At 39.3% G+C, this 288358-nt stretch overlaps 1 protein-coding gene across 3 annotated transcripts; it reads right to left on the bottom strand.

Moving 5' to 3' along the window:
* Positions 1-91776: 91776 nt before the first annotated feature.
* TPRG1 (tumor protein p63 regulated 1) lies at positions 91777-286670 on the bottom strand. 3 transcript variants are annotated; one of them, XM_010337715.2, is made up of 6 exons: positions 286394-286670; positions 207759-207989; positions 197794-197885; positions 173993-174169; positions 112391-112544; positions 91777-102338 (listed from the first exon to the last, which is right to left on the bottom strand). In XM_010337715.2, the coding sequence occupies exons 2-6, from the start codon at positions 207978-207980 to the stop codon at positions 102144-102146; spliced, it is 840 nt and encodes a 279-aa protein (XP_010336017.1). In that variant the 5' UTR covers positions 207981-207989; positions 286394-286670; the 3' UTR covers positions 91777-102143. The 3 variants fall into 3 exon arrangements, with proteins under 3 accessions (XP_010336017.1, XP_003927056.1, XP_074260798.1); XM_003927007.4 differs by lacking the exon at positions 286394-286670 and adding an exon at positions 245107-245332; XM_074404697.1 differs by lacking the exon at positions 91777-102338 and having other exon boundaries at positions 111585-112544.
* Between the last annotated feature and the right edge of the window lie 1688 nt (positions 286671-288358).

Genomic DNA, 288358 nt, shown 5'->3' with positions numbered 1-288358 from the left:
GGAATTAATTTTCTGTTTTTTTTTTTCTCATTTGCATAGACTATTACTTCTAATTATTTTTGAATTTATTTTTTATTCATCATTTTTTAAATTTTAATGCCTCCCCCATGCCCCTGAGGATGTAAATTTATAGTTCATTGTAACCTAATTTAGCTCTGGGTACTTTCAATGGTGAAGACTCTGTATGGGTTCCTCTGCTATACAAACTCTTTATATGATGGTTTTCTTAAATGTCAGTTGTAGTAGCAATGTGCTTCATGTGTGAGCAGGCTCCCTGTCTCCTGGGGGGTTAGAATTGAAGAGTTTCACAAAGTTTATTTCATTCCCCAGTGGTGTGCACATTTATTTATTTATTTTCCCCAGTATTTTATTAACTGAGTTAAACAGCTCAGGCTTAGGTCACTAGTAGATTTCCACGGGTAAAAATGGTTGTGGCCAAAGCAGGTAGGTAAATACAATATTCAACGGCAGGCAGAGGTCCCACTGGGAGAGCTCTAATGGGAGAGCTCTCAGTGAAACACTATGAAGTATGTTCAGGGATAAGGGAGGAATCCACTGCAGCTCGCCTACCAGGCCATGAAAGTGATATTCCTCCCAGTCACACTCGTGATCCAGTGTTTCAGCTGTTCATATCAGAAAGGCAGCTCTTTTTATCTGCAAGAATGCTAATGTTCCATGTATAGAGGGGTTGGTTGTGACTCTACCCTTTGTGCAAGCCTGGACTTGGAAGGCACTCCCTCTGTGGGGATTCAGTCATCCTAAAGTATTCCAGAAAGGCTGTAGACAGGTTCACCCATGCTAAGCTCCCATGTGAGAAGGCCCAACTCTGTCTTCAGTGGTGAATGTGGGGAAGAAAAAGTCCCCTTCTCAGAGGCCCTTCATGAGCTCCAAGAATGCCTGACTGTTGAGGTAGAACTGCAGACTTTTCCCCCTGAGCCCAGCACTGCCATTGTGCCTCTGCTGAAAAAAACATCCCACAGCAGAAAGTCCTGGGACTCAAGGCCACCATCTGAATTATTTTGTCCCATGGGGTGCTCTTGTGATGTCCTGTACTCCCCCTTTTCCTAAGAGTATGAGTCCCTGAGGGACAGACTAAGGTGAATCCAGCTGTTTCTCTAGGTCTAGCTACCCAGTAGAGCAGCCACACTCCAGGCCGGTGCTGGGAAATGTCCATGGATTCTGGTGATATGACCCGTCCTCAAGTCTCCCAGCAGCAGGTACCAACAACTCCCTCTGATGGGGATGACAGGGAAGTGACATGGACTGTCTGAGATTTCCTTAGTTAGAAATAGCCTCAGTGTGTTGGTTTTCTCAAATGCCAGTTGTAGTAGTAATGAACTGGTCATGTGGACAGACTCGAGATCTTCTGGTTAGCTAGGGTGTTGTAGGCAATGGTGATGCCTGAGGTCATAAAAAAGTTTTCTCCTTCTTGGACATTGCGTTATCCTGCCTGCAGATGCTACAGTGAACTGTGTCAATTAGCCTTCAGCCAGGAGGTGGTGCTTGCAAAGGAGCACCAGCTTTGGTGGTAGCAATAGGATTTGTGCTTGCCTTATGTTACCCAAGGGAGGGGCTCTGGTGTCTCAGGCAATGAGTGGGGCCATGGGGCTCCCAAAAGTTTCTGTTCTTTGAGTTAAGCTACAAGGGAGGATGGTTGGGCAAAGTCAGGAGAGAACTGGGTCAGGCAAGTCTTCAGTTTGGTTCCTCATGTGCAGGAGCAAGCAGCAGCCCCAATCGCAATCAGAGGGCAGTTCTGTGACCATGGGGTAACATTCTAGGTAAGAGCACAGCTACCTTTGTAGCACAGAAAATGCACAGGGATCAGGGAATGGCAGGCAGCAGTAAGCTCCATTCGGCTCCCACATACTTGGCAAGGCAGGTCTCAACCCCACAGTGTTTCACTAGCAAAAGCTAGCTGAGTTCAGGCAATCTGCGCTCAGAACTCAAAACTGCCTGAGGCAATGATCCTTCCCAGGGAGACAGAAAGGATGGCTTTCAGGCCACACCCTTTCCAGTCTGCCTGTGAAACAGGGGTGTCCAGCTTTTGTGCCTATGACTATTACACTCTTCACCCTTGCCCCTTAGTTCTGGCCAAGGGGATTCAAACTGACCCAACAGTATATTGCAAAGCTCAGTTGGGAGCTTCTCTCAACCCGTGACCAATGCTTGAGTTATCTGGCAGACTTCTGCAAGGTCCCCTATGAGGTGGGATCAGGAATGACGTCCCCCTACCACTGCTGGAGTCTGAGAGTGCAAACAAAGTATGTCTCAGTGCCTCTCCTTCTCATGTAGTCCCCAGTGATCACTAAATTAGCTCCAGTGCTGGGTAGAGTTAAGGTTGTACCCCATGACCTGGATTGCCAGGTTCACCACTAGGACAGTATATCCTGGAGGCAATCCTTTCCCCCCTCACACTCCGGGAACTCAGTTTTTATCTGGTTCATGCTGTAGGTTTTAGCCCACCACTTCTTTCAAAGGTCTGTGATTTCTTTTTGTTATCCTGTTAAGATCCTGTGTTGCTTCTCGGAGAAAGGTTCACAGCTTGAGTCTCTACACACTATTTTGTCTTTCCAAGTGGGAGAGACATGCTAATAATGCCTCCAGTCTGCCATCTTAGAGACAGAAACAAAAACACTACAAGATATCTTGAAAGCACAGAGAAGAGGCTCCTAAAACAAATATATGTGTTTTGTTTGTTTGTTTATTTTCTTTTGGTTGCCAGGAAGGGAAGGAGGAAATGCATTAGAAAGGGCGGGTAAGACACTGAAGAAGAGATGACTGGATTTTGTAGAAAAGAAAGTAGTTAACTATGTAGATGTGGAAGTGAATATAGTGAATATAGGTGATGGGGAGGAAGGCAGCAAATCACACTGCCATGTATGTACCTATGCAACAATCTTGCATGTCCTTCACTTGTACCCCAAAACCTAAAATGCAATAAAAAATAAAAAATAAAATAAAAAGAAATTCACTCCAGCAAAAGGCAGAGAAACTTCTGTAAAGACCAGGAGGCGTAGAGATTTCAGTTAAGTGGCATGGAGTTTGAGAGGGAGAGGAATGTGTCAGAAGGTTAGGCTGCAGAGACTTACAGAAGACAAAGCAGAAGCTTTCTTGTCCAAGATGCCTGGGGCCAATAGGAAGTCATCACAGGTTTTAATCAGGAGAATGAGGTGATTCCATGTGCTCTAAGCAAATTGAACTGAAATACCCATTCTTACACGTCTTGTCCTTCCCAATTCAGGCACACAAAACAAATCTTTTGGGCAACAAACTCATTTCTTCAAAAGATTTACGGGCTTCTGGAAAAAATCCAGTATAATACATAAAGTTCAGAACTAACTGTTCTTATGAGAGAGGAAGATTTAAGATTTAAACACACACACACACACACACACACACACACATACACACTTCATTTTTGAGAGCATTTTCCCCTTTTTTTGGAGAGGGGTGAAGATAACTTTAGATTTATGGAAAATCAAGCTGCTTACAGAGGCAGAGGACATAACTACTTCAATCATAAGTTGTCTTAAAAACCAGAATTTCCATTAGGAAAAGAGGGTAAGAGAATGTACAAGAAAATACTCTTGACCTGGGTTACTGAAATTCTGTTCTGCAAATCATTTCAAATTAGTTAAAGCAAGAATAACCCTTTGCTAAGAGTGTCCTCTCAGAAAATAAATGAATAAGTACATAGAATTATGAATACGCACTTGCTCCTAGTTAAAAGGGACTTTATTTTGGGGTCCCATAAAAGAACATTAGCCCATGGACATCACTTTCTCATTGTCTTTGAGAATTTCGATTTTAAGCCCAGGATGTATTAGAGATCTTGTTTCAACGAAAATGTATAGTCTCCTCTATGTACTCCAGCTTCCCTTTAAACATTTTATGACGAGTATCATTAATTAATCCTTTTTCTATGCAAACCTATCAGTTTTTCACAACTGATTATTGTATCTCTCTTAACTCACAGGACTGTGAATGATCTAGTTGGTGAGACTTTCTGTGGATTGCAAGAAACATGATATTTTAGTCAGAGGGACTTTGATTTCCAGTCCTGCTACTTGCTGGTTAGTGGGCAGTGGAACCTCACTGTGTTGCCATGTGCTCATCCATGATGGAGAGACCTAGGCCTCCAATGAAATTATCTTACTGTGTTCCTTTATCAAATGGTTTACAGCCCAGACAAGACATTAGAATCACCTTGAGAAGCTTTTGTCTTTTTATATAAATAATTTTAACTGTTATTTTAGATTCAGGGAGAACATGTGTATGTTTGTTACTTGGGTATATTGCATGATGCTGAGGTTTGGGGTATGGATCTCATCACGCAAGTAGTGAGCATAGTATCCAATGAGTATAACCCATGTCTCCCCATACTTACCTGCTTGAGTAGTACATACTGTCTATTTTCATCATTATGTTCATGTGTACTCAATGTTTAGCACCCACTTATACGTGAGAACATGCAGTATTGGATTGTATATAGCTGAGTTAATTCACTTAGGATCATGGCCTCCAGCTGCATCTATGTTGCTGGAAAGGACCTGATTTTCTTCTTTTATTGGCTGTGTAGTATTCCATGATGTAAATGAACTGTATTTTCTTTATCCAATCCATTGTTCAAGGACATCTAGGTTGATTTTTTTTTTTGCTATTATGAATAATAATGTAATAAACATATGAGTGCATGAGCTTTCTGGTAGAATGATTCGTTTCCTTTTGGATACATACCCAGTAATGGGACTTCTGGGTTAAATGGTAGCTCTGTCTTAGGTTCTTTGAAAAATCTCCAAACTGCTTTCGACAGCAGCTGAATTAATTTAACCTCCCACCAACAGCATATAAGCATTCTCTTTTCTCCACAGGTTTGCCAACATCTGTTATTATTTGACATTTTAATATTAGCCATTCTAAATGGTGTGAGATGATATCTCATTGTGGTTTTGATTTGTATTTCTGTGATATTAGTGATATTGCACATTTTTTTCATATATTCATTGGCCATTTGTATGTCTTCTTTTGAGAAATGTCTTTTCATGTCTTTTGCCCACTTTTTAATAAGATTATTGAGTTTTGCTTGTTGATATGTTAAGTTCCTTGTAGATTCTGGACATTAGGTCTTTGTCAGATGCATAGTTTGTGAATCTGTTCTCCCATTTTGTAGGCTGTTTGTTTACTCTGCTGATAGCTTCTTTTGCTATACAGAAGCTTTTTAGTTTAATTAGGTCTCGTCAATTTTTATTTTTATTGCAATCATGTTTGAGGACTTAGCCAGAAATTATTTGCCAAGGTCAATGTCAAGAAGGGTTCTTCCTAGGTTTTCTTCTAGGGTTTTTATAGTTTGTGAAATTATGTTTAAATTTTTAATCCATCTTGAGGTAATGTGCTAATAAAGCTTTATTTCTGGGTTCTTCATTCTGTTCCATTGGTCTATGTGCCTGCTTTTGTACTATGCTGTTTTGGTTACTGTAGCAGTATAGCATAGTTTGCAGTCAGGTAATGTGATGCCTTTGGCTTTGTTATTTTTGCTTAGGATTTCTTTGGCTTTTGGAGCTCTTCTTTGGTTCCATATGAATTTTAGAATTATAATTAGTTTTTTTTCTAATTCTGTGGAAAATTACAATGGTAGTTCGATAGGAATACCTTTGAATCTGTAAATCGCTTTGGATCATGTAATAGTCATTTTAGTGATATTGATTTTTCCAATCCATAAGCATAGAATGATTTCCCTTTCATTTTTGTTGTCTCTGATTTCTTTCAGCAGTGTCTTGAAGTTCTCCATATAGAGATCTTTAATCTCTTCAGTTATGTGGATTCCTAGATAGTTCTCTTTTTTGTGGCTATTATAAATGGAATTGCATTCATAAAATGACTGTTAGCTTGAACATCATTGGTGTATAGAAATGCTGCTGATTTTTGTGCAATGATTTTGTATTCTGAAACATTACTAAAGCAATTTATCAGTGCTAGCAGTCTTTTGGCAGACACTTTAGGGTTTTCTATGTACATAAATTAAGATCTCTAGAGGAAATGGGTAAATTCCTGAAAACATAAAGCCTCCCGTGATTTAATCAGGAAGAAAGTGAAAACTTGAACAGACCAATGACAAGTTCTGAAATTGAATTAGTAATAAACTTCTTACCAAACAAGGAAAGCATTGCACCAGATGAATTTGCAGCCAAATTATACCAAATATCCAGTGAAGAACTGATACCAATCCCATTGAACCTATTCCTAAAAATTTGAGAAGGGGCTCCTCCCTTACTCATTCTATAAAGCTAGCACCAGCCGGATACCAAAATCTTGCAGAAAAATAATGGAAAATGAAAACTTCAGGCCAATATCCATGGTGAACATAGATACAAAAATCCTCAAGAAAATAGTAGTAAATCAAATCTAGAAGCACATCAAAAAGTTAATACACCATGATCAAGTAAGTTTTATTCCTAAGATGCAAATCTGGCCCAATATACACAAACCAATAAATAGAGTTTATCACATAAACAGAATTAAAAGAAAACACATATAATTATTTCAATAGATACAGAACTAACTTTTAATAATATCCAACATCCCTTCATTGATAAAAGCTCTCAACAGACTAGGCATTGAAGGAACAAAATAATAAAAGCCATCTATGACAAACTCACAGCCCATATCATGCTGAATGGGCAAAAGCTAGAACCATTTCCCTTGATAATTGGAACAAGATTTGGATGTCCACTTTTCCCACTCCTACTCTACATAGTACTGGCAGCCCTCACCAGAGAAATCAGGCAAAAGAAGTAAATAAAAGGCATTTGAATAGGAAAATGAGTCAAACTATCTCTCTTTACTATAAAAGAAAAAAAGAACCTTTGCCAAGATGTCATCCTCAGAGAAACTGATTTAATGTATCAAGACATTAGTATTTTTTAAAAGCTCCTCAACTGATTCTCATGTACAGCCATAGTGAACAACCAATGCCTTAAACCCAAGTATCCCAGCCCAGACCACAAAACAAGTGCAGAATAAAATGGACGTCAGGTCAGAGTGCTTTGCTCTCCACAGTGACCTGGTTAACAGATCACAAGGAAGGTTAGAGGTATCTCAGCAGAAAGAACAGGCTCTTCCTCATCTTTATTGGTGTCACTGAAGTGACCCAGCTACAGAGGGGAGAAGGGAACCCCTGCTTCAGACTAGAAATGCTTTATTAACCTGAGAAGGAAGAGCATTTATTAATGAAATAGCGTATGGAAGGAACTTGATCCTTGAAATTCCGTATGTAGTGGTGGCATCCTGGAGAAAGCCTATAGAAACCGAGAACTGCTAGCTTTGAAACGTCATCCCCTTCCTTCTGCAAACAATGACCGCTGGAAGGAAGCTTTCTCTCTTGCCTAGAGGCTTGGAAAAGTATCTCATGTTAAGAACGTGAACTAACGTTTTGTGAGTGTTTGCTAGGAGTTGAGAACTCTGCTATAAGCTTATGCGTAAATACCATCCAGCCCTCCAGTCCCAAGGAGGAGTCTGCCAGCTTTCAAGGGGATTGAAAGTAAGTCAACGTAAAGCCATATCTCTCCCAGGAACTATAGAACAGACATTTTCCTGCCTGCCTCACACTTGAGATCTCTCAACTACTACACACTCCAGGCCAACTGGTTTTTCAATCTTTAGCATTCATCAGCAATGCCTATGAGGCTTTCAATTGACCATTTACAATGTACTGAACCACAAAGATGAGCTCAATATATTTTATAAAGCATAAATCATGTAGATTATATGAAACAAATATAAAATATAAGAACATAGAAATGTAAAAATGTTCACCTAATTTAATATAGACTTCTGGGTCTTACCCAAGCATTTTTGAATCAGTAAGTTTGTGGAGAGGCTCTATCGTGTGAGCTACTGATGAGCTCTTTGGTGATGCTGATGTTGCTGGACTAGGGACCACCCTCTAATACCCTTCTTTCAAGGGCACTTGCACAATGGAGCTCTCTTCAATGGGTTATCAAGAATCATGTATATTTGCTTCCCAACTTTGTTATGAATTTCATCTTCTATATGTAGGTTGATTAAATATTATGTTAACAAGTAAATACAAATATAAATAAGAGGGCTTGTTTTGGATCTCTCTGAAAGTTAAAAATAATACTTTGGAAGTCTCTCATAAGAAATGTTGCTTTAAAAAAAATGCTGTCAGTTGAGTTTGCTGTCAGGTGAGAAGAGTGGGGGACTAGGGGATGGGGGGTGGGAGAGAGAACTATAAAACTCTTTAACTTCTGCATTCGTGATGCTTCAGGGGTGTTTTCTATTTGTTTTTTCTTTTGCTCTTTAAATACACTGAACCTGGAAAAGGGCTTGGCACTACATCAAAGTATTTTCAATTCATTGTATATGTACATATTTTAATTTTTAAAAATGTTTTCAAAAACCCTTCTGAAAAGGTATGTATCATTTCTCATTCTCTTTAATTCATATAGTTTCTTATTCTTTATATTTATATTTAATTCATAAGTCAACTAATTATGAATATTTGTAAATACAGAAATTAGAACATACTAATCATTTGCTTACATAGGAACAATGAAAATTTCTTTTTACTTTAAGTACTAGCAAATAAAATTAATGTGGGTGGTATGAAAGTATTTCGAGGCAAAAGAGAAAATGAAGCCTTGTTCTGAGAACTTGGAAGAAAAAAACTTAACTATGTGCACATGTGTGTGTACACATGCACATACAAACACACACAGGTATAGTGTATCTGTATCTGGATACATCACAAATATTGTTATGTAAATTTTAAAAAATTGCTTCTGCCTCCTTTACTCAATATTTAATTAGGTGAGGATTTAAAAAATTTCTAGATGCTATAATTTTGTATTTGTTTAGTATAGTAAATTCTCTTAAAAGTTTTATTATTATTATTGTCCTTGAAGTCTTCAGAAAACATTTTCTCTCTTGTATTCAGAGTCAGAAATATGTCTGACAGTCAATTATTTGGTGCCTAATTGATTAAATAATGTGATTAATTTGACATCATTGCCTGTTATAGACTCATAATGTGTTTTACTCTTCCATTGCCATTGTTTCCTTTGCTACTTGAAAAATTCCTTGTAATTCTTAAAGCACCAGCTGAAACATTTCTTCTTCTTCAGAACCTTCTTCTAGAACTTCTAATTTAGCAGTAATTTATGTGATATTACAAATATTTATATTGCACATATATGTTTATAGCTATGGAAAATCAAGCCCTATATTATTTTGGCAATTTTAAAAAAGTTTATTTAGACAAAAAAGAGAGTCAAGAGAAAACTTTAAAAACTATAAATGATAGTTTCATAGTTATTATTACATAACTATAGAAAAAACTTTACTATTAATTAGAGCATATTAGAAAATCAAAATGTGATATTAACACAATAAAAATATTTCAGTAGAATAGAATACTAGGAGGCTAGATATAGACTCCTTTATAGATAGAAATATTTTCTTTAAAAAGGAGGCATTAAAGTCACAAGTCAGAAGTATTTTTATTAATGCATAAAGTAGTAAATAATGTTTGTCATTTGGATAAATATGTTAGATTTGCATCGAATACTGTATATTTTTCATTTATAAACTTAAATCATTAAAAATTTATAATCATGTCAAGATGTAATCATGTTTAACATATAGACAGGAGAGCATTGTTTCAAACTTACTAAAAGTAAAGACCTGTGGCTAGAAATTGAAATTGAAATAGGAAGATAGCTAAGACACAACCTTAAATAAACATTTCTGTTGTCCTGGATGGATATTTGACTTGAAGTAATCCATATATTTTTTAAATTATTTATTTAACCACCACTTATACAGAACTTACTATGCAAAAGTTATAGTTCTAAGAATTCTGCAAACATTAACCCACTTAATCTTCATAACAAAAAAATAAGAGATATTCTATTATCCACATTTTACTGATGAGCTTAGGTAGCTTTCTCAAGATCACGCAAGTAGTACATGGTAAAACCAGAATTCAAACCCACATAATATGACTCCCTGGTCTGTTCTCCAAGCTGCTAAGCTTTGCTGCTTCTCTCACAAACCAAGGGAGAGATGCCCATCAATGTTATTTTTAATTCTGCCTCATATTAGTATAGCATAATTTTAATTTTACCTACAGCAGTCACAGTGATTAAAAATAGGTTCTCCCCATAGTCACAGGAGACAAATAAAAGGTTATTTACTCCAATATTACAAAAGAAATTGAGACTCAGAGAATCCAAGTAACATTCACATAGTTGAAATTCAGGCTGTGGTTGTCTGACTACTGATCCTCTATTCTTTCCTTCCTACACTGGCTTTCTCAATTCTCTATTTTCCTTTAAGGAAAATTTAAAATAAGAATTTTTTTCTTCATCCTTTCCAACATTGGCGGCATGATTAAATCAAAGAGATGATCTTTTTTTTTCTTTAAAACAGAATGTTAAGCAAGTCTCAAAATTACTAAGAATGTTTGATTTCAATCTTTCAAGTAACCTATTTACTTATTAAGAGTCATGAGAGCTTTTGAAGCTTGATACAATTGTACAGCATGACTGAGTAGAACATGGCAGTCTCTTCCTCCTTCATCTTCAGCCAGGACATTGGATTGCTCCTTTGCCAGCTAGTGAGACAGGCATGTTGCAACATTGAATAGGCAGGAATCAAAAATCTGGTAGAGCAAACCCTGGGGCTGCAAGAAGGGGACCCGGGTTCAAGTCCCATATGAGCTCACAACTCACTGGGGATCCTCAAACAATCTCCCCAGCAGGCCTCGGTTTTCTCATTTGCTGAGTATATGTATTAGACTAGGTGGTTGCTGAAGTCTGTCTCAACTTCTCTTTTAGTGGTCTGAGCTCTTCCTCTGTGTGTGCATGTGACTTTGCACAAGTTACATCTAAGTTCCTTCCTCAGTAAACAAGGACTAATAATATTTGTCATTATCAGTTATAATCCCAACCAGATTATCTCTCCAGATTGATGAATACAACAAAGAGGATAATAAATACAATTTTTTTTTTTTTTGAGACAGAGTTTCGCTCTTGTTACCCAGGCTGGAGTGCAGTGGCGTGACCTCGGCTCACCGCAACCTTCGCCTCCTGGGTTCAGGCAATTCTTCTGCCTCAGCCTCCCGAGTAGCTGGGATTACAGGCACGCGCCACCATGCCCAGCTAATGTTTTGTATTTTTAGTAGAGACGGGGTTTCACCATGTTGACCAGGATGGTCTCGATCTCTTGACCTCGTGATCCACCCGCCTCGGCCTCCCAAAGTGCTGGGATTACAGGCGTGAGCCACCGTGCCCGGCCCAATATAAATGTTTTAAAATATAAAATATGTTCTATAATTTGCAAATACTTGCTACCATTAACTAATTAGAAAAATCAGTAATTAAGATTTCAGCAAATTAAAAAAATGCTACTCATCTTCATAGAGCTCTCAGTGGGTTAAATGCTTCGAAATCTGGTGAAATACTAGCCTCAGCTGTTTAAGCGACATCTTCTTGGGTCAAATTTCTCTCCTCCCTTCAGTCCATCTGCTCACAGCTTATCCTGTTAAACACTTCTGAGAAAGAGAACAAAGAGTACACAGCAATGAGAGAGGGCAGCATCTTGGATATTGACTAGACAGTAATATCAGAGCAACAACACCACCCAGCCAACCCTTCATTCCTCCGGCCCCATTCCACATTGCCTATTCACCCCTTCCCTGGCCCTTCCCTGTCCTGTGTGTGGCAGCCATATGCCAGACAGAAGATAAGCTGAAGGTAAGAAATCAAAGCTGCCTGTAAATGACTGAAGAGAAGACATAAGCCTAATGGTAAGAATAATGCCAGGTGGAAAATCTACAGATAGTGTTGTCCAAGCCAGGAAAAGAGGAAGAAATGATGGTAGCAAGATTCAGGGCATAAAATGGAAATTGACTCAGCAATAACCACATTAGGTGCAAAAAAATGTAATTTTTTAAAATAGTACCTTCTTTATCAGTGAAATCACCTGTCTCCTCCCATTGGAAAAACAAAACGTTCATTTTATAATAATGTCTAAAAGAACCTACATCTTCTTTCTCTCATTTTGTTTAAGCATCACATCTTATTCCGTCATCTGACCAAAAAATACCATAGAATATTCCCCATATGCCAAGTACTGTGTGGACACATAATAAATAAGATGGCCTTTGCTTTCAAGGACTGAAGTAATTGAAATTTTCACACACTTCTGGTAGAAGAATATATTGGCAAACCCACATTTAAAAAAGCAGTTTGATTAGCTGTTACCCAAACATCTGATTACATAGTCTAGGACACAGCATTTCTATAAAAGATCAAGCTCTTGCATCTATGCAAAAGTTCAATGTGTGCAACTAGCAGTAACATATAAACATATTTAGAGTAGCATTATTTTTAATAGAAATAACCAGAAATAACCTAAACTACATATGAATGAACCCCAGCTACATGGATTAATATTAATAAATTTCAAAAACATAGTGCTGAATACAAAACAAGTCGGAAAAGATAACATCTATTATGGTTTCATTTATATAAAGGTCGAAACAATCAAAAGTAAACAATATATTGATTAGGGGCACCATATCTGTGGTAAACTACAAAATATGCAAGAGATGAAGGTTAATTAACATGCCAGATAGTGATTAGATTGGGAGTGGGGAAGTGAGATAATAGAAAAGATGAAGGGCACTTGGAGAACTTCAAAGGTGATGGGAATATGATGGGTATAGGAATAATAATTGTATTGTTATTTTTTTTTATTTTTTATTTTTTGAGACAGAGTTTCGCTCTTGTTACCCAGGCTGGAGTGCAATGGCGCGATCTCGGCTCACCGCAACCTCCGCCTCCTGGGCTCAGGCAATTCTCCTGCCTCAGCCTCCTGAGAAGCTGGGATTATAGGCACGCACCACCATGCCCAGCTAATTTTTTTTTTATTTTTTTTTTTTATTTTTTTATTTTTAGTAGAGACGGGGTTTCACCATGTTGACCAGGTTGGTCTCGATCTCTCGACCTTGTGATCCACCCGCCTCGGCCTCCCAAAGTGCTGGGATTACAGGCTTGAGCCACCGTGCCCGGCCTATTTTTTAAATAATATAAAAACAGAGGAATGCTGGGAAGATGGCCGCCTAAGAACAGCTCAGGACTTCAGCTCCCAGTGAAGGTGCAGAGGGTGAGTGGACGCCGCATTTCCAGACGAACTCTTATTGCCCACAGACCAGGAGATACCCAGGCAGAGGGGTCGCCAGCGTCGCAGTCCCAGCCGGTGCGGCTGTTTTGGCCCCTGTGGGGCTGATTCCACCCGCGCGGCTGCTGTGACCACGCCCTGTTGCTGCGGTTCTCTGTACAAAAGCCACTGGTCTGGGAGCCCTCTTAGCTGGCGAGCAGAGCCCTGAGACGGCAGAATAGCCCATTCATCTGAAATAGCGAGTCAGGCCAGGAGATTCCTAGGCAAAAAATCCGCCAGGAGCCGGCGCCACAGTTCGAGCCGACTCTGTGAGTCACAACACGGGAGATCCTGGCACCTTTTCAGCAGGCAACCGGAACGCGGGGTCGTTCAACTTAAAAGACTCTGAGTCAGGGAGCCAGGTGATCAGGCTCGGTTGGTCCCACCCCTCCACCCTCAACAACAACGAAAACAAAAACAGTAATTGGAAACCCTCTGGGTTGAGCCCTCCAAACCAAGCACAGCTGAACTGGGACGGTCCGGCTCCGTGGGGGAGGGGCTTCCGCCATTACTGAGACTCTCCACCGCTACGGAGGCAGGCTGCCGTTGCCGAGGCAACCCGCCGTTGCCAAGGCAACCCGCCGTTGCCGAGGCAACCTGCCACAACAGAGAGAGTCCGCCATAACAGAGGCAGGGCCACCATTGCCGAGACAGTTCTAACTACGCCCATATGAAAAGGACTACAGGGAAGAGCTCAGGGCAGCTGGGCGGAGCCCACAGCAGCTCAGCAAAGCCCCTGCGGGCAGGCAGTGGCTAGGACTGCTGCTAGCTGGGTGGGTCAGACCTGAAAAAAAAAATCAAAAAAGGCAGTAGTGCAACAGAAACTCATAAAGCTCCAACTCCCTGGGACAGAGACAGACAACAGGTGGATAAACCCACAAAAATGGGAAGAAACCAGCGCAAAAAGGATGAAAACTCCCGGAACCAGAACACCTCTCCTCCTAAAAGGGATCACAACTCCTCACCAGCAAGGGAACCAGACCGGATGGAGAAGGAGGGTGATGAAATGACAGAATCAGACTTCAGAAGATGGGTAGTAAGAAACTACAATGAGCTAAAAGAACATGTTCTAACCCCACGCAAAGAAAATAGGAACCTTGAAAAAAGATTGGACGAACTGCTGACGAGAATGGACAGCATAGAGAGGAGTATAAGTGAATTGATGGAGCTGAAAAACGCAACACGAGAACTTCATGAAGCATGCACAAGCTTCAACAGCCGAATTGACCAAGCAGAAGAAAGGATATCAGAGGTCGAAGATCAACTCAATGAAATAAAAAGAGAAGGCAAGAACAGAGAAAAAAGCACAAAAAGGAATGAACAAAATCTTCAAGAAATGTGGGACTATGTGAAAAGACCTAATCTACGTCTGATAGGTGTACCTGAATGTGATGAAGAGAATGAATCCAAGCTGGAAAATACTCTTCAGGATATTATCCAGGAACACTTCCCCAACCTAGCAAGGCAGACCAATATTCAAATCCAGGAAATACAGAGAACACCACAAAGATATTCCTCAAGAAGAGCAACACCAAGGCACATAATCGTCAGATTCACCAGGGTTGAAATGAAAGAGAAAATGCTAAGGGCAGCCAGAGAGAAAGGTCGGGTTACCCACAAAGGGAAGCCCATTAGACTCACAGCAGATCTCTCAGCAGAAACCCTACAAGCCAGAAGAGATTGGGGGCCAATATGCAACATCCTTAAAGAAAAGAACTTTCAACCCAGAATCTCCTATCCAGCCAAACAAAGCTTCATAAGTGAAGGAAAAATAAAATCCTTTGTGAACAATCAAGCACTCAGAGATTTCATCACCACCAAACCTGCTCTACAAGAACTCCTGAAAGAGGCTCTACACATATAAAGGAACAACCAGTACCAGCCACTCCAAAAACACACCAAATGGTAAAAGAGCATCAACACAATCAAGAAGCTGCATCAACTAACCAACAAAACAGCCAGGTAGCATCAAAATGGCAGTATCAAATTCACACATAACAATACTATCCCTAAATGTCAATGGACTAAATGCCCCAATCAAAAGATACAGACTGGCAAATTGGATAAAAAGCCAAAACCCATCAGTGTGCTGTATCCAGGAAACCCATCTTACATGCAAGGATACACAAAGGCTCAAAATAAAGGGATGGAGGAAGATCTACCAAGCAAATGGAGAGCAAAAAAAGGCAGGAGTTGCAATTCTCATCTCTGATAAAATAGACTTTAAAGCAACAAAGATCAAAAGAGACAAAGAAGGACATTACATAATGGTAAAAGGATCACTGCAACAAGAAGAGCTAACGATCCTAAATGTATACGCACCCAATACAGGAGCGCCCAGATACATAAGGCAAGTTCTTAATGACTTACAAAGAGACTTAGACTCCCACACAATAATAGTGGGAGACTTTAACACCCCATTGTCAATATTAGACAGATCATCCAGACAGAAAATCAACAGGGATATCCAGGACCTGAATACAGACCTGGAACAAGCAAACCTAATAGACATTTACAGAACTCTCCACCCCAAATCCACAGAATATACATTCTTCTCAGCACCACATCACACCTACTCTAAAATTGACCACATAATTGGCAATAAATCACTCCTCAGCAAATGCAAAAGAACAGAAATCATAACAAACAGTCTCTCAGAACACAGTGCAATCGAGTTAGAACTCAGAATGCAGAAACTAACTCAGAACCGCACAGCTTCATGGAAACTGAACAACTTGCTCTTGAATGTTGACTGGATAAACAATGAAATGAAGGCAGAAATAAAGATGTTCTTCGAAACCAATGAGAACGAAGACACAACATACCAGAATCTCTGGGACACATTTAAAGCAGTCTCTAGAGGAAAATATATAGCAATGAGTGCCCACATGAGAAGAAAGGAGAGATCTAAAATTGACACCCTATCATCAAAATTGAAAGAGCTAGAGGAGCAAGATCAAAAAAACTCAAAACCTAGCAGAAGACAGGAAATAACTAAGATCAGAGCAGAACTGAAGGAAATAGAGACACAAAAAACTCTTCAAAAAATCAATAAATCCAGGAGCTGGTTCTTTGAAAAGATCAACAAAATATACAGACCACTAGCCAGATTAATAAAAAAGAAAAGAGAGAATAACCAAATTGATGCAATAAAAAACGATAAAGGGGATATCACCACAGATTCCACAGAAATCCAAACCATCATCAGAAATTATTACAAACAACTCTATGCACATAAACTAGTAAACCTGGAAGAAATGGATAAATTCCTGGACACCTGCATCCTCCCAAGCCTAAACCTAGAAGAAGCCGAAACCCTGAATAGACCAATAACATGGTCTGAAGTCGAGGCAGCAATAAAGAGCCTACCACCCAAAAAAAGCCCAGGTTCAGATGGGTTCACAGCTGAATTCTACCAGACATACAAAGAGGAGCTGATACCATTCCTTCTGAAACTATTCCAGACAATCCAAAAAGAGGGAATTCTTCCCAAATCATTTTACGAGACAAACATCATCCTGATACCAAAACCCGGCAGAGACTCAACAAGAAAAGAAAATTTCAGGCCAATATCCATGATGAACATAGATGCAAAAATCTTCAATAAAATACTGGCAAACCGATTGCAACAGCATATCAAAAAGCTCATCCACCATGATCAAGTAGGATTCATCCCGGGGATGCAAGGCTGGTTCAACATACGCAAGTCCATAAACGTAATTCACCACATAAACAGAACCAAAGACAAAAACCACGTGATTATCTCAATTGATGCAGAGAAGGCTTTTGACAAAATTCAACAACCCTTTATGCTAAAAACCCTCAATAAACTAGGTATTGACGGAACGTATCTCAAAACAATAAAAGCTATTTACGACAAACCAACAGCCAATATCATACTGAATGGGCAAAAACTGGAAGCATTCCCTTTGAAATCTGGCACTAGACAAGGGTGCCCTCTCTCACCACTCCTATTCAATATAGTACTGGAAGTTCTAGCCAGAGCAATCAGGCAAGAAAAAGAAATAAAGGGTATCCAAATTGGAAAGGAGGAAATCAAATTGTCTCTATTTGCAGATGACATGATTGTATATCTGGAAGACCCCATCATCTCAGCCCCAAATCTCCTGAAACTGATAAACAACTTCAGCAAAGTCTCAGGATACAAAATCAACGTGCAAAAATCACAAGCATTCCTATACACCAGTAATAGACTTCAAGAGAGCCAAATCAAGAACGAACTGCCATTCACAATTGCTACAAAGAGAATAAAGTACCTAGGAATACAACTAACAAGGAACGTAAAGGACCTCTTCAAGGAGAACTACAAGCCATTGCTCAACGAAATAAGAGAGGATACAAACAGATGGAGAAACATTCCATGTTCATGGTTAGGAAGAATCAACATCGTGAAAATGGCCATACTACCCAAAGTAATTTACAGATTCAACGCTATTCCCATCAAGCTACCAATGACCTTCACAGAACTGGAAAAAAACACCTTAAACTTCATATGGAACCAAAAGAGAGCCTGCATAGCCAAGTCAATTCTAAGCAAAAAGAACAAAGCAGGAGGCATCACACTACCGGACTTCAAACTATACTACAAGGCTACAGTAATCAAAACAGCATGGTACCTGTACCAAAACAGAGATACAGACCAATGGAACAGAACAGAGGTCTCAGAGGAAATACAACATACCCACAACCATCTGATCTTCGACAAACCTGACAAAAACAAGCAATGGGGAAAGGACTCCCTGTTTAATAAATGGTGTTGGGAAAACCGGCTAGCCATGTGCAGAAAGCAGAAACAGGAACCCTTCCTGACACCTTACACCAAAATTAACTCCAGATGGATTAAAGACTTAAACATCAGACCTATTACCATAAAAACCTTAGAAGAAAATCTAGGCAAAACCATTCAGGACATAGGTGTAGGCAAGGACTTCATGACCAAAATGCCAAAAGCAATGGCAACAAAAGCCAAAATAGACAAATGGGACCTAATCAAACTCCACAGCTTCTGCACGGCAAAAGAAACAGTCAGTAGAGTGAATCGGCAACCAACAGAATGGGAAAAAATTTTTGCAGCCTACCCATCTGACAAGGGGCTGATATCCAGAATTTACAAAGAACTAAAGCAGATCTACAAGAAAAAAACAAACAAGCCTATTCAAAAATGGGCGAAGGATATGAACAGATACTTTACAAAAGAAGACATACAGGAGGCCAACAAACATATGAAAAAATGCTCATCATCACTGGTCATCAGAGAAATGAAAATCAAAACCACATTGAGATACCATCTCACACCAATTAGAATGGCGATCATTAAAAAATCGGGAAACAACAGATGCCGGAGAGGATGTGGAGAAATAGGAACACTTTTACACGTTGGTGGGAATGTAAATTAATTCAACCATTGTGGAAGACAGGGTGGCGATTCCTCAAGGACCTAAAAATAGAAATCCCATTTGACCCAGCAATCCCATTACTGGGTATATATCCAAAGGATTATAAATCATTCTACTACAAGGACACGTGCACACGAATGTTCATTGCAGCACTGTTTACAATAGCAAAGACCTGGAACCAACCCAAATGCCCAACGATGATAGACTGGAGAGGGAAAATGTGGTACATATACACCATGGAATATTACGCAGCCATCAAAAACGATGAGTTCACGTCCTTTGTAGGGACATGGATGAACCTGGAAACCATCATTCTCAGCAAACTGACACAAGAGGAGAAAATCAAACACTGTATATTCTCACTCATAGGTGGGTGTTGAACAATGAGAACACATGGACACAGGGAGGGGAGCACTACACACTGGGGTCCGTTGGGGGGAAATGGGGGAGGGGCGGGGGGTGGGGAGGTGGGAAGAGAAAGCAGGGGGAGAAATGACAGATACAGGTGAGGGGACGGAAGGCAGCAAACCACACTGCCAAGTGTGTACCTATGCAACAATCTTGCATGTTCATCACATGTACCCCAAAACCTAAAATGCAATTTAAAAAAAAGAAAAAAGAAAAAAAAAAACAAATACAGTGTTTATATGTAAAAGAATACTTCAAGCAAAAGAAATAAAATAATATGCACAAAAATGGAATAAATACACACCCCCCAAACCCATCTTTTTTTCCAAAGCCCAAGTCAAATACTTTCTGCAATATAGAGTCTCTCCTTATCTCACTGATATTTTTTTCTTTTGTTTTTTCTATTTTGTTTGTTTGTTTGTTTGTTTCGTTTACTTTTCTTATGATAATCTTTCATTTCTACTTTATGTGAGTACAGTTCAGGTAAAGATTCTGGAGACTACACACATCTTAAGTGTAGGATCTGTGACTCATTATCTCTGCTTCAACCACAGCAACTATCTGGTAAACAGTTGTAATGTACTTCATGATTATTGGAACTTACCCTCGAGAGTTTTGAGTTCAAATTCTTATGAGTTAAAACACCTGAGACCTTGAAAATAAGCATTTACTTCTATGAAATGCTAATAACTTCTAATATTTTTCTGAGTATTTATTGATACAGTGTTTTAAATCACATTATGAAGTATTATATGAGTGTATATTTGAGCCCTTGTACATAGTAGATGCTCAAGAAGTATTCATTGATACAAATAATCATTGATACAAATATTCATTTGATACAGTCTTACCTATGTAAGGACCCCAGCCAATACACAGGACCAAGACAACTTGTTCCAGGGGAGGAAGACTCTGAAACACACTGGAAGGACTCATCCAGGGATATCGACGTCACTGAAAAAGATGGGTGGGAATTTTTCAACCTTGAACCTTCGGAGCTACAAGAGTCTACTGCAGGTGTCCCCAAACTTTTTACACAGGGGGCCAGTTCACTGTCCCTCAGACCGTTGGAGGGCCGCCACATACTGTGCTCTTCTCTCTGACCACCAATGAAAGAGGTGCCCCTTCCTGAAGTGCGGCGGGGGGCCGGATAAATGGCCTCAGGGGGCCGCACGCGGCCTGCAGGCCAAAGTTTGGGGATGCCTGGTCTACTGAGTCCTTAGCTTCCCAACCTCTTGTAAGAAAGAGCTGTGAATGGTCCCAAACTTTGAGGCCACAAGGCAATGTAAAGTATATCCTCAGACATAGAAGAGAATAATTATGAAGCCAATGAATGATGCATGACATTAATAGAAATAAAAATAAATAGAACCTGCTTTTACTTTGAAATGAAGTCATTATTTGTTGACTTTTTCCTGAAAATATAACATTAGTTATTTTAGATTCACTATTCTAGATGGTGTTAGAAAACCTTGGAAATTTACTTCCATTTTTGTTAAAATCTTAAAATATGTTCTGATTTTTTGTCAAAAAATGTTTAAAGAGGATATCTGCAGCAAATTGGGTTTACTTTATTTTGTATATATGTACTTTAAAATGCATACTTGATTAGTGTTATCTTATTTCTAAAGTGCTTTAGGAAACATTGTTTTATTTAAACATCTGTGAAGTGAAGTGAGCATTATAAATTCCACTCTACACAATACAGATGAGAGGTGTAGATAGTAAGTGACAGAGTGAATATCAACCTGAGTTTACTGACTCTAGATCCATACTATCTATCACAATTGCCACTCATTACCTCCAGCATCTACCTTGGATAGATTACCTCTTCTTATTAAGACTCAGACATTCTCTTTGAATGTGGAAACTATGCCTAGTGTATAGTGGGCATTAGTACATAATTACTTAATACTTGAACTCATTTATTCACTCAATATCTTCAAGGACTTACTTCTGCTAATTTTTAAGGAAGAATCACAGACTGTCCCTACCTTCACAGACATACCACAATTAAATTAGCAGATATGAACTAAAAATTAAAAATGGCATTCATGTCCTTTAAAAAAAAAACCCTAAATGCAAACTGAAATGTCTTATTCATCTTTATATCCTCAAAGTTTCTACCATCATATCTGACACATAGTAGGTGGTTTATAAAGATTTGCCAAAGAAGCTGGAGTCTTACAATCCTCTTATAATGGCCGAGACCAGTAAGTAAGAAAAGAAACAGGTGTGTGTGTGTGTGTGTGTGTGTGTTTGTGTGTGTGTGTGTGTGTGTGTTTAGTAAATTTTTTATTTTGTAGTAATTTTATATTTTAAAAAAGTTGCAAAAATACTATAGTTTCCATATACCTCTCACCCAAGTTTCCCTGATGTTAATATCATACATATTTGTGAAAACTAAAGAAGAAAACATTAATTTGTTACTATCAATGAAACTTCAGACTTTGTTGGATTTTATTAGTTTTTCCATTAATATCCTTGTTCTGCTCCAGAATCCAACTTAAGGTACATTGGATTTAGGATTTCTTACTTATAGAAATAATTTTATAATGTGGGGGAGAGATTTGCATTATATTAGGTCTGTCGAGCACTGAGGAAAGTTTATGAACCCAAAATAGCAGTAGTAGATATACACCAAAAGGAGCTTTGTCAAGATAAGGAAAGAGGACAGTGAACTATTCTCAGCTATGCCTGACAAAGTTTGAAAAAATAAAAGTCTTTGTATGATATATTCTGAACCATATTTGTATGGTCTATCTCAGTAAATCTACATGTAACCAAAAAAAGTAAACTATAGTTATTTAAATAACAAACAGTTCCTTTCATCAACTAATTTTTGACAAAGGTCTCAAGAAAACACAATGGGGAATGGACAGTCTTTTCAATAAATGGTGTTGAAAAAACTGTATATCTATATGGAGAAGACTAAATTAGACCCTTATCTTAGACCATACACATAAAAATAACTCAAAATGAATTACAGACTTAAATAGACCTAAAAATGTAAAACTACTAGAAGAAAACATAGAGGAAAAGCTCCATGACATTGATCTTGGCAACAATATTTTGAATATGACTCCAAAGAGTGATGAGAACAGACACTTTTCAAAAGAAACCCTACAAAAGTTTTTCTAAGTGCATTGAGTGTCCCGTTAGCCTTCCATTCAGAAAGAAGTCTTGCAGGAGAAGAACTCACATGTACAAAAGCAGGAGAGATCCACACAGCCAAATTGCCAGATGAACCTCTGATTTTTCCATATGAATAGAAATAAAGCATCATAAGATAGTGGAAAATACCATCATAATAAAAGATAAGAAAAAAATAATGGATCCCTGAAACACATATTTGACATAAGAAATAGTAATAATTTTTATTATACTGTCAGAGAGTATAGAGAAGTTATTCCATTTATGAAATTTGGAAAAAGGTAAAAATAAATCATCAATCAATGAATTCAAAAGAGGTATTGGGAATTAAAAATACATCCTTTGGAATAAAAGTCAAATAAGAGTTTTTGAAGAAAAGTTTGAACAAAAATTCCCAGAATGTAAAGATAAAGAAAAATCAATTTAAAATATGAAAAAAAAATGAAAGAGATATAACAAAATAGTCAAGAACTATGGTATCTGTCAAAAGTTTCAGAAAGAGAAAATTATAGAAAAAATTATCAAAAGATTAATAGAACCTTTTACACAGGATCTTAGCCAAAAAGTTGAGAAGCAATAATATAATATCTTATAAAGATAACGGTAAATACCAGTCTTCATATTTAGAAGGTTCATAAAGTATATAGAGAGCAAAAATGAACAAATATATCGACTTCCTATGCCTCCCTTACTTGGGAAAATGAAGAATAAAGGGAAAAAATCTTAAAATTTCCAAATAGAAAGAAAAGAAATAAAAATATGTCCACAGAAGAATGAGCATGAGACTGACAGCAAACTTCTTAACATCAGCTTTGTAAGTTAGAAGGCAGGGGAAAAATATCTTCAAAGTTGTGAGGAAAGATTATATGTAACAGAGTTTTAAAACCTTCCAAATTGTTAGACCAGTGTTACTATAAAATAAAGTGATTTTCAGATAAGCAACAGCCTCAAAATTGTGTCTCTAATATACTTTATATGAGCAAATCAATTGATAACATACACCAGAAAAACAAGCAAAAAAAAAAAAAAAGAAAAGAAAATAAGGAATCCAGGAAAAGAGGTTTTAATCAGGAGCACAGTGAAGCTTCAGGGTGATACCGTTGAAAGTAGACATAAAAGATATACAGTTTCAACTATGATAGAATGTCATAGGACATGGGAGAGAGTGTTTCAAGAAAAAGAAAGAGTAATGGAATCCCATGCAATTGACTGTGTGACCAAAAGCCTGAAAAATGTGGGAATGGGGGAAGTCATGTTAGTTAGTTTTTAAGAATGACAAGATGTTAATTTTAAAAAATATTATACATAGAAAAGTTATGGTATAACTATAAAGGAGACAAGAATGGAACAAAATTTTGAGCAATTGACGAAATGTAAGAAAGAAAAGTGAATGCAGTTAACACAGATTCTAGGAAAAGTATCCACCAAATAACACAAAGGAATCATAACATTCTATCTTTAGAAAAGGAAACAAATCTTAGAAAATGTTACTATGCTTATCCCTGACTGAAATGAGCAAGATTTATAGAATCATAGTAGTATTATATATTTTTTGATATTCAAGTTTTAACGTCAACTTATATAAGAATATAAAAAGGAGTTTCCGAAGATAATGCAAATGTTAACTTTAGTTCACGTATAAAAGCATGGCTGACAGGAGTTGGGTGTTGGAAGAGGGAAGTGGTGTGAACATAAGGATAGGAATACAATTTTCTCATTTTACATAGTAAAGAGCTATGTCTGAAGTTGCCGAAACAAGAAACAGAGGTATAGGAATTATATTTTTATGATCTTCGGTAGCATAACTTACATTTAAAGTTACAAATATAATCAATGAAAGAATTAAAAATAATAAAACTATTTAAATTTGGGAAAGAAATGGAAAATTGTGTAACAATGCTAAATGGTGAGCCAACAGGTATCATATAACATCTATAAATTTGAAGAAAATAGGGATGGGATGTAAGTGCATTTTTTAGTGTTTTGGAAATAACTTGTAGATGAACTAAGACTCATAAATAGTTAAATGTCCTGCCAGTATAAAGCGATTGTCCAGAGAACTGCTGACTTTCATTGGAATACTTTTCATATTTTACTTCTCATTATATGCATATATTTTGCAATTATAACTGTACATATATATTAATTGTAGACAATTTAATCTTTATTGGTTAAAAATAATTAAAAAGATACCTTTTTAACTATTAAAAGACAACCTATATCTTTTATATCTATAAACTATAAATTTATAGTTTACATTAAAAGATATAGCTTATAGATCTATATAAACTATCTTTTAATGTAAACTATAAATTTTAGTTTATAGTTTATAGATATATAAACTATATCTTTTAATAGTTAAAAATATATGCTTGTGTATATACATTTACACAAGGATTTTAGTTACAATATATTTCACAAAGTTTCAAATTGGATTAACAAATACACCCATCCATCAATCAAGAGGATATGGGACATTCTTGTATGAAGTTTAATGCCGCCTTAAAAATAATTACGTAGAAAAAGTATGCTGACATAAGTGGATGTCTGACAAATGCTGTTTATGGCAGTGGGGAAGGGAAGCTACAGAACACATCCAATATGATAACACTCATAAAAAAAAATACACTTCCATTTCTACAGGTATTAATGCATACAGAACTTCAGAGAACAGATCTGTAAATGCCAATGGTGTTGATGGAAATGGTGAAGAAGAATGCAAACTGCACTGTAATTTTTTTTTCTATGACTTGCTTTTCTAAAAACACAATATTTATTTTCCACTTTTTATTGTGGGAAAATAGAGACCAGTATGACGAACCTTATTATCTGCATCTCTCAGCCTCAAAAATTAATTCAAAGCCTATCTTATTTCATCTATGCTCCCTCCCATTTATATTCTTTATAGATAATAATGAAGAAAGTTTCAGACACCATTTTGTCATTTTTGGGGTGAAATAAATATCACCTTATAAAACAATTATTTCATATAATCAAATATCTGCTTTTTAGTATCCCAATAGATTCATAAATGCATTTATTCACACTTTGTTAAATATTCAATATGTCCTGATTTTTAATTTGTTAATGTTTATCATTAAATATTTCAAATATACAAATATAAAAATTGTCATGCATAAATATCACTCAGATTTATGTAATATTGCTATATTCCATATTGACTTCAGAATTTTAAAGAAATAAAAACATTCTTTTAGAATAAAAGATACATTCTTTTAAAAATTAAATATGGTTTTAAAGACATAACACTGAGGAATAAAAAGTTAATGATACAAAATTATCCTACACACCACTGAAATTCTATTACCCTCCTCAATGATCATATGTGCCCTAATGTTAATTTTACCCTTTATGCTATATACGTGATATTTATATTTTGTACTAATTTTGAAAATTTTTGACATTAAATTTCATGCATCCAATTTTATTGTATTTTTATATTCAACATTATGTGGTCTGATATTTATCTATCTTGACACATGAAGATCAAATTTATTTATTTTAGTTGTTTCCTAGAATTTCACTGTGTTTTCATATTCTTTTTCCTTTGAAGGACATTTAAATTATCCCAACTTTAGTGTTATAAACTGTCATAACGATCATTCTTATAGACATTTATTCATGTAGATATGTGAGAGTTCCTCTAAGGAATATTCCTAGAAATTAAATTTCTGAATCATAAGATATGGCATTTTCAAATTTACTTGATATTGTCAAATTGTGCTCCCAAGTGATCTAATTTACTCTTCCACTAGCAGTATATGAGCCTGTTGGCTCTATCCTCAACAGTCCCTGATATTTGTCAAGTTTTAAATTTGCATGTATAATAGATGTTAATAGTATTTCTTTGTGATTTCAATAAACATTTATCTGATTGCTATTGGGATTTCATACGTTTTTCATGTATAATCTCTCAGATTTGCTGTTCTTTGAAATTATGTAACATTGTTTATATTTATATTAGATTATTTGATAGTTTCTCATTCTTTTTAGAAGCTCAATATAAATTTTAGACATAACTTTTATTATTGATTATTAATTTGAGCAGCAAGAATCTTCTTCCATTCTTTGACTTAATTTTAGATTCACAGTGTCCTTTCATAAATAAGCTTTAAATTTTAATGAAGTCAAAATTGTCAATAATATTATTTTGTGGTTTATGATTTGGGGAACTTGTTGAAATCCTTTCTAATTCCTAATTTCACTAATATACAATTCTATGTTTTTTCCTAAAATTTTTTAAAGTTTTGAGTTTTAAATCTTAATTTTATAATAGAAACATATATTTATATATTACTTTTATGATTAACAATCAATCTCATTTTAAAAGGACCAAAAATATTCATAATGGTTTTAGCCCTCAGAAAACATTTATTTATTTTTATACCTATGTCTTATTATTATATAATAAGTGAGAGATAATCTACATTTTTACACACTGTTTTCATTGAATAGCACTTAATATTTTTAAAAACTCATAATAATTCACAGAAGGAGTGGATGAGGCTGGAGAATTCAGACATGTAAGGTTTGGAGAGGGAACTTTCACGAAAATTCTCTTTTACCCTATAAATTTGGGTTGCATGCAATCCAAACCAAGAGCACCTGTTAGCTCTTTTGCTTCTATGTACTTTTTATATGTGCCTCCACTGTGGAAGCTTATATGGCCTTCCTAATATTTGTGATTAACATCTCTCCCTCCTCTATTAAGCCATGAGCTCCTTTAAATCAGAGATACATTTTAGTACTCTTTCTCTCACTAATTTGAAGTAGCAAGTAATAGGTGTTTGGAAAATGTGAAAAGGAAGATTGTGAAGTGGACATTTAACTAGGAGTAAGGAGACCTAAATTCTACATCAGCAAGTAGTTAAGTGTGTGTCTTTCGGCAAATATTCTCTCTCTCTCTCTCTCTCTCTCTCTCTGTCTCTCTCTCTCTCTCTGTCTCTCTCTCTCTCTCTCTGTCTCTCTCTCTCTCTCTCTGTCTCTCTCTCTCTCTCTCTCTCTCTCTCTCTCTCTCTCTCTCTCTCTCTCTCCCTCCCTCCCTCTCTCCCTCTCTCCTCTCCTCTCCTCCTCCTCCTCCCTTTTTTAAGAGACAGGATTCACTCTGCCATCAAGGCTGAAGTGCAGTGGCATGATCATAGTTCACTGCAGCCTTGAACTCCTGGGCTCAAGACATCTTCTAGTTTCATCCCCCTGAGTAGCTAGGACTACAGATGCGTGCCATCATATCTGGCTAACTTTTTAATTTTAATTTAATTTAATTTTATTTTATTTTTGAGACAGAGATCTCACTATGCTGCCAAGGCTCAAATTGAACTCCTGGCCTCAAGCAGTCCTCCCTTTTCAGCCTCCCAAAGTGCTGGTATTACAGGTATGAGCCACTACACCTGGCCTAAATTTCTCTTAAGACTCAGTGTTTTTAACTACAAGTAGAGGGGAAGAGACTAGATGATCTGTAAGTTTTTCTACCTTTTCTGACATTCCAGACTCTGATTCTTTAACAGATATTTAATGGAACCCATAAATATTCTTTAAAATATTTATATTTCATGATCCTATTAAGTAGCTCAGTCTTTCAGCAACCTATGACATCTAACACTAACAGGTGTTTACTTAAATACAAACGGAACTTATGGTCCCTTAAGACTGCCAGTTTTTCAGTAGAGATGTCCCTGCAGGTTTGGATGGATGAGCTGTTTTCTGGTAAGTAGCCATCAGAATACCAGAGAGTGAACTTAATATGAGATATCCATTGGAGCTCTCTTAACTACTGCAATTTCTGGCAGGACATGGGGCCATGTCATTTGCTGGCTAGTTTGTCTTTTCATCTGTCCCAGGGACTACAACTTGATAAAGAGAGGCTGTGATTACATCTCTCTCTAATGACTAAAGCCTTCTTGTACTGCAAAGTCTCCCATTGACACATGAGCAAGAATATTTGTTTTGAAAAATATTCTTAAAAGATAATTTATTAAACCTTTGATTATTCACCACTGCTTTTTGAGAAAGAAAAAGTATATCATGTGTTCCACTTTGCATTGAGAGAACTAAACCTCAAAAGGCACTTTTAAGGTGTCCAGGAACCATAGAGTCAAGAGTCTACCCCATTACTGTAATGCACCAGACCAAACATCTGTCAAAGTCTCCTATCAACATATCATAGAATAATCTCCAGTGCACATATACAAGAAAATAACTCCTCATCTATTCAGTCTAGGTATAATTGTCCTCAAAACTGGTTCTGGTTAAAACAGTCATGACATTTTTTTAAGCCAAGTAAAGAAAAAGCAGAAATTCAAACTTTCAACCCAATAATCTACGTTCATAAAAGAAATTAATAATAATTGTTAACCAAGATCAACTCAACAATAAATCCCACTTAATGTTGATGACAACTTGTTGGATATTGCAACTTTAAGTGAAGCAACATACAGCATTTCCTTGAATAATGCCATTTTGTTAAACAGAGTTTTGATAATATTGATAAGGAAGAAAACCGGTTGTATTATATGTCCTTTTGCTTAATGTCACAGTTTGTTAGAACCTATCAATGACATGAAGTGAAAACTTAGTATACTTGGAAAGTAAGAGAGGCCAGAGAGAAGACATTCACTTCTTAGGCCTATGACTTCCCCTAAAAAAAGAGGTAGAGGCTGGGTGCAGTGATTCACGTCTATAATCCCAGCACTTTGGGAGGCCAAGGCAGGTAGATCACCTGACGTCAGGAGTTTGAGACCAGCCTGACCAACATGGTGAAACCCCATCTCTATTAAAAATACAAAAATTAGCTGAGCATGGTGGCAGGCACCTGTAATCCCAGCTACTCGGGAGGTTGCAGTGAGCCAAGATTACACCATGGCACTCCAGCCTGGATGACAGGGCAAGACTCGGTCTCAAAAAAAAAAAAAAAAATGTGGTAGAAATGGCAGCATTCCTTTTCTTGGTACTTTCACTATTCTTTCTTCAGCAATAGCCCAATGTGTTTCAAGGGACAATATGAGGCAAACAAATCATTATTTGTCCAGGACTTCTGACAAACAAAATAAGAAGAAAATTCCCATTACATTGGCATAGAACCTGCCTGACATCTCATAAGCAAGGAGCCAAGCAAGTGATATCATTTTAAGACTATAACCTCAGGATGTCTCACCTCTCACATCAAATACCCTAATTATACAACTTCAGGTCAAGGTATTAGTGTGTCCTGGACCTTAAAGAAAGTATTTGTAGCCACTAATAGCTTCATTTAAGCAGGTTTGCTTTCATTAAAACTCTCACATTTCAAATGGAAGCTAGTAACTAGACTTTGGAGAAGGGATTTTCACCAGCTCACTGGGAAGTCCCTATGGTTTCTAAGTTCCATTTCTTATTTCATTTCATGAAGGTATTAATACAGTTGGCCCTGTCATTTCAAACCAGCAGAGTCCGTTTTTTTTTTACCATTGACCTTGCAACTGAAGAAGTCACGTCTGCGATTTCTGTACAGTTGTACAATAACGGATTGGCCCAGATGTTATAGACTAATTTGTCAATATTAATTTTACAGTACAGAAAATTAAGGCCCAGAGTGGGTAAGAGAATACCCAAGGTCGATAAAGAAAGTATACAACTAGAAGCTAGACCTCAAGGTTCCAAGTGCAACGTCTTTTGCACCACGCGATACTGTGCACGTGTGGGTATATTTAAAGACCAGACCAGACCAGAGACAACAAATCCAAATAAATGTAGATTCGTTTTTATCAATTCAAAATAATCCCCTTAGAAGTTTACAACGATTTCAATAATACTGCTATTGTTCAAAACATATTTGGGGTCCTTTGGGGGCATTATCTCTAGCTTATGGTACAATATACATAGCTAATGGTACATTATTAAGTGATTGCCTTCACTGTCAAACTGTCAGCTCATTAAGGGTCCAGCCTATATTTAATTTCGCCTGTATCTCCAGTACATAACATATTACATGGCACAAAACATATCACTAAAAATATTTTTTGAATAAAATTAGTAAATGTTTATCTTTTATGGAAGATTTAATTATTGGAGATGGTCAATATCACAAAAAAGTTCAAGCTCATAAAATCAGTGGCTGGTTTGGATAATGTTGCACGTGATTCTTAGAGGAGAATACTTGTCTCTCTCCCACACACCCAGAGTAATTTGAGCTCAGAGACTGTGTCTTACTCACCTTAGAGTCCCAGAGCACCACTCCCAATTTTTGCAAGAAAGCAAACTCTCAAACATATTTAATGAATGTTTGATGAATAATGGAGCAGGGGGTAGTAATTTAGATGAAGGTACAGACCACTTGTTTACAGGTTGCTGAAACGAGAATGCAATGATAATATTTCTTAAGTTGGCAAATAAAAATTAACATAGGCTATTGCCAAAATTATAATCCTCAACTAGCAACTTTGAACTATGATCTAAAATGAAAATGTATTGTATGGACTGAGAGCTGATGTCCAAATACATTTCGCTGCCAATATCCTAATTGCATAATGTTCTTAAAGAGAGGGAGTTTTCTATTGCAAAGATCTCTCATCACGCTCTTTTCAGGATGTGATATATATTTAATGTCACTGACCCCTCACCAGCAGGAATTAAATGTTAATTAAGAAGTGTTTATGACTATAGTAAGTTCTCTGATACTTGTTGGTGCTGGTTGTGCTTGGTGTTTGGAATTGCATATGTCTGTGTTTGAATGTCAGTCTTTTAACAAATGCCATCTAGGAATACTGTACCATAGGAGATGTTCTAAAATACACACACACACACACACACACACACACACACACACAGCCCATGCACACACACTGCACACCCCACACACTTAAGTCATAAAAGCCTGTTTGTATTAGTCTTTCATGCTGCTGATAAAGCCATACCCACGACTGCATAATTTATTTAAAAAAAAAAGTTGTTTAATTGACTCACAGTTCCACATGGCTGGAGAGATCTCACAATCAAGATGAAAGGTGAAGGAGAAGCAAAGGAAAATCTTACATGGTGGCTGGCAAAGAAAGAATGAGAGCCAAGAGAAAGAGGAAACTCCTTATAAAACCATTAGATCTTGTGGTACTTACTAACATGAGAACAGTATGGGGGAAACTGCCCCATGATTCAATTGTCTCCTACTGAGTCGCTCCCACAACACATGGGAATTGTGGGAGCTACAGTGCAAGATGAGATTTGGCTGGGGACTCAGCCAAACCATAACACTGTTTAATAAATGTGCTTTGGCAAAACCGGTGAGACCTAGCTTCCCAGGAGATATACCCCAATTTTTTTTTTTTTTTTTTTTTGAGACAGAGTTTCACTCTTGTTACCCAGGCTGGAGTGCAATGGCATGATCTCTGCTCACCGCAACCTCTGCCTCCTGGGTTCAGGCAATTCTCCTGCCTCAGCCTCCCAAGTAGCTGGGATTACAGGTATGCACCACCATGCCCAGCTAATTTTTTGTATTTTTTTTTTAGTAGAGACGGGGTTTCACCATGTTGACCAGGATGGTCTCGATCTCTTGACCTCGTGATCCACCCACCTCGGCCTCCCAAAATGCTGGAATTACAGGTGTGAGCCACCACGCCCGGCCCTGAGGTATCCCTTTTCAAATCACTGGTACAATAATGAGATTCAGACCCACATTCCCATGTGATCCTGTATTCCTTTTGGAATGGGAATTAATAGGCTCTACATTTTGTCACACATTGTTCATGGCAGAGTTGGAGGTAAAGTATATAAACTTCAGGGCTTTGAAATCCCATGAGCTTAATAAAAAGTATACAAAATAACTTCAGTCTTGGGGATAACTACCAGGAATAGTCAACAGTGTCTTGAAAGTTTTCTTATCTAAAATGATTTTTTTTTCCATGAGAAAATATTCCCAAAACATTACATTTTATTCCATAAGGAGAATATCCTCTTTTTGAAATTCTTACTATATTCTAATTTAACATACAGGACTTATTTTTTTATAAGGTATGTTTTACTGCTGAACTTATTTTTGTAGGAAATTAAGATCTGGTTGCATTCAGTCCTGCTCATATACAAACATGGATTTTCAATGGGAAAAGGGAGGAAATTGGTTTTCCACACTGCTTCTATCCTTCTAGTTACCCCGATGTAACTCTCCATCTAGAGGGCTTGTCATTAGTGTGGAACATTAAAATGAGTCCTTCCGTAAGGCAAGTCAGTTGAGGACTGGGCAGGATACATAACACTGTCACTGAACAGCCAGTGGGTCCACTTGCTGGCTCCTGTCTTGTCGGCTAGATGGCAACATGAAAGCTAACCAAACCCCTCACTCTAGGTTATTTAACTTTCTCTTTCCAGTGGAAACTGAGTGGGTGGCTATGACTCTGATGCTACTCTCACGTGGCTTTTAAGCCCTAGCCAGCAATAACCCAACTTGAGAGGGAGCACAAATGAGAGGTAGGGGAGAAGGGTCATCAGCTGCTAACAGTGCCACTGTCTGTATCACTCAAGATCAAGTCTTCTCTTCCTAGCATCTGGTGAACTCTCCATTCATCACATCAACACAGCCTTTCTTTCCCCACAATCCGAAGGATCCTTTCAAATTTTCAGAATGGAGAATATCTCCCTCTCCTCCCATCACATATGCTCTCAGATCTGTGACTTTAAGCACATGAATCCTATTTAGCCCCATGATAAAGACTTTAAAAATTTTAAACCCTTTAAAAAATTTTAAGGACCACCTCTCTCCTTCTTTTTTTATTTTTCTTTGTCATCTCTCGTTTTGGGGCAACATAAAGAATGCCTACCTGCTTAAATGGAGGAGGAGTCAAGGAGAAAACAGCAGAAGTAAAAGTTACATCTATAATGCTTCAAAAATATTATCCAACAAGAACTTGTACATGTACTAGAAAGAGAAAAAGGGGATGTGAGCTCAAATAAGTGTATTCACAGTTTAAGACTATAGAAATAAATAGAGATCACCTGGTTTAATTCTATTACAGTGAGGAAAACCAGGATTGAGAGGAAGAAAGTATGTTTGGGGAAAAGAATGGAATTCTGAGCCTGCAACAGATGTCTTCTCAACTTGATTTAAGGAAGAGTATAGACTTTAATTTAATAAAATTCATATTTAAGTTCCTATCTGAAAATATTTTTAATTAGAATTTGAAATTGATAGATTCTGCCATTTGCTAGAATGTGTGACCATAGACAGCTACTAAACATTCTAAGGGATGTGTTTAGTATATAAGTGCAAAGTAATATTATACTTGTTGACTTGTTATAATAAAACTTTATGTGAAGTATCTAAATAGCTGGCACAAAGTAGATGCTCCATAATTCTTTGGTGTGATTTATGGTATGTTGCTGTACTGTAACTCTGTATTATAAATGTATTATAAATGTAATTATAGATTGTCACATGAATTTGTATATGAAAGATACTAGTTAGATGCTGTAATAAATAAATATTGTTACTTTGACACATAAATCTTATTTAACCCCATAAAGTTAAAGGCTTTCAAAATTTAAAAACTACTAGCTAGATACTAGTATATCTCTTAAGAGTCAAGGTTTTCAATTTCAATTATTCACATCTTCCAAAATTTTAAGTTTCTAACACCAAAACATGTATAATTAGAACTTACTGACATTTTTAGTTAGGATAGTTTAGACAATCAGAATAGTTGTCAGTTGAAAAAGGACAGAATAAGACAGATTAAATAGCCAGTGTACTTTTTTCACACAAGAAACCTGACCTCTACAGAGGAAAATTACTTTTCCATGGTGGCAGAGGTAGTTCCTTGTAGCACTGGGTTTAGAATTTCAACATCCAGGTATCTAGGCTAGTTCATGTCACTCTCTCTGCCTATTTGTAACATTAGAGTTGGGAGACATAAACATCAAACTTCAAAGTAATCCAGACTCTTTCTCTGCCTTCATACTACACTTTATAACATCCATCAGATGTATTATATATTACCTTATAGAACTCTTTAGACTCACTTGATGCCAATAAAACATAGATTGTAAGACACAGATCTGGTTGCATTAAACTTTTTGTTGATAGATCTCGTTTTTCCATAAGTTACTTTCTCTTATCTCCAATGTCTTCTAAAATGTGCTATTTATATTATTAAGACCATTGTTATGCTTTGTTGAATTCTCATGATTCTACTTTCTTGACATTTGCTCATTTTTACTTGCTCAGATCCTCATTTAAGGTTTTTTTTTTTTTTAAATTGTTGCTTTACCAGAGTCTCAACTTATTTCTAAAATAAAGGAGAAATACATTTTCTCATTGCTTTCTTTAGTTAAACACTTGAAAAAATAAATAAATGCAAGCGTGATTCAGAAAAACAAATAACTCTTACCTAAACACTTCCTATCATAAAGACAGAAAAATACTAGTTAAACATGAAGGACAATGTGAAGGACAGTGAAAACTACCTTTAACACAGACACAACTAAAATATTTTCTCAGTCCAGTCATGTTCAATTTGACAATAGCTAATGTAAGCTGATGTTAAAGAGTATTTTTATAAAGATTTTTCTTTTATGAAACCTCACCCACTTATAATCCATGTAAACAGACTTAAAGAAAAAACACAAAACACTCAGTATCAGTATCTTAGCAAAGGCACAGTAAAAGAATAAGTGAAAACAGCAACAGTGAAACGCACAAACAGGTTCAAACACCATAAACTCAATTCATTGAGATCACGAGCTGTGTCCCATGGTGAGAAAAAAGGGATCATTTTAATAAATAAGGAAATAAATTCATTGAATGAAGCACAAATGCTTTATAACAAATGTTTTTGATACGGCACAACAGAAAAGAATTTGCAGGGTAAGGAGGAATGTGTGGCTAATTATTTTTCTTTTCTTTTTTTTTTTTTGAGACGGAGTTTTGCTTTTGTTACCCAGGCTGGAGTGCAATGGCGCGATCTCGGCTCACTGCAACCTCTGCTTCCTGGGTTCAGGCAATTCTCCTGCCTCAGCCTCCTGAGTAGCTGGGATTACAGGCACGCACCACCATGCCCAGCTAATTTTTTGTATTTTTAGTAGAGACGGGGTTTCACCATGTTGGCCAGGATGGTCTCGATCTCTTGACCTCACGATCCACCCGCCTCGGCCTCCCAAAGTGCTGGGATTACAGGTGTGAGCCACCGCGCCTGGCGGCTAATTATTTTTCTATTTCCATTTCCTGATTTTTTTGAAATATGTTTTTTTGCTGTGTGTATTTGATCTTATCACTTAACCTGCTTGAGTCTCTGCAGTCTCAAAAATAAAAATGAAACCATAATATCTACTCACCTGTCATCTAATATAAATTTTTAATACAGATCAAATATAATTTCTTTCTATCTTTCATGTTTCTAAGATGGAGTCTCTCTCTGTTGCCAGGCTGGAGTGTAGTGGCGTGATCTCGGCTCACTGCAACCTCTGCCTCGCGGGTTAAAGCACTTCTCCTGCCTCAGCTTCCCAAGTAGCAGAGGCTACATGTGCACACCATCACACCCAGCTAACTTTTGTACTTTTAGTAGAGACACGGTTTCACCATGTTGACCAGGATGGTCTCTATCTTTTGACCTTGTGATCTGCCCACCTTGGCCTCCCAAAGTGCTGGGATTACAGGTGTGAGCCACCACACCGAGCCAAGAGCAAATATAATTTCTTAAAGTATAAGATGTAGAGACAAGAGAAAGAGTGGCATTAGGAATAACTTCAAGGTATTTGTCCTGAGGGACAGAAATAATAGAGTTCCCATCAACTAAATTGGGAAAGTCTGTGGAGGAAAAAGGTCTGAGATACATACTCCTCCAAAAGACAGTGCCCTGGCTCACTGAACACACCGAACTGTGAAAATCTAGAAATTTGAAGGAGTCAGAGCTCTATGAATTCAATTTTTAGCCACAGCTTAGCAAATCTGAACTACGATTTACTGGATTCCATGGCAACATATTTCTATGTGTGGCTGTTCAAGATATTTCAATATCAAAAGAAACTATTTCCAGTTATTTACCTCCAAATAAAATTACCTGCAGAAAGGTGGTCACAATCATCTAATTGATAGACTTTGTTCCATGTGGTACTTGCATTTCCCGATACATTTCATGTTTGCAGAGGAAAAATTTTATATGTGTTAGATGTCATACCAAAAAATACTATTTTTTTAATGAAATAGATTTTTATATAGAAAAGTTATAAAATTCTGGCTGGAATGCAATATACACTGATTGAAGATCAAAAACAGTTTTGACACAATGTTTTTCTATTAATAATTGTGAGCATGCACAGCCCTTTCTCTCCGGCTGCTAAATTTCTTCCCTTAGTCACAGTAGGGTTGCTAAATTATTCATCTTTCCTACTGGGAAGCCAATGAATACCTGAAATGTATAAATGAAAAAAAAAAAAAAAGGAATTGCAGTCTATTATTTAGAATTATAAAGGTATCTAGCCGGGCAATTAAAAAATTAAGATCTATAAATGTATGAGTAGATGTTGAAAGGAAGTATAATTTGTGTAGATGGGAATCATTAAGCATTATGTCAGTTGGAATATTAGCAGAAAACAGATGGCACACTATTGTCGAAGACAGTTTAATGAAAAACAATTTACAAAGCTGTGGACAATGTTTAGGTAAAACAATGAGGGATGATGAAGTACCCAGATTTTACCAAGGGGCACAGGAAAGAGGCAATTACCAGCACTTGGCATGATACATCTATGGAGAAATGCCATACCAAGGATTTGGAGATGAAACAGATTGTAGCCATAGAGCGAAGTCATTGCCCATCCATGGCCCGAGAAAAAGCCATTGAGGGGGACAAATTTTCTCCCTCTGATCTCTTGAAGATGCCTCCCTTTGGCAAACCCATTTGGGAGACATAGCATGGGAGCATGAACAGTGAAATTCATAGGTCAGCCTCTTAGGTCACAGCACAGGGTAGAGAATGATGGAGAATGGATTTGGAGAAGCACAAAGAATATCCAGCATAGATACTATCTAGGATGGCAAGCTTAAATAGATTAAAATTGACTGGGAAAACACACAGATGTCTATAAAGAAATAATTTTTTAAAACTGTATCTTGTGAATATATACACTAATAAAGTTTGCGGTAAAGAAATTGTTATAAATCTCTATCAGCAAATCCTTAAATTTCAAATACTATGTTGATATTTAACATTTACATTTAAACATCTTAAATTTATCTTCGATTATATTTACGTAGTATTCTATAAAAATTGTGATGTAATATCATCATTATTCTGTCCGTTTATATTTATATTTTGGTTATCTCTGTAGTGAGATCTGGAATGACATGTAAAGAATGTATAAGCAATAGTTATTTCTGAGTGGTAAGGATTCTTTTTAAACTTTATTCTTTGAACTCTTCTGTATTGCTTGAGTCATAAAGAATAAAATTTTAATGAAATTATAAATGGTAAAAACTAAAAAAATTGTAATTCTATGTGGAGAGAAAATGCACCTACTAATTTGGGGGTGACTTCTTGAAATGCTGTGTTTTCTATGAGGCCTTTGCAGGCCATATGGTCATAATAACTTTCCATCTCTTCTGATGTTCCCATTATTGACAGGATCAAAACAAGAAAACTATGATAAATGATGTCAGCTCATTTCGCATGTGTTTCAAGACAGAAAAATCAAGAATGATAGTAGAAGTAAAAACCAATTACTGAGAAGAGGTCATGGGGAGACTCTATGAAATAAGATTCTGTACCAAAACACAACGTGATAAACTTGAGTTAAGGAGCAAGCGGCACAAAAGAGCTAAAGTAACGGAAAAACAAGAGCATAGGAAATATTCATCAAAAGAATCCAGCAAGTTCTGGTGGATGGCAGGCAGTCCTCTCCTTTTGGAATAATTTCTATGGGCCCCTATCTGTGCTTCTCGGTTTTTCTTTGCACTGCCATAAAGTTCCTGCCTGTTTCCCAGTGCACGCTGATCTTTTAGAGCATTTGATTTGGACTTCCGTTATGTGCCTTAGCATATTTTGCTTTGTTTTAAAATGTACACTTTATGTGACTCATTAAATTTTCCATTGAATCATTTATTTATATCTGTATATATTTGCGAATTTTTGTATTATACTATGACTATAAATCCGATCTTATTATTTATATGAATGCTTAAATTGCCACAGATTTGGCCAGTGGGGGCCCCTCGAGGCTGGCCTCTCTGTCCTTTTCACATGTCTCTGCCTTTCTTTGAGCACCTCCTTACTTTCTGACATGATAGAATGGTCCAGGATCATTTTGTGCTTTCCCTGCCCAAGACCTGGAAGTAGACATTTCTTCGAGGATCCCTGATTCCTGTTAGTGGAATGAATATTTAACAATATATTCTTAGTCTTTTCCTGGTGCAAGTAGAAACATTATTCTTACTTTTTTTAAATTTTTGCTGAATAATCTGAAAAAGTCTTACTTTTTCTATTATTTAAGACAAGTTTGCATAATAATAACTTTTTTTCTCAAATTTCTTTATTTCAGGGCCCCACACTGATGCAATGAAAAGGAGTCGCAGAATGCCCATGTCTATCCTCTTTACTGTGTAACTGCTGAGTATAATCACTTGGAATTCATAACATCTCTCAGTATTATTCTCACATTTAAATTCTCATTTAATCTTCACATCAAGCTATTGGTCATTCAATCATTTTCGATAATTTTGGGACGAGATATTTTTAATCAATGTTATGAAAAGCAAGATTTCACTTTATAATGAAACATCAGCCCTTAATTGATATTGAGATAGATATTAAAAAGATAACATATTGATAGAGATATTGATATTGAATTGGAAAGGTAACATGAGATATTCATATTAAATTCGAATACTATTAGAATAGATATTTAACAATATGTTTTTAATTTTTCCCAGGTACAAGTAGAAAAGGTACTTATTTTTTTTCTTTTGTGCTGAATAATCTAAAAAAGTCTCCACTCCAAACGGTCTCTCTTCTTGCCCCACTCTGGGATCTTTCTCTGTGCTGCTGAAAATGAGCTAAAGACAGATAGGACAGTGTGCTTGCTGTTGGCATCATTTGCATACGGTACAGGATGCTATCACAACATGATCTTTTTTCCTTGTCTTCCTTCCTCCTCTACATTTGTTCCAATTTAATATCAATATTCATTATAATAATATATGTTGCATTTATAGGAATAGAAAAATAGGAAAGCACAATTATAGTATTTGATAATTGTGTTCACAGTTTAATGAACAAACACATAAATATGCCAGTAACTGCAATTACAGTGAAACCAGAACTATGAGAAGATTGTACAAATTGCCAAAGGGTAAATGGATTGTGGAAGCCGGGGGAAGGGCACAGTCAGAGATGGCGAAAGGAGAAGAAAGTTATGAAGAAAAGGTGATCAATCAATAGCAGGGCAAGGAGAGAAAATGCATTCCAAATAAGGGATCACCATAAGCCAAGACACAGTGACTTAAAAGAGCATAGGGTGTTCAGGGAACTGCAGGTAATTTAGTACAGCTAAATAAACATAGGGTGGACAAACACGGAATGAGACTCAGGCGGCAAAATGTGCAGGATTTGGATTTTATCCTGAGGTTACAGAACCACGGAAGGTTTTATACATTGGGTTAATTTATTGGTATTGCATCACTAATCCAGCCCATGTTAGGGTCAGGATGAGAATTAAAAGGCTATTGCAGCCCTTCACAGAAAAGATAATGTGGGCCAAATCGAAGGGCCCAAAATTGAGATAGAAGAGACAATTTAAGGATATTGAACAGACAGAATCAATAGAAATTAGCAAACATTTGGATGTGGAGAGGCTGATGAAGAAGAGAATTGAGGTTCACTCAGAAACTTTTGAGAGAGACGGCTTGATGAACAAAAGTCTTGCTAAAGGATAACTTGGATTTGATCATCCTTGAAATTGTAGAATCATATAATTAAATTAAGGAATATCAATGCATAAAAGAAGTGGAACTCAAGTTTCATTATGAAAATTTTATCTACACTGCCTTTGCGAATTACGCTTTGACAAAATAAGAGCAACTCTGAATTTTCTAAACGTTGACTTTCCCCAAATAACCACTGTCAACTTTGACAATCTTAGTTTGACTCAGAGCCTGATATGTCAATTTTCCCTGCCACGAAGACTCAGATATGTAATTTCTTTCTAAACATTGTGAATAATTCATTTTGTCTAACAACCCAAATTTGGTAAAAGAGAAGAAGAGGACCGGGTAGGGTGGCTCACACCTGTAATCCCAGCACTTTGGGAAGCTGAGGCGGGTAGATCACCTGAGGTCAGGAGTTCAAGACCGGCCTGGCCAACATGAGGAAACCCCATCTCTACTAAAAATACAAAAAATTAGCCAGGCGTGTTAGTGGGCACCTGTAATCCCAGCTACTTGGGAGGCTGAGGCAGAAGAATTGCATGAACCCAGGAGGTGGAGGTTACAGTAAGCTGAGATTGTGCCATTGCACTCCAGCCTGGCCAACAAGAGCAAAACACCAACTCAGAGAGAGAGAGAGAGAGAGAGAGAGAGAGAGAGAGAGAGAGAGAGAGAGAGAGAAGAAGAGAATTTAGAGAATTTACCATGGAGTAGATGAAGTGAGGTCAAGCAAATATGTTAAATGTGAACACCTGCTATTCCACACATAATGAGTTATTTTAGAAGTTTCAAGTTGAATGGGCACAAAAGCCCCTACAGAAACAGAAATACCTCCACCCAAAATGGTCTCTCTAGGATCCTGCTCTGTGCTGCTGAAAATGAGCTAAACACAGATACAACATTGTGCTGTTGGCATTATTTACATACAGTACAGAACACTATCACAATATGATCTTTCCTCACGTCTTCCTTCTTTCTCTCTATTTGTTCATATTCTGACCTATCTTCTGTTTCATCCACAGTTTCAACCAAGCTCCAGAAATGCAGCTTTCTTGCCTTTGTTTGACCTGAAGACACTGTTTTTCGGAAAGCTTCTTATCCTGGGCTATGCTTTGCCTGTGAGGAGTGTCAGCACAGATTGCTGGGTTTCTAGGAAGGCCCAGGACTGAGGATCAAGGGACGTGAACTACAATTGTTCCATCTCACCTCATCTCAAATTTTCATTTCTTAAACTGGAAATAGTCATCACTTAGCTGCTACATCATAGTAAAGACTAAATAGAATTATATTTTAAGATGTACTTTGTAAGCTTAAAATGCTATACAAATGAGAGAGATTATAATTGCCATCCAATCTTAGCCAGTTTATATACTTTTCTTCATTATATTAAAGTTAACTTCAGTGTCTTCATTTGTATTATGGGGATAAAAATATTGCATTACCAGCATGGTTGTAAGAGCAAAATGAATGTTGCACAAGTCTTCGATGTATTAAATGTTAAGTAAAAGGTGGTACTCTCTGTAGAGTATTGCTATAATATCATTCTTACTGATCCATTGGAAAGCAATTGGTGTTTGATCCTAGACTATCTACAGCATACAAATGCCCTGGTCACTGGGAACTCTGCAGAATATACTCTGCAGAGGAGACGGTGCAATTGCACAATATATGTAGAGTAATACGTTGTTCATTTAAATAAGTGCAGCTCAGGTCGTGGACCTTTGCTTTGTTCTAATACGGCATTACCCACTGCTAATACATAGAGCTTTATGAGACAGCAAGGCTAGTCTTTCTTCGGATCTGAGCCTAAATGAAATGAGGGCTAAGACGTATCCTGTGTGCATTTTAAGCCATCACTGTCCGTGAGCTTGAGCTGTTACATTTGTCCCTTCCTCTGGAGATGAGGTTGCTGTAGGTACATAAGTACCATTACTATTCAAGAATGAGAAATGCTTAGCCTGCCTTTGGTTTTAGAACCTAGAACCTAAGAATTGAATAAAACTCTTGAGGTCATTTGGCTCAACCCATTAACCGTCAGATGATGAAAACAGGCCTAGAGGAAAAGTGACTTGCCAAAGGTTAAACAGCTTACCAATGTAGAAACCAGGCAGGGTTTCCTGACTCCCATCTAGGGCATGCTGGCTCCTTTATTTTTCACTAATTTAATTTGATTTCCATTGGCCAAGACCACCTCGTTGTTGGCTTTCTGAGGTCGAGCACCTGGGTGGTTTCTTATCTGAGTATTGGACTACAGCCAGGCATGTAAATGGACAGGGATGGCTGACTCACACTTTGGAACACTTTGTGCCTAAGGGGCAAGGTACAGTCTAAAAGAAGGGTGTGAGCTCTGGGCGCTTCCCCATAGCTCTGAAGTTGTGTCAGCATGACTGGCTGAGTAAGGGGGAAGGTGCATGGTCTCACCCTGCAGGGCTCCTGCTAATGGATTCTGGGAAGTGGAGCAGTTTTGATTACTTAGCCAACTTGGGATATGTTTAGCACAGGTAAGCAGAGCAGTGGACTAGCAGAGAGTGAGTGTAGAAAGAGTGAAAAAGCTTTCTTATTATTCATGCATTTATTCACTTATGAAAGAGGTATTTATTACACAAATATTTCAGCATACACAGCCAAGTAATATGACCCATATTCTCAATAATTTCACAATAAAATATGAGAGATGACAACTAAAGAGCCAGATTTTGGCCGGGGGTGGTGGCTTGTGCCTGTGATCCCAGCACTTTGGGAGGCTGAGGCAGGTGAATCACCTGAGGTCAGGAGTTCGAGACCAGCCTGTCCAACATGGTGAAACCCTGTCTCTACAAAGAATACAAAAATTAGCCGGGCGTGGCTGTGCATGCCTACAATCCTAGCTACTCAGGAGGCTGAGACAGAAGAATCGCTGGAACACAGGAGGCAGAGGCTGTAGTGAGCCGAGACTGTGCCATGGCACTCCAGCCTGGATGACAGAGGGAAATTCCATCTCAAAAGAAAAAAAAAGCCAGATTGTATGCAGTGAGATATGTGCTGTAACAGTGGCAAGCACAAAGCATTATAGAAACACCAAGGAAGGCTTTATTGGGTGTGTTTGTGTTGTGCATGTGTGTGGTGTTTAAAAAGAGTTTTCTGGAAGTGCTGTCTGAGCTGAATCTTTAAAAATGCAGAGAGGTTATAATGTCAGAGGTGTCAGAAAGCATTGTTGTTCTGTAAAATGAGTAATTCAATATAGCCAGATAATGGGAAAAAAGTTAGGATTATTACAAGATGCTTGACATGTCACTATTAACTCATAAAAATGGTCCACTTCCCCTTGCTACTGAGCAAACAGAACTTTAGGGAGATTAAACCATTCTGCCAAGACTGCCAAAGATATCCAGTACCAAACCATGATTAGCTCAGATCTTCATTTTTCAAATGCCTTTTATGCTATAAACCCTGAAGAAACAAATCAAAGCAAATTATTTCCAAGCCTTCCTTAACTTAGAGGAGAAGCAATAGTTTGGAACTGAAGTTCCATTTTCTTAAGGACAGCATGGCATATATGTTGGTTTAGGACCCAGGTTTGTCCTGCACAAAGCGACTCAGTCCATCATGTACCTGTAATACTTTACAAAAATAATGACAGTAACTGGCTGTCAAATATAACCAAGTTTGTAGGAGAAGATGTGCTTCAATGTGGAATGCTTGAAAAATTCCACCCTCCCGAAGTGGGAGACAGATACTTGCAGATCCTGAATGGCAGGGCCCAGGAGGCAAGGGAGGATGGATATGAAGGAAGAACATGACCGTGGGGTCTTGAGGACCTGAAAAGTGTGGGGCAGAACATCTAATTCCCCAGAAGGACTAATTCCAGAGTGACACCTTGCAGCCTGTAGTTTTTGTTGTTGTTGTTGTTTGTTTGTTTTTAATCTTTTTATCCTTTCTTTTCTTTTTATCCTAGACATGCCAAGCATCTTGTAATAATCCTCACTTTTATTTCCATTCTCTGGCCATATTGAATTACCCATTTTCCAGAACAACCATGCTTTCTCAGATCCTTGTTCTGGAAGATGGGTAATTCAATATGGCCATCCGTGAGGCCACCCAAGATGTATGACTATGTTTTTCTCCACTCTGATGTCCCATAGATCCTTTTTGCCTGCCTGACACAAACATCAAAAAATTTGGAAGTTTCATGAAGGACTAGAAACTATGAAAAGTTAAGGAATTCAAAGATATCCAGTGAGGTGTGGTGGCTCACGTCTATAATCCCAGCACTTCGGGAGGTTAAGGTGGGGGGATCAGCTGAGGACAGGAGTTCGAGATCAGTCTAGCCAACATGGTGAAACTCATCCCTACTAAAAATACAAAAATTAGGCGGGCATGGTGGCACATGCCTGTAGTCCCAGCTACTTGTGAGTCTGAGGCAGGAGAATTGCCTGAACGTGGAAAGCAGAGGTTGCAATGAGCCAAGATCGCACCACTGGACTACAGCCTGGGCAATAGAGCAAGACTCTCTCTCAAGAAAAAAAAAAAAAAAAAAAAAAAAGATATCCACTACCCATTACATTTCCTATTGGCAAGTAGATCCTTGAAGAAAGTCAAAAGTGTATAATCAGATCCACCTTTATTGCAAAGAGGCCCAGCAATCTTTGTTTAGCTGATGATCTTGGGCCAGTGTAAGCTTAGTACCCAGTACAGAAGTGCTTGGTAGGTTTTGTCTCACCTTTGCTTTGAACTTACTAATAATAAAATAAAAAAAAAATAAAAAAATAAAAAGAGTGAGGGAATGTTGGTATGCTGGTGCTTTTCAGTGTCTGAATCGCTGAGGCCTCCTGTAACCATACTCTTGGGTGCTCAGGAGCAGAAAAAGGGACAGTGAGGAGAAAGCATAATTAAAAAACACACAGCAGACCCTGCTGTTACTATCCTTTCATTAATTTTATCTTCTTGCTCTTACAATAACAATCAATATATATCTTCTGCTTTAGAATTTCCCCCAAAATATTTAACCACTTAAAAAATTTAAAATACAGTTCATGAAATGTGAATCATGGATTACTTCAACGTACATACTGGAAGGAATCTCAGAGGTGATTAGTGAAACCTTTTAATTTTACAGATGAGGTAACTGAGGCACACAGAGAGATCTGAGCTTGTTCAGGCTCACAAAGGAAGCGAGGGGCATATGCAGAACCAGAACCTCTCACTTGCCTGACCTCAGACAGAGTCACTCTGCCACTCCACACTGCTATTGAAACTGACAGTCAACAGAGCATTTTCAAATTTATTATTCACAAAACTCTGGGTTTGCCACAAATCAGATTGGTTAAAGTGATTTGCCTGAAGCCACACAGTTAGACAGCTATAAACAGACCCCAGATTTCTTAGATTCCAAATCCAATACCCGGAAAACCTTAGAGATGGTTATGTGGAGTTCCCCGCAAAAATACTTGACCTATGGAATAAGTTGAGAACCTAAACACAAATGATTACAGCAGACAATTTCTCTTTTGGGTAATTTCAGATAGCAAAAACAAAATTCCCCCCGCCAAAATCAAAGCTTTAAATAGTACTCTTTTTGCATAATGAATGTTAAAAAAAATCCTTTTGTTTTCATTTCTTGAAATAGGTGATACTTTACATGGTCCACTATGTAGCAATTCAGAACAGGTTCAAATCTGTGCATCTTTTAGTAACACACATGGCCTGTGAGTCAAGGACGGAGAATTATTCCCTCTGCTTTATTCGTGAAACTAGCTTCATAATGTTTACTTTTTCATTTGTTATTAATTTTGAGTCATGCCACTAAAAATTAATTAATGAGGATTACTATGTTTCTTCAACATAGAAATGAGTTAATGGACATGAGAATATTTTTATTACATTTTTTATTAAAAAACATTCTCATGTACGTTAATTCTTTTGATTTTATCATTCATTGAAATAAATTTGTTATTATTATCTCCTTTTTTCACATAAGAAACTGAAGTCCAAAATTGCAAAGGTAGTAATAGCAGAAACCTGTGTTTTCTGATTCTAAATCTAATAGGTTAAACATTGCTTCTGGCACATTTCTAACTATTTTTGTTGTATTTGTTTCAATCTCATGGATAAAAACAATTTGACAACCACATTCCCATATAATACTTATATATTTAATTGCCTGTTTGCTTCTAGGTAAACAGTGGCCCTATAGATTTCAGGCTAATGGATCATTACGTGTTGTATAATGAAGGGTTTTGCCAAAAACACTGTTACCGAAAGGCTGTCAAAATGTATTCAGAAAGCCTCAGCTCCCAAATACAGTAATCACCCCGTATTCACGGGACATATATTTTAAGAACATCACTGGATGCTTGAAACCATGGATACCACCAAAGCTCACATATACTATGGCTTTTTTTAAAAAAAATCTGATAACCCAGACGGCTACTAAGTGACTCACGAGGCAGCTAATGTATACAGCATGGATACACTGGACAAAGGGATGATTCATATGCTGAGCAAGATGGAGCAAGATTTTGCTTTTCAGAATGGTGCACAATTAAAAACTTACAAATTTCTGGAATATTTCATTTAATTCTTTTGGACTGCGGTTAACCACTAGTAACTGAAACCATGGAAGGTGAAGCCATGGATGAGGGGTACTAGTGCATGAGTTTCCAGTTAAATGTTCAAATTCAATCTGCTCCACAGTTAAACACATGAATTATTTTTTCATGATCATAGTATCTCCCCTACCAGGCAAGTATATGAATTATTTTTTAAAAATAAAAGTTTGTATATATTCCTCTGGGCAATGAAGATTAAACAGAAGAAGCATAGTAAAAAAAATTTTTTTTTAATTCATGGCATACTTTAGTATCCCTTTTTTATCTTTTAAATTATTTAATTATTATTTTATACTTGGTCAATGTAAAGTTTTGTTGACTCTGATGTGATTCAATTAGGTCCATACTTAACCTACTTTTAGTACAGAATATGATTGATTATTTTTTCAGGCTCCAAGCAAGTAGGTTTATTTTCAGTTGTCTGTATATGTAATAGATAGAAGCGCAAAGCCAGAGAAGTTTCATTCTCTTGGGTCCATGTGATGTGTTCGATTCAACTGATCATAAAGTGCCCTGAAAAAATACCCTGTCGATGCTGCATGCTGTAGTTTATTTCAAAATAAGATACATACAACCACTGGGACTGAGAGTTAGGCTAGGTTGTTTGGTAAAGGTCAACATTTAACTCTATTCTGAAACTGCTCTCAGCATTATGAAAGCCAGAATTGCACTTAGGACTCACTGTTAACCATCACCAAGCAGCAATTAAAAAAAAAAATTATGAATGAAATTTAACTTTCATATTAAAAAATCAGCTTATAAGATCTTTATACCTTCTGCAACCTCCACCTCCGAGGTTCAAGCAATTCTCCTGCCTCAGTCTCCTGAGTAGCTGGGACTACAGGCATGTGCCAGCTAACTTTTTTGTTTGTTTGTTTTTGTGTTTTTAGTAGAGACGGGTTTCACTGTGTTAGCCAGGATGGTCTCAATCTCCTGACCTTGTGATCTGCCTGCTTCGGCCTCCCAAAGTGTTGGGATTACAGGCGTGAGCCCTGACACCCTGCCTAAAATCTTTATATCTACTTAAGTTACAAAGGACACTTGCATTTTTATCAATAACTTTTCTAAACATTAAATTCTTTTTTCTTTTTAGGGACCTTTCTTTTGCAAGTAACAGTAAGCCCATCTAAATTAATTCAAATGATGAGGGAATTTCTGTCTCTCTTTATAAATCCTGAGGTCAGTAATTCCAGGAAAATGTAGCTGCTTATGGAGTAAATTCATGATAATTTCATAGCATTGACAACACCACTATTAAAGAGAGAGCCAAAAAAGAAGTTAATGGAATATGCTCCAGAACGTGGTTTACTATAGATGATTTAATATTTTCATGGTAAAATGTAACTATGATAACACATTAGTTTATTTATATCTTTACTAATGTACATGTCATAAAATATTTACAAAATGCCAATAATGCATTAGACTTCTAAAATTAAACACTGGACTTAAACAAATTAAAAGCATTTAAGTCTAACTTCAATTATTCTAATACTGATAAAAATGTTATGAGCAATATATTTCACAACTTTATTTTCAAGAAGAAAATACTAATTAATAATATTTCTTTTAGAAGAAATATTAATAACTCTTCTTAGATTATGAGAAAAATGAAGTCACTGAATAAGTCACTACCCCTAAAATTGGAGAGAGAGACTGGAAGATAAAGAGAATCACTTTACCCAAGCAGAAATCCAGAAACAGAAACTTTCATAGGAACCAATAACAGTGTAGGAAAACCTAAATTGTAACTGATGAATCACAGAATCACTGAAGGCTGATTCTGGACAAGCCTGAGAGAGAAAAACTCCAGGGGAACCCAACGATGGCAGGGAGTTGAAGGGACGCACCTTTGTGAGTTTTACCAGCAGAAATTCTACCAATTCCTCACAGCAAATAATGGAGAAAAATTTCCTCATGCTTCCAACAGGAAGGAGGAGGGCAAACATAATTATTTTGTAATACGCTAAAGCAGTTTGTTCTTAACAAGGCTTGTCTTCAGGGTAAATCATTTTGCCAGAGCCTAACCTCCTAGGTTATATCCAGGTCTAACCTACCTGGGGGAAGGGAAATATCCAACTCCAGCTCCCTCTAGACTTTCACCTGGGCAAAGGGAAATGCGTAATTTCAGCGCCTTCCAGTCATTTTGTCCCATCTGCTGGGGGAGAAACCAAAAACAAAACAAAACAGACTTACTTGTGAGGTTCCCAGTCCAGGATCACAGGCTCACCAAAAGACTGACACTTGGTCATAGAACTATAGAATACTTCCCCTTTCCCAACACCCAACCATTACATTACTAAAGGCCTATTTACCATGGTTACTTTTACCCAGTCCATCATCTGCCTCCCCCGAAACGCTACAAGATACACCAAGAAACAAAAAACACAGTTTGAAGAGACTGAACGAGCATACGAACCAGAGTCAAATATGGCAGGAGCACTGGAATTATCAGCCAAGAAATTTAAAAATCAACTGTAATTAATATGCTAGTGGTTTTATTTTGAAAAAAAGGAGCAACCATCTTGCTAGAGTAGGTAGTTAGGCAGACATCAGCAGAACAGGCAAGGCCCCTCCCCAATCAGGAAAGTCAGGCAACTATTAGGTGATGGTCAGGTGGTTGTTAAACGGTCTCTTTTAAATAATAATTAGTTCCAGCTGGCACCAGAGACAGGCAATCTCCCAATAGATAGAAAACAACTGAAGCTGGGGATCAGCAGCTTCCTGATAAGATCTCAGGGGTTGGGCAAGTGGTCTCAAGCATGTACCCTAAGAGGCAAAATGGCAAAGTTTAACTGGTATATGACTTTCCTCTACGAACCCTTGACTGTTAAGGGAAAAATGCCTCAAATGAGCATGTGTACAACTTAAGTAAATGCACTGCCCCTTCCAAGTGCTGGCAGGCCACTGTGCATTCAGAGAGCCCACCCCAAGGGAAAAATCAGCGGAGAAGAGATGCAAAACCCAGAAGCATGCTAACATATAAAACCCCAAGTCAAAAGTCAGCTTGCACTTGGATGTCTCAAGCTACCCATTTGGCCCTCTTCTAAGTGTACTTTACTTCCTTTTGTTACTGCTCTAAAACTTTTTAATAAGCTTTCACTGCTGCTCCAAAATTTACCTAGTCTCTGCCTCTGCCTTGTGCACTTCAGTTGAATTCTTTCTTCTTAGGGGGCAAAAATTGAGGTTGCTGCAAACCCATACAGATTTGCTGCTGCTAACAATATGAAATAACAGATGAATAATGTAAGCAGAAAGATGTAAATTTTTAGAATAAAAAAATGCTTAAGATAAAAAATACTCTAAAACAAATGAGGAATCCCATTGCTGTGCTCATTAGTTGAATTAACATAGCAGGGGAAACAATCTCTGAGCTTGAGGATATGACAATAGAAACATCCAAAACTGAAAAGAAAAAAGAAAAACTAAAAAACAAACCAAATCAGAACAAAATATCCAAGAACTGTGGAAAAACCACAAAAGATGTGACATACACAAATAAGAATACCAGGAGAGAAAGGGTAGAAAGAAACAGAAACACTGTATGTTTGCAGCAATAATGGCTGAGAATTTTCCTGAATTACTGCCAGACACCAAACCACAGATGCAGGAGCTCAGTAAATTCCAAGTAGAATAAATGCCCAAAGAAAGTGAAACTATACCTAGACATGTCATATTCAAATTTCAGAAAATTGGAAATAAAGACAAAAAAGCATTAGCCAGAGAAAAATCATCTTATCTAGAGAGAAATGAGGACAAGAATGACATTAAACTTCTTCTCAAGGACTTCTGCTAAGATGACCACTCGGAAACTATGAAAACACAAAGTTGAGTTAAATATTTAAAGGGCTGATATATTTGAAAAACAAAAACACCAACCAGAATTCTGTTCTTTGTAAAATTATTCCTCAAAAGTGAAAGAGAAATACACATTTTCTTAGACAAAAATTGGTGGGATTTGTTGCCAGTATATCTGCTTTGCAGGAAATGTTAAAAAACATTCTTTAACATCAAGAAGAAGAAGAAAGTTTCGATACTTAGATATACAGAAAGAAAAGAAGAACATTAAAGAATAAATAAGTGAAGGTAAAATAACAATAAGTGAAGGTAAAATCACACTGCTATTAAAGAGATACCCAAGACTGGGTAATTTATAAAACAAAGAGGTTTAATTGATTCATGGTTCAGCTTGGCTGCAGAGGCCTCAGGAAATTTACAGTCATGGTGGAAGGGGAAGCAAACACATCATTCTTCATGAGGGGCAGGGCAGAGAAGTGTCAAGAAATAGGGGGTTATGAAACTGTCAGATCTCATAAGAATTCACTCACTGAACAGCATGGAGGTAACTACTCCCATGATTCAATTACCTCCCACTGGGTCCCTCCCATGACACGTGGGGATTATGGGAACTACAATTCAAGGTGAGATTTGGGTGGGGACAAAGCCAAACCATATCATATATATATATATATATATATATATATATATATATATATATATATAAATATATATATATGTATGTATATATATATACACATATATACATCTGTATCCCATAAGCATGAAGTGAATGTCACCAATGATACAAAGAACAGTAAGGAAGAATTAAAGATAATTTTTTATTATAAGGTTCTTGTACAACCACTTATAGTTGAGAAGTTAACTGAGGAAATTATTATTATTATTATTATTATTATTATTATTATTTTGAGACGGAGTTTCGCTCTTGTTACCCAGGCTGGAGTGCAATGGCGCGATCTCGGCTCACCGCAACCTCCGCCTCCTGGGTTCAGGCAATTCTCCTGCCTAAGCCTCCTGAGTAGCTGGGATTACAGGCACGCGCCACCATGCCCAGCTAATGTTTTGTATTTTTAGTAGAGACGGGGTTTCACCATGTTGACCAGGATGGTCTTGATCTCTCGACCTCGTGATCCACCCACCTCGGCCTCCCAAAGTGCTGGGATTACAGGCTTAAGCCACCGTGCCCGGCCTTAACTGAGGAAATTAATGAGATATTGCATTGCATTCGTGGGACAGCAACAGTGTTTCTGATGGTATGTGTAGAAATGTGTATGAGTGCAAATATAGTACAGTGTAAGAGTTTGAGATTAGATAAACAATACTTGTTAGGCTAAAAGCTTTTGAAGTATGGTAAAAATATTATGCTATAAATCATCACAATTTTAGAAAATTTAGTTGTGATGGGTGTGGCGAAAGCCATTAAATCATTATTTTCCTACTCAGCAAAAATATGTCAGCACTAACAACCAAAAAAGTAACATTTATTCTTGAAATATCTCTTCTTATCAAAGTTAAACCTTTCCGTTGCAATGCTGCATGCTTATTAATTTACTGAAATTCTTGTTTTTATACAGCTGGGCATATTTCAGTGATATCTTTATTAGACTTCTCAGAATTTTTCATAGTTTTTTTCTTTTTCTGGCATCAATATATACAGTGACCATGTAATTAATTAATTTCATAAATATAAATATGCTGTTTATTTGGAACAAGAGCCTATGTAAATCTCTGGAAAGAAAGAGACCAAGGGGCAACATTTTGTGCACTCAAGAAGTTCACATTTTAGCAGTGAAGACAAATAACAATGATGGAATATCGAAAATGTTATGGGAGCACAGAAGAGAATTACGTTTACTCTGTTAAGGGTTTCTGGAAGAGAGCTTGGTATGAGAATGCTATACAAACGAAATATCACAAGAACCAAACTTTAAAGCATAAGACAATTTTAATAAGAGGTTTAGTAAGGGAAGCTCATTTCATCAGAATGAACTAGATGACCAGAAGTGGGAATGCACTTTGCTTAATTGGGAAGAATAGGTAATCCAGTGTAGCTAGAATGGGAGCAAAAACAGTGGCTGGTGCAAATAAGGTAATTAATGAACAATAATTATTATTATTATGATTAAATTTATCACCAACCCTTTTATGATGCTTATGATCTGCCAGGCACCATTCCATGTCTTTCTTTCCTTCCTTCCATTCTTTATTTCTTTTCCTTTTTCTTTCTTTCTTTTCTCTTTTCTTCTTCTTTCCTCCCTCCTTCTCTTCTTCCCTCCTTCCCTTCTTTCTTTCCTTCTTCTTTTCTTTCTTTCCTCCCTCCCTCCATGCCTTCCTCCTTCCTTCCTTCCTTCCTTCCATCTTTTTTTTTCTTTCTTTCTTCTTTCTTTCTTTTTGAGACAGAGTCTTGCTCTGTCACCCAGATTGGAGTGCAATGGTAGGATCTCAGCCCACTACAACCCCCACCTCCCAGGTTCAAACAATTGTCCTGCCTTAGCCTCCCAAGTAGCTGGGATTACAGGTGCATGCCACCATACCTGGAGAATGTTTTTGTATTTTTAGTAGAGATGGGGTTTTGGCATGTTGGCCAGGCTGGTCTTAAACTCCTGACCTCAGATGATCCACCTGCCCCAGCCTCCCGAAGTGCTGGGATTACAAGCATGAGCCATCACACCCAGGGCCATTCTATTTTCTTTATATATTATAACTCATTTAAACCTCAAAACAACTCTGTGAGATAACTGTGTTATTACATCCATATTACAAAGAAACTGCAGGACAGAGAAGTTAAAAGTTTGCCAAAGTCTCAGAAAGAGAAAGTAGTAGAACTGGAATTAAAATTTAAGTATTGGATTCCAGAGCAAAAGCTATTAAAAATTTATGCAGCCGGGCGCGGTGGCTCAAGTCTGTAATCCCAGCACTTTGGGAGGCCGAGGCGGGTGGATCACGAAGTCAAGAGATCGAGACCTTCCTGGTCAACATGGTGAAACCCCGTCTCTACTAAAAATACAAAAAATTAGCTGGGCATGGTGGCACGTGCCTGCAATCCCAGCTCCTCAGGAGGCTGAGGCAGGAGAATTGCCTGAACCCAGGAAGCAGAGGTTGCGGTGAGCCGAGATCACGCCATTGCACTCCAGCCTGGGTAACAAGAGCGAAAACTCCATCTCAAAAAAAAAAAAAAAAAAAAACTTATGCAATATTTCAAGTAACTACATATGGAAGAAATTTTACAAGATCAGTAAAAGAAATTTTTACAAGATCAGTTATCATTGAAAGGCATACACATTTAATTTGTTTTTCTATGTCTTTGGCATAAATGATTCCCCCAGGAAAGCAGTTATTCGTAAGTACCATCCCAATACAAAGGCAGAGGCAACACAGCTGGGAACTGACCAAAGACCTAAAACTTGATGAACCTGTTGTCATTTTTTTTTTTTTTTTTTTAGAATTGATTATTGGTTTTCCTTACAAAAAGCTGTAACTCACAGGCTGTGAAAGTAAGACAATGTTAAACTAAGCCCTCTGTTAGATGGTGGAGTTTGGGAGTAACATAGTTGACAATATTAGGAAGATTTTAGGCTTTGACATAACCACAAAGCATTTATGGGCAAATAGTTTTATTTAAAACTATTTAAACCACTTTAAGTTCACTTACCAATGTATTTCTGATCTCTGGCCTGAAGCCAGTATCTTCCCAGTCCTAATTTAGTCCCTAGTAGAATTCAAAGTTGAAATTTAATGTTCTCAATTAAGCTAACCCCAATTCCATATGTCTCTTTAGGGACTTAAAGAAAGTGATCCTCTAATTTTTTTTTTTCTTCACAGCTAGGTGTGCTGTACAGAGACATTCACAAGTGTCTTTCCAAACAGGGACATGGTTAACCTTGCCAACCTAAAGTCTCTTCAAAACTCTGTAACTGACCCTAAGAAACTGTATTTACGACACTTTCATCGTTGCTTGTGTCCTTTAGCTACTTTTGTAATTACTTAACTACTCCTTCTTGCCTGAGAAAGTCCAAACCCAAGGTCTAAATTTCTAGCCTTACCATGACTTTAGGCACATCGGTATAATGGAGATTTCCCTCAAACACTGTACATATTCTTTCTTTAGGATTTTATTAATGTTCTTTTAATCTGTAATATTGTTCCTCATTTCTCCCATCACGATTTTGTCAAAATTTTAAACAAATTGCAGGATCCAGCTCAAATAACATTTTTCTCCCAGAAGGGTGCTTTTCTCAACTTTATATTCAAAGCGTTTTTTAAAAAACCTCAAAGAAAGCCGTTATTAAAGCGCAGTTGGAATTCCATCATCTGGTACAATTAATTAGCATGGGTGCTCCTTCCGTCTCAACTGCTACCCATCCGCTATGGGGACTCACATTGCTTGTACAGAAACTTTCTCTGCTCTATATACAGTGGATGCTTCATAATGGTATTCAGTATTGAATAACAATAATAGATATATTGAAATCTACAGCTTTATATTTGAGGCTGGAAAGAAAAAGGAAAAAATAAGAGAACCCTAAGTCATAAAAAAATCAGATTCAGAGCATGGCTCTACCACTAATCATATAATGTCAGACAAATTATATTGTCTCTGGGTCACAGAAGAATGATCTGTAGGATTTGTCATTTTATGATTTCCCCAGAAATATCATGTACAGGAAGTACTGATTACTTCAATCCTTAACTACAAATTCAGCTTGAGAAAATTCTGGTTTAGATGATGATCAATGAAACCTCATATACAGGGTCAACTAGTAAGTCTACAGAGTAGAGTCTGACATTTTCTGATAGTCCAGGAACTATGAAGAATCACACATGCACTCATTCTACAAAAGAATTTGAGTGTAGATTGGGAATAAAAACTGCATTTCACTGACAAAAAAACTGAGGTCCAAAGAGGTACATTATTTTCTCAAGTCATGCAAATAGCTGCTAGCCGAATCCAGGTGCTAACCCAGAGTTTTCATCTCCCAAGAAGAACTTTTCTAAATGAACTAAGAATTTAAATATTTAACTGAGTTAAAAAGTTGAGATAAAGGTAATGAAGAGGAAAAATAATGGAAGAAAGACTGTGTTTAGAGCTTTAGCTAGGGTACTTAAATGCAGTGGAAGTACCACTGGATTTTTTGAGAGGCACTGTCATTGTGTAAGAATTGCAGTTCAAACACACAGGTGGGAAAGCATTTTACATTTTTTTATGTGTATAGGATTCAACCTAATGTATATGTTGGAGTCCCATTTCACTGGGTAGTAGAGATGTAATCGTGGTCACTTTAGGGCTCTTCTCCTTTTCCTAGGTTTTCATGCAAGTTCCAAAGGCTTTATTTCATGCCAAGACACCAGTAAGCATCTGAGTTTCTACTGCTATCTAATTACCCACTGAAATATCTACCACAAATTTAATTGATGACCCTAGGTCCATCCCTCCTTCTTATAGTCAGTGAGTCCTTCCTCTGTGTCTCCTTCATTTTCTTCTGCATCTCCTGGTGCACAGCGGGTCATAGAGTACTCTGAGCTAAGTCTTGGTTTGCATAAGCCACACAGTTATTTCTGAACTGGGTTTTGCTTCCTGCTCAGGCTTTCCTGGAAAGCACGGCACAGGCTTCTAAGCCCCCGCTAATTTTTAAACTTACATGATTGTCTTGTCCAGAATTTTGGTCTACAGTGGAAAAAGCTTCAGAGGAACATTTTCAGAATCTAGAAACTTTTCATGGTCAATAAATCTCTACATATTCATTGCATTGGAACTCAGTTCTCTTCTCAACCTAGGAATTTTTTTAAATTTTAATTATAGAAAATTTCAAACATGCACAAATATAAAGTATATCATAATAAACCTCACGTGCCCATCTCCCAGCTTCAGCAATCATCTACCCAAAGCTAATCATGTTTTAATTACACTCCCACCCATTGCCTGCCAATGGACCGTTGAAGCAAATCTCAGACATTTATTGTTTCCATTTGCAAACATTAAATAATCTATAAATAATCAGGGTCTTTTTTAAATCACACAATACTGTTATCAGAAAAAAACAACATTAATTCCTTAATATCATCAAATGTCTACTTAGTATTCACATATTTCACACTTCATTGAGTGTCTAATAAATATTTTGCTTTGAAAACAATGCGTTTGCTTAAATTAGGATCCAAATAAGAATGATTTATTGCTCTTAGTTGATCTATCTTTTAAGTTTATTTTGAGTAGTCAAGGTTCTTTGTCAACCTTTGGGCTCCACCCTCACCCCTAAGATCTTTTCTCGAAGAGACCAGGTCATTAGTCTTGTAGATTTTCAGGAAGTCTTCATCTGGACTGCAGACTCTTACATAAACATGCATGTCAGATACCTTTCAAATTTTTCATATTCTTTTTCAGTGTCATCTATATTAATGTGTGACACAAAAACCTTAACTCGGATTGTCTAAACACAACAGAAACATGTTTCTTCACAGGAAAGTTTAAAACAGGTGTTACGGATCCTCTGAACAGTGACTCCCCTCCATACAATGATTCAGGAACCCAGGATCTTTGCCTTTGGTGACTCCCCTGTGTCTAACTTATGCCTTTTAGTGTTTACCAAGCAGATCTTATCATTCTAGTCAGCCAGCAGGGGAAGGAAAAGGATATTTCGTAATTATCCCATGTGGGAGAATTTTTTTCTGTTTTGTTTTTAATATATCAGATCTGAATAAGGATCTGGATAGGGAGGGAGCATATTTCTTCTACACATATTCCTGGGCCACACTCAACTGCAAAGGAAGCTGGAAAGTAACATTTAACTGTGTGCCAAGAGGAAGAAGAAATGGGATTAGTGTAAAATTGGCCAGTCTCTGACCCTCTCCAAGGGCTATATTTTTGAAACGCAAAAGACAAAAAGAAAAAATAGACATTTAAAAATCATCTTGCTCTATTATCTCTTTTCTTAATTAATAAATCTAGAATTACCTAATTTTTCAGGGCAACATAATAGTGTCACAGAAAGTGCTAAGTTTAGAAAAGAAAAATGACAGTTACAATTTCAATTGTGTTTTTTTTGTTTTGTTTTGTTTTTTTCTGCCACGGAATGTAGTAGTTTATAAAACAGGCCTGTAGTTCAGGTGGATTGAGTTTGAATAATTAATCTACCACTGTCTAGTTGTATAAACTAGGTTAATATAATTTCTCTGGATCTTGTGCCCTACATTTATATGACACTAATAATGTCTTAGTTGAAAATGTTGCAGTAAGGATTAAATGAAATAACATAAGCAAAGATCTTAACACAATGCCTTATAAAATATAGAGTCTCAGTAAACTTTCGGTAATAATAGCAAACAAATGTGAATTCTCTATCTGCTAAGCCATTTTCCATTACTTTAAGCCTTGTGTTGTAGACCAAGCCTCTACCTAGACCTAGTTCATTTTCCTGATGTAGTTGTCAAACTCTATCTGCAAAGTTTTGGATACCTCTCTCCTCAACCTGAATATTGAACAACTAATACATTCAGAAGCAGCTGCATTAAGAAAACTATAGAAAGACATAAAATGTATGTCACTTAAAATAGTACAGAATACACTGTGTATATTATTCACACTTTATTTCTTTTAAAAATAAATTAGATTGGAATATTTTTTAACTACTGTTCTGATTCTTGTTTTCTGTTTTGTTCTGCTTTGAACTTACCAGTCTTTTGCCTTAAGCAATACATACAGCTGATCTCCAAATGCCTGGAAATGAGAATCTGTCAAGGTAACTCTCGCCTTTGTTGCCAGGCTGAGGGATCCAGCTGGAAGTAAGAGCAGCTGCTCTTGGTGCCCTAGTTTGGGTCACTTCAAACACAGCTTTAACTTTATCCTGTTTTAAGTGCAGATATTTCAAGATCCCATGGAATGGGACACGACCCATCTATTTTATATTTGGATGCTACTTTTACTGGAGATAGACTGCAGGGATGGGGGTAGGAGGAAGGGAAGGATGGGATAAGAGCCTGTTGGTGCCAGGTCAATGAGATCTATATTTTTAGAGTACCTTTTCACATCCAAGAATGTGTCTGCTTTCTCTCAGTATTCTCAGTTGTATAAGGCCCTCAAAAGTTAGCTGGCAAAAAAAACAAAGAATAAAAAGAAAAAAGAAAAAAATGTTAGATGATCTTTCCCTTGAGTTGAAAAAAGGTGAATCTGTTGGGAATTGGGCCCATCCAGCTTTGTGGATGATTTACTCACCTTAAAAAAAAAACTTTTTTTCCTAGGGTGGAAGAAAGCCACCATTTCCCTGCTCTACTTACAGTCTATTTTTACATTCAGGAAGTAGAGTTATTGCAGAATCATGAGAATTGGAGATGGAAAGAATTTACAAAGCAATTCATTCCAACTAGAGGCCACTTGAGAATCTTCAGTCTGCTCGCCAATTGTGGTTTGGGCCACCACATTCTTCTCATTGTGTGCTGAACTAATTTCACCCAAAACTAAAATTTTGTCAATTTCAAAAACAAAATCAAATAGATATTTAACAATCTATTCACAGTTGGATTTCAATGAATTACTTCCCATGAATGAAACTACCTTTCTGCAGTTATTTTCTTTTACAGAACAGATAACTTTTAGTAAACAATGTCTAAAACCACTATATATTGATAAGACTATATGAGCGTTCAAACTTAAAACACAAATTTGATAGGAAGTACATAATCAATACACAGTGAGACAAATCAAAATGTCAGTGACACAGATCATTCACCCTTTAAGGTAATGGAATTCATCTTGTCATTATCATCCTGAATATCCATAAAATAGCCAAACTTGAGTCATGCTGCCTGAAAGTCAGAAAAAAATGAAATCTCTAAAAAAGTCTCATAATTTTACTAATGATAAAATAAAGACCCAGAGAAATTAAGGGACTTCCTTAAGGACTGCCAGAAAATTATTGGTAAAAATTTATTCCTCATTGACTCATAAACCAGGGCTCTCTGCACTTTAGAATACTATTGTCAATTAATTGCTCAGAAACTCCACAAATACCTGATGAAAATTTCCAAGTATTGGCTGAATGAGGTGGCTCACGCCTGCAATCCCAACACGTTAGGAGGCCAAGGTGGGCAAATCGTGAGGTCAGGAGTTCAAGACCAGCCTGCCCAGCATGGTGAAACCCCCTCTTCACTAAAAATACGAAAAACTAGCCAGGCATGGTGGCACACACCTGTAATCCCAGCTACTTGGGTGGCTGAGGCAAGAGAATTCTTGAGCCCAAGAGGCAGAAGTTGCAGTTGTAGTGAGCAGAGATCATGCCACTGCACTCCAGCCTGGGCAACAGAGCAAGACTCCATCTCCAAAAAAAAAAAAAAAAAAAAAATTCAAAGTATTGTTATCAGTAGGATGTGGTACAATATCTGGTGAATTGTAAGTCTCTAAAGAACCTATGATTGAATTGTTTGTGATGAAATAGTTGAGATTAAGAAAGTTACATGCTTGAAAATACCATTGACCTTAAGTGAGTTACAGGAAGATAGGCTCTGAAGATAGAAATCGACACATGTTTTAGTGTAATTCTCTGACCGAATTGTTGGGTGAATTATGGTCATTACTGGACTTCTCTCAAATAAAGGAATTTAATCAAATAATTTCTAAGGTCCCTCTGAGAGCTCTACGAGTTTACCCAGCAAAGCTATTATTGCTCAATAGGCACTTACTGAAATTGAAAAAATTTTGCACATATGTTCACTGAAAGATTCTTTCATCATATTAAATTTAGAGCATGTCTTTCATTGGAAGACATTAATGAGGGAATGTTAATAGGCATATTGATTTATTTTACAAATGACTATTTTCTATGTAACTTTTGTGAAGTTATGTCTCCATGCTCCAGAATAATAAGTGCATATATTTAGTTTAAAGAGGAGTTGAAGACTTGAAAAAGAATATAACAAATAAGTAAACTCTCTGCATTTGCCAGGGTTCTCATGTGGAACAGAACTAAGAGGGTGTGTGTGTGTGTGTGTCTGTGTGTCTGTGTGTGTGTGTGTGTATAAATAATAAAGAAATGTATTATAAGAAATTAGCCCACACAATTATGGAGGCTGACAAGTCCCAAGAACTGCAGGCTGAGTCACCAAGCTGGAGACCAGGAGAGCCAGTGGCGTAGTTTCAATTCAAAAGTTGGCAGACTCAAAACCAGGAAGAGCCAGTGTTTCAGTTTTAGTCTGAAGACAGAAAAAAGCCAAAAGCCAATATCTCAGTTCAAGGACCACCAGGCAGAAAGAATTCTGTCTTACCTCTGGGGGTAGAGGCAGGCGGTCAGCCTTTATGTTCAAATGCAGGCCTTCAATTGATTGGATGAGCCCACTCACATTAGGGAAGGCAGTTTGCTTTATCCACTCTACTGGTTTAAATGTTAATCTCATCCAAAAATGCCCTCACAGAAACACCCACAGTAATGTTTGACTAAATATCCGGGCACCCCATGACTGAGGCTTTTTACTCCCCCAAAACTTAACAAATATTGAAGACTTATTGATAACATAGACAATTGATTAACATATATTTTGCCTGTTATATATATTATTTACTGTATTCTTATAATAAAATAAGCTAGATAAAATGTTAAGAAAATTATAGAGAAGAAAATATATCTACTATTCATTAAGTGGAAGTAGATTATCATAAAATTTGCCATGTAGGGTAGTTGAAGATGAGGAGGAAGAGAATCACTCCATCTTGCTCTCTCAGGGGTGGCAGAGATGAAACAGGTAGAAGTGCTGGAAGACGAGGCAGAAGAGGCAGGCACATTCTGTGTAAGTTTTATTTTAAAAATCCACATATAAGTGGTCTTGTGCAGTTCAAGCCTGTGTTGCTCAATGACCAACTGTAATTAAAATCTGTGTTTTGGTGACATTACCATAATATCTGTGTGAGCTAAGCAAATAACTTAGCAAACTTCATATTTTCACATGAAGAATGAAAATAATGATTACTTGGCTACTTCATAGAGTTATTGTATTAAACAAATGAAATAAAGTTTATGATTATGTATTAGAGACTGTAATTGGCTCTAAAAAGTGAATTATTATCTAATGAAATTTTTTATGTTTTTTGGTAGTTACCACTTGGCAATAGAAAATATTAGGACTCTACAAAAAAAAAAAAAAAATTTGGCTTACAGGAGTGCAACAGGCATTAAGAAGGATTTTTTCTTTAACCAGATATGACACTAACCACTTCCCAGAAAGATTATCTAGTAACGTGAGAAATTGGTATGATTGAATTGAAAATTTCACCAAGCAGTTTATTAATTTCACATATTATGTCATTACCCCACTGCTATCTGCATGACTCTATGCTACTTATCCTGAAGGCTGGTTTTGCTCAGAACATGGATATGAAAGAAAGAACACAACACAGGGTCTAGTTGCCTTCATTCTGTTTGATTCACATCATTTCTTCTTTCATATTGATTCTCCTTCCTGTGCCTGTTCTGGTTGAGTGCCATTTCCACCAATGGTGAAATTAACGCTTTTCAGGCTGCCTCTCTCAAATTTCCTTTAGACATGTTACTCGCTGAATACATCCTCATTGGTTGATTTATTAATGCATATTGCTTTCATTATCCTAGTTTCTGCCTCAAAATTCTACACTTTGTATTTTTGCAGTTACCTCAGTGAAAACTTGAAAACTACCTAGAACCCACCCTGAGATCACTATGTATGATGTGTGAAGCCACCATATAGGAATCAAACATTCAGTGGAATCTTCACATATCTATAACTTAGATCCACTGAAAATAGGACATTGGGAATCATCAGGTCCACTTTTTTTTAACTTAAAGGTAAGTGAGAAAGGAGAAAGGGAGTGACTGAATGAGAAGAGAGAGAGAAGGAGAAAGACCAAGATAGAAATGGAGAGAAAAGATGTTCTTCAAGGTCACTCAGCTTATTAGTAGCAAAGCTGAAATTAGAACTTCAGTTTTCTGACTCCTAATTTAGAGTTCTTTCCACTGAACTATTCTGTCTCCTTTGCTAGTGCTAACGTTTTAAATACTCAGAATTGTTCCATACCTTTAAATGGTTGGGTGCAAATTCCGAGGGCCATTAGGCTTCTTCATTCCTCCTCGGGTCACCCTGACACACAGCCCCAAGCCTCCCATTTTCAGACAATCCCAGGGACCAAGAAAGGTGTCTGTGTTATGGACTACGTGTACACTGGTTACTACAAGTATCTACAGTTTTAAGGAGTCACCATGGATCGCATTTCCCTGCAAGCTGCACTGCAATAACCCAGACACAACACTGACAGCTGTGGAGTAAATAAATAAAAACAGAGTATTTTGATCCTAATGGTGGGGTGGGGAGGGGGGTGGGGGGGGTGAAAGGTTGGGGACAAGAAGAGAGAGAAGCAGACAGAATGAAACAGCCACAGCTGTGAAAAGAACAGATGCTGGCCAAGAGAGAGAAGGGGAGGAGAGAAAAGATCAGGGTCCCACCAATGTCAGAAATGTTGAAGCTCTTGGAAAGGGATACACATACTTGGGACAGGTGGGAAGTGTTTACATTAAAACCAGAATATCAAATGCCTTCCTAAATGCTGGCCACATCATTCAAGACCCAAGCTGACCCAAAGGAAAAAGCTGAAGTCCTTGCCCAGAAAGCCCATTACAGAGAGAGCGTCCAGAATTCTTTATATTCCATTCAAATTACTGGCTCTCAGCTGTGTGCTGCTGGCTCTCAGCTGTGTGCATCAACACATCATGCTGTATTCCCGTGGCTCTTAAAGTGTAATCCTCTGACGAAAGCCTCAGCATCACCAAGAAAATTTTGACAGAAATGCAAATGTGTATGCCCCATTCAGATGTACTACTGAACCAGAAACCCTGAGGGAAGGTCCTGAATTCTGTTTTAACAAACCTTTCAGGAGCCTCTGATGCATGTTAAAGATGAGACCCTCAGCTTTCTGTGCATGAAAGTGCTTAGTTACCTCAGGAGTCTCCATAAACCCATCACCCCCAGTCCAACAGGCCTCCATTCGACTTTATACCTTGGTCTGTCAGGGTTCTGCAGCATCCATGCCCTGATATTACCAATCACCAGTCTCCAAACAGGGGTAACAGAGGCAAGAGAGGCTGTGCAGTTTCTCCAATAGCTGGGGCAATAGAGCCGCTGAGCCTACAGTACAGAAGCCCGTGAACCCAACACATAACCCGGACCAAAGACTGACCCCACGCAAGGGCGGTGGCCTCAGACTCAAGGCCATTTAAAATAGCCTTCTGCAGTGCCTTCCATTTAAGGAATGCGAAACATCTCCAGACCATTAAGTTATTGAACTCAAGCACATCAGTATCTAGAGAAGATCTGGAAAATTTGGCTTGGAGGAAATTCAGTTTAGCGTGAAGAAACACTTATTCTCTATCCCTTGACATTTTTAGGCGTTGGTCATACAGAAGCTACGCATCTAGAGACCCAGCTTCACAATCCTATCTCTTCTCCTGATCCTTGACCCCTGGATAGTTACTTTTACTCTCTCATATCTTCATAAAATGAAGAGCTTGATTAGAGAGGATACTTAAGGTCCTCTTTTTTTTTTTTTTTTTCTTAGCTCTAACAGATAATACCTTTACAAGGGGAGCTGGCTTGTTAGTAAAGCCAATTTGAGCAATGAATTGCGTGAGTTCTAAATTCAATTCTCTGTATGGCCTGCAGAAATTGGTTCAGTAGTCTCCTTTTACAGACACGCACACTGGTTTCTAAAGGACTCTGGTGGCTCACTGTGTATGAAATGGCACCAACATATCAATCACCACACTGGGGAAAATCGACTCAGTCCTTACCGCTTTGTACCCAATAGTGTTATGGCTCCAACTGAGAAAAAAAAAAAAAAAAAAAAAAAGTAGCAACACTATTATTAAGGAAGTTGTTTTAGAGATAGACTAGCAAATGGTTTCTAAGTTCAGTAAATCATCTTTGATTTCCTGGGACTTTTCCCACTAGATTCAGCCCTTATGTTAAATATTTCAACACATCTAAATCAAGTCTTATTTTGCCAAGAGATGCAACTCTTAAATCACAGAACATCATATGGGAGAAAGAGAATTGTTTATTTAGTAATAACTCTGTGTCAGAATCTGTGCTAGATACTTTGCTTTGACTGTCACTTTATTTCAGTTTTTTACATTGAGGAAATCTAGTCATACTCTTCTCGTTTCACCAATGGAAAACCAGAATTCTCAAGAAAGATATCTAAGGTCACAGATTACACCATAAATTAGGCACATATGTAGGACCAGACAGCCAGTCTAGTGATCTTCCCAATCTGCTTTTATCATTTTCTTGATGTATACATATGTATGTATTTTTCTCTTAAAGGCTTATTATGCTTCCTGAAAAGTTTAAAGACAATACACTAACAAGAAAACATTTGAAAGAAAAAAAGTTCTTTGGATTTTTTCATTCCTACTGCCCACTATAAAAATAACTGCATTTTAAACTTTGGGAATAATGAAATTCTCCAGGATAATTAAGATGTAGCTCAGAAAATTACCAAAGAAATTACTCCACAGTAAGAAATCCTGCTTGAACCTCCAGAAAGGTCATGCACTTTCAGGAGCATGAGAATCAAAAAGCAGCCAGTTTATAGATACAGAGTAACAGTATTAGGAAAATGTGTCCACTGTTTACTGTGTGCCAGCCACTGTGGCACTGCTTAATTTAACCCTGAAAATAATCCACTGTGAGGAAGTAGGAACTATTATTATTGCCATTGAAGAATAAAGAAGCTAGAAAGGTTACACAACACACCTGAATTCAAACAGCTTATAAATGGAAAATGCAGCCTAATTAGAACAAGCTTAGTTTAATTGTGGATCTAGAGTTTCTAATCTTTATTCTTTACTCCCTCTGGGAACAGAAGGTGATAATTAATACCTACACTGTCCTTCAGAGTTTGTAAATATTAGCGCCCTCTATCTTATTTAATCCTCATAAAAATGTGAGAAGGTGTCACAGTAAGAACTGTTACACCCCATGTAAGGGATGAAAAACCGGAGGCCATGTGAAGCCAGGGAGCTGGTCTGAATCTTAGAGGTGGAAAGTGCAGAAACAGAATTCTGAGTTCTAGTACATTGCATTTTGGGTTACAGCACAATGACAAAGTGTAGCTACTAAGTCAGGGATCACAGAGATGTGTCATAAAGTCTCAGTCCATGTCGCAGGACAGAAGGCTATTGGAGAACTCTCAGCTTGCTCTGAGAAACGTGCAAAGGGGCGGGGGCAGTTCCTCAGGTCACAGCAGTAGTGTAACACTCATATGGTCTCCTCTTAACCCTGAGTCCTACACGGATTGGAACAGGTAGTGTGGCCCTAGTTACTTCCAAAGAATGGAGGAGGAGAGAACAAAACACAGAAGATGGCAGTTTCTCCTGGTATCTGTAATTAGATTTTCTTCTTCGGCTCCTTTTTTTTTTTTTTTTTTTTTTTTTCTCCTCCCTGTCTATAAATGGACCAGGGATTTGCTAAGCACTGGTTTCTGCTGATTCCACTGGCCCTGGGCAGTCCATTTTAAAGGAGCAGTCAGGGCTCTCTACTTCACATTTATCACAGCCTCCTCAGTTACGGGGACCATAGCTGCCTTCCCTACTCGCTCCCCACCAAGTGCCACACCATCGTTCTATACCAGGCGTCCCCAAACTACGGCCCACGGGCCGCATGCCGCCCCCTGAGGCCATTTATCCGGCCCCCTGCCGCACTTCAGGAAGGGGCACCTCTTTCACTGCTGGTCAGTGAGAGGAGCACAGTATGTGGCGGCCCTCCAACGGTCTGAGGGACAGTGAACTGGCCCTCTGTGTAAAAAGTTTGGGGACGCCTGTTCTATACTAAAGTCTCTCATCACACTCTTCTGGCAAAACATAACTCATGTCCTTATAAGTACACATCACTTTTTTCTCTTGGTCTGCAACAGGGTCTTACTCTGTTGCCCAGGTTGGAGTGCAGTGGTGCAATCACTGCTTACTGCAACCTCAACTTCCCCGGCTCAGATGATTCTTTCACCTCAGCCTACCAGGTAGCTGGAAGTACAGGCGTGTGCCACTATGCCAGGCTAATTTTTTTGTATTTTTTGTGGACACAGGGTTTAGCTATGTTGCCTAGGATAGTCTTGAACTCTTGGGCTCAGGTGATCCAACTGCCTCAGCTTCCCAAAATGCTGGGGTTACATCCACATCACACTTTGAAATACATTTCAAAAATACAATATAAATAACTATGTTAAATTTAACCCTTAATGGGCATTGATTTTTCTATCATGACAAAAGTCTTCTTTTTATAAGCAAGTTTTACAAATACTAGGGCCTTGCAGCCTTAATAATAAAACAAACAAAATATTTTTAAATAACCAAAAGAGAAAAGAAGTATTTATAGAAACACAGTTCTTGAATTATTTAAACGCTAGTTGAATTGAAAAGTTTGCATTGATTTTCAATGGAAAACAACATTATTTTGCAATTATTCCACTGGTGCCTTAAAATGTCAAAGATCCACTCTTTTACTTTTTTTCATATGTCCATATTTATTGGCCATCAAAACTCTATATTTTATACGTTTATATACATGCCTGCACACACACACACACACACACACAGACACACACACACAGACACACACACACAATTTGGACATGCATGCTATCATGAAATGCCAAGATCTAATGCACAAGCACTAATCAAAAACTAAAAATGCAGGGGCTGATTATCAACTTCTCTTTTCTATTTATACGACCTTGGGCTTTGAACTTTGAACTTTTAACACATCTGGTGTTTGGTTTGCATGTCAAAATAATGGATATAATATTCCTCAACCCTGCTTCCTTTACTACATCACAGAATTTTTGTAAAGATGAAAAGGCATCATTTATATTGAATAGCTTTGAAAACTATATAGGATTTTACATCAGGCATTTTATCATGGTTATAGTTATTTCTCTTTTTGATATTATCCTGCTTCATACAACGTGAATCTGCCATTGTATTAGAGATGTCTATTTTCATGACCAAGAAATCTATGACTATTTAACTTTCTTTGATGATTACAAAAATCTTTTTGTTATTATTATTCATTTGCTCAGTTACTTGTGGTTTGTTACTATTGTGCCATTGTTTGGACAATTAGGCATGCCAAGCAATAATCTTATTAAGAAGATTCAGATTATAATTGTGTATTTATTTATTAATGATTAAAGAAGCTCATATTTCTTTTTATTCATCTTTCTACTATGCTGTGAGTTTTGTTTTTCATTGACAATATTATGTTCAACACTTTAATTGGAATCATTCTTCCCGTTCTCCTGGGCTACAGCATACAGCACCTGATGGTAAACATAACACAGATACATATATGGAGAGAGAAAAAGAGAGGGAGAGAGTAAAGGAAGCAGGAACTACTAGGGGCCATCTTAGATGTCAGCTTGATGCTTATCTTTTTTTTTTTTTTTTTTTTTTTTTTGAGACGGAGTTTCACTCTTGTTACCCAGGCTGGAGTGCAATGGCTCGATCTTGGCTCACCGCAATCTCCGCCTCCTGGGTTCAGACAATTCTCCTGCCTCAGCCTCCTGAGTAGCTGGGATTACAGGCACACGCCACCACGCCCAGCTAATTTTTTGTATTTCTAGTAGAGACGGGGTTTCACCATGTTGACCAGGATGGTCTCGATCTCTTGACTTCGTGATCCACCCGCCTCGGCCTCCCAAAGTGCTGGGATTACAGGCTTGAGCCACCGCGCCTGGCTGCTTGATGCTTATCTTAACCCACTAAATTAGCAATCAGACATATACACATACAAAAGGTAAAACAATACCTAATGCCAACAAAAATTAAAACTGTTACACTTATACAGCGGTGGCAGCTGGGGAAGTCATTTCATCTCTCTGAGCCTCAGTTTCTTCTTAAAGTTGATAAGATTTCTTCTTGACATGATAAGATTTATCTTATCGTTAAAAATTATAAAATATTATTTATCTTATTAAAATAGCTCCTTTATATGCCGTACAGGTTGCTGTGGGGAATGATTATGACAATAACTATGAGTGCCATAGATAAACTGTCAAAAGTGAGAGAATTTGTTTCATGAATTTGTTGGCTCTGGTGGTGTTTGCAGGTAGACCTAAGCCAGGGACTGGGGCTGGCATTCACAGTCCGTGAATCATCATTCAAACTCTCAGCCATAAAGCAAAAGACAAGCCTGAGCTACTCTGATTTGTTATGGTTTTATGCTCTTTAAAGCCACACCCACCACATAAAGAAACCAACAACTTATGAGAAATTTATTTAAAATGCTTGTTCTATTGAGTATGGCAACTTTAGGTCCAACCCTTTCATGATTAGACCAGGATGACTTTGTTAACAGCTTGTCTTGGGTTTGCGAAATTGCCCTTACATGACCCCAGTGAGTCTTAATTCAGCCTCAAACTTTAATGAAGACAGAAAGCTTACACATTTGGGCAAAGAGCCCTTGTTCTTACCACCTCCAATCAGCACAACTTGGGCTTCCAAAGCTACACAAAAGATGTTAGTGTTTCATCAGTTTAACCACCAGGCTGAGGCACCCAGATCTCACCCTGGACTCATTACCATAACCCAGCTTAAGAGCACAGAGACCGCAGAGCTAATGCTGTGTGTGCTGCACAGGTGCTGTAGTAATCCTCAGCTCTAGGATCACCATAGAGCCAGGGAAATGTTAAAAAGCACAAGGCCTGGGGTAGCTCTAGGGGAACTGCTGGAATGTTGTTTATCTTCAGACGGCAACAACTGGTCCAGGATTTCACAACAGGAAGGTCTGTCCTGGAGCTCAGACATCGAAGGCTTAGGGAAGCAAGGCCTGAGATAACCCCCCTTCCCCTTTAACTTTCATCTCCCCACCCTGCTGAACCCCCTCTCCTCCCAACACTTCAGATTTAAAAAAAATAAAAAGCACAGGCAAGGGCTACAACCTTGAAATAGATGTAGATTTCTGAGTAGCTTGCAGTTAACTTAATACTCCAGCTGAGATGGGAGACAGCCTGATGCAACAGGACTCTAGGTGACAGGGAAGCCAGAAACCAAGGCCTTCTTTTATTGTCTTAACCCCTTGCTTTATAAGAATTACCCATTCTTATTCATTTGTGGTTTTAGTTCCAATATTTTCTCTCTGAGCTCTTGTATGAAAGAAGTAACTGATTATGATTTAAATTCTAAAATACAGGCAATGCCTAGTGAGTTTAATTTAGCGCCATGTGATTTGAGGGAGTTCGTTTTACAAAGTCCTAATAAATAGCTCTATGATCTTGCACAATCAATTTACCTCTCCAAAACTCCGTGCCAACAGTTAGAGAAATGACAATAGCCTATATTTTGGTCCATAAAATGAGGCAGTTCTATGATCCTTGGGGATCCTCTGAATCTCCTTGGCAGAGAGCACAGAACTTGGAAAAATCTCAATGGTTGTATTCCTTAATATGGTGGAATAAAATTGTTGTTGAGAGAGAAATATGTATATATCAGATGAGAAGGATGTTTCTGAGCTTTTGGGAGGTAATAATAGAGACACAGGCTGGGCTTATGCCTGTAATCCTGGCACTTTGGAAGGCAGAAGGGGGAGGACTGCTTAAGCCCAGGAGTTTAAGACCAACCTGAGCAACACAGGGAGATCCCATCTCTACAAAAAGTGAAAAAATAGCCAGATGTGGTAGCATGCACCTTTAGTCCCCGGTACTCAGGAGACTGAGATGGAAGGATCACTTGAGTCCAGAAGGTGGAGGCTGCAGTGAGCTATGATTCTGCCACTGCATTCCAGCATGGTTGACAGGGTGAGACCCTGTCTTAAAAAAAAAAGAAAAATAGGTAAATATTGTTCTGTAACATGTATGATCAGTTCTCGTCACCTCAGCTGCTTTTTTACAAACTGCCTCAAGCTGGCTCTTGTTTCCTATAAAGGAGAGACAAGGAAGAAAGCTGGATCTGACAAAAAAATTGTTTTTTCAGGAACTGTCAGGATGAGGAAGCACTTTACCTGAAGATAGATAATGATTCTTCAAGAAAAACGTAACTACTTCATCCCAGACTCTTTCCTGGAAATACATAACCCTTAGTGAGCACTCTGGCAGGTCATAGTACACCTACTTCTGCACAAACTGACAAATGAGTTTATTTACTTACTCAGCAAGCAACTACCATGCCCTGTATTCAGGATAAGAGATGAACAACACTCAGTTTGCACTGAGAAAGGCACAGAAAGAATAAATGTGTAAAAAGTCAACTCTAATACCTGGCAAAATAAACTGCGGGTATAAATAACAGGTGATAGTGATAGAATGCAGAGAAAAAACAAGCAATTCTGACTGTAGGTTTCAAGAAGACTTTCATAAAATCAATGCCATTTGATCTCTACATTAATGGGCAAGCAGAAATGGATAAGGAGACTACAGATGTGAACACATTTCAGCTAAAGTTGATGCAGCAAAAGCAGAAAACTGTGAAAGAATTTGTGATACATGTGGAAAACAATGAGTAATTATTTGAGATTGTCGTGGACTGCTGGCCATATCCTTACCAAAGCCTCTAGAAAGACTTCTACGTTCAAAGAAAAGTACACCTATGAAATTTAAATATTCTTTTCAGGAGCAGCATGGTGGGGCTGTTAAAAACATGGGTCCTTAGGTCAATTTCTCTGGGTTTAAATCCTGGCTCTGCCTGTTACTGGTTCTGTTACTTTGAGCTCATTGTCTAACTTCTCTAGACCTCAAATTTTTCTCTATAAAATGGTGAGAATCATATTAACTGCTGTGCAGATTAAATAACAAAAATAATATGAAATACTTGGCATGATTCCCAATACATAATAAGGTTTCAATATTACTATTGTCGTTATTCACCTGTTTTATTTCTCTTAGTAGACAGGTGATTCCTAAAAGTCAAAGAATGATCCATTTCTATCTTACTCCCATGGCCCAGAATCTAGAAGTGCCTTTGCATAAAAGTAGAATTTATAAACACATGAATGAATGTATAAGTGAATGAATGAATAAATAAGTAGAATACCAAATTTCAGACCTGGACTTTCTTAATAGTAGAGTTTGACTTTCATTAATCTCAATGAGCTGGGCATCTCCCTTAAAGCTTTTATATTTTATAGATTCAACCAATATCATAGTTCTGGTGATATGAGCTCCAGTGGGCAACCGGAGAGTGTACAGACCAATCCATGGACAGAGCATCCTTGGATCCAGTGCTCTCCTGTGGCTTAGCCTTTCTCTGTGGAGGACATTGGCTTGGCCTGTGACTTAATTCCATCAAATATAAAACAAAAATAACTTCAATGACCACCTAAATGTCATTAATAGTGAACTCATTAGGTGTCTCCGAAACCCTCTCTGAGAAGGCATTTGGCTAAAACCCCGCTTGACAATGAGATGTCCTAGGATGCCAAAGAGAATTGCAAGAAACAATGACATTTAAATGAGCCATCAAGTGATTTCTGACATTCTGTTCAAATTCAAATTTATACATGGAAAAGAAAGGCCAAAGTTGGCAACTCTGAGGTAATCAAAACTTTCAGATAATTACAGTGTAAGTTCAAATACATAAATAGGTAACTAGGTGTTTTGGATAATAAACTGGGGAATATTCAATTTATTATATTGAAAACATGGACTCCTTCCTAAATTTTCATACAGGCCAACTAACAAAGGTTAGCACCAGAAAGAGTAAAAGGTAAGGACACAAAAGATAAACACTGTATGGAAAAATGAAACTTTTCAGAGGAAAAAATATAGAGCACTATAAAAATATGTTGAGGCAAATATATTTATACCAATGGCCTTTCATACTTGTTGGGATATTTCATATGATAGATCCTAAAGAGTAGAATAACTAAGTAAAAAGAGAATAAACTTTTTCAAGTTGTAACAGATATTGCCAAATTGTCCTTCCAAATTATTGCAGCAAGTTACACTTAATAAGTTGTGTATGAGGGACCTGACACTCAACAGAGCCTACCAGATTTTAAAGAATTCCCTTAAAATAATAATAATAAAAGAATAAGACACAAATTGGAAAAAATCTACCTTCATCAGCAGGTTATAGATCAACAAATTTTGGTATAACTGTATGATGGACTACCACTCCTCAACATAACAGAAAAAAAAAATGCTGATATGTACAATATGGATACACCTCAAAAAATATGCAGAGCAAAAGAGGCCAGACAAAAAAGAATATATACTATATAATTCCATTCATAGGAAATTCTGGAAGAGAGAAAACTATTCAAGGTGACAGATCTTGGGCTTGAAATGAGTATAGATTATCTACAAAGGAGCACGAGGAAACATTTTGTAGGGATAAAAATGTTCTAGATCTTGACTGGGGAGGTAGTTACATGAGTGAATATATTTTTTCAAACCTCCACTTACATCTCCATAAAGTCAGCTGAAACGAAGGGGAATAAAACGAGAGTTGGGAGGGTGTGATCACCAGCATTCAAATGTGGTTTGGACTATAGCTGCCCCTGGATTCCAGTGTTTTTTTTTTTTTTTTTGGTTTTTTTTTTTGGTTTTTTTTTTTTTCCCCCATGGCAGCAGTTTCTTTTAGATTACTTTTATTCTTCACTTTTCTAAAAGCTGAAGTCTGAATTATCACTTCCATGTTTTAAAACCTTTGAATGTCTGTCCCAACTGTCAGGATAGCATTCTATCTCTTTGGGTTAGCACACAAGATTTCTTAAGCTCTGGTTCCATCCTGTCTGTCTAGCCCCATCTTAATTCCTGACCCCCTAGATCCAAACAATTTTTCCCTCAGCCAGCCTGAAATACTAACACTTCCTACAAATTTCATGTTCTACACCTTAATGCACGAGTCTCTTTCTTCCAGACACAGTCTTCCAGCTTTGCTTCTTTGTCTAATACCTAATTGCCTCTGAAATTTTGTCAACTCTCTGAAATCGACCACAACCAACACATCCCATCACATATCTAGCCTAGCACATAACACACAGAACATTCTTATTGTTGGCGTCTTGGAATTTCCCTCCTACTAGGAGCTCCTTGAAAGCAGGACACTGCCCTCATTAACTTATTATCCCATAGTGACTAATATAGCACCTGATACATAGTGAATAGTAAAAAAGCAATTGCCGCATGAATGGATATGAAATGTTAAATTTCTGGGAGAAAAAAATGACTGTGCAAATTGTAAACTCTGAGTTACAAACTCCAAAGAAGATGATACGCAACTGAGGTAAGATCCCGTCGCTGAGTCCTTTATAGGTCTAATGGCACGACTATAGTTTTTTCATTTGTCCAAAAGTGTCTGAGGCCAACTTAAGGGACTGGAGACTAATTTTACTGTGTGGATCTCAGCTGCAATCCTGACACATTTGCATAAGACAGTAATCACTGCACTGTCTTGCTGGTAAGAACACTAATATTTTGGTCCTTCCAGACAGACTCAGCAACGTGATTAGGAGCCATTTGAAAAATGACACCCCACAGTAAGACGAAGCTTTGTGGCCTCTTCATCAATCCCAGCTTCTGATCCTTTAAAACCTCCTTTAAGAACTTTTTTTTTTTCTTTCCTTGAGTATGTTTACTAAAAAGTAAGAATAGGAACTCTCTTCTGAAATTACCCCTACCTGCCAAATTACCCATTATTTATTTGGGCAATGTTCAAGAGCCTGTATCTAGAAAAAAACCAAAAATCTTTCTATCAAGTCAGCCAATGAAAGTCTATACTAAATTACGTGGGCAGTCATTCTTCTTTGCCAAATGCACATAAACAGAAAATGACTTCATAGTTTTGTCTTCATTTTTGGTCTTCCCCATTTCCTGCTGAGCCTTTATACATGACGTTTGTCTCGGTCAGTGTTTTCACTGTGCCATTTTTGCCGAATAGAATTGCAGGTTTGGGCAGGAGCCTGACACTGGACTCTTTTTATATAGTTCCCTGCGAAATGGCTATGGGATATCTGTTTGAACACTCCCTTGACAGAGAGCTCACTAACTCCCAGGGGCAGCTCATCCTATCTTTGAACAATACTGGCTATTTTACCTTGTGAAATTATTTTTCCTAGAGCTTCTACAACATTGCTCTGAATTTATCCTTTAGGACCACAGAACAGAAGTAGAATCTTTCCTCCATGCCAGCTCTTCAGATATATACAGATGATAAAGATAATTCCATTGGGTATAATCCAACTTACTCTCTTACAGAAAGTGATTTGGGCCATGCCCCTCTGCAGATTTCTCTGATTGTCAATATGACTCAAAAGTCTAGTCCCCGGGTCCAAGAGCTGCTATCTAGCTGCATTCTGATGAAACAAAAAAGGGCAGGATCATTATACACCTTCCCTGTCAGTTAAAATGAGCTCCATTCCCTCAGTTAAAATGAGCTCCGTATCTCTTTTATCTCACATTTTCCATTCTGCTTTCAAATTTATCTTTCAGTACATTCTTTCATTAAGCTCATATACTCATTTTACTGTCTTTCCATTACTCATACTATTAAAAAAGTATACCACATATGATATCTCCAGCTCACAAAACATAGATATACAAAGAAAATTATAATACATTTGCATATGATATTTATTTAAGCCTTATTCTGTCTGGAAGCAGAAAAATAACTTAATTTTTGCAATTCTTGGTAACCTTAGTCATTTTAAAATTTAACTCTGCCAATTTATTATTTCCCTTTTGTCTTCTTTGCAAGAGCGCCTTTAAACTCTGAGAGGCTTACATTACATTGCAGGGAAAACATCTGGGCCTTAGTTGCATCAATACAAGCCAATATTTACCAAGATGTTTGCATTTCTACTCAACAAAATCAATGCCCATGTGCTTCACTGCCTTCTCTCCTCACCAATGCCTTCACTTGTACATTAAGATCCCACCTCCTCTTCAAAATAAAATAGACATCCCACTCTTAACATGTTCCAGATCAATTCCTGATATCCCATAACTCCAAACTTCACCTTTCTTGGTTTTCCAAACTTTGTAAATAACAACTCTATTCTTCTAGTTGCTCAAGCCTAGATCGTGAAGTTACCTTTGATTTTTCTCTTTTTTGTCATAACCTATATTTATTCTCCCATGAAGTAATGTTAATTCTAGCTTCCAAAATAATCCAGAGTCCAATCATGTATATTAATCTACACTGTAGCACTCTGAGCCAAACCACCATTGTATCTCACCTTGATTATTGCAATAGCTTCTTGACTACTGTCTCTGCTTTTCCCTTGATTCCTACATGCTATTTCACTCAGAGCATTGAAAGTGACACTCCCAAAAAATAAGTCAGATTATCTTACTCTTCTGTTCAACATAGTTAAAACCTTCCCATCTCATTGTAACAAAAGCCAAAGCCTGTAATGACCTGCATGTCTCTACATGGTCTAGATGCATGTGACCTGTCTGACTTCAACCTCCTCTACTCACTCCTAATTCACCACATTGCAGCTATACCAGCCTCTTTGGATTATCCCACACTTTAAGCACATGCCTGCCTCGGCGTCTTTGCACTGGTTGTTCCCAGGTTGTCCTGTGGTTCTTTCTTTCACTCTCTTCAGTCTTTGCTCAGTGAGACCTTCACTGATTACTGCATTTAAATGGCCACCTTCTGCCAGCAGTCTCCTCCCAATCTGTTTCCTCCATGCCACTTACCAGCTTCTTGAGTATTCCTTTATTGTGTATTTTCCATTCCTCTCCCTCCACTCTCTATCAGCAAAATGTTCCATGAAAGCAGAGAATTTTTTTTATCTCTTTTTCTTCCCATTACCGTATCTCATGGGACTAGAATTGTGGCTGACTAGCGTCACGTATCCGGCACGTAGTAAGCACTCAATGTTTTTTGTTCGTTGAAATCCCACGAGTGTTTTGTCATGTGTTCCACATCACTTTCTGGCTTGACATTGCCTTTTCCTGACTGTGAGACTTTTCCTGGTTCACAAACTGCCATCTCTGAGTCCTCTAAAGAGATTCATAGGCAATTTCTGGACACCTTCTATGCTACTCTAGGGGTGCAGTCACTTCTGAGACAAGCCTTGGGTCTTCTTGGCCCAGACACGAGGCAGCACCATTTCTTGTTCAGTGCTGCTCTCCTGTGCATAGGGTACCTTAGGACCCTACGGGAATCTACTCAAGAAGTAGGCTCCAGCTCAGCTAGTCTCTGAACACCTCCTATTAGGGTCCTGTAATTAGGATTGGATTCACTTCTTTCTTGTTACCATGAACAACGCCTCCTTCCCTAGAAACTATACATTTTGAGCCATAATGTCATAATTTGAAGGTCTAATAATAATAACGATGATAATAATAGCCAGTAGTATTATGTTAACAAGTTACTGGCACCATGCCTATATTATATCATTGAATCCTTAATACTATCTTTAACCAGTCACCCCATGACTCCTGTAAATCAATCACTGAGTGGGAAGAGTCACTTTCTCAAAAGTCTTCAGCAGCTTCTCACAAGTTTATTCACCCTTGTTTCCCAAATCCATATTTTTACCTAGCCATGTTCAAGATAAAAATCATTCTGTGTCTATCACTTCTATGCCAAATTCAATCTATGCTAGACAGATGCACAGAGAGTTATTTCTATACTATTAATTTTATATATTAATATATGGAATTCTATGTTATTAATTTCCTATGCAGGTGAAATCACAGGGCTCATTGTTCCAGTATGACTTATCGTCTGTACAGCGGTGTTGAGATAATCATGTGTAAATCGTAAGAACTCCTCTTTGCCCCTAGGATCTCACACAGTGGATAGTTGCCACTTGGGAAACATTAGGAAGGTGTCAGGACTGAGATCAAGCTGAGGATTCATAGTCAGAATGGGAAAGACAAGATGATTGGCAGATGACAGGGTACAATGATGGAATTGGTGACAAAGAAAATGCCCAGTGTCTGGGAGAGTCAAGACGCATCGAGGAGAAAAATTTAACCTGGGTGTTTCTCTTATTGCATTTCCAGCACATCTCTGCACCCCAGTTCTCTACCATAATCCGCTGTGAGCTCGGGTAATGCAAACTCATTTTCATATCAGCAAAAGGGATTAGGAAGGTAAATCTTCAGAGGAAAAAAATTATCCGTGCTGTATTTTGAAGCTGAATGCAGGATAAATGATTTTTTTATCCACTCCTTTGTATTATTCATGCCTCGACATTCTGTCATGGCCACGAATAAATGAAATTTAACAAATGTTGTTTGGTCCATGGGGGCCCAGAGTCACCCTAGAAGCTGAAGGTCAGCTGAAGGATTATTCCAGGGTCTCATAAATGTGACAATCTTATAATAATAATAAAATAATAATAATTTAAAAAACTTTCTTAATCTTTTAAAACTCCTTTTGGCAAACAAAAAAATCACACGCTCATATTAAATTGCATTTGAAATTCAAAGTAATATTGTGACAAGATGGCAAAGCAGATCAATGGATAAAAGAGTATTGCTGTGTATTGATATCTCATGTCTCCCTTGAACTAACTTCTACAGAAGTTCTTTGAGAACCACAGTGTGGATTAAGGATTGGCAAAACAGGGCATAGCACCTATTTTTGCATGGCTTGGGAGCTAAGAATGGCTTTTATGTGTTTAAAGAGTTGGAAAAAAATCTAAAGAAGACATGACATGTGAAACTTAACATGAAATTTAAAATTTTTTTTATAAATAAAGTTTCTTTAAAACACAGCCATGCTGACCCATAGTGTCTGTGGCTGCTTTTGTACTGTAGCAGTAAAAAGTAGGTGCAGCAAAGATCATTTTGCCTGCAAAGCCTGCAATATTTGCTATTTGACCCTTTACAGAGAAAGAAATCATCAATACCTGGTGAAAAGTAATGCCCTCTTTAAAGATAAGCAAATTAATACCCAAGGAGATGTAACAGTTCAAGGTCTCACAGACGGTATGCACCAGAGACAACTCTAGAACCCGGTCATCACGATCCTACCTAGGGTCTTTTCTCATTGTGCTACCTCGCCCGAGAGACCCGTGGATTATAGGCAGGGTAAGAGGCAGTTACTAAGCCCTGGCTCAGGCTGTAAGAACCAGAGTCACTGTTCAAAGGGCTTCAGGAGTATACATAAATAATGCACTTATGAAGGGGTGTGTGTGGCAAATTCATTTCATCCTAGCACATGCCCTGCTGTGTGACGGGACACTGTAACCTTCTGGTCTGAACAGAACACTGCGTGCCTTTTGATCAGAATGCCTGTCTGCCATTTGTACTTATTCTTATTTTGCCATTGCAATTTGAGAGCCCACAGAAACAGGAATGTGGGACATTTTATGTGATCAAGGACATTGGGAAGAAAAAAAGAAAGAAAAACAGAAAAAGGGAATCCGAGGGTGGGGGACGGAATTGAGCTCTGTTTTCTGCTAGAGGCTACATTTTTATTTATTTATTTATTTTCCCACTGGCACGCGTCCTCTTTGTTTTGAATAATGGAGATAATTATACATTCAAGGGATCATGCTCTAAACCCCCTGAACAATTAAGAAATCTTATTGCAGGTAATCATGAGAAAATGTAAGGGAGGATTATCCAGTGAGACAATGGAAATCATACTTCTTCGAGTCCCTTGCTTAGTATAGAGACCTAATCACCATTCTCCTCTCTTTCCCATGGCCTAATTGTTGATTTTCCAAGCCTCTTTCAGGGCAAGGCAATGTATTCTCCTAAACCCTGGTCATATGAAGTCAGATGTTTTGATGTGTCCCTCTTGGGAAACTACTGCCGCAGTGATTTTGACACTGACCTGTAGGTGCAACTCGATGTAGAGGCTCCCATTTACCAGCATTTAGGAGTAGGAAAAAAACTTGTATTCTCTCAGGCTGCAAGATTCCTTCTGTGGGGAGAAAGTTACTCCATGAATTATTCGTTCAATTCATCAAATATTTATTTAGCAGCTATCACACAGCAATCATTATTCCAAAACTGGAAATACAGCAGTGAACAAAATACAGTCCCTGCCTTTAAAAGGCCTATGTCTAGTCAAGCCAGGGAACAGACAAGAAAACAAGTTTACTCAAATTTGTGAAAAAAGTGAGTACAGATTTTCTGGAGACTGCATAGGCAGAGCTAAGTGACTTAAAGAGTAAGTGGGATTAACCAGAAAAAGAGGTTAGAGAAGGCATTTGTCAGGCAGAGGGGATGCATACAAAGCCTTAGAGATAGGAAGAACATGGATTGTTCAGAAAACTAGGATGAGGCTAATCAAACCTTGGAGAGGGGAGCAGCAGGCAGGTAAGTCAGGAGGGAAAATGGCAAAGAATGAAGCTAGAAATGTCTGTTAGCACCTATCAGGGAGCATCTTTTAAGCCATATCCTGGAGTTAAGAAATGCAGTCTTAACCTGAGTGCAACACAGAACCTCAGAAGGTTCTTGATCATCACAGTGGTGATAGGATCAAATTTACTTCTTTCTTGTTACCATAAAACAATACCTCCCTCTTTAGAAACTATACATTTTGACCCACAATGCCATAATTTCCAGGTGTAACAATGATAATAATGGCTGGTAGTAATGTGTTAACATGTTACTGACGCTATGTTAAGCATTATGCCTATATTAAATCACTGAATCTTTATCACTACTCTATTAAGTAGATGTTGGCATCTCTGACAGATAAGGAAACTGAGGTACAGAGGTTAATCCAGCAATAGAAGATGATTTCCATAAACACGTGTTGACTGTTAATGGATCGGAAAATAAACTATCACTGGATGTTGATAGTCTATCAACATCTCTCTCCCACCTATCGCTGTCATCAGCTTTTGTCTTCTTTGTGATCCATCTACAGTGACAATAATCCAGGCCCTGTTTTCTCTCTCTCAATTACACTTTAATCAGGCTGAGGCTTTTTATTAAAGAAAAAACAAATCTAAAAAGGTAGCTGCTTAAAGCTAACGAAAAGATTCAGTGTGGAAAGTGGCTACAGTGCATTTGCTGGATTTTAAGTAGCCAACAGGTACTTTTCATGTATTTTACAACACTAGCCATAAGAAAGAATGAAAGTTATTACACAAAACAGCTAAAGAGGGATAGAGAGCCATCACATTTTACCTCCTTCAGGTTGCCAGGGGAATATCAACATTCAGGTTGGCTTTTGATACTGGAAACATAATTCAGTGGTCTCAGCTTCAGAATTTTTAGACTTCCTGGAACCGCAGGTTTAAAGACTTGGCAGGCTTGAGTCGTGGCTTCAGTCTCTGTCTTCTCAGGAAAAAAAAAAAAAATATGAAGACCAAGTGATTTATGGTATGTTCTTCTCAAAAAAACTCTCCAACCCCTGGCAACTAAATGGACTTTGAAATATGCCCACAGGGTTTCTTTACCAAGGACAATCTCTGAGTGCTTATTATTCACTTTACTAGTACAGAAGCTCTTTAATCATTGTCTCTACAGTTGCTTTAATCTAGAAACTGTCAATTTATTAGTCCATAATGTGCCTAAAGCTTCTCTCTATATTGCCAGAGAAAAGCTAGTATAAATTTGGAGGGTGATGGTGGAAGAGTTAAATGGGTGTGAGATGGGAATATGGAGAGACAAAGAAGATAATTATAATTCAGAATTAAAGTTTATTTGTAAAAGAAGCATTCCATATTTTGCTTTAACGTAACCTAAGACTTGATTCCAGCCTATGATAACAATTGATGAGTGACTAAAAAGGTCACTTATTATAAATGTGAAGTTATCTATTCTCACTTTCTTCTTAATCAATGTGGTAGTTTCTGCTAGGGCAAATAAATGCTGTAGGTGATTCTCAAATGCTAGATTTTAAAATTAGCATTTGGCAACTACCTATGTAGAATCACTCAAAATTTAGAGAAAGACAAAACCAACACATTTCTTTTGAAGAGGGTCTCAATGCGATCTTCCAGCATGCTGGCTTACACTAATAGTTCCTGCCTTCCCTGTCAATTGACCATTCCTGTTTTGATTTTCTTACCAGAAATCACATTTGAGAATTCAAAGAAACTTAGATATCACCTATACCTACCTTCTTATGAATGAGAAAGCTGAAGTTCAAAGATGGTGTCTTACAAAGTCACAAAATATCAGAATTTGAAGGGGCAATGAACATTTAGTCAACTTTATTCTGAATTAAGAGAAATAGAAGTACAAAAAGCACTTAACTATTATAATACCTGTTTCCCACCACCCATAACTGAAACACTGTTCATACTTTGTCACATTTTGTTCAAACATTTTTGTATAAGAGATTAAATTATGTAGATACAGTTGAAATTCTTTCAATCTCTAGTCTTACTCCTTTATCAACCCAGGGACAGCCAATATTACATATTTTCTGAACCCTTGCAACCCATTTTGTATAATTTCATATACACACATAAATGTCAATGGACAGTACATGTTCTCTTACTAGTTCCAGTGGTTAGGGACATTTCAACAAATAGTATTCTGATTTTGTGCGATTGTATATTATTCTTCCTAGAAAGATGCAGTACCAAACCAGTGTAAGACAACACAATTGCAAACAATTTCAATGTAACACACTTATTTAATAGATGGATTAGAGAGGATAAATGACTTCCCCAAGTGACATGGTGTCACTACCCAGTAATAAGTCAGATAGCTCACCCCAAGATCCACCTTCACGTTACTTTTTCACTAGAAAACCCTACCTGATTATCTTGTTCCTCCTATTTTAAGTGCTGTGGATGTTTTTCTACTTCACTTTTAGAAAGCTTTTCTTTTCCCCCTCCTGCACACCTCCATTCGGAAAAGAAACAATTCTGGGGTTGAGAAATTTCACACCAGAAACAATATACTCTTTAACTTCACACTTTGTTCTGCACAGCAGGACCAGCCAGGCAGACACCAAGCATCACACTCCATTATGAATCTGTCAGCAATTACAATTCTAAACCCTATTCGGTTTTTACTTGCTTCAATCAACTTGTCACTGCAGTGAGGATTATCTACCTTCTCAACATAAACATCAACAGAAGTGAGTGCAATGGCTTGCGTCCTTGGTGAAGGCACTGCCAGGGAGAATGTTAAATAGCACATTCTGCAGACAGGAGAGATCTGAGGCCTTAATGAGCCATAATTAGAGGGAGCAAAGCCTAAACAACCCTTTGTGTGATACTTCAGAATTCTTGTTAGGATTGTAAAATATTTCGGGAGATGTGAGGAGGAGACTGCTTGTGCTTCTCTGTTCTGCATTTCTTGAGCTAGAGAGAAAGAAGAAAATGTGTCTGGTGCAATGTTTCCACTCAGAGTCAAAGGGCCTTGGGGGTAACATAAGGGGTTGGACACAACCCCTCATGTGAAAGGATTAGGAAACTGAGATCCAGAGACAGAAAGGCCATGGCCAAGGTCAATGAGACAGAGCCCTGTCCTCTGAGTCCATGCTCTTCCTAAACTGCCCCCTGCAGGAGGGGTGGAAAGAACTTGAGTAAGAAGCCACATTTCCCTCCACATTCTCACACAGCTTTCCAGGACACCCAATGGTGCAAACATGAAGCAACACACAGAATTGGAGGACAGGGCAAGCCCAGGGTTCCAGGGGCACTCCAAGGGGAGTTTCATTTCACTTCAGTCCCTTGCAAATTTAAGAGAATGTGTAAGCACACAAGTCGAAATTAATTGGATTCCTTTCTAAGAAGTTATTTTTTAAATAACTGGCTAAGGAACTAGAGGTAGCTGAGTGAAGACAAAGCTTGGAATCTTCTACTGACAGCTAGCATTACGTATATTAATTTATGTAATCTTCATGTAACTTTACAAGGTTGGCACTATTATTGTCAACTTTATTTTTCAGAAGGAACTGAGGCACAGGGTGTAGCTAGCTCAAGGTTATACACATGGTAATGGCACAACTAATTTTTGAACCTGGATGGTCTGGCTGTAGAGGCTCCACTTTTAACTACATAAGTAGGCTGACCAATCATCCTGGGTCCTTGGGACTGTTGCAGTTTTAGCAGTGAAAGTCTTATGTCCCAGGAAACCCTTCAGTCTTAGAATAACCAGGACAGTTGATCACCCTCACTGACTCTTTTGCTTGCCAACACCAATGGTGCAAAGATTAAGCAACATGCAGAATTTGAGGACAGGGCAAACCCAGGGCTCCAGGGGCACTTGCCATACTGACTCTTGTTTGCCAACAATTAAACCCAAGCCCCAGGAAGTGACCCAGCTAGTTCAGTCGATGTGCCTATCTTCATGCCTTTGAAAGATGGAGAAAAATTTAAATATTTATATGTACCAGTTACTATAACTGAAAGTTGTTCATGCTTTATGTCATTTTAATTTTCACATGCACCTTAGATGAGGTATATGGATAAGAAAAGGAGACTCAGAGAGGATCAGGTCATTTGTCTAAAGTCCCAGAGTTAACAAGTGGCATAGCCAGGATTTAAAACTCGACAAGCAGAAAGATCTTGAGACTTCTTGACAGGGATATGGCTAAAATGAGGATGTCTCTGGATTTGAAGATCTTACCTGTTTGGTGTGTTTGCCTCTACTACGGAAATTCATATCGGAAATGCCGGTGTAACTCTGTAGCGATGTCCTGTATTGAGTAGAGTTTTGTACTTCCTTCTTTTCACCCAGCTATGGGATACAGCTGCTCACAACTTGGAGCCCACTCTCTCAATGCCCTCCTCTCCTCTATGCTATGTTCACACTGATCTCTCTATGTAGATTATTACTCTCCTGCCCTTCTGTACATGTAAAATTCCTTCCCATTCTTTAAGACTAGTTCAGATGCTATCTTCCCATAAAGACTTCTCTGGACATCCCAGTTGAAATTAACCATTCTCTCTCCTTCCTTCCCTCTACAATCTTCTGTCTTTTTAAAACGGGTATCCCAATCTGCCTTATCTTAGAGTTATAGCAGGCAGAGGTGGAGAGGGGCATTGCTTGACCCTCTCATTATGCTAGGAACCCCACCTGGGCAGAGTGTTTGTCATACCTATTTTCTTGGTGCCCAGTGTTCCAGAGATTGTGCTTGTACAAGTATGTATGTGTTGATGTATTTAGATGCATACTTCGATGTTTATATATGGATATTTGGATTACAAGAACAAATATATAAGATGTTTGTGTAGAACAGGTAATAATTTCTTTAGAGTACAACCTGGCACTTCTAAGCCAGTTTGTACTCTAAAATGAAAGCAAAACATAACATCAGTTAGCTAGATGACTATATTCGATGCCTATTTCTACAAAACTTAAGTACATTCACAAAATTATTTTATGTTAAGAATAATACTTTTGAAATAACTTAGTAGAAATAAAAATGGGGGGAAAAATCAGTTTCTACTTTTTTTGGCTATGAGCCAGCTCACCGTAAAACCTTTAGTCCTCTTTTTTCAAACTGTAGGATGATAGTGATAAAACTACATGATTTTCAGTAACTTATCCAGCTCTGCATGCCTATAATTCAGTAATTCTAATAATCAGAGCAATTCTTCCCTCCACAGGAACATTCTGTTCCCTACTTATATAGTCACGGCATTCAGAAAATTTTGGATAAATAGTAATATCAATAACAAATTGGTAAAGAACCAATTAAGCCACCTGAGGAAGAAAAGAGTACTCTGAATGAAGGAAGCCAGAAATTCTGGAAGGATGTGATGTGTGAAATGCAGGCTGGGGGTTTAATGAGTTTGAGGCGTGAAAAACCCAAGCTTCAGGGCTGCATTCCCTGGCAGCCTGGAGCACGGCGTGTTTCCATGCCCTCTGTGGCTGAGTTCTATTTTAGAATGCGCTCCATGCCTGAATCCTCTAACACAGCTGTGACTGTCTGTTAACTTTTAGGCCCAGCCCTTCATTCAAGCAAATGGCTCTTGTTTTTATATTGACAAGCCTGGAAAAAAAAAGGCAACACGAGAACAGACCCAGAAACAGAGTTGACTGGTGGCTAAGAAGTGGCAGTTATTGAGGTATAGCAAACTTAGCCCAATGGGACAGGGAAGATCACAGATTACTCCATAAAGATCAGAAGCAAATGGCACTGGGAAATCTCACAGGACAGCCCCATCCACTAAGAAATGGTTCATTCAGTATTCAAGAGCTCCTCAAGACTCCTTTGCTATCAAGGTTTCTTTCTAGCTAGGACATAATTCTTGAGATTTTAACCTGTGGGAAAAAATGAAAGCATAGATGACTGATTTCACCATGCTCCCATCCTTCTTTCTTCTGGAATCCTTTCCATGGCCCAGAGTTGAGAGCTGTCAAGTCCTGCCCTGAATGCTTTGGTTAAGTGGATGCCCAGCCCAACTGAGGAAGCTGTGTCAGGGTTAGGTTAAGCTCTCCAGCTGTTATATAGGACAGAAGTGGTCACCACGGAAACAAGCCCCCCATCCATCATTTAGTGACTCACAGATCACTGGGAAGCAAAGAGCACTAAAGTCCCTGGAAAGACTACACCTTTTGCTTTAACAACTACAACAACAACAGAAAAAGCTGTCTAACTGCATTCTTGAAAGGCAAGGCAGCTGCTTCCAAAACAGAGTGGAAATGACTAGGGTTGCCTCTGTCTCCTGCATTTAGGGCTAGATGTTCTGTCCTGAGCCTATGAACGTGGGGAAGCCCCCATCTGTGCATATTTTACTATTGCAGCCAGTTCTGTCTGCTATAACAATGTCAGAGACGACAGAAGGGATTTGGTGTGTGTGTGTGTGGCTGGGTTGCGGGGGGGACGGTGTTAGCTATTCAGAATTCTCATTTTTTAAAGGAACAAATGAGGGCTAGGGTGTGAATAACTTGCCCAAGGTCAGCATAGGTAGTCAGTGGAAAAGCCAAAACTAGATTCAAGGTCCCACACTATAAATGTGTTGCTCCTTCCACAATCCTGGAGTCTGAGTGGATTTTACTCTGAAGTTAATGAAGATTAGTTGATGATTTACACAATAAAGGATAAATACCCAGAGTACATATGCAACTTAAACATCACAACAGAAAAAAAAATAATAAACAATCTGATTAGAAAATGGGCAAATGATCTGAACAGATTTTTTTTCAAAAGAAGACATACAAACGGTCAACAAATGCATTTTAAAATGCTCGACATCATTAATGATCAGAAAAATGCAAATTGAAAGGACAATGAGATATCATCTCACCCCAGTTAGGATGGCTATTATCAAAAAGACAAAAAATAACACTAGTGAGAATATTTTTTTAAAGGGTTGGGGGAAGCACACTGCTGCTGAGAATGTAAACTAGTTTAGCCATTACGGAAATCAGTATGGAGATTTCTGGAAAAAAAAAAAAAAAAAACCCTAAAATTAGAAGGACCATATGATCCAGCAGTCTCATTATTGGGCATTTATGCAAAGGAAAGTAAGTCAATGTAAAGAAAAGACGTCTTCACCCTCATGTTTATTGCAGCATTATTCGTAATAACCAATATATGGAACCAAACCATATCTTGTCCAGCAACAGACAAATAGATAAAGAAAATATGGTATATACACAGAATAGAATACTATTCAGCCATAAAGAATAAAATCCTGCCATCCTTGGCAATATGGATGAAACTGGAGGACATTATATTAAGTGAAATAAACCAGGAACAGAAAGTTAAACACTGTATGTGTTTACTAATATGTGGGAGCTAAAAAAATTATTCTCATAAAAGTAAAACATAGGACAGAGGATACTAGAGACTGAGAAGGGCAGGGGGAAGGAGAGACTGGGGAGAGATTTGTTAAAGGAAATAGAATTATAGTTAGATAGGAAGAACAAGTTCTTGTGCTCTGTAGCATTGTAGGATGACTCTAATTATTAAAGAATAATGTTTTACATAGCTTCGAATAGCTAGAATGAGGATATTGAATGTTCCCAACATAAATGATAAATCTTTGAGATGACAGATATGCTAATTACCCTGATCTGATCACTTACATTACATATATAACATCACGATGTATCCTACAGATATGTACAATTATTTTGTGTCAATTTTAAAAACTAAGAATGTTTTCAGAATATCTCTGTTTGATGGTCCCTTCTAAGGACCTGGAAAAAGCCTTAGGAATGTGTTTCCATTGTCATTTTTCTTTCCATTTTTATTATTATATTATTGTTTTTAAAAGTAAATTTTTTTTTGAAATATCCTTAACCAACTGCAATTGGTTAAGAATCCTGTTTCTTTCCATCCTATTTTTCCTTCCATGACTCTTTCTCTCCTGTTGAGCATTAAAATGGCCATCAGCATTTGCGAGATCAGATTTAGAAGCAGCTAAGGTAGGTCTACATTCAGCTGGGGTTTAGTAGAATGTAATTCTGTGGTTTGCAGTCACTTTCATGAGAAGTTAAGTTATTGATTATACTGATATAGGACTGGCCTCCAAGAATACTACAACTAATACCACAATTCAAAGGAAGGACAGGGCCAAAGCTCGGTTCCTATGGAAAAATGAAAGTGCCCTAAGGTGGACGTCACAGGAAGCATGAGGGGAGTGAAGTAAAACGAGATTGAAAATATGCAAACCAGGAGGCAGCCTGTGAAAATTCTTCCAAATCTCAAATCCATGTGTGCAACAAACTTCATAAATGTTTTCCTGAATTTGAAAAGCATATTTAAAATGTATAAAATCACCATTAATCATGAAGTTAAATAAAACTTCTGTAAACTATCAATAATTTTTTAAAAGTAGATTTCACTCAACTGAAATAACATGAAACTATCTCCTTTACAGAAAATGATAATTTAAAAACTGTATTTTTATATGAAGAGGTGGCCTGGCAATATGTAGTCAATAATGAGTATGAATAAAGAATTACAGAGATGTGTTAATAAATAAAGATATTTGGTTTTTAGATTTTTGAATTTTTTAAATGCCAGGTTTGTAATATCTGTAATTGATTGAGATTTATTTTTCATTTAAAATACGCATTTTTGTGACTGATTTTGTATTAATAATATTGTATTCTTTTTTCTTAAAAAAAAAGTCTACTCTTGATCAGCGACAGTGGTTCACGCCTGTGATCAACACTCTGGGACACTGAGGCAGGGGGATTGTTTGAGCCCAGGAGTTCAAGACTGGCCTGGGCAACATAGCAAGACTGTGTCTCAACAAAAAATAAATAAACATTAGCTGGGAATGGTGGTGTGCACCTGTAGTCCTAGCTGCTCAGGAGGTTGAGGTGGGAGGATCACTTGAACCCAGGAATTCTGGGCTGCAGTGAACTATGATTATGCCACTACACTCCAGACAGGGCAACAGAGCAAGAGTTGAGAGTCCCTTAAGGAATTTGAGAATTGCCTCTCCAAAAAAAAGAGACCAAAAAAACAAACAAACAAACAAACATACAACCCCCGCCCCCTAATTCGTAAAAGCATCAGTTTCTGTGAAACTGTATGTAATCTGTCCTTTGCCTGGAATACCTCTTTAGTGGTTTTATGTTAATCACAGAATTACTGAGAATGACAGGAAGCTTCCTGGGTGGGTTTGGTGACCAGGAACCATCCTGTTGTACAGTCACTCCAGCACTGTCTTCACCGGAGTTTAGCCATTTACAAGCGTGTTTGGAGTCTTTTGCTATGTATCCAGAAACACTTCCCTAATACCAATCCCTTTGGGTCAACTGCATTACCGGTAACAGGAACAAAGCTTGTAATACTTCACTATTACTCATCAGTGTTATGTTTGTATATTTCCTATCTCCTAAGCAACCAAATCACTCATTCTCATTTAATTTTGCCAAATTCAACTTGTCTTTTGAAAATCTGAGGCACAGATTATTCTACCCCATTTTACAGATGGAGAGGACTAAACACACAGTACTGAATAGTTGAAGTTCAAATTTTTTAATTCTACCTCTATTTCTCTACTTACAGAGGCTGTTGCAAGAATTAAATAAGATAATGTGTTTGAAATATTCTAGCTTAGATGCCAAACCTAAGTGCTTGATAAATGTTAGTTTAATGTTAGATGAGCTGGGCATGGTGGCTCACACCTATAATTCCAGCACTTTGAGAGGCCGAGGCAGGCAGATCGCAAGGTCAGGAGTTTGAGACCAGCCTGGTCAATATGGTGAAACCTCATCTCTACTAAATATACAAAAATTAGCCAGGCATGGTAGCACGTGTCTGTAGTCCCAGCTACTCTGGAGGCTGAGGCAGGAGAATTGCTTGAACCAGCCTGGGTGACAGAGCAAGGCTCAGTCGGAAAGAATAAAGGGGGTGGGGGAACTAATGTTAGATGACTCTACCCATAGGTAAGCATTTGTCAACTTGAGCTCATGAAGCACCCAGGTGCCTGGAGGCATTTCTAGAGTTCCTTGAAAGAAAATGTGGTCACAGCACACCAACTTCAAGTGTCTTTGCTCCAGCCTGCAGTGTGGATTGTAAATCTAAATCAAAAAGCCTAACCCATAATTTTTTTGCAAACTTGATTTGCTAGGAAACATTAGTAAGAACAGATTTGTGAGGTAATGCATTGTCAGAAAACCTGATCTCAACTTTCCAACTCCCCAGTAATATGGCCTTAGTCAAGTCATTCTATTTCTCTGTTTGATTGGAAGCAGAAATAGAATGACTTGACTAAGTCACTGGAAAACAAAGATATTAATAATGTGTAGGCTTGAAAGAGAATCTCAGAACAAAGTATGATAGATCTTTGACACTGAAGACATAGAGGCCATGAGTTGTTTTTGCACAAGTAAAGTAAGATGGGGAACTAAAGTCAACAGGTAGATAATTTATGTTTCGTCTGCCTCCTTTCACTAGCTCCACCAGCAGCTCCCTCAGAATCACTTAGATACAGACAAGCATAAATGATTTAATACAGTCACAGAACAGAATGTAAAAGCTTACAACCTGAATCATGCAGAAGTACATACATATTTGAAAGAAGGCAAAAAATAAAATTTGCTGGAAAGAAAGCTTGGGTTATCTCACTGTTTTTATTTTAATAGTGGAAAGATGAGAGAAACTAATGCTGATAGAGAAAGACACAGAAGTAAAGCATATTATTTAAGTAACAAAGGTACTCACTGGTGAAAATAATAAGTGTTTAAAGGAAAAGGGGAAGAAGACGTAGAATATAGTGTACATAAACTAAGTCTGTCACCAAGCATAAGAGGCTCACTGCCCTATATACTAGAAGCTAATTCTATGACATGGGGTCTTAGAGAAAAGAAAAGCTTTTTATTGCTAGTCAACTAACCAGGAGACAGGAGTCCACCTCCAATCTGTCTCCCTGAGCTGGCTTTAAGGCAGTAATTTTATTAGAAAACTTTTTAGGGGTTGATTCTGAGATGAGTAGGTGACTGGTGGAAGGAAAGGGGAGGTCTGGAAATTCCTAGGGCGTGTGCAGTTATCTCTTCATGCCACCTCATTCTCATTGATTGCACATGCAGGGCGTTAGGGAGTTGGTATGAAACATGCGGTAGAAGCTCAGGTTGTGACATCAGCAGGCTTCTGCACAAAGTCCAGCCAGCCATATTGATGGCAGCTGATTTCAGCCGGTTCAGTTATCATAAAAAGGGAGAGAGTTTCAGCACTGAAGAAGTTGTTTCATTTCTTGTCTGCCATCCTGCAAACTCAAGAACTTCTGTTAGCCACTGGTATCTTTAACTCTTTGAGGCGTGGTTTCAAGTTTTGTTCTTTCGTAGGCAGAAATGAATAGATAATATCTGCTGTTAATGAATTGATACATAGAAATATAAAATTTATTTTTTTAGAGTTTTGGATTTATAGTGACAGAACTGGAAAGAAAGATTCTTAAAATGGTTTCTCAATAAGTTGGAAGCAGGAAAACGTGAATTAAGAAGCTGCTGGTTTTAAACATAAGCTCTTCTATATCATTTTATTTACCATAAAACATAGAAGAAAACAAACCACTCAAAAGGCATATGCTATTTCTTATCTTTGGTGGCATCAAAATGACACCAGATATGCAATATTGCTATTATTAAGGATTTTGTTCTGAGTCCTTTTCTTTATTCTACACCTGTGCTGTCCAATAGGACAGCCTCTAGACACATGTAGCTAAATACTTATAATTAATAAATTTTGGTTCCTAATATTCACCTGTCTTATCTCATGGCTAGTGGTTACTGTGTCGTATAGTATAGAATTAACAAATTATAGAATTTTCCATTATTGCAGAAAGTTTCTGGATAGTTATACCTTCACACTGAGCAATCTCATCCACTCTTACCGTTTTAACTGCTGCTCATTCTTGGATGAATCCCTGACCTTTATCTCTAGGCAAAGACCCTATCTCCTGAGCAACATGCCTTCACATGGACCTACTAATTAGATAGGAATGTTTTCCCTTGATCTCCCCTAGCCCTTCAGACTCAACTTATCCAAATCTGAACTCATTATATTTCCCATGAAAGTAATTTTTTTTTCTTTTTACATTTCCTAATTCTATTGTAGAAGCATCATCTTAGAAGCCCCTAAAGTCAGATGCCTGGTCTCTACTGATTGCAGCTCACTCTTCTCACAGCTGATAGCAGGCCAGAAAAGCCTCAGCTTATTATTTCTTCCTGATATTCCTGCTATTCTGGCCAGAGAACCTATCAGGTCATCATATTCTGCTTACTTTAGGTGTGGCCTGTGCTTCTGCTAACAGAGCTCCATTCTGAAACTGACAAGCTTATGCCAGGCACGCTGCACATCACTCAGCTAGTTGTCTACATGTTTTTCCTCCCTAGTAAAATGTCATTCCACACTTTCTTTAGCTATGCACATTCTGACTGTTGCTATGTGCTTTTGATGTAACCACAACAAAGTATTTGAGGCATTAAAAAAGGCATTTGGTTGAAAACAAAATACTATTTCTTTCAAGTTAGGGAGAAGTCCTAACCTGGGCTGCTGCTCTGTAAAACCAGACCACAAAAAGGCAGTGGTTGTGCTACTGAAATGGGTTGAAATCAAAACGTCTATGGCATCCACATCATAAGACTCATTTATTGATTGGCTAATAGATGTACAGGGCTGTTCTAGAGAACAAACTGAGATGCCTTCAAGGGGCTCACAATCAATCAGAAGAGGAAGAGTTTAACAATTATCTTTAATATATCAGCTTGTGAATCTAGCGGAATGACCAGTTCAATCCATTCCAACCTTGTTCTAGCAAGTCTTCTGTACTGCAGAGGCTGGAAATCTAAGTATTAGAACTTTCAAATCCCTTTCTAGCTAGTTTCTAGAGGTAAGCTCGAATTTAACTCAGATCTTCTTCCAAGGAGTACATAACCTTGACCAAGTTTCTTAGCCTCTTTCTACTTCACTTTCCCCAACTCAAAATTGAAGTGGTGACATTAATATTATATTCTTGAGAAAGTTATCTGAAGATTCATCAATATAATTAATGTAAAGATCTTAGCATGCTGTCTGGGACACATTAAACATTCAATAATTTTTTGAAGTTATTATGAAAAGGTAGAAATGACATCCCCTCCCCAGGTTCTGCTTTAGGATAAATAAGAAGGAAGGGGGAGGAATGTATCACACCCATTTTGCTGTGGCAAATCTAGCAGACACAATGTGGTTCTGAAGCCAGCAGTTCACTAGATCGTAGCTAAGGTAATGCTGTTAGAATAGCAGGTTCCAGCTGAGCTCAGTGGCTCACACCTGTAATTCCAGCACTTTGGGAGGCTGAGGCAAGAGGATCACCTGAGATCAGAAGTTTGAGACCAGCCTGGCAAAACCCCATCTCTATAAAAAATACAAAAATTAGTTGGGCATGGTGACATGCACCTGTAACCCCAGCTACTAGGGAAGCTCAGAGGAAAATTGCTTGAACCCAGGAGGCGGAGTTTGGAGTCAGCTGAGATCACGCCACTGCTCTCTAGCCTGGGCAACAAAGCAAGACTCCATCTAAATAAATAAATAAAGAATAGCAGCTTCTGGTTGCCTAGCTTTCTGTATATGGCAAGGAAAGCCAATACCTTTGCTGTGTTGTTCAGGAATCATTTCTGGAATCCCAGCCCTAGAGCTTGTGTCTCCAGCTTTTCTAATGATATTGTAAGCACTTTATTTCATATTTTAAAATTTTTGTGTTTAAAGTAGTGAAAATGTTTATGTTAGGTGAAGCTGAGTCCAGTCTGAAACAGGCAAAATGGAAGAAGCATCATGTTTCTGCCACTAGCAAGCTAGGGTGGCTTTCTTGGTTATGTATGACAGTAACCGGGCTATATTATTATTTCAGAACTCTGTTTCTTCACTTACAAAATGGAAAGCAGTTCTGAGGCAGGATATGGAAATGGTAGTCAATTTATTTGACCCACTAAGAGAAACTTCCCTCACCAGTCTTCCAGGACCACCACGGAGTACATACTGTAGTTGTTCATTTTTGGGTGATATGGCAGAAGTATCTGTAACTCAGGTTCAATTCTTTCTTCACTCTATTGGTTACAAGGAGTTTCCCAGAAAGCCATAGGTGTGGGTTAGTGGGGAGCAGAATCAGCTTAACAATAACTCGCAACACTCACTTGTATGCTTATTGTAGCACTATTTACAATAGCAAAGTCATATAACCAACCCAAATGTCCATCAATGATAGACTGGATAAAGAAAATGTAGTACATACACACCATGGAATACTATGGAGCCATAAAAATGAATGAGATTATGTCCTTTGCAGGAACATGGATGAAGCTAGAAGCCTTCATCCTAAGCAAAGTAATACAGGAACAGAAAACCAAACACTCATAAGCGGAGTTGAACATCGAAAACATATGGACACAGAGAGGGGAACTACACACATCATGGAATGTTGGGGAGGTGAGGGGTGAAGGGAGGGAACTTACAGGACAGGTCAGTAGATGCAGCAAACTACATGGCACACGTATACCTATGTGACAAACCTGCACATTCTGCACCTACTGTACCCGTTTGTTTTTGAAGAAATAAAGTAAAAGAAAAAAGAGTGAGAAGAAATGTAGCAGGAATAGGCACCATGGTCTTCTGGGACACTTGCTCATGCAACTTATTTGTACCTTCAGGACCTACTCTAGCCTTATCTTGTATATGTCATTCTAATATAATATAATGCCATTGTGCAAGCCCAACTTTATGGTTTGATGGGTCAGACAACATCTAGTACATGTTTAGGCTGCATGGAAACTTGATAGCCTATGGTCAAGTGTTAAGTTTCTTTTTCTTTCTTTCTTTCTTTCTTTCTTTCTTTCGTTCTTCCTTTCTTTCTTCAGAGCCTTGCTCTGTCACCAGATTGGGGTACAATGGTGCAATCGAGGTTCACCACAACCTCTGCCTTTCAGATTCAAGTGATTCTCCTGTCTCAGCCTTCCTAGTAGCTGAGATTACAGATGTCCATCACCATGCCCAGCTAATTTTTGTATTTTTAGTAGAGACGGGGTTTGGCCATGTTGCCCAGGCTGGTCTCGAACTCCTGACCTCAGGTGATCCACCTGCCTAGGCCTCCCAAAGAGTGTTAAGTTTCTAATGGAGCCTGGTCACAAGCCAACGGCTACACACACACACACACATATATATGTGTGTGTACCCAGTGATTCACCAAGAGGGACTGAACAAAGGTTCCATGCAGCATCTATTTCTGCCACAGATACTTTGAACACCTTTGGATGTGCTGGGGTATATAGCCCAAGTGGCAAGGCAGATTACATGGTAGCCTGGACCTGCTTCAGATTATTCTCCTATTCTGTGCCCTACTCAAAACTGGCAGCCTTTTGGATTACTTGGGCAATATATTCAAGTAGCAGATCCAAATGAGCTATATGTTACCTTCACATCTAAAGAACTCCCTTAAGTAGTGAGGGGTTAACTAAGAAAGTTAGTCATGTTGGGCAGCAGTTTACCATTTACCTTAGGATGTGTATATTCACATGCCCCAGACACTGATCCTCTATCAAAGTTACTGATGTGACTTTTTGGTGACAAAGAAAAGAATTTGAGGCAATACGTTCCCATGCATATGTCTTGTACAAGTGTTACAACAGTTTCTACTTCCTGCTTTCCTGCTTTAATCAACACGATATCATCAATGAAACGGACCAGCATGATGCTTTATAAAACAGAAGTGATCAAGATCCCTGTTGACTAGAATATGACATAAGGTTAGAAGGTTGATATAATAACCCTGAGTATATTGCTGTTTCTACCAGCTGAAAGCAAATTGCTTCTCATAATCTTAATGATAGGTTAGAAAAGACAAGAAAAAGAAAAAGAAATTCCAGATCAATATGTGCATACCAGGTGCCAAGGAATGTATTGCTGGGCTCAAGCAACAAAACTACATCTAGCTCAATAGCTATAGTTGGAGTCAGCATCAGATTAAATGTATGATAGTTTATTCTCATTCTGCATTGTTTCTAAACTTATAAACAAATCTGACTCCTAAAAAGTAAGTAAACAAGTGTGATTCAGTAAAATAAATCCCAAAATAATGGTAACATTTTGCCAACTTATATCAAGAGAGAACTGGAGAATACGTATGGGCACTGATGCCAAGGGTATTAGAAGTATAATGTTGGAACATGAAGAATTTATTGATTAGAGTGGACCAGGCCAGGATTCTTGATCCAATGTATTTGGGACACTAAGAGTGGCTCTAATAGTTTGCTTTGTTAACTAAACCATCGACCTAAAGAAAGTATATATTAACAAACTGAGGAAATGCCAGAGGAAGGCATCTAACTTTGGAGAGATCAGGATGGTAAAGTGGTTTTATTATGTAAAATATTTTCACCTAGCCTCTATAGCTCACAAGAAGTTCCAAAGAGGCTTTCGACCCCAAGGCCAGAAATACATTTATGAAGGAAATCCTACCATTCTTGAATAGTTCCATGCTGGCTATTCTCTGTGGGCAAGCATGACAGTAGAAACTGCTACCATTAAATTAGGATCCTTGAATTTAATCAGGATGGTGGTATCCTGGAGTGGCTGGTGCTGATTCAAGTCAGTCTTCAAATCATTCTGTTTCTACAGGTTGAATAAGACTTAAATAGTCTGTCCTTCTATTTTTGTTCTAGGAACACCATGATCAACTAACTAATTCCAAAGACTCCTCTGGATCAAGCCATTCTGTTTACTGCTTTGGCTCTGCTGCCCATCACAAAAACCATGCCCACCTTGTCCTCTAAACTGAAGGCAGAAAAAAACTCATTTGAAGACAATGTTGTTTTCCAGATGCTAGAGAAGAGTAAGTTTCACAGTGACTTAGGCAAAATCTACAGGGTAAAGTGTTAAATAAATAATTTAGAAAATAAATTAACAGATAAATTAAGAAGTTAGAAAACAGTAAAGTGGTCTCATTTGTGCCTTGAATGGGTTTACTCAATCAGGAAAACAGTTATATATTATAATATGAAGTTATTCATACATTTCATGTGAACAAATAGCATGATAGAGAAAACCTGGATTTTATTAATAATAGTAGAGTCACAAATAAAGAAAAAATCCATTCTAATTTGCACTGATTAGTCCATATATTAACTGCCAAGCCACGTGTTGAATATAATATTTTAAAAGAAGTATTAACCAAACAGAATAGCCCACAAGCAAGAGACAAGCTCGATAAGGACTCTGGATAATGCATCATATTTTAAAATGATTGTGGTAACTGGAGTTTTATCTGTAAATACAAAAATAAAACCACTATCATTAGCTTTGGGAGAGCACCTGCCTTTATTTGAAGTGTGAGCGTGTGAACTAGGAAACTGATTTATTTGAGATACCTTCAAAGGAAGATCCAGCACCAAATCTATACATTTCCAAGGAGAAAGGTTTGGGTGCAATGTTCAGTAAAACCTTCTACCTAGTTGCTCAGTAGAGGAATTAACTGCTTTAGAAACAAGAAGTTCTGTGCTCTTGGAATGTTCACACAGAAGCTGATTTTCCATCTGCTATACCTGTTTTGGTTGAAGGCATTCCTGCAACCTCAACCAAAGGAGGCTAAACTACCTGACCTGCAAGGTCCTTTCGAATCTTAGAGTCCATGAAGAGTGAGCAGGGAATATAAAAGAAAGGAAAATGAATTTCTGAGATGTAAGGGGTAAGGACTGTGGGCAGGACATGAGAGACAAGGTGGTGGTTCATAAAACTTGGTCTCTACACATCCATCATATATCACGATCTGTCATATCTCCCTTAAAAACACAAGAGTTGATTAAACTGGGCTTGCAAATACCATTTGGCTTCACTGAGAAGGGGACTGAGATGTTTACTAAGAACTTTTAAAAATTGAGTGTAAAACAGCACATGAGATACAAGACCTAGGTTGAGAAGCAGTGTCCTGACTTCATTCCTCATATTTCACATTGGCTGCAGGCCTGCAATGAAATATGGCTCATTTTTTTTTTTTTGGTCTTTGGCTTTGAGGCTAAAGAGAGGGTTTAGCAGAAGGTATCACAATTCCTTTTTGTGGATACAGAATTATCCCAAGCAGTTGTCACATCAGGTAGAATAAGACAAGTATCGAACGACTCTCTGTAACTCCAAGGCCTCAAACAGAGTTTTTCCTTAGCCTCTGGGGAATTGGTGTCTGCAAGGAAATCAAGAAGCTAGTCCCCTAACTGCGTTCGGAGCACGTTGTGGGAGGTGCAGACCAAAGGTGAATTTACACATCAGTGACTAAAGTTTCCTGCCACTAAGCATAAAAAGTCACTCATGAGCAGCGTCCCTAAACCACAGCTACAGGATGTGGGCACAAACCCTTGTATAATTGTTGGCCAGGAGCCAGTGAGCATTCATCCCTGTGCAAATACCTTGGCTTTTTTATGTTGTTGTTAACCTTTGAAAACCACAGGCATGAGTCTCTCTCTTTCTTCCCCTTGGCAAAAGTCATCTTCTTTTCTCCAACTTGGTCTCTTGTGTGTAAAGAATTTCTGAGGAGCTTTTAAGCCTAAATTTAATACTTTTGCCCTCCCCTCTCCTGCCCTACAAAGTGCCAGCAGAGGTAAAGCTGCCTTACAAAATATCTGCTGGCTCTGCTAGCTTCCGCAGCTTTGTTTGGGCCTTTTTATCAGATAGGAAAGGAGAGAGTTCTATGAGTGTCCTTAGCCTTTAAGAAAAGGAAGGCAATTTCTGGAAATTCCTCCGAAACAACTGTGCCCTATTGTTTTCTCGCTTCAAAACGATCTCAACAAGTATGATACATCCATTCAGATGGCGTGCCTCTCCCAGGGAATACAGATACTATATTGCAAAGAGCAGTGGGCTAGGAAAAGAAATTGGAAAATTTAGTCTAATCTCGGTATTTCCAATAATTCACCATCTTCTTTTTGAGAAATTTCTTTCCAGTTTCTAGGCCTTTGTTTCATGTTTTGTGAAATAAAAGCGCTGCATTTACATGGTTTTTCTGCCTTCTTATCACCAAAACTCTATAAATTGGCTTCCTAAGAATGTTTCAACAAAGGATCAGTAAAAAATGGACCTCAAGGCAAATGATCCAAAAGTAGCCAACTTATAAATGAGCTTCTCTTTCCTGCCTTAGATTACCTACAACCAAAGTTTATGTCTCCAAAAAGGCCCAACTGACCACTGAGCACTCAGTGAGGAGTGAGTCCTGGTAATCGTTTAAAATTCCTCCTGTTGGGTTTAAAAAAATCTATCTGCTCTGAACTCTCTCACCCTCAGAACTGCCTAAGATGTATCAGGAGACTGTGAGGCATTTGTCAATGGAGCTGTTCAAGCAGTTTCTGAAACAAAGCTTATCAGAGATTTTTCAAGTGGAAATCGCTGAATGAGATAAAGATCAAATAATGAAGACCTCCAACCATGACATTTTGGTTATGAAATGCTTTGTACTGTACTTAATGTATCTTGTGTTTATTCCTATTACCAATCAAACTCATGATGCCATTTGCAAAACTGTACTGGTAAGTTCAGATGATAGCCTGATAAAAATTCCAAGTGTACGGATAGGTCCCCTGGTTTGTGGCTCCCCGTTGAGCTTAAGGACAAGTCCAAGTAAGAACACCAAGTGCAAAATGAGAAAAACCATAGTCAGTGGGTCCATGGTAGTGAAGAAACAATTTCTGGAGGAAATTTAGTTCCCTTGGATGTTTTCCCACCTTCTGCTGCAAAAGTCTCATCACTCTCTAGGCAAATACTCAAAGCTTTCTATTTAATACAAGAATTTCACCTCATTTCATTGAATCCTCACAAGATGAAATAAGCAAAAGTAATATAATTGTCTCCATTTTGCAGATGAAGAAATTAAACCTTAGGAAAGTTAAGGAAATTTTCCAGGGTCTCCCATGATTGATCCCATTCTTTCCTAAGAAAAAAAATGGTTCTAAGTCACTAATTATTAGCAACAATTTTTTTTGGAAAATCATAGGGTCACTGTCCTTAAGATATGTCAACCATTTCTCCAAATGATATCATAGAACAATTTCTCTCACAACAGCTACTTTATCTAGTCTTTCCTTGAACATGTCAAGTGATGGTGGGCTCATTGTTTAAAGAACCCATTCCATCATTGAAAATTTACAGCTGTAAGAGGTTCTTTCTTATCTTGAACTGCTATCCAGATTCCTAAATCTTCTTGCCCTCTGGTCATAATACTGCTTTCTAGATCCCATTTATCAATTAATGGAATATCCTATCTATGATAGTTTTTATGAAACATGAAGGGAATCCACAAAGACTCTCATATCATCTCTGAATTCACTATGCAAAACAGCTTTGCTTCCATTCAGTGCGTATCCTATTGTTACAGACTGGCTCTCAAAACTAAGAACCATCTCCCTCCTGTCATCCTTTCTGAATTGTTTCCATTGATGATGGTGCACTGTGTCCTTTAGAAGGTCATTTGGGAACAGTCTGGCTTAGGTTACAAAGGAAACAAATGTGCAGAGAGAAGTCGATTGTCAGGCTGATCCTTAAATGGTAACTCAAAAGAATGTGTTGGACATTTCAGAGGCTTCTGCCAATAAATGTCACTATCTTGAGGCAAATGGGGATTTTCGGGCAGCAGTATTATAATAATTTGCCAATTATGCCTGCTTCAGAACCAGTGCCAAAACAATACAACGACTTTTCATTCCACTACTGTTGACAGGACAGCTATGGATTTCAACATTTCCTTTTAGAGTCTGAATAGAAGTTCCCTGCCTTGGGGACTATAACAATATTTGCAATCATGAGGGGAAGAAAAAGTGGGTGCTATAAAGGCAGACGAGAGGGAAAGAAAAAAATATTAATGGAAGTAAACAGAGACAAAATAAAATGAGAGTTATTCAAGGCTTGGAATTTAAATGCCTGCATCAAACTGATGTTTATAAATATATCAGAGGACAAATCTTCAAAATTGAGGAAGCAAGCTTTTCAAAGCAAAGACATTAAACTTCACAAAAGCCCCCCCCCAAAAAAGTTAGCTGGAATTTTCAACCTAAATATCAACCAAGATGTGTCCAATGCGAGTCTTGGGAAAGGCAAATAGCTTTTGTAGTAATGTGTATGTAGTCAACATTCAAAGTTTTTTATTCTAAATAAAATAAGATTCTAAAATTAAAAAAAAGAAACTTGAGAGATGCAAAAATATGAGATAATTTCCTGGGTTGTTGAAAATTAGATCTAAGTCAGGAAGAAACAAGCAGGAAATAAGAGGGAAAAGAGCAATGAGAATAGAGTGGGTTAGGACAGTGTTTTTGAAAACAAGGTCTTCAAAACCCTCTGCAATCCATGGGCATTCCATATACAGCACCTCCAAGGCCTATAGAGAAAGATGCCTGTGGCATTCTCATCCTCATTCCAACCATAGTGATCCTACTTTTATGTTTTGTATATTCTGCTTCTGCAAAAGATTTCACAAGAAGAAAAGGATCTTCTATTAAAAATATATTTGAACAGAAGATGGCAAAAGCAAATGAGCTAGAAACCGAGTGCAGGATGGATTGAAACAGTCTTAGAGCAAGGATTCCATTTAACAGACTGTGTTAGTAATCGAATGAGTAGAGTTAAAAACCTGATCTAATAATACAGCTGTAAAAATGGTAAGGAGAAATATATGAGCAATTTTGAAAAAAGAATGAGCTTCAAGTTTGACATCTTGGCACTGGAATAAAATGCTAAGCCATAAATAGATGTGATAGTATATAGGATATAATCGGTAAGGATTAGAGAAATCAAAATGGACAGAATTCAGGTATGGATAACTGAGACCACATAAATGCTACAGAGAAATCCAGGATTTTGATGATGCTCAATGTAACACTGATATATAGATGACTGGCGGACAGAAATGCAAAACTGAATCTTAGAATAAATATTGGGAATGGAAATATAAATTTGGAAGACTTCCTTATAAAGTGGTAGCTAAAAATCTAAAGACAGTGAGACCCCAATGAGAGAATAAATCAGGAGAAGAGGGCTGAAGACCAAGACCTTAAAAAAAAAAAAAATGCCTATACTTAGACAGCTGAAGTAACAAGACCTAAAGAGTCTTCTTTCCTGTGCAATGATCAGGTCCTCTTTTGATAACAATATTCGATAGTCTCAGCAGCATTTATGTTCTAGTTTTAAGGAAATTTGGTTATTCTTGTATGAGGTCTAAAGTGTGTATCTATCAGTCCAATCAAGCTTTTAAATTTCCTGAAATACTAAATATTCAAAATCATGAAGTATTATTTAAAAGTTATTAATTGTTTCAGTCCAAAAATAGGGCGGTTGAAAATGGAACTTTCCAAGTGACATATCTATGGATGATATACTTATGGTAACAAAAAGACTCTCAAAAACCAATACTCCCACGGGCGAGGGAATAGCCAAGTTTGTTGCGGTTTCCAATGAATGACATCAGCCCTGTGTAGGTCTCAATCAAAATGGGTTCAGTTAACACCATCAGTTTCTTTCCTCTTCCAGATCCAGTTGAATTCTTGTGGGCATTCTGGATAGCTGGAACAAGCTTAGACACAAACCCAGACAACTGAAGGAGAGAAAAGGCACACAGTTAGTTATTGTAGATTACGTTGAGAGATATACTCACTTCCCCAGCCAGTCTTCACCAAAGTTGACTACTCTCCTGGGGCTGCAGTTATTCTTGCTTCTTAAACGCAAATGGTTAAGTTTAACTCCGTTAAGTTAATACAATTAGTAACTGTGCTTGGCCAGGTGCTGTGGCTCTCCCCTGTCATCCCAGCACTTTGGGAGGCCGAGGCAGGCAGATCACAAGGTCAAGAGATCAAGACCATCCTGGCCAACATGGTGAAACCCCGTCTCTACTAAAAGTACAAAAATTAGCTGGGTATGGTGGTGTGCACCTGTAGTCCCAGCTACTCGGGAGGCTGAGTCAGGAGAATTGCTTGAATCCAGGAAGTGGAGGTTGCAGTGAGCCAAGATCGTGCCACTGCACTCCAGCCTGGTGACAGAGCAAGACTCCATCTAAAAAAAACAAAACAAAATGGTGCTTAACTCAATTAAGACTAACTTTCCTCAGGCTCAATTTTGCTTCTTAGAGTCATAAATAATACGTGATTTTTCAGTTTGTTTATCATCCACATAAGTCTACCAAGTACCATTTTAGTTTTAGCTGCTTTAAGTTTTTTGTTTGTATACAAACCATTTGCCTCAGTATTAGTACTGTAAACTAACTCTCTTTGTCTCTAATGGAAAAAAGAGCATCTGAAGTTAATTAAGAAATATGAATAAGCCACCTACAACACATTCCAGGAACGTTTTAAGTGCAGTGAACAGACAGGCAAAAACACCCTGCTGTCACAGAGCTTACATTCTCATGATTGCCGACAAAACGTATTAATAAAAATTTTGATGGTGATAAATTCTGGAAGGAAAATAAAATGTGGGAAAAGGCTAAAAAGTAATGCAAGTTAGAGATACTTTACATCCTGTATTCACGGCAAGTCTTTCTGAGGAGGTAAAACTTGAACTGAGACCCACATAATGAAAAAGAGCTAGCTATGTGAAGAAGGATTTCCAAGTAGAAAACACAGCATCTGCAAAAACTGTAAGGGAGGCATGAATTTAGCTTCTTCAAGGAACACAGAAGAGGCCTGTTAGATAGAAGTCTAGGGTTCAAAGGAAAGAGGATGGAGCACTAGGTATGAAGAGTCTTTGGGGCCATATTAAGGGCTTTGAATTGATGTGATTTTAAGAAGGAGTTTAAAGTTGTACAGGTTTTATTTTAAAAATGGTAATAATCCTAGCTGCTATGTGGAGTCAAAAATGGAATGCTGTCAGGGCTAAGAATGGAATCAGGAAGACAAGGTGAGTCTGGAATTCACTTCAGGAGTCCAGGCAAGATATGATGGTGGCTTGGACAGTGTAGCAGTGGAGACCATGAGAAATGGCTAAATTAGGCATATTTGGGGGTGGTGGGGTGATTGAATTTAGGGATTAAGACAAGAGAAGGATTAAAAATGACACCCAGATTTTTGGACTGAGCAACTGGGTAGATAGTGATATTATTATTGAATTGAGAAAGCCTAGGAGAGGCAGCTTGGAAATGGTAACATATAGGGATGAAGGATTTTGCTGCAGACATGTGGTTTGAGTTCTCACAAGGAATCCTCTTAGAGATTTTCAATAGGCAACTAGATATAGAAGCTAGGACCATGAAGAAATGTACAGATAAAAAGTCCATGTCTATAAATTTTCCATAATAATAATCACAGATCCAGAAGTCTATAATTTTCCATAATAATCACAGATCCAGAAGTCAAGAATTATATTCATAAAGTGAAGTTAATAGCCTAAACATGATAGGCTATGGGACAGAGAGAAGGAGTTAACAAATTCACAAACTCTTGTTGGATAAGATACTAGGCATTGTGGGCAATGTAGAAGGGATTTGATAGGTAAACTGAGGTTCTAAAGGTTACAGGGAACTGTCCAATACCAAATAACTAGTAAATGATTGAGCAAGGGGTTGGATTCAGGTCTCCTGACTTAACTCCTGAAGTCCTCTTTGTTATGAGCAGGATTATAAAATACTAATTTTTAGAAGCTTCAGTTTTAAAATTCTGCTATTTGGGGAAGGATTCCTGTTCCTCATTTGCAAAAGAGAAAATATTACACTCATTAATTTTTAAACCATGTTCTTTAGAACAGTAGATCTCTTCATGGATTGGATTTCTACATGTAATTTATCACCCAAACCTAAATTCTTCTGAAAAGAAAGTGCTACTGTAAATAATGTTGGGACAACAGGTACCTGAGGGTTTGAGGAGAAGTTGTTAACAAAAAAACGAAAGCCAAGCAGGTGACTTGTTTTAGTCCCTTCAGTCAAATCAATGAGAGCTGCTCTATTTTTATCATCAGTTTTATATATTTGAGTCCCAAGTAAAATTGTATTTCCAGAAGGCTTCTTTTTAAATGACAATCGCTTGCCTAGGAATCTTTAGCTCTGGCAATCAATGATTTAATCCAAAAGGATCTATAGCACCCACTCTCCAACACATCTCTCAAAACCAAGCTTAAATCTTACATCTTCTGCAATGCCTTCTCACGTACTCAAGGAAAAAATTCACCTTTTTTTTTTTCTATTACGTTTTACCTAGACCTGTGCCTCCACTCAAATATTTCATCTGTTTCTTTATGAAGTAGAGTCAAAAATGTGGCTGTCTGTACAGCTAAACCAAAGTTTCCCCACCTTGGGACTATGGCTACTTTAGGCCAGACAACTTTTTGCTATGGGGGAGAGTGTCTTCTGCATGTAAGGATGTTAAACAGCCTCCCTATCCTCCACCCACCAGATACCAGACAGGCTTCCACCCCAGATGTGACAACCAATAATGTCTCACAGGGACACTGGACATCGTCAAATGTCCCCCATGGGCAAAATCACCCTCTCTTGAAAACCACTGAACTAAAGGAAATGTAGGAGCAGGCGGAGCTGTCTTAAGTCGGATCTATGGTACTCACTAGCTGTGTGATTTTGGGCAAGTTATCTAACCTCTCTCGATTTTATAGTTCCTTTGCCATAAAATAAGAATATTAATAGCATCAAACTTATCAGATACTTGTAAAGATTAAGTGAAATAAAGCTTGTATGCCAGCTGTAAATGGAGGTGTACACACACATGCACCTGTGTGCTCATGCATTATATAAAGGGTTAGGAAAGCAGAATGAGATGAGCCTGAAATTTGGAGTTACATTGCAAAGGCCATAAAGGAATTCTGTTGCCAGTAATCAATAAATATTAACTGTTTAATCATCACTGACCTCATCCTTATCACCATTATCAAACCATGAGCTCTTAAAAATCAAAGTATAATTCATCTCAACAATTCCATTGCAACACTCTGGATTATCAGAATGCCTTTTCATAGATCAATAAATCTTGTCCAGTTGGATTACTGAACGCTTCCTCAGGCTTCATCATAAACTTCATTTCATGAGAATCCTCTGTGGCCTCAAAATCAAAGTGCTAGAAAGTAAAAGTTGATACTATTTCATACTCAATGAACTTGGCATTTCACTGGTGTCAGACGCCCTTCATTTCCAGTCATTTCTAGGAGCCCCTTCAAAGCCAGGGGTGGGCATAGTTACGGAGACAAGCAGGGTGGCAAGCAGTGCATTGAAGGAGAGGCAGACAAAAGGCTGAGTCCCTGAGCTGGCTCCTGAGCATTTCAAGCACCTGAACCAAATCTATGTGACAGGAACGCTTGTCATCTGATATGAATGCCACCAGCCACATACTTTTCTCTAAAAGCTTGTATGCACCCACCTCTGGCTATCTCTTTTATTTCAGTCCCAAATACAGAGGGTCAGGTTTTAACAACTCCAGTTACACAGGGGCTGTGTGTTGCTTAGGATAAAGTATAGCAGTGTGCCTGGTGGGGGCTGGGGGGATGCAGTATTATTCTTGACTTTCCACCAATTATTTACCAGCTGAGTGCCTGGTCCACAGGTTTGCTTTAGGTGCTGTCTGCCAACAGTTCATTGCCTAGAGTATCAGTTTTCTTTATTACAACCATCCCTTGCTTCCTGTTTACACTGAGTAAAGAGACCAGGTTTCATGCCTGTAGGCCCACATTCCTCAGTTGAGCTGGTTTTCCAAGCCTGCAGGCTACAGGTTTTAGCCTCCATGTATCTGGAAGGAAGCCACCTGTCATAGAGAGCAAGCCCGTCTAATACCCAGTACTTAAAATCACTTGAGAAGTCACATTGCTGGACAGACTGTATGCATCATCCATGTACATTTTGCCTGGGATTATCTTTATAGAGACCCTTTGACTATAAAATTCAAGTGTGTCATAGAAATAAGAAGAGGCAGTGGCTTCTTTTTTCTTACACAAGAGAGGCTTCTACCCATTGTAATTTCCATCTTCATCCTATCCCATCCCTCAACCCTCCTCTCTGAACACATGCAAATATGCGTACATACACACACATACACAGTGCTCTTTAAATTTAGCTAAACTGAATTAGTTTTTATCCAGGAACCTCTTGTATACATTTTGTAATTTGTAGCTTTTAAGCATGTTTCTTCTACATAAAATGCCTTTTCCCACCTCCTTTGGTGCTTAAATCACCCATACCTTAAGTTTCATATCAAATGTTATCAAACTTGCTAACTTTTGGACTTACCTCTTCCCACTTTTGGGCTCCTGTAACACCCTGTGAATCCTCCTATTTACAATCTAAACACTTTAACTTATCATCTATGAAAGTCATTCCAGCCTCCTCCTTCTATGCCATAAGTGTCTGTAGGGCAAAATCAGTTTTATTCTTCTTGGTAATCCAGAACATTGCTCATCACATACTAGTCACTGCCAAGTAGGTACTCAATGACTGTTGAATGGAGATGCAAAAGGCAAACAAAAGGCTAAGAATATAAAGTTAAATTTGATTGCTAAAACATTGGTTCATTTTCATGAACCCCCTGAAAAGATGGACAAAACTACAAGAAAGAGGAAGAATCGTTGGTCTGTAGATTATTATGATTGTAGAGCATGCATAATGCATTCACTGCTATTCATCTGGATTTAGTATTAGTTCCTCCCAGCAGTATGCTCCACATATTCCAGGAACCCAGCAAAGTCATAGTTAAAAAAAAAATGATAAAGCTACAAGTTGCAAATACAAAGTGGATGAAGTCATTGAGGATAACTGAGCCAGGTTGTGAGATATAATATTACACCATATCATATCAATTAATATGAATGTACAAACACAGTCTCTCTCTCTCTCTCTCTCTCTCTCACACACACACACACACACACACACACACACACACACACACACAATTCTTTCAGGCTTATACCCATTTTCCTGAGTATTAAGAAACTGGGTATTACATAGAACTATTATTGTATGACCTCAGTCACTTAATCCCCCTGATTAAGTGTCCTCATTTTTTTAATGAGACAAAAGCTTGCTCTGTTACTCAGGTTAGAGTGCAGTGGTATAATCATAGCTCACTGCAGACTTGCACTGCAAACTGAAACTCCTGGGCTTAAGCAGTCCTCCTGCCTCAGCCTTCCAAGTAGCTGGGATTATAGGTAACTGGAATGGGAATACAGGTACATGCCACCATGTCTTAAAATTTAATACAATAAATTATTTTATTAAATTTTTTTAAAGAGACATGGTCTTACTATGTTGCCTAGGCTGGTCTTGAACTTCCTGACTTGAGCAATCCTCCCACCTTAGCCTCCTGAGTTACTGGGATTACAAACATAGGCCACCACCACTCATGGCTCAAGTGTTCTCATTTTTAAAACAAAGACACATATCCTTATCTTACAGGGGTTTTGTTAGTTGAATTACACGAAAATATTCAAACTGTAATCAATAGATATTAAGTACAATCATATAATAGTACTGCTTTTTATGTCTCGTAATATTCAAAGCAGTGCCAAAAAGCTATTTTATTTTATATTTTCACAATTGTTTTATATTAGTAATGCAACGTATGGACATGAACAGATTGGAACAGTTTGCTGAAGCAGGGAGATAAGCAAGACTGTTTGGGAAAAGGCCATTTGACCAACATATCTGCCAGATGTGGAACTGGTATAGAGTTAGTGAGATGGGAATGGTGTATTTTGACATAGCCTTGTATAACCTTTACAGCAATTTTATCAATAAATGTTAACAGACTTAGACACAGTATGAATTTGAATCTGGATGCTATTATGTCCATTCATCCTCTTTCTTTGGGTACCTTCCTGACCCACCAGCCCCACGACTGCTCAGCTTTGGCCCAGTGTTGTACAATCTGAAACCTATATTACCAGTTCTACTTTCTCTGCTGAGCTTCAGACCTAAATGTCTAACTGCCTGACAACCAACTCTACCCCAAGTTGTATAGAAACTCAACATGTTTCAAACTCAACATGTCATAAACTGAATCCTCAAACGTACTTTTTCCAGTTTTCGTCAGTCAAATGGATGGAATCACCATCTACTGAAGCCTGAAATCTTGTCATCTGTGACTTCATCATCATCAATATCCTGTCAGTTACTTGCTCCCATTAATTCTCTCTCTTGAGTAACTCAAAATCTCCTCATCTTCTTTCCCTTCCTACTGCTCCTAACTTAGTTTAGGATCTTGTATCTATTATCTAAGCCATTATAACTCAAGTGAGGGCTATGTAAGATTAAACTCCAGTTAAACCAAATTACACTTTATCTGAGAACCTTCTGTATACTTTCACATGCCTCCTCTCCTCCTTTTTGCTTGATCCAAACTTCAGTTTTAGTTCATTAGAACTCTTAAAAATATTTGCATTTTCATCTGCCTCCTGTTAAGCAATGTCTTCGACAAAGCAAGAATCTTGTCTCATTTCTGTTTATATCCTCAGCAATAATCATACTACCTGCACTTTGTTGGCATTAGAAAAATCTCTTGAATAAAGAGATTCTAGATATGGTCAAAGAAATGACTCTGGTTAAGAATAAATTTGAATATTTGCATGTATTTTAAAATAATAATTTGTTCCATTAGATTGTAAATAATTTGAAAATGTGAAAATTTTGACTGTATAACTCTGTTCTACGTTATTCCCTCCCCGTGCCACATAGTTTTCTTAAACTGGATTAAATTGTTTCAGGTATTTGATTTAGTTATGTGTTTTCACCATATTCTACTTTTTTCCTGTTTCATTCATTAAAGAGATGGAAAAACCAGTTTATCAAACCCTTTTAAAATCTCATGTTTTTGCCAAAATACTCACATAAAAAGGATTCTAGATCCCCCAAATTATCTTTCTTCTTATTTATTCTTTTACATTAATATAACTGGGTCTTAATCAAAGCCAATCTTGGAAAATGTCTTAAACACAAATAATATTGTGACAGAAAAACCAACAACAAAAGAGAAACTAAGACTCAAAAACCTGGATCAAAGTACTCATCATTTCACATTCCAGATGGAGATCATTTGTTTTCCTAGAGAGCTGGGACTTTGGGTGGCCTTTGAATAAGAAATGGCTTGGCAAATGAAAGTGCCAGACTATTGCTAAAGAAAAAAAAAAAAAAAACTTTAGAATAATAAATTAGGGAGAAAAGCCTTAAAGAAAATACACTTAACAGATCCAGGAAGCAGTCTGATAGGCTAAAAGTCAACCAGCTAACCATCTATCGTGCTCATGTGTGTGCACATGCCTCACACCTGCTATTCTTACTTCCATCCAGGAAAAGCTGCCATCAATTCCCGATTCAGCCTTTGCTACTGGGAAGGCTAGAGCAAAATCCAATGCTGTAGCCTACTAACTCCATTTGTGGGTATTTGGAAAATAATATTCCATCTCTCTTTGATTTTTTCTTTTTTTTTTTTTTTTTGAGACAGAGTTTCGCTCCTGTTACCCAGGCTGGAGTGCAATGGCGCGTTCTCGGCTCACCATAACCTCCGCCTCCTGGGTTCAGGCAATTCTCCTGCCTCAGCCTCCTGAGTAGCTGGGATTACAGGCACGCGCCACTATGCCCAGCTAATTTTTTGTATTTTTTTTTTTTTAAGTAGAGACGGAGTTTCACCATGTTGACCAGGATGGTCTCGATCTCTTGACTTCGTGATCCACCTGCCTCGGTCTCCCAAAGTGCTGGGATTACAGGTGTGAGCCACCACGCCCAGCCCCTCTCTTTGTTATTTTACTTTTCTTCTTCTTTTTGCATTATTTGATTGTAGTTATATATAGCAGAATAAGAGAAAGCATAATCAGAAGTTAGAATGTAACAGTGTTACTTCTCTGCAGTTTATAGAATTTGTTCTTTAATTTCTAGTGCTGAACTTCTTCCTGTAAAGGATATTCAGGGAATAAGTCTCTAATGCACCAGGTATGAGGCATAAGAGAAGACTTGGCCCAGGAAATGATGGATGTACCAACTAAGGCAGTTAATATTAATTTGATTTATAATAAAGTATGATTACTATTCATTCAAAAATACATATAATTTTAATATGTATCTGGTGGAACCAGATGTCCTTTAAAGCAGAGAAATGTCTTTGGGAAAATAGGTTATTATGCTCTTTAACTTGGATTAACAGATGTTTTAAAAAAAAAGAAAGCGTTCTGCATTGTTAATAATTTTTGAAACAGAGTTTGAAGATTAAGAAACAATGTGTTCTTATTAAGACCTAGAAACAGAGGCATCTGATATTACATTTGAAGTTCAGGTCAAGAGCCATGATGTAAACTCCCGCTCTACTTCCCTGAAGCCCTCAGTGAGTCTGTTCTCATACTCTTGCCTTCAGGAGTGTTAGGTTGTTCTTATTGGTTCTCATTTGTTTTGTTTTATTGACTTTCTGTGGTAAAGAGTCAGGCTAGGGGCTGATGTTGATGCTTGGTTTGAGAAACTGTGAAACAGGAGTGTTTCATAAAGAGGGGCAACATGATCCACATACCAAACTACTTTAGCGTCAATAACAGCCTGAGAGAAACCATGACACTCGAAACCCCTGAGGACCTTTGCATAATTCTTGAAACATTGACTTTTCATGGGAGAATAATGTAATTCGAGGTGATTTCATCTATATATTAGGCGGGGAATGAAGACTCCATCTAGTCTGTAATCAAATGTGTGCTGCCTCAAATTCTTTTTAAAATCCCCAGGATATATCAATTCAAAATATTTTCACACACATACATATATATTTATACTTGCCTGAATAAGTGTGTTTAATGCAAGAAATGTAATATATGCCATCAACCACAGAAAGTCTTCAGATGCAGATTGCTAAGTTTTGAATTTATAGCGAATAAAGAGTTGTAATATTCTGAAATATTGACATAATATAAATGTAATGACATAATATAAAAGTAAACATAAAAAGGACAAAGAAGGTAAGAATCTCTAGTTCTATAAGCATACTCATGTGTATATTTGGTTTTATTGAAAATATAAAGTTTGATCTTTCATTACATTTCAGCTGCAACTGTTTTATTTCTTGATGACTTAGAATGTCCCAGTACTGCTTAAGACACCTGTGGGACGTGAGAGAATAATAGAAGACTGTTCCCTTTAGAAATGAGACTAAAATCTGCTTGATGAGATGAAATTTAAAGCAGAGATATTCTGAATAGCTTTACACCCCATGGAGTATTTATACACACATCATTCCATTTAACCTTACAATGGTCCTGTGAGGTCGGGAGGAAAGGCAGTGCTCATTCTCTTCATTTGAGAGGTGAGACTACCAAGGCTCAGAAAGAGAAGTGACTTAATCAAGCATGACTACAGAGCCACATCTGACTATGCTTTATACTATTCCACATTTCCCTGAATAAAATGATTAGAATGTGATTATATGTGGGAAGGTGTATATACGCTGTAGGCAATGCATGCCATTAGCCAGGGGAAAGCAGCAGGTTATATATAAATATAATGTATATTTACATATAAAAATGGCTTGACTCTTTAGTAAAAAGTTCTATAAACCTATGAACGTTTTTATCTATATAAATAGCTGGTTGCATTTTTGTTTTATTTTTTTTTTTTTAGGAGTCAGTGTCTCTAGATGCACATAGCTCCACCAACAAAGCTAATCTAAAAGTCATACTTGAGATGCCTCCTACCTTGCAAATTTCAAGGAATTTCTCACTGGTGTATTTCACAGGGTGCTCGGTGAAAGTAGCATAAGGAACTTCAGTGGACCATGGGTTCCAGCGGGACAGTAGGGACTGCTCCTCCGGACTCCCCCAGTAGATCCTAAGGCCTTCTCCTTGTCTCCTACAAGAAAGGAGTTTTCCATTAGATTAGTCATTTCCATTAGATTAAAATAAAAAAAAAAAAAGGACAAGAAATTGAATGATGTAATATGTCAGTCAGCCTTTATATTGCTGCTGAGATAATTGGCTTACTTCTCAACTAGTTAAACTGTTCAAAGGATTTTAGGAGGTGGAAGCAAAGGATGAATTTGCTTTCAAGCATAGGAAATTTAAGGTGTTTGGCGGAATTCTCTGTGGAAACACCTACTTGGAAATTTAAGTCTGATACTCAACCGAACAGTGGCCAGAGCTGGAAATATGGATATTGATGTCATGCCAAGATTCTGATGGAAACAGTTAAAAGAGAAAAAGAAAGGAGGTATCAAAGAACTGACCAGTGATGGAACAGTTCAGGTAGGAGACAGTTTCAAGAAGAAAGGAGATGGCATGACAGTAACAACAGTTTCCACCAAAGCAAGAACTGACCAAGAAAAGACATGGGACCTCTCAAATGGTAGAACATACACGATTCTTAAAAGGGATGATGACCAATCAAAATGTTCTGCAACTTCAGATTCTGAATCTCATTGTCCTCTATTTTCTGCACACATTCCATTCAGTGAAATTGCAGCAACAAACACGTCAAAGCTTGCAGAAAGACTATGCCTGCCCCTTTCCGTTAAGTTCACAGTCTTAACCCACAAGATGTGGTAGGAAGCGACTCTGGCATAGCCCAGGCCTGGTCATTTAGTAAATCTAAGTGCAGAGCAAGAGAAAGTAAGTAAGCTTGGGAGAACAGGGAGTGAAGTCATGTCAGAGGAGTATGGCCACACTGAATAACAAAATCATGTTTCTGTGGCCTTTTTTGCACATGTCCATCAGAATTTATGGTTTGTGGTTTTAGATATTTCTGAATGCAAAGAGATGCCTGGAGGTTAAGCCAAACTCAGGTGCCTTGCATTCAACCAGCTTTAAAACTAAATTGCCTGTCATTCTAAACAGCCCTGTGGAATATCACAGATGTCTCATTTCTTCTAAAAATTAAATCCTGGGATTTCTGGAATAAAAAAAAACAGAGCTTAATGGTGGTGCCATCACAAAACTGTCTCTTCCTGTATTACGGAAGAATTGCTTTGGGAATGCTGTTACGGTTTCCAAATGTTTATCCATGTAGAGATGTATATAAGCACAATCTCATACAAATGCCTGTAATACGCCACTCTCCAGTTGGTTAATACCTGAACTTCTCACAAAAGGAAAGTAAGAAAAGTCCCTGAAACATTCTGCTGGCCAGTACTCAGATTTTTGATGATTATATTTGAAAACTGACACCAACATTTTTTTTGTACTTAATCCTTTGCCCGAGAAGAAAAAGAAAAAAAAAAAAAAAAGAATATGGAGGAAAAAAAAAGAAAAATACAGAGGGAAAGAAAAATATTGAGAATAGAAAAATAGAAGAAAAATATACCTCTAAAGTTTTCTGTCTTTCTCTCCTTCTCAGCTGATATACTGGCATTTATTATTCCCCTGCACTTTTATTTTTTTGGCCTGACAATAAACTCCAAACTCAATGAATATTCTATGTGTGTGATGGTTAATGGTGCATTCTGGATTGAGTCCATTAAAACAGCTTGCACAATGGAATTATTTACTCCTTCATATGTCAATTTATTTGCTGGGTGCAATTTTGCTTTTATCCAAAGGGAATGAAAATCTGCCAAGATGCCTTGTCTAATAAGTACACATTATATTCTTTTACCTTAGGGAAACCCCAAATGACGTTTGATCATGAAATTCAAGAGGGACACTATTTCTAAATAACCAGTCAATTTGACTCTAACAGGGAGATGTGGTACACTTCCAAATATATAAGTTCAGCCAAATTATTTTCCTGAGTTCCAGAGGTGAAAGCAAGGAAGATGAATCTAAAACTAAGTTATTTTTCAACAGTGGGGTTTCTCAAAGCATCCAGCAAAGCTGTTAGTATCAGGGTGCTATGACAGACTATCATATTCTCTTCCATCAAAGACCATTAGAACAATCATGGAGACCGCAGATGCCTTTATGACCAGAAACACTTTATTTAATAGTAACTTGTACTCACCATGAAGGAAATCATGGGAGGTAATAGAGTGGAGTAAAAGTACAGTGAACTGTTGTCCCAGAATCCCGTGATACAGTCTTGGTTTTACACTTACCACTGCTTGACTATGGGCAATATCATTTCTCTTTCTGAATTTCTTTCGGAATCTGAATTACTTCTCTTTCTGAATCTTCTGAATATGTTTTCCCATAGTTAGAAAAAACAAGACTTCCTCATCTGTTCTTTAGCATGTCTCTATATCGAGACATTCCATGACCTCAGTCACTCCGTGTGAATAGTGTAGGCAGCTATGGTCATGATGCCAGTAACAATCATCTGGTTGGCATATACAGCATCCATAAGCAGTCTTGGGGTATGAATTGTCTAGTTTAGAAGCATCTAATTAGCCCCACTGAGCACAACAAGTAATACACTACAAAGATCACACTAAGTACTAACCTATCATTCCAAGGGACTTTAAGGACCTACCGTAACATTTTACAAACATGTAAAAAAACAAATCAGCTATTGCTCAGTGGAATCGCAGATAAGGTTTATAAACTGAAGAATTTCAGAGCAAGAAGGGCTCTTGGAAGCTATAGCCCAGTGCTTCCTTTCTGTAGATGGAAAAAAACAGTCTCAGAAAGTATCAGAACTTTTCCAAAGTATCATCACTACAGGACAGGGATGAAGGAGCAAGAGTCCTGGTTTCCTGAGGCCTCAATCAGGGGTCTTTTCACCATTCTGGGCTACTGTAACACAATATATTCAAAGCTAAAGCCCTGCCATTGCATAACATAGCCTTATTTCCAATAGGCACAAAGTTAAAAGAATTGCTCTGAGGAGGCTGTCATCATTCATGGGTGAAAAAAGCCTCCCGAGGGAACTCAGCCAGTTATCAGAAGAAAACCTCTGTCTCGCCGGGCGCGGTGGCTCAAGCTTGTAATCCCAGCACTTTGGGAGGCCGAGGCGGGTGGATCACGAGGTCGAGAGATCGAGACTATCCTGGTCAACATGGTGAAACCCCGTCTCTACTAAAAGTGCAAAAAATTAGCTGGGCATGGTGGCACGTGCCTGTAATCCCAGCTACTCAGGAGGCTGAGGCAGGAGAATTGCCTGAGCCCAGGAGGCGGAGGTTGCGGTGAGCCGAGATCGCGCCATTGCACTCCAGCCTGGGTAACAAGGGCGAAACTCTGTCTCAAAAAAAAAAAAAAAGAAAGAAAAGAAAAAGAAAACCTCTGTCTCAAAACATATGCATTCTTAAATATACAAATATGAGCAATTATGAGACTATAAGAAAGCAAGGTAGCACTGGATGTGAAGGAGACAATTACAAACAAGGTAAGCTATCAGGGGAAGAAGACTGGGTCTTTGGCCAGGTGCAGTCCCTCATGCCTGCAATCCCAGCACTTTGGGAAGCCAAGGTGGGTGGACCACCTGAGATCAGGAGTTCGAGACCAGTTTGGCCAACACGGTGAAACCCTGTCTCTACTAAAAATACAAATATTAGCCAGGTATAGTGGCAGGCACCTGTAATCCCAGCTACTGAGAGCTGAGGCAGGAGAATCACTTGAACCCAGGAGGTGGAGGTTGCAGTGAGCCAGGATCACACCACTGCACTTCAGCCTGGGCAACAGAGTGAGACCCTGTCTGAAACACACACACATACACACACACACACACACACACACACACACACACACACACACAAACACACACACACAAACAAAGAAGACTGGGTCTTTCTCACTGCTATGATGGGGTTAATTAAAGTCCTTAGTAAAGATTGTCAACATCAAATTATCAAGCAAATAAATATTTGGAAGTTTTCTTTCTGAAATTATACTTGGTATAAATCATGACTTTCAGTAGCTCTGTGTCTTTGGGCATTTCACACAGCCTTTCTGATCTTTACGTGACAATAATTTTGTGAAAAACAAGAGGATAATGGATGATAAAATGTTCTGTTTCTGTAAGGCACTGTTCCACTGGCATGTATTGTCTGCTATGTACCATACTGCCCACTCTGTACTGTTAGAGATCTTATATTTTTTATTTTATTTAACCCATATAGTAATTTTAAGCTACTTTTGAATACCTAGATGTAGTTACAGGAAATAAGTTAAATAATATGACCAGATTTAATCAGATCATCAAGTCAAGAACTGCTAGTAAAATGTAATTAAAAAAAAATGGGGGGAAGAAAAACACCAGGATCACTGGACATAAACAAAACCAGAGAAGCAAATCTCTAGCACAGAGGAAGTGTTTGGATGTTTTAAGCTCGTCTTCACCTATTGATCCCTCTTTTTCCACCTGATTCTGGGTCCAAGAATACTTCTCATGTGTTCAGCTTCTGCTTCTGGGAGGAAATATGTAAGATTTCCTACTTGAATTGAAATCCATCAGGAAGACTTCCATTCAGATAGCTTAAATAAGCCTTTCAATTCTCTTTCCTTCAGTGTAAATAAGCCTAAGTTCTTAATTATATTTTCTGATGGGTTAAAAATAATCTTTTAGATCAACTTAGAGCTTATTCCCTAAAACATTCCAAAGTTCTCATTTTCAATTCCACCATTTCCTTAGCACATTTTCTATGCAGAGTATAGAGAAATGAATCAAACTCAGTGCCTGAACTCTAGAAGCCCATGATCTGATAATCTATGGGCTGATTTTACTATAAATTTTTTCCCAGACCTCAAAAAGCACAAACAGAAACTTGCAAGTCCCATTACAGAAATAGAGGATCAATTATTACAATTATTCTCACTTTCTATCCTCAAGGAAACCAGCTGGATCTGGCCTCCATTCCAGTAGTAGTGGAAGTAAGAAGGGCAATATACTCTTTTGCTTCTAGTAAGTTCCAAAGCCTCCCAGAAAGAGACAGAGGCAGAGAGGATGGGTTTCATAAGTACTTGGTGGAAGAAGGTTTGTAGTAGTCACAGATTTTTAGGATCCTAAACTATCTGAATTGGAAAGCCTTTTGGAGAGGTCAGTTTCCAATTCTTTTATTTTATAGATATGTAACTGAGACCAGAGTTTTCAAAGATCACAGTTCTTCCTTTATTCGTGTTAATTACATGTTCTCCTCAGTGACTCAGATTCAGAATTCTACTCAAACACTGTTATCGGCAGGATAGAAGACCGAGCAATTACTACTTTAAATCATCACAGCAGACCAGTAGAAGTTTTGCCTTCTACACACACGAAAAGGAAAGACATGCTGGAGAGGTGAGCTTTATGCTGTAGAAACTGCTCATATTAGCGGCAAAGGACACAGTCATGAAAAACAAACATGGCTTAACAACGCAAAAGGTGGCTGCAGGTTGGAAGGATGGAAAACATTCTTTGATAACCAATTTTGTAAGAGAATAAATCATTTCTGGCAGGAAGGACTCCTCTCCTCCAAGTCGTCTTTAGCTGAGCTAGAAAATATGCCAGCCAGTCCTCAGTCTGAGTTAGTATACTCATTCTGTGCATTCTTCTTTCTTGAGAGAAGCCACATGTCCTTTTGCATAGGGCAACATAGCTGGCTTCCTCTCCCTGGACTCCTCACTCTCCTTCTATCCTGGCCTTCAAAGGGTCTCTGTTAAGGCATTCACCTACCTGTTCACAGAGCTAAATGAGGATGCCTAGCTCCCTAGAAGGAGAGATGGCAGCTTTCATTATTACCTCCGTCAGCTGCCCCACCTTTCTACTCATCTCAAATCTCAAAGCTCCACCACAGAATTAAAAACATAGCTCGAGGCACCAAACCGAGATTTATGAGGAAGCACAGACATTAACTCTTGCTCTAAACGCAGGGCGTGTGCTTGTAAGTATGGGTGAGCAAACAGAGGGAGGCTGTGAGCAGAAGGAGGCGGGCAGCGAGGGGGAGAGAGCAATTCAGAACAACATGATCTATTTTCTTAATGTCTCCTTTCCCCGAACCTTACAGCATGTATTGTTGAAAGGTGGCCTTCTAGGCCCATGAAATGTTAGTCTCTTGCTTATTTAATCTGGACAAAGGCAGGGACAGAGTTGGCACCCTGGAGGGTATTCAATGCTCCTTCGCTCATTGAATGACCTCAGAGGAAATATTTTCCATGACAAGAACCCAAAAGACGCTGGCACAGAGTCAGACAATAAGATTTGCAGAATGTGTTTACATTCTCTCCATGTCCCCAGGCTGTTCCAAACCCATGGGCAGGTGCTGCCTTTATCTGCTCTCTTTGCTCACCTGGCTCCCTCCCAGAAGTTTCCAGGGCCTTTAGCTCAGTGAGATTAACCACTTACTGGCATGGGTAACCAAGAAATGATACAGGCTATATTACTTGAGGCAGAGCAAGTAATAAATAAAGCAGATCAGCAGTGTTCATAAAGAAAAATTCAGGGGCATTGCAGTGCCATTGTGAAAAACCTTCAGTGAGAATTAGGAGGCCTGGGTTCAAATGATGGCTCTACCACTATTCAACTGGGTCATTTGAAACTTTTACTTCTGTGGACTCTGGGGATCCATCTGTAATACCAGGGAGTTGAAACTAGATCATTTATAAGGTCCTCTCCTACCCCCAATAAATTAAGATGCATGCCGAAAGACCAGAATAATTTGTATTATGCTGGTTAGACAAAAAACCAAGAGATAGCCCAAGGGATAACTTAAATGAATATGAGAAATTCTCAGAAGGCTACAAAGAGCTGATCATTCTTCTCCTAAAATGTGAAAAAAGGTGATCTTAACCTGCAGAAGAAAAGACCTGAGGTTAAAAGAAGAGCAGAATTTAAGTAAATGAGAGTGACTAATTATAAAAAGGGTTACCAAGCCTGTAATCCCAGCACTTTGGGAGGCCAAGGCGGGTGGATCACAAGGTCAAGAGATCGAGACCATCCTGGTCAACATGGTGAAACCCCATCTCTACTAAAAATACAAAAAATTAGCTGGGCGTGGTGGGTGCCTGTAGTCCCAGCTACTCAGGAGGCTGAGGCAGGAGAATTGCCTGAACCCGGGAGGTGGAGGTTGCGGTGAGCCGAGATCGCGCCATTGCACTCCAGCCTGGGTAACAAGAGCAAAACTCCTCCTCAAAAAAAAAAAAAAAAAAAAAAAAAGGGTTACCAAAAAAGATCATGGACTCTCCCAAGCTGAAAGTCCTTAAAAGAAATGTTTGTCTGCTTAGGAAAGATTAAATGTGCTTGTCCTAGAGGTGGTCATGTTCATGGCTGAAGAGAGGAAGACAAAGTTTCCAAACCAAAGGTCCAACCTAAGAGTTCATGACTCACAATGTTGGAATATATATGTATTTGTGCAGTAAATATTTATACTCAAATAAACATGGCTGCTTACAGTGCCAGGTACATAGCAACCACTTAATAAATTTTTGTTTAATGAAGATGAATGAATGAGTTTACAGACCAAGTTAGGATGCCTGCCAATTTGAATGCTACAGTATTCCATTTTTGGAATGTTACATGTTATGGTAGTAAGTCTCTAGACTGGTAGTCAAAAAATTCTGTTCAAATCCTTGCATTTATAGTCATCTTTGTGGTTTATACTGGGCACTTTTCTGGTTGTGCCAATTCCCTCCTTATAAAATAAAGGAGACACTGGATTAGATTGTGTCTAGTGGACAGTCCAACTCTACACAAATGTAATATGTTTGATCCATCAGATTAGAGGATTATCAACCTTTGGGTTTCACTTAAATAACACAGAGAAGTATTTTTCCCTAGTGAATTAATTTGGATGAAAGTCATTCTCAAACTTACATACTTATTTTCTTAAACAGATTATACTAAATATAGCCATTTTTAATAACTTAATAAAAGTTATCAAAACATCCAGATTTTAAGGCCTAGAAGGGATTTACTATTCATCATTTATGTTCTGTGTCCTTGACCCCTTAAATTTACCAAATATAGGCTGAAATCTAAATGTTATCCAAATTAATACTCAAGACCTTTACAATACTTTCCTATACTGCTTCTCTTTATGAAAGCAATCTGTTGTATATGAAGAGTAAGACTATTTGCCTGAAGCTCTGAAAGACTCTTGACTGCTAAGTTTATTAGTTTGTATGTCTGTGTCTTCCATCACCATCAGGCTGCCATTTCTTGCTGTTATCAATATTCCTGACTTCAGCTGCTCTTTTTCTCATTTGTTTTTTCTAAACTTCTATTGACAGGGAAATAGAAACACATTATTATTGGGATCATGGGCAAACCATGAAAATATCCTCTTTCTCAGGCTATTTATTCTAAGGCAAATGCAATGAATTATTAGAAAAAGCTTTGTTTTTTTTCGGATGCCATTTAACTGGAAAACTAATTCAATGAAGTTGACAATAAAGAACTTTTGAATAAAGGAGAAGAAACTGTATGCTACTTTAGGCTGTGAGCAAAATGGCCTATTTGGAGTCCATGTCTGTCAGATGGAAACAAATGTCCTCCTAGAATTAAAAGTGATAACTTTCTTTCCACCGATGAGGTTGACATGAAATTTTGTCATTGCTAGAGTCATACTTTGGCAGACACTGGCATTGTCATATTCTGTACATGAAGCCTCATACTCTGATCCATCCTTCAGACCTTTTAGAGTATAACTCCCACAATATTGAACAATTACTTTAAGTGGCAACATTTTAAGTAAATCCCTGATAGCATTCCTCCATAAAGTCCAGAGAAATTGCTCTGGATATAACTGTGATGAGGATTCAGCAGCAGGAACAAGCTCTCACAGTTAAAGGTATCAAAAAAGGCTTCATTCATTCAGTACATGTTTACTGATCTTCGACTTTGTACCAAGTGCATGCAAAGTACCTCAAAAGATATATAACAAGCCTTCAAGAAACTCAGAGCAGTCTAATGATTTTATAAAGTAAGGGGCCTTTTAGCTAGGGTTTGATAGATATGAGGCTTTTGATAAGCCGAGGTGATTGACAAGAAAATAGCATTAAGTACACTGAAAGCAGGAAGTCGTAAGAACAAAGGTCCACATAAGAAAAATCGTATACATGCTCTGTGCCACAATTTGTATATTTGTGGTGATTGTATTTATTTACAATTGGGCTGCATGTGAGCAAGCAGAGTGGAGGCAGGCAGTCCAGAAGAAATCTACAGAAATCTGCAGAGGTTGCAGGGGAGGGTGCAGTGATTAAATAGAAAAGTGCTTCTAGAGAAGCCTAACATGGAAGCTAGTGAGGAGTCACTGAGGGGACAGTAGGGTGTGGTTTAATTAACTGAAAAAATTCATCTCTAACTGCCAGACGCAAAACTAGAGAATGAAGAGGCACAGGGTGTTCAGAGGACACTGGAACCCATGCCTGAGCTGGATGCCCTCCTTGGCCTTTAGGCCAAGAGTGGAGCTGGGCCTTGCTATCTGTCAGCCTCCTGCTGGGTGTCATTAAGAAGAATGGAGGCAAACACAAAAGGGGTAAAATCAAAGGCTGGGTGGCAATGGTGGCAATGGCAGAAGAAGAAAAGGAAGAAAAAATTATAAGAAATATAACCTTTATCTTCAACAGATTCAGTGATGGTTGCCACTTAACTGACTTAGCAGGTTACCAATCTTGCTGCACCTTAATTTTCTATTAAGTGGAATTAGTTCTATTTTTCTCAAAAACATACTATAAAGGGTCAAATATAATTAAAAATGTAAAGCCTCTAACAGTGTCTACTAGATGTTCAATATCTGCTTGCTGGAAAATGTCTTACAGCACACAAACTTTTGTTTGTTTGTTTGTTCGTTTGTTTTGAATGGAGTCTTGCTCTGTTGCCCAGGCTGGAATGCGGTGGCATGATCTCAGCTCACTACACCCTCTGCCCCCTGGGTTCTTCTGCCTCAGCCTCCCAAGTAGCTAGGATTACAGGCACGTGCCACCACTCCCAGCTAATTTTTTTGTATTTTTAGTAGAGACGAAGTTTCATCATGTTAGCCAGGATGATCTCAATCCCCTGACCTGGTGATCTGCCTGCCCTGGCCTCAAAGTGCTAGGATTACAGGCGTGAGCCACCGTGCCCAGCCCAGCACACAAACATTTTATCATTCACGATCTCATTGTTCTTCATAAATTGTTGATACCTGAAATTTAGAAAAGAATTGTGAAAATTCTAAAGACACAGAGCTAGTGAAAGCCAGGATTTACACCGAGATCTTTCTGATTTAAAGATAGAACTCTGAGTTGAACTTCCAGTCAAGATCCATGAGCTCTACTGGCAAGGTAGGAATGTCCAGGCTATCTGGGGGCTGGTTAACAAAGGGGACATATACTGGCATTGAGGACAGAGGTTTCCCACTCCCAGCAGTGTTCAGATTCTAGGTCTGGGCCAGGAATATGTCTCCAGTGATGGAAGGGAAAAGCCAGATGCAGGGATCCAGATCTTATCTGATCTAGCTCTGGTTCTTGTTCCTACAAACAGCAAAGCAAATCTGGCAAGAGAAAGAGTAAAATCTGGAGAATAATAACATTAAGCCTGCTTTTTTTCCAGTTCATTATCCTGGCACTAAACCTAAGTGGGAATCATATAAAAGGATTGAAAGAGACGAAACAGAACATTAACACTATTGACACAACTCTTTTTCTTCTTTTAAAAATTCTTACTTTCCATAATGAGCATGTATTACTTTTACATGGAAATGATAACCTGCATATTTAAGATGTATCATCTGTCTTAAGAGCAAGGACTAAATGTTCCAGGCAATGCTAAGACTTCTACAAACATTATCTCTAGTTTTTATCACAAGCTCACAAGATAGTTTTATACTCTTTGTTTTACAGATGAGGAAAATGAGGTCTAAAGCCATTAAGTAGTAGGTGGTAGATCAGACACTAGATTTTGGGTCTCTGGATTCCACATCCCCTCACAATCCCATGGTATTCTATGGCTATACAGGCCAATGAAGAAAAGAAGCATTTATACCAACCAATTGTTTGTTTTCTTAGTGAGCATACATAAAGATAATCATTATAGGGCTCACTTTTTTATTTGTGGTCTCTCTTCACCTGAACTGATCTATCCTCTACCTTTCTCCATAGTGCCACTCCAACCAGCTCAGAAAACTAAAGTGGCTTCCAGTTGCCTATCAAATTCAGAAACACTTTCTCGGCCAGATACGCAAGGCCTTTTTGAGTAGAATTCTAGCTTGCATTTCCAATATTCAAAACCACAACCCCTCAGGGCTCCAACCAAACAATTCAACTTGCTGAACCTGTCTTAAAACATGTGCGATAATTTCATCAATATGAAATTATTCTATATACCTATGTGACATCATCAAATGAACTATGAGCTGATCAAGAATAGGGTCGATCTCTAAATCATATCCATTGCCCCCATGATGTCTATTTTGCAGTTCATGATTAAACAGGTTGGACATAAGTAGACCCACGGTTATTACTGTAAAAAAAAAAAATACACAACTCAAAATAAAACAAGAATGTCCATTCCTCAGAGCAGATTGATCTGGCTACAGCTGCTTTTGTTTTTCATTAATCTATATTTCTGAGTTTCCTTGTTTAAAAATGAGATTTTAAAGTGTTTCCTGTTTGTCTAAGGGAGATGAGAGAAATTCTTTATCAATTTTGAGGGGTCTGTAACAGATATTTTGAGAAATGCCCAGGTTAGAAAGGTTGTACATTTGCATGCATGTAGGATATAGCTTGCTTTGAAAGTGTTTTGCAGATGCTGGCACATCACATCCATATTGAAGGCTTTGTGTGCCAAGAGGTTGCCAGGTAGACAGAGGAAAGAGCTTCTCTTACAAAGCTACCAAGAAAAATGCTACAAAATCAAGGAAATATTTTGAGGCAACACCCTTCATTATAAATTGGTACATTTGGCAAATCACTGGGCATTAGGTTTGTATAAATTTTTGTCTCCCTTCTTAAAAGGAAGTACTTTTGAGCACCCTAAATCACCAAGTTTCAACATGCACAGAGTAACTAAGTTTAAAAAAAAAAAGCCACTTCTCAGAAAAAGGATTCTGAATCTTCTGTTTCTCTTTCCTCTCAAGAGAGGTTAGGAGTAGATGGTCTGGAATGTATACACGGACAATTAGACCAGTTAACACAAACTTCTGGCCCAGCTCTCATGGCTCTTGAGGAAACCATGGGTCTGCCCAGGAAGGTCATGGGTACAGAAGGCTCTGCTTTCCCCACTTTTGGAGGAATCAGAAATAGAACAAATTTCAAGTGAAGTTACATGATACACACATTTATTTTCCCTTTAAGCTTATGACATTTCCTGAGGAAGTTTATTTATGAAATTTCATACAGTAAGCTATGTGACAAAGCAAACTTCCACACACACACCCTCTAGGTCATGGCCCTCATGAACCATTTAACCTGTTCTGCAAGAGTTGGATATTCAGTGGCCCCTTCCCTGCAAAACTGAGTATATTCTACCTACCACAGGTGAAACTCAGACAACAAAAGTCCCGTGCTACTGATGAAGTACTGTGATATAATAAAAAAAGTCTTAGAGGTCAGAGGGTACGGTTCTGAGTTCAAATCTCAGAACCAGTTTACTATGTGACTTTGGAGAAGTCGCTTAACACTCAGTACGTTTTCTCCTCTGAAAACAGAAATAGGATACATAATTAGCAAAAGTAATGCAAGACTGTCTGTAAAGGGTCTGTCTCATCACTGGTTTAAAGCACTTCTTTAGCAGAACCCTGCAAAGTAAATCACAAGAAAAAAAACTTTACGAATTATTTTGCATTCCTGCTAGTTTTTTGGCTCTCATCACAACCTGTCAAATCAGAAATTTAGGAGGGCAAAGAAGGAAAATGGTATAAAATGCTAAGCTATGTACAAAGTCAAGAAATTCCAACATTTTCTGAAATAGAGCTGATTCACCTGCATTCCACAGTGTATATTTGCTTTGGGGTACGTGAGTTATGGTTTACTTGAAGGTTTTAATTTATCATCGTGTTGCAATAATATCGCTTTGTATACATGTGAGTTTGGGGTTTTATGATTTTGTTTTTATTTAAGATTTACTTCTTCCACAGAGCTTTGCATTTCCACCCAGGCCCAGAGCAATATTTGAGGAGACCTGGGATCCTCCCTCCATTTCTCCCAGTCCTAGTGTTCTGTCCCTTACTGTGGCAGGCTTTGCATACCCGAGTGAGAACCACCAGCCCAGGTTCCCAAGTTCCATACACGAGTCCTCTTCCCAAATGGTCACCTCTCGGTCACCTCTCAGCCTTATGTATATATCCACTGGCAGCATAGTATGCTCTTGGAAGGACACTCCCTTTTGAAAAACTGGCACAAGCGGACGTAGAGCCATCAGGTAAGAAATTTTAGGGTTTCAGACACTCAGAGCACGGTTTAGAACAATGCTTGAGGGAATCTAATGAGCATCTGAATCACCCAAGGTTTCCTTAAAACCCAGATTCTGATCCAGCTGGTCTGGAGTGGGCCTGAAATTCTGGACTCTGTACATCTAGCGAGTTCCCAGATAATCCTAATGTCACTTAAGAACGAGAAGTCAGAGGGAGTGGGAGGAATGGTATGGGCTCTGGGTTGGCAAATACCCTTGGCCCTGAGGGCTCCTCAGGCTGCAGGGATGGACACAGCTAGGTGGGGATCAAAAGAAGAATTATCTAAAGTGTGCACCTAGGGCAAGAGTCGGCTGAGAAGCAAAAGGCACGGTCATTTTTACCTGATTGCAACACAGGAATCTAAGCAGAAGAGGGTTTATCAGTGGCCGGGCATGGTGGCTTATGCCTGTAATCCCAGCACTTTGGGATGCCAAGGCAGGTGGATCACTTGAGGTCAGGGGCTCAAGACCAGCCTGGCCAAGATAGTGAAACTCCATCTCTACTAAAAATACAAAAATTAGCCAGGTGTGGTGGCATGAACCCATGGTCCCAGCTACTTGGGAGGCTGACATGGTAGAATCGCTTGAACCCAAGAGGCAGAGGTTGTAGTGAGCCGAGATGGCACCACTGCACTTCTGCCTGGGTTATGGGACTGAAACCCTGCCTCTAAATAAATAAATAAGAGGATTTATCAGTGAATTGTGATGAAAGGCAAAATCCAAAGGCTGAATTTCAGATACTGTTTCTATCATTTATAGAAACGGTGTTATAAAACTTAAGTCTTAAGTTTTATAACACCATTTCTATAAATGATAGAAGTTATAAAACTTAAGTCTTCAGAAAAATGTTTTAAAACTTTTTTGATAGGAGTTATAAAACTTAAGTCTTCAAAAAATGATTTTTATTAAGAAAAGACTGGCATGGCCGGGCGCGGTGGCTCAAGCCTGTAATCCCAGCACCTTGGGAGGCCGAGGCGGGTGGATCACGAGGTCAAGAGATCAAGACCATCCTGGTGAACATGGTGAAACCCCATCTCTACTAAAAATACAAAAAATTAGCTGGGCATGGTGGTATGTGCCTGTAATCCCAGCTACTCAGGAGGCTGAGGCAGGAGAATTGTCTGAACCCAGGAGGCGGAGGTTGCGGTGAGCTGAGATTGTGCCATTGCACTCCAGCCTGGGTAACAAGAGCGAAACTCTGTCTCAAAAAAAAAAAAAAAAAAAGAAAAGAAAAGACTGGCATAAGGTTTGTTTGAAGATTATTCAAATGTTTACAGTGATACTCTCACTCTGTATTTATTTATTTTAAAAAGCAACAGCAACTACAACAGGCACCTAGTTCTTCAACCACTCCTCTTTTGACAAGGTCAAAATTGCTTTAGCAGCCAGATTTCCTTCTTCTGAACATGGTCTAGTTTTCAAATGTCCTTTTTAAAATATTAAAAGGAAAATGATACTACAACAGGGATCCAGTCACTTTGGAATATGCCATGAAAACCCCATCCTTCTGTAGATCCATAAACAGATATACAGATCTGTTTATAGTTGTATATGTTTGTGTATAATTGTATATATCTTTATATAATTGTAATTGGCTGTATATCTGCCAATTTAGCCAACAGCAACGTTAGCTGTGTTGGTGATTTACCATACTGCTGACTCACCAGAAATTCACCATCAAATATCATTTCTAATTTCTAAGCTTTTTTTTTTATACCTGCTTCTGCTAAACTACATTGTGAGAAGTTGGTTTTTCAAATTAACTTTTGAAGAAATTAGGCATGGAAAATACAGCTCACAGTTAAATTCCATATTTGGCACCTGATCTTTCAAAAAGAAGATTTTGATCAGAAACTGTAAGGCAGAGAACAAACAAATCCTCCTGATGACTTATTTAGGCTAAATGCTCAAGGCAAAAGCAAAAGAAATTGAGTTTGTTATATCCTGGTAAGACCAGCATTGAATTAGCAACTCATCATGAAATGTACCTCCATTTTAGAAATAGTTCTTGAATTAAGGAAGATAAATCCCCAAAGAGGTAAACAAACTAACAAACAAAAACACAAACTCCTATCCTGGTCAAAGCTTAAGAAATAGTTTAATTTTTTTTAAAGAATCATTTTAAAATAAAACTAAGTAATTCATCTTTCTCCACAACTGCAAAACATTTCAGTATCTGGCTAATTAATTCTCTTTGCATTGCAAGCATTATCCAAAATACTGTAAGAGCCAGAAAGACGAAGTTTGAGCACGGTCTTTAACTAATCCTGCATTATGTCTACTACAGTATTACACACCTTGAGAACTTCTAATCATTTAAATTAAAATTTGCACATACACACAATCCCCTAAAGATGCTTGGGATACAAATGAAGTCTTCAACTACCACATCCCCACACATTTCTACAGAGAGCAGAGAAGAAATGAGTCTCTGAATATTAAAGCAACTCCTTCATAATAAGTTAAGGGTCAAAGATACCAAGGTCTTATTTTATTTACTTATTTATTTTTTTTGCAATCTAAGCAGTACCCAATAGAGTTTACGTTAACTGCTAAATACTAAACAAAATGAATCTAATTTAAAGCCACAGAGACAATGTAGTTTAAAAGATGTAAAGTACTCAACTCTAACTTAGCAACAATATTACTCATTCAACAAATGTGTACTGAGCTGAACTGTGTTCAAAACACAGCCTTGGCAGTGTTAATCAGAGATGAACAAGGAAACGCCTCTGCATTCAGGTTGCTCAGAGTCTACTAGAAAAGATATGTATTTATGCATTTGTTTATTTTTGAGACAGAATCTCACTCTGTCGCCAGGCTGGAGTGCAGTGGTGTAATCTCGGCTCACTGCAACCTCTGCCTCCCGGGTTCCAGCCATTCTCCTGCCTCAGCCTCTCAAGTAGCTGGAACTACAGGTGTCTGTCACCACACCCGGCTAAGTTTTGTATTTTTAGTGGAGATGGGGTTTCACCATGTTTGCCAGGATGGTCTCCACCTCCTGACCTCGTGATCCGCCCGCCTCAGCCACCCAAAGTGCTGAGATTACAAGTGAGAGCCACTGCGCCTGGCCAAAAGATATGTATTCTAATAAAGGTAGAAGGTAGGGGGAAACTGAGGGAGAAGCTCTCATTACAGAGGGCAGATTCCACATCTGATTTGAGGATGAGTCAATTTTGAAAGAAGTGGCGATTTAATTAGAACATCAAAGTATAATAAGAAATGGTCATTAAAAGATTGGGGAAAGGTTATTCCACATAGAAGCACCTAAAACAAAGGTGTATACATGAGAAGGTGTTGGAGTTTTTCTACTTCTCATCCTGGGTGAGGTGAATAATGAATATTGTCCTAAAGCTTAAAGTTTTTAACCAGTTTCTTCCTGCTTGAACGCGCTCGCGCTCTCTCTCTCTCTCTCTCTCTCTCTCTCTCTCTCTCTCTGTGTGTGTGTGTGTGTGTGTGTGTGTGTCACGGTAAGTGTTGTTTAATTAAAGGTGACATAGAAAAGGGAACATTAATTGTCTACACATCTTCATATTCATTGTCTTCACATATTATAGCAATCTTAAATACAGTGTTTGCTATATTTATGAGGAAATCAATGCTCAAAGAACCTATTTCAAATGGCTGAAGCATTGTCTTTGGTCTATTTGAGTCAAGACCTGTGTATTTCCCCCGTGATACACGGCCCACTTACCATCTCTCTAAAGGAAACACAGAGGAGCCGGTAGTATTGTTTTTCCAGGTAAGCTTCACACAGAAATCATGTAGACTAATGAATGTTTCAGTAACATTAATTGATCATTCCAGTTCAACCTTTGCTCATTTGCTTTCACGCAAGAAGTGGGCCCCAAGCACAAATTGTACCATTATATATGATTCATATGGTGATATTATACCGCACAAATTGTACCATTATATATGATTCATATGGTGATATTATACCGTGAATCCAGTTATTATATAATTTGAAATTGGCTTCAAGGAAGAGCTGGCTCTTCTTCCCCAACTCCCCCATAGGATCTTTCATATAATTGCAGAGGTGATATGGTATCTAAGTACTTGGTTCCAAATCTCCTCACTTTTATTATACTCCAGAAATTTAAACTTTGATTTTCAAAATCACCAGACAGTTTTGTTTGGGCATAACCATCTGGTAAAGAAAAGTAAACTAATAAGACACTCACATGTTTTATATATCCAACGACCCTTTTTTCTTAGCCCTTCATATAGCATACACAGAAGAAAATGTACAGGACCTGTTGAATATTCCAGTGTGGCCCTCAAACTTAGTGTTCACAGAGAAGCAGGCCAAAAGGTTGGAAAATAGATTGCAGACAGGAAATAGAAGTTTATTAGGAACTAGGCTGAGGAGTTTGTCTTTATCTTGCAAACAATTGCAGAGTGAGGCGAGCTTTTAAATAAGGGAAGAGATATGAACTGGAACATGGCTTTGACTTGTGATGATAAAATGGTCAGAACTTGACACACAAGATGGATTTTGGGAAGCAAAAGTAAGGAGAAGTTAGGACCCTCTGTGAGGAGGAGCTGTGACGACCTGAAACAGGGCAGGGACAAAGAGAATAAAAAGAAGGAGAAAGACTTCCGAGTCAAAGATAACAGAATCTTAACCTTTAGATGGAAATATCTTGGAAAATTTGTGCCATGTACCTTTCTATTTTATGGTTCCGAGGTTTTCATCCTTGATAAGTGAGAAGACACTGGTGCCCTTAACCAGAACAGTCAGTGCAAGCTTGGGAGGGGAAAAGAGTTTATTCCTGAGCCTGCTGAGCTTGAGGAATCTGTGGGCTAGCAAAACCCATCCTAGGCGCTTTTTGCTTCCTTTCCTGCCACACCTTTCCCCATCTTCCCTCTGGCAATCCCTCTTCAAGGGTGGGAGAGCTTTTAGTTACCCAAGACCCAGATCAGGAAGCCCTCAGTTTTCAGCGCAGGAGGAAAGAAGAAAGTGGTAGCCCCTCCAGGCACACTGCACCAGCACGGTTCCTGCTGTGTGACCATGGAAGTGGGTGGGGAGAGCCTCCAGTCCCAACACAGCAGGTCTCTAACAATGTTGAAATTGGGAGCCAAGCTATGGACACTGCCAGAGGAGCCTCCGCATCATCTCATTTATAACCTGGGGAACAACAAAACAGACATGGGTGGTACGGAATCTCTCCCCACAATCTGGCATCAAGTCGCCAACTTTAAAGAAAAGAAATGCCTAATGAATGACATAAACCAATTAGAGCATTGCCTAAACTGAGCCCAAGCTCTGAAACAGAGGTTGTCGGTTCCTATTAAGCAGAATGATCCAGACAAGGGCCAGAACAAACACATGTGGACCCCGGAATACCTGAATGTTGGCATGTCCCAGAAAGCTGCTCCATATACCCAGCAGAGGCCCCTCTCATGCTTCCCCTCACCTCCAAGGACACCTTTTTAAACAATGCTTCCTAGCCTTCCTGATAGGATAATCTGGCTAGCCTTCTCTGCTCATTGCCAGGTGGCATTTAACAACAAAGTCTTGTAAGAGCCAGTCACTAAGGGAGGTGTGGGAAAGAATTGAGATTTATGATAACTTGTCACCTGAAAGCTTTTGCTCAGTTGTTTTTTGTAAATTTGTATGGCTTGTTCTGTAAAGAAGTTAAAGCCACTACTGAAAGCGTTTTCTAGTCCCAAATTACTGTAAGTTTGAAGAGTAGGTAGGGAAGAAGAGATAAGAGTGGTGGTAGCCATATATTAATTGGGCATCTATCATATGTCAGGATCCTTCTATTTCTTCTGTTAATCTTCCCACAGCCCTATGAGCTGTGTATTATTATTATTATTATTATTATTATTATTATTATTACTATTCCATTTCATAGACAGGGAAACTGAAAATCAGAGAGGCAAAGAAGTTGTTCAAGGTCACCAAAATAGTATGTGGAGAATACATTCACTAGCTCCAAAGTGTGGTACTGTTGATAACCGAATGTAATTATTATTTTTGCATGAAATTTAATGGGAGGGGAAAAACCGGTAGAAACTACAAATAAGCAAAATTTTGAAAAGCAAAAAAAAAAAAAATAGGAAAATTACATTTAATCCCACCACCCAGAAATAATCTCTGTTACTATTCGGTGTAAAGCCTGCAATGGCAGAAGTTTTAACTGCCTTTTTTAGAGTTCCTATACCGATACTGCAAAATGTCTTAAAACAGATCACATCTTACTGCTACATTTAGAATCATCAAGAAAGAACACGGAAGATGTTTTCAAATTGTTTAAAAAGTGAATTGAAAACATTATCAAATCTTACTATGTGCTTGAATGCTGCTTGGCATCTGAAGAATTAGAAGGCATCTATGTTTTAGTACCTGTCGTCCAGGCGCTCCCCTGAAATGTCAGCCATTGATAAGCAGAGCTCTGGGATGCCTCTGCAGTAGCAGCCAGAGGAACCCACTGTAACTATCATCAACTTTCTTTGTGACTGTGGCTAAAACGCAATGCCCCCAGCTTCAGGTTGTTCATCTCCCAATTGGGGTATCAGTGTTGCCCTGCTTAACAATCAGGGTTGTTCTCAGGAGCTAATGAGATAAATATTTGTCAAAGCTCTTTGCAACAAACAAATCGCTATGCAAATAAAACATAATTGTCAAGCTCACTAAAACAAGGACTTGGCTTCTCAGATTAAGAATTGTCATGGGGTTAAAAGCATAATGATACTGCCTCTTTATTCCCCTAAATCATAAATAAGTGTCAAAACAATAACCAAAATGCTACCATAAGACTATCATATCCATTCATTGGTGTAGAACATAAATAGTAACGTTGATGATAATAATGATGGCTAACACTTATTCCCTTTGGCACCATAGTTTCAAACACCTTGTAAATGCATTGCAGGGCTTTCTCATTTAATCCTCAGAATCACCCTATGAAGACATATATTATCTCCATTTCGAGATAAAAGAAACTCCATTAAAATATACAAAGTGTTTCTATATACAAACAGATCACCTCATTTGGTCCTCATATCCCCATTATTATTTGTTTGATTGGATGGTGAAATGATGATCCAGAAAGACAATTTCCCTAAGGTCACATGACGTGTTGAAGTCAGATCTGGGTTTAGAAATGGTTCTACCTAAATATTTTCACCTAAGTTACAACTGTCTCAGCATTCAGTCACACAATCTTAGAAAACTTACCCATCCTGTTAACTTTTCTGGGGGGTTTGCTCTTTTTGCCCAGGCAGGAGTGCAATGGCACAATCTCATCTCACTGTAACCTCTGCCTCCTGGGTTCAAGCGATTCTCCTGCCTCAGCCTCCTGAGTAGCTGGGATTACAAGCATGTGCTACCACACCCGGCTAACTTTGTATTTTTAGTAGAGACAGGGTTTCTCCATGTTGGTCAGGCTGGTCTCGAACTCCTGACCTCAGGTGATCCACCCTCCTCGGCCTCCCAGAGTGCTGGGATTAGAGGCATAAGTCACCGTGCCCGGCCCTGTTAACTTTTCAAATAACTCCCCAACATCAGCACCTGTACTCACTATTTTGAGAGGCTCTGAGCCTCCATCATTCAAAAGACATCTGCAAAGCTTTTTCAAAATGGCATCCTCCCAAACGTCTTCTGTACCTGTGCTAGTCCATAGTAAAACATGGCCAGCATTCTCTGCCCTGGAAACATTCAGAGACTTTTTCCTTCATAAAATGTTATTATATTTTTTTTCCAAAGAAAACCAGTAGCCCCTTAATAAAAGCTGCCACTGAATTGCTAATTTCATAGATGGAACATGTATGTTCTATTCATTCCTAAAAGGGGTTAAGACAAAGCTTTCTATGTTAATGTGCTCACTGAAAGATACCTTCATGTCATCTTCCATATCTCTCTGTACTTTACCACACTCAGTCCGTCACCAAAACATGGGCTTTAAGACATGGATGAATGTAGACATGAGTGTGTGTGAGTGTGGGGAGGAGGTGTTAGTGGTTCAGAACAGGTAAAAGGGAAGAACCATGTAAGTCAATTAACTGGCAGAGGAAGAATGGAACATACATGGGAAAAATCAACTTGTCTCATTTGACAAGGTTATGATTTATGTAAGTAAAATATAGAAATAGATAGACTAGAAAAGTAGATTGGGACCATAATGCAAAGGTCTTATAAGTCAAGCTATGAAATTGCACATTGCAGCTTCTCATATTTTGCCAATAAAACACATCCACTGCCACAGAGCCATGACCGCTTGCCACAAACACAACATTTATTTGCAATGGTTTTATCATTAAAACCATATAATTATGTTTCCTATTGCATTTCATTTACATTGGTTGATTTTAACATAAAAACGATCTAAAATGTACACCATTTAATTGACTAAATTTAGGCTTCAGGTAGATATGGCATGTTTATCCTGTAGCTTCTTATAGCAGCTGCCGCAATTCTCTGTTACCTGAGATTTTCTGTAATCCCATTTATAAAGCATAAGTAGATAATACGGTATTGTGGGCAAAAATATGAGCAAAGACATACATTGATCAGCATGCTACCTTATTAAGATAATCTGATAGATTTAAGCTGAATAGATTGAAAGACTGCTGAAGACTGAAAGTAGGGTAATACAATAATCTCATAGTACTTAACATGTAGTGCTCCTGTATTAGGCATGTTAGGGAACTAGTCTCAGTTGATTTTCACAATTTTTGGAAGTAAAAACTATCATCATCCCCATTTTACAGGTGAAGAAACCAAAGCAAGAAAATTTAAATGATATTTCAAGGACTAGGTAGTCGACAAATGATTCAACCTGAATTTAAGCTGGGGCAGCAGGTCTCTAGAATCTCAGCTCTTATCCACTACGTAGAATCACAGTCAGGAAAACATCAAAGTCACTGAAGTAAGAGGTAAAAGAAAAAAGAAAAAGACCCAAAGATCATGATAGCAGAAACAGAAAGAGTTAGGTTTGAGAAATGTGGCAAAGATTGATTTGATTGAATCTGACAACCTGATCAGATTTGGGAGGTGGGGGAAGAAGTAAAAAAATGACTGAATTTTTAAGACTGCATAATTGGAAAAATGAGGCCATCCTCATGAATAAGGACCTACAGAAGAGAAGCAGGTTTGCAGAGGAAGCAAGATATAGGGGAAGATGATGAGTCTGAGATGCCCGTGAGGTATACAGGTGGAGAGAGCCATGGGGAAGAACTGCAGGTGTGTTTCCCTTCACTCAGCCCCCAGACTTGCTGAATGTCCAATCAGCTTTTTTCAGCCCAGGTTTTTAGTCATTTAGACTTACCCCCTAATACATACTACATCGGTGAGTGACACATGATAAAATTTTCCATAAACGCCTTTTGTGGGGAAAGGCTCACATACAGATACAAGCACCCAAAAACTCCATTACCTCATAACAAGCTGGAATCTTGCAAAACCATCTTAAGCTGATTATTTTCAAAACTCACATTATTAGGCACAAATCAGTGACTCGTGGATAGATGCAGTAACAGCTGAGTAATTTCTTTCTTCCTCGCAGCAAGCTGCCCTTATAAAGGTCAATTTGCTTCTGCATGATACTGAAGTCTATTTAAAGTTTTGAAACTGCAGTGTAGCTCAGAAAGATACTGTTTGCCCAGAGTTAGGCTTAGAGGGCCTTTGACGCAGCCGAGGTGGGAAGAGAAAATGAAGGCAAAAGGGGACATTGGACAGGAGTCAAAGGTTGGCCGGAGTTCAGAGACAGAACACAAAAGCTCCTAGCTCCTTCACACTGCTGAGTATGTTTCAGTTAATGATTTTTGATCAGAATTATTGACTGGACTTGCCCCTTCTAAAAAATAAGCAAATCATCCCCAAATTAGATGGTGAATAGTATTAACATATAGCTTTTCTTAGTCATCCCATGCGCTATAATATTCATTCATTTTCTCCCGCAATGTAACATTGACCTTTGAAGTTTTGGTTTTACTTCTCACCACAGTCTCACTACAGATTCCAGAAACAGGTCCTGAACGGTACATACAGACTTTGCTGTATTAGTTTATCACAAATAGCAGCATCTTCTCTTTACATACAATACGTGACTCATTTTTTAAAAAGAGAAGTAACTACATTATTGATCGGAATCTAAATATTCTGCAAACTAGTTTTATTCTTTAGCTAAATTTTGGTTGGACACTCACACAACCATAGACACACAGCCATATACACAAATACATTTACTCTCCTTTCTCTTTTTCCTCTCTTTGTCTCAGATAACACATTTTCTGTTAAAAATTAAAATGCTAATTTTCACAATTTTAAAGTTGGGCGATAAAACCATTTCATCATTATGAACTCAATTCGCAATCTTTTCCCAAATTCCCACCCAAAACATTCTTTAAAAACCACACCTTAAAATTGGGGGAAAATAGGCTAGGGGTTTGTTGAATGTGGACTTTTTCTCGAAAATGCTGGTATTTAAGCATCATGTCAAAAACCCGGTGATTCTTCCAGGCAATATTAACTCAGCGTCTTTAAAGAAACCTGTACTGTGTGTTCAACCTTTTCTTCTTTTCCCATCCACATATAGAAATCCATAAAGCCAAATACCTGATTCTTATGCCTAGAGACGACCGTGTGACATTGCCTGGACAATGAGATGAGTAGAATTCCCTAAGGAAGACCTTTTCTTCAATGGAAAAAGGCAACGCCTCACTGGGAGAAAGCTCCTTGCCTCCTCTCTTTTCCCTTTCTTCCTATCTGAAATGCGAAGTGAGGCTACACATTGCAGAGCTGTCTTGCCACCGGGAGGCGACAAGCATGAAGAACGTCAGGGTCTTCAGGCAAAAGACAGCAAAATGGAAAGACCAAGGAGGGTGAGGGCCTGCTGACTTCCGTGAGCCATCCGCCCTAACCTTCATCATCAGCAAGTGTTTAAGCCTCAACAAGTGTTAAGCCACTGTTAATCTCAACAGTTGTATATAATCCTTACAGTTAAATCACCCAAGCTGACCCAAGTAAAAAAGAGGAGTTTATTAGAAGGATACAGGTGTGTCTCCCAATACCTGATAGAGAAATGTAGCCTGACTTCATAACAGATGAAGAAAGGAAAGTAGAAAGCTGCCCAGGAAACCTACTGTCATTGCATCTCTCTCCATCTCAGGCCATGTGATTTTCTGTGTCTGAACTTCTCTCTGTGCAACTAACTGCACCTTACTCTCCCTTTGACAAGAGATGAGAGACATGCCTCCGTTTCCACATGCATGTGGCTGGCCTATAAATCTGAGGTTATAATTTTTCCCATCCTTCTCCCAGTCCCAATTCTCAAATCCTGACTAGTATCTCTCAGTCCCAATTCCAAATACTTAAGCAGGAGAATCTGATTCATCCTGCTTGAGAGAGTTATCTGCCCCTACGTCCGGGAAGTGGGAGGTAATGTGAAATAAACATGCATTCATTTAGTTGCATTCAACAACTATATATTGTGCTCCTACTAGGGGTTGGCATTGTTCTAGACACAGAGGAGGCATCAGTGAACGAAACCAAATCTCAGTTCTCATGGAATGGAGACAGGAAGGAAATGAACAAATATATAGTATGTGGTACAAGGACATGATATAAAGAAAAATAAAACAGACTAAAGCAACAAGATCACTGCAATGGAAAAGTTACTGTTTTTATACGGTGGTCAGTGTTATGGTAAGGCGGCATTCAATCTGAGATCTAAAGAAAAGGAGGGAGTGATCCTGTGATATCTGGGGAATAGCAGTCTAAGAGGAAAGAACAGCACAGGTAAAGGCTGAAACCATAAGCATTTGTTTGGCATTTTAAAAGAAGCACCAAGGAAGCCAGCATGTCTGTAGCAGAGTGAGCTTGAGGGCCAGTTGTACAGATTTAAGTCAAGAAAAGGGTCAGAGCAAGACTTCTGAAGCTCCATGTTTGAGAGCAGGGACCCCACTTAGGCAAGACTAACATGAGCTGGACAATATCCCCCAAAAATGTCTCCTACAAACTGATATAAGTGAATATTGTACTCAGAAAAAAAAAAATAAATTAGTGTGTGTGGAAAGTCAGAGAAGTCTCTATGGAGACAGTACAAGGAAGGATTGTCTAAGGCAGGCGTCCCCAGACTACGGCCCGCGGGCCACACGCGGCCCCCTGAGGCCATTTATCCGGCCCCCCGCCGCACTTCAGGAAGGGGCACCTCTTTCACTGGTGGTCAGTGAGAGGAGCACAGTATGTGGCGGCCCTCCAACGGTCTGAGGGACAGTGAACCGGCCCCCTGTGTAAAAAGTGTGGGGACGCCTGGTCTAAGGGGAAGATCACAGGCTTTGGACTCAGAAAGACTTGAGTTTGAATACTAGCTGGACAATTCAGGTTGTAAGACCTTGGCCAAGTGAATTCACCTTTTTGATTCTCAGTTAAAGCAGAGTGAGTACTCAAAGAATTACTCCAAGAAAGGGATAAAGTATGTACAATGTCTATGATATTAATGAGAAAAAGGCTCTATGAAGAAAGTGGTCTGTGATCAAAAACACGGGGAAACACTTAGTTCTTTCAGACATTCACAATGCACATTAGTCTAATAATCTGGAAAGGCATCAGTAAGAAATCTACTTGATGCAGTCTCGTACTCCTTCATTTACCTGCAGCACCGAACATCTGTTTTAATGTGTGTGATTCTATGGAACAAGTCAGAAAAGATGTCCTCAAAGGCCCTTCCGTCTCTAAAACACAGAGAACGGGTCCCGTCCCCGACGGGAGCTCCATAGCAGCCTACTCCTGCCTTCCCTCTCCTAGGCCTGGCAGGAAAGATTCCCAAGTGAAGGACCATCAAGCACTTTCCCAAACTTCTTACAACACCCTTATTTTCCAAGTGTGTTAACTAGTATTGTAGAAGAAGAATACAGTTCATTTTTAAGGAAAAATGAGAAATTCAAAAGAGAAAAGAAAAATGTGGGGTGGGGTATGAGCAGAAAATGCACTTCCCAGCATGAATGGAGAAACATTGGTCACACTGGGAAACATCGGTGAGACTACAGAGGACACCTGTCCTTATGATGTCCGTGCATTCATTTCTGCTAAATGTCATTGTCCCGTTTCTGATTTTCATACAATCTGTTCATAGGCCAAGGGGAAAGTCTCCAGTCATCTTATCTGTTCCATAACATAAAAAATGGCAGAATAAATTTAAAGCGCTAATACCTGTTTCTAAATCTTGGATTATTCAACACAAGATTCAGGTTTGGATTCTAGCTCTGCTAGTTACTAGCTCTGTGCTCTAGACGGGTAACTAACTGAATCTCCCCATGCCTCGTGTTTTTCTGTTTTTAAAAGAAGAAAATAATTTTTCCCTTAAGGGTTATCATAAATATTAAATAAAATGATAGGGTAATAATCCCTTGCCTAATGTAGCTTCAACAAATGTTTATGAAATCAACAACTGACCAGTCACTGCTGACCATTTCCCTGCAGAAAACCTTATCTCTGGGCTTTCATGAGCCATCCAGTGCTATGTTAAAGGGAACATCTATAAATGTTAATTTCATAATAAATAAACCCTAAATGTAATTGGTTACTCTCTAAGAAAACACATTTATTAAAATTTAAGCACTCTTGATATTACAGGATCAAAAATTTCCAACAAATCATATTAGAGAAAATTGTATTTGGCTCTGAATTTCTATTACTGATATAAAAGAAATGACACATTGCCTTTTTGAAAGAAAGACTGGAATAAAACATGAGCGTCACATAGGAAGCATTTCCAGTCCTCAACTCTGGTAGAAGCTGAGTGTCATCTCAATGGACCTGAAAACCATTACCAGTCCATCAAATCTGAGATGTCCCATTGCTTTAAAAAGCTGGCACAAACATGAAACACAATTAATTGAGGTTTTATGTAAACATGAAAATGTGTGGTCAAGGAACTCCAGAGCCTTTAATAATTAATACATAAACTCTGGTAATTTAAATGATGGGCTACGTAACTCAGACTCAATACATTATTTCACCTCGAGAGTGGGTTGATTTAAAGTCTCCTTTTTAGATATGCATGGTTTACTCGGTAATGATAATAAGAAAAGAACCACAAAATTCCACTTACACAGCATCACTCTGTCTAAACCAGCCCCAGCATGCAAGGTTGCAGAGTACTTAAACCCACACACTAAGAGTTTAACTTGAGCTTGGCTGGCGACTTGGATGCGACTTTCACTATTCAGACACAGAAAATATTAATTATCATTAAATCTGTCATTATCTTCCCATCCCCCCTTCCACATCCTCATATCGCCTATCTGATCCTTTTTCTCTCCAGCCGGCAAAGTGACAAGCAGCGATTTGCTTAGTGGATTGTGGCTTTATGTGCAAAGAAAAGGGGCCAGCTGTGTATGCTTGTTCAGAGTAATCAAAACAGAGAGGTAGAAAAGGTATTTCTTGAAATGCCCCAAGGCAATTATGTAGAAAATCCAGAAAATATCATTTCGTTAAAGCAACCAGGAAAGAAAGGCAGAAAGGAATAGAGGAAAGGGAGAAAGAAAGGCAGAGAGAGAAAGAGAGAAAAGGGGGAAAGACAAAGAGAGAATTAACAGAAGAGAGGAGAGAGACGGAAGAAGAAATGGGACAGAAAGTGAGGTACAAAATACATGTTTAATACCCTCTCCCCCACTCTCTCTGTCTTTTGGACTGCATGTTCAGGCAAATACAGGTGTTAGAAGAGTGTGTAGAAGTAGCAACCAGAGCTGGCCTGGCTTGCTGAAAGAACAGACAAACGCCTACAAGATTATGACTCAAGAAGCACCTGGAGAACCCATTGCCCAAAATAACACCACGTTATCCATTTGATGCTTAAGATTCCACTATTTATGCTGCTGTCTTTTTGGTTTTTTGTTTTGTTTTGTTTTTGGAAAAAAAAACCATTATGCCTACTGACATTACTCTGGGTTAGGAAACTCTTTTTGCAACTATTTAAAACCTTTGGCCAATGCGAGCAGATTGCCTGAGCTCATGAGTTTGGGACCGCCCTGGACAACATGCTGAAACCTTGTCTCTACTAAAATACAAAAAGTTAGCCAGGTGTGGGGGCGGGTGCCTGTAGTCCCAGCTACTCAGGAGGCTGAGGCACAAGAATTGCTTGAACCTAGGAGGCAGTGAGCTGAGATCACTCCACTGCACTCCAGCCTGGGCAACAAAGCGAGATTCTGTCTCCGAAAAATAAAAATAAAAATAAAGTAAAATCCTCTTGTGGGTGTCTTTCAAGGTCTTTTCTGGAAGCTGGTTTAGACCTTGGAGTAAAAGAAGAAAATAAGAAGTCAGTAGGTGCCTTGAGCTGGAAATCGTGTCAAACCAGAAAGGTAAAATCATTGAGGAAAAATTTAATTACTCAACTAGTGCTTAATCTTTATGAAAACAAGCTTACAATAGACATTTAGCTTGTATTTATAAATTAAGAAAGATGAAAAAATACTTCTTACTGTATGAGTTTATATTTATCAAATTATATATCACATAATGAGGAGAAAAATGTCTCCATATCTCTTATACACACTCACATGTGCAAACACACACACGTATACACAGTTCAGTGACAGGTTGGCTCAGGATGTAAATGCCATTTTTAAAAAAGTATTTTCATCTTTCTGTTTTGCTGCCCTCTACATTTTACAGGGTAGCAATATGGCTAAAGGTGTACCAGGTTTCACATGCAGATGAGACAACATAGGTCTTCTTCCCACTTTGTAATCAAAAAAGACCATGTTTTCCTTAAGTTTACCAGGAGACTTTTGTGAGAAGTGATATTGCTTAGTGGTTGGGAACACATAGTCCGGGACCAGACTCCTAGGTTTGAACCTTGCTTTACCATTTATTACCTGTGTTTCCTTGAAGCGGTTTCTTAACCTCTCTATTCATTAGTTTTCTCATCAGTAAAAGGAATAATACTATATACCTTATAGTGCATTAAGTGAGTTAATGCATGTAAAGACATTTTAACAGCATTTGGGTCACAGCAAATCCTGTAACATGTCAGTTACTGGGCCTGAATTGGGTCATACACACACGGCTAAGACACCAACTGACACGTAGGAGAGCTTGCATCATTCATCTCCTGGGGCTGCAGACCACCTTCCCTGAGTCACACGGGTCTCCCAAAGGAGAGCAGGTAAACGTAGATAAAACTGGTTCTGCTTAGGAAGGGACAAGGGCATAAATGGTTGTTGTATAGGCAATCAAAACTGTCTGCAACATGTATTATATCCCTTAATCTTTATTACAACCCTATGATGCAGATAGTATCATCCACATGTTACAAAGCAAATCTAAGACTCAGAGAGGTTAATTTGCCTCAGGTTACAGAAATGGCAATGGTCGGGTTACAGCTTTAACCCAGGCTACCTGTCTTCAAGTCATGTGGTCTTTCTGTTATGGCAATCAGCTTCCCTTTAACAGAAGACCCAAGCTTCTCATGGGTCTCCCTGTGCACAGGTTTCCTTTGGCTCTGTTTAGCTGCATGCAGAGGGGCTGTACATATGGGTCTTAATGCTGAAGCTTAGAGGAGTGGAAAGAGAGAAGATAAAGTAGGAAAGAGGGACATAAAAAGTTGTAAGTTTTTAAATTCCCATTATTAATACACATGTTATATGAACTGAGTCTCCTCGCATTCATGAGACTCATACTTACAAAAAGCATTTTATCCTGTATGGAAAGAACTCAGTGCTCAGTCCCAGTTCATCATCTAAAATGTTTTCCATTCTTCCATTCTAGCATGGTGCTAGTCCTGTTGTTTACAACAGAGCTAAAGAGCAGGTGCTGATATGAAGTATATGTTACCAGAAAAGTCCCTGAGCTACAAAAGAGATAATCTAATATCATGAATCCCTCTCATTTTCCACAATAGGAATTCTATCCAATTATACCACAAAGGGAAATGGCTACCAATCCAGCTAAGAGGATTTTCCAGATAAAGACCTGTGATTTACCAAATATTCTAACTTTTTCTCTAATTGTTTTGCTTATTTGAAGGACTACATTTGGTTTTCCTGTTCATTCATACCCCTGTAAGTTTTCACAAACATCTTATTAGAGAAGGAATTACCTCTCTGTACTGTTTCATCCAAAGTCACAATCTATAGGTTGAAAATGAGTGTCTAGAAACAACCTAGATTCGTAGTCAGGGTATTCTACCTCTTTGTGATAAATTAGTTGATGCCATTTCTCCTCCAAACTGAGTGATCTCCTTTGTTTCTGTTCTTAACTCAGTGAGGTTTTTTATGCTACCTTTCATTGAGGGTTTACTACGTTCAGGTGTTATACTAAATACCTTACATACATCATCTAATTTAATCCTCACAACGACCCTTCAGACAGGTAAAATTATGTCCATTTACAGCTAAGAAAAATAAGATTTAGAGAGATTGAAAAATTTACACAAATTTGTTTCTCCAAATAGAGAATTATAAAGCTACAATCTGAATGAAGTTTCACCTAACTCCAAAGACAATAATCCTAACCAGCAGGCCATACCTGCCTCTTTCTGTACCCTAATTATGTCATAACATACATTAGAGAACATTCTTGAGTTCCTGGAATTTGCAGATTTACCAGTTGTGATCTCTGCCTTCAACTGAATCATGCATAGAAAGTTAAACAGGATAGAATAGGACCTTACTATAAGCCACCAAAAAGTGTTCTCCACTATCCTAACTCTCCACTTTCTGGAGCAAAGGTTAGCAAACTAGGGTCTGCTGGCCAAATCAAGCACACTGCCTGTTATTGTAAATAAAGCTTTATTGGAACACAGGTGCATTCATTCATTTATATATTACCTATGGTTGCCTTCACTCTACAACATCAGAATTAATAGTTGAAACAGATACCGTATGGTTCATAAAATTTATCATATTTACTATCTAGCCCTTTAGAGAAAAAGTTTGTCCACCCCCACCTTTAGAATATCTCTGATGTCAAATGCATTCTAACAGGTTTGATTTGTGGAGTTTTGGTATTTTATGCAATACATACACTTCTGAAGAATATGAGCATAAATACTTGGGACTAGAAATCACACATTATCTATGGGTATCTATGAGTTCTAGTCCTTCTGCCTCATTTTTGTAAGAGGATGATAAAAGAGAAAAAAAAGAGCACAGATTTGAAAGCTAGGCAGACCTGGGGTCGAATTCCAGGACATGGCAATCAAGTAGTGATGATGACACCCAGATTACAGTGCTTTGAATGTGAGACACAAACTCTATAGAGCTCTGGCACAATGCTTGGCACATAGAAACATAGGAGATATTTTCAGATGGGAGAAACTGAGGCTATGTTAGATCTCGGCACTTGCCAGAATAAGAATTTAGGTTTCCTGAGTCCTAGGTACAATTTTCCCTTCATGATGTCACATCCAACCCTTATTTAATAAGCACATGGACTGTAGAGATGGATAGAAATTGACATTGTTCACAGCATCATTTAGCTCATTACTGACAGGGGACATTATGGATCTGGGTACACAGTCTGTTCACAGTAGGTAAAGCAATCTGCTTTCCAGCACCAGCTCCCAGCACCTAGAACTGGGCTAGAAGACACAGGCCTGTGAGAATCCAGACTTCTGACCTGTAGACCCCTGCTGCATTCTCTCCACCAAGGGCACTTAAGCAAACACTGCCCAATTGCTCACCTTGAGAAGATTCACCTGATTGACCCAGGCAATAGGTTACCCAGAACCTTCACTGCTCTGGAGGCTTGGAGTCAAAGCATCATTTTAACTCCACGAAAGCAGAATCTTGTGTAAAGAAAAGCCACCAAGCCTAATTAAGCAACCGAGAATATGTGGAAGGATCACGGTGGTAGAGGCTTTGAAATACTGAATATGAGTGGATGTCCTCTGTGAAGAGGGTTGATCAGCCTACAGACCAAAGCCTGAGAAAGGAAATGATGTAATGGTCACGAATGTGAAACGTGCTTGTGGATACAAAGAAATAGGCTTCGATGTGGCTTCAGAGGTAAAAGAAGCACTGACGGATCAGATTTGTAAAAACAGAAGTTTGTAACAGCTATATCTTATTAAAAAATGGAATAGGCTGGCTGAGGAGGTAGCGAGTTCCCCATTTCTGAGCATGTTGAAGCAGACACCAGTTTCCACCTTGCCAGCTAACGTAATATTCTAACAACGTGGGACTGGACTCGTAAAGCTGAAAAATGCATTTGAATTCATGGATTGATGTTTCTCATGCTCCTTAATATATTGGATTTCTTTTTTGGATTGAAGTTGCCTATACATAATTCCAACAATTTTCTAATTAATTAATTGGCTTTCAGCACTTCATGACGTTAAACTTTGATTTCGTCTTCTCTATTCTGTATACAGTCCAAACATGTGTTCACTGCAAACCCCTAACGAGTGACACATTTTGATTCAGGGAGGCTTGAATCACAAGTGAAAAAACACATTAAAAAAAATGAAGCTTTTTTTTCTAATAGAATACAGCTGCATTTATTCTGATTCTTAACTTAATCCTATTGACTGCATTTTTTCCACCAAACTATCAGACCACCCAAATCAATTCCTCTCTTTAGTTTGAATTTACTGTTTTTTGAAATATGTATGTGGTTTTTGAAATTCCCCTGGGATCGTATGGTATGAGGTGTTGTGTGCGTATGTGTGTGTTTAAGGTGTCTCCTTTATAGCTTGATAATTATGTTTGGAGTAAGTACAGCATATGGACTTATCCCCATCTCACACTCAATGCTTTAAAAGCCTTGGAGGGCTGAGAATTGTAGGGAAAGCTGACTTGGTTGGGCAGAAAGCCACATGGCTACACATTTCACACAGACCTCCTGTTCCATGTTACTTCCTCTCTATCTTTCTGTTGCCAAACCACCACAGTTCAGCTAATTCCTCCTCGAGCAGCGTCTCACCCAGTGCTGCAATTATAGTGGAGACAGAAATGGAGTTAGAAATGGAGTAACAAGGAAGTAAAGAGAGGAGGCTACCATGATTCATCCCTAAAGCATGCCGAGTCATTAAAAATATATACATTGTCCAGTAATCACTCATTTTACCCACTAACTTAAAAATAAGAGAAAGAAAAAAGGAAAATTGGGTGTTTTGGAAAACCCTGCCTCTCTTGGTCTCTTCCCAAGGAAGCAGCTTGCTTAAGAGGACATGTATATGTTCCAAGCAGAATGCCAAACCTGTCATCATAAATAATCCCAAGGTATTATTTAGAACAGCCATGAGCCAAGTCAAGGAAGAGACTAGGAATTGTTAGCAATATCTTGTTTTTACACTTTATGATGAATACACATGATCGATTAAGCTTTTCCTAAAATGAAATCCCTTAGACATCAGTACTTTAAAGTATGCTTGAGGCAATATTTGGGCACTTGTCTTATGACTTGGAAATTTCCAGGGGAAAAAAGAGGAAAACCATGACATCAGAGCCTCAGAATTTTGGGTCACAACTCAATGTTATGGGAATTTGCTTATTTTGCTTTCCAGTAGTCACTCAACACTAAACTTCACATAACTCCTTTGAAACCAACTTCTCCTGACTGCCACATTCCTACCAATGGCATCTTTCTTGCCCCTTCAGAATTCCAAACTTACCCATTTTAACTTTTTTAAAAATGCTCTTCCACTTCTGCAATCCCAACTACAACCCCTACTTCCAGCACCAAATCATCATCTGCTTTTGTGCCACATCCATGGGGGACCACCACCTCTTTATCTTCACAGCCATTTCCATCATTCAGCCTTTCATTTTCTTTTACCAATTTATCATGGCAGCCTCATCGCTGACCTCCCCTTACACCTTCCTTACATTGCCTTCCCCTCTCAATGTTCCTTGTGTTACCATCACATATGCTGTTTCAAAGGTCTTATGGGAGTAGCACTTCTCATTTTTCCCATCTAGAAAACCCTTAACCACCCAATGCTTAATGCTCACTTCCTTTAAGAAGTTTTCCATGATCCCCCAGGTGTCTGAACAAGAGGTCCCTACAATAGTTCTGAAAATAATTGTATTTGCCTCTCTTGTCTACTGAAGACTTTGAGGTATGAGATTGTCTATTTTCTTTGAATCCTCAACAGTTTACATTGTGATGGACCTATAAAGAGCATGGCAAAGAGTGTGTGTGTGTGTGTGTGTGTGTGTGTGTGTGTGTGTGAGAGAGAGAGAGAGAGAGAGAGAGAGAGAGAGAGAGAGAGAGAAATAACAATTGGATCACTTCCTCGTTTAAAATGGATGCACTTCCCTATTTAAAGTACAACAGTAGCTTTATTGCCACCAAGAAAACACAAACTTCCGGCATTCAAAGCCTCTCTCATTCACCCCCATCTCTATCTAGCCTTATCACATCCACTATACATTCATTATACTCTGGCTAAACCACATCTGCTAACTGTTCTCTGAGTTTCTCTTCCCTGACCATGTGACTTTATTCCTGCTACACCTTCTTCCTGGAATAGTCTTTTCCTTTAACCCCTTCTTCGCATCCCAAATTTCCACCTGGTACTACCTTCCAAAGATCTTGCTTATGCTATTTCCTTTATGTTGCCCAGGTACGGTCATGACTGTATGAATTCCCTTTATTATCAGCTCTTCTCCACAGGCATATCCTTATTGCACCTTAGCATATAGCTGTCTATATACTTGACTTATCCTTGTTATTAGAGCATGTGGTATTTACAGCAGGAACTGTGTTTCTTGGCTTTATGTGGCTAAAACATCTAAAATAGTGATGTACACATATTCATGCTCAATGCATGCTCATTCTATTGAGATTGTTTGGACCTGTACTGAAATAACACTTTATGTATGCTGTTTGTTGTTTAAGTCAAGATGTCAAGTAGAAGATTGATTTGAAGTTCAGTTAAAAAGAAAAAGGCCTTAGACTTCACTACGGGCGATTCTGTTTCTTTCTACTCAGAGCAATCAGAAGGCATAAATACATGCTATGCCTTAACTTCAATAAGTATTTGATAAATGAATGGTTTTGTGGATTACAACTGTTAGTCAATAATGACTTCACACACACACACACACACACACACACACACACACACACACACTCTCTCTCTCTCACACACACTCATTGAATTCTCAAGAAATGTCCTTGGGAAAACTAAACGATTCTCATTTATTTATTTTTAGAAAAAAAAGCACAGGTCAGAATTAAATTTAAGGTAGGAATTAACTGTTCACATGCTTTTAAGTGTTATCAGAATTACTCAACTCTCTTCAAATGTTTGGTGAAGAAATATCTGTTGGTGAGATAATACCTGTTGCCAAGCTGTGAGGCAACAAATTGGTGAGAAATACTTGCTGCCAACTTGTGAGGCAAGCCTCACCTTTTTTAGTCTAGGGAAAAGAGAGAAGGTAGCAAATCCTGGAGATTCATCTGCAAAAATTTGAATCAGTGGTCAAAGTTTACTGAAAATACAGTAGAAACTCTGTGCCCTGATACCAGAGTCATAGAAAAGTCTCAGTACTACCACTTGGGCCCATCCTCAATTACTACTCACCCTACTACATACGAGAGTTATTCAAATCCCAAAAATCAGAGACATCCCTGTCCCTTTTCGTCTAAGTTCTTATTTTAGTTCTGTACAGTATAAAAACTCCTAAGAAAGAGTGGCCATGACTGTAAACTTTTATCTAACAGGCTGACCAAATGACAAGTACGTTTTTCCCAATCCAGGAAAAACAATATTTTATGTAACTGGACTTAAGAGACTGGATGGCACATCCCATCTTTAAGCGATTTCTCTCCAATAACAGTGAGATATCCCACTCAGCCAAAATTTTCATTTCATTTTATCTCCAAGAAAACTATCAGAGCTTGGCTGAAGTAGGTGGAGGTAATGCTTACCCTGTTTCTAACAGGCTCATCAGACTCCAACTTTAGGGTTGTTAGCCTTTTCTAAACATCCTTCCCTGGATCAGTGAAAAACAACAACAACAACAAAAAGTTTAAAAAAAAAAAAAAAAAAAAAGAATTTGAAGTGTTAAGTCACCTGCGGTACAAAATAGCCCGTCATCAGGCCATTTCAGCATATGTTTTTTCACTGGCTTCCAGACAAATACAACATTATTTCCACATAGGAGTGGGCAGACATTGCCTTAGTCATCCTTGTCATGCTGGTCAATGGAAAGATACCTGGAGGTAACTTCCAATGTGCCTGTGTACATTCAAAATTTCTGTGGGTTTCTGTAAGGGTGCTTTTCATTCAATGATTGTTGAGCACATTTCAGGCACAAGCTAAGGGACAGACTAATATAAGCCCATGGCTTGGAAGAAGGGGCAGAGTGAGATATAATAAAGCCTAGACACAGGGAGAATAAAGTACTGATTTTCTACTCCAGGCCAACCAGGGGTGAGTAGAAATAAAGGAGGGCCAGATCTATCAAATGAGTGCAATCACTGCTTTTCTGGAAATTCCAAAGACTAAATAACATGAAAGGATGCTATTTGCATCCTCTACTATGGGTAATAAATTGAACTTGTCCAATGTTACATACGGACAATATCAGCAAAGCTGGGATTAGAACTCAAGTTTTCAACTGGGCGCGGTGGCTCACGCCTGTAATCCCAGCACTTTGGGAGGCCGAGGCAGGCAGATCATGAGGTCAACAGATTGAGAACATCCTGGCCAACATGGTGAAACCCCATCCCTCCTAAAAATACAAAAATTAGCTGGGTGTGGTGGAAGGTGCCTGTAATCCCAGCTACTCAGGAGGCTGAGGCAGGAGAATGGCTTGAACCCAGGAGGTGGAGGTTGCAGTGAGCCGAGATCGCACCACCGCACTCCAGGCTGGTGACTCAGTGGGACTCCATCTCAGGAAAAAAAAAAAAAAGAACTCAAGTTTCCTGAGTCTACAACTTCCTGTCACACTGACTGTCACAGCCTCAAAGCACAGTTAGCCTAGTGAGGATAGGAATAAAGGACATACAAACTTCTGATTTGTAAACTCTTTGCAATATCTTCTCTGCCCCCTCATCTGAGTGAGGTGCATTTCTCCACATCTCTACAGGGTCCTTCATGTCTAACTCCAGCAGCACTTGTCACATCATACTGGAACCAAGATGTTACTTTTCTATCTCTCCAGCCATACTGCAAGCCCTTTAAAAAAATGTCAGCTCTGGAGTGTTTGACATGTAATAGGAAATAAATAGTTGTTAAATTAATAAATTCAATCTTGATCTACGGAATAAAATACTAGGACCAACAAGTGACAGCTTCAAGAGAAGCTGATTTTCCCTCAACACAGGAAAGACCTAACTAGATCCTCCCAGAGTCAGAGAGGCTGAGCAGAAAGGAGTGTATTTTCTTTTACTAGGAGACTTCAAACAGAGGCTAGATTGACCACTTCCAGGATCACTGGAGAGAAAATGCCTGCTTTGGATGGTCTCCTATTTAGTTATCTATGGCTATTCTATTACAGACCCCAGACATTATCATAAATCGAAGAGAAGAGTCTCTAGCACCACCTTCCTGTAGCTCGGAGTATTTTATAAATGTCTCTCCTTGTCTGAGCTGACTAGTGGACTTACTGATCTTATTTAGTATTGAGAAAGACAGACAGACAGACAGACAGAAAGAAAGAAAGAAAGAAACAAACAAACAAACAAACAAACAAACAAAGAAACAAAGAAAGAAACAAAGAAAGGGAAAGAAAGAAAGAAAGAGAAAGACAGGAAGGAAGGAAGGACGGGAAAGAAAAAGGAAGGAAAGAAAGAGAGGGAGGGAGGTAAGGAAGGAAGAAAGGAAAGAAGGAGAGAAAGAGAAAGAAAGATGAATAATAGAAAAAGAAAGAAATGAAGGAAACAAAGAAAGGAAGGAAGAAGGAAGAAAGAAAGGATAACTTAGCAGAAGAAGTCTGTGGTTGGGAAGTCAGCTTAACTTCTACTACTGAGCTGATTTCAAGAACGACACTTGCCCAGATTTTCTAGGAAGCTCTTTACAGACATAATAAACAAGAGTTCCAACATATATTAGTAAGAAAAAAATACAAACAAATTAAATCTGAAAGCCGATCAGAACCTTATAGCTCACCTGAACTCATACTGAGGCCTCGAAAGGAAACTCACCTAGAATCACACAGCCAGTCCTGGCAGAGTTGGCACAAAATTCTGCTGATTACAAGGCCAGAATTCTTTTCATTACCCAATGCTGTGAAGCCCACTATAATATAACACTTAATTATACAGGTTCAGGAATACAAGTCAAAGCATATCCCAAATATAATAATAGATGATTGCATTACATATGGGAAAAGCATGCTATAACATGGTTAAACTATGACGTGAATAAATTATAAAGGGATTGATTACACTGTGTTTTTCCCATCAAGAACAGTGTTGTACTCCAATATCATATGGGACATCTGTGCTGCAAACTATAAAACACGTGATTTCATTAGAATCCAAACCAAATGGATTGGGACATCAGCGTGTGTAAGACGAAGTACACAAGGGTCACATTAGGCTTTTGATATACCCACTCTTTTAGACTGACCAGACACTATGCAAAGAAGTCATGTTTTGTCTTTATTTTTACAGATGAGACCAGGACTTACAGATATGGAGTAGTTAACACGTTGTCATACCACAGGGAAATGAGAATCAGGATTCAAATCCACGTTTGTTTGGTTCCCAAGCTGACACTTCATCCCAAAATCTCAGAACACCTCAGCTGTCCATGCCTCTGCAAATGTGCTTAACTTTACATAAGTCACTTTCCCTCTTTGGGTCTTAGAAACTCTATAAGGTCTTTTCTAGTTCTAGAAATTCCTCTGATGCAAATATTCAAGACTTGAGAAGAAGTTCTGTGTAAATTCTATCCAAAAATAAACAATGTAAAACTTACGCATGCACAATACCCAAAATATCTAGATTACTTTCTTTTCTATTTTCTGCTACGGCACATTTATCAAGATTTGTCTGAATGTTGGCACCCACTGAGGGCCTTCAGCAAAGAAGCAATATATTCACAGTTTCTTTATGTGCATGTGGGCAAGCTTAAGTTAGACATTTACTATATGCAAGACTCTCCAAACAGCTGCAGATGAAACAGGCATCCTCATAAACATAAGCAGGAGTCAGCTAGTGCTGACAAAGGCCATCATGGAATAGAGACCGTCTTAACTCTGCACTAAGGTGTGCTGTTCCTCTACCTTTGAACCACCTGATTTTAGAAGACTGCCTGTGTATTTGTCTAAAGCCACCCATCTCTTCAAGGCATTATGGTATAGCAGAAAATGTCCTACCTTACCCAGGGATCAAGAGACCCAGCTCTAGCATTATTTTCCAAGGACTTTGGTAAGGTGACTTCACCTTCTAGTGGGTCTCAGTTTTTTCCTTTTTAAAATTAAAAGTCAACCACTCTCCTGCCTTCACTATGAAAGTGTGTGTGTGTGTGTGTGTGTGTGTGTGTGTGTGTGTCCAATCAAATAACGAGCAAAGGCCTTGCAGATTCCAGGATACTAACATATTGTGAGCATAAAAATAGAAATGACATTTAGATTTTTGCTCACTGCTATATTATTATTACTATTATTATTTTGAGTAGCCTCACGGTAGGAAATAAATATTTTGATGCCATATGGATCCGTGTTTCATCTCAGGTAAAGCACCTGCTGGCTTTGTGGCCTTTCTCTGCTTCACCTTCCTCAGCTGTAAGTGGACAGAATAGCATCCGACACTGGTGATATTTGAAGTCACCGTCACATATCTAAAGAGCCTAATACAATGTCTCGTCCACAGTGGGTATGTAATAAATTGTCATGGCTACTGTATTACTAACCACGTTTTTCACATGGCCGGTGACAAACAGTGGGAAAAGAAGGATCTCCCTGCCTGCCAACGCTAGCCCTACCAGTCACTCCAGCTGCGAGCCTCACTTGCGTGGGGAGCCGGGCTCCACATTCAGTGCTGACTGAGCCTGGGAACACTGTGGCCTCCAGCGCTGCCCTTCTGATGTTCCACAGGCCACCACTGGAGCACTTCTGCTGCCACCCAGCAACTGCCCAGGGGAATTGCATGGATTTCAGACAAGTGAATGTATTTGAAAATTCTAAGCAGCAATGAAAGGAAACCTTTTTTGAAAGCCTCTTCCGCATTCACAACAATTTACAAAGGCACGAGGAGTTAAATGCCAGGATGAGGTCTAATTCAAAACTCCTGACACAGATATCCAGGCATGTTTCCTCCAATATGGTATAATTTCTGTAAAATGATTTTTCTCTTCAGCATGTTGTTATTATTTTTAAGAGTGCCCACAAAGCAGTTTTAAATTATCGAATTTTATTTCTGAAAGAGAATGGACCTTGAAAAACATAGCTAGTCTGTGCTCTCATTACTCTACAGACATACAAAAAAAAAAAAAAAAAAAAAAAGATGATCCAAAGAAGAGAAAAGATAGCCAACATCAGGGAGCTTGTTTATGAAAAGTCAAAACTCTATATCTACTCAACCAATGTTCCATTTCCTTGATGTTTCCACAGAGCTGCTTCCCTTTTTCCTGGTGAAATAAAAAGAACAACCCCCACCCACCCCCCCCCCAAAAAAAATTGCTAGAACTTGCAGATTTAGGTCAACCAACAAACTCCTTAGATGTTGACCCATCTTTAAGCTCTACTCTCAGCTTTGCCATTGCAGCTCTTGACCACAGTCCCCTAAGACCTCAGTTTATATCTGTAAAATGAGGGAGATTGAAGCAAACACTCAAAAATCCCTTGTGGCTCCAGAAGCTTGTGTTTCTTCTCACCTACTTTTATTTCTTGAATTATATTTATAGCATCTTGGAAGGATCTAAACACATCATAATTAACAGGGCTTTTTTCTGCAATAAACCAGAAGAAACAAATCCTCTGCCAAGTATCTCAGCACACCTGCCATTCCTCCAGAAGAGTTCTCAGGAAATACACCCTGCACAGCTCCGGGACTCAATACAATCTCTTGAATATGCCTCTTCCTACTTGTATTTAAACTGGTGGACATGAGTAGGTCTCCCCTCGATGAAGTGATCTACCTCAGCAAATATTATTACAGCCCCTGATGAAAAAGGATTCAAAAAGTAAGAAACAAAACCAAAATAATACATGGCTGGAGATTGAAAGAAGTTTTAGAAAATGATGGAGACAGAGAGTCCTAGTTTATGTCCTTGAGACCACACATTGTTATGGAAAATGTATGTTTAGAATGGAGTTTGCTCATGTTTTGCCTGATGCCTATTTTTTTTTTTTTTGGCTGCATGCTTTAATTCTTGTTTTGTTCTTTCTTTTTAAAAAATAAAAAAAAAAACTCAGGTTGTTAACTTGTGTATTTCTAAAGACAGATGCTCCCCAAACAGTTACACATTTAATTGAGTCTTAATATCCCATTTACTGGAGGAAAATATATAAAATAAGAGGCTTTTCAAGCCTTGTCAATTTAGATTTTATATTTCTCCTCATTGAGAAATATAAAATCTAAATTGACAAGGCTTGAAAAGCCAACATTCAATGTTTACAAGTAGTGAGAGCAAAGAGCACCCTAATGCCTGAAAAATCCAAATTCTCTAGCTTCCTAGATTCTGTACTCTGTGCTTCAGATTCCAGAAAAAGATCCAGCTCTTTTTTGGAGAACTGATTCCTTTCTTTCTTAAAAGCCAAATCTCTGACATACCCTCCATCCGTATTTCAGAATCTTGCTGTTATGACAATAAAGACCAGGAACACATATCCAGAAGAAATGCAATGTCTCTAGCATTGATGAGTTTTGTTGTCATTTGGAGAAACAAACTATTATAGAACCTCAAGGTGGGTACCATCACATGCAGTGTGTCATAGTGAGTACAGCAGAAATGTTGACGCCCTTCTCAGACCTTTCCCAACAGGGATGGGATCCTGCCCTCTGCAGGAATTCTTAGGCAACAGCTTCCTAAGGAAGTTTTTCTCATTTAAATATAACCTCCTGGCAACCAAATATTTATCTGGGAGAAATAGGGAGTGGCCCCATCCAATCAGGCACCTGGGTTCAGTCCATTACTCAAAAATAACAGGATTGTGGTATTTGGGGAACGCCTCCCCACAGAGATTTGCCAAGAAATAGCTCAGCAATCCCCCACCAGCCACCCATCCTTGTCAACATGCCTTACTGGGCATTAGAGTGAGTGGACAGCACCACACCCAAAATCAAACGCAGGGCATTCTTGGCACAAATCCCCAAAGGCGAAGTCAAGAGTGTACATGACAAAATCCTCGCCTGCTGCCCCGTTCATCACAGCATGCAACGTAACTTGATCCGTGCTGTGGATGGTAGGTCCATAAGCTCCGAGGCAATTCTCTTTCCAGAATTTATCTCCATCCAAGTGACTTCCCTCCGTTGAATTCCAAGACCATTAATTAGTAGTGTCCACAAGGGGGTGATATTCAAAATCTTCTCGGTAACCTCTCATTTCCACACAAAGATCAGGCATCCAACACCTTTTACCAGGACTGACTCAAAGACCGGATTACACTTTTCTCAGTGCTCCACTTCATTCCACATACCACTCCCTGTTCTAATCATTTACTCACCCTTTATTAAGCATACAGCAAAGCGCAGCCACATACTAATGTTGTGCTATAGGCTATAAGAACACAAGGAGAAGCCTTCATGCTCTAAAATCTTTACAATGTCAGTTGGTCAATCAAAATAAATACAACCTCCTATCTTACCATTCAATATTGTCCATGAACATGTTCTCTTCTCTTCCTCTACTCTATTTTCTATTCACCCAGGAGACTAGTCATGATTACTTAACAACCTTTCACACTTTTATATCATTCTTTTCATCATATTCTTCCTCCAGCTTATATGAGCCACGTTTTAACTCTCGACCAAAATTCCAGTCTTTTGTTTCATTAGCAACAATTCCGATCCCTAAAAACGATGATGTGGTCTATGCTCTCACAATATATTGCTTACATCTTTGTTTTGGTGTTTGTCAGATTATGCTGTATATGAACATTAGTTTCCTATATATTTACTCTCCTAGTTCCTAATTAGATGTCAAGCTATTTGAGAGCAAGGCCAATATATAGAAGTCATACATTGCTTAACAAAAGAAATGCATCTTAGAAACGTGTCATTAGGCTATTTTGTCAAGGCTACTTTTGGAAGGCTTGCACAAGGCTAGCTGGCATAGCCTACTACACACCTCGTCTATATGATACAGAGTATTGCTTCTATGCTAAAAACCTGTACAGCATGTTACTGTACTGATTACTGAAGGCAATTATAACACAAAATATTACTTGATAAGTATTTGTGCATCTAAACATAGGGTACAGTAAAATATGGTATTATAGTTTTATGGGACCACCATCACATATGTGGTCTGTGACCGAAACTTTGTGTGGCACGCAGCTGTATTTTATCTCTCTTGCTCTAAAGAGACTACTAAACCATTGTCCACCATTTGCTGAATCACCAAATAAAAAACTATCTCAACTTAACCTTTCCAAGATCTCGGTGCAGCAATATCGAAGTTACCATAAAGGGAGAAAAAACACACACACACACAAAAATGTATAATGATGGTAACTATATGAAATAGCTGAAACAACTTTTTAACTAGAAAGACCAAGGAATGTCAGTTACCTGATATTCTTAGTTTTCCGTTATGCTTTGTTCTAAATCAGCTTCCAGTGGCCAATAGGTGTTTTAGGTGGCCATTTATTGGGTTTAAGGTCACTGTTTTATATACCTGTAGAGTCATCCCATCTTATACATGCCTTCGGCTTGGCCTGAATTGCAAGATACCATCTTGTTCCTACGAGCATTTTTACAAGTGCTTTCTTCATCACAAAAAGCAGTCTCCTACCTCCCATTGGCTCTCTTGCACCAACTCATCATGTCCCTATTCCTATCAGAAAACTGGTTCCAGCTCTCTGTTAGTTTGTCACTGAGTAACAGGCCCTGAGTTGAGTGAATGATGAACATTCCTTTTCTGTTCAACCTACAGCAGACTGTAGTTCTGACTGCCCCATTCTGACTCAATAGCTTCTCGGGATATAGCTACCTCTTGACATTTTGTAATACCTTAAATAATACACATAGAGTAACTGACATCTTCCTAATAAAAGCAAAGCAAAGCAAATTGGAAAGTAAAAGGAAACCAATATATTTGGAACACCTATGGCAGTTACCAGTTTGGCACTTCTCATATGTTCTCATTTATCACACAACTCCATGGGATAGATATTATTAATCCTACTTTATAAATAAGTACATGAGCCTCAAAAGAGTTATGTAGCAAAGCCAGTAAGTGACAAGTCTGAGATTGGAACCATGACCATGGCCGTGGAATTCTAAACATGAACATTACACCAAACGAAACTGCAACCCTTATCATTCTCAGTCTTTGGGAGTTGGCAGAAACCCTTCTCCTATTCAGTGGCTGTACTAGTTAGGACTAGGTTTGGCTGCAAATAAAAGAAAAATCCTATCTACCTAATATTGAACTGTACATCTCTTCTCATGGTGGAAGACCAAATGTGAACAGTCCAAGAGTGAAAGGGCAGCTTCACAACATCATTAGAAAGCCAGACTCCTTCCCGTTCTCCATTCTGCCATTCCTAGTTTTGATCCTCAGATCCACAGTTCAAGATGGTGGCCTGAGTATTACATCCACATTACCGACAGAAAGAGTGGGGAGTAGGAAGGTGCAGAGAAAAGTGCTTCCTTCCCTTTTAAGGAAGTCTTCCCAGGAGGCCCTCCCATGGATTCTGCTTGCCTTTAATTTGCCAGAACTTAGTGAAATGGACAGACTTAGGTTCAAGACAGCCTGAGCTATTCAGTGTTTCAGTCAGGTATATGGCTTCCCCCAATAACTAGGGGATCCTGTTAGAAGAAGGAGATGAGAGAATGTTCCTGGGAGCCAACACCATGCCACTAGAATTTAGCAGACACGTCTCCTACTTTGAGGACAAAATTTAAGTTGTAGAGACAAAACTTAACAAAATTCTAATGTAAAAGAGAAAAGGTAGAAAAGGAAAATTGGGTTTTTCTAATTCATCCCTGAAAACACTCTACAGAGAAGGTCCAGGTTGACGCTTCTTGACGAGTGGAAGAAGACAGGCCTATCATGTGATGACTCCAGCTCAATGCCACTCTTCAGAAAATGGACCTTTCTTTACTAGCAGCTCCACAACTCACACTGACAACCACACTAAGATGCCGTGACCCTGAACACTGTAAAGGATTATGGCCTTCCTCCCTATTGGTATACAAATCAAAATACAAACCATACTAAACCACAAAGCAGAACGCTTTCAAGAATGTTAAACTTCAAATAGCTTCTTTCTAGATTCATACATTTCAGATTTTTGAATCATTTTAATAAGACTAAACTTCTGTCATTATCTGGTGGCCATGCTCTGCTGTTGGCTTACCCCCGTGCTTGTCTTCCTGCTGGGTGACCTAGCACTAGTTACGATTTTTCTTGGCTTTCGGTTGCACCCAGGGATTCTTATGCTGAATGTTACTAATTGCAGAAATATTTCCAAAAATAATAATTCATTTGAAGAAGAAAAATACTGTGGCATATTGTTTATTATTTACTGACAGATATTTGGGGAAGGAAGGGATAAGAAATCAGGGAGTTACTGTTTAGGAATACAACCACCTAGGTTCTTGTTCAATAACTTCTCACTTTACCTTCTACCTGACAAAAATTGCCATGCTTTGTGTGTGTGTGTGTGTGTGTGTGTGTGTGTGTGTGTGTGTGTGTGTGTTTTAAATCTTTTTGGTGAAATAAACACTACAATGGAAAAAAAATTCTAGTAGATACCTAAATGAAGAATAATTTAATCTACTTCCTTCCATGTGAAGTCTTTTTTAATAGAGAGTGAAAAGAGGAATGATATGAAAAAAAAAGAGAAATATGAACTGTATAAGTGGGTCCAGGAAATTTGAACTAAGGAAAAGAGTAGGGTGGAAAAAAAAAGGAGAAAGAAAAGGATGATGTCAGTTGAACCTAGAAAAATAGATCAGACAATAACTTTGGTCTATCTTCCCATATCCCATTTCATCCTTCCCTTGGGCCTATAAAATACATGTACAAATGGTAAATTTTCCCGAAGCAAAAACTCATTGTACTTCTTGCCTGCTGACAAGGGGTTCTTATTTTTCTTGTTTCATGGAGCAAAGTTAGAAAGAAGGTTATAAAAAGAAGTTAAAAGAAGGTTAATCGTTGACTCAAGAAGGGGCAGAGACTTAAAGGAATTTAACCCATTCCGTGTTACAGAGGAGTAAACTGAAGCTCTGAGAAAGGAAACAACTTTCTCAAGAAGACACAACACATTGGAGGGAGAATTGGGATGATAATTCCAATTTTCTTATTTCCAGTTGAGGTGGAGAGTTCTTACTACACTTCTATACAATTGCCCTCACTTAACTAAAATTAAAAGGGTAGATACTATTCTTGATCAGAACTAATGAGCTAAAAAGAGCACTTCCCACCTCCTATCCTGCCTCTCCATGCCTATACCTGAACAAACTACCTCCAAATAACCCTGCTACCTCGATTTCTTAAACTGAAATACTGCTCAAGAAGTCCTGCAACCTTCACAGGTCTCTTAGTTTGGAGTGAAATGTCAGAGCATCAAGATGCTCTTCTGATTTTAATCCCTTAAATCTTTCCATCATCACTGAAAAAGCCCTGTGTTTATATAATTCCATTTCCCAAGAAACCCAGGGTGATTTATGGGTATTATCTCATTACACAATAAGTAATTATCCTAAGAGATAAGTGGGCAATTTGATTTACTTTATACACTGAATCAAACCCATTTCTCAGCAGTTCCAGAGTTGTCTCCACAGTTTGCAGTAAGTGCTTTCAAACTAGTTTTAACTGTGAACCCCTTTACACTTTGGTGAAAGCAACAGATAAAAAAAGAATTATTCTAGCTCCTCCAAAATGGCCATAGCTCATCAACACCTAAATACCAAATTAATCTCCACTTAGGTATCCTTTAGTTTCTTGGAATCTAGCAGGTCCAAATTGTGCTGGCCTATTTACAATTCCTCGGAGGCACCAGGCTCTCTCTATCCTTCCCTCTCCCTGAAACACTCACTCCATAACCCCCTTCACCTCCTTAACTCTCACTCACCATTCTGATCACAATACCACAATTTCTTCCTCAGAAAGGTCTTTCCTGATCTTTCCCCCTGCAATCTGGGTCAGAATTCTGTCATAAAAACTGACATCCTGAAAGTGGCAGGCTTGCTCTAAGACAGCTCCTAATAATGCCTACTACCCAGTCTTCATGCCCTCCTGCAAGAGCCTCCCTAGGAGTGTGGGCTGGACTTAGTGACTTGCATCTATGACACAGAAGGTGGCAGGCGTGCAGAGATGTCATTCCCGGGATTAGGTTACCAAAGCCTGTGGCTTCTATTTTGCTCAACGTCTCATTCTCTCTCTTGCTCTCTCTCTCACCCCCTCTGAGGGAAGTTCACAGCCATGTTTTCAGCAGCCTCATGGAAAAGCCCAAATGGCAAGGAACTGATACCTCTGGCCAGCTTCCAGCAAGGTCCTGGACCTGCCAGCAGCTGTGTGCCTTTGAAAGTGATCTTCCCCCCAAGATGAGTTTGAGATGCCACAGGCCCAGTGACACCACCTGGATTGAAGCTTCGTGGCAGGACCCAGCTAGGCCATATCCATATTCCTGACCACCAAACTGAAGAATAATCGATGTTTTTTTTTTTTTTATTTTTACACTACTAAGTGTTGAGGTAAATTGAAACATAGCAATAGATAATTCACACATCCCGTGTAACTCTCCTTCAAAGAGCTTACCCCTCTTGCAGTTTTATGCTTATCAGGCATGATTATTTCACGGCTGTCTGCTTGCCCTATGACTGTCAGCTGCATGAGAGCAGAAATTCTGACTCTCTGAGCACAATGGTACCTTACTGCCTAGCCCAGCACCTGGAACATAGCAAGTGCTCAATAGATGAGTGTTGACTGAATAGTTTGTCTCAGCCGGCCTCTCTTCCCATACCCTCTCAGGCACCCATAAGAATGAGCATGAAGGGCATCCTCCACTGGCAGGCTTATAGTCGGTGCTCTTCCCTCCCTCTCCCACATGAGAAAAATCCAATCCAGTCATTTCAAAGACGCTACTTCTGCTAAGTCTTCTCATACCCATGCCCTCCTTTTCTCAACCACGGGTCCAGTTCAAGTCCTTATAATTTCCCAGCTCTGCTATCACAGAATTTCTTCCCTCGCTGGCCCTTTTGCCCAGTTTCTCTCTTCTTCAAACTATCTCTTATTATTGTTACCATCCTTACCTTTCTGAAGCAAAAATGTCAGTCATTTCAGGCTCCTTTCCAAAACCCTTCGACAATCTTGTATCCTAATATGACTAAAACCTAAATTCCTCATACCATCCTTCAAAACCATCCAGAAACTTTCTCCATGTTTTCCCAACAGCTGGGGCCCAGGCACCGGGAGACGTCACATGAGCAACCTAGTTGGGCATTTGCTTATGCTGGCACTGTCCTGCTTTCCCTCTTTCTCTGCCCAGGTTTGGCTCATCCCATAATGAACTTCTCAGATTCTACCTTCTCCATGAGACCTCCCCATGTCTCCCAGTAACAATTCTCTCCCTTCTCCTGTGTCCATGACACTGCTGGTTTTCTGCTGGAGCCCAGAGCAAAGCCTGCTCTGGGCTAAAGCACGTGTGTGCATATGTTTGCTTCCCTGTGAGACTGTGAACATCTTGGTAGCAGAGGCTATGTTTTGCCACTCTGTCACACACAATGGCTTCCACATGGCCAAACCTGGGAAGGACACTGAATGTCATCAGATTACTGCTTAGAAAGAACATACATTTAAGAGAGATGCCTTCTATTTGCAAAATGCTGCTGGGAGGGCAGATTATTAAGTCAATGGCTTTTTTTTTATTTTAAAGCAAAGACCACAAACCACCTCTGAAGCCAAGAAAAAGACGTGATTAGAGGGAAATACAGCAGTACCTTTAATCCTCCACTGACTTTGGAAAAACAACAAAATGCCAGCTTCCACCAGATTATTTCTTCTTAATTAAAAGTTAGCCAGATTTCTTTTAAAGCACTCAATTTTCTGGTCAGGTCAACAAAAAAGTAATGAACACCACTCACACCTCCCTCCCCGGTCTTCCTAGCCCCATTCCTGGAGTTATGCAACCCTTGGGGGCGGCATACACTTCAGTTATTTGCTCTGTGTTCGTAATTAGATTGTCTAGACAGGAGATGTTGCTGGAGCAATAGGAAAATATTTTACAAGGTGTTCCACAGAACCACACTTATAACAGTGATTAGGACGCACTGACAGACGCGAAGCCAGCAGAATTGGCCTGGGCCACGAGCCGGTTTCACCCAGAGCAGAAGCCCTTTCAAGCTCTCATTTTAGGAAGAGATGCCAAATTGGAGCTCTGAGGGCATGGAGCAGCAGCTTCTTGGCCTGTGGATCCGAGAAACCAAGGCTGAGATAATAGAACGATGTCTGGGATGCCCTCCTTCCTCCCTCTACCTGCTGACACTAAGTGAACGGGAGGCAGATAGTAGTGGCTGCTTTCATCAGCATCTCTCCGAAAGGATGTACAAAGGCCAAAGAAAGCAGTTTCTCAGACCTGGCTTCTGCAGGCCTATCCCTTACATTTTGCAGAATGCAGATTTAAACAGCATGTAGAGATATATATACAATGCCTTCTTTTGCAGGGAGATATTTCTTGGCCTGACCGCCCCACTCAGCTTTTGTTGCCATATCAATATGACAGCAACAATATTTTCTAGCAGAAAACCTCTTTAGAGATATTTTTCACAGGAGGAATTGATTAGGTAAAATCATTTAGCCCTCTAAGATGAATGGCTTTTGGAAAATTGCTGTACCAATAGAGTACCACGAGGGTACAGGATTCAATAGAAAGAAAAATTAGAGATTTTAGAAATTTAGCAAGAGGAGATTCAGCAAGGGGAGGGGACTTACATCAGGAAAATGTATCAGGATACAGGTTTGGTAGAGAGACCTAAATCGAGGTCTCTCTACCAAAACTATTATATATGCTTGTGTCATTCCAATGCTTACTATATACCAAATATTCTTCTAACCATTTTACACCTATTATATCATTGAATCCTCAACACAGACCAATAAGAGACATACTATTATACAACCCTCCTCCCCCTAGTTTACAAACGAAGACTGAGCCATGGATTAAGTCACTTGCTCTAGGTCACCCAGAGGCAGATCTTGTTTGATTCCCAGTCAGCCCGACTTCAGAACAGGCTCTTTAAGCCTTAAACTGTCTATATCCCACCTCCTCATTACAGAGTTCAGAGGAGAATATAGGTGAAGAAATGGGGCTCGGTGACCATCAAAAATTAAAACGCCTCTGAGGACAAGTAAGAATTAGGCACGTGACCAAGTTCGAGGAGGATCTACATTCAGAGGATTTCATGTTTCAGATTCTCCCATCATCTGTTTCCACAATTACATATATACGTCACTCAAATACTCAGAATCTCAGTTCCTTCACTGTTGTCTCCTTTGGGGATAAGAAACAAATGGGCTGGATGTGGTGGTTCACATCTGTAATCCCAGCAGTTTGGGAGGCCCAGGCAGGTGGATCACCTGAGGTCAGGAGTTCGAGACCAACCTGGCCAACGTGGTAAAACTCTCTACTAAAAATACAAAGACTTAGCGGGGTATGGTGGTGGGTGCCTATAATCTCAGCTTCTTGGGAGGCTGAGGCAGGAGAATCGCTTGAACCCGGGAAGTGGGGGTTGCAGCAACCCAAGGTCACACCACTGCATTCCAGCCTGGGTGAGAGAGCAAGACTTCACCTCAAAAAAAAAAAAAAAAAAAAAAAAAAAAAGAGTTGACAAGTAAATATAGATTTTTAAAAACTCTTTAAATGAAAATTTTATTTTAGGGCTTTAAAAATTAGAAAGCACTGTCACATCCATCATTTAAATCTAAAATTATCCTATGAGTTAGGCCTGGCAGAGATTTATATTACTGACATTTTATAGATTGGAAATTGAGACCCTCCCCCCAACACACAAATTAAATTGTCCAAATTCAAATAGCAGGAAAATGGTGTAGTTAAGATTAGTCATAGCTTTAAACCTGTGGTTAACTGTCACAGAATCAAAGTCTTCCCTCCTTTCTCTACTTTTCTGGGAGGTCATAAACACAATAGGATTATGGAAATTGGTTTTCAATTAAAATCTTGGAATAAATCCAATTATGATAGTGCTAAGATTTAGGGCTCTCATTTCAGATAAGCAACAACAACAAAAAACCTATATACTAGCAATTAGTTACTCTGAAGGATAAACTAGGCCTTTCACTATTTCCTAGTTCCGTCTCTGGTGAATGCTCTAATCCAGAGAGAACCTGCCTTCATCTCACACAAATCATCCACAGCCTTTAGTTGTCTCTTGCCCTCGCCCCTTTCCTTCATATTAAGCCAAAAGCAAACCGAATAAAATGAAAGTATGTTTATTAAGTACCAGTACGTGGGATAGGCTGGCACTTGTTCTGCTAAGTTCTGATAGTGCTCTTCTTGGCCTCTTAAGAGAAACAGAAGTTAGTTACAGTAACAGGAGCACATGGAGAGGAAGGAAGAAGAGAAAAGACCAAAAAAAAAAAAATCCATAGGCAAGGAAAGCGAGAAACAGAAGTAGAGGGAGGGACGAGAAGAAGGGAAGAGAGGCAAAGTAAAGGAGAGAAAGGAAGATAAAATATATATCCAAAGGAAAAAACGCTGGAAGAGAGTCAGAAGAACAGATTTAATGCCCTTGATCAATAGCATGAATCCCTGAACACCTTTTAGTCTCACATTTCTTCCCTGTAAGATGTAGTCAATCAGCCCTGCCTTTTTCTGGGTGTTGAAAGTCAAATAGCACAGGGGAGGTAAAGACACCTGAAAACAGCATGGACATCACCACCTACAGCTAGTGGGTACTAAGATTAAATCGTCATCGCATTTTTTAACGTTTTTCACCAGGGAATTTGCTCAGATTTTGTCCAGGTTTTCCTTCGGAATCGGCTTGCCATTATTCAGCAGCTGATTTTCCCTTGCCTCCTCCTCTTTTCTCTGCCTGCTGCTGCTCTAGCTTTGACCTTGCAATGGTGACTTAATGCCTGAGAAGGGCCAAGTGAGTTAGAAGTAAAGATAACAATCAGATTCGTCTACTTACTTCCATGTTAACAAAAGCTTTCATCTGGAGGGGGAAAAAAAAATCAGAACTTGTTAACACCTGACATCTATAAGGCACATTACAAAGTGCCTTCAAGTTATGTCATTAGAGACTGACAATAAGACTCTTAACGAAGAAGAACGATGATTAATATCACCTTTTAATAGATGAACAAATGATGTAACAGTTGTAAAACTGGGACTAGAACCCAGGACTCCTCTGCCAGTGCCCTAATATGGATGTTTGCTGAAAAACTCTGAGCAGTACATAAATAACCATTGCTTCATCATGGTATGTTCCTATGCCAGGGTGCCCAGAGAAAGCCCTTTAACACTTAACAGATGCCAGCTGCTGGCCTCTGTTAACCACACTCTAACCACAGGATGCAAATCTGGATAAGCTGCACAGGTTAATTAGGAGGGCTGGAATTACATCAGCCCCCAGCAGTAACAATTGGGTGCCTCATGGGAAATATAATATTCCATGAAAAATTAAAGTTTCTTTGGTAAAACTAATGAGAGAAGGGAGACTAAGGGTGAGATTTTGTGGGAATGATACAAATGCGCAAATTTTTCATCTTTTAGAATTTTTTCATCTTTAATGAACGCTAAGATAGCATATAAAGTGGAAGCATATTATCGAAATAGATAACCATTAAAGTAACTAATAATGATCATTATGAGCAATTTAAAAGAAAGAATGATGTAGAAGTAGAAAAATAAGATGAAGGAATTGGGATGCTCTTGTAAATAGGTTTATATCAGGGAGTCAATGGATAATATTCAAAAAAGACTAAGACTATTAGGTTACACCACCAGTGAAAGAGAAACCTACGATTATGTTAGAAGAAAATGCACTCAATGAAAAGCAAAGGTAACATATTTTTAAAATATAATAATATGAAAATCAAAATGATATAATTAAGACCATAACTGTCATATTAATATATGTAAACAGGTTAATCTTACCTATTAAAAGAAAAAGACCACAAGAATGGATCACAAAGTGAACTTAAATTATATGACGTATGCAAGTACACATCAAAAACGAAGAGAGTCAAAATGCTTGAAGTAAAGACAGTCAAAAATATACCACGAAAATTCAAAGAGTAAGAATGCAAGCTTTGCAATATTCATCAGGAAAGGCATTAAGGTAATTAAACTCTATAATGAAAAATATTACATCTAAAGTAAATATTCAACATCTATAAATGTTTCTACAACAAAAAAATACAATACCAACATTCACATAAAGTCACAAGAGTAAAACAAACCAACCACACTAATAAAAAATTTAATTTTCTTGTCTCATCCTATGACGAATAAAGTAGCCATATGTATATAAACATTACATATATAATAAGTATAGTAATATATAGAACATTTATTACTAAATAAACAAAGATAGAGTACACCTAAATAACAATGATAGATTTCAGTACCACTTATGAAACTCTATACATAGAAGTCTGTATGTATGATATACTAGTCTCACTACCACTTATAAACTCTACATGTAGAACTCCGTATGTATGATATACTAATTCCAAAAACAGATAAAGTAGTATAATACAGATATGCTAAATCCAAAGAGAGAGAAAGTAGAAAGCAGAGAGAACACATTTAAGTATTTGAGAAATTGATAAAATATTGGCAATTTAAAGGTAAACATATTTAGTAATTTCCAGAGTGAAAAGATTGAGAAGATATTCTCTGAACATAATATAATAAAACTATGAAGTAATAACAACATTTAAGAGCATAAAAATTCAAATTTAATTAAAGTTACTGTATTCTCAGTTCAAAGAGGAAATGAACAAACAACAATATTAGGATATATGAAATATAATAAAAACTACTATGTATCTGAAAAAGCCACACTAAAGAAAATTTAAGTCAGAAAGCTTACATATCTCACAAAAATAACCATAAATGAATTAAAATTTCGAGTGAAAAGGTTGTAAAATGCAAGATATATATACAAATATAGCATTAAGAAATAATATAGATAAATATAGAAAATAATGAATGAGAAAAAAAAGAATGATATTATGAACCAGTAAACCCCAAATAAGTAGTACTTTAAAATCTATCAACCAACCCTCAGCTAAGCAAATCCCCACCCAAGGAAGAAAGTTATTATCTGCAAAATAAACTTTTATTATTACTTTAATTCCAGGTAGTATTCATACCTTGAACATGCCAAAATGTTTCAATAATAAGAAATGTGTGACATAATTCACCATTTTAAATTAAACCTAAGAAGAAAAGTAAATATATGATCATCTTCAAAGATGCTGCAAAAACATTTGATAAAATTTAGAGACTATGCATAGGTTCCCAGCAGACCGTTTTTTTCTGAAAATAACAGCTTGAAATTCTGCACACACAACTGATAAGTAAATAAGATTCTCTTCCTCTTCCCACTTTGCCAAAACAACAACAACAACAACAAAAAGCTACCTGAAGACTTTGGAGAGTAAGTAGTCACCGCAATTTCAAGGAGGAATAAATCCCATAGTATTTTACATACCAAAAAAAAAAAAAAAAAAGGAACAAGAAAAATATGAGCCACTCTCAAGAAAAGTGACAGTCAACAGAAGCAATCTCGAGATGACCAAGAGGATGGAATTGTCAGAAAAAACTTTAAAGCAATTATTAGAACTATGCTAAGTTAGATAAAAGAAACTCTGCTCATAAACAATAAATAGATAAAATTCCTAAGAAAATAAAACATATGCTATAGAACTACATGAATATTTTAAAATGGAAAGGTATAATATTTGAAATTAAAAATACTGGATGGATTTAAAGCAGAGTTAAATGACAAAGAAAAATTTCAGTGAACATGAAAATAGATAAAAGAAAATTATCCAAGCTGAAGATAAGTCAGAGAAAAGAATGGAAAAAAATAGAGCTTCAGAGACTTGTGGGACAGTATCAGAAAGTCTAACATACACGTAATTTAAGTACTAGGAAAACAAATAGAAAGAAAGAATGGATTAAAAAGTAATAGCTGCAAACCTCCGAAACTTGTTGAAAGATAAATTTGCAGATGTAAGAAGCTTAGATAATCTAAACAAGATAAATGCAAAAAGAAGCACATGTAGAACATCAAAGTCAAATTTCTAATAACTAAGATAAAGATAAAGATAAAATATGGAAGCAGCCAGAGAATATAAAGAGGAACAGTAGTTGAAATCATTGTGGACCTCTCATCAGAAATGGAGGCCAAACAACAGTGGAACAACATCTTGAAAGTACCAAAGAAAAAAAAAAGTAATAATGTCAAGCCAAATTATATAACTAGAGAAAATATTCCTCAAGAATTAAGATTACATAAGAGTATTTTCAGAAAGAAAAACTAAGAAAATGTATCACTACTAGGTTATACTACAAAGAATGCTAAAATGTAATTTTTCCTGTGTAGGAAAAATGACATTAAAGGGAAACAAACCTTATGAAGAAATGAAGACTATGATACATGCCAATGTCTAAGTAAATATAAAAGACTATAGTTATCTAAATTTCTTTGAAATACTTGTGATTTATTAAAGCACAAGTTATAACATTATCTTGCAGGTCATGGATTAAAAGCATGACCCAACTGTGTGATTTCTGCAACAAACGCACTTTAAATACAAAGACACAGATAAGTAGAAAGTAAATGGATGAAAAACTACATGCTATGTATATTACTCCCTTTTCATATTGCTATGAAGAAATACTCAAGACTAGATAATTTATAAAGAGAAAAGTTTAGTGAAGTCACAGTTATGCATGGCTGGGGAGGCCTAACAATCATAGCAAAAGGACATTTTACACGGTGGCAAGCAAGAGAGCATGTGCAGAGGAACTGCCCTTTATAAAACCATCAGATATATTGAGATGTATATACTATCATGAAATGGCATGGGAAAAATCCACCCCCATGATTCTATTACCTCGCATCCAGTCCCTCCCATGACACATGGGGATTATAAGAGAAACAATTCAAGATGAGATTTAGGTGAGGACACAGCCAAACCATATCACTGTGCAAACAGTAAGTATAAAAATGACACAGTGGTTATAATAATATTATATTTTAAAATATAAATTTATAACGTAAAATTTTCCAGAGATAAAGAGGAATACTTCATAATGATAAAAGGCTCAATTCACCAGAAAGACACCAATAACAAATGTGCATCCACCTAACAATAGACTCAAAATACGTGAGGCCAAAGTTAACAAAATTAAAAAGAAAATTAGAAATGCCAGATGTAGGCCAGGCGCGGTGGCTCAAGCTTGTAATCCCAGCACTTTGGGAGGCTGAGGTGGGTGGATCACAAGGTCGAGAGATCGAGACCATCCTGGTCAACATGGTGAAACCCTGTCTCTACTAAAAATACAAAAAATTAGCTGGGCATGGTGGCACGTGCCTGTAATCCCAGCTACTCAGGAGGCTGAGACAGGAGAATTGCCTGAACCCAGGAGGTGGAGGCTGCGGTGAGCCGAGATCACGCCATTGCACTCCAGCCTGGGTAACAAGAGCGAAACTCTGTCTCAAAAAAAAAAAAAGAAAAGAAAGAAATGCCAGATGTAGGTGACAGGGGGATGGAGGAAGCAAACCACATTGCCATGTATGTATGTATGCAACAATCCTGCATGATCTGTACATGTACCCCAGAACCTAAAGTACAATTTAAAAAAAAAGAAAATTAGAAAGTTCCAGGTGATATTAGATTTTTGCACTCCACTCAGTAAGTATCAAAAGACTGCACAAAACAATCAGTAAAAAATGTATAATCTAAATAGCATTATCAAACACAGTATCCAAATTGACATTTGTAGAAAACTACAAGTAAAATTCAAGTGTACTGGCCAGGTGGGTGCAGTGGCACTTTGGGAGGCTAGGGTGGGCAAATCATGAGGGAAGGAGTTCAAGACCAGCCTGGCCAACCTGGTGAAACCCTGTCTCTACTAAAAATACAAAAAATTAGCCGGGCGTAGTGGTGGGTGCCTGTAATCCCAGCTACTTGAGAGGCTAAGCCAGGAGAATCGCTTGAACCCAGGAGGCGGAGGTTGCAGTGGGCTGAGATTGCACCACTGGACTCAACTTGGGTGACAGAGTGAGATCCACCTCAAAAACAAAAAAAATTCAAGTTTACATGACAAATTCACAAAGATATATCATAATGCACTTTATAAAACAAATCACAAAGTATTAGTAAGGAATGAAACTAAGGACAGTATGCTTTCTAAATTAGAATTAAGTAGAATTAAGATATCTATAAAAACATAAAGTATTTGGAAATTAGCCAATATAACTTATAATGTATCCATAGGTCAAGAGAAAATCACAAGAAAAATTTAAAAATATCTCTAAATGATAAGAGAAGCACAACATATCAAAATCTCTGGGATGCAGCCAAAGTAGTATTTGAACAGAAATTTATAGCTCTAGATGTTCATATTAGAAAAGAAGGAAAGTTTAAAATCAATAACCTTGGGTTTCCCTTTAAGCAGTTAAAAAAAGAAGAAAAAAATGAAGTCAGCCCAAAGAAGAAGAAAGGAAATAATAAAGAAAAGAGCAGAAATCAACTAATTAGTACTTAGCAAAATAATAGTAAAAATTAACCAAGAAAAAAGCACATTCTTGTTAAAAAACAACAAAATTGGTATGATCATAACAGAAGAGAGAGAGAGAGAGAGAGAGAGAGAGAGAGAGAGAGAGAGAGAAGACACAGATCACTGATATGGTTTGGATCTGTGTCACTTCCAATTCTCATGTTGAACTGTAATCCATCCCCAATGCTGGAGGTTGGGCCTAATGGAAGATGATTGGATCATGGGGGCAGATTTTTCAGGAATGGTTTCCTGCCATCCTCTTGGCATCCTCCTCATGATAGTGAATGAGCTGTTGTAATAGCTGGTCATTTAAAAGTGTGTAGCACCTCCCCACTTTCTCCCTTGCTCCTGTTCCTACCACATGAGATGCTTTGCTCCCCTTTTCCTTCTGCCATGATTGGAAACTTCCTGAGGCCTCTCCAGAAAGAGAAGCTGTGACGTTTCTGTATAGCTGGCAGAACCTTGAGCCAATTGAAACTCTTTTTATTTTGCTTTTTTGAGATGGAGCCCATCTTTGTCACCCAGGCTGGAGTGCAATGGTTTGATCTCGGCTCACTGCAACCTCCACCTCCCAAGTTCAAACAATACTCCTGTCTCAGCCTCCCAAGAAGCTGGGATTACACGCATGTGCCACCATGACTGGCCAATTTTTGTATTTTTAATAGAGAAAAGGGTTTCACCATGTTGGCCAGGCTGGTCTCAAACACCTGACCTCAGGTAATCCACCTGCCTCAGCCTCCCAAGCGCTGGGATTACTGGTGTTAGCCATCATGCCAAACAAACCTCTTTTCTAAATAAAATACCCAGTCTCAGATATTTCTTTATAGCAATGAGAGAACATAATAATACACGAAAATGGTACCAGGAATAGGGCATTACTATAAAGATACCTAAAAATATGGAAGCAACTTTGAAACTGGGTAACAGGCAGAGGTTGAAAGAGCTTAGAGGGTTCAGAAGAAGACAGGAGGATGAGGAAAAGTTTGGAACTTTCTAGAGACTCGATAATGGTTGTCACCAAAATGCTGATAGTGACATAGACATTGAAGTCCAGGCTGATTAAGTCTTGAATATAAATGAGAAACTTATTTGGAACTGGAGCAAAGGTCACTGTTGTTATGTCTCGACAAAGAACTTGGCTGCATTGTGTCCCTGGCCTACGTATCTGTGGAACTTTGTATGTAAGTAGCAACAGTAAAAATAGATATACATCAATGAGGAACCAGCTAAATAGATTAGGCTTAAGATGTAATATCCTGCACAATTAAAAACACTGAGATTGATCTACAGATGATTATATAAGTCTTCAAGTTATACCACTGGTAGATGTTATAACATGAGGCAGGACAGTTTATGATATGTGTTTTCATTAGGTAAAATAACATGTAATAAATAAGTGTGTAGATACATACTTTTAAATGCATACGAGCATATATACACAGGGAGACCTTGATATGGTTTGGCCGTGTCCCCACCAAAATCTCATCTTGAACGCCCACAATTCCCATGTGTCATGGAAGGAACCCAGTGGGAGGTACTGAATTATGGGGGCAGGTCTTTCCTGCACTGTTCTTGTGATAGTGAATGAGTCTCACTAGGTCAGATAGTTTTATAAACAGGAGTCTCCCTGCACAAGCTCCCTTCTCTTGTCTGCCACCATGTGAGACGTGCCTTTCACCTTCTGCCATGATTGTGAAGCCTTCCCAGCCACATGAAACTGTAAGTCCAATAAACCTTTTTCTTTTGTAAATTGCCTAGTCTCAAGAATGTCTTTATCAGCAGCCTGATAATGGACTAAAACAGACCTTTTTATACTTTTATATTTGTAGACTATTTTAAAATACACAAGAAACTGCTGACTATCCCCTGTGGACAGAAGGCTGAAGAACTGAGGGTCTGGTATAGAAGAGAGAGTTCTCCAAAATGAACATTTTTGTAATATTTAAATATATATTTTATAATGTGTAATATTACTATTTTAAAAAATCAACCAGTTTTCAAAGCTAATGAACTTAATAAATTAATCACTTCCCACATCCATGAAAAAAGCAAGTCAAAATAAGTTTTTTATATCTTATGCATAGCGTAAAGAAAACCAATCACTTGATCAACTTGTGCTTTTTTCTGTATCTTAAAAAGATTTCAGACCCTATTATGTGCCAGTCCTAATGCCAAGTGCTTAAAGGACAACAAAATCAGCATTTGCCCTCAAGGAATTCACAATTCCATGGGAAGACCTCACATTCAGTCTTAGAGGAAGTCTGCTGTTTCTGTGGCTTAGATCTAAAATGGTTAGTAAAGGCAGATGCATCCAAGACCATAACAGGAACTTACCCAATTCGGCATTCTCCTCTGTAGACCTCACCAAGTCTTTTAGTAATTGTCAACATCTGTGAAACAGTTGACACACGTCACCACCCCCACCTCACTGAGCTTTTAGGAATAATCCTAAAGAGACTTTTTATAAGAAGAGCTACTAGTCATTTTGGTTTTATCCACTGAGCTTTACAGAATAATTTCAATTCCCAGTGGCATTACACTTTTGAGCTACCTATTTGGGACGTTCTTCCCATTCGGTTCTCCTTCTCTGGCTAACTCCTACCCACTATTAAACATTGGCTCAAGTGTTTCTTCTGAAAGCTCTCTCTGATTATCTGACACACAAATTAGGTCAAGCACATTTCCCCCATGTTCCCACAGCTCTTTCTTCCTTACATTTAACTATTTACCTGTCACATCCTCACACAAATTTACCGATATGTTTTGGCTGTGTCCCCCCGCAAAATCTCAACCGGAATTGTGTCTCCCAGAATTCCCACATGTTGTGAGAGGAAACCGGGGGTGGTAATTGAATCATGGAGGCTGGTCTTTCCCATGCTAGTCTCATGATAACAAATAAGTCTCAGGGATTTGATGAGTTTATCAGGGGTTTCCGCTTTTGTTCCCTCCTCATTTTCTCTTGTCGTCACCATGTAAAAAGAGTCTTTTGCCTCCAGCCATGATCCTGAGGCCTCCCCAGCCATGTTGAACTGTTAGTTCAATTAAACCTTGTTTTTGTTCCCAGTTTCAGATATGTCTTTATCAGCAGCATAAAAACAAACTAATATATTTACTTAAAGTTGTGTATACCTGGAGGCTAACATAGAGTAGGAACTCTACAGTTTGATGATTTCAACTTCAACAATTTCACTATCCTTCCTTGGGTTCTCCCAGCTTACAGTGCCAAACTGAATTTTCGGGTTGCTTTCCCTGCATGTCCATCCCTGCTAGACCACTTCTTCAAGTCTAAGATATATACTCACTTGTCCAGGGACATCCCAGGGAAGGTAAACTTGCCCAGGCAGATGCGATAGACAGCGCTCAGAGGAATCCGCTGCAGCTGCACACAACTGAGCATGATGAAGTCGTACTTGCAAATCAAGATCGTCTTGTCTGTGACCAGCAAAATTCTCTCCTTCTCGTTGTTCCAGTGGTCTATCCTATAAGAATCATCACAACAAACGCAAATGGATAACATAGCCTAGGTTAAAAACAATGGCATCCACATCTCTCCTAGCACAGAAAACAGTAAAGTTTGATCAACTCAGAAGGGAGAGAGGCTGCGAAATACCTAATACCACACAACTACCCCACTCAGTCTGGTCCTGTGACTAAAGAAGGACGAAACGTGGAAGATGATGGAGAAACATTTTATCATCCCAGAGTTCAAAGATGGTTGACTGCCCACGATGGAATCCATTAAGGGAAGACCAAGTGTGTATTGTATGAGCAGTCGACTGACTCATACTTCCCCACATCTTCCCAGTTCTCTAGGAAACATCATGAAGGACATCTTCCCTCAGGGACACCAAAAATACCTCTTTGTTCTAGCTGAATCTGCACCACAAAATTTACTCACTATGAACTAGCCTACACTAATTGCCAAAGGTTGCATTTGCTGACTGGAAATAAGTTGAAGACTTGAACACACGGCTGCTGTCTTCCAAGTTAATCTCATTCCTACTTGCAGCTCATCCTACCATATCCTTGTGGTAGAAATGTAGTGAAACAGGTGAAGTGAGATTTTTATAAACCCGAGACAAAGAAGACACTGGATAAGTGTTTACTGAATTAATTGACCTCAGGCTTGAGAGCTTTCCAGGACAGACATGGAAAATTCTGATTGAGAGTTAAGAATTTCTCCAACAGACAGAACAGAAAGAAAAAAGCAGTTGCTTCTTGTTAAAAGAGTGAACATGGTTCATAGTTCCCCAGACTGAGAGCAGTTTTGCTGTCTGTCTAACATAGCCTTTAGGATACAGAACTTTGAGATTTATACTAGAATTACTTAGTACTTGTTTTGTTTTCTCTAAAAAACTGGAAAGGTTGATTTATGACCAATTCATGTCTGAATTCTCCCCACACAGAATCAATCTAATGTGTGAATGATATGGGCACCCCATTCTCACCATTCTCCACACAGTAACCACAGTGCAATTCTTAACATATAAAGAGAATGATGTCATTCTCCATTCACTTTATTAAATACCATCTCCTTGATTTTAGGACCAAATTCAAGGTTCATAACATGGACTACATGTCTGTATAATCTGGTCCCCACCCAGGGTAATCTCAGAGTAGGCAAAAAACACTCATTGTTTAAGTCATGGTTCAAATATCTAATTGAAAGAGGATTTCCTAAACTCCTGTATGAACTTGGCCTCACTGTATTTTATCAAAGCAGACATCTTTTCCTCTTCGCAGCATTCATCACAGTTTGTAGGAAGAATGAAATTTAAAAAAAATGTTTAGCAATGGGTACCATGTAGGAACTGACCAATCAGAAAATACACCACAATACTGAAGGTAGGGAAATGCTAATAAGTACAAGCTGAGTAGGCTGAGTATTAACTCTGTGTGTGTGTGTGTGTGTGTGTGTGTGTGTGTGTGTGTGTGTGTGTATTCCATGAGGGCAGAGACTATGTCTATTGGGCTATTCACTCCAAAGCCTCCAATCAAATAGCCTGCACTAAATATGTAACTATTGAGTAGATAAATAAAATGCAGTTATCATCAATTTGGAGGCCTTTTGGGAGTATGAAGGTGGAGGTGGAAATCTGCAGCTCTATCACTTGTTAACTCCGTAATATTGGACTTTTAACCTTTCTATGTCTCAGGTTCCATGTCTGTGAAATGAAGACAATACTAGTACTCACATCATCAGTTTGGGGAGAAGATGAAAAGAATGATTCTCTGTTAGGGCTTTATAAAATAGCTGTCATTATCACTGGAAGGGACCTGTGCCACTAAGTGACTTGGGTGACCCAATCATGTGGCATTTCTCAGTGTAGTCTAAAGACAGATAGGCAAGGTGAAGTTGGGAATTGAATCATTGGGAGGACATGCAGGAGAAGCTATGAAGGACAGAAAAAGGGAGACAGAAGAGAAAGAAAGGAGAAGCAGAAAAAGGAAGAAAAAAGGATGAGGTCATTAATTGAGGTTCTAGTATATGCCAGCCATTACATATTCATAAGTATTAGTTCTATATCTCACCACAACCCTTTGAAGAAGGTGATATCCAAAGTCACTCAGCTGAATACCATAGTCAAGTTTGTGGTATCGCGAAAAGGAAATGGCATAAGGGTTAAGTCTTGGTTCTACAGCTTCCATCAAGTGAATCCTCACCTCCACACAGTGATACTCACCTCCTCCTCCCCTTTGAGAGAAAGAGGGAATTCTTAATAGTCTGCTTGACATTCTCAGTCTTAGTCAGAAAGAGATAAAGACTAAAATTTCTTATCAGATATCTACATAAACTTCCCTAAATAGATTGCATCTACTTAGCAGGAAGTTATAAGCTGTTGCCTAATAAACCAAACTTGTTTTTAGTCTAAAAAAACTGCAGCTTTTGGTTGAATGGTTTTACTGAAAATGTCAGCACTCCATAATGAGATTTATTTTAAAAGGTAAATGATTCAGGGGGGGAAAAAAAAAGGAGGATTCTTTTTAGGAATACAGAGTGCTCTGCTCTGATACAAACTCTGCATAATTTACATGTTAGGAATATCTAAATTCAAGTAAACACAGAGGCTTACAAACAGTTTAGGGCCACCATCTCAAGTTCCTGGGTTGTATGTTTGTTTATTTAGACATCAATCACAATTTTTCCTCTAAGAACTCATGGAGAAACATGAAATTACATATCCCAAATATTAATAGCATTGAGGTTTAAGTGGTAATAACAACTAATACAGGAATCAGAATAAAAATATATCGTGTTTGTACAGCTCATAGAGGTTTATGAAGTCCTTGAAGATCAATATTGTCCTTTCATCTTCACAAGAACACTTTGGTCTAAATGTTATTACCTTCATATAGAAGACAAAGAAACTAAGGTCCATAGACCCTTAAAATGCCTTGTTCAATGTTTTGCACCCAGTGAGCAATGATGCAGGGACCTGAAGCAGGCACTGAGACATGATATCCAGGCATAGTGTTTGCTTTCTCCTCAGTACCACCGACCTTTAAAAATCGAACACTTTCAGTATGGTTTGTAAACAGTAAAACCCACCTCTGCAAGAAGCTGATGTGCTGAGACTTAACCATTCCTGGAGCTGTTCCTTGTAGCGAACTTCTGTTTCAAAAGAACATTCGACCGTTTTTTCCTACCCTTGCCTCCTTTCAGTGTTCTCTGTCTTAGGGAAGAACCCTCCCTCCATCCAGTTATTCAAGCTAGAGACCTGAGAGTCATTCGGACTCATCGTATTTCCTCACATGCCATGCCAGGCCCAAAAAATTTTACTCCTAATATGTTTGTCAACGCCACCCACTTCTCTCCATCTTCCCCTTCACCATTCTAATTAATCTTTCATCATCTCCTGCCTAGATGATTGCAATCACTCTCCCACTAGGCTTGGGTTACTAGTCATCCAAACCTGATTTACTTACATCTTCCCTTGCTCCCTTCCTACTACAGTGCGGTGAAGAGCCTGGAATCCCACTCCTGCAGAGGGGATTCTTTCAAAAAAGAACAAAAGCAAATCTCATTTTTATTGTCCTACCCTGCCTGGTTTAAGACACTTCAATAGTTCTTGCTCTTTTGAGAAATGACAATAACATTTAACCTGGTCTAAGAGTTTCTGCACGATCAAATTCTATCTACTTATTCAATTCCTTCTCAGGCCAAGTCTCTCCAAGCCATGTCCTTCATCTTCATTCAGATCCTTGAATTCATCATGCCCCTCCAACTGAAGGCCTTTGTCCATGCTGTCTCCTCTGCTGGTAATGTTCACGACCTCCACCTAGTTAATCTGACAGAGCTGAGCTCCATTACCGTTTCCTCCAGCAAGCCTTTGCAAACCTCTGTGGCTACTTCTCTTCTTTCGGATATACATTTTCAGACCGCATATATTTCCCCTTTATGGTACTTATCTTGGATGCTATTTTATAGTTATTTCTGTGATTACATAATTAATGTCTGTCTCCTCTACACTGCAAACTCTGAAAAGACAAAGTCAGTTCTTAGCCTTGCGTCTCCAGGGTTGTAGTATCCAAAACGTACTTCTGAAATGAATTACTGAAAAACAGGCTATCCTTGCACTGCACAACATATATGCAGCCCGTGCTGCTTGGAGAATCCAATTCTCAGGTTTATAAAGTGAAGTGGTACCCCGCAAAATAACACATTTCAGTCAATAAACAATCAGTAACATTGGAGAAATGTTCTTGCTGAAATAGTGAGAAAGAGCAGGATACAGAATGTTACCTGTGGTATCCTTCCAATTTTGTATCAAGAACAAAATAATCCACATATCAAAATGTTAGCAGTGATTATTTGTGAGTCGTGGAATTTCAGGTGACTTTTATTACTTTTTATGCTTTTATTTGCCAGGGTTTAATTTTTCTAACAATAAACAAATTAAGCCTTTTTGATATGACAGGTATTTTTGAAATAACTTTAAATATCCTTAAGTTTTCAGCTTCAATGCTATCTACTCCATGGGGCCTTACCCTCACCTTCCCTATCCACAAGTGTCTAATATCTTTCCTCCCTTTAATTAAGCACAAGGCCAGGCATGGTGGCTCAGGCCTGTAATGTCAACACTTAGGGAGACTGAGGTAGGAGGCTCACTTGAGCCCAGCAGTTTAAGACCCATCTGGGCAACATAGGGAAACCTCATCTCTACTAACAACCGAAACTAAAAATTAAAAAGTTAGCTGTGTGTGTTGGTCTGAGCCTGTAGTCCCACCTACTCAGGAGGCCGAGGTGGGAAGCTCACTTGAGTCCAGGAGTTCGAGGTTTCAGTGAGCTATGACATCACCACTGCACTCCAGCCTGGGGTACAGAATGAGACCCTGTCTCATTCAATCAATCAATCAATCAATCAATAGGTACATGCCTCTATCAGTGCTTCAGTTGTGGCCCTAATCACCATTTTCTTATGACTGCAGTGCTTTCTATCCTACCCATTCCTGCCCCACGCACATTATGTGGATGCCCCCTAAGTGCAGAATGAGTGCTTTATTTTTATCTGTGTCTCCTCGCTGTGCTCAGCAAAGAGTCAAAGAGGGAGCAGGGCCTCAGCAAATGAGCAGATCACAGAATGAAGAAACTAGAACTATGAGATCCATTCCCTCTGTTGCGAGAACCTGTCTTCCCTGGCAAAGGAGTCTGTGCATCTCACCTAGTTGCCACTTTTCCCGAGTGGATGAGAAGGAGCCTGGATAAAAAGGCCCCCGAGAGCTCCGTAGGTCTGCAGTTTCCTGGAATGACAACAGTTTCACCAGCAGAGGGCAACAGCGAACTAGAAATCACAGGCAGGCCCCATCCTGACAGCTTCCAATGTCCACACCCAGTTACTCAAATCATCACAGACGCCAGTGGCCCCAGCCCCACACCCAGCAATACTTTCAGTTGCTCTTTTAAAGCTGTGCACCTTTCAAACCTCTCAGCACAGCACAGCCCTTGAAAACATAGTGTCTTGGCTAGCCAGGAATCAGAAACCCAGGAGGAAAAACCTGAATCATTTATTCCACATATATTCCCTGGGCACCCATGGGGTTTCAGGCCCTGAAGCGGATCCAGTTTTGTTTTGCTCTTCAAATACAAACAGATGAACAACGCATGGCATTAAAGCAAAGCAATTTCTCTCCCTCTGAGTTAAGTGGAGTTTGGAAAACCTTTAGCTAAATAATCCACATACTTTTCTTTCAATCATTTGGTTGCTCTTTACCTGAGTCTTTCCAGTTGCTTAAAACAGGGGACTCACAAAGTAAACACAGGATGCTAATAGAAACCCAATGCTCACCAAGTTTCCCTGTTCCCACTGCCCCTATGCAACCAGTCACATGCCAGGATCTGTGCTAACTACCAAGAGCAGAGAGAATATTCTACCACTATTAAGGAATACACAATCCTCTGAGATGCGAGGGCAAAATATGTAAGGAAGAGTAATGCGGTGTAATGAGGCTTGACAACAGTAACTCTAGCCCACAGAGGCAGGACTCAGTTCTCCGGATTCCCAGTCTGTTATCCACAGGGCTTACTATTCCAGGCATCTACTCGATGCCCTTGAAGAAGGTTCTCTTGCTGGACGCGGTGGCTCACGCCTGTAATCCCAGCACTTTGGGAGGCAGAGGTGGGTGGATCATGAGGTCAAGAGCTCGAGACCATCCTGGTCAACATGGTGAAACCCTGTCTCTACTAAAAATACAAAAATTAGCTGGGCATGGTGGTGCGTGCCTGTAAGCCTAGCTACTCAGGAGGCTGAGGCAGGAGAATTGCCTGAACCCAGGAGGTGGAGGTTGCGGTGAGCCAAGATCGCGCCATTGCACTCCAGCCTGGGTAACAAGAGTGAAACTCCATCTCAAAAAAATAAATAAATAAATAAGAAGGTTCTCTTACCAACACTTCATTGTTTGCTTTTTGCTAAAAATCTCAGTTTTGGGAAAGCACAAATTGCAAAGTAGGAATGATTCTTTGAAATGTCCACAAGGAAAGAACTCGTGAGTATTTATTCATTTTGTTAACACTTCTCGGCCGGGCGCAGTGGCTCAAGCCTGTAATCCCAGCACTTTGGGAGGCCGAGGCGGGTGGATCACGAGGTCGAGAGATCGAGACCATCCTGGTCAACATAGTGAAACCCCGTCTCTACTAAAAATACAAAAAACTAGCTGGGCGTGGTGGCGCGTGCCTGTAAGCCCAGCTACTTAGGAGGCTGAGGCAGGAGAATTGCCTGAGCCCAGGAGGCAGAGGTTGCGGTGAGCTGAGATCGCGCCATTGCACTCCAGCCTGGGTAATGAGAGCAAAATTCCGTCTCAAAAAAAAAAAAAAAAACACTTCTTTAAGGTGCACTTACTATAAGACAGAGTATCCCCATAAAAGACAGGTAGGAAAGACCTGGAAATACCCATTTATGTAGAGGATACATAAAGTTTTCTCTTCAGTAAGAAAAAGTAAGCTACTTTTTCTCTTTAGTTAGGAAAGTCCTACTACGAATTCCATCGTAGTTCATTACAGAAAGAAAGCAGCCATTTTTTTTCTTTATGAAACAAAGGGCTTTGTAAGTTCTAAAAATACAATTAAAACTGCAAACATTAAGCTTTAGCTGATAGAGATAGATATACACCCAAACACACACACACACACACACACACACACACACACACACACACACACAGTTTGAAGCTTCTGAAATTTACATGTCCAGAGGAATAATTCTGCCATGCATTTTTCTTAGATTGTAACAACAGAAGCCTCCATACATTGAGGATCTTCTATGGATCACGTATTGTACTAGCAGCTAGGCATATATCATCTCTTTTAATCTTCACCAACAATCCTGATAATACAGATGAGCCCAAGATTCCTGAGCAGCAATGAGCTTTCTGTCACACAAGTCAGAGGTTGAAAACAAAGCTGTACCACTCACTAGCTGTACAATCTTGTAAAAGTTACTTATCCATTCTAAGATTTGGTTTTCACTTCTCCAACATGAAGATAATCATATTGTACTCCTCATAGGACTGTTGTTAGGATAAAAGAGATATGACACACAGAATTTAATGCAATACAAAGCATGCAAAAATATTCAAATATTGGGCCAGGCTCGGTGGCTCATGCCTGTAATCCCAGCACTTTGGGAGGCTGAGGCAGGTGTATCACGAGGTCAAGAGATCGAGACCATCCTGGTCAACACGGTGAAACTCCGTCTCTACTAAAAATACAAAAAAAAAAAAAAAAAAAAAAAAATTAGCTGGGCGTGGTGGCATGTGCCTATAATCCCAGCTACTCAGGAGGCTGAGGCAGGAGACTTGCCTGAACCCAGGAGGCGGAGGTTGCGGTGAGCTGAGATAGTGCCATTTCACTCCAGCCTGGGTAACAAGCGCGAAACTCCATCTCAAAAAAAAAAAAATTCAAATATTGTTGGTTATTAATATGATGGTGATGATGAAAACTCTTCTAAATCTCTTAAATACTTTGTAGTATTTATTGAGTAACAAATGAATTAATGAGGGGGTGAATGAAGTAAATCTACTTAAAGGGAAGTCCTCAAGCCTATAATAGTTTTCATATACACAAAATATTTTCATTTTAATTTCCTAAAATAATTTTTAAAAGTCATTAATTTCGTGTGTGTGTGTGTGTGTGTGTGTGCATGTATGTTTTATAGGTATGTGTAGGTATGAGAGAAAGAAAGAGAAGAAAAGAGAGAGAAGTTTCTGTCTGTTTGCCTGTTTGTCAATTTTTCTGCCATAGCTATTTGTATTTTCATTATATTGCAAGTTACTGAAGTTATAGTTAAGTTACTCTGGGACTTAAAACACAGACCATGCGTTATATGTAAAATTCCCTTTGTAGGTGGCTGCTGTGGAACACCTTGGAAGTAAGAATCTGGAACAGTTAGAAAAAAGATCCAAAAGGAAACTCAGGAGAGTACCAGTTGAAGGAGTCATTCTACATTCATTTAGATACCCTGGCCAGAAAAGCCAACGGTGGAGGCAAATACGAGCCCCCATCAGAAGTCACAGGGGCAGCAGCTCAGGATTAAATTAATAGCTCACAAGCAAAGTCTCTGATACGCAATTTAACTTTTTCTCGCTGTGTGGCATAAAGAAGGCATTTCTTTAGAAAGCAATACCAAGTAATCAGGACAGAAGTAATCTCCCTACTAGTCCAACAAATATTAATGAAGCCACTACTGCCCTCCAGGCACTAACGGTATAATGGTGAATCAAACAAGCCCCTACTCCTCTGCTACTTAACATTCTAGGAGGGAACACAGACAAAAGGAAATACACACCAATACAGAGACCTGAAGGAAAAAGGAACCACGAGAATATCCGTGGGGATAGTATCCCAGGTAAAGTGAAATGCCGTTGCAAAGGCCTGGAGATGGGATCCATCTGGTCCATGAGAGCAAGGGGACTGGAGGGAGACTGGAGCAGAAGCCAGATCACTTGCGGGGACACAACACATTTTTTTTGCAATTTGTGCCTATTTTTCCTAATAAATGGTTATGATCCCCCAATTTACAGATGGAGCAACCAAGCCTGAATAAAGGGACATGGATTTAGTATAAAGTGACAGAGCCAAGGCCAGAATCCAGAGGACTCTCGTCCCAGGCTACATGCATTCCATCGAGCTGCTTCACTCTTCTCTCTACCACACTACCGTCAGTAAGAGGATATTTTCAATGCTGCACAAAAGACAAGACTCTGGGCACACCCCCATCCTCCTCTCTGTCCCACAAAACCACTAAATAGCTGTTGAATAGCTCAAGGACTCTACAGCACACCAGGAGCTAACAAGAGGCCCACCCCCAAGGGACTTTCTCCTCCACTGAATTCACTTGAGGGGATTCACTTGATCAGAAGCCAAGGCAGCTGGCAGGAAAACAAGACCTCATTCTAAGGAGGCTGTAAGGAGGGAGAACAGAAGGACATGATATAGAACAAATGTACTCATCTTGCCACCTCCATTGTTTTATGATTTTAAGCAGGAGAGAGATCTGCCTACTCTACTATGTTGGTTCCAGCTTGTATGGTAGAGGGGACACAGCCCAGATCAGGCAAACCCAAGATGAGGCAATGTACCGTAAAAACACTCTGAGGAATCCCACAGAAATCTAAGAACAGGAACCACAGCACAGCTGGGCTTCCTGGTACCTGAAAAGACACAAGGAGCAAATGCTACACTGTCAAGAGTGGGTCTCTGTCATGCTTCCTCTTGACTGGCGTGTGCCTTCTGCTACCATAAATATTCATTTCTCTTTACTTCCTTCTTGCCTGTGACTTTTAGTCATTTTCTTAGTCCTGATTGTACATGAATTTTCAGATCTGCTCTCAAAATTAACTGCGGGCCGGGCTCAGTGGCTCACGCCTGTAATCCCAGCACTTTGGGAGGCAGAGGTGGGTGGATCATGACATTAGGAGTTCAAGATCAGCCTGGCCAAGATGGTGAAACCCATCTCTACTAAAAATACAGAAATTAACCAGATGTGGTGGCAGTCACCTGTAATCCCAGCTACTCAGAAGGCTGAGGTGGAGAATTGCTTGAACCTGGAGGCAGAGGTTGCAGTGAGCTGAGATCATTAACACTGCACTCCAGCCTGGGCAACAGAGCGAGACTCTGTCTCAAAAACAAAAACCTAACTGTGGAATCTCTGTCTCTCAGTTCAGGTTCAGACAGAGAATTTTGTTCATCCAGATCATTCCTTTAAGCTGTCTCTTTGGGTCATAAGCTGTCTAATGACTTAATGTCTCTTTGTCCAATCAGCTATGGCCAAAGGCTGAAGTTCCACCAAAGAAAACAGAAACTGTCTGCCAGTTAAGAGCAGTTTATTCTTTTTAAGAATTGTTTTAGCTCTTCTAATTTTTTGGTCTTTTCACAAAAATTTTAAAATAAATACGTCTATATCTACAGAAATTATCTTGCTTAGAATTAGGAATTGCATTTGATTTGTATTTCAAATTTGAAGAGATCTGACATCTTTACCATGTTGAGTCTTCCAGTCTACAAACCTGGCATGCCTCGTCATTTATTTGGATCTTCTCTGATTTCTTTTATCAATATTTTGTAGCTTTCAGCATACAAGTTCTATACATGTGTGTGAGATTTGCACTTAAGTAATTCTTCTTTATTTTGCATGATTACAAACGTTATTGTATTTTTAATTTCAGCTTACTTACTTCTTGATTGCTAGTATCTAAACATATAACTGACTTTTGTTGCTGATCTTACATCCTGAACATTTGCTAAAATCATTTATTAGTTCTGGAAGGTTTTTGTTGTTGTTTTTTTTTATAGATTCCTTTTAAATTTTCTAAATAGATTATCATGTCATATACAAATACAGATAGTTTTTATTTTTCCTTTCTGATTTGTATGCATTTTATTTATTTTATTTTTGTCTTATTGTGCTGGCTAGAACTTCCAGTATTACACTGAATACGCTAGTAATTCAGTGTAATTTGAATTACTAGAGAATTCATTGAATTACTAGAATATTCAGTGTAGTGAGAATAAATACCCTTGTCTTGTTCCCAATCTTAGGCAGGAACCATTAGACTTTTCACAACAGCACGATGTTACCTATAGATTTTACGCAAATTTCTTTATTAAATAGAGGAAAGTTTTCCTTTTTTTTTGTTTTTATCATGAGCGAGTGCTGAATTTTGTCAAATGCTTTCTCTGCCTCAGTTGGTCTGATGATGATTTACCTGCTTTAATGTGTTAATATGGTTGATTATATTGATTGATTTTCCAATTGGGCCTGCCTTGTATCCCTAGAATACACCCACTTGGTTATGGTGTATTATTCTTTTTACACCAATAATTTTTTTAAAAAAAAGAATACTGTGTTCTATTTGCTATTATTTTAAGGATTTTTGCATCTGTAGTCATGAGGAATACTGGTCTAGGGCTTTATTTTGTTTTGCTATCCTGTTATACTGGCTTCATAGAATGGGTTGGAAGTATTTCCTTCTGCTTGATATTCTGGAAAAAAAATATAAATTAATGTTCATTCTTCTGTAAACATTTCATAGAATTCTGAGCCTAAAAGTTTCTTATAGAGGAAATTTTTAATTGTAAATTAAATCTTCTAATTTTAGAGCCAGGGTCTTGTTCTGGCACCCTGGCTGGTGACCAATGGCATGACCAGAGAGTTACAGTTTTAAATTTATTATTGCTTATTTATTTTTCTACAAATCACTCACACATACAAATCACTTAAATCAACATTTAAAAGGATGCTAATGTGTTACAAATTTACATTGATTGCATTTTTAAAGTTACAGTGTAAGGAGTGTATAGTAACAACTTGTATCAAAACAGTGGATAAAGAAGTTTCTCTACTGCTTCAGAGTGAGGGCTACTGTCTCATAGTTGAGCCAATCTCAAGTCAAGAGGGAAAAAAATGGCAGCCCCAAAGCACCCAGCCTGACTTCTGAAGAAAGAAAAATTTAGTTCAGGGACTAAAACTCCCCACACTGAGCAAAGCCTGGTTCCAGGGACAGAAGAGCAGCTGCTGCCACCCTGCCGGTACAGCAATCCTGCTTCCCCCTCCAGGAACTCTGGTAGGGAAGGTGGGAGATGCACCCCAGTTACCCTGCTATGGAATGGAGGCCTGAGGACAGGACATGGCTACAGAGAGAGTCTCAAACTCCTGGGCTCAGGCAATCCTCCTGCCTTAGCCTCTGGAGTAACTGGGACCGCAGGCATGAACCACTGTGTGCCTGGCTAATTTTGCGTGTGTGAAGACAGGTTCTCACTATGTTGCCTAGGCTAATAGCCAACTCTTGGGCTCAAATGATCTCCCCTCTCCCTGCCTCTAGTCTCCTGAGTTATTCAGTCTCCTAATTGTTGTATGTTTGTTTTGTTTTGTTTATTATACTGTAAGTTCTGAGATACATGTGCAGAACGTGCAGATTTGTTACATAGGTTTACACATGCCATGGTGGTTTGCTGCATCCAGCCCCCCGTCATCTACATTAGGTATTTCTCCTAATGCTATCCCTCCCCAATCTCCCCACTATTAGTTTCCTCGTTGTTATAGGACTATTCAAATTTTTTATTTCACGTTGAATGAGTAGTAATAGTTTGTGTGTTTTGAGAAATTGGTTCATTTCATATAAGTTGTCAAATTGACATGTGTAGAATGTTAACTATAACCCCTTATTGTCTCTTTAGCATTTGCAGGGTCTATATTGATTATGTTGTGATAACCCCTGTTTATTCCTGATATTGGTAACTTGTGTCTCCTCTTTTTTTTTTAGTCAACCTTGCTAGATTCTTTCAATTTTTGATTTTACTGATTCCTTCAGAGAGCCAACTTTTTGTTTTGTTAACTTTTTCTATAGTTTTTTTTATTGATTGCTATTCTTACCTATTTATTTTACTCACTTTCGTTTTGTTTGCTCTTCTTTTTCTAGTTCCTGGAAGCACGAGCTTAGGTTATTGATATGAGACTTCCTCTCAATTATTATGTACACTTTTTCTTAAGTGCTATAAATTGCACTTTCAGCACTGTTTAGGCTGAATCCCAACATTTGGATATGTTGTATTTTTTTCTTCATTCAGTTTAATGTACTTTTTATTTCCTTTGAGATTCCCTCTTTGATCACAGGATTATTTATTCACAGCCAGAGTGAATATTATTATAATAACATATTAATAATAATATTATAATATTATTCACAGCCAGAGTGAAGGTGTGTAGAAGTATGTTTAATTTCTGAGTGTTTGAATTTTTTTCTATTATCTTTTTTTATTTATTTCTAGTTTGACTCCATTGTAGTCAGAGAACCTACTCTGTATGATTTTAATTCTTTCAAATTTGTTGAGTTTTGTTTTGTGGCATAGGTAAGGTCTTGCATCAGCACCCGTATGTAATGTAGATGCTTAAAAATAAGGTGTATTCTGCTGTTATTGAATATTAATTAGGTCCAGTTGATAGACGGTATTGTTGAGTTCTTCCAAATCCTTCCTGATTTTTGGTCTAGTGTTTATACCAATTATTGAGAAAATAGTGTTGAAATCTCAAACTTTAATTATAGATTTGTCTATTTCTCATTTCTAGTCCATCAGTTTTTTATTTTATGTATTTTTCAACTCTATCGCTTGCTATCTTCACATTTAGAATTGCTATATCTTCTTAGTAGATTGCCTCTTTTATCATTAGATAATATCCTTCTCTGTCCCTGATAATTTTCTTTACTTAGCATTCTACATTTTTCATTAATTCGCATAGCAAAGCATTTCAGAAACCATACAACTCTTGGACTATGCAGTTCTGTCTACCGAACAGACCACTGGAAGCACAGGGGTCCTTCTCTTCACCCTTCTTGCTCTGCTTGATCTTTTTTTTTTTTTTTTTTTTTTTTTTGAGGTGGAGTTTCGCTCTTGTTACCCAGGCTGGAGTGCAATGGCGCAATCTCGGCTCACCGCAACCTCCGCCTCCTGGGTTCAGGCAATTCTCCTGCCTCAGCCTCCTGAGTAGCTGAGATTACAGGCATGCACCACCATGCCCAGCTAATTTTTTGTATTTTTAGTAGAGACGGGGTTTCACCATGTTGACTGGGATGGTCTCGTTCTCTTGACCTTGTGATCCACCTGCCTCGGCCTCCCAAAGTGCTGGGATTACAGGTGTGAGCCACCGCACCCGGCCTCTGCTTGATCTTCTTAAACCCACCCTACCTTTCCTCAAGACATGTTGGCACAACCCAGGAATGCCTTAGAGAGAAGGCAATGCACTGTTTGTGAATCAAGGGGCATGTTTACTCCTAAGAGGCTATAAAAGTTGTTTGTATAACTGCTGTTAAAATGGTCTAAAAGTATTGATAGCCTCAATATTAAGCTTTTTTTTTTTTTTTTTTTTTTTTTTTTTGCTTTAAGGAAACACACTGGCAGCCTCCTAAATAATGAAGACTATGCTTAAACTATTGAGCAATTATTTCCAGAGCCTAATGCATTTCTAATAATGTCAACACTTCGTCTGATATCCTTCAGTAACTTAAGACAGAAGTGCCTGCAGCGGCCACGAAGGAAACATAAAAGCAATGGTGTGCTGTAAATCTTAAATAAGCTCTAAAAATAATCATAACAATAATGTCCTGACTTTATTTCCTTGATATAAATAACTGTCATAACTGATGTTAAGACACCAAGGGGAGGTTCCTGAACATGAAGTTGGAAGAGACCCATAGGTGGCTCTCATGAATGGGTAAGAGCTGGTTCCCATGCACCATTGCACGGCATGTTAGATAACAGAGGGGCTGGTGCAAGGCAATGGGCAGTGGCAATGTGTTGGCAAGCTGGGAGCACACAGCCTTTCTGAAGGCACTCAAAATTAGATTTAAAGAAAACACTGAGCAGAGTGGAAATGGCCTATGGATCCCCAACTGTGACTCTAGAAGAGAATATAATCCAAACTCCTTAAGCTAGCATTTAGAATTCTTTACATTCTCCTTCTTTCCTATCTAGCTAGCTTCTTTCTAGTTCTCTCAGTCTTGCTGACTAGAATCCAGCCACACTGAAGTGTTTGTGATTCCCTGAGTCTGTCTCTGATACTCTGCATGTATTATTTTCTTTTCTGGGCATGTTTGATTCCATCATTTTCCTTTGGAAATCCCTCCTCCTTTTTAGACCTTGATGTCTTCTTTACCTAATGCAACAATACACAGTGAGTTTTATGTTCCCATGGAATCATTTGTAGGGTCACATACCAGCATGTATCATGCTCTGTTGTAACTTTGTTTACGTGTCTTTCTTTTTCACAAGACTGAATGCTCCTTGAGGATAGAAACCGTGCCTTATTTATCACTGTGTTTTCATCACTTAGGGCAGAGTTGGGTTTACAGAGGGAACTCCATAAATGCATAAATAAATGTATGAATAAATGAATATAAATAAATATGACTACTACTAATAATAGTGATAAGCCAACTCTTACATGGCACATAACATATGGAAAAAAAAAAAACTGTTGTAAGCATTGTACATTTTACAGTAATTTAGTCATTGAAATAATCCTCTTCACATCCCCATTTTATAGATCATAAAACTGAGGTCCAGAGGACATAAAAGATTAATGCAACCATAACCGAATAGCTTGTAACTGATGGAGCTAGGCATTTCACTGCATCAGACTTCTTTTGCCTCTTGACTTTCTCTGAGTCCTCCCTAATTGGTAGTAATCAAGAGAAAATAAACACTTCCAAGTACATTTCTGACTACTGCAGCTAAGTGCCCTCACTGTCTTATAATGCAGGTCACTTAGAGACCATTAGCTATCAGGAGAAGGTTGCTGCCATGGAGAATTTATAGAGAAAAGCATTGTATTTAATTAAGTGGTTGTCAAAAACACCCACCCAGTATGAATGGATGCTGGCAAGAGAGATGCTTTTGTTCCTGCCAGAGTCCTGCCACAGGTCATTAACATCTTGATAGATCTGAGGCACTTTCTAGCCTGAATGCTTTCACCCAAAGACAGAGGCAAGTCTTACTAGGCTTTGAGTTGCTTGGAGGCCCATGGACGTGGAGGAAGGACACAGATGATGGACCCTGCTAGTATCAGCGAAGGACTTCATACAGTGGATTACTGGATCAGAACCAAATCTGAGTCAAGTGTGTAATAAGTTCTGAGCCCAACCATGTGCCACACACTGTACTAATCACTGAGAACTAGGCAGAGATATACTGAGCATAAGTGAATCAGAATCTGGCCCTGCCTCAAGGAGTGCCTTCTTCACAATGTGCACAATGAACCACACTGTGTCATATAATGTGAGCACAAAGAAGGGAGATAAGATTATTCTGGTTGAATTAATAAGAAAAGGCTCTCTGGACTTGGTATCCCTGAATGACAAGAGAAGTCCAGGTCAGCAGAAAGAAGGGAGAGAGGCATACAAAACAGAAGAAACGGGGTGAGTGCAATCATGTGGCCAAAGGATAGCACCAGAAATCTGGGGAAACAGCAGGCAGTTTACTTTGACTGACAGAATTTGTAAAGGCGCATAATGGTAAGTAAGGCTGGAGAGAAATGCAGTCAAGACATACAAGGGCTTGGGGATGCAACAGACGTATATGGAAGCAGTGAGAACCCACTGAAATTCTTACGCATGAACATGAGAGTGATCTGGACCAGTACCTCTCAAATTTTAACATACGTAGGAATCAACTGGGGAATCCCGTGAAAATGCAGATTTGTGTCCAGTAGGCCTGGCTCGTGTGGGGACTAAGGGTCAGCTTTGGTAACAAGCTCCCGGGTGATGCTGGTGCTGCTGAACTGAGGACCACACTTTGAGTAGCAGGGGTCTAGAATAGATGGGCGTGTACAAAAATCCATGGGGTTAAGTAGAAGATGCAGTTCTGAAATGTTGATTTCCATAGTACTTTTATCATTCAGTTCCTCCTGATTTAGTAAGGATTAGAAATCCCTGATTTCCAGTTTTTTTAATCTTTTTTTTTTTTAATTATTGGTAGTAGTATTTTTATTATAGGATTAGTTTAGCAATCCTGATAACATAATTAGTCTGTGACAAAGTAAAAGTCTGATTGGCTTTAATCCAGCAGCATCGTCCACCCTCCCTTACAGGCATTTGACTTTTTTGTTGTTCCTGGTCAAAGACTAAATAAAGTCAAATGAACAGCATGAACCAGAGACAGATCTGGAGAGGAAAAGGTCTCTGAACTTGCCCAGTGAACCCTTGATCCTCTCTCCTGCAAGCAAAAGACAATCAACAAAGAAAACAGACCCAGGCACAAAGATTATTTAGTCAATTTGAACTGCAGTGATCAGTGTATTGGGAGATGAAAAAATATCACAAAAGGCAGCAAGAGCACTGTAATGAAAAGACAACTAGCCTGGGCGAGAGGCATCACGAAGTCAAGCCCTCCTGTGACCCTTAATAAGTGGTTGCCCTTCGACAGGTCATTTAATCTCTGGGTTTCTTCATCCGTAAAATAAAGCCAATAGTTCCTCCCTGCCTTCTCCCATGGGTCTGTTTGAGAATCGCATAGGATAGCAGATGTGAAAGCGATCACACACAGTGTTGCTTGGGGGACCAGGATACTTAAAAGAGGCAACCCTGTGCCTGGAAAATAGTCTCTGATCACCTTTTCTTCAATGTTCCTTTGTCTCCCAAGCTACTCTTCTTTTTATTTAAAAGTCTATTACAGCCCTTTCTTCTAGAGAATCTTTCTAAATTAAGCATAGATGTCCGTCACACTTCCACTGACTCCACCAAATCCAAGAAACAGCCTTCTCTGTTTTTCAAATAAGTTGTTGCCAGAGGAGATCCAGGATGCTCTTCCGGGAATGCCAAATATGAAAGAAGCGGCCCTTGTTCATTGAAGGCTACAATATAACCAAGGCATATGCGGAATCTTTGCACAACAGTGGAAGGGCCATTATGGCAAAAGTCAGGACAACATACCAGATTGGAGCCTTATTTCTGAAACTTTAGAGCTGTGCTTCTCTTCTGAGCTGAGATCTTTCATTTATAAATGAAGGTAATGTTTCCTACCTCAGACTACTATTGTAAAGATTAACCTGAATGAAGACAAGACTTTTTAAACTATAAAGTGCTATAGAAATATTATTATAGAAATACTCAAAAATAAATGGAGATGCTTCATGTAGTTTCATTTATCTTTCCAATTATAACGTCTTACTCTGTCCCACTGATAGATATTCCTTACTTGGAGATTCAGTTTTAAAAGAATAATAATAAACCCTTACATTCATGTGTCACTGACAGTTTGGAGAGTGATTGATAATACATGAACGATTGAATAACTTCGTAAAAATTATATGATAATCAGAAAAAATACAAGGAAAAGACTGAGATAGGTTTCATTTAACGAAGACCATCAAAATTATATACATTTGCACTTTTCACAATAGCAAAGACACAGAATCAACCTAAATATCCATTGATAATACACTGGATAAAGAAAATGTGGTACGTATAGACCATGGAATACTATGCAGCCTTAAAAAAGAGTGAGATCATGTCCTTTGAAGGGACATAGGTGGAGTTGGAGGCCATTATCCTTAGAAACCTAACACAAGAACAGAAAACCAAATACCCCATGTTCTCACTTATATGTGGGAGCTAAATGATGGAACACATGGACACACAGAGCGGAACAACACACACTGGGGCCTATCAGAAGGTAGAAGGCGGGAGGAGGGAGAGGATAATGAGTCATTTGACTAATGAGGCTTAATACCTGGGTGATGAAATAATATGCACAACAAACCCCGTGACACAAGTTTACCTATGTAACAAACCTGCACTTGTACCCCTGAACTTAAAGTAAAAGTTAAAAGAAAATTACATACATTTGTACTAATATAATGGCAAATGCATGGACATCAAAACATTTGGTGCATTTTAAGTGCTCAATAACTGTCATCATTAATATGTAACAGTTTTTGGTAAAAATGCACAAAAATAAGCTAGAATTGTGTGTGTGTGTGTGTATATATATATATATATATATAATTAAAAGTGGTTGTGGTTCTTTCAAGAGTAGTAAATATGTAATGAACTCAAGAACGTATTAAATGTGGAATCTGCACAACCATGGAAAAACTATTAAAACAAGGATATGTTAAAGCAAATATTGAAACAAAAAAGCACATATGAAGACAAATCCACCAATTAAAAAAATAAAAAAGCAAACCCTTCTCAAGTTCACCCAGCTTTACTGACAGTAAGTAGTAGATCCAGGATTCAAAGCCAACCCTTCTGATTCCAGATTCAGTGCTTTCTCTATGACACCAGGGTGACTCAACTTCACTTTGATTCTACTGTCTATATGTTCCACATGGACAGTTAGTCCAATTTCACATATTTATTATACCAAAGCCCTGGGATAGATACCAGCTGGAGTTGGCAGGGATCCTGAAACATATTTTAAGTATCTTTTATAAAGACGAAGAGCAAGAACTGACTGGTTCTTAGGCACCATAGGCAACTATTCTCAATCAGGAATAAGAGGAATAAGAACAACAATCCCCCACGACCACTTCACGCTAAGTGTGTGGAGGGAAGATGCTATCTCCTCCTGCTTCTTTAACCATTGTAGACAGAGACACCTCAAGTGCATTCTGCTGAAGAGCCACTTTATTGCCATCATATCTCACTTTTTGAGATTCGGTAGAGTGTCAAGATGTTCTCCTTGGTGCTGACTTAATGGATCAGCTCTAAAAGCATACACATAATCTTTCTAAATAATTCTTTTTTGGAAGGGCCATTAAGAAGGGTAATAGGAAACTGCAAGGTGGAAATAAACACTATCCTGTCTTTACAGCTGTGTATAACACTCCTTGATCAGCTGGGCTGGAGACCTGAATCCTAATGGAGGATTCATTAGAATTCTCTTCATGCTGCAGCCTAACTTCCCAGTTATGCTGGGGTTTAGGGCTGAATCTCTCCAGTGCCCCCTTGGACCCCTTGTTTATTCTCTTTGTATTCTCCTCCCAAGTGCCCGCAAACTTATTTTTCTGATTTTACTGAATAATGTGTCCCTATCAATTTAGAGAATCACAAAGCCGCTTACCTGAGTTAATTTGAGTACGACTCCTTGAAAAATGGCTCAACCAACTTAATGTTAGTAAAATAAACAATATATGCATTGTTTCACCCTTCTAAAATCTGAAAAATTCTCATCTCTAATTCACGTCTAGTTCCAAAAATTTTAGATAAAAGATTGAGGCTCTATAGTGATCTTTATAAAGTGGAAATTGATTGCACTTTCTCAACCCTTCAGTGCCTCTTCATCACATACGGGATAGAATCTAAGTTCTTTAACAAGATACAAAGGCCATTAAGATCTTCTCCAGTCCCCTCTCTTGGCAATTCCTCTCTTGACAATGTCCACCTTGCCCACTTACATCAAACTATCTCTAAGAGTCTGATCACCCATGACTAAAGCCTGAGCTGAGTGCATCAATCAACTCACACCTGCATCTTTGGAACCAATGAGAACCCAATCAGCCTCAAGAGCCAAGGAGGGGTGCCGTCTATTTCCCTCACCCTATCACTCATATGTTCTTCATTTGGGCACTTCATGTTCTCCAGCCCACATTTTTTATTTATAAAATCGGAATCATAAAACCAACAAAGTTGTTGTGAAGCTAACTTAAGTTCACAGATGTGAAAATACTTTGTAATATGCTATACACCATAACAAGGCTTTTCCTCTCACCATTCTGAAATGGGAATCCTTGTTCCAAAGCCAGACATGCTAGACAGACAGCCAGGTTGCTAGACAAGCCGCCAGGAGGTTCCCATCTCCATGGAATGAGCTAAAAGTTAATCTGCTTGAAGCTCAGTCATTTTTGTCATATGTAAAAGAGAATCTTGTGTGGCTGGTGAGGCCAGAGCAGTTGGTCCATATTACACCTCCTATAATTCATAAGAACCAAATAGATGGGTCTCATTCCACTATAAAAAGGAGGCAAGAAGCCAGGAGTAATTGCAAGCTCTCTCCATTCTGGGCCTGCATGTTTATTTTGTTTAGTTATTTTGTTTTGTGGTTGCTGTGGGGGGTAGCTGGGATGTTTGTTTATGTGTTCTCATAGTTTTTGTTTCTGCCTTTCCCAACCTTGGTGTGATAGAATTTTCAAACAAATGAACAAGAAAAAAGACTTACATATGAAAGTCCATTTAAATCCTCTATGAGTTTTCCTCTTTTTGACAATGGGACCTCTTACCTTTCTGCTTGAGAAGTAACAGTGACTAGACTCGGAAGCGCATTTGTTTGAGTCAGATGCTCAAACCATCTTCTTTACAACTAGCAGCTCTTTCCATTGCATAAGGTATCTCAGAACCCATGATGATGTTTTTAACAAGAAAAGAAAAAACTGTCAAGTTTTCACTATGGAAGAAATGACTGAAATCAGAACTTTTCCTGAAAGTAGGTTTTAATGGGAAGAGGCAGTAAAGGATTTTGGCAGAGGGAAGACCAAAAAGAACACCAAGAAACTACCATTTAAAGGGGATCGATGGGTTCCAAACGCAAACGAACCAAGTCTGTAAGCAAACAAGCAAATACGATTGTAGGAAATTCCATGTATGCAGGATGCATCCCTTATTGTTGTACTTAAATAGGTACCACAAAACAAAAGAGAAATGTAAAATGAGTTTCTAGATAGGCCTTACCAACTTTTGAGCTTCCTATTAAGTTCAAGCTGGGTTCAAAGTTTGGGTCTTGGGGGGACAGCTGTTCATTTTTCTGAAAACTACTGGTGTTACCAATCATTGTAGTTAAATCAAGCATGCAGAATTGCAGTGCTAAGCTTCAATGCAGATCATACAGTTTGATTTATCTTTGGACAACTTATGTCTACAAATCTTTATAATAACTGAATAAAAATAATCAAGCAAATAAAAAAGGTGTGTCTATAAAAATAAAACCAATTAAAATGTGCAGTATTAAAGAAATGACCAGTTTTATTATCCGAGAACTCAACAACAGCCCTGACTCGATTTTGAAATACCACATTTGCGTATCTTTCTTGTAAGGGAGATGCAGTGCAGAAACAAATTAGTCATGTGTTTACCACTGATTGGATCTCCAAAATCTATGTTGACATCTATTGTAATCAAGGCAGACTATTCATTTGTATAAGTCAAATTTCACTCTGGATGGGAAGTGGGGAGTGGGAAATGAAATGTGTGTTGGTAAAAGTGAATTAGGAAAAAGTCTGAACTACAGAGTTTTATTTTCATAAGAGGTAACCCAGAAATGACAGAAATGAACAGGATAGAAATGAAGGCAGAAGCTACAAAAAAAGAGCCTCTTGCTAATAGTTATTACTTGTGAACTGAGAGGGGCACTAATAGCCATGGAAAGTGCACGTGCTGGGCAATGCGAATTTACCAATGTTATCTCATTTGGTCCTCCCAAGTATTCTTCAGATACATACTTTAACTCCATTTTATGCATGGAAAGACTAAGACCCAAAATTGATGCACAGGTTGGTGTCTAAGAGCTCATTTTTTATCTTATTCTTGAATCCCATTTGAAACAATAGTATAAATTGGTGATCAGTCAGATGAAGTCACAGTTGATATGGTCCTATTTCCCATGGATTGAAAAATTTGTTCTGCTGTACTGGATGGTGAAATATTCAAGAGGTGCTCTGCTGAAACTTAGTCAAAAAGAATGTCCTGTCCAGGAGTTAAAGATTCATATTATTTACTCAAGGTATAGGAATCACTGAGATTCTTTGCTGGACTCTTTTGTGATCATTACCAAGTCAGAAAAGAGAACTTACTAAATTAATGAAGTATCTGAACTGGATATTCCAATTAAATTATCTATTTCATATTAAGGCTTTTGTATTTAAAAAAATAATTGCCTCTTTCTCTTGTTATGAAGATATTTTACTTATTATTAGAAAGACCATTGCATTACTAACATTTACTTGGCAGTAAAGACATGGTCATTCAAACAGTAGAATTTCTGGGAAGGCTAGCAAGGCAACCATCTTTGTGGTGGTATTTGCAATCAAAGCTCCTGTGGCAAGGATAATCTTTGGGGTGAATGCAGACAGTTATTGAAGCAATAAGGGCTTAAATGTTAGACTTGGTTTTATACTAACTCTGGAAACGTATTTGTCTTAGCTATCTTCATAATTTCCCTGTTTTTTCTGTTCATATGATTGTATATAAGACCAAATTCAAAGTATATATGTTCACTTTATCTATCTTCTTTCCCAAACTTCCTTTCCATGTCACCTAGAATGAGATGATTAGTAATTCAATGTGTTTATAGGGGGAATGCTTTTAAATAAGAGAGACTGGAATGAGAGAATTAGGAAGCCAACATAACAGTCTTTGAGAGCGGTGACACAGACCTGACCTAAGGTAGAGATAGAGATGGTTGAGTGAGGGCATCAGTCCAGGAAGCAGTTACAGGAGTCATATCTGCTCACACCATCAGCCATAGAGTGCCAGAAAAATGTGCCTCACTGGATAGTTCAATCATTTATCTTATGTAGCAACCAGACAAATTCAACCACAGGTTCATCGCCTATTCTGTTCTAGTGACGTCAAAAAAAACCACTGCATTCCCACTGCCCTTCACTTAGCCATAACTACTCACTTTGTCAAGAGCCAGAAGCCTTGAATGGTCTCTCCAGAAGTCTCAGCTATGTGGCCTCTCAAGTCTTCCATGGCAGTCTCAATGGCCCCCGGCTGAGTGGAAAGGAGAAAACAACTATTTTAGAGCAGACTTAGCCCATGTTGTACTTATGATTAGTTAGTATGCTCCAACAGCTCCTCCAGAAAGCTGGTCACAAAAGACATAGTTCATGCAGTTTCCTGTATGCCTGTATGCCTAGCTGCCTGCCAGAGAACTTAGTCCTGAATACTGGTAAGTTTTTCTCCTTGGGTGGAGAAAAAGCAGTCTAGGTCCCATCTCCCACAGTCTTGCTCAGACTGTAGTATCAAAATGAAGACAGCCACTTTCAGAGGAATAGTTTTCCCAAACAAGCAATATGAAGTTCAAAGCCTTTAGCCGTCTGTACATTTTTAAATTATACCTTTTCTCTCTTCCTAGAGCATATGTCAATAAAACACAAAGTAGCCTTCTTCCAATACTCTGCCAATAAATTTTAGCTGACTCAGGGAGATAGACCCCGTCAGTCTCCTCAGCTCATTTTCTGTATCCCTCCCCAAACACGTGTTACTGCTTACAGGCTCAACCCTCGCTTAGAGATTGATTGCCATCTGTTCTAACAAATTCATGGACTTCGTAGCTCAATGACTCTTAAATTTCAGTGTACATCAGAATCACCTAACATTTGTGTTAAAACATAGATTTCTGGGACTATACCCAGAGTTTTTGATGCAACTGGACCACGGTGGAACATGAGAATTTGCATTTCTAACAAGTTCTTGGGTGCTGCTGGTGGTGTGGAGCCTTTTCTAAGAGAACCACTGCTCAAATGTACTTTGACGGAGAAGGCTGTGCCGACATCAGTCATCACGACCCCGGAGGGGAGTTCTCTGTGATTGTATGACAATTTTCCCTACATTCAACCTCAGCTCCCTGTGATGCAGTCTGACTCTTCCAGTCCCACTTGTCCTCCAAAAAAATAATACTTTCTTTGATGACTCAACATGGGTATTTTTTAGGTCTGTCTTCCTGTTTTCACATAATTTTGGTCTCAACAAATATAACTTAGTAGTGAGACTAATGTTTTTCAGAAGAAAAAATTGTTAAGCAGAGTTAAAGAGTAATGAAATAATCCTAAAATAAGCATTTTATTGAATGTTTTTATGCCAGGCACTTTGCCAACGATATGCGAAGATGAGTATAATAATGTAGAATTTTTAAAACCTTACTTGCCTTGCTTATGGGAAATAATTGGCAAAGCCTATCAAAATGAGAAATGATTTATCCTTTGATCCAGATTTTCACTTCTGTGAAATTATACTAAAGAAATTTTTGCATATGTACAACATGACATATCTATAAAGTGTTCTTTGCAGCCTCGTTTTTGGATAGCAAAAATCTCTGGGAAAAAAACACAAACATCTATCAATAAGGGACTAGGGGTATATATTATAGGATATATTCATACCACACAATATGATGAAGTTATAAAAAGCACAAACAAAATAGTGTTAATATGGAAAGATTTTTAAATGTGTTATCGAATGAAAGAAAAGAATGATCAGAAAAGAGGGTAAAATATGCCAATTTCTGTATAAAAAGGAGGAGAGAGAATAAGAATAAATATTTGTGTTTGCTTCTATATATCTATAGTAACTCTTGAAGGATACATAGAAACTATTAACATTGGTTCCCTATGTGTAGGAAAGAATGTGATGAAGATAGAAGATGAAGGTGATGTTTTGTTGCATACTTTTTCAAAAGTTACAACACATATTCACCATAACACATTTACACAACACATATATACACCATGGAATATGATGCAGCCATAAAAAAAATGTTGTTTGCAAAGACATGGATAAAACTGGAAACCATCATTCTCAGCAAACTGACACAAGAACAGAAAAACCAAACACCACATGTTCTCACTCATAAGTGGGTGTTGAACAATGAGAACACATGGACATGGGGAGGGGACCATCACACACTACAGCCTTTCAGCGGGGTGGGGGGCTAAGGAAGGAATAGCAGGGGGTGGGGGCACTAGGAGAGGGATAGCATTAGGAGAAATAACTAATGTAGATGACGGGGTTATGGGTGCAGCAAACCACCACGGCACATGCATACCTAGGTAATAAGCCTGCACGTTCTACACGTGTACTCCAGCACTTAAAGTAAAATAAATAAATAAATAAATAAATAAATAAATAAATAAATAAAAAACACTAAAATAAAATTTTTAAAAGTTGGCCACAAAAAAATAAAGCATGTTCTTTACAGAATGAATTGGTAGCCTCTGGAGTTCTATCAGTCTTTTCACTGTGCTATTCTTATCTTTGGTAAAAATGTAAGTCTAGCCCTTACAGAACACAGAGGGAAAATGTTCCCAGATACAGAATTGTACTCTCCCTCATCTTACTATTATAGTTATTACAATACGTTAACTTTAGTCATTTAGTGCCAAACTTAAAATAAAAGTATTCGTATTTTGACTTGTGTCTGGGGCATTAAGGTTTAAATCTCAACCTTTCTTATGAGAATCCATTATACATCTTGTCATTCTATACATCAGTTTGCTCATTTATTAGATGAATAAAATAATAACTGTAACTGCACCATGCTAGGAAACACTTTATATATTATTATATATATACAATGGTAAATACTGATTAATAAAACCTTATTTGCATTTTCATTATTTCTGATATTAAGTAGAAGGAAAATATTCCTTCTACTTAATATTCTCATTATTTATCTCTGATATTATCTCATTAATATCAGAAATAATGAGAATGATTTTGGGGATCAAATGTTTACTGTCATTGAATAATCAGCTCAGAGACAACATGCAACCTACGACAAACAGGGAAAGACGGTGAGGTAATATTTGCAAATCATCTGACACAGCGTGACAGGCAATATTGTCTTTTACAGTCTAGCACTGAATGTTTTTAGTAAAGCAAACCTACTGAGGGAATTTTGAAAACATATGTGTTTGTTTCCTTACATTTTCTTGAGCTAGACTAGCCTGGGGCCAGTTGTCACACAAACAATGTCCATGTCTGTGCTGATTTTTCTCCATGTAATGAGCTCCTTAGCTCAACAGGAGTGGTATAGAAAAGAATGTTTCTGTAGACTCAGACACTTGGGTCTCTCTTGTCACGTCCAAACTGGGAACACGTCACAATGAACACATAAAGTCAGAAAATCAGCTCTAAGTCAGACGTGATTTTAAAGTCCAAGAAAATTTGTCTTTACCTGAAAATAAAGAGAATGTATCATATCTCATTATAGTTGGTCCTCTGATCTCCTAAAGAAAATAGTATCATCTTTTTAATAATCTTAACAGGATTTCAGGGTTGGAGGGAATGAAGAAACGTTTTGCCCAGTGAGACAACTATTTTCTACACCAGAAAGAAGCTCACACAGGCAGTAACAATACAACTGATATATTTATTTCTTCCCAATGTGAGAGCAAGACACAGGGAACCCTATAGCAAGAGAAGAGGGAAAGAGAGAGACTATGAAAGCCAAATTATTGTCATGGAAGCAATGACATCTTGCTACACAATGGGAAGTCCTGAACCTGCTTATTAAAGTCTCGTTGCTCACAATAGAACACAGACTATAAAAACGCCATGGGGAACCATTAATTAAATATTAAAAGATCAAATAGTTTTAGTCCCATTAGTTTGTATGTAATTTACATTCTCGAGTATAAATTTAGAGATAATTTCCCATCCCAAATCACTTTCAACTTTCTGATAAGGTATCTGCAAATATAGAGTCCTACAGAGAGTTTAAAAATATCTTTCCCAATGTAGATTAAGTATTGTTCCTTTCATAAGAAGTTGTTTTTGAATATCATTCTCCACAACTAAGAAGATTATCATAATATACCTCTAGTTATTAGCCTTGAGGGGTACTTTTGTTCAGAGAAGCCACTAGGCCTTTTTTTAGATATGTCTAAGCAATAATGGCAGATGAGCTAAAACAGAAGGAAAAGGTTATCCAGGCAGACTGAAGGCAAGCAGTTTGGATCATCCTTTCTGTGACCTTTCATTCATTTTCCAAGGTCACTGGCAGTGGGTTGTGGTGAAAAGCATCAACAGTTCTGGGTTCCAGGCCTGTCTTCTAGTCCTTGCACAGCCCAGAGGTTGCTGGTTGACCTTGGCACCGAGTTTTACCTCATTTGTGCGCTTCAAAGGTTGAATTCGATACTCAAGACCCTTCTAGCTGGGAGCTCCTAAGCTAAGTCAGAGGTGCACAGTTGCAGAAAAGAAATAATAGGTTGGAAGCCTGAGGAACGGAAGTAATATCCCAGAGTGACCCATAAAGAATACAAGAGGTTTAAGGGGTCAGATATACTTTTGTTTTATGATCCAGGACTGAGATATATGATCTAATGTATGAGATTATGATGCTAAAATTGACTGGTTGGTCAATAACTAATTTATGTGTCAGTCACCTGTTTGAAAATCTAATTTTTAATTCATATAATTGACCTTCTTTCTTATTATGGTATTGGCTGTTTGCTCCTGGCACTGGAGAAGCTGAGCACTATCCCGCCACAGGGAGTCAATGAGTAACTTTCTAGGTTAAAAAAATTGAAACAGGAAGAAATCTACATATATAACAAAAGTTAAATAAATTATAGTATATTCCCATAGTTGGATATTATAAAACTGTTAAAAATTATATTACAGAAGTTTGTTATTAAAATGGGAAATAGTTGGCATATAATCCCATTTTTACACAACAAATTGTGTATATATTAGAAAAAGAAAAAATAACACGCACCTAAATATGTCAGAACAGATTAAATACACTTTGGTTAACTTTGAGCAGTGATAATCTTTGTTTTCCTTTGCTTATTCCTATTTTCTAATTATTCTTCAACAAGCCACCTCTTATGCAATAATTTTAAAACATCTTGTCTTTTTTTTTGTTTTTTTTTGTTGTTATTGTTGTTGTTTTGAGACAGAGTTTCGCTCTTGTTACCCAGGCTGGAGTGCAATGGCACGATCTCGGCTCACTGCAACCTCTGCCTCCTGGGTTCAGGTAATTCTCCTGCCTCAGCCTCCTGAGTAGCTGGGATTACAGGCACGCACCACCATGCCAAGCTAATTTTTTTTTTTTTTTTTCGTAGAGACAGGGTTTCACCATGTTGACCAGGATGGTCTCGATCTCTTGACCTCGTGATCCACCCGCCTCGGCCTCCCAAAGTGCTGGGATTATAGGCTTGAGCCACCGCACCCGGCCTAAAACATCTTAATAATACAAAATACCTGACCAAGTAATTCCTCCACTCAATGACTACCCTTCTGAATTTATGACATACATACTTTAAATTCTTACTCCATGATAAGTCGATTTCTTTTTAATTGAATCAAATTATAAATGGGGAAACTAGTTCTAGCCCTAGCTTTGCCACTTGCTAGCCCCTTGGGGAAGTCAGTGGCCACTAACTACTGTGACATTGACCAAGCAGCTCCTTCCTTTGAAAACAAGTGTGTTGATTAGCTCAGTGTACTCAAAATGTGGCCTCTGGATAGAGAGAATCAGTATTGCCAGAGACTTTGTAGGAATCTGGAATAATAATCATGTTTTGCATGTTAGAGATTGTGAATTGTCTGACTATATCATCTGTAAGTCTCATTTCAGCTTTAAGAAGTCATACTTTATTGTGACTCTTTCATAGATTAGAATCTTTGAGACTCTTGATCTTATTTAATTATCCCTTGAGAAAATGAATCCACCTCCTCTATATTGCTACAGACCCTATAGGTCTACATTTACATCCTACCCTGGAGGTCATGATGAGATCATGTGCATCTGCATGTTATTTCCTGTGACCAATTACAGAAATGTGGATGTAGAGTCAAGGAAAAAGAGAAAGCATTTATAACAATAAGATGCCATTTATAAAAATGTTTATAGATGTGTTATGCACTCTACAAAGAACTTTTACACAGTTAGCTTACTTAAGTTTTTTTTTTTTTTTTTGAGACGGAGTTTCGCTCTTGTTACCCAGGCTGGAGTGCAATGGCGCGATCTCGGCTCACCGCAACCTCCGCCTCCTGGGTTCAGGCAATTCTCCTGCCTCAGCCTCCTGAGTAGCTGGGATTACAGGCACGCACCACCATGCCCAGCTATTTTTTTTGTATTTTTAGTAGAGACGGGGTTTCACCATGTTGACCAAGATGGTCTCGATCTCTTGACCTTGTGATCCACCCGCTTCGGCCTCCCAAAGTGCTGGGATTACAGGCTTGAGCCACCGCGCCCGGCCTTACTTAAGTTTTTATATAAAACTGGTGTTTTAGCTATACTTTGCAGATGAGAAAATATATGCATATGTATACAATACACACACACACACACACGCACACACACACACATTTCTCTCCAGTTTTTTTTTAACTATCACCCACTAGTAGACTTGTGGCTTATAACCTAATAAATTTATTTATTTATTTATTTATTTATTTATTTATTTATTTATGAGACAGAGTTTTGCTCCTGTTGCCCAGGCTGGAGTGCAATGACATGATCCTGGCTCACTGCAACCTCCACCTCCCGGGTTCAAGCGATTCTCCTGCCTCAGCTTCCTGAGTAGCTGAGATTACAGGCATGCACCACCATACCCTGCTAATTTTGTATTTTTAGTAGAGACAGGGTTTCTCCATGTTGCTCAGGCTGGTCTTGAACTCCTGATCTCAGGTGATCTGCCCACCTTGGCCTCCCAAAGTGTTGAGATTACAGGCGTGAGCCAACACATCCAGCCTATTTATTTTTTTAAAGTTTATCATGATAAACTTCAATTAAGTCAACAGTTGTATTTTCATTGTTCTGACTTGTGTGAATGCACATTTATTTCACTCACATGCTAATAAAAGCTCTTCATATTATGTCTGTTGGTCTGAGGGAGAACAAACGCTGAGTACCTTGGGAAAATCACCCCATTGGTTCCTAGAGTCTTCAGGTTTACTTTAGATTCACTACTAATTAGAAGATTTTCCCTCCCAAGCTTTTGAGAACTTAGGATTGTTTTCTATCCACCTAACGGATAAGATGTTCTTCACATTGATTGGAATCAGTCATTGAAAACATTTATAAAGAAGCCATAAATTCTGTTGTGCATGGTCAGGAGAGGACTGGACTTGGAGAAAGAAGATCCAGAATCCAGATCCGGAATCTAGCTGCAGCCCTTTCACTAACATTATATGACTTGGACAAGTCACTTTATTTTTCTCATATTTCAATATGTTCATCTTTAAAACAAGGATGATAAGCCCTCTCCTGCCTGCCTTCCAGTATTGCTCTAGGGAATCAAACAGATAATCGATGTGAGTTCACTGTATAAGCTACATGGTGCAACACCAATACAATCATCATGTGTAGTGGCTTTGGACTGTGTCAGTTTAGCTCAGCTGAAATTACATTTTCTAGAATTGCTTTTTGTGTGTGTGTTTCCAAATTAGGGCTGGAAACAAGAGACACTTGTGTAATATTCAAAAGGCAGAAATGAAACACAAGTCATTTTCCCTGTTGAAGATCAGTGCAGGTTATCATGCACTGTGACAACTCATGTTCATGGCAACTGATATCCCTGATGTTTACCTGATGGCAAGGGGCAGCTCCTGTACCTGCATCACCTTCCAATCACTGTCAGGCTTTTTTCCTGAGATTTTTCTCTCCCTGGGCTGGCTAAGTGTGTAGTTCAGGAATGAAAGCACTAGCTTCTAAAAGTGACCTGACATCATCAATGTTAAAGTTGGTGGGAGACAGACACAAGTTCCAGTTTTTCCTCCAAAGTTAAACAGTGTCATCAGAAACTCCAACATGTCCATACAATTTTTTCCTACTCCCTTTTCTTATTTCCTCTTCACAACTGCCAACTGGTTGACCTATTCTAACTTCAGGCCCAACACCAGATGCAGAGACAACAACAACTTTGCATAGTCTTAGCCAGCTCTCATAATTGCATCAGCTCCCAATAATAAATCTCTCATTCTATATCACAGTGTGTTTTTCTCTCATCAAACCCTGACATCATCAATATCAAAGATAGCACAACTCCAAGAGATGCTTTGATTTCCTTTGCAGCTACATCACACAGCTTAACTTTGCATATTCAGTAAAGTTCACATACTTTGGAAAACAAACCATATGCTCTGCATATGCAGAAACACTCACACAAACACCCATATAGTATAGCACCTACTAAAGCATCTTGCATATAGAGAATATGTAATGTTTAAACACAGACTCACACAGACACACAGGCACACACACACTCACTAAGTTGCTTTAGTTAAAACTTTACCTGAAGCAACAATGTATTTTGAAAGCAACCTAATCAGGATTTATTAATTAAAGCTTTGGAAAAGTCACAAAACCCTGGCCCCAATTTTTTTATGAGGAAGAGTTGAAATATATTTGTCTCCAAAAAGAGATGTCCCATGTACACATGAATATGAGATGTTCTCTGTTGCCATAGGGCAAACTCCTTGATTTTTGCCCCCAATTGATTGTAGCCTCTGAGCTAACCACTGCTGTTTTAATAAGAATGTTGAAGGATTGGAGAGGGTCTACACGTGGGAGGAAGGGCTCGAGAAAGGAAGGTACTAGAAACCTATGAAGCGCTCTCCACTTGATACAAATGCTAAAAGTTAAAAACATTGTTTTTTAACGTCTAGATATAAAAGCTCCCTCCTGTTTACCTACCCATTCATTTACTTTCCCAGTTCCATTGCACGGGTAAGAGAGCTCAGCTCCAGATGGTAGCTACAGGTTTGAGATTTAAAGCTACCTGCTCCCACGTTGTAGTATGAACATCCCAATGTAAACCTTAGATCCTACGTTGTAATACGAACATCCCAATGTAAACATGCATATGCACATGTGGGGATACACACACACACACACGGTTGTTCGGCTGGGCATGGTGGCTCATGCTTATAACCCTAGCATTCTAGGAGGCCAAGGCTGGTGGATGCCTGCATGTAGGAGCTTGAGACCAGTCTTGGCAACATGGCAAAACCCAGTCTCTACCAAAAAAAAAAAAAATACAAAAATTAGCCAGACGTGGTGGCATGTGCCCATAGTCCTAGCTACTTAGAAGACTGAGGTGGGAGGATCACCTGAGCCCAGGAGTTGGAAGTTGTAGTGAGCCATGATCATGCCACTGTACTCCAGGCTAGGCACCAGAGCAAGACCCTGCCTCAGGAAAAAAAATAAAAAAAAAAAGTTTGTTCATCAAAAATTGCATCTGTTAGAAAAATATCGCGCATTATATATCATAGAAAAACACACCACTTTATATCTCATAAACACTGAATATAAAAACAACATAAGACATTCATGCAACATTGTGTCTAACACCAACAAAAAAAGTATCCATCAGTAAGAAGTTGACTAAATAAAATATGTTAATATGTATACAATAAAATACAATGTTATCATTGAAAGTGTGAGTGTATAGTTTTATCATGGAAAAATATCCAAAATGTATTATAAATGGGAAAAAAAAGTACATAAGTACATTCTTAGCAGCTCTCTCCACTCTTACCCGTATCTTTTCCACACAAAGAATGAATACCCTCACTGGGATCACAGCTTTGTATTCTAGCTGCTATGGCTCTCTCTTTATAGAATATTAGTTCTTTAAGATCAGGTTTAGAATAAACACAGACTGAGGAACCAAAGAAGGAAGCTGGAGGACATACTTCTTAATACTATCTGTTCAATCAAAAATAGATCTTTAGATTATCTGACGTTCAGATCCTTCATCTTTAAATAGGGATAAGGATAACTACTTTATGATTATGATGATGGTTACATGAGATAAATGTGAATATACTTGGTAAATACATGCTATATAGAAGGATTTTAAGATGTTTTATGGTGAATTTTTATGTAGTATTTAAGAGAACCAATAAATTTACCCGTGTAGCGAAGTACTTCCGTGAGATATAAGGCTGATGATAAGGATTGGGATAAAGAGTTGACTCAGTCACACTTGACTGCCTTGAAATATGTCTTGGCATTGGGTCCTTGCCTGAGTCCTCTTCCTCCATAGATAGGTGGTCAGTCTCAGAGGGTTGGTCATCTCCCTCTTGCTTCAGAGACACAGCCTGGAATCCTTCAATACTCCCAATAGTTGACATTTCTTCAGCCTAAAACAAGGGCAGAGAAATCTCATTGGAAACAATATTACGTGTAAATGTGTCCTAGCTATGGCAAAACAGAATATGATGAACCAATGGCATTCCTGAAACTTAAAAACACCCTTCATGTTAACTAAACAGAGGCATTGGTGGATACAGCTTCATAACCCAGACTTGTAGGATCTATAATCCTGCAAGGTCATTTACCAGAGGAGTGAAGGAGAGACTCTCTGGACAGAGAAAAGGGAGTTGGCAAGTAGTTTCATTTTCTCATCTTTAATCCTAGGAAATAAGAAGCAGAACAAGAGGAGGGCTGCATGATTATCAGAAAATTTCTCTTCAAAATTGCATAGCATTTTTGCTTGAAAATTCATCAGACTACAGGCTTATTTATGAGTTAAAAGCAATGATAATACATTTTGTTGTGTGCTTCTTCGGTTATAATAGAGCATAAGAGCACTTAGAACAGCACAGATTTTTAAACGGAAAAATTCCAATTGTAAAAATGCATTCTAAGAAAATAATTTAGATGAATACCCAAAGACATGCACACATGAGCATGTGCACACACACACACACGCACACACACACACACACAGAGTTGTTCAGCTGGGCATGGTGGCTCATGCCTGTAATCCCAGCAATTCTAGGAGGCCAAAGCTGGTGGATCACTTATGCTCAGGAGTTTGAGACCAGCCTTGGCAACATGGTGAAACCCAGTCTCTACAAAAACATACAAAAATTAGCCAGACATGGTGGCATGTGCCCATAGTCCCAGCTACTCAGGAGGCTGAGGTGGGAGGATCACTTGAGCAGAGGAAGTGGAAGTTGCAGTAAGCCGAGATCATGCCACTGCACAACAGGCTAGGCACCAGAGCAAGACCCCATCTCAAAAAAAAAAAAAAGTTTGTTCATCACAAATCACATCTAATAGAAAAACATACCAAATTATGCATCATAGAAAAGTCCACCACTTTATATCTAATAACCACTGAATATAAAAACATTAGACACTCATGCAACATTGTGTCTAACACCAAAAAAATGAAAAAATGTATCCATCAGTAAGAAGTTGACTAAATAAAATATGTTATACCGTAAGATAAAATACAGAGTTATCATTGAAAATGTGACTATATATTTTTATCACAGAAAAAAATTATCCAAAGTATATTATAAATAGAAAAAAGTAAGTTACAAAGTATTATAGATAATGTTATTCCAGTATGTTAAAATAATTTAGAAAGAAAGAGAAGAAAGGGAAGGGGAGGGGAGGGGACGGGAGGGAAGAGGAGGGGAGGGGAGGGGAGGGAAGGGAAGGGGAGGGGAGGGGAGGGGAGGGGAGGGAAAGGGAGGGGAGGGGAGGGGAGGGAAAGGGAGGGGAGGGGAGGGGAGGGAAAGGGAGGGGAGGGGAGGGGAGGGAAGGAAAAGGAAAGGGAAAGGGAAGGAAAACAGAAGGGAGGGTGGGGAGGAGTGGGGAAGGGAAGGGAGGGGAGGGGAAGGGAGGGGAGGCAGGGGAAGGGTGGAAAGGGAGGGGAGGAGAGGGAAGGGAAGGGAGGAGAAGGAGAAGGGAAGAGAAAGGAGGAGGAGGAGAAGGAAGGAAGGGAGAGAAGGAAGGAGGGAGCGAAATAAGGAAGGAAGAAAAGAAAAAAGAAACGAAGAAAGTAAATAAACAAAGAAGAAAAGAAAGAAAGAGAGAAAGAGTACCTGCATATGTATATACATGCATATGTGTATGGTATAACAGATTTTAAAACCTCTAAAAAGAGGGCCAAAAAGAAGAAAAATAAAATAGTAACAATAGTTGTCTCTAGATGACAGTGTTAGAGCTGATTTTAATTTTTGTTTCCATGTCTGTGGATGCTAGTAATGATTACATATGCTTTAAAATAAACAAAAGTATTATATTGGTTTCTATTTTGTACATATAAATCAAAGCAAAATAAAATAGAAGGCACATGTTAGCTCAGCGAAATGTGCACTCAAATCACCTCAAGCTGACAGCGAGCATGTTACCAATGCTGCCGAGAAAGTTTCGTGTCCAATTTCACCATGAAAGTAGCGAGGCCATATTATTCTCAAAGTCACCTCCTTTTCTGACACAAAAGCGGTTTTTAATCAATTTCCTTGGTTCCTGTGAGACAAAGGAAGTTGAGAAAAAGCCCCTACCCCAGCAAGTTTCCACTTTTGAACTTGGGATTAACTAGGGTATTCACAAGAGGTAAAAATAGTATGATCACATAATTTATTCGCTAGTTTTGGATATTTTGGCATGAAAAGGGTGCTATTGGCAATTGTGTCAGGATGATAGGAGTGAACTGGACTATCTCAGGCAAATGTGGATCTATATACATAGTCACGCTAAAGATTTGAATGTAGGAGAAGACACAGCTAAGGAAACTCACAAGCGGAAAGCCTTATGCAGTTTGCTTTACATGTTTTCTTGTCTGATCTTCCCAGCAATCCTAGGAGAGCTGCTTATTCTTTTTCCATCTTTCCGAGGAACACAGAGTAGATGGAACCCACCCAGGGTCACACTTCGATAGCTGCAGTAGCAGCTGGACTCCCAACCGTGCCTTCAGTCCAGTACACCCAACATGTGCCATGAGGCACCGTATCATGCTGCCTCATCGCAGAAAAAGATGTCTCTGAGCTTTCAGGTAAGTTTTTAAAGTTAGGGGTGCAAAAGGTAGAAATTGGTCTCTGAGAAAGCAAGGAATGAAGAAGCAGGAAAAAGGGGTGTGTGTGTGTGTGTGTGTGAGAGAGAGAGAGAGAAAGAGAGAGAAAGAGAGAGAGAGGGAGAAGGCACTTTGGCCTCCCTGTCCCTGGCAGCTACATGCTCTATTTGTGCAGGTCTGCCACCTTTATCACTGTGGGTGCTGGAAGAAAATGCATTTCTAAAGTTCCCTATAACCTGTGAAGGAAGGTTTGTGCCACTGGGGAAGGAAAGCCTGCTTCTGTATTTGCGCACTCTGCGAACACGCCTAACAACAGACATCTGCGAAAGGCTCCTGTGCCTGGAAAACAGAGGGAGGATTTAATTAGCACCACTTCCTCTCCCTCAGGCTGCCTTCTCTGGAAACACTTGGGGAAGCTCTGCGCTCTGAGACCAAGCTGTTTGAAATCCAGGAAAGAAGGAAACTCTCAGCCCTGTTTAAATTCTCACAGCCATAAATAGTGGGAAAGCTGAGCCCAGCTATCCCAATCCAGAGTGACTCCAGCTCTGTTCTAGTCACAGGACCATCTTAGAAGAACAATAAATAAAAATTCCTCAACTTCCAGAGTAAGAGAGAAGTGCTGCACATCTAAACATTCCACTGTTTCTCATGACCTCTGGCCAGGTTCATTCCCAATTCAATAATACGCGTTCTTCTATCCCTGGATAGGCTATATTCAGTGAAATACTAAAGGTACATTAATACCAGCAATAGATCCAGTCAAAATCAAATGTTCTATTGCTTTCACATAGATCAAACATGCCCTGCAACAAATTCATTGGGAGACTTTTAGAACTGAAAAGATTTACCATTCTGTAATATTCCCCAGTAAATTTACTTTTGCATTTCGAGAGTAAAGTCAGCACAATTTCATAGGAAAACAAAGGTCAAAACTTAAAAAATGTAAATGATGTTCATCGTTTTTAAGGGAATCTTCTCATTCCAGGGAATTCATATAATAAAAACTATCCTAAAGAAGCAAAAGACTTCAATAGTAATTGCTTATTCTATGTAGCAATGAAAAATTGAAAACAACACCTAATGTTCAAGGAATGGCTAAGTATATCCAATTGGTATTGTACGGACATTTAAAATAACACTCAAACATTGCAGTAGCCTGAGATTAAAAGTCGTATCTTCTTGAGTGAAATAAAGCAGGAAACTGAAATACTTTATCTTGCAGTGTTCAATTGAATAATTTCACATTGGTAAAGACTAGAAAGAAAACATATCTATTGAAGTAGTAGATTGTGCATGAAATTTTGCTTTTTTTAAAAAATTAAATGGCATTTGTGCTACTTTTCTTGTTTAAGCATGAAAAATAAAGTCCCAAATAAAGCCTTAAAGAAGTACTACTTTGCCTTTAATCAGACAATAGGAATACTATATTTCTCAGCTGCCAGATAATTCCAAACTACATTTAATAGAGTATTATAGTAAGTAACTTATTTCCAGATTCTGGTCTAAGTATAACTGTTTCCATTTGTAAGTAACTTCATTTATCTCTCTGGGACTTTTTCTAATAATATTAGAGAAGCATGTAGGGCATAAATTATAGCTTAAAAGTTACTGTCTACTCCGACTTTTTTATCTTGCAAATATTGAAACAGACCCCCTGAGACAAAGGTTGCCCATGCTCACACAGCCACATACAATCAAAATATGCAACCACACCTCTAGTTTTCTGGACTCCAGTTCACTGTTCTTTCCTGCTCTTCAAGTTCCCACATTTAGAAGAAAAGCAAAGAAGCAGCCATCATACTTATGCACTGGCAAACTGGAGGAACTATTGCCAAATGTCTGGGGCCAGTGAGTTCTGGGCTCAAGAGATACAGCTTCCATGAATCGCGACCAGCCCCAGCTTCCTGCACATCAGCAGTCTCACTGTGAGTGCTGAAGGCTGAATGAAGCTTTTCTCTTTCCCCCAGAACTGGGCCGACAAATCCTTTAGGCACCAGAAGCACAGTGCCTGAGGTTCACAAAACTTTCAGAAGCCCTTGAAATATTTTACTTTCTTTTAAAATGAGAAGGGGAACAAAAAGGAGGAGGATGGATCCAAGATGGCTGATCACTAGCAGCTTGGGATTGTAGCTCCCAGTGAAAGCGCAAAGAACGAGAGGACGCCACACCTTCACGTGAATTCTTGTTGCTCACGCACCTGGAGATTCCCAGCGGAGGAGCCCCACGGGTCGCCAGCGTGACTCTTGTGACCGGCGAGGCCGTTTTGCCGGCGCCTCGGAGCGTCGGTTCTTGATGCAGAGTCAGAAAAGCAGCATCAACCTTAACGCCGCTGATTGAGTCGGCGCAGTAGGTTGCTCAGATTTCGGTGCTGAGAATCAGTAAGTTGGACGTCCACTCAGAAACCCAATTACAAAGACAGTAAATACAAAGACCACAGATGGATAAATTTATAACGAAGGGAAGAAAACAACCAAAAAAGGCTGAGAATGCCCAAGATCAGAACGCCTCTCCCTCAGCGGGGGATCCCAGTTCCTCATCAGCAACGGAACAAGGTTTGATGGAGAACGAGTGTGTTCCAATTACAGAAGCAGGCTTCAAAATGTGGATAATGAGAAACTTCTGTGAATTAAAAGAACTTGTTTTAACCCAATCTAAAGTAACTAAGAACTTTGAAAAAAGATTTGACGAAATGTTAACAAGAATACACAATTTAGAGAGGAATATAAGTGAATTGATGGAGCTGAAAAACACAATACGAGAACTTCGTGAAGTATGCACAAGTTTTAACAGCCGAATTGATCAAGCAGAAGAAAGGATATCAGAGGTCGAAGACCAACTCAATGAAATAAAACAAGAAGACAAGTTAGAGAAAAAAGGATAAAAAGGAACGAGCAAAGTCTCCAAGAAATAAGGGACTATGTGAAAAGACCTAATCTACGCTTGATAGGTGTACCTGAATGTGACGAAGAGAATGAATCCAAGCTGGAAAATACGCTTCAGGACATTATTCAGGAAAATTTTCCCAACCTAGTAAGGCAGGATAATATTCAACTCCAGGTAATACAGCGAACACCACAGAGATATTCCTCAAGAAGAGCAACTCAAAGGCACATAATCATCAGATTCACCAGGGTTGAAATGAAGGAGAAAATACTAAGGGCAGCCAGAGAGAAAGGTCAGGTTACCCACAAAGGGAAGCCTATCAGACTTACAGCAGATCTCTCAGCAGAAACCCTACAAGCCAGAAGAGAGTGGGGGCCAATATTCAACATCCTTAAAGAAAAGACTTTCAACCCAGAATTTCACATCCAGCCAAACTAAGCTTCACAAGTGAAGGAAAAATAAAGTTTTTTGTGAATAAGCAAGCACTCAGAGATTTCATCACCACCAGGCCTGCTTTACAAGAGCTTCTGAAAGAACCACTACACATAGAAAGGAACAAACAGTATCAGCCTTTCTAAAAAAATTATCAAAAAGAGCATCAATATAATGAAGAATTTACATCAACTAATGGGCAAAATAGCCAGCTAATATTAAATGGCAGTATTAAACTCACATATATTATTATTAATTCTAAATTTAAATTGACTAAATCCCCCAATCCAAAGACAGACAGGCAATTTGAATAAAAAACTAAAACCCATCAGTATGCTGCATCCAGACCCATCTCACATTCAAGGATACACAAAGACTCAAAACAAAGGATGGAGAAAGATTTACCAACCAACCAGAGAGCTAAAATAAATAAATAAAAAGCAGAAGTTACAATTAAGCAACAAAGATCAAAAGAAGCAAAGAAGGACATTATATAATGATAAAAGGATCAATGCAACAACAAGAAGAGCTAAAGATCCTAAATATATATGCACCCAATACAGGAATACACAGACATACAAGACTTATAAAGAGACTTAGACTCCCACATAATAATAGTGGGAGACTTCAACATTAATATTAGACAGATCAATGAGACAGAAAATTAACAACGATATCCAGGACTTGAACTCAGATCTGGAACAAGTAAATGTAATTAACATTTATAGAACTCTCCACTTTAAATATACAAAATACACACTCTTATCAGTACCACATCATATCAACTTAGAAGTTTAAATGAAATCTTGGTAGGCTCCTTGTTTGTTATTCTCTTCCCTCATTTTCTTTTATATCTCCATTATTAAGGACAACTATAGGCATAGCCATATTTAGATTGCATTCTAGCCCGGGCAATAAAGCAATACCCCCACCCTCTCTCCCTCTTCCTCTTTCTCTTTCTTCCTCTTCTTTATTCTTTTTCTTATTAAAAAAAAAAAAAAGGAAGCAGATTATAATTAATTACCTATGTTTACACCAGGGTTATCTTTAGCCATAAGTTTTCTTTTTTATCTAAATAGATACCCAATCTTTTTTCTTTTCTTTTTTTTTTTTTTTTTTTTAAGTAGAGACAGGGTTTCACAGTGTTGGCCAGGATGGTCTCGATCTCTGGACTTCGTGATCCACCCACCTCGGCCTCCCAAAGTGCTGGGGATTAAAAATAAATAAATAAATAAATAAATAAAATGAGAAGGGGAAAAAAATCGCATTTAGGGTCATTCAATGTTTCAAATTTTTCCCACATGCGGAAAAAAAGAGGAAAATTTGTTGGACACCACAAACCTATTACATTTTGCCTAAAAGAGAGCAAAAAAACACATAACTATTGAACAATTTAAAATTCTAGAAACAGAAATTTTCACATTTATGTTATTACAGTGGAAAGACAAAAAGGTTTGAGGCATAGAGATCACAACGTGGTATTGACTCTAATCTACATTCTTTCTTCCTCCATTTCCCATTTGATTTTTTCATTCCAGGGCTCCATTCTAGACTGTGAGACCCAGAAACCTACACCCAGTCCAGAGCTTTCCAGTCTCTTCATCACTGAAGATTCTGCTCCAGCACATACTGAAAGCTTTCTGTCCTACAGAAGAACTGCACAATCTTAAGATGACTCTTATGCTTTTGTAAAACCAAAGATAGATCCACCATAGTTGGACCCCAGTAAATGCTCGTTTCTCAGAGAAGTGGAAGAATAACTACCCTGAGAACTTTTTAATCAGTGTGAAAGGCACCCTGAAAACTCCTAATCAGCTTGAAAGGCACAGCCGGCCACACTTGTGTCAGAGGCAAAGAAAAAGCATGTTTGGGGATCTTTTTTTTCCTCTCACAAGAGTTCAATGAAGAACAGTTTGATGCTGGGTGCAGTGGCTCACACCTGTAATCCCAGCAGTTTAGGAGGCCAAGGTGGGCACATCACTTGAGGTCAGGAGTTCCAGACCAGCCTGGCCAACATGGTGAAGCCCCATCTCTACTAAAAACAGAAAAATTAGCCAAGAGTGGTGGCAGATGCCTGTAAATCCCAGGTACTCAGGAGGCTGAGGCAGAAGAATTGTTTGAACCTGGGAGGTGGAGATTGCAGTGAGCTGAGATAGCACCATTGCACTCCAGCCTGGGTGACAGAGTGATGCTCCATTTCAAAAAACATACAGTTTGAGTATAACAAAAAGTATTATACTTCGGATTTAGAAAACACTATTGGCATTAGGTAAAGATGCTTGACTTCTCTCGAGGCTATTTCATGGTGCACCTCTTCACAAGACTCATGTCATTCTCCATTTCTTCAGCACTACCTGCCTGCCCACTTTTAACATCTAGTTTTCAGAAAGTCCTTCTGGGATGCCGGCCATCTCTGTCTGCCAGACCAGCTCCAACACCGGGCACTCCCTTACTGTTTTCACTTGTTCTTTCTGTCTCCTCATGCCTCCAGAAGTCATGTGGGATTTTTAGAAGTCCTATTGCAGGTTATCTATAATCTCCACAAAGCTTTTGAAATGCCAATAGCTACTTGACAATCTCCATTGCTAACTCTGTGAATTCTTGGGAAGAAAAGCTGGCTGTTCAGCACTCGTCTATTCTAACCTTCACTGCCTTAGTCGATTGCAGCTGCTATAACAAAAGATGTGGGACTGAATAATTTATAAACCACAGAAATTTATTTCTCACAATTCTGGAGTCTGGTTAATCCAAGATCAAGGCACCAGCAGATCGGTGTCTGGTGAGGGTTTCTGCTTTCATCATGATGACTTTAACATTGTATCTTCCAAAGAGGACAAATACTGTGTCTTCACATGATGGGAAAAATGAAAAGGGTAAAAAGGGCCTGGTTAGTTCCCTCCAGATTTTTTATAGGGCACTAATCCTATTCCTGAGAACACAGCCCTTATGACCTGACCACCTCCTACAGGCCCCACCTCTTAATATTGCTGCATAGGGGATTATGTTTCAAGATAAATTTTGAAGAAGACACAGACTTTCAAACCATAGCATCCACCTTGTACAAGTAAGGAAACTGAGGCTCAGAATGGTTATGTGTCTCTTCTGAACTCTCAGTTAGTTAATTACAAGGAAGTTAAATAAAGAATGAAATTACGGTAACCACAGGATTAAAAATTTTGTATCTAGAGAAATATCTGTACACAAACAGGGAACTTAGAAAAGGCTATGGCTTGTTAATGATAATATTTTTCTTTTGCAGATGGGGTAGCGATGGGGATAGGAAGAAAGAATGGGAGTTCCTTCCTGTGGCCTGTGTGTAGTCAGACGTCAACTGCGTTTTCTCAAGCAGACACCTCTACCCACATAAAGGGGTTAACATTCTCAAGGTATATACCCAAAATAAAAATCTACTTTTAATTTTGACATTTTGTAAAGGTAATTTATGTGAATTTATGTGTGCAGCCTTTCCTGAATCTCTCTGTGAGAACAGCCGAGGTATGTGCCGTGGATAAACAACAATACTCTAACACCTCATAATTCTCCAACAAGCCTGCTTCTGTGCCAGTTGAGATAAGAAAATTGGCAAACAATTCTTTACACTTTCACATTTTGTATATTAGTGATAACATGCCAGCAGGGCTGCTCTGTGTCCTGGGGGAAAGTTGAGTCGATGGAGGGTTTCTCCCTTCCCAGCTCCACCTGGGCCAGGCAGAACGCTCTGCTCTGCTCTAAAGTGCGTTGACTCAGCAGCAGACAGAAAGAGGGCTGTAGGGAAGAATACAGGGCTGGGCCAAGAAACGTGGGTCCTGACTCCCTTGGTCTCCCATCAGAGTGACCCCGGGTAGGTCACTTTATTGCTTCCCTTCTCTGCACTGCACATTCCTCTCTACAAAATAGAGGTGAGACTTGACTGCTTGCAAGTTGGGCTCCTACATACCACTCTTGAGGTTACCTGAGGGGTTCATGGGGGGGTTCCTGGTCATCGAACTTATTTTAGCCAAAAAGGATCCATTTATCATTTACTGGATTTCTTCTGAAGCTTTTATTTGGGGGAAAAATGTTCAAATTTGAAAACTATTGGGCTAAATTATTTGTTAATTTCCAGCTCAATGAGTCTACAAGATTTGGTTGATTTTTCTTCAGTGTCAAGAATGTTACAGATCGAAGCCTGTAGAGATTGTTCATAAATGGTTTTCCCCATCTCATCTTCATCATGTGACTCCAACTGAGCAAATTAGTTCTACTGTTATTCAAAAGCTGTGGGGTCAGAGAAATAAGACTATAATAACAGTTATGAATTTGGGTGCCTATTTTGGAGATTCTAGGGTATAGTTTTGTGACTTCCTTCTCATTCAAATAAAAATTCATATAGGCCAGAGCTGCTTGGGACATGCATAGTGGAGAGCTGGGGGTCTCATCCAGTCTGGGGCCAGGGACATGTTCGAGCCTCAGTAGCTATTGCTGTACTTAAGAAGGAAAGAATTTAGAGTTCTGCTGAGCTTCTCACACAATATAATAATTTTTAGAGAGATTTTCTCAAACATACGTAAAGAAAAAAATGATAAAGACAAAGATACTTACTAGAGAAGTTTTTGAGATTACAGATCCCTTGAGATGAATTTTTGCAGACATTTGAGTGCATGCTTCCACCACTCATCCAATCTGGGTTATGATGGTAGCGCTTGGGTTCTTGACTCCGGTGGCATTGATCATACTATTCTGTAATCACCACTCACTTCCCTGTCTTCACTTGTGGGCCATGAGCAATTCCAGAGCCGGAACGGTGCTGCACTAATATTCATAGTCCGGCACTTAGTATGTGCACAATATAGAGCAGGCATTAAGTTTAAATTTCTTGGATGGATGAATGGATACCCTGCTAGTTTCTCAGCAGTGATTATGATTGGAAGGGCAAGGGTTCTATCTGTTTTATCTTTGTTTCCCCATTACCTCATACACAGCAAGTGCTCAGTAAATGTTTGTAGACCAAGTAATGAAGTTCTGTGCTAAAGCATGAACAAAAACATCTTCTCTCACAGACACACATAGGAACTCATACCACAGCCTTTACTCTATAGAAGCTCAGAGTCTGGTGGAGGTGACAGAAGCATGAGCAGACAATTGCAGCCTTTTGTGATAAAGCCATGATAGGAGTGTGTGCACAAAACACCATAGAGACAGAAGATGGTGAGTGGGAGGAGGGGAATGTGAGTGTGAGAAGTTAGAGGTATGGAGTAAGGCACCTCAGAGCTGACTGCGCTCTAGAAGATAGTTGGAGGATGTTCCAAATGTGTGAGGTATGAGAGGAGTGTGTTCCAAAAGTAGCAGGTAATATGGTGTGTGCAGTTGAGATGTCAGCTGCCCACCACCAAACCCAGTCCCTTGAAGATCTGGTTACACTTGATGAAAACTAACATTTTGCAACGGGAGGAGAATCTTAAATTCTTCTCACACTTTCTCTGTATTCCCTTCTCTCTGCCATCTCCTCCATACCTGCTGAGAATTTTCTCGCAGTCAACCCACATTCACAATCTGGCTTTGGTACTATAAAAATTCCACTTGCCTTAAGAATTTCACAGGGCTATCAACTTTATCAAGGATTTAGAGAGGTCATGAAGAGGTATGTTACATTGTGCATGGTCCGATATTGTATCATCCATCTATTTTTCACTTCTCTCTTTTCAGGATAACACATTCTTTCTTGTTTATTTGTTTGGTTGTGGTTAGAAACATATCTACTTAATCTAGCATATCCAGATCAGATTGTCGTCTTCACAGCCCCTGTCCAATACTGAAATTCCCCCTCAGGGATAAATTCTGTAGCTAGCTATTAATATGAACCTAGATAAGAATTTGTGAATTAGAAGAGAGTTGGCAGGAGAAACATCAGAAAAAGTAAAACAAAATCACTCTGTAAGCCAGATATTGAATTGAGTGACTTACCTCAGGCAAAAGGAAAAGTGTTCTGCTTTGCAACTGGCCTGCCTATGAAGACTGTGGGACAGAAAGGGAGCAGAAAAGTGGTGACATTCTGGGAAGTAGAATAAATAAGACTAAATCCCTGGCCCCTCCACCCCGACCACACACACTCATACAAAAGAAAGAGAAAAATACAGGAAGAGAGGAAAGAGCCACATGCAAGCCTAAAGATGTTGATCCTGACAGTGTACTTCAGAGAGCCTGTGAGGACCGAGATATTTTCTCTATATACACATGAACAAGAAAAGAGCAGTGAGATCAAAAAAAAAAAAATCAACCAACACCAACAGCTGAGAACTGCAGTAGCCTTTGTTATTTTCTCTACAAACTAAACAGAATCCTTGATATTGAATTTGCTAATTCAGAAACTTGGTGGTATCAATGCCTAGACATTAAAACAAGCCTCTGTCCTAGTTATTGAGACATCCTAGGGGAGTGTGTGGATTAATGCCTACCAGAGATTACTACCTTCTCAGCATTAATCCTGGTGCCAGGCAGCAGTGCGAACAAATATTCCACAACCAGATGTTCCTGCTTGGGAGTTTTGTTTAAGGAAGTCACCCCAAAGCCTGAGTTTCCTGGTAGGCCAACTGTTACTTTTTACACATAGATTTTGTAAGTATTCATCTAAGTTCTGAAAATAGTATTTCCCCTCAAAATAAAAACTACAGCCTTTATTATTCTAATGAAGTTTTTATTAATATTTTATTGAAGTATGGCATGCACTCAAAAAATCATAAATATGCAAATCAAAGAATTATCATAAAATAAAAATACTGGTATGATACAGTTGGCTGTGTCCCCACCCAAATTTCATCTTGAATTGTAGCTCCCGTAATTCCCACAGTGTCATGGGAGGGACCCAGTGAGAGATGACTGAATCATGGTGGCTGGTCTTTCCTGTGCTGTTCTCATGAGAGTGAATAAGTCTCATGAGGTCTAATGGATTTATAAAGGGGAGTTTCCCTGCACATCACCCCTCCTGACTGCTGCCTTGGAAGACATGTCTTGCTTCCCCTTCACCTTCTGCCATGATTGTGAGGCCTCCCCAGTTGTGTGGAACTGTGATTCAATTAAACCTCTCTCCTTTATAAATTACCCAGTATCTGATATGTCTTTATTATAGCATGAGAACAGATATTAATACACCATGTACCCATCACCCAGATCAAGAAATAGCATACTACCAGTACTGGGACAGGATTATTTTTCTCAAAGGAACTCTTCAGTTATTCTCACATGATAAAATCCAACAGGGCTGCCAAACATTTTAGATATCATCTAACTCAACATCTTCATTTTACAAATAAGAAACTAGATCCTCAGATGGGAGTAAGGAAGTGACTTACCTCAGGTCACAAACTAAATTAGTGGAAGCAATAGGGTTTCAGGCTTCTCTTTTCTGCTTAAACTGCCTCAAATCCCTGGGAGGGCTTAGCTGGCCTATGGAGCAAGAGAAACCCGCTCTCTGAAAGAGGTGATGTCAGCAAGATGACCGGCTAGAAGCTCCCTAGCACTCTACTCTTCACAAAGACAGTCACAATGACAAATAACTACATTTTAATGAAAATAACCAAGGGAGAGCACCAAAGTGCATCAGAGGAGTAACAGAAACCCTGGTGAACATAGAAACTTGGGATGGTTACGTAGAGATGGGAAGGAAATGCCAGGCCTCTGCCACTCCATCCCTTAATCAGGATCAGCTAGGAACTAGGAGGAACTTCTGTCTACAACAAGGAAGTAAGCAAGAGGATCCTAGGAATCCCCATCAACACCTTGTACACCAACAGATCTCAACCCTGGGATGCCCTGCAAACCTCACAGGCTTTAAGTCCAGCTGTGGGACCTGAATGGAGTCCAATAGCTGCGCTCCCTCTGAGAAGGAGCTGACACTATGCCCTGCCCGCTGTGGCCCACACGGCTACTGCAACACACCATCCTGAAATGGAACTATGGCTGGAGTGTCCTGCTCTAGCAGGGAGTAGTCATGGCTCCCTTTTATCCTGGAGGATAAGCTAGTGCCAAACCACCTCAGACCAGTGGCCAGACATCCTCAAGCCAAACCACCATCAACCCTTACGGTTTTCTCTGTTGGGTCAAGCAGAGGTGAAGCCACTTCACCTACCACTCCCTCTGTCTTTTCAGGCTAGAGCTGAAGCAGGACTCTGAATCTTTGGAAATCGTACTTTAGCCACTAAGAGCAGCCCCACCTCCCAGTGTCTAAATTGAAGAAGTTCCCTTCATTCTAGGAAACAGGGCCTTAACCACTTAGAATGGTCATGCACCCCACTACCTAAGCTGAAGCAGCACCCTGCATCCCAGGAAAACAGTACTGGGCTGCCCAGAACAGTCACCATACCCTCAGGCCTGAGCTGGTACAACACACATGCCCTAGGGAATCAGTGGCCTGATTAAGCTGAGTAGCTTTGCATCTCAGGGTTAGGCTGACATAGTGCCCCATGTTCCAAGGAAACAGACCAGTGGCTGAGCTGAGATACCTCACCCTACAGGCCAAATAACTCTAGTACCCTTGGAGCTGGACTACCCCACTAGAGTGGTGTCTTAGCTGCTGAGACACCCTTCTTCCTGGGGAGTGAAGTTATCACTATGCTGTCACCTGCCCACCACCAGGATTCAAATAATAGCCATGCTCCACCATTCTGGGGTACTGTTCCCACTGCACCTGGCTTCACAGAGGCCAAGACACTGCTGGGCCCTGAAATCCCAGGGTTGATAGCTACTACTACACTGTATCTCATTCCCTGGGACTCAGGTTGCCACTGAGCCCTATTGGCACAGGTTTCCAAATTGCAGCCATCCTCTGCTCTCCACATCCAAACCTCTAGAACACTCCTTTCTCCCCACAGAGGAGCCAGTGTTGTGTGCTCCCATCCATGGGTAGAATCACAACCATGACTCAGTCCCCTGAGCACGAGCTGCTAGGAGACAGGCTCAGAAGCACAACCATGACCTAGCGCCCTGAGCCCAAGTTCCTAGGAGACTGAGGTCAGAGTCACAGATCCTGGCTCCGTGGCAACTTATGTTCAACCAGCCAAAGAGAGAAAACTTGCCGCCAGAGACCTAGGTGTCACCATAGGTTCATGTGGTACCGAGCCCAGGACCTTTGCACCACAGCTGCTGTGATTACCTGTACCTGGAACCTAGCATCACTGCAGCTACCTGTAGGCCACATCAGACCTGATACCAAAAGGGATCTCCTTGACTAAGTCTCTCAAGTGCAGGAAAAATAAGGAGAGGAGAACCTCCAAAGCCCTTGATGCCTAGAACATTAACAACCTATGCTTCCATGGTCACAGACTTCCACAGCCTCGGCCACTGAGGTACCCACAGTTACTACAGATATTGAATACAGCTAGAAAAGCTGCACAGAGATCATGCCATTGCACCTATCCAGAAAAACAGTCACCACACCCTTCCCAACCAGCTTGCAAAGAAAAAAAAACAACACAACAACAACAGGTGAAAATCTTTTTTTATGTAAGCCATTCTAGAAAGTTTGGAAGAAATGATTGACCAGATGCACAGACAGCAACACATGGACAAGAAACATGAAAAAGCAAGAAAATACGATGCCACCAACAAATCATAATAATTATCTAGTTACAGACCTCAATAAATAGAGAAATAAATGAATTGCCAGAAAAGAAATTCAAAATAAGTCTCTTTAGGAACAAGAAACAAAAAAATAGAGAGAGACAATTCAACAAAATCAGGAAACCAACTCATGGTATCAATGCGAAATTGCACAGAGATGGCAGACATATATAAAGTAGCAAATAGAAATCCTGCAGCATCCTGATTAAGTTGATTAATAAAATGGAGAGCTTCAACAGCAGACTTGATCAAGCAGAAGAGTCTCTGAACTTGTAGATAGGTAATTTGAAATTATCTAGTCAGAGAAAAAAAAAGAAATAAGAATCAAAGGTGTGAATAAAGCTTACAAGACTTACGGTAACCATTAAGCAAATAAATATTTGTATCATGGAAGTTCTCCTTTCCAAAAGAAAGGAGAAGGGAAAGTGTATAGAAAACCTATCTAATAAAGTAATAGCTGAAAGCATCCCAAGTCTGTGAAAAGATATGCATATTTAAATCTGGGAAGAAAAAAAGTATCCAAATAGATTAAACCCAAAAAGGTTCTTTGTGAAGCACAATATAGTTTAACTGTCAAAAGTCGAAGATAATCTGGGCAGTGTAACAAGGCTTGAATTCCACAAAATATTAAAAATTAGTTGGGCATGGAATAATGCATCTATAGTCCCAGCTACTCAGGAGGCTGAAGTGGAAGCATCGCTTAAGCCCGGAAGTTCAAGTTTGCAGTGAACTGGGATCATGCCATTGCACTGCAGTCTGAGTGACAAAGCAAGACTCCATCTCAAATAAATAAATAAATAAATAAATGTCAAAGACAAGGACAGAATTCTAAACACAGCAAGATGAAAACATTAGGTCACATGTAAGAGAATCCCTGTAAGACTAACAGCAGATTTCTCTGTAGAAACCTTACAAGCAGGGAGAAAAGAAGATGATATAGTCAAGGTGCTAAAAGGAAATTATTGACAGCCAGAAATATTATACCCAGCAAAATTATCATTCAGAAATGAAGTGAAAATGAAGTATTTCCCAGACAAACTAAAACAGAATTCATCACCACTATATTGTCCTTATGAGAAATGCTCAAGGGAGTCCTGCAACTGGAGGCAAAAAGATAATAATCGCTACTAGGAAAACATCAAAAGTATAAAACTCACTGGTAGAACAGACATTCAAAAAAAAAAAAAAAAAAAAAAAGAGGCAAACCTCAAAACAACAGAAAACAAGCAACAATGGTAGACAATAAAAGAGAAAGAAAGAAACACAGGGTACATAAAACAACCAGAAAGCAATTAACAGAACGACAGGAGTAAATTCTCATTTATCAATGGCCCAAAATTATTTTATCTCCTGAGGCTCATTAGAAAGACCTAATTCATGTTCCTTAAGTTTCATTCTTTCTAATTTTTGCCTACTGAGTACTAAACATACTGTATTACAACTACTTGTTAGCTTGACTTAACTTTCACACTGTCTTCACTAGTACATGAGCTCCTTGATGATAGGGACCAGATTTTACTTGCTATGGTATCCTTAGCACCAAGTAGAGCACATAGAAACCATTCATTGTGTATTAGCTGAACAAATTAATTAGTAATAAATATTTCTACATGGAGCATCCCTGACAGAAAATGCAAAGGAAATTTAGCTAAAAGAGTCTCTCTCTTCAGGTCTCATTAAACATGAGACCACAATTTACAAGAGAAGATTTGAAATTCTTTCTTCTAAACCTGGCTTCAAAATTAATAGTTCTCTGAAATGTAACATAAATGGCAGGAAGGAGAGCCTAGGTCCTAAAAACAGACGCAGCTAACTTCTCATCTTGTAGGGCACTGTAACTGAAGGATAATTTCTGTTTTAATGATGAAACATACATTAAGCTCCTGAAATGCTGAATGCTAAACAAGACACCAAATCAGAGAAAATAATTAGATGCAAGAAGGCATTCAAATAATATCATTCTAAGGCTATTTTGACCCATTTCCACTCCACTAAGTTAGGATGTTACCATCTGGAATTCAGCCTGTTCTACAAGATGCCAGGAAGATTTAAATAGGTCTAGAGAGCTCCACCCAGAGAGAGAGAAAAGGCAAGGGAGCTAAAACAACAGGGGTAGCTCACATTAAAGTAATAAAGGTCAGAGCATGAGTATGGAAAGAGGAAAGCAGTTCTGTTTTAAGAATAATATTCAGATTCATTCTAAGATGATTTAAGAAAAGTGGACGGTTCAGAATGCTAAAGAATGAAAACTAAAATACGCTTTTGTATTTCCTTGCTAAAGGCACTTAGATTAAAAAACTGATAAAGAACAATAACATCTGTCACAAACGGTCTTTTATTTTTCTGCATTTCTACAAGAAAACAAAACAATAAAAATATGTGTATATAAGAAAATATAATTGCAGTGAGCATATGCGCATAAATATGGCCATAATATTTGAAAGTAAGAATAGATGTATGTTTATGTGTGAACTGCTACAACTACTGAAAAAGCAGTGGCCAAAATCAGCCAGAATAGACAGTAAGTGTCCTGAGAAAATTAAAGGGCTACCTGTGATATTCACATTTCCTTGCTTCCGTGAATATTTATCTCAAAGCTGGCTCATTGTGAAGGGACGATGTTTGGTTTTGATCGGCCTTTCTGTAAATGTATGACTCAGTCACAAAGCAGCTAAGAGGGAAGTAGCAATATGGATCAGGGAAAGATTAATCAAAACACTCATTATAAAGAGTGGTTGGTAATGCCATCTTTATGTATTAAATGCACATGTATGTTGTAATCATACCTCTCAACTTCTTTATCTATAAAAATATACACATCGATGTCAGGCCTGCTTACTCTACACAATTTTTGTGGAAAGTTAAATGAAAAAAGTTGTGAAAGTACTTGGTAGTTAATGAAGTGCCTTGATCTTGCATCTTTTAAAGAGCACTATTATCATAGAAGTAGGAGGCAATAAAGTAAAGTAATATCTGTGCAGAGGCTGTTGGCAGTTCCTGAAGGTTGCCAAAGAGAAAGTGAGGCTGCCCAATGATTTTAGGGAAAGCTTTCATCTATATTGATGAAGTCAACATTATTGGCAAGATGTGGGGGGTGGCTGGGAGGAAAGGCAATGTGTTCAGACCAGAGATGTGTCAATTCCTCCCAGAAGGCCAGGGGACCAGGTAGAAACTGAGGCTCACAAGGCCAGAATTTGATGTTGCCCACATCACCTGTGAACATGCTTACTATGTCAATTTCTGCCTCTAAAGAATTATTTCAGAACATAAAGGCAGTGAAAGAACATCTGTGACTTACATAATATGTCCTATTTGTGAATAGAGAAACTCAAGCGAATGGATAAGTCTAACTATTTCTTAGAGCTTTTCTTTTGATATAGGTTTCACCAGAAGTGGGTTAGTTCATAGCACTAGTGTTTGGCAGTATCTCTGTATCTAAGAATTTCATCAGTGACATCGCATAGCACTTAAAGAGATTACCTAAATGTTTGACATGTTTTCAAAATGTATTTCCTGTTAACTATGAGAAAAGCTCTATCTTCCCTTTTAAATGGGCTGTAACAATCTATAATAATCGGAACTATTTCCGCTTAATATTATTCCTTACTTCTTTTCTTCCATCCCACCTAAAATAGGTAGTGTCAGGCTGCAAATGCCATTAGTGTTTGACTGTGAATCTCTGTAATTCTCCCACAAAAGCCTAACCAGTGGGTATACTTATTCAAAAATGCTATAGAAAGTAGCTAAAACTAACTCTCCTTTTGGAAGCGACAGAATATAGAATCTTCAATTTAGGAGAGGCCTCACGTGCTAGTTCAATACCCCATCCAGGACAGGTATCTTGAAGAATGTTACTTTGGATAACTAATAATGTTATCTAACTGTAGATTTATGTCTCATGATATAAATAGGGCTAGCCAACATATTATTACAAGCCATCCTGGTATATTTGAACATGTAAAAAGAGAGGAGTCATTTGAAGTAAGTGACCTTTCCAGCTAGAATTTTTTGTCATCTCCTGGTGGCAAATCCAAGTATATCCCTTATTCTAATGTTTTTTTTAAATAAAAATTCTATTTTATTTATAATGTATTTATAATATCAGAAAATTGGCAACTATCTAAATTTAGCTTAGGTAGAATATTATTCAGCCATTATAATTAACATTATACAAATATGATGAAAGATATCTATGGCATTTTTGTAAATCAAGCTATAAACAGGACATAGCATGATCATAGTTTTTACAAAATAAAATATATATATATGTATAATTTACAAGGATATCACCAAAATGATCACATTAGTTTACTCTGAGTAATGAGAGTATAGTTTTTTAAATTATCTCTTCTAATTATTTACAATGAAAATGTTATAAAGAGTATCAAATGAGAAAAATAGTATTTGTTCTAGTAAAATACTCAAAAATCTAAAAGGTGCCTACATTTTCTTTTTACAGATTTCTCTTTCACCATCAAGGAAAAAAAAAATTATATTTTTTACAGGAAATGTCTTAATGTTTGGCCTTCAGAAAATCTCCAAAAGCAAAAGTCAGAACAAGATGAAAATTAATGCCCACATAGAGACTATTTCTTGTACACAGATAATTGGGTTATTGGTCAACAACTTTTATCTGCCCACTGATATGCAAAGGCTCCATATGGAAAATAAAGTCAAAAGAAGTTCTGAGGAATGGAGACAGACAGTGTCTCTTGGGCAAGGCTTATCTTACAGGACGTTATGAAAGTGCTATGCAGGCCAAGAAGTTACAAACCTGTTATGTAAATTGTATGAGGAAAAAGGGAGGGAGGAATGTTTGCTTAGAGATAAGTCCAATGCACTTCCAATGAACAGATCTTCTGAGAACAAAGCCCTTAGTTACAGATGAACTGGACGGGGCTTGACAGAAGTTCTAGTCTTATAGCAAAAGACCTCAGGGAGTGATGTGGAGGAGGAAAAGGGAGAGATGGCAGTGACCGTTTTAAACATAGGGCTGGGAGACAGGATAGTAAAGGCAGGCTATCCAGAGGAGTGATTCCACACCCATCTGACCTAGAGTGTGGGCCCCAATACAAGCCAGGCTCAAAAACGCAGGACTGAAACAGAGCAGAGTAAAATACTTTCCACCTTTACCCCTTCATTGTGCCAATTGGGTTAGAAATCATAGTATAACCAATGTTTCTCTGAGAAGTCAAAAGAAAATGCCTGGCCAAAGGGAATCCATGTCCCACTACACATCCCTGAAGGCCTTCATGTCTGTTGACTCGCAAATGAATCTTCTGATGTCAGTGCTTCTCCTTGAAATGCATCTATCTGTTCTCTAGTAGAGGTAACATTACTTACATTGCATTGAACAAGGTTTTCCTTTTTTCTTTATCTTTTGTTTTTATTTCTTTGACTTTTCCAAAAGTTTAATTCTTGTTTGTTTTAAGTTTTTGAGCTTTCACTCCATTTGGGAGTTCAGCCAATCATTTACTGAACCAGACAACTTTTTATAACTTCTTCCATTGGAGCCTGAAATATGTCCTGACTTTTGATTTACATACAACATTGTAGGTGATGTATCAAGATTACTCACTACAACTCAAAGACCCAAATGTTTGGAGAATTAATTAAGTCAGCCCTCAGAAGATGATGCATAAGGAGCAGTACAGATAAAAATTGATTCATTTCATGCAATTAATACCTTTATCAGAAAATAGACCAGCATATTAGAGAAAGCTTTGGAGTCAAAAAGACTTGAGCTTGAATCCGGGCTCTGCAACTTATCAGCTACCTGAGTTTGGGTGGCAATTTAAACCCCTCAGCCTCAGTTTTCTCAAATTTCAAGTAGATTCATACAAATTACAGGACAGTATAAGAGTTTGATGACCTTGGCTGTAATCCAGCACTTTGGGAGGCTAAGATAGGAGGATGACTTGAGCCCAGTAGTTTGAGACCAGCCTGGACAACATGGCAAAACTCTGTCTCTACCAAAAATACAAAAAATTAGCCAGGTGTGGTGGTGCGAATCTGTAATCTCAGCTACCCAGGAGGCTGAGGTGGGAGGATCACCTGGGCCTGGGAGGCAAGGGTTGCAGTGAACCAAAAATGGTGCCGCTCTACTCCAGGCTGAGAGACAGTGAGACTCCATTAAAAAAAAAAAAAAAAAAGAATTAGATGAACAGATGAATCTAAAGGCCTAGAAAATATGGTTGGATTTCAAAACCATTTAAAGTCTAATAACTGACTGAATCTATGCTAGAGGAATCTCAACGATTGTGAGCAGAATACGTGAAATCTACTGATAGTGGGGAATCCCTGACAAAATAGGCATCAGGAAACCCAGCTTCAGGTATAATCCATTTCTTCCTCAGTTATCTTTTTTTTTTCATATGTACTAGGACAATACTGAACTACTCGCCCCCACCCCTCAATTTTCTCTCTAATTATGCTGGTCTAGGACTCAGGTCTGGTGTGGAGCCCTCATTCTAATACAAGATGGAGCTCTCACAGGTCACTTATAAAACAGGTCAAATACCAAAAGCAATAAGACTGAAAGAACTACAATACACTTATGTTTATCATCTTCTCCTACTATAAGTCAAAAGCTGCTAGTTCATAGTTAAATGTTTGTAGAAAATTGCATCTTTATGAGCACCAAGGGTAGGAAATCAGAAAGAACCAGATACTGGTTTTTGTTTGGTTCTGTTTTAATTCAACAAGGAAAAAAACACTGAATGATCGGGACTTTCTGTCTGGTTTCATTAGCTGTTCTCTCCAAGCAATGAGATCAGCACTTCAGAGAGGACCAGCCTTCCTAGCCTGGGAAAATTTCCAACTAGACTTGGTCAATCCAAGGAAAATTCCCCTCTCACTCTCACCAATCACAACACTTTGGGTCATCATTGACTTTTCTTCAGTTCGCGAAATAACCCAGTCATAGCTTTCTAGATTTCTTTACATAGTGAAAACTTTCATTTAGTGTTTATCTCATGTAGAACAAAGATTTTATCTTTGTCTATTGACTGTGCAACTACAATCCAAAGATAAATTTTTTAAAAATAACTTGTTGCCTAAACCTTAGAGCCTAGTAGAAGCATTAATAACTTAAGCATCCAATTTAAACTGGAGATATTTTAAATTAAAGGTATTTATTGTATCACATGACATATGCACATCTATCATGGCATGTAATACAATCCTTGGAAATCATATTTTTAAAGACAAATGACAAGTAAAAATCTACAGAATAAAGTTATCTGAAAAAGTAGGGTGTTAAACTATATGGTTTTTCAAATCTTGAAGAATATACAAATAAGCAAAAAAAATGTTAGAAATTAACATGATAAACTGTTAAAGGGGGGTTATCTCTGGAAGAAGGTATAAAAGATGTTGTAGAAGGTCAGACATGGTGGTTTACGCTTGTAATCTCAGCACTTTGGGAGGCCAAGGTGGGCAGATCACCTGAGGTTGGGAGTTCGAGACCAGTCTGACCAATATGGAGAAACCCCATCTCTACTAAAAATACGAAATTAGCTGGGCATGGCAGGGCATGCCTGTAATCCCAGTTACTCTGGTGGCCGAGGCTGGAGAATCACTTGAACCCAGGAGAAGGAGGTTGTGATGAGCCAAGATTGCACCATTGCACTCCAGCCTGGGCAACAAGAGTGAAACTCCATCTCAAAAAAAAAAATATATATATATATATATATATAAAATATATATTTGTTGTAGAACAATTCTATTGACAGATATTGACACCAAAAGATACTATTATGAAACAAAATATAATTTATAGACTACATATTTAAAAACATTCACGTTTGTATTGGAAACACATGCAAACAAATGTCAGCAATATTATCTCTGGGTCACTGGCTCCTGGATTAGTTTTACTTTTTTTATATATAGCTTTCTACATTTTCCAGTGTTCTTTGCATTGGGCATACATTATCCTTAGAACTGATGGAGGAAAAAATAATTCAACCATTATGGAAGACAGTGTGGCAATTCCTCAAAGATCTAGAACTAGAAATACCGTTTGACCCAGCAATCCCATTACTGGGTATATACCCAAAGGATTATAAATCATTCTGTTACAAAGACACATGCACACGTGTGTTTACTGCAGCACTGTTCACAATAGCAAAGACTTGAAACTAACCCAAATGTCCAATAATGATAGACTGGATAAAGAAAATGTGGCACATGTACACCATGGAATACTATGCAGCCATAAAAATTGATGAGTTTATGTCCTTTGCAGGGACATGGATGAAAGTGAAAACCGTCACTCTCAGCAAACTGACACAAGAACAGAAAGCCAAACACCACATGTTCTCACTCATAAGTGGGTGTTGAACAATAAGAACATACAAACACAAGGAAGGGAACATCACATACCGGGGCCTGAGGGATGGGGAACTAGGGGAATAGGAGGTGGGGGGATTGGGGAGGGATAGCACTGGGAGAAATACCTAATGTAGACAACAGGGCAATGGATGCAGCAAACCACCACTATGGCATGTGTTTATCTATGCAACAAACCTGCACGATCTGCACATATACCCTAGAACTTAAAGTATAGCAAATAAATTTTTTAAGAAGTCTAAAATATTATTTCAAAGGACTGAGCCAGGCTGGGTGCAATGGCTTATGCCAGTAATCTGAACACTTTGGGAGGCTGAGGTTGGGGAATCACTTGAACCCAGGAATTCAAGACCAGCCTGGGCAACATGGCAAAATCCCATCTCTAAAAAAATTAAAAAAAAAAAAAAAGTAGCCAGCTGGAGTGGCATATTCCCATGGTCCTGGCTACTTGAAAGGCTGAGGAGGGAGGATTGCTTGAGCCTGGGAGGTTATGGCTGCAGTGAGCCATGAGTGTGCCCCTGCACTCCTGCCAGCCTGGATAACCAAGTGAGACTAGATCTCAAAAAAAAAAAAAAAAAAAAAAAAAAAAAAAAAAAAAAAGAAAAAGAAAAGAAAAGTTTACCCAAGCTGGCATCTTCAAAGGTGACAGGTAAGCAGATAATCATAGAAGAAAAACTCATCAAAGACAATAGTGAAACAAGGTTCTTGGAAGGGCTACATCCAGGTCAGAGATCACTATACATAAAAAATGCATTTTTTTTTCTTTTGAGATGGACCAGACTGACCAACATGGAGAAACCCCCTCTCTACTAAAAAAGCACTTGGTTTTTAAAGTCCACCAAAGAATGATATTGAGCCAGCTCCTTCCTACCTCCTTAATAAGCTTTCCCTAACCACCAAACCCACTGGGACAGACAGACTTCCACAACAAGAATAAACAATACATGTACACCAAGATAAGTGTCTTTCATCTCCAAGGGAACTACTATAAGCTCCATTAGGTGAGATCCCATCCTCTCTGCTGTTTTGAATCTCACCCCTACTGCTAATATTGAGTGGTCTGACCAGAATAGATACTTAATAAATGTTTATGATGTATACCATGCGGGGGATGGCAGAAGGACAAGGGCAGAGGAATAAGAAGAACATAAAGATAATCAGTCTAACATTGCCAACTGCAGGGTATGAAGCCTTGATGACAACAATATGGAGAGAATTTAATGACAACAGTGTTAACACAGGCAGAGAGCTACTGCATTGGTAAATGTTCCTTTAGCGAGATTGATCTTAATAATTATTTGGCCTCATTTAATTTTTCTCATTATGTTGTGGACCATACATGGAAGCAAAAGAAGGAAAAAGAAATCTTCCCTTAAAACTACTTTACAGGAAGAAATAAAAGTAAATAATTTTTGTGTATATACTTGAAGACTTTTTCTGCATTTATCTGTTCATAATACCATTTTTCTACTTCAACAACGGAGTTATGCTATAAGTGTTGTTTCATAAAGTGCCTTTTAGACTTGATACATAAAAGGATACCAATACTGACAATGGTGGCAATGCTTACAAAGCATTTACATGAGCCATGCGCTTGGTTTTATCTGCATTGGTTCATTTCAAACTCATCATAGCCCCATGGTTTAGGTACTATAATTATCCTCATTTTACAGATTAAGAGACTGAAGCTAAGAAGGTTAAGGGACTTGCCCAGGGTCACACAGTTAGTAACTGATAGTGCTGTAAGTTGATCAAAGGTCACTCTGTTTCCAAGCCTGTCCACTAGTAGTAGTAGTCGCTACTCTACTTAGTTAATAATTTTCCTTTACTTGAAAATTGCTAAGATAATATATCTTACATGTTCTCACCACACACAAAAAAATTATAACTAAGTGAGGTGATTGGTATGTTAATTAGCTTGACTACAGTAATCATTTCACAATGTATACATATGTCAAACATCCCACTGTACACCATAAAGATGTATGATTATTATTTGTCAATTATACCTCAATGAAGCCAGAAATAAATAAATAAATTCCTACAATGACATAATAGTGACTGTATAGGGTTCTATTATTTAATTTATATTGTTAATTATTCATATTGCTTCCTTTTTACTTGCTTTTATAATGACTATGCACTGAGCATTCTTGTAGGTAAAACTTTTTATAAGCCTTAATTTCTTTTTCAGTATAAATTTCCAAAAGTGGGAATGCTGGCTCAAAGAGTATGTAGATTTAAGACTATTGGTATATAAGGCCAAATTCCTTCCCCACCCTAATGTTAGACCAATTTAAGTTTCAGTAGAAGAAATGAAGGTCCATTTTCCCACAGGTTAGTAGAGGGCTTTATAATTTAATTTTAAATTAACTGTTTAAAACAGGTTAGTCCCATATTTGTTTTAATGTGGACTACTTTTTTTTTCAGTCATGAGATTGGAAAGTTGGGGTGTGCATATATAAGCAGACACTTTTATTAGTTTCATCTTCTTTGTCTTACTGCTTAGCAAGAGTTAATTCATTACAGACACTATTGAGGATTAATAGGTAAGAGTAATGATGTAAAATTTTCAAAATGGACACATCAACTATGCAAGCTTATGAATTTGTAACTAAAGAGTAAAACAAACCATACTAGTTGACTTCCAATGTTGTTGACATGATTTGGCTGTGTCCCCACCCAAATTTCATCTTGAATTCCCATGTAATGTGGGAGGAATACAGTGGAACACAATTGAACCATGAGGGCAAGTCTTCCTCATGCTGTTCTTGTGATAGTGAATAAGTCTCAGGGGATCTGATGGTTTTAAAAAGAGAAGTTCCCCAGCACAAGTTCTCTCTCTTTGTCTGCTGCCATCCATGTAAGATGTGACTTGCTCCTCCCTGCCTTCCCCCATGATTGTGAGGCTTTTCCAGCCACGTGGAACTGTAAGTCTATTAAACCTCTTTCTTTCATAAATTGCCCAGTCTCAGGTGTGTCTTTGTGAGCGGTGTGAAAACAGACTAACATAGTAAACTGGTACCAGTAGAGTAAGGTGCTGCTGAAAAGATACCCCAAAATGTGGAAGCAACTTTGGAACTGGGTAACACGCAAAAGTTGGAACAGTTTGGAGGACTCAACAAATGCAGGAAAATGTGGGAAAGTTTGGAACTTCCTAGAGACTTGTTGAATGGCCTTGACTAAAATGTTGATAATAATTATATGAACAATAGGGTCTATCCAGGCTGAGGTGGTCTCAGATGGAGATGAGGAGCTTGTTGGAAACTGGAGCAAAGGTGCCTCTGGTTATGTTTTAACACAGAGACTGGTGGCATTTCACCCCTGCCCTAGAGATTTGTGGAACACTGAACTTGAGAGAGATGATTTAGGGCATCTGGCAGAAGAAATTTATAAGCAGGAAAGCATTCAAGATGCAACTTGGGTGCTGTTAAAGGCACCCAGTTTTATAAGAGAAGCATAGCATTAAAGTTTGGGAAATTTGCAGCCTGACTGCAATAAAAAAGAAAATCCCATTCTTTGAGGAGGAATTCAAGCTGGCTGCAGAAATTTGGGTAATGAGGAGTCAAATGTTAATCCCCAAGAAAATGGGAAAAATATCTCCAGGGCATGTCAGAGGTCTTCACAGCAGCCCCTCCCATCACAGACTGGGAGGCCTAAGAGGAAAAAGTGAAACCAATTTTGTGGGCCAGGCCCAGGATCCCCATGCTGTGTGCAGCCTAGGGACTTCATGCCCTATGTCCCAGCCACTCCTGCCATGGCTGAAAGGGGCCAACATAGAGTTCAGACCATGGCTTCAGAAGATGTAAGCCTCAAGCCTTGGCAGCTTCCACTTGAGATTGAACCTCCCAGTACACAGAAGTCAAGAAATGGGGTTTGGGAACCTCTGCCTAGATTTCAGAAAATGTACAGAAATGCCTGGACATCCAGGCAGAAGTCTGCTGCAGGGGTGGGGCTCTCATGGAGAACATCTGCTAGGGCAGTGTGGAAGGAAAATGTGGGGTCAGAATCACCACACAGAGTCCCTAACGGGGCACCACGTAGTGGAGCTGTGAGAAGAGGGTCACTGTCACAGAATGATAGATCCACTGACAGTTTGCACTGTGCACCTAGAAAAGCCATAAATACTCAATGTCAGTCCATGAAAGCAGCTGGGAGGGAGGTTGTACCCTGCAAAGCCACAGGACTGGAGCTGTCTAAGACCATTGGAACCCACCTCTTGCATCAGCATGACCGTTTTGAAACTTTAAGATTTAACTGCCCTCCTTGATTTTGGACATGCACAGGGCCTGCAGCCCTTTTGATTTGGCCAATTTCTCCCATTTAGAATGGCTGTATTTACCCAATACCTATATCCCTATTGTATCTAGGAAGTAACTAACCGGCTTTTGGTTTTACAGGCCCATAGGTGGAAGAGATTTGCTTTGTCTCAGATGGGATTTTGGACTATGGACTTTTGAGTTAATGCTGGAATTAGTTAAGACCTTGGGAGACTTTTGGGAATGGAATGATTAATTTTGAAATGTGAGGACATGAGATTTGGGAGGGGCTAGTGGTAGAATGATCTGGTTTCTCTGTCCCCACCCAAATCTCATCTTGAATTCCCACACGTTATGGGAGGGACTCAGTGGGAGGTAACTGAATCCCCACTGAGTCTTTGGGGGCAAGTCTTTCCCATGCTATTCTCATTACAGTGAATAAGTCTCATAATATCTGATGGTTTTAGAAAGAGGAGTTCCCCTACAAAAACTTTCTCTCTTTGCCCGCTGCCTTCCATGTAAGACGTAACTTGCTTCTTCTTGCCTTCCATCATGATTGTGAGGCTCACCCAGCCACGTGGAACTGTAAGTCCATTACACCTCTTTCATAAATTGCCCAGTCTCAGATGTGTCTTTACCAGCAGTGTGGAAAATATATATATATTTGTAGATTTGATTTGCATAATTAATTTTGGATATAAGAATGTCTTGAACTTGAGTACTCCACTTTTTTCCTGTGTGACATACATTAACCTCCCTAGTGCAACTCTAAGTGCCATAAAAGAGTGCTCCATTTAATTCATTAATTCAAACACATTTCGGGAGAAACTTCTCTGGGCCAAGCACTATGCTGGGGAAAAAAGAGAGATAAAGAGTAGAAAGCAACCTATAAATACCAATTTCTTCCCTTAAGGAGTAATTGTCTGTGAAAGAGTCAAAATGATAAACAGATAATTACAAGATGTCTAGATAAAGCATTAGACAATAATCTGTACAGCATTCAATAGGAGCACTCTACAGACTTCGCAAAAAGTCACACTGAACTGTCTGGATACCTATGGATCTAGGAGTTCTTCCACAAGGCAAACCACTAGAGACACACCAAGTATTCAGTACAACCTGCTGCTGAAAGACAAGGTTTATATGTCACTCTAGGAAGCTGTCTTTTGGTACTATCAATCATAGCTGAGGAGAGCCACCACTGCGGAAGTGACAAATGGTGTGCAAAGCTTTCCATTCTGGGTCAAAAGAGTATGTCTATGCCTACTTATAAAGAGTAGCAAGGCTCCAATTGAGAACCAGGTAGAATTGAAGATCAGAAATGTATGGTTGCAGCTCCAGGTAAACAGAAAGAATATTAATTGTGCACGACCTTCAAGTGGACAGAAATTATCAAATAGCATAAGGGTATATCACAGATGTTGGTAAGTTGACACAAATGTACTACTAGAGGAGAAGATTAATGTGAGAATCAGTCCATGATTAAAGGTATGAAACACTGTGTTCCCATCCTCTAGCCATACAGATGGTTCAACCTAGTCTTACGTTGATGATACTTGGGAGAAACTTTCCAAATACTGCAAATTTTCACTGATGCAGACACTGAGTTCTAATTCCTTTTTATAGCTCCAAACATCTTCCATTTGATGTAAAAGCAATGTCAACTCAGGAGACACTGCTCAGAAATGTGAGTTTCCTGAGACTTATAAAATGTCCTTAAACCATGGCTAAGTAAAAGTTTTATAGAAAGTTCTTTTTTTTTTTTTTTTTTTTTTTTTTTTTTTAGATGGAGTTTCACTCTTGTTACCCAGGCTGGAGTACAATGGCGCGATCTTGGCTCACCGCAACCTCCGCCTCCTGGGTTCAGGTAATTCTCCTGCCTCAGCCTCCTGAGTAGCTGGGATTACAGGCACGAGCCACCATGCCCAGCTAATTTTTTGTATTTTTAGTAGAGACGGGGTTTCACCATGTTGACCAGGATGGTCTCGATCTCTCGACCTCGTGATCCACCCGCCTCTGCCTCCCAAAGTGCTGGGATTACAGGCTTGAGCCACCGTGCCCGGCCTTATAGAAAGTTCTAAAGCTGTAAGTTATCTCCAAAATTATGAGCAGAGTAAGGCAGTGAAGAGGACAATGAAATCAACTTTTAGAAACCAGGTTTAAATCCCATCTGCTGTTAATTTGCTGTCTGATTCTTGGTAGTTGACTTCAACCCCTGGAGCCTGAAATAATGATAACTCTTACCATAACTACTTTGCAGGGTTTTAGAAAGATAAAATAAAATGTTCTATCTATGTATATCAATTAAGTTACAAATTCTACAGAGCATTGTGGGTTTTTTTTGGTTTTTTTTTGTTTTGTTTTTTTGAGATGGAGTCTCACTCTGTCACCCAGGCTGGAGTACAGTGGTGCAATCTCGGCTCACTGCAACCTCTGCCTCTGGGGTTCAAGCGATTCTCATGTCTCAGCCTTGTGAGTAGCTGGGACTATAGGAGCCTGCCACCACACCTGGCTAATTTTTAATTTTTAGTAGAAATGGGGTTTTGTTATGTTGGCCAGTATGGACTGGCCTCAACTGATCTGCCCACCTTGGCCTCCCAAAGTACTGGGATTACAAGACATGAGCCAGTGTGCTTGGCCTATGAAAGCATATTTTTATCATCTTTCCTCCACCTCAATTTTAAAAAACCATCTCTTTTCCTTACAGCTGGTGCCTATTTTCTCCATTTTCTTTTATAAATAAGCTCCTTGAAAGGAATGTCTGTATTCAAAATCTCCAATTCCTTTCTTCCCATTATCTTGAGGCTATGCCACAAACTCCTGCATGTTCAATTCTCAATATTCCGTTCTCAGACAGCATCCAACTCCACCTCTAGCAGCATCTGTCCCATTTGATCACTTTCTCCTCCCTGGAAGACTTCCTTGCCTGACTCCCAGGACATACCACATTCACTGCTCCTCCTCCATCTCCTTTCTGGGTCCCAGTAGAACCTGAGAGAAGTGGAGTGAGGAGGGAGTAATAAGAATATTCTGTTCTAATGTGTTGATAATAACGACAGAATTATTCTCATTATTACCACATGCTAGAGATTGTAAGTGATTTCAGTGATACAATACTCCTCTCTGCTGGTGTGGGACCACTTTCACCACTCCCCTTCCCATTTGGTACGTCAGTGACTCGGTTCACTTCACCTCTCTAACCTCAAACATCAGCATCCTGGAAGTCAGTCCATAAGCCTCTTCTCTTTTCTATTTTTACTAACTCCTTTGATTACCTCATTTGATTTAATTGCTGTGAATACCATATATATAAATTTATATTTATATATTATTCCCATTTTTATCTTTGACTCTGATATCCTCACTGAATACTAGATTTATACATTTACTCCCAACTTAACATTTCAAACTTAACCTGTCTATAAATAAGTACCTAATACTCCTTCAAAAACCTGTTCATCTCACCATCTTCTCCATCTCAAATAAAGCCCACTCTTTTCTACCTGTTGCTCAGGTGAAATTGTGGTGTCATACTTGACTTATCTGTCTCATTATCCCTCATTCTTATCCTTAATTCAAAGACATCTTGGGGAAAATGTGTCATATCCACCACTAGAACCATATCAACCACTAGAATTCAAACATTCTCATCCCTGCACTACCATCCTCATCAAAGCTTCCACATCACTCATCTGGGTTAGAGCAATAACTCCCAAGAATCTCTCTGCTTCGGCCACCTCCCTCCCCACTTCACCCTCATCTATTCGCAACACACAGACCGAAGGATGCCTTTGGAACATAGATCAGATCATGTCATTCCTCTGCTCAAATCTGCAAATAGCTCCTATTACAATCAGAATGAAAGTCAAAGTCCTTATTGTGTCTTATAGGGTCCGGCATTATGACTTTTCCCTGTTCTCACTCCACTGTCATCTAACTTCATCTCGAAATCCAAAGATCTTTCCACTCAGTTCAATCTATGCCTCATTCTTCAAAGATGCCAGGCTGGCAAGCTCTTGCTTCAAGGCCTTTGCACTTCCTGTTCCAGCTGCCTGGAATACCCTTTCTTCAATTAGTGCTTCGCTGACTCCTTCATATCCCTAAGTTCCTTACTCAAACAGTGCCTCATTCCACCCTAAGCACCCTCTCCAAAATCTATGTCTCCACAAGTTTCTATCCTCTTTCTGTGTTCTATTGTTCTCCATGTCGCATATATTATATATTTTACTGCATGGTTTTGTTTATTTTCTGTCTCACTATAAATGTAAGCTCCTTGAAGAAAGAGATTATTATTTTTGTTCACTGCTGTTACCAGAACTACTTATGGGGTTTTAGAAAAGATAAAATTTTCTTTCCAAAACTTAGAACAGACATTCAATAGTTTTGAATGAATAAAACTTGGATAGATGTTTAAATTGAACCATTGTTCAATAAATAGTTTAAAATGAATGAAACTTGTTCATATGCCTCATTTTACTCTGTGTCATATCAACTATGTGCCTCTCTTGAAGCACAGAACTCGGAGATATCAGTACAATTCTAAGCCAATTTCACACACAATCATGCACATGAAAATGAGAAAAGTTTGGTTATTTATAAAATACCTTGGGGTTTGGAGTTGTGTAAATATTGCTCTGGTGACCCGTGTAGCCCTTTGCAAGACACAAACTTTCCCTTCATCTACCAGGAATACTGTGAAACACAGCGGAGCATGCATATATGTATGATTTTTTTAGTAACGTTTACAGTGAAGGAATCCAGGGTCAGTACATCCAAGAAACTTTTATAACTGGTCCTTACAGAGTGACTTCTTCCCAGACCAAAGGACAAAGTTTAGCTACTTAAAAAACTCCCCACATTCAACCTGTGCATCATCACTTTTGTAACATTCAGATAACCCAGAACAATAGACTTTCTTGAGAGAGAGAAATCTTTTCCATATTTTTAAATGAGTCTTATAGGTTGCTTAATGTATTTTTAAAATATTTTTATCCCCCTTTCTAATTCTACTGTATAGCACCACCTTGCCTTACTCACTTAGCATGATACCATCTATTGCATTCATATAAGTGCTCAATCCTGTTCTTTTTTCTGTCGCTTCTGAAAAACCTAATGCAGAGCTAAGGTATACCTACACAGATGATCTGTCACTGCCGACTTACAAACTCGGATAACAATGAGCTAATAACCATGAACTAATGTCTGGTCAATAGCTGTAATGCTCATCAAATACACCATGTTGTGCCTGATCTGAAACCCTGAACCTGCCACTCAGCACCCAGGATCTGGTGAAAACCCAGATTTCCAGCCTTATTCCACTTCAGTTCCACTGGCCCTATATTTAGCCACAGAAATGCTTTCTACCCTTCAAATATACTTCAGAGAGTACTGACTTGGGAGTTTACTTAAACTCTTCTCTTGTTGAAAACTCTTCCCACGTCTATTGGTCCAAAGCCCAGTTCAAGTTCCATTTCATCCTTACAATTATAACTGATGGTAACCTACATAGTTGCCGTTGCCATAAATCTCTTCTTCATGAGACCTCAACATTTGTTTTCCTCTTCATCTTGCAATATTTATCATATTTTGTCTTGCCTTATAGTTATTTGTGTACACATTTTCAACAGTTGATGGTAAGCCCCTTTGAGAAAGGGTCTCTACTCTTTACCCCTAAATCTCTAAGCTTAGGGTTATATACGCCACAGGCAATCAAAAGGTGATTATTATATTAGTGAGCAAATAATAGAAAACATATCGTTAAGCTAGTTTCTAGGATTTCAGCAATTTGGATTCTTTGGAAACAGGGCATTCTATTGCTATCCATGTACTATCATACATAATAATTTATTTTCTCATTTTTTTTTTTGCCATTGATCCATTGAGTAAAGAGGAATACCTACCCTGCAAGTATCAACTGTCCTTCCTACTCTCTCATAGGCACCTAAATATTATGCTGCAGCAGCGTCATCTTGCATAATACTTTATCATTCAAGTCACTGAGTTTTAATAGCTAGCTGAAGAAAATATCCTGGGTAGATATCAGAGTCAACGGTATGTTCTGCTGAAGTCATCATACATCCTCTACCTCTTACATAGTGAGAAGTTAGGGACAAAGAATTAACTTCACTTCTTCCCTGGTGCCACTGATCTGTCATTAGGTAGACAGAACTCGGTTTCTCTTGAAAGCGAATGAATGAAAGGAATCCTAATATCTATGAGGTTGGAAGAGATCAGAAGTGGAAAATTCAAACACTTTGTAGCCTAAATCATCAGGTACAATGGGAGCTAGAGGGTACTGGGGAAAGTATGTTCTATCTCCAGGAAGAATATGCTGCCCAGCTCCCAGCAAGGTGTTATCCATGTGGGAATGTGGGTCCATTATTACCAGATGTCTTGATCCTCCTGAAAACAAGACGTCTGGATTTTTTTTTTTTTTTAAACGGAGTTTCGCTCTTGTTACCCAGGCTCCTGGAGTGCAATGGCGCGATCTCGGCTCACCGCAACCTCCGCCTCCTGGGCTCAGGCAATTCTCCTGCCTCAGCCTCCTGAGTAGCTGGGATTACAGGCACGCGCCACCACGCCCAGCTAGTTTTTTGTATTTTTAGTAGAGACGGGGTTTCACCATGTTGACCAGGATGGTCTCGATTTCTCGACCTCGTGGTCCACCGGCCTTGGCCTCCCAAAGTGCTGGGACCACAGGCTTGAGCCACCACGCCCGGCGACGTCTGGATTTTTTACAGAAAATTTCCTAGATATCAAATACTTTGCAACTCGTTTTATGTTGTTTAACATGGCAGCACAAAGAAAGCACGTCTGCAGGCTAGATTCACCTGTGGCGCTGCTCTGCGACCTCCGGAGTGAATGAAATCTCAGGCTTGACGCTGCCATTAGATTCAACAATGTTGAGTAAAAAAATCACTTCAAGTTTAAAAGGTATTAAACTGAATGACATTTCTTTACAAAGATCCCAGAAGATGCAAACATCCAGACAGGCTGAAGAAAATGAGGATGCCACCACTTCTTGCCCATCTCCCCATCTTAGACCTAAGGAACAGTTCCAACATTTGGCTGAAACAAGTATTCCAGAAGAACCAAGTCAATAAAGAAAGAGGCTTCTCTGACAAAGTTACCTGCTCTAAAGAGCATAATACCATCTCCAGTAGATGCTAAGCAAAGGTCTAAGTGCCCTAGAACTTTTAATTGGAAGAAATCTGAAAGGACATCTGGGTACAGTGTCCAAAATGACACGGCTAATGCTTCTGCTTGGGATACCCATCATCATTCACTACACATCGTGGGCAGTGAAAGAATAAGGGACCCATATGTGACTTACAGCTCCAGTGATACTGGCCGAGTGACTTGTCCATATCACTTATCTTCCTGGGCCTCAGTTTCTCTCTTTTGAATAAGGTAACTAATTAAATGATTTCTTCAGGATCCTTACAGCCAGAAAGGCACTAAGAATATATAGAAGTTCCAGCCTGAACAACATGGTGAAATCTCGTCTCTACTAAAAATATAAAAATTAACTGGGCATAGTGGCGCGTGCATGTAATCCCAGGTCTCAGGAGGCTGAGGCAGGAGAATTGCTTGAACCTGGGAGGCAGAGGTTGCAGTGAGCCAAGGTTGCACCATGGCACTTCAGCCTGGGTGACAGAGTGAGACTCTATTTCTCTCTCTCTCTCTCTCTCTCTCTCTCTCTCTGTGTGTGTGTGTGTGTGTGTGTGTGTGTTTGTCTGCCAAATGTAGCATTACAACCCACTGCATTTATGGTGGTCCCACGGGATAAATATTAGCACTGACATAATAAACTCAAACAGACACATACACACAAACTCACACACACACACACACACACACACACACACACACACAGAAGAAACATTTCTTTCTACAACTAAGAATGATATAACCTTTAGAGCATGAAAAGAAAAAATGATAGCTAAAATTAGCATCCTAAAAAGTAAACTACATAATAACTGAAGATGAGATCTCCTTAAAACTGTGGAACAATGACATATGATGATAGCTGTCAAAAGAGAGGAAATTGCATGAGTCAATTTGAAAGGATCTGGGGTTGTTTTCCCCCCATGGAAATTTGCTTTTCTACATACCACTGTATGACTGAAAAGCTGAAACATTTCCCCGAGGCCTGTATGATCCGTGCCTCACTACGCTGCCTCTGACATTTGGAGAGTGTCACTTAGCCTGGAATTAAAACCTGCTCACACAGAGATCTGGAGGATGTCTCAGGCTCCAAGTAGTCAGCGCTGTCTCATTTGCCTATCACTTTCAGTTTACAACTCCCCTTTACATATATACTCCTGTCTGTCCTCTAAAAACAGCCCTGTTTGATGGGACCTATATGTCATTATAAAATGTCCCTCAGATGAATTAAAAAAGAACCCTCTCAAACTGCCTGCAAAGAAAAAATCATCTTTTGTTTACCATTTCACAGTTCGGAAAGGCATTTCACTTCTTTTGGCTTTTGGGGATAGGGTATGACCTGCTGGGTTCTATAACAGAGGAAGTGCGAAGAAGGAATCCAATCTAATCTTGGCCTTAGCCTGCTGATCAAATTTGAACAAATCACTTCAATTGACCAAGCCTCAGTTCACTAAGCCACCAAATGGAGAAAATTATATCCACCCTACTGCACTATAGTGTAATTAAGATCAAAATCAATATATAGATAAGTATGTCAAGTGGCTTCACAGGCTAAAAAATGCTAGTCCACAAACCTCATCAACCTTGGACGGTAAGGAAGAATAGGAGAATTTCACATGGTAATGCAAAACTACAAATCTAGAACAAACTACAAGTCAGTGGTGAAGGTGACCAGAAACTCAGCCTAGGGTTTCAGGAGCAATTGGTTCACCGAGAAACAACCCATTTCTGCAGAACCAATGACAAGCCACTTGATCTTACCTGACTTGACCAGTCCTCAAGGCTCTTCTTTCTCTTCCCGGACAAAGGGGACTAGACCACAGAGAATGGCCAGTAGAGGTGTGATTGGCTCAGATAAAGCCAGACAAGACAGTGCCCTGTGCTGTGACCCCACTCAGTCTGAATCTCACTTCACCAAGCAGGCTGAGCGTTCCATTCTCACCCTCAAACAAAGTGTCAGAGAAAAGGACTGAGGATGTTTACAGGGTGGAACTCCACCTCTCAGAGGCAGAGAACTGGGTTTGTGGGTAGGGACTTTCTGGTTCTGCAATGACACACCTTTCTCTCCTGTCCCCTCCCTCAAGGAGCCCTGCATTTTCCTGCCAACTTCCTCTAATACACACCCGCCCAAGTGAGGAGGAGCAGCGTACTGTCCATTCCTCCATGGCTTCCATATGCCTCCAAGTAGCTATAATGAAGCTTAAGCCTGAAGCCTACACGCCTATTATTAATATTCTTTATCATGGCTTGATTTATTGGGTATTTTTTATTTTAAGCATCACTATCACTCTTGTCAACAATGTAGAAGACATGTAGAGCAGTATGTCTCTGAAAAAAAAAAAACCCATGTACACATACAATCTCTGGTCAGCAGTCCTATTAGAAAATGTACCACCTGATACTATGTCTCTGGAAGTGTGCATCCCCCTCCCTAGACTGTGAGCCCCTTGAGGGTAATGCTACATCTTAATCTCTCATATACTCCTCACAATAACCAGCAGATAGTAAGTAATAAATAAATCCACATTGAATTAATGATGATCTATTAATATCTATGTAATGAAACCTGATCTGTCATTTAATGGCTTTGAAACCTATGACAAGTCATAATTTATCTTTCCGAGGTGGTTTTTTTTTTGGGGGGGGGGGGCATCTGTAAGTTAAGAGTATCATTTCTCCTTCAGAAATGCAGATAGAATTTGAAAGGAAGCATATGAGAATAAACCTAGGATAGGATTTGACATAGCAACGGTGCTAAAAAAAATGAAATAGAATCTTAATGAACACATTTTGAAAACTAAACAAGTGTGTTCTACATACAGAATTGGTATAAAATGAAGGATGAACAGCACAAGTAGGTGGATTGCTGGAAGAAAGGAGAGCATGGAAAACAAAATGCTGTATATGTAAGACGGATTTTCAATTTTTGACCCTAAATTCTCGACTTCCTTCAGCAGACTCTGGCCAAATCAGATTGTATCTGTTTGATGGCTGGAGAAACTGGTGTGCACTGACAAACTAGACTGCTTGAATTCCATTCTTTTAAAAGAAAAATAACTGACATTCACCCTTCAAATAGTGTTGTTCAAAGTTCCAGGAATACCAAGGTTATGAAGGGATTCCAGAAGAAATGAACTACAAACTGGCAACTCACCTAAAACCAGCAGGAGTTAACAGTCCTTTTACCTGCTTCCACAGAGTCGAGGACATCACGTGTACTCACTCATTCAACAGCAGTTAACTGAGCAACTACCTTTGCTTTTCTCAGTTCTCCAAATAGACAAGGATATAAAAATGAACCAAGCACAGTCTCTGGCATAAGGAGCTCAAGAAGCTAAAATTTGTAAGCAAATTAGCATTGCGCAGTGGAGAGGATGATAAGCATCACAGACCGCATGATAACAAGTACTCTGGGAATCCAGAGGAGGGAGCAACTCCAGGAGGGCTGCACGGAGGAAGAGGCAGCATTAGATCCAGACTGTTAAAAAGAGCTAGGATTTCAACAAGCACAGAGTAGAGTTGGGTACAGATGTTATTGGTGAGATGGATTCAGCCACAGTGGCCTGATCAAAAGGATTTATGTCCCCTCCCTAATGCAGACCCCAGGCTGAAAAGAGTTTCACAGAACCGGTATCTAGGTCACATCACTTAGACACCACGAAACTACAGGGCAATTAGAAATAATTGCGAGGCAAATTCTGTTCCCACTCAGTTCCAAGTGTCTTTATGATGGCCCAGGGTAGGGGCAAAAAAGGCGGGAGGAGTGGGGGCATGCTGGATGCCAGCCTGATCTCTTAAAAGGACTAACCAGTGCACTGCTGTTTGAAGTATGCTATTTTAAAGGGAAAGAAACTCTGAAAAGTCGTCAGTTGTTCACATGGCATCCACCTAATTATCATTAGAATTCTAGTAGCCACTGAACACTCCTCCCAGCTCATGCGGAGCTCCGCCATACTGCAGCCTGCAGTAACTAGGGCAGGACACATAATACATCCAGGAGAAGCATACGCAGTAGAAATGATGCTGCACGGAGAAACTCAGCTCTGGTCCCTGTTCAGCTGCTCACTGGGATCAGACACAAGCAGCTTAGTTTTCCCCACGCTTTGCTTGCCTCTTCTGTGCAGTGGGAATTACAGTACAGATCCCACCAACCTCCCTGGGCTGTTGAAGAAGAAAATGAGATCCTGGAGGTGATAAGAGCTTTTTAAAATTCAAAGTATTGGTATGAATATGAAGCAATACTATTATGGAACATATGGCTATATGTAAGAATTCACTTCAAGTCTATATTTCCAGGCATAGCAAAGGCTATGTACAGATCTCCCAGTGGATGTCATGCTCAACAGCCAAGGAGCCGGGAAGCACAGAATAATTTTACCAGATTGGCCTTTAGAGATTTTTTTGCTCTGTGTTTTGTCTCTTCTCTCTCTTCTATAATAGCCTTTACAGGCCAGGCGTGGTGGCTCACGCCTCTAATCCCAGCACTTTGGGAGGCCAAGGCAAGCGGATCATCTGAGGTCAGGAGTTCAAAACTAGCCTGACTAACATGGTGAAACCCTGACTCTACTAAAAATACAAAATTAGCTGAGTATGGTGGTGGACCCCTGGTATGGTGGTGGGCACCTGGTATAGTGGTCATCCAGCTACTCTGGAGGCTGAGGCAAGAGAATCACCTGAGCCCAGGAGGTATAGATTGCAGTGAGCCAAGATTGTGCCACTGCACTCCAGCCTGGGAGGCAAAGTGAGACTCCATCTCAATAGTAATAACAATAGCCTTTACAAATTATTCTCCTTTCTCTTCTTGTTCAGCTCTAATGTCTATGAGAAATAATGTATGTTGTTACCAATTTAGGCTAGGAAACTTTGGTATATTAGAACTCCTCCTGCCATTTTTCCGATGGGGATGGAGTGACACCCTGATGGTCACACAAGCTAGCCTTCTCTCGGGACTCAGCAGGGCTGTTCTCTTACATACTGCTGGGGGCAGCAGATGGTCAGGAGGAAGAAAAAGTGGCATGGATCCTGGTCAGGTATGAACCAGAACCGCCTCATCTCCAGGTCTTCTCCATAGCGGATCATGCAGATAAAAACGTACATAAGCATGCATCACCAGGCGTAAATAGGTACTGTCTACAAGAATCCCATAGCCCAACTCCCCAGATACACCCCTCATCCCAGGAGTCCTTTGGGAAAGACGAACTCAATGATGATGAATAGGTACTGGCAGCGGTTTGTGAAGTGAACAGGAACTGAGCAGTATGAATTTCCCCTTCTCTTGAGTTACAATAGTACACAGTACCCGTCACTAGTACTGCACTCTTACGGTTTTCTTTCTTCTCCGATATGTATCTGTCTACCTTTTTTTAAAGATAAGGGCCATGTCTTAAACAAAACATTCTTTTCAGGATCTAGCATAGTACAAGGCCGATAGTAGGTACTCAAAAGGTACCTACTTTGATGGATGGGTGGATGAGTAAATGAACAAATAGATAAACTACTCTGTTTTCCCTCATAGCCCTAGGAGGCCTTGCAGCGAGAGGTGACATTTTGGAGAGGAAGAAACAAAAAGCCCCTTCTGCTTTTGACAAGGGACTAAATTCAGCCCAAAGCATCTTTTTTTCCTCTCTCTATTTACTCTGGACAATCTGTCCCTTATCAGATGAGCTCAAGGCTGGTTGGAAATATGCATATTTTATTTGAAAATATCTGCTTCCTCCAGTTTTGTTTTGCCACGCAGACATTTGTCTGCTTTGCTGTATGTTGTGTATCAGATAGGACTCAGACAAACTGCTTTGGCTTTCTAAACTGTTTTGTTTTCTCCATTCATTTATCATTTATCTCATTTCCTTCCCTGCATCTCACTCTTATTTCCAAGTTCCAGTTTTACCCACGACGAAAGAGAACAATTTCACTGCTGTACCGGTTCACTGAGGGTTAGAAAGGGCACTGGCATGGAAGTTGGAAAGTCTACGATTTCGTTCCCGTGCTGTCACTAACAAGCAATGTAATCTTCAGAGGATCACCTCTTCTATCTCGGCCTCTATTTTGCAAGATAAGGTCTGTTCTTGACAGCCGCAGAATCTAAGTGCAATCCTTCGAGACTCTCTGGATACCAATCTAGTCCTGTTACGCCCTTTTTCACATTCATTACAGGTGGGGAAGACTTCTTGCACATTTTGGCTTTGGTTTGAGATCCAGTGAGGGTCCTCCACTCCGGATCCCCACCTGACTCCCTGGCCCACCCCCTCGGTGTATGGCTCCATGGGCATGCAATCTGTGCAGTTACACAGGCCTGTTTGTAGAAGGGTCTCATGCTTGGTTTTGTTCTGCTGTTGCCATGTTGAAATTCTTAATAGTTCTTGAACAAGAAGCCTGAGCTTTCACGTGGCACATGGCCTCACAAACCAGTCCTGCCCCTACTCGTACACTTCCACGCCTCCAAAGCAATAGAGAACTCAGAAAGAACTAGGAAAAGGAAAACAAGGGTGTACTTTGCACGTCATTCATGGCAGGGAGAAGGGCTCCCCAAAAGGCACAACTTCACTTTGAAACGCCCTTCCTTATGAATATACAATCAAAGACAAGACAGGGCAGGAGAATGTGAAACTTGCCACAGTCTCCACCCCATCCCCCTTCCCTGTCTTGGCTGGATGGGGGCTCTGACTCATGCCTGGGGTGTGGCTCACCATTCCTGCTAAGCACCTGGGCTCCTCCCTGTTCACAGGGCTCAGGAGGAAGCGTGGGTTACCCTGGAGTGAATGTGGAAACCATCCAGTCACCTCTCAACATCACAGAGTTAGATGGAATCTCAGAGCAGACGCAGGCAACCATCACAGCCCACCTTCATCAGAGAAAAACTCCACTCCCGAATGAAGAATGGTCTGATGCCTGGGAGCAGTTCCCATCTCTTCTTGGCATTCATTTTGGATTATCTCCCCCTTTCTGCATCATTGGGTTCCACAGGGGAAGAACTTACTCCTCTATCACACAAATAATAGTTCCACCCCCAGTTCAGTCACCAGCAGACTCAGATGCCCAATATATGGTCAAATTAAATTGAAAATGACCCTGATATTTTAAAACCTCAGTAAGAGGAAACCATTACCATTGGATTTTTTTTTTCTCCTATCTTAAGTTCTTCTCCTAACAGCTTGAGTGATTTTTACATGTCTCATCAGGGAAGAAATTAAGAAGGAAGAAGAACCTTGACAAACTTTAAACACATAAATGAAGAGCTAGTGATAAATTACAATGCGATGAGATAAGCTTTTGAAACACTGAGACACCAAGGAAAGCGGGAGGGACACTAGTTAGGATAAAAAGGCATTAGGCGTTTCTGTGTAGGCATGGAGAATTACTTGCCATTTCCCTAACTTTCTGGGTGTGCTTGGGCAAGTTTCCCTGGGGGTCCTTTGGCTTCCTTGTCCACAAAATAAAGCAGTTTGGGTGTGCCCAAGGTGAGGTCTCTTCTAGGGTTGTCATTCTATGTTACTAAGTATCAGACTGTTATCACCCCTTCATGTCAGTGTCCCCGCTTAAGGGTTTTTTTTTTTTTTTTTTTTTGAGACGGAGTCTCGCTCTGTCACCAGGCTGGAGTGCACTGGTACCATCTAGGCTCACTGCAACCTCTGTCTCCCGGGTTCAAGTGATTCTCCTGCCTAAGCTTCCTGAATAGCTGGGACTACAGGTACATACCACCACACCCTGCTAATTTTTGGGTTTTTTTTATTTGTTTGTTTTGTTTTTGTTTTTAGCAGAGATGGGGTTTCACTGTGTTGGCCGGGATGGTCTCGATTTCTTGACCTCGTGATCTGCCCACGGTGGCCTCCCAGAGTGCTGGGATTACAGGTGGGAGCCACTGCACCAGGTCAAGGATTGATTTTTAAACTAAGATTGCACTCTAGAACCTAAGTTAGCATGGCAACATAATGAAAACAACAAAGTAACTCAGTAAAACCTTGAGTCCTGACCACAGGAGCTGAACCAGAGAGGAAGCTCCCATAACACTCACCCATCAACACAGTCCCTTGAATTCACATGTGAAGACATTGAGTCCTCTGTTCTCTTGGAATGTCTGAAGTTTAAAGGGAAAGGGTGGGCTCTAAGACCGAGGCCGTATTACTGAGGGTCTGGAATGCTTAGCCAAAAAGTTTATGTTTAATTTTCATCTTTCTTATGTGTTGGGGACTCCACTCAGTGATTCTGTCTTGACATTTGATGAGTTCTTCTGAAGGGCAACTGGGTTTGCAGAGAGCCCAGATCACCTGGGGAGAGGGAGGGAATCTTCCTTTTGTCTCTCTTAGTCCCTGAACAATTAACATCCCTGCTTCCATTCCTGGAGCCTAAGGGTTTTTTGCAGATTGGTAACACCCAGTGACCACCCGAATCACACTGTGAGCAGTGGGATCTTTTGGGCATTAATTTTGGATTATTTCCCCCTTTCTGCATTTTTGGGATCCACAGGAGAAAAGCTTAGTCTACCGTAACACAAATAATAGTCCCACCCCCAGTGCAATAACCAGCCTGAATCAAAAACAGGCCCCAGAGTTCAGGGCTTATGACTCTAGTATCAGCCTGGACTTTCATGCCAGGGCAACCTTTAGTGTCCAGAAAGAGCTGCTCACCCCGAAGACGGCATATGACGTGCAGGTCCCTGGGCACCTGCCTGAGAACCTCATGTTAAAAATGCACATATCCAGGCTACTTGATTTATTAGATTAGAATCTCTGGGGATAGGTCTGGGAATCTCCATATCAACAAGCCTTGCCAGATGGCTATATGGCACATAAAGTTTGAGAACCACAGTGTTACAGTTTCTCAATCCACCGTGACAGTCATTTAGAAAACTCTAACCCAGAATGAACTGTACAGAAACTCAGGGGCAAGAATCTGCAGGGTGAATCAGTCTTGTTGTAAGAAAGCAGCAGTAAAACCTGTGTGTCTGGAACACTGGGTGGTAGGCAGAGTGGAGGATGTCGTAAGGTTCGAAGGCAAGTAATTTGTACACGAATGACCCACAGTTCTTTCATTTTTACATTGCTCCTCACTGTATGATAGAAACTCTAAGTTTCAATAGTCTCCATCACACCTGGACATGTGTACTCTTGCTGATTTACTACACATAAAAGAGGTTTTTGCTTAACAACAGTAATGTAAAAATGCACAGATATAGGGGCTGGAGCTAGCTACTCTGTGTAAAGGCCCAGAAAAGAGAAATCCTAAAGCCTTTTGTGAAGGAAAGGAGTTCAGCAAAGCCCATCCCCATTTCCAGGGATACTCTGCCACATGAAGGGTGCGGACAAGCTTCAGCTCCTCAGAGTTTTCTTAAAGCACGTTTGGGACCCCAGGGGACACGGGAGCTGTAAAGGGAGCCTGACACACAACATGCCATATCCGTTTTCAGAGGGTGTCAACACCCTCCTTCCCACACCTGCTGTTCCCAAATATCACTACCTGATTTTTTTCCTCCAACCTCCTGTCTTGATGATGCCGATTAAATATTCATGGAATGCTGTGATGCCAGAATACTTTGTGAAATTTCAGATACCTTTTTTTTTTTCTAAAAAAAAAAAAAAAGGGGGAAGCTTTTATTTTTTTTAGCTTATTTCAATTTTGAAAAGAGGTAAAAAGAATAAATGCAATGACTCGAAAAGCAGATAATGAACAAACATGCTAGTATCCTCAGTTTTCACGGTTGTGTTTCGAGCCAAAAAAAGTCCCACTTTAAGAAGAAGAGTAGGGGTGTCCTGTGAGGTGGCTCACACCTGTGATCCCAGCATTTTGGGAGGCCGAGGCAGTGGATCACCTGAAGTCAGGAGTTCGAGACCACTCTGGCCAACATGGTGAAATCCCGTCTCTACAAAAATACAAAATTTAGCTGGGCATTGTGGCAAATCCCTGTAAACCCAGCTACTTGGGAGGCAGGGGCAGGAAAATCGTTTGCACCTGGAAGGCAGAGGCTGTGGTGAGCAGAGACTGCCACTGAACTCCAGCCTGGGCAACCAAGCGAGACTCAGTCTCAAAAAAAAAAAAAAAAAGTAAAACTCAGAATTTAGAAAACAAAGACATGAAGGAAGAATTGTTCACGTTATAAAAGAATCTTCCATTATAAGGACACAACACAAATGTTCATTGCAGCACTGTTTACAATAGCAAAGACTTGGAACCAACCCAAATGCCCATTGATGATAGACTGGACAGGGAAAATGTGGCACATAGACACCATGGAATACTATGCAGCCATAAAAAAATGATGAGTTTGTGTCCTTTGTAGGGACATGGATGAACCTGGAAACCATCCCTCTCAGTAAACTGACACAGAAAATCAAACACCGCATCTTCTCATTCATAGGTGGGTGTTGAACAATGAGAACACATGGACACAGGGAGAGGAGCATCACACACTGGGGTCTCTGGCGGGGGATCTAGGGGAAGGACAGCAGCGGGGGGGAGTTGGGGAGGGATAACATGGGGAGAAATGCCAGATACAGGTGATGGGGAGGAAGGCAGCCAACCACACTGCCATGTATGTACCTATGCAACAAACTTGCATGTTCTTCACATATACCCCAAAAGCTAAAACGCAATGAAATATTTTTTTTAAAAAATTAAAAAAAGAATCTTTTACCATGGGTCCATTTAAGTAACAAAGTTCCCAACTTCATGTAAAATACAAGTAAAGGCATGTAGGTATATATGTCTTACTTATTTGTTTATTATGCAAAAAGTTTACCTTGTTTGAACAAAAAGCATATTTTTTAGAATCAAAGACTATTCACTGAAAGTATCATCTTATCCAGTTATTTCCAGAATGAGTCTCAGTGGGGGGTTCCACCAGTGTGCATCAGGGCCTGCCCAGCTAGACAAGCAGAGCCAAGCGGGTAGAGCCAAAGGGTGCCCCCCAGCCTTACCCCAGCAACTCCACTGCTATTCAACAATATATTTGTGGTACCTGTAATATTTAATTTAAAAGAAGTTGTAGAGAAGCCCCAATGGTACACACAGAAGACTAATTCCTTAACTTTACATTCTGGGAAATTGAGGCAAAGGGAAATGTGACTGCCACAAAGTCGTATCTGGAGTTTTAACTTCGATCCAGTATTTGCTTTTCACTGCAACTTGTTGCCCCACAGAACTCACAATTTTATTTAAAAAGCTGGCTTATCTCTCATGAATGTTAACGTTTTAAGCCTAAACCTGGAAAAACATCACAATAACCAAAACAATTGGCTCTAACAATCTTGACATGTTTAAAGGTCTTCAGACGAGGTGACTAGTGTCAGTGCTGATCAGTCTGTCTTGAGTCATAACACAGATAACTTGATCTAACACATACCAAAATTTTATTTAAAATACTAACGAAAGCGAGGTGTTATCAAGATGAATAAATCCCTCCGAGAGAAATAATCAGAGAAAAAAATTTAAAAAACCATTTTTTTGTTGTTTTGTTTGTTTGTTGAGATGGAGTTTCACTCTTGTTGCCCAGGCTGGAGTGCAATGGTGCCATGTCCGTTCACTGCAACCTCTACCTCCAAGGTTCAAGTGATTCTCCTGCCTCAGCCTCCTGAGTAGCTGAGATTACAGGCACCCACCACTATGCCGGCTAATTTTTTGCATTTTTGGTGGAGAAGCAGTTTCACCACGTTGGTCAGGCTGGTCTCAGACTCCTGACCTTAGGTGATCTACACGCTTTGGCATTCCAAAGTGCTGGGATTACAGTGCCTGAGCCACCGTGCCCGGCCTAAGAACCCCATGTTAAATCAACTTGTGTCTTGTATTTATATCTAATTATTTAACAGATACTTACGTAGTGCTTATCATGTGCCAGAAACTGCTGTAAACACCTTACAGATATTAATCACTTAATTTCTACAACAATGCTCTAAAGAAGGTACTATGCATCATCGAAATTTTATAGGTGGAAAAATTGGTCAGAGAGAGATCTGGCTCTCTCTCCAAAATTTCCTACTTGTATCTTATGTTTAGAGCAGCCTGGATTAATCTGTTTTCAAATGACCCCCTAGGTTTTTCTACCCCATCTTTATCTTTTTTTTTTTTTTTTTGAGACAGAGTTTCGCTCTTGTTACCCAGGCTGGAGTGCAGTGGTGCGATCTCGGCTCACCACAACCTCCGCCTCCTGGGTTCAGGCAATTCTCCTGCCTCAGCCTCCTGAGTAGCTGGGATTACAGGCACGCGCCACCATGCCCAGCTAATTTTTTGTATTTTTAGTAGAGACGGGGTTTCACCATGTTGACCAGGATGGTCTCTATCTCTTGACCTCGTGATCCATCTGACTAGGCCTCCCAAAGTGCCATCTTTATCTTTACCGTCCTTTTGATTCAGAACATAAAATGCTGTCTTTTTCCCTCTTCCATATCAGCCATCCAAGACTCAAATGTCATTATCTGGCTGTGGCTAGAGCCAGCTGTAAACCCTACCACTTCCAAATTCTGATGGCAACTTACTGTATTTGTTGTCATATTGCTTGCCCTCCTGCTCAAAAAAGCTTTCAACGTTTCCTCATTGCAAATCACACTGAGTACAAAATTATTATCCTGCCATTAAAAGACTCGTAGCAATAATGTTTGACTCTTATTCCCCATTGTTTCTTTTTGCATATCCTATTCCCCATCCAAACTAACTTGTCAGCATTTTCAAACATGTCTCACAAGCTGCTATACCCCTGCTTTTCTTAGAATGGTCCGTCTTCCTGGAGTCCTTTCCCATCACCTCCACATAGAGAAAGCTTTCACAGTGTGGAAGAGTCTGTTCTAAAGTTACCTTCTCCATGAAGCTCTCTCCACTATTCAGAAGCTACCTGCCCTCACCTTGACCCTCCATATCCTTGTACCTTTTCCATGGCACATGCAGTATCTGCCTTACGATATAATTATTTCTAGACTATTATCATTCCATGACTAATCTGAGAGCTCTTTGACAGCAAGAGCTCTCATATTAGTCACTAAAAGTACCATTATTGCTGGCGCATAATAGATATTTAACAAACATTTCATAAAATGATATAAAATGAAGTGGATAAAGTGAAAAAATGGATAAAGGTATAGGCACGATTATTTTCTTTAGACCCTCCTGCCAGGGTTTTGGGCCTGAAGGATGGTATATTTCATCCAGTCTTTGCATCCAGAAAAGGTAGTTACTGAGAAAGGTAAGGTAGTGTGGACAAGAAGAATGAAAAATAAAAGCTACTACTTGTTAAGATAGTCAGCAATAAGGACTCTAATAAGCACGTGATATATTTGAATCTTTTGGTTTCTACAAGGTTCCTCCATTTGATGGCAGAAGACACTGAGGAGAAATGAGTGAATAACCTGCCCAAGGCCACAGAGATAGACAATTCTGAAGCTCCTTCTCATGACATACCGCTTCCACAACAAAAGAAAAGTGAGAGAGGCCAGGCCTGTTCCCTCCAGCCCTAACCCCCGTGATAATTCCATACCCGATTATCTCTGCAGCTGCATGTAATAAAAGACAATAAACAATATATGCTAGCACTTCCTAAATGCCTATCATGTACCAGTGAATTAACAGGTACTTTGAACACTGGTTTTGCTCAATTCTCCTGACCATCCCAGGAGGTGGCCATTACCAAACGTATTACAGGGAAGGGAGACAATGAAGTTCTGTGATGTGTCCAAGGTCATGCCACAGGGCAAAGTCAAAAATCCAACCCAGGCATTATGAGGCACCCTTTCAATTTTGCCTAATTGCCTCTTCTCACAGATTCCAGCCGTAAGTGGCATACTAAGAGATTCTCAACCACAACGATAAAAACAAAACAAAATGGAAAACACAGAAGGAAGGAATTCATTACTACCTTGAATATGAAGAACACAATAACTATTTTCCACGTGATGACCTAAATTTTCATTTCCCAGAGAAGAGTATCCTTCAAAACAGGCCTGGCAGGTAAACAGGATTGGGCAAGGCCAGCATTCCAACACTTCCCTCTGAGCTTTTGTCTCTGGGAGTTCTTTTATTCTGATTTCTCTTGCCACCACCAAGCCTAGTCTCCATCTGCCTGGGTTGGGGAGTCAGGGAGGATGAGAGAGAAACAGTATCCCACTTTTCTTCTCAGCTCTAGGTAAACATAATCTTTCTCCTTGTTTTCCTTTGCACAACTGAGACGGCCTGACACATTCAAAATGAAATTCCCTGAACGCTGAGAAAAACCTCAGTGGAAATAAAGAAAATCACAACAGCACAAAATAGATGACTGATCCCAAGACTTCTAGGAGGGATTTACTGAGCACCAAATTTTCTCACATTTTCCCCAGCCAAAAATCATCTTAAATAGTCTAAATCACTGGCACAGGGTTTGTCGTTTCTCACTCCCATGGGACATCATCTTCCCACCTTGAAGAGGAAATCACCCAATCAAATTTCTAGTCAGCCTGCCACTTGACTGGGATCGTTTCATTCAGTTCCACTTTTCTCCTTTTCTCCTTCAGAAAAATCAACTCATAACCCATTCTCCAGGAAGTGATGATGTCCTTTAGTTATTTATTTATTTTGAGATGGAGTCTCACTCTGTTGCCAGGCTGTAGTGCAGTGGTGTGATCTCGGCTCACTGCAACCTCCGCCTCCTGGGTTCAAGCGATTCTCCTGCCTCAGCCTCTTGAGTAGCTGGGATTACAGGTGCCCACCACCACTCCTGGCTGATTTCGTATTTTTAGTAGAGATGGGGTTTCACCATCTCGGTCAGGCTGGTCTTGCACGCCTGACCTCGAGATCTGCCCATCTCAGCCTCCCAAAGTGCTGGGATTACAGGCATGAGCCACTGTGCCCAGCTGACATCCTTAAGCTTCAAGGAGGGCTGAAACCCATCTCAGCTCAGGGTAACAGCTCTGCCCACTTCCTATTAGCATTCAGTTGACCCCTGCCCCCCAAACAAACCCACATATCATCCACCATAAAGGCCTTCCATTGGAATTGGAATTTTAGAATGTATTATGAGATTAATCATAGAATGACAATCTCTGAGAAAGCCACCCTCTCACAATTTAAAGCCACCCTTCTTTAAAGTGCTCATGAAAACTGATGACAGTGGATCTTTGCAGCTCATGAATCCCCACCCCCACCCTGACACACACACACACACACACACACACACACACACACAGAGACACACACACACACAGACACACACACAAATACTCCGTCAAACCATCATCTACCTCAAAAACCTTTACCCCAGGACTGTGTGTATGAATCTGCAGTGCCTGAAATTAGAAACAGGTGCCCATTTTCTCTTTCCCATTCCACACTGCACTCCGAATACCAAGAACAACATGCCAGATAATTAAACCACACCAGCCACTGAAATCTGATCATTCCAGTTTGGACTCATGGCTGACTTCAGATTGCTGCTAATAACAAGAAGAACACAAAAATAACAACATCCGCATGAACAAACATTGCTGCCTTATATAGTGCTGTACTCTATAGTTTATTAAAGCTTTCCCATCTCTCATCTCTACTGGGCCTTCTGGGAGTTGTACGAGATTGTAATGACAGGAGGTATGACCCTGCCCTTCCATCTTCCCAACCTACTCCTCCAGAATCATCTCTCACTTTCCCCTCAATTCTTTCTCTCTATTATCTTGACATACCATGCTAGTTTCTACATCTTTACCTTTGCCTGGCTTATTTCCTCTACCTGAAATGCCACCTCCACTCAGTAGGATATGCCGTACTTCTGAGACCCCTGTTAGCATTCAGTTGACCCCTGCCCCCAAACAAACCCACATATCATCCACCATAAAGGCCTTCCATTGGAATTGGAATTTTAGAATGTATTATGAGATTAATCATAGAATGACAATCTCTGAGAAAGCCACCATCTCACACTTTAAAGTCACCCTTCTTTAAAGTGCTCATGAAAACTGATGACAGTGGATCTTTGCAGCTCATGAATCCCCACCCCACCCTGACACACACACACACACACACACACACACACACACACACACACACACAGAGAGAGAGAGAGAGAGAGAGAGAGAGAGAGAGAGAAACCTCTCATAATTCCCAGAGTCGGGTCTGCTCTTGCATTTCTCTTCATTTTAAAACCTGAAAAAAAAGCTGTCTTTTTTTAATGTGTATGGCTCAAATTAATTATAATGTTGGACTTTTTAAAGTTTATTATGATTTAGCATTGAAACAAAAAGTTGTGAAGACAAAATGGCACAAACCCAGGGCAGCAGGGTGTACCCGTGGCGTGAGAGGAGCACATCTTCACAGGAACAACTGCCTGCTACTGCACAGAGAATCCTGGAGACAGTAAATGCTACTTTTTAAACAGATTTCAGAATAATTCTTAAGAGGAAAATTGCTTTTGTCTGGGGCAAAAAGACAAAAGAAGAAAAAAAAAAAACCTTGGTGAGCTCTTGAGATAGAAAAGGTACTTTTGAGGACAGCTTCAGAAAAGTGGGCAAAACAACTGTGGTGAGATGAGAGCAATTATGCTTTAGACCTCGGAAGAGGTGTGCAAAATGAAAACACCAGAGCTATGAAGTGAAAGGGGACAGAGCCCAAGATGGAGACAAACTGAACGAGATGGGCTGAGGCTGGTGAAACTCCAGAGTCATGGAAAGGCTGAAGGGCATTTCAAGAACAGTGATGTCTTCTCTTCCCATTGCAAGTTTTTTTTTTTTTTCTTCGAGATGGAGTCTTGCTCTGTCGCCCAGGCTGGAGTGCAGTGGTGCAATCTCAGCTCACTACAGTCTCAGCCTCCCAGGTTCCAGCAATTCTCCTGCCTCAGCCTCCAGGGTACCTGGGATTACAGGCATATGCCAACACACTCATCCAATTTTTTTAATTTTAGTAGAGACGGGGTTTCACCCTGTTGGCTCTGCTGGAGTGCACCGCTCACTGAAACCTCAGCCTCCCGAAATCTACAGATTCTGCTGCCTTAGCCTTCCAGGTAGCTTGGATTACAGGCAGGTGCCACGATACCCGGCTATTTTTTTTTTAATTTTTGTTATTACAGGGTTTCACCACGTTGGCCAGGCTGGCTGGTCATGAACTCCCGACCTCAGGTGATCTGCCCCTCTCGGCCTCCCAACTCCTGACTTCAGGTGATCCACCCACCTTGGCCTTCCAAAGTGCTGGGATTACAGGCGTGAGGCACTGCGCCCAGCCCCATTGCAAGTTTTTAAAATGCTTTAGATCCCTCAATTGCTCAGTTCCCCCAGCTGCATGAAGAGAATAATAGTAAAACCTAGTCCACTGGACCGTGGGGGGCACTACGTAAGTGAAACAGGGTAAGAGCAGTTTGAACGCCAGGAAATAATGATGGTTTCTATTTTCTGACTTAAGCAGTTTCAGGGACCCTCGAATGGCAAATGACGACGATGTTGACATTGAATGTCTTTTTGACTATAAAAGATTTGGCCAGAATCTTTGTTTGATACATGTGTTCCCTGAGAACCAAAAGAATGATGTAACATACATAAAGTCCCATCGTAAGCAACATCTTTTGAATGCACTTGCTGATTTATGTAAGCCTTTGTCAGTCTCTATAACATACCTTGTGTAATACTCATTCAGTCGTCTGCTATTAGGCAGGTCAGATTTGCTACAGCCAAAAGGAGAAGGAATGGAGGGAGTCCTGATGACTCCTGCCACATAGGTCCTGCAGGTCCCAGCTCATCAGCGTGGCCTAGGAAGAAGGACAGGGAGGGCGTTCACACCCCAGGTCTGCCATCCTCCTGAGAAGCAACAGCAGAGTGGTCTGTTCTGTGTTTTATTCTCATGGAAACTAACTTCCTGAGAGTCAAGGATGCTTGCTATGCTCCTTTAACAGACTAATCGCTTCCTTCTTTGCTTTTGCGGTTCTTCCTTGTCTTTCACCAAAAGCATCGTTAGGCAAACCAGAACAGAAGGTGGCCGGAACCTGGCCTGTGCGTCTGCCTCACAGAGCTCCGAGTCAGAAGGAGGGTGCCCCTCACTGTGTTCCTGGCATTTGATGTTCAGCCTGGAAAGGAAGCGTGACCATCTGCCTTGGACTCTGTCGAATGGAGCCTGTCCTCACTGCTCAGTCCTGTGGACGTGTGAGTCATTGGCCACTTGGAATAGAAGCAAGGCCTCTAACTGCATCCTGGGCAATGACAGATCTGGGGTCAGAATAAAGACCAATAGGACAGCAGGGAAAAGAAGACAGTAGAAATAGGTCGGTACCTGCTTCTCAGGACCTGCGGAGGAGCGGTGCTGAGACCCGAACAGCTTAATGCTCGATCAAGCTTCGCTCTAAGACCCACAGCACATAGCAAGGAGAAGCAGCCCCACGAGGGCTCTTCGAAAACATTGGCTCTAGCACGCTCAGTTTACAGATGGGGAAGCTGAAGCTCAGAAAGGGAAAGTGACAGCAGGGGAATAGCAAAGCCAGTCAAAATCAGGTGCTCCCACTCCCTGGCATAACTTCTTTGACTACGATAGTAGGACCTTTGTCACAGGCTGAGGATAGCAGCACAGTGGTCGCTGGTGACTGTTTCAGTGATATCAGCATAAGGAATCAATTTCTCAGCCTCAGGACCCCAGTGACTGACCATTAACAAGCATCCAGATAATACAGCTTACAGCAAAACAACTTTTATATCCTAAACATGTTCTCAGCTGTGCCTTAAAATAAAAAAATATGTGTCTAATTTCATCGAGCTCTGTTCTGCCTGCTATCATCAAAGAACAATGAGGCCATACTGATAGACAGAAGCTGCAAAGAGGGTGTAAAATTAGGGGGAAAATGATGGCAGTGGATATACCCATCCGACCAGCTAAGCTGGTGCATCTCCTGTGAATTATGTCCTGGTTTAGCCTCTTAGCATGGCCAGAGTGGAAAGGGTCTCGCCAGGGGCTTGGACTTAAAGTCATCCCAAACCTGTCTTCCCCGTAAAAGGCACTCCGTTCTTCCAGCTGTTCTTCGCAAACTTGTAACGTTTTCCCTGACTCTCTCCTTAGCACCCTGCATCACATGCATGGGCAAACATTACTGGGTCTAACTCCTTAACGGCATGCGTTTGTTTCCTTTTGCTGCTGTAACAAATCACTCCAAACACAGCGGCTTAACATAACACAATTTTTTTTTTAAACTTATAGTTCTGGAGGTCAGATCCTCCTTCTCTGGAGGATCCAGGAGAAAATCTTTTTCTTTGATTTTTCAGCTTCTAGAAGCTGACTACATTCTTTGGCTCATGGCTCCTTCTTCAGTCGTCAAAGCCAGAGCAAGCACAGCACATTTTCTCTTTCTGTTTCTTCCATCTTCACATCACCTTCTCTCTTTTTCTTTTCAAGCTTTGTTGAGTTGCAATTGATAAATAAACATTGTACACATTTATGGTGTACAGTGTGATGTTTTCATATAGATATGCACTGTGAAATGATTACCACAATCAAGCTAATTAACATACCGTCACTTCTCATCGTTACTTTTCGTTTCGCGGTAAGACTATGTACCATCTACTCCCTTAGCAAATTTCAAGTATACAATACAGTATTATTAACTACAGTAACCATGCTGTACATGGGACCTCCAAACTTATTCATAACTTATTCATAACTAAAACTTTGTACTCTCTGACCAACATCTCCCCATTTCCCTCGCTCCCCAACCCCTGCTAACCAAACTACACTCTGCTTCTATGAGTTCAATTTTTTAGATTTTTACACATAAAAGAGATCAGGCGGTATTTGTATTTCTGTTCTTTTCTTATTCCACTTAACATAAATTCCTTTGGATTCATCTATGTTGTTACAAATGAAAGGATTGTATTCTCTTTTAAGGCTCAATTACGTCACGTTTTCTTTATCCATTCATCTGTCAATGAACGCTTAACGCTTTTACTGTGCCCATATCCCTGACCCTTGCCATCTGGCTTCTATGAATAATCATCTTCTCTCTTTCTAACTCTGCTTGTTTTTTTCTTATAAGAACCCTTATGATTATATTGGGATCACGTTGATAACCCAGAAAAATCTCCTTATCTCAAGATCTCTAACCACATCTGCAAAGTCTCTGCCTAATGAAGTTTCAGGAATTAGAACACAGACATATTAGGGGGCCATTCTTCAGCCTACAACATAGCAAAAATATTATTTTTCAGCACCTCCACAGCTGCCATCCTAATCCCAGACTCTGATCACTTACTTAATTTATCACAGAAACTTCCTAACCAGTTTTTCTGCTTCTGTCCATCCTTCTATGCTTAGAAATGCAAGTCCAATAATGTTAATCCCCTCCTCAAGACATTTTATGGGCTCCAAGGCCCTCATGATCCAGCTCCAGGCACCTCCTGGCTCTTTCCTCCCGCTGCTCCCCCTTGCTCCCTCTCCCCCAACCACATTCATCTCCACGTGGGTCCCTGAGCTTGCCAGTTGCATGCAGGCCCCAGGCCGTCTTGCACCTGCTGTCTGCTCTGCCTAGAACAGTTGCACAGACAGCCACGTAGCTCATTCCCTTACTTCCTTCAGGTCTTTGCTCAAATGTCACTGTCTCAGCAAGGACTAAATGGAAACATCCCCATAATATAGTCACCACACCCCAATCCCCTCACCTCTCCTGATTTATTTTTCTTTCTAATATTTGTCACCATCCGATATACTACGTGTTTTATTTACTGATTATTTTTTGCCTCGACTCCCTCCCCCCTCCGACACACACAACACATAGAAATGTACACTGAATGAGGCCATGGATTTTTGCTTATTTTGCTCAGTGCTGAATCCCTAGGATCTAGAATAAGGCTTATCCCATAGCAGACAAATATTTGACAAATAAATGAATGATGATACTCAAGCTCTCTGAATCAATGAATTAAATTACTTCTCTGAGCCTCAGTTTTTGTAATCATAAAATAAGGGTAATAATACTCACTTTGCCAGCTTTCAGGAGATACTCTCACAGGTTTTGTTCTTCAGCATCAAACTCCTTTTCCAATTTCTGAAGAATATCCCCTATGTGAGGTATTGGTGAGATGCAATGCCTACCTTCCATCCGAGAAAAAAGCAGCTGCCTCATTCTGTCTCCACTTTGAAGCATGCTGGTGATGAACGTGTGCTCTACATTTGGCCAATCAGTGCTTCTACCCAAAGGGCTGGCTTTGAAGAGACGATGAAAACTCCTTTAGAGTGGCTGTGATGATATCCAGTGGCATCCAGTCATAATACTGTCCTGGCCAGGCAATTACAGCTTAAAAACCCTCGCTGTACTGACAGTCTTCTCAGACTTGGCCTTCTTAGTCCTCCAAGATTGCCTTGTCTTCTGTCCATGGTCCAAATGTGGTCCTCCTGCCTCTCAGATCAGTCAGCCCTCTATTTCTTCCAAGTGCTTCCTCTTTTTGCCTACACTAGCCAGAGTTTCTGGCCTGCAGCAAGCTCTCTGTAGCAGATTCAAGAAAGCCTGCTAAAAATGCTGATGCTCCACCCAGATCCCATTAGCCAGTTGGATACCCATCTACCAGCCATGGCAGATGCTGCAGTGCACAGTTTACACCCTTGATCTAAAAAGAATTACCTTGGGCCAATGGGAGCTGGCTCACCCCAAGACACTTGGGGAGTTATACCACCCCTCACCCCAAACATCCAACAACTGAGTGATGCAGGAGCCGAAAAGTCCAGATACCTTGCCTCAGATTGGAACAACTCTCCAGTGCAAATTTTACATAATTCCTCTAAATCAGAACAAGACTGCATTTTACCTGCCATCACATTCTTGCTCAGCTCTTCCCTATTCTATTTTCCTTGTTCTTACGAGTAAGGAAATGTTTCTTAAGAGTGTAAACTCGGTTGGGTGTGGTGGCTCACACCTGTAATCCCAGCACTCTGGGAGGCTGAGGTGGGTGGATCACCTGAGGTCAGGAGTTTGAGACCAGCCTGGCCTATATGGTGAAACCCCATCTCTACTAAAAATACAAATAATTAGCTGGGAATAGTGGCGCATTCCTGTAATCCCAGCTACTCGGGAGGCTGAGGCAGAAGAATCACTTGAACCCAGGAGGTGGAGGTTGCAGTGAGCTGAAATCACACCACTGCACTCCAGCCTGGGCAACAGAGCAAGACTTCATCTCAAAAAAGACAAAAAGAGTATAAACTCAATAAACCAAACGATGTGCACTCAAATCCCTTCTCAGGTTCTACTTCTAGGGAAGGTGAATTAAGACAGGTTATGACTAATAGCCAGGTTATTAAAAATAAAATATTAATTTTAAAAATACTAGCCAGTATCTGCACACTGCAGCTATGCTCAATGCATAAGGATGATGATATCTGGAAAAAGTCTGGCAATGGCAAACCCACTATCTGGCGGAATCTCCAACTCCATCTACGTTGTACTCTGTCAGAGAAATATTACATTTAAGTCAAAAGTTTTTCCCATAGATTTCAGGTTTCCTTGTCTGATATTTTCCCTCTGAAGTGATCTAAGACACACAAGAAACTACTTTCATAAAGTAGCTGTGCAAAAAAATGTAGGGCAGCAATCCTACTTTTTCTTAAATTTTCTCTCTACCGAATGAAACGTTCCTTCTACAGGAGAGATGTCTGTCCCACCATCACACATCCCTTTATAAAGGAAACTGTCTACACATACCCTGCACTTGGACCTGGGAGCTCCCTCTGGTTTAGAGATAATCATGTCTACATAGTAGAACCTGCTTTTGGCCAAAGCTGATTGGACTAGGAAGTGCCATGGCCCAGAAGTTGCAAAAACATAGAATAACCAGCAACGATGGTATGACTTGAAGGAAAACTATTTAAAGGACTATGGTAATTAACCATAGTCTCCAATTATTTCTCTCCAGATTTTGTAAAATAGAGTAAATGGTTCATCTTGGTAACATCAAAAGAACAGATTCTAAGGGGAGCAGAAACTGACAGAGTAGTTGAGTCATATGGAAGGTGCAGCACAAGAACAACAGCCTTGTGCTCTAGCTCCTGCAGTCCCTAGAGCAGGCCAGGCCAAGCTCATCTGCTCAATCCAGACCACACTCCCACTCCAGGATCTGTGACGATCCAGACCACACTCACACTCCAGGCTCTGTGACAGTCCAGATCACACTCCCACTCCAGGCTCTGTGACAATCCAGACCACACTCCCAGGCTCTGTGACAATCAAGACCACATTCCCACTCCAGGCTTTATGACAATCTAGACCACACTCCCCCTCCAGGCTCTGTGACAATCCAGACCACACCCTCATTCCAGGCTCTGTAAGGCCTGATGGCTAAGGTTTGCCTGGCTTCCAGTAAAGACAGACAGGCCAATTCCCACCATATGCCTATTTTCACAAATGTGTCCTTAAAATAAATTCTCCATTACTTGATATATGATGAAGGATCAAGTAATCAATATATAATTGCTTGATATATTTTTCTTGAAAGAGAAACTTAAGTAGGTCTGTCTGTTTTTTGGGTTTTTTGGTTTTTTTTTTTTTTCTTGTTTTTTGTTTGTTTGTTTGTTTGTTTGTTTGTTTGCTTGCTTGTTTGTTTTTACAGAATCATGCTCTGTAGCCCAGGCTGGAATACAGTGGCATGATCTTAGCTCACTACAACCTCCATCTCCCTGGAATACAGTGGCATGATCTTGGCTCACTACAGCCTCCATCTCCCAGATTCAAGTGATTCTCCTGCCTCAGCTTCCCAAGTAGCTGTGACTACAGGGCCACACCACTATCCCCAGCTAATTTTTAGTAGAGAAAGGGTTTCACCATATTGGTCAGGCTGGTCTTGAACTCCTTACCTCAGGTGATCCACCTGCCTCGGCCTCCCAAAATGCTGGGATTACAGGCATGAGTCACTGTGCCTGGCCAGGTTTCTCTTTCTGCAAAGGGCTTTGGTATAAGATATTACTTTGCGTTTAATTACTGAGGCTGTTAAACTTCTCAGGTTTTCCTTTCTCACAACCAAAGAAGTTTAATGACCTCAGTAATTAAGCACAAAGTAATACCTTGCATCAAAGTCCTTTGCAATATCACGGTTTTAGCTATATTTAGGGTCAAACTTGTGTCTCCAAAATATGTCTCTGATATACTTAGATTATGAAGTAAGGAGACTGTTGCTGGGATATCAGCTCTATCTCCCAACCCACATCAGCTTTTTCTATATTGGTGAGTTTCTAATAATACAGTATCTTATATCTGCAAAACTCCCTTGCTCTTCTGAATGACTGAGCTTATTAAAACCCCAAGGACAAGTGGTGTTAAGGGACTCACTTTGGAGGTGTGCTTGCCATCTGGATTGATTTGCACAGGTCTTTGCACGAACATCCTTGGAAACAAATGAGAGCCAGCACTGAACTTCTATTGATTGAAAATTACTCAGCAGTCTTAATCACTTATCCGAAGATGGAGGCCTTTGGGGGGTACCTGGGACAAAAACCAATGAAATCCAAGGCATTCTCAGAAATGGAAGATCCTGGGGACTCAATTCCTTCACTTCACGGGTGGGACACTGACATCCTGCTCTGAGTGTCTTACCCAGGTCACACATGCAGGAGTCGGGAGATTTGGGGCTGTGGTCGAAATGTTATAACATCATCCCACCTGGCTTTCTCCATTCACAGCTGCTCATCTCCACCCTCAGGGGGCTGTGGAGCTGGTTGAACAACACCGGACAGCAGGTGGAGAACCTTGCATTGCGTTCACCACCTCGCTCGTTTTTATTCAAAATGATTCCAGAAAATAAATGCGACCATCTGGTCTTGGAGAAAATTTCACTGAGGTCCCGAATGTCTTCAGTATCCAGGTGCATCCTTATAACTCTATTGAAAAGACACTGAAAAAGCAGTTATTGATCATGTATTGTGAGGCAGGTCCCAAGCCTAGCATCGCTGTTTCCTTCCTTCAAAGAGTTAACAGTTTTATGAAGGGAAACAGGCATGGAAATGAACAGTCACAGCTGAAGCAGGTAAATGAATACTAGAAATCCATCCAAAGTCTGTCACTTCCACCTTGCTGCTCTTCATCAAAGCCAGTGGCTGAATTGCGTTTCCATTTTCTCTAATAAAACATAGAACAGCCCCAACTCATTAATTATAAAGCGTAATATTCTTGGTTAATGGTTATCAAATTTGGCACTGGGTACATCAAAGGATACTGGTCAGTGTGCCCTCGGGAAAATAACAGTTATCCTGAGTAATGCAGGCAAGAGTCGATGCTAAGGCGGTTATTCAACCATGTGGAAAACAGTGTGTACATAATCATGTACTGGGAAAGTCATGGAATGAAAGTTAACATCTTTTTTTTTTAAGGCCTCCAAGAAAAGATGGGGGCTCTGGTAGGAAAGATGTGGCAGATGTCAGCTACCAGATGGCAAGAAGGAGGCAGTTCCGGACACAGGCTTGAAACAGAGAAGTTAGTGTGGGAAAGTGAGAGCAAACTGACCCCACCATGCAGAGAGAGTGGGCCAGGCGTGAGTAAAGACAAGGAACAAGAGAAAGAATGAGAGGAAATGCTGTTTGGTGGGTGGAATTTGTGTTTTGCATCTAAAAGTGTTGTTTTGAAGAGGACAGAAGATAACCATGTTGTCTGGAACAAGACAGTCTTTGCCCATCAGGGGACCAGTCACTCTTGATCAGTTCTTGGACTGATATCACTCCTCTTGGGGCAAATGCCATCTAGAAGCTCCAGGTCTTCATAGAACAGAAAGTCCTACAGATCTTGATAATTCAGCCACTCATCAGCAGGCTTGTGAATGCTTTCTCAGAGTGCCGTTCTTGGAATGAAAGCAACAACTTTCGTGCCCTGAGTAAGACCAAACAATGTCCCATAACTCCATCGTTAATTATCTATGCTACATGCATGCTGTAGGTACTTAACATGCATTAACACCTTGGGCAGCAAACAGTGATGCTTAGCAGACACTGCAGAGCTGGCTGGTTTCTAACCACCTCCCTACATACGTCCTTTAGCAACATAAAGCTAGGAGCCAGGGACCAGGTAATACAGATTGTTTGGGGAAGTGAATTTATTACTAAAATAGAGATGACCATAAGTGGAATCTTCAGAACAGCACTGAGATAAGAAAAGATCTAGAACCTAATTTATGGACACCCATGATACAGGAGGGACAGGACGAAGCTGGTGCTAACATCAGAGCAGAGATAGTCACACTAGGTAAGCAATCATCCACAGAAGCAGTGACAAGCAAGATTCAGCTAAGCCTTAGGCGTTACCCAAAGGCATCGCATGTGCCAGGAAAGGGAGACATGGGGTGGCAGAACATCTTCAGGTTCTGAATCCCCACTTCTGCTTCGACCAGAAATGCTTGGTTTTGCCTGTTTCACATAATGGGTTTCCATAGGTGATTTCAAGTAATGAGAGAGTTCCGAATGTTTGAAAAGCATGTGTGTACAGACACTTGTTTTTCATATTGCATTACCACCCAAATCTTATTCCTTTATCTTCTAGCTGTATAATCTAGAGCCGATTCATTGCCTGGGCCAGGCATTCAAGGCCCTTCATAGTCTGGCTTAACCTTTTCTCAGCCTTTTTTCTATAGCGTCTGTCTATGTTACTTACTGACCAGCCAGGCTGAACTAACAACTCACACCATGCCATGACCCGTGATGGTCCCTGTGTTTAAAATAAACTTTCCCTTCTTTTTTTTCCACAGGCAAGTCGTGCTTCTAGGCTCAGCATAAAGGTGGTTTTCCCTAAACTAAACTCCCAGAGGGAGGTCCTCTGCTTTGATAACGCTCGGCACCTCTTCTTAAAATAGCGTTTATTCAGTTATCACTACTGGGAATGTCCATCTTCCATTAGACTGTGAGCCCTTTGTAGCCAGGAACTGTGTTTTATATGTTGCTAATATTGCTGAAGGCTGGTAGTTGCCTGGCCCCTTCTAAGATTAAACTTGAAATTCTCATGAAAATGACAGTGAGCAGTAGTGCCCACCAGATGGCAGTGTGTGGACATTTTTGCTTACCAATCAGGAGCGAGGGGAAAGGTTTCACAGCAACTTGTCTTTCACCTTTGTCCTTGCAGACAGACAAATCCTACCAACACCAAGAGTTTTGACTGGGCAGTAGAATTCTTACCTGCGAATCAGAACCTTAGGCAGCCTTCTATTTCCTATATGCTGCTAGTTTTTAAAAACATTTCTCTCAAAAATTGAGAAAGGATTACTCTGTTCTGTGTTCCAAGACAGAGAAACTTGGGTTTGCATTTTATCTTCACAAGTGCAAGGTGATCGCCTTTTCAGCACTTAGGAAAGAACGACCATCCACACCCACTGATCTCTGGCGTCTGCCCACCCACGTCTGCCAGACTCAAGCAGCAAGCAAAAGTCAGCCACGCATGCCATGCTTGTTTTTAAAGTCAGTGTCTTCCCTGGGTTCCACTGGACAGCACTGCTTTTCAGGCCGGAGACCTCCAGGTCACTTTTTCCTCTCTCTTAGGCTAGAACGTAGAGGTAGGCCCTAGCTTCCTTACCTGTGGGCCTGGGCTGGTTTCTAGAACTTCTAAGAAGCAAAGGGGTTCCCAAATGGAAGACATCCCAGTCCAAAGGAAAAACAAAAAAGAAACATCCCCATGGGGCTCCCAGACTATACAAAACATTCAAAAGCAAGAAGAGTCTAAATTTCTACTTTTTTTCTGCCTCCGCCATGGCCATTTTGCAATTTCCTCTGATCTCTAACCAAATGTTATGTCTGCTGCTGTAGCAGTGCTACGTGGAGAGAGCAGGGAGGGGTGGCTGCCGTACCCACCTGCATCCAAGATGCGCCAGCTCCTCCAAGCTTGTCCCCACCCCTACGGATTTTCTCTTTCTCCACTGCTAGAGCAGAGGTTATATTAGAATGTGAGGTCGGAAGATTCTGGAGAGGTCAACTTCTTTTAACCAAGCAAGTCTCTTTTAATTCAAAGGGAATCTCAAGGGTCTGCCCTGGAGATGGGATCACTGGATAACTCTTACCCCCTTCTCCTTCTGTGGATAGTATACTGGTTAAGACTCAGGCTCTGGAGTCAGATAGACCTGGGTTCAAATCCCAGCTGTGTCACTCCCTGACTCTATGACCTTAGGTGAGTCACTTAACCTCTCCAAATCTTAAATTCTTCATCAATAAATGAAGAAACTGCATGCAGATCCAAGGGGGATGTTGTGCAGATTAAATGATAAGGCAGGAAAAGTGTTTAGTGCAGTACCTATATGCGGTGTACTAAATAATAGCATTAGCATTTGCAGAAGTCCTCTGGAAAAGGCACAGCTCTCTAGAGATGATTCTAGGTGTTACATTGAGCCCAGCTTGAGAAATATCTAAGAACCAAAACTCTTATTTTAAATGAGATGCATATTGCTTTCATCTAAGTCTTTTTTATTTATTAGGATTTATTTAGTATGTGAACTATGGATAGTGCAGGGTAAGCAGTGAAGACACAAGAATATATAAAACATGGTCTCTGTCCTCAAGGAACTTGCAGTGTGTTGAGGAGATGTATCCAAGGCAATTAGAATATGGTGGGATCAGTGCTCTAACATGGGTATGTACAAGATACAACAGATAGAGAGGGAAGGCATCTGAGTCCCTGACACTCCGGATAGAGCATTGCAGGTCCTCGCCTTCCTGGCAAACTCTACTCCCAGAAACATTTGTCTTTTTGAGAATCCATTATGATGTCTCAAACCTCTAGCCTTGACACTGGCTACTCTCTTTAAATGGAATATCTGCCTGGAAAACTCCTACTAATTGTCTGTCTTCCTCAGATTCCTCAAAGAGACTTAGGGGCACCTTTTCTTCCTGTGACCTAGTTGAAGGTTGAGGTCATATCTTTATCATTTGGCCACTAGCATTTAAATCAGTGCCAAAACAAAACTGTTATTTAGTAATATCAATGCATAAAGAAAGCCTTAATACACTTATCATTCAACCAACACTGCCTGGCTTTTCAGTACAAGGAAAACCAGCTGATATGATAAAGGGTCTCCTGTCCTGCAAGTCCCGCAGATCCATTATAGTAAAGCTCTTTATTATTAGAGAAAAAATTTTTAATATCATCAAAATTTCCTCTTTTTAACTACCACCAATTTTAGCTTGGCTTTGCGCTTAGAAAAATGCAAGATATCCATATTCTCTTCAACATGGCAGCCCTTAATATATATGAAGATATCAGACACATAATATCAATGTAAAATCTACCCTTTTCTTTTATCTTTTTTTTTGAAACAGCCTGTTGCCCAGGCTGGAGTACAGTGGCATGATCTCAGCTCACTGCAACTTCCACCTGCCAGGTTCAAGTAATTCTCCTGCCTCAGGTTCCTGAGTAGCTGGGACTACAGGTGCGTGCCACCATGCTTGGCTAATTTTTTGTAGTTTTATTAGAGACAGGGTTTCACCATGCTGACCAGGATGGTCTCGAACTCCTGACTCCCTGACCTCCTGCCCACCTTAGCCTTCCAAAGTGCTGGGCCTACCGGCATGAGCCACTGCACCCAGTGATCCTCCTTTGTTATTTCTCAAGCACACACAGCTAATTAAGTCATCATTAACATACATTTTTAAGTGTTTGATAAGTGTTAAGTAAGCACCTCTTAGCAGCTTGAGTGTCATAAATGCAGTCCTGATACCTCCAATACCATCTCCATACATATCTCTCAAGTTCAGATTTGCTTCATGGTATTAATTTCAGTCCTGTGTTCTAGAAGTTCTAGATCATTTTAGATATTAATTTTATTAATATCTAAAATAATCTAAAATATTAATATTATTAATGTTATTTCTATTAATTTATTTAAAATATTTACCATACATGATTCTAGGTGTTGATACACTTCTGTTTTAGTTCTCATATAGATTTTAATGACAACTCTATTTCTACTTTACAGGTGATGGAACTGAACTCTTAGAAACAGTCTCTGTTCAATGTTACTTGCTGTCAAGGGGTCAGAGACAAGCGGCAATGTTAGCCCATTCTCTCTTCAATGCCAGAACTCTTTCTCCTTATATTATGCCATCTCTCTGTGTTAGTCTACGGTGTTTGATTTTTGTATCAGTTTGGTGTCATTTTTTAATATCTGGGCATTCCCTCTTCCAGATAATCTTTCAAGTAATTTTAAAAAAGTATGGAACAGAATAAAAGGCATCCAGTCCTCACCAAAAACCTCCTTCTAGCTTACATGGAACAGTGAGCAATGCTCGAGAGTCATTTTTGTCCACCTGCCCATGAAACCAGTGTGTAAGACACGACCCTGCCCATATTTCACCTGCTTATGTGCGACCGTATCACAAGAGGTCATGTTAAGTCCACTGCTACAACTTCCTCATCCCGCTGATTTACCAATTGAGTGGCATAATAAGAAAAGGAAATGGGGTGTGTCTAGCACATCTTGTTTATAGTAAACTCATTTTAACTTCTAGTGATCAGTGCCTTTTCTTCAAAATGCCCATGAATCAGTTGTGTGATGACCTGTTCCAAAATTTCAGCAAGAACCAACAGGAAACACAGACTATTTCCTGGCTTCACCGTTTAGTTCTGTGATATGATGCAAGTAATCCCTTTTATTAAATGAGAAAACCCTGAGAACCTACCAAAATATTGGCTGTTTCCAAGGCTATTGAGAAACTCCCACACCTACACCTCCGGTTACATTTTAATGCTCCGTTTGACAGCAGAACCACCTGCCTCTTTGTTTCAAAATGTGAAATCGCATCACTATTTTATGTACTGTTTCCTCTTCATTGCCTATATGTCACCTGGAGGAGTATTTGGCTAAATATTCCTAAACCCACAATTAAAGGTTAAAAATACCTTAAAATTGCAGGAACAAATGGTTGCCTATAAGATCCGTGGATCTCTGAAGTCCGCTTATAGAAAACAAAGCTTTCTTGCCACAGTCATATTAAATCCAGGAGGAGGTAGATGATGTCTGATTGTTCATCACTGTCAAGGGCATAGCAAGTGCTCAAGAAGTATTTGTTACAGTGAGCAGCAAAAAGACGATAATGAGAATATGTATACTTTTAACAGAGAAAACTCTAACTTTTAAAATCATACTAAAACATGTATGACTGATATGAGAATGCTTCCAGAAAACTAAGCTGTGGGAAGAGTTCCTGAAGATCCTAGAGTAGGAAGCCACACAGAGAGGACAAAGCAGAGGAAGTAAGGTATTTGGGGAATTTCACCGGAAATGATTGAATAAGTCATGCTATTGGAGAGAGAGGCCCAAGCTTCAAGCCCCTGCTATTCGACCATTAGCTGTTTCCTACTGGAAAATCCTACATCTTAACAGAGTTCCTTTTTCTAGTAGATTTGACAGAGATCAGAGTTCAAATCTCACAGGAGTGCTGTGGGAATCAGTTGAGGTAAGAGATATGAAAATATGCTATCAAATCAGTATTACCTACACTTAGTTCTGGGTTGGGGTCAGCCTGAATAAAAGACCAAGAGATTACAAAGATGTATTTAGGATGAATTAAGAGACTACTTCATAACTATGGGCTCTCAGGCAACCTGAAAAGGATTATGACCCAAGAAAAATGTCCTGTGGGTTGAGAAGACCATACTTACACAGTATTAGAGCAGTGTTTGTATGACAGAGCCATACAAATAAGCATCCAGCTTCTAGTTTTCTAGTCAGCTGCAATTCAGCACATCCTACTGTGAATTTGTCACTTTTCTCAGACAACCAGCTTCTCCCCCTAACATCCCTATTTATCATTGACAGGCAGTACCTCAAGCCACTTGGGCCTGAAATGTGTGCCCTTGTTGTCAACCTTGAAGCATATAGCTGTCATCCTGAGAAATCCTTTGACTGCTCTCAGCCCAGACTTCCTTATCTGGAGAATGGAGATATTATCAGCTGCTCCTACTTTCTTTCAGTGTTTCGTGGGAGTCATCTGATGGATGTAAAACCTTTCTGAAAAAAGTAAACTTCTATAAAAAATAAAGATGGTTCTAATATTTGCAATATTATAAAATTAAGCCTGAACAACAACCTTCATCTAGCTTATACGTTAAAAGTCTCGTATTTAGTAATACCAAAAGATACTGCTCCAAAGAATCATGACTATCACTTGCATCATTTTTCTACTTGTTCTCTAGCTAAATACCTTAAATCTCTGGAGTTCTAATGCTGAAAGAATCAAGAAAATCATTGCCACATTAAAGGTGAAAAGTTTTTAAAAATATATTAATGAGGCGGTGGGAAGGAGGCTGACATTAAAGTACGTTTGGAAGTGTTTGGTTTCTCTAATTAAATAGAGCTAATGAGTTTCTCCACTGAGCCTGAGCACTGGGCTGAATAGTCTAACAAGCCTCTGATTTCTGTGATCTCAATAAAGGATGGCCAACTGGCAGCCGAAAATAATCTGCATCATGGGGTGATTCATCCTTCACACCTTGGGGTGAAACCTTCCTGTCAGAATGCAGGAGCAGGTTGCAAGCACCATTCAGGGTTGAGTGAGTCTCCGTGGTCTTCAGAAACTGCTGGCCCCTCCCTCATATCAAGAGACCGTAACACAATGTCACTACAGCAAGAATCAGAGAATGGCAAAATGAAAGCTTCCACAGATCACATATCAGAGCTGGGAACAAAGTGACAAGGAGGAGACAGAATTTAATTTAACCACCACCCATAATGGAAAACGGGGGCAGGAGGCAGCTTCTAGATCAGGCGTCCCCAAACTACGGCCCGCGGGCCGCGTGCAGCCCCCTGAGGCCATTTATCCAGCACCCCCGCCACACTTCAGGAAGGGGCACCTCTTTCATTGGTGGTCAGTGAGACGAGCACAGTATGGGCGGCCCTCCAGCGGTCTGAGGGACAGTGAACTGGCCCCCTGTGTAAAAAGTTTGGGGACGCCTGATCTAGAGTTTCAGAAGGCATGCCTCTGCCCTCTCCTGACTCACAGGCATAGGAAATGAGTTTAAAAAAAAAAAATGAAGATAATCTAGCATATCTTCAGTGCTTTTGTGGGGTCTGCAGGTATAATCAATCCCTTGATGTAGTTTATAAAGCCGTTTATGACCCAACCCAGCCTTCCTCTCAATTTCTGTACATTCTCTGAACATCTCACCACCACCCCCACCACAAAAATGGAAGCAGCTTCTCCCAGACCTGGATGTGTCCTCTGTGCCTGCTGCTCATCCTGCCTAAAATAACCTGTCTTTCCTCTGCACGTGCTAAGTCTTCCTAAGTAGGGTCACCTGTTCAGCAAAGACACTCCTGACCACCCCCTTTCTCTCACTCTGTTTCTCCCCATTCCTCAAACTCTTTAAATTGGTCCCTCTTTCAGGTCTTGGCACAGCTGCCTTCCTCCATCTTTCTCATCCTTATTGCAACTTATCTCTCAGGTCTCCACTTACATACCACTTGGAGAAGACGTCCTTGATATCCCACTGACTTCTCCAGTCAGGGCCCCACCTAATTTTCTACTAGAATCCTATTTTCTTCTTCATGACACTTATCCCAGCTTTTTAAAGTAATCAATGAGTAAAAAAGTAGAGTGTATGTACGTAATTTAAGACCACACACAAATACTTGAGACTATAACTTTGGTAAATTTCAAGGAGTATCTGTTTGGCTCTTCATTGTAAATCCAGTACATACTGGGTGTTCAATAAAATACTTGATGAGCAAATTCTCTTCTCAAAGTGCTTTGTACAAGATTATACTGTAGGATCTTGAAATATAACACTTATTCCATAATTGTGTAATTATGTTTTCATATGTATCCCTATCCCTGGATTTTGAGCTACTCGAGACTACATGAGATGGTCCCACCACACCCTGCACTTGGCATATCTTAATTGGCTTTAACTTGTCTTCCAGCTTCTTGGTGGCAAGAACAGCTTGTTAGAAACATGTCTTGTGCCTAACACTGTGTCTGGCACACAAATAGTTTTCAAACAAACGAATGAATGAATGACCAGAATGTCTTCCCCTTCCGTTTTCCCCTGATCTCCCAAAATGCCCTTTAAATGTTGGAGAACGTTGCATCCTATCTCTTTGGTGAGATACAGTGCACCTTCTGTGTGTTTCCTACTGAAAGCACATTCAATAAAACCTACAGAACTTATTTACAGAATAGATGTATAAGGAGGGCAATTACTCCCTTGAAAAAAAGGATTTTTTTCTGCCACATGAAACAGAGACCTGTAGGCATACATCTCTTCCCTCCATTGAATTTAAAATATGATTTGTTGAAACCTGCTATTTGTTAATTTTTCAAGGAGAGGCTACTTTATAAAGCTTGATGTCCTTGTGTGCAAACAGGTCCACTTTTGAGCTGTGTTAAAGTAATCAGATGAATCCCTTCTCGTCACCAGGTAGGACTAGGCTGGTGACTGAGCAGCTGCAAACACGGCAGTCAGCCTGGGCTGCAGAAATCAAGAGTGGTATGGACATATCCAGGCAGGTTGGCGAGGAGGGGCCTGCCCAGTAAGAGGATGCAAAACTGCATAATCAAAAGGAGAAATGAGAGATGCCAGATGAAACCGCAGAATACTTACAGAGTGTGTGATTACTCTCTTGAAATACCTGAAGGACTGCCACCGAATTATGCTTTTTCTGTATGTCCCAAAGGAAAGGCTCAAGGTAGAGGTGAGATTTGTGTTTAATATAAGAAAGGCCATTTAACGGAATTGCACAGAAAAGAATGGGCTGCTTCAGAAGAGACTGACATTCTGGACACCAGTGGGGTGCAAGACGAGAGAAGGAGAATAATAGCAGGGATGTTGTGGGAGGTATTTAAGCACCAGATTTGGGAATAGGGATGGTGAGGAAGAGGGAATTAATACTAAGCAGTAGCAACGATTCGTTGACCTAAGTGCTATGTGTAGGCATTTATTCCCCTATAATGATGTAAGTTGTGAGGGTACCCTTCTTTCACTCCATTTTACAGATGAAGTAACTGAGGCACACAAAGCTTCAGAATGTGCCCAAAGTCACCAAGCTAAGGAGGGATGGGGTCAGGATTCCAGCTTACCTCCATCCAAAAGCCTGTGTTTTTAGCCACAAAGACTGCTTATGTGTCCAACTCTAATATTCTGGGCCTTGAATATTGAGATACCAAGAAAAAAAAAACTATAAAGGAGTCTCAGATGTATCTGGTGAAGCTGAATCTTCACCTTCTCCTTTTCCTTTGTCCCCCAGCGTAATCCCTAAGCTTACGACTACAGAGCATCAAGCCAGTTTTCAAGTTTACTGTGTGTCTGTGTGTGTGTGTGCATAGATCTGACAGGGCTAGTTCATTTCAAGTAACCAAGTATGTCTTTGGACAGCTCTTGTCAAGATCCAATAGAAGAGCCAATTCCAAAAATATGTTCCTTTAGTGGTTTTTTAGGGTTCTCTGCTCTGCACGGATTGACAATGTGGTAACAAGAGACATTCTGGAGACTGGATTTAATGCAACCATATGCTAGACAGAATGAGAACCCATATTGCAGCAGACCAGCCGGTACATTTCCATGTTAACAGAAGCTTGATTGCAAATTACATTTAGTCTCAACAGCTCAGTTCACTGCACACAGATGCCGTGGGGGACTGTAAAGTTAGCGAGATGTGGGGGAGTACGACTAACATTTTTTTTTTGAAAAAAAAAAAAAATCCTTCAGCTGATAGAACGCCAAGGAGCATCAGCGCTGATGCTGAAAAGAAAATGCTGCTATATTTGTTTTGCCAGAAAAGGAAAAATAATCATTGTCGCGAGTTGTTAGTCAAATTATGAATACGAGCTCGGCTGGTAATTGTCTGATAATACAAACAGTGATATTAGGGTTGTCAGATGCGGCACACGCTGTTTGACAGCTAACATGTACGTGCTCTCTGGATGAGGAGCCAGTTCACTGATTCCAGAAGTCACGCAAACAGAGGGCTGGGTGATGGAGGAGAGCTTTCCCAGGATCCTGGCCTCCAGTCCAGGGCTGGATCTGGGTCAGCTTCCCAGAGGGTGGTCAGTATCTCCACTATTCAGAGGAAGATCTGCAGAACTACAGAAAGAGCACAATGTGGACACGAGTGGCAGATGCATCTCTTACTGTGCAACCCTTGGCGAGTGATTTAACATCTCTGGGCATACATTTTTCCACTTCTAAAACAGGAATAATTTTCAACCAGGTCCTCCTCCTTTGTGAGGATCAGCTGAGAACCTTGTGTGTGAGCATACAGTAAACCACATGGTGCTCTATAAATGTTGGGGCTGTAAGTTGTCTACTTGGCTGGGTTTCTTTCGCTCCCATTTTAAGAGCTGAGCGAGAGTGATTTTGTGTCCATTTTCTCATGGCTGGAGCAGATTTTTTTTTTTTCTGTCTGAGTACAAACACCTTTCAGATAGAATCATTCATTCTTTTCCCCAAGAAGCGTGGCCCTGGTGGACCTCTCACCTAGAGCCCTCCCTGACTCCTTTATTACATACTTGTCCCCTAAGGAAGCTAGAACACTTTGGTCAAGTTCTATCCTGTATGCATAAAGCCCTCATGCTCTCCATCCTCTTGTTCTCCAGACATGACTTGTGATAGATACTGTTCTGCTTAACGAGGTATTCTCCCCTTAGCCTCTAATTCCCTCGACCCCTTGCAGTTGACTGTGGTTGGGTGGCTAAGTTCTAGCCAAAGGCATATATGTATATGGACAGGAGTGATGTATACAACTTCCAGACATCACCTCTAAAGTTCCCAGGCATGCATGATGCTCATTCTCTTTCCCCCACCTCCAGCTGAGTGGCAAAGACTTGAGGAACTCAGGGGAGGACAGAACCACAAGACGGCAGGAACCTGGGCCTCTGAATGACAGCCTGGACTGTAAATCTCCTACCAACCTGAATCGTGCTGCGAAGTGAGTGAGAAATGAAAGTCTACTCTTTCAACCCACTGATATTTGTTGGTTGGTTGTTAATGTAGCTAGCCCTACCATAAAACCCAAGCAATCACTCACTTTGTCTCATTACACAAAGTGTGTTGTTACCAGAAATACAACCAGTATCTCCTCAAATACTCCCTGAATACACCATGCACTTTCACACCTCCCAGCCTCTGCTTGCATGACATTTTTACCCTTGTCTCTTCTCCCTTCAACTCCAATTACACTTTTCTATCGAGTAAACTCCTATTTTCCAGACCCAGCTCTAACATGCCCACCCAGAAGGATTATCACTTTCTCCCCTGGGCTTTCACAAAACTTACATATGCCCGTTATTAGATGACAATGGAGCTACGGTTTACACATATTAGTTCCTCTTCTTGAGGCAGGGACTATGTCTTATTCAAGGCTTCAATGAATGTCTAAGAAAGCTCTCTTTTTTTTTTTCTTTCTGCTTTTGGTTACTATCTATAGAATCAGCTACCCTAAGGCTACATTTTCCAGCTTTAAAATAGAGAGGCACAGAGACAAATGTAATTGTCCATTTGATTCACCTTTAGAAGATCTCATCATAGCACAGGAAAAGGGAGATCACATCTTTCTACTCAACCATCAACCAAGGCCTCTACTGGCTGCAAACAGTATATTGTATGTTGTTCTACAGTATAGACACATTGGTCTACAGTATAGACACGAGAAAGGGGAAGGGTACTCACTTGAGAGAAGCAGGCAGAGAGTGCTGTAGACATGGGGAAGTTCCCAATCAAAATAGGCCTCCTCCCTCTCTCCCCCTGCTCACTGCATTCCCATGTGGCACCCTACTGCGGCCTCCAAGTAAGATTATCCTTCAAATGCCAAAGGCAAAGCTGTAGCCTGCTCACATTTGAGTCCAGCAAAGCCAGTCAATAAGGGCTATGTGGGAGACAGGAATGGAGAGCTCTGCTCACAGCAGGGCCTGGATGCTCACATCAAACACTACTCTATATGACTAAGGACACCCTGCTGTATTCCAGATTTGAGGGAAAAAGTCCTTTCTGGTTTTGTTTTTTTGTTTTGAAGTGGCTGCTGCTGCTATTATTATATTACTTGTTTCGGTTTGAGAGCTTACCCCACCCAAACACACACACACAAACACAGACAGACAGACAGACAGACAGACAGACACACACACACACACACACACACACACACACTTTGGGGTTTTCAGAAGCTGGTTTTTCTTGTTGCTTTCTTAATGTTCATACTTTTGCCTTTTTTATTTGCCTCTTTGACATTTTCATTGACATTATTATTTTTTTCAGTTAACTCCTGGAAGGAACACGGGGATCTCCCAATGATTGCAAAGCTGACGGTGGCAAAATCTAATTCTTGGGTTGAGACTGGGAAGCCCCAGTTTGGGTCCTAGCTCTACCACCTAACAGGGAGAAATCATTCCACCTTAGTTTGTCTCTAAAACAAGAAAAATATAAACTCTGTCTTTCCGGACTTTTAATTCCAGAAGGATAGGGATCCTGTCCATTCTGTTTAAAACTGTCTCCATATACCTATCCTTGCACCTGTTATGTTGTAGCCCAAAGTAAAGATCATGGAATGACTGAATGATTATTGTGGAGACTGAAGAAGGCAAGTCATTAAAATGATCTGTTAATCCTGCAGTGGTCTACATAGGGAAGCATAATCATTGCATACACTGGGAATGTATGGATTGCCCTCAAACTGAAGAGTTATTTAGCTATTTTAGGATACTGGAAGATACTTTGGCAAATATATTTCAAATGTGCATAATCACCTTGATAAAGCCCAGGGCTATAATGTGAATGGGAGGCAAGGCAGAGACCTAGCTGTTTTCCTGCCCTTAAGTTCTGAAAATTCCACATTCTTAAAGTAAATTTCTCTTTGTTGCCCAGTTAGCAGAGCTATTTGTTGTTAATAGAAACTAGGAGTCTTTAGAAAGCCTAACTATTAACTAGAAGCTGCTTGAGGGTTCACATGTGTTCACAGTTCCTAGCACAATACCCTGCAAAGAAAAAGCACTCAGTAAATGTAAGACATTAATATGGAAGCTTCAGGAATGCTCTTTAATAGCTCCTTTCCAGAAATGGCTTTCTTCCCCCAAGAAGTCCTTTTCCATAAGGATCTTGAATGGCTTCTCCTCCCTGAGAAGTTCCCTTCTGTAAGGATCAGTAATTACTACTGATATACTTGTCCCATCTTCCCTTCTGAACCAATGCTCTCATGCCCCAGCACACCCCTCACTGTGTCAGAGGGAGCAGTGGAGGAAGTAAAGAGGCTGAAACACTGTACTAGAATTGTGAGCTCATTTATGGCATGAAATTTATTTAGCATCAACTATAAGTTAGTGAATGGTCAGAGAAGTGAAAGAAGGCAGTCAAAATTCTAGACTTGGAAACAGGTGAGTAACAAATAGAGCTTAGAATTGTTGGGAGAAATAGACACACACAGAGCTAGAATATAATTTAAATATTATAATAGATTCAAGTACACAGTCCTCCGAGAGCTCAGAGGTTATGCCAATATGCTGGGACTTGAGATCAAAGAAGTCTTCAGAGACTAGGAGACATTTGAGTTGGACTGTGAAATACGCGTAGGATTTCTCCAGATGGCAAGAGTCGGGAAGAAGGGCATTCTAAGCAGAGGAAATAACAAGTTCGACTACAAAGAGGGGTGGACAGATGTGACAATGACAGGGACTACACTGCATCTGGAAAGGCTAGACTAGCATTTTCCAGAAGATGCTCTGGGGAAAAGAAAAGACGTTCCATAGCCAGTAAGTTGGAGAAATGTATCCTGTATTCTCATTTAGAAATGTAAAATGCAGACTCGCCTATTAAAGGCTCTGAGCAATCAACTGGGCAGCTTAATAGATAGTCCAGGGAAACATAGCAGGGAGCCTGAAAGGGGACAGTGGATGTGAGCATAAAAGAGGATAGATGTAGACGGATTTCAGAGGGAGCATAATCAGGAGTTGCTAAATGTCAAAGGCGATTGGGTGTAAGAGGACTAGGTTTTAGCTTGTTGAACTAAATGATACCATCTGAGAAGAAAAGTATTTAGAAAAGGTAACATGGGTTTTGAAATTTGTTATGCTCAGGAGGCTGAGGGAGGAGAATTGCCTGAACCCGGGAGCGAGAAGTTGCGGTGAGCCGAGATCGCACCACTGCACGCCAGCCTGGGTAACAAGAGCGAAACTCCGTCTCAAAAAAAAAAAAAAAAGAAAGAAAGAAAGAAGGAAATTTGTCACGCTGAATATGAGCTGACCGTGAGGCAAGCATGTGAAGAGATTGAGAGACAATTGACAGTACGTGTCCAGGATCCACAAGTGATGTGATAGTTCAAGAAGTTGCTGGACAACCGTTGGAGCTATAATAGAAGAGATCAAGCCCTAGACAGGACATTGCATTGGATGAAGCCTAGGGACTCCATGATTTTTAGGGTCAGAGGGACCCACACTGAAGAGTGTAGAAGGCCAAGTCTCTGGCTACGGACCACATCCAAGTTCATAACCTCCTGCAGCTGACCATGGAAGTACTGACCACAAAGAAGAGCTCAACATCTGCACACATCCCACTGAAAGGAAGTAGATTTAAGGCCGGGCGCGGTGGCTCAAGCCTGTAATCCCAGCACTTTGGGAGGCCGAGGTGGGTGGATCACAAGGTCAAGAGATCGAGACCATCCTCGTCAACATGGTGAAACCCCGTCTCTACTAAAAATACAAAAAAAAAAAAAAAATTAGCTGGGCAGGGTGGTGTGTGCCTGTAATCCCAGCTACTCAGGAGGCTGAGGTAGGAGAACTGCCTGAACCCAGGAGGCGGAGGTTGCGGTGAGCCGAGATTGCGCCATTGCACTCCAGCCTGGGTAACAAAGAGCGAAACTCCGTCTCAAAAAAAAAAGAAGTAGATTTAAAGACATGCATTTAACCACTAAAACTTTTCAGCAACCCCATAAAACAATTGTTTTTCTGTTGGGCTATCCTCACTCAGAAGAAACAATAAAAACACAGCATATTCAAGATCATGGAAAACTGAGTACATTCCTTGTCATGTACTTTACTGATCAGTACAGCCTGGTGGGGTGGAGAGAGCACTGGGCTAGGAGTCAGGTGGCCAAGGCTCTAGCCTTGACTAGATCGGTGAATCATTGTAAGGCCTAGTTATCTTCCAAGTGGCTCTATTGACAGATAAGTAAAGTGTCTTTAAAATAAGTATGTCAGCCAGGTGCAGTGGCTCATGCCTATAATTCCAGCACTTTGGAAGCCTGAGAAAAGACGATTGCTTGAAGCCAGAAGTTTGAGACAAGCCTGTACCACCTTGTGAGACCCCAACTCTACAGAATATTTTAAAAATTAGTCAGGTGTGATGGCATGCCTCTATATATAGTCCCACCTACTCAGGGATGCTGCGGTGGGAGGATCACTTGAGCCAAGGATGCCAAGGCTGCAGTGAGCTATGATCATATCACTGTGCTTTATCCTGGGCAACAAAAAGAGGCTCTGTCTCTTTAAAGAAAGGGACTCACACTGCTAATTCCTAGGGCTGTCAGGAGGGTTCAATGTGATTGGTTCGTTTTGTAAAAAATAATATTAGTAATGGATGCTACTTGTTCTGAATATACAACCTAAACTGTGGAACTTTGAAGGGCCCTGAACACAGAAGAACATAACATGTTCGTTTTACAGATGGGAAAACCAAGTCCCAGAGATGGCAGGTGATTTACACAAAGTCAGACACACAGCAGGCTTACAGCCACCAGACAAGGTGGAACTTCTTCCTTCCTGGCATCACTGCTTTCTAAAGACCAAGGGCTGGGACTTTCACCGGAAACAAATCATATGCTAGAAATAAATTATGGGTTGAGTATCTAACATATGCATTCAAAATTCCAAGCAGCAAATAACGCCTGCAGTATGAGTAGTCTAGGTAATGCTATTTGCCTCCATACTTCTGTGAAGTGACCAACTTTCCTTTGTTGTGTCAACTTGAGCTGGCCACAATCTTCAGAGTCTCACACACCTCCACTCCATGACTTCAACATACACTAAACTGTTCTGTGATGCTGAATACTTTTATTTATATTGATATCCTCATGGACTAGATTAGAAATTCAGATGCATTAACACAGCCCTCTCCTGTAGATCTTCCCCTTTCTAACTCTAGATGGAATGCTCTAGGGGAGGGGCCATGTATTAGTTTGTTCTCACACTGCTATAGAGATAACTGCCTGAGACTGGGTAATTTATAAACGAAAGAGGCTCAATTGACTCCTCACAGTTCCACAGAGCTGAAGAGGCCTCAGGAAACTTACAATCATGGCAGAAAGGAAAGCAAGGACCTTCGGCATGTGGTGGCAGGAGAGAGAAGTGCAAGCAGGGCTTATAAAACCATCAGATCTTGGGAGAACTCACTACTGTATTGCAAGAACAGCAAGGGGGAAACCACCCTCATAATCCAATCACTTCCCTCCCTCAACACGAGGGGATTACATTTCAAGATGACATTTGAGTAGGAACACAGAGTCAAACCATATCAGGCCAAAATTAATTTCTTTCCTGAACTATGGCAAGAGTCTTCTAACTGATCTTGATCTTACTCCTTTGCCTTTTACTCTCTGGAGTTGGCATTATTATCTACTCATAACATTTCTGCTTTTTCTCTCCCAGTCTCTACAGCATACAGAATAAGACGCCAAATTTTCATTCTAGCATTCAAATGCCTTCCAGATCAGATCCAAGTCTCTCTTTCCAGTTTTATTTCCTCTACTTCCTTATTTGTATGTTACATTTCAAGCTAAATTAGACTCATTGCTGAATCTTGAATACACATAGGCCTTTCTCTACACTAGTCTCTCATCGGGTAACCATTCACCAGCACCCACCTCTGGCTTCCTTGCACCATCATGGTATCATGTTTCTCCTGTTTTCAGCACATATTTCCTTTCCTACTGTCATGATATGGGTACTGGTCCTACTTCCTCATTAGATGGTCCTCATGTTGATTACAACTCCCTCTCCCTTAGAACCTAGCTCAGTGCCTGGAAACAACTCTCTTCCAGAAAAAAATAACTTACATTATTTGAGGAAAAATAGACACACTACTCTAGAACTGAAGACCATCATACTAAAACTTTTTAAAATAAACATCTTTGGCTAAAGATGAAAGTATTTCCATGCAGCTTCAAATCAGAGTTGAGTAGCTGATTCTCCAGACAAACTCTAGGAAAAATTGTTTTACCTGTTTTCCCACCTGACGGTTCAGTTGGCTAAGCTGTTTTGAAGTCTGTAAAATGGCCAATATCTCCAATCTGAACAGTGTTTCCTTTCCAGACAGGAAGACTGCTGCTAAGTAGAGAAGCCACGCTTGTTTTTGCGGTCAGGCTGCAACGGTGACTCATCCGGTAAAGCCAGAGACTGTCTGTTTTGATCTTTCACTGTTCACAGACTATTTACAGTTGTAATTTTCTTTCTTTCTCTGTCTCCCTCATCACCTCTGGTGACTTATCAAAAGGGTCACACACATTTGACAAACGGAACCTGTATAAGGAGGAAGAGATAGCACGCGAAAGATAGCATGCTTTCAGCTGACGCCCAGGAATAGATGCTTGTGTTTACAGCTCTGATGATAGGGTTCCAGTAATGACTTGGCCTTTTTCTCCTTGATTGAATATTCCCTTGGGCCTGCCAGTCCGGGCTCCTGTTATTTAATGAGGACATTGGAGTACAACATCAAGATGTCTGCAAAAATGACCTTTCTTTTGGGCTCACTCCAAATGCAAAGAAAAGAAGAGTCCGAGTTAGACAGGGTGGTTCTGGAATACAGCTTTGGAATTTGTCCTTTTCCCAGAAGCTCAGAATCATGGAGTTATGCATCATCAGAGCCAGAGAGAACCATGGAGATGATCTAGTTAAAAGTTTCATTTTTCAGATGGAGAAACTGAGGACTAGGGAAGAATAGCAAGCTGCTATAAATCACAGCACAGTCCCAACGAATGTTAGTTTGAATAGCTTGAGACAGAAATTAACCCATTGGCTGACTGTTGGCTTTAAATAAAAGAGAAGCTTTACTTAGTTTCTCCTGTGTTATTTTGTGGCACTATTATGCTCTCCTTTTCCGACTCAAGGAGATGAGAAGTGTAATAATATGCCTCTGGCTATAAGTTCAATGTCTCCCTGTTAGCTTGGAAAGCCAATACAGGATAAGGATAAAGGTCAGTGGTGAAGGATCCCTAATGAGGACAGTCTCAGAGGTCTCAGATCTGCCTTATTCACTGTGTATCTGCATTTTGGCTTCACCTGCAAAATGGGGGATTAGTTTACCCATTGAGCAGTCTTGTGAAGTTGAAATGAGAAAATACAATCAGGAAGTGCTTGGTAATATAAAGTTCTACTGCATTTGTGAGAAGAATTATTATTATGGTATTGACTCCTATCCACATGGTCTTGTTTCTTTCAAGATGGAAAGTTTACATTCTCAAATTATTATAATTTTGCCTTTTTGTGAGCTTTTTTCTAGGCAACTATATATGTATATACACATACACACACATATATATATATATACACACATACATATATATACACACATACAGACATACATATATACACATATACACACATGAATATTTATATATAATTTCAACATTAGAATGTGTCATAGCATATTTAGATACTAATATCTTAAATAATATTGCCTTTTTGTAATGTATATAAGTAATTCATTAGGGATTTCTTTAGCACCAATTTAAACATTGAAGCCCCAGCTGGAATCTCTCTGAGCTGTGCCATCAGTGAAATTACTATATGATCTCTGGTCCAATTTAAAACATTTTTGAGAGTAAAAGGTAACATTATTAACACTTATGCAGCAAAAAAGGATAAATCTTAACTGTTCCAGGCAAAGTGGGACATATTACTTCGAGTTGTGCAGAATTTTAGGCATTCTACCGGCTAGATGTAACATGGCAGGAGGTAAAAAAGCACACATCTCATAATCAGAAGGTTGGGATCCAAGCTCAGGATCCACCATTGTTAGCAAAAACAACATGCGGATCTTAACCTCATTTTCTTCCTCTCTAAAATGCAGGTTATCCCTCACATCTCAAACTCAGGTTATCATCTGCATTTAAGTAAGAATGTAAATGAAAGCCTATTATAGCTGGAATAGGCTCTACTGTCGGATTTTTTAAGACAGTACTTTAAA

Source organism: Saimiri boliviensis, chromosome 8 (genome assembly GCF_048565385.1).
Source record: "Saimiri boliviensis isolate mSaiBol1 chromosome 8, mSaiBol1.pri, whole genome shotgun sequence".
Taxonomy (NCBI): domain Eukaryota; kingdom Metazoa; phylum Chordata; class Mammalia; order Primates; family Cebidae; genus Saimiri; species Saimiri boliviensis.
The sequence above is the reverse complement of the archived record's forward strand: the minus strand, read 5'-3'. Positions and strand labels throughout refer to the sequence as shown.

Bases quoted from the DNA above. Each gene is read 5' to 3' on its own strand.
- TPRG1 (XM_010337715.2), bottom strand. From the start codon at position 207,980: ATGTCAACTATTGGGAGTATTGAAGGATTCCAGGCTGTGTCTCTGAAG. The intron at 174,170-197,793 runs GTGAGTAGTTAT...TGATTCTTATAG, and splicing joins GGCTTCTGGCTCTTGACAAA to GATAGACCACTGGAACAACG. The intron at 102,339-112,390 runs GTAGGAGGCATC...TCTCTCCTTCAG, and splicing joins AATTCCTTGAAATTTGCAAG to TTGTCTGGGTTTGTGTCTAA.